Here is a 241,031-nt window from a genome sequence, read left to right as displayed (position 1 = left end):
AGCAAAGAGGGGGCTGGAGAGAACAGCTATTAATGTTAGACCACAGCAAGAACAAATCTGTACGAGAGTGAAACAACACTATAGTTTGAAACCACTTAAAAAAACTTTCGTGGTAATTTTAGAGGTTTATTTGGACTTAAACTTCACTACTTTACTGTTATTTATGTGAATGCAGTTTTTGTTTGGTGACCCCCCCCCCCCAATCCCTTGAAATGCTCATGTTCCTGACAAACACCACATGAACTGACAGTTTGAGTTCAGCACCGAGGACAGCGACACGTTGCCGTTGTTTTTGTAAACACATGATTTCCTAATGATGTGATTTGACTTGTAGTATCATAATAAAGCAGTTTTCTTTTTGCATTGCAGCCTGAACTGTGCACGAGTTGAATGAACCACTAGAGGGAGTAACAGCTTCTCTTATCCAGTGTCTGTCCCCTCCTCTCTCACTCTTCTCTGTCTCATCATCCTGGCTTTAGATTCTCGGGTATATAGGAGCTGCAATTAAAAACACTGATATACTTTAACTTTAAATATTTTACTGTTCTCTGGAGCCATTTTCAGTGAGTAAAAACGTTGCTCTTGTCGTTGGACGCTGGAGGAAGATGTTGACGGATCGGAGGCGAGAGAGAGAAAGTCTGGTTCCTCACGTCCAGCATCACCGTGGCCTCTTTCTCCTGCAGATATTTCTCCTGTCTGCTTTGATTTCAGTCTGGAGAAACCAATCCTTTCAGCGACTCTCTCATTCAGACGTTTGATTCTCTGCTGTTTGTGAATGTGCGTCTGTGTAAATACCACTTTATTTGTCCAGAGAGTCATCTCTTCAGGCCTATATATAAACAGACTAATTTTAACACACCAGATAGCCCTGACTGTTGAGCTGGAACAGACACAGCCTGGATCTTCCTTTTCTTTCCTCCCTTTCGCTCAATCTTCATTTCTTTCTATGCATCCGTGTGTGATGCTGGATATCTGAGCATATAGAGGTGTTTGTCAGTGCGTTGGTCTGTGAAATCAAAATGGTTTTCTGAATGCTCGAGACGTTTCTCCCAGTATTCCCAACGCCCCTCGTGTCATTTCTTTTCCCCTCAGCTGAAATAGCTTCCACTGTTGACCTTTATATTGAGCAGGACCTCCCACACTGACCTGGTGTATCAGCTCATTCTGAGGCTCTTTGACAGCCTCAGACATGTTCACTTACTCATAATCTTCCAGCAGCTTACATTTGACAAAATAAAAGTTTTCAACCCAAAGTTATGGGCCTCCATCAATAACATCTCCTAAAATGTCAGATATTTCAGATAAATGTCTGTGTGAGTCAGCAGCCTGAACCTCATCTAATACCTGAGAAACGGCTCCAGCTGCCGCGGACAAGCACATCTGCACCTCCAAGTGTTTGGTATTTTCTCTGGAAAAGAAAAGATTTTATCAACCACAGCAAGTTGTAAATGTAACATATTCGAGGCTGATTTTAGGTTCATTGATACAATCTTATAAACTGACCTGTTCTTTCTACCTATATCTATATTTGATATGGTGTTGTTTGTTTACGATTTGTTGTTAATTGCCTTTAATTTGTAATTATTGCTACATTTGAATAAATAGTCTAACGCTCACTATGTGACAGGGGTAAAAAGAAGTTGTTAGTTTCCTTTGGCTCGAGCCAGGTTTGTCTCCAACTCTGCCGAAATAAAAACAAGAAGACCAAGTGTCATATCCCATCATGCATCAGCTGCAAACGCTAAAGGATGGTGCGCCATCTTTCCTGTCCTCCCAATGTTCTCCTGCGATGTTAGAAACATAAACCTACATGACTGTAAATGTCATTAAAGAAAAAGCGGCTTCATTTTCTTGCGACTGACTCGAGCCCTCGTCTCCTTTTGTACGACCTTCTGAGAGTGTTTTGAGGTGAGACAGGAAAAAACACTGCCGACCGTGTGTGTGTGTGTGTGTGTGTGTGTGTGTGTGTGTGTGTGTGTGTGTGTGTGTGTTTGTCGTCAGCCAGGAACGAACAGACAGCTGACATTTAATGGCATTTCCTGGCAGCAGGTGTGGTTGGGAGAATCTTATCAAACGGATAAATTCTTGTTCCTTGTTTCCATCCCTCTTGTCTCTGTATCTCCAGCTGGACCCACGTGTCTCAACACAACGGCAGAAAGAGCAAACTAATACAAAACCACTTCATTATGCATCACAACACAACACAAACCCATACAACAAGGCCACTATTCCAAAACATCGCATTGTGTCAGAGATCTCCTCCTCCTTTGTTCCCAGTTTGCTTTAACAAGAGTCTTGAGGATGCATGTGCAGCATTAATTGCACATTAGCATTTTGGGGTTTTAATGAGGATAATTAGAGCAGCAGGTCGTATTTAAGTCTGATACTTTTGCCCAGACGCAGAGCAGGAGTGAAAACTACTCTCCGTGAGCACAGTATCTGTCACCTCAAGTTTAAACCTGCACCTTCGGAAAGAGGGTTTCCCACGTTAGCGTTTCATTAATTGTGATCATCTAATTAATAGTGCGACGAGCTGAATTGAGGAGCGTTTTTGTTGTCGAGCTTCCTCTGATGATCATGTTGAGTTTGGTATTTTAAAATGAGACCAGACAGAAGTTAAATGGCACTCGAGATCAAACACCTCCACCAAGGCCAAACAGTCCCCTGAAATTCAAATCCGTCATATTCAAAAAACTATTGAAGGTAATATAAACCGTTGATGAGCGACTAAATCCATGTTATCTCAGCTACTTATTGGGGGTAGTTACAGGTTTCTAGCCCTATTTGTTACCATACAGGAGCCGAAGTAAGGCTGCCCCCTTATGAAACCACATTTAATTTAGCTAGATCCAGGTTTTCTAATCACTTCCCTAAATATGCCAGATTTTTTCACATCTAGATCAATGAATTATTCCCTTGGAAATCAGAGAAAATATCTCACAATGAATTCCTGGATCCGCACCTTGGTCCGTGTCCACCAAGTCCAATGAAAATCCACTCAGCCGTTTTTGCATAATCCTGCACAAACTAACAGACAGGGGTTGAAAACATAAGCCCCTCGGCGGATGTAATGAAGAAACACATTATTGATTCACAACTGACTGACAACACACATGGACTGAGGCCAGGATCCCAGTAAACTGATGTTGACGGCTGAAATGATGAAGAATGACACAGTTTAGAGAACATAGTGAGAGTCAAACGCCAAATATCAAAAGGTCGACTTGGGTCAGGTCTTGATGAAGTCCTCACTCTCTCCGTCTTCACTGTCTCGACTCGTTTCTTCCTTCAAAAACGTTGAAATGTTAGTTTTCTCCTTGGCTCGGCTGGATTTCTTGATGTTGCAGCATGGTGACTTCACTCTTTTCGGCCTCCTCTCCCCCGCGTTACCTGACTCCTCCGCACATCCACATCTTTGACAGCTTCACTCTGTCGTTCCCCTATTTAAAATTTTGAGCGAGTCACACATCCAACAGCTTCTCAGAGACATGGGTGTCTGAGCTGTCTCAGACAATTCTCTGTCACCAGTGAAACCATCTCAGATTCTTACTGCAATCACCCAGAATATAATACAACACAAGTGAGGACACTGATCTGCCTGGAATTCAAAATAATCTATCATCATCATTTGTCATATTTAAAGGTTTTAACTTTAATGGCATCTGCCCCCTCGAGTTCTATCATGTGTGGAAAGGATGAGGACACCTCTGGAGGCAGGAGGTGGTATTCAACACGCGGGACAGACAACATGTCGACAGTTCCGGCTGAGCTGCCGCCGCTCTCTGATCAGATGATTACTCAGTTGTGAACGCTGCCTTGGCTCCACGGCGTCCTCAGAGCTGCCCGTCAACATGCCGCCGGGAGACATGACAGTGCAGTCTTGTTGCTGGAAGTGGTGTCTAATTATGCTCACGGCTCCAGTGCACACGTGTCTACGAGGTTAGGCCAGACTGTGGTGAGCCGGGGGTGAGGATGAGACCACACAGAGTCAGACCTGAGAACTTTTTCAGGATTTGTATCTTGACAAATAGAGTCGGCTCTGCTTTGCAACACAGTCAAACTGATATAAACATTATCTTAAGCTCAAATGTGCTTAATACAGTGACTTCCTTTTGTTTCCTGTATAAAGCGAAATCCAGTGAAGACGAAACCAAAGTGTTTCCACAGATCTACTGAACAATATCACATTTAAGAAAAAGTGATTAAAGTGAAGGAGCAGACATTCATTTGAGATGGAGTATGATATGGAGACATACAGTATATGGAAACATTCGAATTTATAACCAGTGTAAGTATAATGATTACATTTTTTTATTTAAATGCTAATTTAATTAACTAGTCTGCAATGGCTAAATCTTACATGAGATCAGTTTATTAATAAAACACTGGAACGCTCCAGCCTCCACACGTCATGCAGCTTTAACACCTTTGAAAAAGCTTTCCCTTCCATCTGTGTCACTCAGAGATGGATCAGTCCGAGACATCTACAGATACCGCACTTTATCAGCAGGTGATTTAGAGACAACACACTGTCTGTTTCTCTTCCTCCGCTCTGGAATCGCACTCTCCTGTCGTCAGATGCTGCACCGTGTGACACTCTCGCCGCCCCCCTGGCCCCTATAGTTGCGTTTGTCCTGCCTGTGGTTTATCAACCTTGTGCATGTGGGAATGACGCAGTTCGGCTGCTTAAATATTCTGGCGAAGTCAGAATGCACGAGACAAATCATCTACTGAGCTCTGCAGGTGTAATGACCAAAAAGGTCACGCAGGGGAGGAGGGAGTGATGGAAATGTAAATTCTGTCACTTTTTATACACGTTGAGTCTCAGGATGCGTGTTCGTGCGATACACTGCAAATGTACGGAATATAGAAATGAAGCTAGGTTTGCCTGAGGATGACGCATGAGGAAAGGTCATGGAATGTCCTAAACGGAAAGTGGGGATCCTCTGGGGAGCCTGAATATCCGCAGTACATTTTTATGGAGCTCAGTGACAGTAGAGGAAAGGTCATAGGTCAGCAAATAACCCACGAGACGATCATATCTATAAAAAAGTCCTGGATGAACAACCAATCCGCACAGAGACATGTTAAATCTGCGATTTCCACCATCGAGTGTAACATTTTTTATTTGCGTCGCAAGCCCCGGCTGCTTTTAAGCTATTTATTCAGCTTAGATGGTCAAACGGATTGATGGACACGTTACAGGACGAGCGAGGAATAGTTGATTAGAGCACTTGTATTCATGCGCATGCACTAGGGTTCCAGCGTCAGTCATGAGGCCTGATGGGAGAAGCTGTCTGCAGGCTGGAAATGCCACCCGCTCCCTCTATTGACAGACAGAAAAAAAACTGAATGGGGGCCTGATCGACAGAGAGAGAGAGAGAGAGAGAGAGAGAGAGAGAGAGAGAGAGAGAGAGAGACGTGGTAGCAAACAGGGTTTGTTTGTTTGCGCTTGTGTGTGTTGTTAATGTGCGACTGAAACATTTTTATCTTTTGGGCAAAGAAAACAAGACGGTGTGTCATCATTACTCCTCCACTGTCTAGTCCAACGTAGTCTGCACAGATAAGTTATTTTAAGTAATAAGCTTTCTCTACATTGAACTCTGGAAATAAGCATTGGTTTACTCAGACAGGTGTTTAGCCTTTGTTTCTCCATACAACAGATATTTATCATCATAAGGGAGACTTACTATAGGCTGAATTATTCTATAAGGGTATAACACGGATAAACCAAACCATCTCACAGTTGTACCTTGGTTTTGACTATCGACTGTAAATAAAAACTTCCTCCCACTATCCAGAAAGAGGACGAATGGAGGGAATTTAAAAGCGAAAAAATGAATATATTAGTTCTTACGGATGAAATTTAAAGTGCTAATGTGATGAACTGACACACACTGAAGCCTTGAATCATTTCCTGCTCTTGACAGCAGCTTTACTAAAAGGTCTCCTCGTACACCACAGCAGGTTAACTAAATCTATTCCTTTTCCTACCATTTAGAGTAACTGCCATAACAGCTGCGAACACACACCTGCGCTGATGCCGAAATGGCTGAAATAGCCAAAATGGCCGAGTGTCAGCAGCACCCAGGGGTGAAATTGAGGGAAGGCGCGTCTCAACGGACAAAACTGTCTGACTCATCGGGCTAAAAAGCTTCTCTTATGAAAAAAAAAAGAAGGTTTTATTGTGTGAGGAAACTCAAAGCAGCTTTTACTCTGAAAATCTGCCTTTTCTAGACGTGAGGCATGTGTAAGTAAAGAATATATTGATTTTCCGCTTGAACACCCTGCTGTCGCCAATCAAACGTTCCACTCCACTACCAGTTGCTAAGGTCACCCAACCTGCGCACCTACCGCTGCCTAAAAGCAAAGAAAAACACTTTATTTTTCTTGCTCTTTGTGCTGCAGTCGGGCCTTGATCTCTCTGTCTGCCCCCCCCCCCTGTCTCTCTCTGCTCCAGTCCGCTTTTCACCCACCGTACCTGCAAAGAGGCAGACAGAAATAAAGCGGCCTATTCTCAGAACTCTCCAAAGGAAGTGCGTTTTCTATTTCTCTGAAACCACGGAGCTGTGACTTCAAAGCTGCCCTCTAAAAATGAAGGGGAAAAAAGCCGATACGACTCCCACCTGACAAAGTGGGGTTGTTTTTGTGAATGAACCAACATGCTGAGTTACCGGTTAGACCCAAAACTCGGGTTACTTTATTCCAGTTGGAGCTTTTTCTTCTTCTTTTCACTTTCACAGCCACGGTCCTGTATTTATAGTAGAACAAATCGATAAAACAAACTGCTGCCGGATGGTTCACTGTTCATTTTAGCTCCACTTCTTCACAAAGAAGATTGTTTGAAACGTATCTTTTTTAGCTTTTAGAAACTCACATTATTATCATTCCAAATAATCTGCACAGGCTTCTAAACTCTTGTTTCAGTTTCAAAGGAAACATAAAGCTTTTTTCAGCTTCTCTGTCCTCTAGTGCGTCCTCTACCTCACAGAAAATACTGAAGCTTAATGCATACTGGGCGCCCAGCGGTTAGTCTGGCACGCCTCCTTAGAAAAGGCCGGTAAAGCGAGATTTCCTACACGGAAGAGGTTGATAATGAGTGACCCAAATCATAGTAAGATATTGGCTTGTGTTTGTCAGGTGAGAGCCGGCCAGGGAAATCATATTCATATGAAATGCAATATTTATGAATCCTGATATTGAAGGTTTTTCTTGGATATATGAAACCTGCTGAGGTGCCTTGCAAAGCTTTGTAATAACCCACTCGTCTTTTTCTCTGCTCACCCCATCCCATGTCTAATAACACTCCCATGACCCTGGGTGCATCACTGAGGTTGCACCGACATTAAGGTATAATATGAATAAACTGCTCAAACGTTATGAGAATAAAATTGTGTATAATCAACAACAGTGGATTTTGCATTAATCTGCATTCGCTTACAGAATCAAGTATTTAAATCTGAGCAGTGTTCAAGCTAAACAAGGCACTGCTCAATACAGACGATATGTAACAGCAGATTGAAGTGGACATGATTATGTGAAAACTACCCGATGACTCATGGCTGTGTGTGTGTGTGTGTGTGTGTGTGTGTGTGAGAGAGCGACAGCATGGCCGGGCTGCGTGGTGAAATCCAAATCTCTGGGATTGGGTGAGTAAATACAAGTGTTTGTGTGTTGACGTGACGCAGTTCTGTAATGTACTCTAAATGTCTTCGAACTGTAGAGACAGTGACACGTTTCCATGGACACCGATAATCTGACTACTGACCTTATTCTGAATAAGACGTTACTCAGATTTTAATGTTTACACGAGAGTCATTCATATTCCTGATGACATGTCACAGAGCCTGATGACTCACATCAACATTACGTCCAACCACGAAACTAAGGTCATTTTATTTTATACATTTCTATCTTTCATTTGTATTATTTTACTCCTTCAAATCTTTTGTAATTTTTCATACAGATTTCATCCTTTTCATTTCTTTTACCTCTTTTATTCAGTATGACCTTATTCAGGTTGAAGTAATCAGAAAATGCAGTGACTCATTCAGACAATATCTTGATCAGGTTAATATCAGAATATCTGTGTCCATGTAAACGTACTGTGAACAAACTTAATCCCCAAAATTTTGATCTAAACATTGACTTTGTAGAGGCCTCCTTTCTTTTGGCTCTATATGAAATAAGAAAGCAGATTTTCATTGACTCCTTTTGTTCCGCTCATCCCTCTCCTCGTGTTTCTCAGGCCACTGAGCCTCATTTGCATGACAGTTGAGAACAATATTGGCGAAGCGGCGAGACAAAGGCACTCCCTCTCTTTAATTTGCTTCTCTTTTCTCTCTTCCAGTGACGCTCAGATAATACAAATGCTTCACAGTCCTCAAAGTGCGTTAGAAACACTGCGACCCAAACGCTGCTCAGAGCAAAAGAAGAGAAATACTGTGTGTCCAGTGGATTTTTAACACAAAACAGCTGATTTGCCAAATATTGCACTTTCCAGTTGGTCTGTGCGTTTGTCACATAGACTGTCAACAATGATGGCGTCCCTACTTCCTCCCATATCCAGAAATGAAGCCAAAACATCCCACATACGAACATCGCCATCTTGACCATTTGGAGCCAGAGTCTGGTGATGGAGCCACGGCAGCGAGTTCCAATCGATACAAGCGTTGACCAATCGTGAGTCAGTCGCCCCTGTCCATCATAACATTTAAGTTTTTATAGCATCAAATAACAAAGTAAAGACAAACTTACTGGAAAAGAACTACAACTAACAAAGACCAACACTGAGTCTCTGTTTTGTCATTAGATCAATCGTTAATATAAAAATATTGGTTAGTGCAGCTTTACTAGAAAGATTCAAAGCATGGCTGCCGAAGATGGCTGCCGAACACAGACAAGTTCATACGCTTGGAGACTTCTCACATCGCAGCGGTGACACTTGCAGGAAAGTGAGACACACACACACAAGAGCAGAGTGGAGGTAAAAAGTTGTTACTCACAGTTAAAGGAAGACGAGTAAGGTTCATACGAGAGAAGGAAAAACATGAGGAAACCTGTGAACAGGCATCAACGACATCTACACACCTGGGGAATTAACTATGCAGAGTGTAAGGGGTTTCCTGGCAGGAAGAACAGGGCCCTGGGATTGTCAAGTCACCCAGAATCAGGAAGTGAAAGGACAGGAAGAGTTTGCAACATGACAAATAAAACAGGAACCGCATGATGACCTGAAATGTAAAAATGTAACTTTACGTTTTATTGAGATATTATTAAAATCATTAAAATGAGAATTTTGTATGTCTTTTTCCTGTCTCAGAGGACACACACACACACACACACACACACACACACACACACACACACACACACACACACACACACACACACACACACACACACACACACACACACACACACACACACACACAGGAAGAGGCGATTCCTCCCTCTCCTTTAAGCTGTGATGCTTTCTTGGTTGCCATGGCAGCCAACGAGTATCTCTGGTGCTGGGCAGAAATGGGCTCTGATTGGTTAATCAGTATTCAGGCAGCGTGTTGGCTTGACTGGATCCTGCTCTGTTCTGTTCAGATCGTGTGTGTGTGTGTGTGTGTGTGTGTGTGTGTGTGTGTGTGAGTATGTGTCCATCAAATGTCACTTATCACCTGGGAGATAAATTATTCCTTTCTCTCCTCCAGCCCTCATGTTTCTTCATCATCCCCTTCCTGTTGTTATTGTGATTAAGGAGTTGGAGAAGGAGGAGGAGGAGGAGGAGAAGAGGCAAATGAAAGAAAGAGGGGTGGCGAGCAGGGAGAAGTGATGAAGAACGGTTGACAGTGACAGACTGACATGTGTCTGACCTGTGACGTGCGTAGTTTAGGCAGGGGCATTTTTTTAACCTTGATGAGATGTTTGAACCCCTTTCCAGACAAACACACGTCAGTAAATTACATTTTTCATTGTCTGCTCAGACCTTTGTTAACCTGTGATAATCTAGATCCTGCGTCGGAGCCGTGAAAGAATACATTTCTTGGATCTTTTCATTATTTCTCCCTCAGTCAAACGGGGAAAATTAGATGTAGAAGCAGTAATTACAAGCGTGTGAGTGTGGGGGGGTACAATCTTAACCTTTCAGAGGGATTGACAGTAACCTGGTTGCCATGGCGATATAATGAAACTGTCTTACATATCACTATAGTGTCAAAACCTCGTATTTTTTTGCATATTTCCATTATTAGATATTAGATATTGGCGTCAGTTAAAAGCTACTTTGAGGGCCGAGGAAAATCCCCTCACATGAGACCATTAAAAAAAAAAAAAAACCCCAAGGGAAGTGATGGCAGCAAGAGAGTCGAGCTACATGCTGCACTACTTATGTTCACGGTGGCTTGAAGTGGCTGTGATGACTGTGAAAACCATCTATGATGCATGGCTTTGTGTGTGTGTGTGTGTGTGTATGTGCGTGTACTGGAGCGCCTGTTGTCTTTGATGATGAGGGAGATGGAAACAGGCTCTTGAGTGCGCTCCGAATGCCACCTCAAACACATTGCCTCTGCAGTGCGTGTGTGCGCGCGCGTGTGAGTTTGCAGAAGATAAGAGACCCACAAATCCCAACTCGATGCTGTTTTAATGAAATTAATCAAAAAGACGGGAAATCGAAACATTTTGTGCTGCGTGATAACAAAATGTCATTTTGCTTTGCGGCTATAATTGGCTGCTTTTTAATAAGAGATTACCGTGCAGCCATTTTGCTTTGTGCATAATGGAGTTTTAGTGTAGCTGCTGGCCGTAGTGATCTCATTGGTTGAGGCAAGCCAAATAACATAGTGAGTGAATGTGGTAATGTGCATCCACTAAAGTTGAAGTTCATTTAATTTGGTTGATGCCACTGATGTCGTCGTTGAGCAGTGTAACGTGTTTGTTTGAACGCTGCGGCACCGGTGACCTGGCAGGCCGAGGTTCAAGTTGATACATCTGATGTCACCGTGACAGGAACTACAAAGTCTGGATGTCACCGTGTTCGCGGTAACAGAACAAACTAAGGAACAAATTACCTGGGATGATGGGGAACGACAGGAGACTCGTGAATTCTCAAATCGTATCTTTCAAAGTAGCATCTGAGTGAGAGGGGAAGCGTGCAGCATGTCACTGGGTATAATTAAAGTTCGACTCCTTCCGAAACCCCTTCCCGCTAATTAAACACCATGTTTCCCTTCAAAGTACACCTCATTTACATTACATTTACATATGCACATTTTAATTACCTTCACCTAATTACAGTATTTGCTGGTTCATCTGTCACTTAAAAGGAGGCCAGACACCGTGTGTGTGTGTGATGAGCATCTTCCTGCCTGTCAACCTTCTCAGCATGTGTCTGTCCCTCCAGCTCTCTCCATACTTGAGCTGCCTCCATCATATTCTGCTACGTGGAAACTGACTCGTGGTGTATTTCCCTGTCTCTGTTACTCTAACTCCAAGGCCCCCCCGCTGCCTCCCGCCCCTGAGGCCCTCGGTTTATTGCGCGGCAATTACTTTTGTAGTTGTTTTGATTAATTGTAAATTTGTACTGCACTCGCTGCACAACAAAGATGTAAATTGGTGCAAAGGAAAAATAGGTTGGTTGTGTTGTTTAATAAAAGCCCAACGCTCGTTTTACCCGTGGGCCTCAGCTCGTTCAACCATCTCTCTGTTGCGTTGCACAGTACGAAGACAAATTGCACGAGACGATGAAAACATATTTTCACAAGTGTCATAAAAATAAGATATCAGAGCACGACGCATCAGTAAAATATGGGTGTGTCATGTGAGTAGAACATTTCTTACGCCCGCCAAGGAGGTTGTGTTTTCACCCCTGTCCGTTGATCCCTGATTTCCAGAAAAGTTGGTGGAAGGACGGCATGAATCATGGAGGGGGGGGGGGGGGCATTACGCCTTTATTGATTGGACAATAACTGTGAAATAGAGAGAGAGAGAGAGAGAGAGAGAGAGAGAGAGAGAGGAGGACACATACAGAATATGGATGAATATGAGATATTATTAAATAGTGAGTGAGTATGTCGTGATGTCATTTCATTTTCTTAAATTACTATAAAGTTTGCAGACATGGCGAGGAAAGTGTTATACATACAATTCCTGAAAAAAGAAATACTCCTGAAGAGCTAATTAAAAACTAGACTTCTAAGTAAAATACAAACTTTTTACCAGTTTCCTCTGTAAGGATATATTTTGTTAAATGTGTGACTGTACAAGCAGCTGAATACAGTTCTCTGTCCATTTCCTGAGCAAAGTCAGTCACCCCCTGCTACTTTTCTGCTGCTGGAATGGCTGATAATGCAGGCTGCCCTTCAGTCAACACCAAGGATGAAAGTGTGTGAGTGTATGAGATGCTGGGATGCTGAGAGCGCTTATATTAAAGACATGAAAAAAAATGCAGTTCTGCCGTGTATCAATGTCTGTGAAAGTAAACATGTGCAGAGAGTCAATCAACGAGTCCAGTCACGCTTCCTTTCTATAAATCCTTTATTCAATATCGTTGTTTTCTGAGTGTATACAATGCATTGGACACAAACTGTACAGTGCAGACAAACTGTTTGCATAATATGTATGTAAAGGTAACTGTACATTTACTGACAGACAGAGAGAGATTTCCTTTAAATGTTTGCACCACTCACATTTCCCTGTGGCTCACAACTAGCACGGTTTGCACTGGAAAAATACGACAGGAGATGAATATATTTAATGTGACCTCCTTCATCTTTACACTATACATTAATTCTGACAATGCAATTTTGATACAACTATATGCACAAGCTTGTTGTTGTTGTTGGTCGTTATTTCCCGACTCGTTCTAGGAAGGTCACACCACATATCACAGTGATAACCCTAAAGTTCGTTGACCCCCAAATTTTGATAAGGGAAGAAAGTTGAAAATATAAACTACACTGGATGGTTACAATGATTTAAGTGAATTAAAATAAATGATAAAAGGCGTAAGAATAAAACCATGGAAAATCGAAAGATGGTGCTTGATTTGTTGTATACGTAGAGTGGTTATAAAGATGGACGACTGTCAATCATTGTTAAAAGAAGATGCAAAGACTATCAAGCCATTACTCTTGTGTTTTCATCTTATAATTTTAGTTTTCCTGTTTCCAGCGACTGGAGTTAGGCATTGATGCTCGTTTGCCATAATTTCACTGTCTGACATGCATTAGTGTAACAACGTTAGTGATGTGAAGTAATTTTGATTCATTATTTCTTTCCTCCATTACTGCAATAATGGATAATGTTTTAAAAAGCCATATGTCTTTGTAAGTTGTTTCTGTCACCACAGGGAAATGAATGTAAAAGAGCTTTAAAATGCAAATATCAAAAGTCGTCGTCGCATCTGTCAGAGTGCAAACCAGTGACAGGAATGAGCCAGAGGCAAAGTTTTACTGGTGCTATGCTGTAAATGTTTGTTTTGTTCGGATAACACATTTCCTACATTACCACATGCATTACCCCCCTCCCCCTCCATCGTCTTTCCTCTTTTAAAAACCATGCAACAAGTGGGAAACAGTCCAAACCCGAGAGAGGAGGAGGAGAAAAGAGGAGGTGGGAATAAGTTCTCTGGACGCATGATTACGAAACGAGCAGAGAGCGAAAGCTAGCGTACTTACAGTGAACAGAAGACAGGGGGATCAAATGATAATTGAAAAGTAAAATGGGATGGAGAGAGTGTGTGCGGAGGGGTGAGGGAGGTGAGAGGATTCAGAGAAAGGAACAGCTGGGAGGAGAGTACGTTTACCCTCGTTCTTTCTCATTCTGATGTAATAAGGCAGCCTTTTGTAAGAGGAATAATGGGGAACAGGGGAAAAAGAAAACCTGAGGGAGACAAGCTACATCACGAGTACAGTGCTAAAGCACTACATGTTCCCGTGTCTCCGACGTGCACCCGGTCACGTCTTTTACGTCTCGTCCATTTTGTGCCTCCCTGCTTTCAGAGGAGAGTAAGATGGCTACATGTGTACCTGCCATGAAGACATGAGTGGTACTTGAATGTGGAAATTAAAAGTGACCCAGGATGTCATGATTGCTCACGTCTAATTAAATCAGCTGCTCTCTTCCTGCACAGCGCTCGCTGTTAGACGTCTCATAATTGCAGCCCTGGTACCTGGCTAACCACCAGTGGGGAGAAATTTCTCAGGAGACGCTGACAGTAATTGCGCCTTCGTTGTTTGAACCAGGAACTGTGATTACAAGCCTGGAACCGCTATTGTAGCAGAGGCTTTGGTCAGTAGCCAGGAAACCAGGCCATTTTTCTCTGGCCTCAACCGTAATTATATCTTGTCCCACAGATCTTCAATAGCGGCTTTCACAGGATGTGAACCCTTCTGCAGGCCTAACAAGCCGGGCCTCTCCGATCTGAGGAGGATTTGCCTCCTATTCCTCTGCCAGCAGTGTAGCACAAATTAGCTGCTTGATAATCATTCAGTGAAGAGCAGTTGGCATCCTGGAGTCATGCTACCGGCTGTATCTATAGATGGTCACGAAAGAAAAGGCTTTTACGTTTACAGACCTGATTGTCAGGTTTTTTGTTCTTTTTATACCTTTTTTTCCAGTGTCACAAATAGTTGATAAATGGTACATCCACATATCTGTGACGTGCACAACACTGGTCACAAGGCGTCTTCTTTTCCATCCCAATTTGCTTTTAAAGTAACGTCAGACAGGATGAAGCTGGAGTTTGCAAATGTTGTGTAAAACTGCTGAGCTTTTAGCATAAACCTACAGGCGCCCTGCATCTCACACCTTGAGCTCGGCTGGGGAAGAGAGACACTCTCAGTGAATGTAACACTTTCTGATGGACTAACATCACTTGTCGAGTGTACTTCAGTGTTACAGTTTGGTCGACACAAACATTGAAAATGCTAAACTCTGAACACTCTTGAAACTGTATTTTTCTTCCTACACATTTTGGCATTGATAACTAAGTATTTTGCAACTGGTTCTCTAAGGGCTCATTTATGCTGCTTTAACGTTTGAAAAGAGAAAAAGAACTGCCTGCAGACTTCTGTGCACACATCCACTATAGGGCAGCGCAGAGGCTGGAGTTTCTGACAATAAGACTTGTGTCCTACGCTTGAACCATTGGTCTTCACTCCCCCCCCTACGATTTTAAGTGGTAGTGCTCCGTTTCATCTGTATCCGTAAGACGTGCACAAACACGGACGACAATAACACCAGAGTACGGACAGAACAGATCGTTTCCACAAAGTTTTGTGTGTTTAATGCACAAAAATGTATTTCTTTATAAATGGATAGAGACGCCGCATGGGAGAAATTCTGTCAGACAAAAACTGTTGCTTTAGATTGCTGGTTAAAACAATCCAGACTGGGAGGGAAAGAGTTTCTCAACACAACGGAGATCATGGAGGTTGCCACAGGAATATAATACACTTCTTGGACAAAGTTTGGTGGAAACGAGGCATGAGGCTCAGTCGGTTTCTGTATACATATCTAACGTTGAGCATTAATGAGCCTTAAACTGTTTTCTTCCAATACAGAACAGAAAGGCCACGAGCTGACACCAGCACGAACACACTGGACAGGGTGAGTTTACGTAATGAAAGCTGGCCAAGCTGCACACATCCAGAAGACAAAGCTAATGAGATCAGAGGAGAGAGAGGGAAACAATGTGGTGTGATGTGAAGGGGAAAAAAATGTGAGAAATGCCAATTAGAAACACTGTGAGCCGTCGAGCCTTCTCACAGTCTCTTCAGTTACGGAGTGTAATCCTCACAGCGGGACGACACTCCACGCGTTACAGTGGCCTCACTGGCGTGCGACGTTTCAGCTGCGGCACAGACACGTGCGGCACCTGTTGCCGAGGCTGGGGCGTGCAGCTGATTCGGGCTGACGCTTGTTTGATGTCAGAACAATTGGGAGGATTAATCGCGCAGCCTTGATTTTTGTCAAGGGCGGCTGCTTTGTATCATTGTGTCTTTGTACTTCTGGTTGCGCCGGTGATTATTTCACTCCGCCCGAAATTGGGAAGCAAAAGAGACACAGGGTTTCTGTTTCAAACTGAATATATTCATCAGCATGTGTCTGCCTCATTGTCATTGACACTAACATGAAGTGTGGGATCACAGTATTATTATCTCCTCAGTGGTAGGACCGGCGACTGGTGTAACTTTTTGAGGAGTTAATTGCCGTCTAGACTGGATGTCAGAGAGCGAGGGGTAAACAGAAAGGCCCGGGTGTCCAACAGGATTCAGGTCCAGAACAGACTGCTGCCATGTTGACTGTCACAGTGAGAGGGACGACGCATGGGAATCCATTTCATTTGATTTTCTGCCCTGTAGCTTCACGTTGCACACACAAAACCCACATTTTGCCCCTGTGATCAATGAGAGCTATTTGTTTTTTAATGGTTTTTCTACAGAAAACACATTTCTTATACTTTTTAAATAACAGTTTTTATAGTGCAGGCTTATTTAAAGCCACTATGTGAAGACTTTTAATGCGATTACAGCGTTATTCAAATTATCGTCCACGGCCCTGCAGAAAAGCAATCCCGACCATGCATAAACTAATTTAAATCAAACAAATAACAGAAAAGACCAGATCTGACAGGGCCCATTAACAGTCAGATCTGTTGTAATTAGGCCCTGTTTCAAATGCTAAATGGATCACCTAGCTACGGGGGAAATATATTTTTCACAGTTCCAAAATGATTTTACTTGTGATCACAGCTGATTACAAGTTTGCTCGGATCCTCACAGAATATCAGATAAACTGACGCCGAGACATGAGACCGGTGTTGGGAACGTACATTTCCCTCAAGTATCATACTTGAGGACATTTTGAGGCACTTGTACTTTAAGCATTTTCATTTTCTGCTACTTACTACGTCACCATTTCAGTTTGAACTTTTCACTCCACTACATTTATCCAACAGCTGTACTTACTTTTCAGATTAAGATAAGAACAAAATATAAGACAAGCTTGTAAATGAAAAGCACTTTTACGAACTGTCAAGACAAGAGCAACATCCTCAATGAACGACATATTTAAATACTACGCGAGGCCCAATGAGGTTTTTCTTCTTTCCTTCGTTGTTAATCGTGTATGACCTCTCAGATTGAGAGGCACCTTGTTTTGGTTCCTAAGCTCTAAATCGCCATTTTAAACCGAACACGTATTTGTGTGGACTTAGCCTAAGTGGGCCACTAAAGCCCTCAAGTGCTTATTTGAAAGTTCTTGGAAAGTATCTGCACACAGTGGCTTTATCACCTTCATTTACCCTGTTAACTCTTACCCTCATTTCTACCTTTAATTTCAAATACCTGGGAAGGGAACAGACGTAAGCACGACGTTCTGGCCCATCCCACTCAACTATATATGCTACTCCATGTAAACACTGCTACCGTTCTGCTTGGACGTCAGCACGCCCCCTGTAATCTCTGTGTTGCTACAGGGACTTTGTGGAACTCTGTCCGCTTTCAGCTACACATCATCTCCAGAGCTACACTTGTGTCAGAAATCGTATCATTCATTCAAGGGAAAGAAGAAATAAAATTAAAAAAAAGAGAGGTAGAAACTGAAATACATTTTTTTGTCTGTTCAACAATGTAGCTCGATAATCACTAGTGCTTTGTGTGTGCGGGATAATAAACCACCGAACAGAGAGATTATAAAGGAATGCTGAAAGGCAAACATGCTTTAAGCTAAGTGGTCTCAAATAAGAGGAGATATACTGCAAGTGATGAAAATCAGAGACAGGTTAACGGGTGTGTTTGCCTCGTATGTAATGCACAGTGCCACTTTCAGGTACATGTCATTGTAAGCTTCATACGGAATGACCTGTGCCAAGTCTTAATTGAATCATCAGTGTTTGTTCTCCCTGCCACATGTTTGCTGATGTTTTTTAATCTGCTTTACTCAAAGATCGAATCCCAGCGGTTGAGTATGTGTAGCCACTAGTGAGCAAGCAAACCTGGCAACAGAAAACAGGGCAGCGAGCAGAGGAAGCAGGGGCCTCGATCTTATAGATTGTCACAGAAAAATACCGGTGAAGACGATTTTTTTTCTTTTTTCTTTAAGAAGTCTCTAATACGAGGGCATGCCACTGTCCCAGTTCCAAAATATCTGGCTGGCAGTGGCCCGTCTTCTTCCTCATCTTCCCACCAGCCGCAGCGCTCTGTCCCCCTGGCCCCCGCCCCACAACAACCTGATCCATCCAATAGGGACAGAGGTGAGGCGGGATGTGCGGCCCCACTGCTGACCAGTCAGAAGTTGAGATGTTGTTTGTGTTTGTTACCTTATGTTGCTTGATTTTTTTTTTTATTTGAGAGCGCAGCAGTGGGGCGAGTCTCTGGCTTTTCCCCGGCCTTTGGTCAGACAGAAGAGGGCGAGAAAATGGAGGCGGGGTTATGTCGCCTCCTTGTTGGGTTTGCTGACTGGTTTTCCACCGTTCATGACCACGGGTTCGCTGGTTGTGCTTTTGGAAGGCGGGCCCCCGGCGACTTTAGGCACCGCCTCCCCTACATCGTGCAGTGAAGGCTCACGGTACATTGCAACTGGATGAGAGGAAGGAGAAAAGATTCAAAATTAGAAAAGAAACTCCAAACAATAATAAGTTGAATGCATGCATGTGCAGTATGTTACCTTCTATAGGTTTAGGCAGGAAGTGTGCAGCTGGTTTGGTCTTTTTGACCCTGTTGCCCTTCATAGCCTGACCCTCTTTATTGAGGCCTAGAAACCAGGCCCGGCCCGACTCCTTCTGTCTGTAGAGCATAGAGCTGTAGATCACGTAGTAGTTCTCAAACACCGACTCCTTAAACTTACACTCTGCTGTAAACAGTTCCTGAGGAGAAACACAAAGAGACAGAAAGAAATTACAGAGTATTCAGTGTGAATCAATTGGGTTTTTTCCACAAAATGAATACTGCGTTGTTGCCTAAAAGACAACAATCATATTTAGACCTTTTTAAGATAGTATAAAAAGACTGGTTGAAGTGTTTCACTTATTTTTTCTACGATGAATGAAATTATTTAATTGCCGTTTGTTTTTTAGCAGGATTACTCCAAAACTGCTGAAGAGCCTAAATGTCCACCCCCGAAATTCCACAATTGTTTTGTGGACTCAAACACTTCACCCACCCCTCCATCAGCACAGGGGTGAGTAGATAATGAGTGAATTTTCATTGTTTGGTGAACTGTCCCTTTAAGTAAATAAAAAGATAGAAAGAAATCACCTCATTATTTATTTCTTTAATGATATTTTCTCTACCTTTTTGTCTTTATTGAGAGGACAGTACAAGTGTGAAATGAGGAGAGAGAATTGGGGACAGACACACAGCAGCAGGAGGAGTCAGGCTCCATATGTGTTTGAAATCAGCTCATTATTTGACATATAAGTTAATATTTGTTGCTGTACTGGTCTCAGGAATCCATGTGGGTTCAAATTCACCCATTAAACCTGTAGACCAAATCCTCTCACACACAACTGGGAGGGGGTTTCTCTGGTCTGAGGGCTGCTATAAAAAATAATGAAACCATATTGACCAGCCATAGACAGACAGTAGCAGCACAACACTCTCTTTATGGTGTATTGCTCTGACCCGTCTTTCTCCCCCAACACTCCCTCTGTGTGCACATGAATAAGAAACTAAACAGATAAAAGGGGGGAAAAAAGCAGATAGAATTCTGGGGACACAAAGCCCAAAAGATTTCACCCGCCCACCCACATCTGCTTTGCCGTTATGTGTCAAAACTCTCCTCCATGGGTGCTGGCACCTCCAGCCGAGCATATTGCAGCACAGAAACAAGGTGTTATTCTTACCGGGAGAGGGAAGAAATGGTCTCTATCTAGTGTCTGCTAGATGACAGATTCACAGCGAGTAGAAAAGGCAGCCTGACATAAAATATTCTTCTTTAGGGGAGGTCAGAGAGGAAGAGGACATTTCCTCCTGCAGTTTCTCAAGCAATAGTGACATGTTAAAGCCGAGGTCAATGATGTGTGATTTCAAGTAGGAAGTTTCCACCGTTTTCTCATATGAAGTGAATATAGTCTGGGATAGCAGGGTTTTTCAAGGATGTGCAACTTGTAAGTTTGTTGGATTTTTAAAAATGAATAAGTCAATAAAATACTGGAAAAATGTGACAAATTAAAATTGTTTCGTTTATTCAAAGAACGGAAAATACTTTTCATTTTATCTCGATAAATTGTGAAACCGGTGAAGAGGAAATAGTGTAAAGAATAAAGATACCAAGTTTATCTTTTACACTACATAGATGTTATCGTTATCTTCTCTTTGTATTTGGACAAAGTTAAGTTATTCATCATCTTCCGCTAATCTGAAATTGGGTCTCGTGAGTAGGATGTTCAAGACATCCCTCTCCTCAGCCATGTTTTCCATCTCTTACTGAAGCTCCTCACAAATGTCCGAACCCCTGCATCTAAGGTCCAACCACCAGATGTAGGAAACAAATTCCGACTGCTTATATTCTTTTTGTATTCATGACCGTAGGTGAAGGTCGAACTGGAAATCAACTGGTAAATTGAAAGCTTCTGATTTGATCTTGATCTGTTCCTCTTTAGCTGATGGATGTTCTGCTGTCTTCACTAGCAGGTCTCTAACTTTGATTTGCGGGTCAAACCATTAACGAAGCAGTTTTGAGTGAAAACCAAAACAATGAGCTAATAGAGTAGACTTGTAGAGCTGGGGGGGGGGGGGAGCTGAGTTATTCTCTTGTCACTAAATTATTCACTGTTCACATTAAAACAACAGAAAATAATTGTGTTTTAATTCCTCATTTGTAATGAAATGGGTTTTATTTATCACTGTATGAATCTTCCTGTCTTGAGCCAATATTTTTTATCAGACAGATTTCATAAATGCACTCATAATTATCTAGCATTCAATGACGGACACAAATTCCTCATTGAGACATCTGCTGAGGAAGTGAAAAGTAATAATGGTAACAAACTACTCCTCAAATGGCGGAGGAGTCTCCTGCCAAACCAAACAATCACCCCCGAGGTCCCCAGACCCCAGAATGGGAAGTGTTTGTCTAGACCGTCTCTTATTGGTTGTTGTGGGCCTCTTGCCATCAAGCCACAGACACATTGTCATTCAGCTCAGGTCTGTTGGTCCGAGTCTCATAGCAACATGAGGAAGAGAGGCGACACTGTAGCCGTGGCAACCAACCAGCGCTGAGAGGGAGGGGTCAGTGGGTGTGTGTGTGTGTGTGTGTGTGTGTGTGTGTGTGTGTGTGAGCGGTGGGCAGACAGGGAGAAACACGCACACAAACACTTGCAATGGGTATTTAACATATAGTGTGTTACATCTTGTGCTCTCATGCTAACACAGGACGACACTTAATAAGGGTAGGGCTGGGTGGCACCAGCTGCAAGGGATCACACTCACACACACACATACACACGCACACACACACACACACACTGACACACACACACACACTTGTGGCTCTAGGGGATGAATGGAGGGAGGTGCAGGAGGGCTCGCCGGGATGTGAAATGTGACTAAATGATTGGCTGGTGACAAAACAAGACAGGTGATAATGAATGAGTGTTCCATTCATTGGCATTGTCAGCGACACAAACAAACACGCCGCCACAGATCAAATGTTCTCCTTTGGTAACCATGGCTTTGATTTGTATTAATAGCATCGTATTTTTCGTTCCTGAATTAGATACATTTTATAATACGTATATTTATTCCCAGCCTGCACCCCAGATTCATTATTCATTCGTTATAGGAGGATCATCTTCGCCCATTTCTGTTAGTAAGTGTGGTCATAAATACTTAAATGTTGCTTTTAATATAAAAAGATGTCTGATATTTGAAGCAGCGTTTATTCCCGACTAAATTCGGAGTGGGAAGAAAGAGTGAACTGTGAGAATTACTTCAGACGAGAGCCTTACAGGTGAGTCATTTTAACAACGCCGGCTGCCTGAATGTGTTTCTGTCGTCATTTCTAAATAGGTATGTTCTCAAGCTGCCCACAGGAAGATGAAGACGGGGAGAAAGAATGAATGAAAGACGTGGAGGGTGGGGTGGAGTAGAGCGTGAGGGGGGGCTTGGAAAATGGGACATGGAGGCGAGAAGAGAGAATAAATCACTCGGCGAGGAGGACGACGCCTCCTGATTGGAAAAACAGCAGGGGATTCTCTCTCTCTTTCTCTCTCTCTCCCTTCTCTTATCTTTTGTTTCTCTCATCGCTCTTCTTTTTTTCCCCCCTCACTCTGTCATTTCTTTGTGCGCTGCAGAGATATAGTGGAGGCGAATACGCCGCACACATGCGTGCAACACAACGCACACAGTCACACAAGCTAGGCTGAATAGGTGCTGTTTTTCAGACTGCCATAATCAGACAGAGGCCATTAACATATTAAATATCCTCCAAAGCTCCAAAACAGACTAAATTGATGCAGGCAGCACTTTGTCCCGCATCCATTAAAGCCTCTGCACACCCACACGTGTGGTTAATTACCCCGGCTGATTGCACCTAGCCAGGTTGAAGCTGTGTGGAACAAAGGTGGGAATTTATGATGTCACAAAACCCCCAAAAAATAACGACCCTCATGGAAGCCACAAATTTAACAGGAGAATGGAGCTGTCAGTCAAAACCTAATTTGTCCACACTCACTTGCTGCCTTAAAATGGACCTCGAAGAAGTTGTATGCTTAGTGTTCAATAATCTCTATAAAAAGATTCTGCATGTGAATATGCAGAAGGAGTGTTCGTATGGACACAGTAAACTCCTGCCTGTCGGTGTGCAGAGGCTTTAAAGACTTCAAAATAAGTGACAACTGGGGAAACACAGAGTTAACTCTTGGCCCCGCACCAGGCTGCACTAATAACACATGGCAATCAGCTGCCCAGTGCTGACACAGCTTGACTGCTGGCCACTGGGAGCCTCCCAGTAGAAGCACAACAATGATTATAATTTTCAAAAGCCTTTAATCCACATGCGATTGGGAACATGGCTTGTGAAAGGGAGCTGGATGAGTGGCATCATACTGTAATGGAGGGTAGAGAGGTCAGGCTGGTGACCCCTAGATCTCACTCTAAAGACAGACTGTCTAAGTGACTGACTGCAGATAGACGGATACTTAACAGGTTGCAGGAATGTGCACCTCCTCAGAAATGTTGCTACACAGCACGACAAGGGGAGAAAGAGCAAGGGGCCAGGTCGGAATCGTACCTGCGGCAGCTGGAGGAAAACTCCTCCTTCTCTCAGTTTTTAAGGAACGTTTCCAGATACTTGCCAAGCAGGTTAAAGGTTAAAGAAATAAACATAATATCGTCATGTTTCAATACTGCAGCCTAAAAAATTTTACTTTTAAAAAGTCAGATTTATCACCTGAGAGTGGCTGTGGCTGTGTGATATAGTTGGAATCAATACAATATGAAAAAATAGAAAAAAGATAATCAAAATACGTTACTGAGAAACACACCTCTTCAACCTTGTCATGTTTTTAATCATTAATTCAAACTACATCTTGTGGAAGGATAAAACTACTAAGTTGTTTTTTTCACCCCTATGTGTATGTAAATACATGTGTCGGCGTTTGCGTCTGTTTGTGTGTGCTGCTTAGTGAGTGGGTGTGTTTATTTCCAACACCAGTTATTATCACAGCACTAATTACCCAGGGGAATTGTGGGTAAACAAATCATTCTAAAGAAAAGAAGCCCACGGAGAAGAAGGCGGAGGAGTGGAAGAAAAGTGCGACAACAAAAGAGTTAAGAGCGTGGTTAGAGGAGGGGATGTGAGGACGTCCTGCAGCCCAGACACACGGAATCAAAGCTGGAATCTGACTACGATCACAGTCGCTCTCAGCGTGTTCCTCAACCACTTCATCCAATTACACTGGTATGAAAATGTGCGGCTCTTAATTGGATCAGGTGCGTTACAGCTGCAGCAACGCGGTGTAAGGACCGGTTCGGGAAAGAGAGGAGAGAACGTCTGTAAACTTCTCACTTCCTTTATTGACTCAGCTCATTTCATTCCATGGTGTCGCTGTTTGAGTGTGATGTCTGCGTCTGTGCTACTTTAATGTCATTATTCACAGAGCGGCACCTTTGAAAAGTAACTCATTCATTCTCTAGTCACCACAAAGTGTGTGTGTGTGTGTGTGTGTGTGTGTGTGTGTGTGTGTGTGTGTGTGTGTGTGTGTGTGTGTGTGTGTGTGTGTGTGTGTGTGTGTCATGACTCACATGGCTAACATTTATTCTCTCTGCCACTCCTCCTCCCTCTCATCTTTCTGGATGTAGACATCACAGGACTCACTCTGTCTGAGTACCGTACCGACTGTGTAATGAATGGAAGCGCACACCTACGTACACACTCACACACTCTTATGTTCATTCAAAGCAACCTGTTGTAAGAAAACATGTATCTCACACAGAGAGAGAGAGAGAGAGAGAGAGAGAGAGAGAGAGAGAGAGATGCAGAAGTACAGAATGTGAAAAGAAAATGGAAGGACGGATGCACAATGTAGAAAAAGCCTCCATTTACTACAGTAAATCTCCAATGTGTGTGCAGTGCATCAGCACTACCAGGAGAGCTAGTCGGTTCAAAGGTAGCACAGCAGCATGATGGGGGGAGTGGGAGTGCTGGGAGGACATGCAGCTAAGGGTCAGGTCAGAACCCTGAGGCCACTGCAGGAGACTCAAGCCTAAGTTAATGAGGGGCCAGGATAAGTATGGGTGAGATGTAATAGTGGAGAAAGATTTCATATTCTTTATAATAGTGAGTGTTATGTCTTAGACTTCATTTCAGCACCAGGAGCTGTCCACGCTGTGAAGCTTCACCTGTATAATTACGGATTTCTCAAACTAAATCTTTGTTAAAACGACTGCAGGCTATTTGCCGACCCCTGCAGTACTTAAAGACATGTTTGTGACCTGAAGATACCTGGACTTAAAGGGACAGAGGTAGAAAGAGGAGATACGAGTACCAGCAAATAAACAAGAGGATCAACATGCGGATGAAAGAGACGGATGGAGAGTGGACTTGAATTGATGGTGTTTGGGCTCCCGGGGGCTCTCGAGCAGTCAGACTGGGGCTCTAACAGTCTAACTCAGAGGAGCTGGCATGGAGGAATACATTTCCATTTCTAATCTTGGCTGGTGGACAGTCAGCACTATTCAGATTTCAAGAAGATAGCCTCACAAGAGCCTCAGTCATGATCTAGACATTATGTCATGACCGTATTTACCTCATTACATCCACAAAATGTACTTGAGAACAACCCAAGATTCAAATGTTCTTGTTTGTCTCCTTGGGGATTTTTCTGCAACAAGAAAGCCTTTTTAAATCCTGTACATCATTTCATCCCTCACATATTATTGTTTATCCTCTGTCTCACCTTATTCTTGTAGCAGTAGTAGGAGTAGCAGTAATAGCAGCGTATTAGAGGAAACTCAATTTCCTCTTTCACCTCTGTGCCGACATCCTGACACCTACCTAACAACCCTGAGACATACACACATATACACACACACCAACATGTGCATTTTAATACATTTCTGCACAGTAACACACTCTCCTCACTCCATTCGCACATAAACACACACCGAGTCCCAAACTCATCAGCACCTTTTTTTTCCCGGCCCCCTTTCCCCAGCATGCTCAGTAATTATCACATTGCAGCTCATTGCACTGTGCCATCTGTTAGTCGCACACACACCAAAAACCCACACACGTGCACGTGCATGCACAACCACACACCGCCAGATGCCCGGGATCTGGGATTAATAAGAAGGTCCTACCATGTATAACTAAGTTTGCAGCATATCATTAACACTTTGCAATTAGAGGATAGAGAATCTCATTGAAAGCAGAACAGGCTCAGACTTAACTAGCTCTGCTGTATGGAGAACACGCCACACAAGGACATGTCCTAAATGTTTATTTTTGAGACAGGGAGTGGGTATAAAATAGATTTTTCAATTATCATAGTAATAGGTTGCTACATTGACAAACATAAGAAAATAAGAAAAAGCTGTTTTCAGAGCATGTAAACCTTTTTTAAGTAATAACACAAATTAAAGTTATGAACCTGGATAAGAGCAAAATGGATGTAAAACAGGAATCTCAGGTTATTTGTTCTTCTATGTGTTTGTTACCTTTCTTTCGCAGCAGCAGAAAAACGTAACACTTATGAGTGAACATAAACAAACCAAGAAAGTGCAAGAAGAGATGTATTATCACCTTCTACCCAACATATTGAAACATAAAAATGCTTCTGAGGGCCAAACGCTGCAGACTAATGATCTATCTGGAACACGTTATAACAAAGAGTGGTGACAACTGCCCCGTGTGTTTTTGGCGGAGTTACAGGAACTAGAATCAGATTTGTATCGACTTCCTGACACCCCCACAATAACGAAGCTGGGAGGATAAAAGAAATGAAGAAACTCAATAAATAAGCTGCTCGGTGTGTGTGAACCTGAACTGAACCAATTACAAAAATACATTAAAGCGAACAACCAGGATAAAAACAAACTGCGATATAATGTTTAATGAGCGTCAGCGAAGGCACCGTCACCGCACAGTACACTTGTCGGGACCTTCACAGCAGCAACCAATTAAACATCAGGAAGCGGTGATATCACGTTAAATTAGACCTGCTGTATTTAATTTATGTATTTGTTGTCATGCCGCTGCCTGCACCTCAGTCACTGAACTGGAACATGATCAAACATTCACAATTTCCGTCGACGCAGCTTTAGAGGGGATTTCTACAGTGTGTATTCAGTGTGTTTAGTGTGTGTGTGTGTGTGTTGGGGGGAACTCCCCCTCTTCAATTATTTACAGGCAGCCCTCATGCATCTGTGACTTTCAGCGACAGGCTGAGTAAGACGAGCAGAGCAGCACAGATCTCCTTTCTTTCTCTTCCTCTCATCCCCGTCCACAGCTATTTTCTTTCTTCCTCTTTATCTTATGTACTATTTCCTTCCGTCGCTGCATCTCTTCATTCCTTGATGCCTCTCCTTGTTTCGTCCTCCTTCCTCTCCATCTTCTTTCTTATTTCCATCTTTCTTCTCTTCTGTATATAACCGTTTATTTCCTTCATCTCCATTCTTTCCTCTTGTCTGCAAACTTCTTTTAGATTTTTTCTCCTCTACCATCAATTTCCCTCCTTCCACTGCCCCTTTTTCATCTTCTGTATACAACCTTTTTACTCCCTTCACACCTTTTTCCTCATTATACCTCCATGTCCCATTTCTTCCTCACCTCTTTTCTTCTGCCTCCCACCCAATCCTTTCTTCTCCCCGCTCCGTCTTTTTTTTTCATGTTTTGTCCTGGCCTCACCTTTATTCCTCTCACCTCTCCCTTTCATTTCCTTCCTTTCATCTTTTCTCCTCTCTCTGCCTTTTCCTTTCTCCCTCCCACCCACCCACTTTCGCCTCCTCTCTCCATCACCTTTCCCGTCTTCTCCTCCACCCATCGCCTCCTTTCCGCTCCTCTCCTGCACCTGTCATCTCAAAGAAATGGAGGGGAGGTAAGAGGGACGATGTGATGTAGAAGAGACATCAGTGAAGGAGTGTGAACTCTCTCCGAAGAGTCAGCGTGGAAATAATTCATATTCTGCTCGAGCAGATCTTCTCGCGGTCGGTCGCTACGCCTCTACCTCACCTCCCCTCTGTCCTCCACCCCTCCACTTGCTCTTCACCACCTCCATCTTCTTGTGTTATTATGCACCGCTTGCTCTGACTCTGCATTCTTGTCTCAATCATAAACACAGCCAGGCGTTTCACAAGAACGAAAAAGAAAGTTCATATAATTTTTATCTGGACACGTTTTCCTTTTCCTTTTAGATTGATCTTTAAGAATTTATCAATTGCGTCTCTGTGCCACTTCTTCGGAACAACATACATAATGACTTGATTTTATTGTCCCACAAATTCGACTTTAATTTTAAGCCTGAATGTAAGTTGCATATTGTAAGATTTAGATAAAGATTAGTTTAAAGCGCTCATTATTTATTTCCCTTTATTTGCTCGGAGTATAGCGGTCCTTCAGACAGAGCAGGAGCCGCCCTGCAGAAAGACTCAAGTCTCTGGACACAGAGGATGCTATGGTTTATACAGCAGCTAGAATCACCCAGTGCTCACCCAGCTGATAATGAGAAGAAAGCAGGAGGAAATCTGTTGTTAGTATGTTACTTTAAATGATTAGATTAAATGATAGAGAAAACTAAGGATCAAGGCCTAAAAGTTCTCTAAAAATCAAATAAGCTAAACTTAACTAAATTTTAAATATATTCATAGATGGGAAAAGAGTTAAAATGTTGAAAATTGTATCTTGCAATGTTAAAGGAATCAGGTGAAAAACATCTTGAATCACATCTTGACCCAATTTGCTTATTTCATGACAGTTAAAAGCTTCTCTTCCTGAATCACTGCAAAGCAAGTTGTTAGATTAAGTCAAAATAAATTACCAATTTGATGAAAATTTAATTATTAAAATGTTTCCCTACTGGAGGTTACAAATAAATTACCAGAGATTCAATGATATGTCTGTTTGCCTCTTATTGAAATCCTGGAACAGTTTACGACACAGATCAGAACCAAACACCTGGGACCTGACACATTTGCAATAAAGTGCAACAGTTTCCCAAAAACAAACATTATTGTGAGCCTCCGGCAGGACTGGCTGCTGCACAAAAAAGAAAAGAGCAATAAGAATGACATACAGCCTCTGCCCAGCTCCACGACAGCCGTGCCGAACACAACGGCTCTGTGCGCCGTGACATGTCACAAACTGGCCAGCATATGCTTATGTGTATGTGTGTGTTTGTACGTGTGCTCACCGAGGAATAGAGGTGACCCTCTCCATTCATGGCGATGTAGAGGCCAGTCTTGACTGACTGGATGGCCACGACTCTCAGACCCACAGGAATTAAGTTAAACAGAGCTGGAGACAAAACAAAAACATTTATTTTCATGTGCGTCTGTGCGTGCGTGCGTGTGTGTGTGTGTGTGTGTGTGTGTGTGTGTGTGTGTGTGTGTGTGTGTGTGTGTGTGTGTGTGCGCGCGCTCAGAGCGCTGAAATGTTCGTCTGTTGCTCCACTGGTTTGGTGAGGTGATAAAGCAGTTCACCCTCGGGGGGGCTGCTTGCAGGGCTTTTAGAGTCTGCAGAAGAAGATGCCTGCAGAACACCGACTGAAAATTCAACCCACTGCTTTAACTAGAAATTCTCATCACACCCCAAAACCCAGACAGTTTGTCTTTATACCTCCAAAGTACACTGAGACAGAAGTGATTTACAAATATCTATGATAGATAGTCTGTGAGTGAAAGAGACGGAATTAACATTAAATTGACACAGAAATTTTGCAAATACTCATGTTACCAAACAATAGAGGAGCAGCTACACTACAACATTTAAAGCAACAACAAAAACAGAATGATGCCTCTTTAATATTATTATAATTACCATTACAATACCTCTATTGTGATATATTCATGTGTGTAGCTCCTCTTATATTCAAATGGGACAATAATTCTGTGGATTATTGGCCGTCCACTGCTTTGACCTTTCAAAAGATGGTGAAATTCTGTGGTCACTTGAAATGGCAGCTCTTTAACCTGTTCACCTCTTAGCATCATATTGATTAGCCTGCTGACAGCTCAGACAGTCCAGCTGTTAGCTCAGACAGTCCAGCAACGATAGAAACAGCTACATTTAAAGTAAGCCCTGCCTCTATTCATATATCCAGTGTGTTTACGAAAAACATATGGTTCAATGTAAATAATTTACAGTAATTGTATGTCAGTGTGGGTAAATGTGCAAATATCCCAAGGTAAAGTTGGTAAACTTCTTCTTATACATATTTTAAAACACTATTTTTCAAACACTCTATTTTCCCCCTGAATTTGAGGTCACCCCGAGGTTTCTCCACTCATCTTCACCGTCTCCACTTGGGGACTTTTGAAAAATTAAAAAACTTCTGAATGATTTTGTTTTTCCTTAAGATTACCAGACTGTGGCTGTGGTTTGATCTTCCTGCCCCGTTCGCCTATTTGAACCCTCGCACTGAAAAAAAAAAAAAAAAAATTGTATTTTCCACACTGTGTTTCATCTCCACTTCTTTATTATATTGGATCTTGAGCTGTATTGTTTGTCTCATCTCAGGGATCGGATTGGTTTTGGCTGTAGCATGTATAGATATTGTCGTTTCATGCTGTGAGTTTGATACCTTGCTTTAAAATATCCTCAAGTGAGTATTCTGCCTCCACAGCAGTGCATCTTTCTGAATATCCACATAGCAGTGCCCTCATTATCAGGGCTGCACAGATATTATTGCTGAATCTCTCTAAAGAACATTTACAGCGTTCAGGGTTGAGCAGGAGACATTTTTTTAAATGTGCATGGATCCACCTGCAGGTAATCATGCTTAATAAATATCACACTTTCTGAACCTGGATCACGCTCGTGCACAGGACTCAATAACATGAGGATGAGCACCCGGCTGATTAGAGGTGGTAACAACTCTGCTTTTGAATGCTGTAGGAAATGTCGCTGATGTCTCCCACGGCGAGATAAAGTGACGCTTTGCAACAAGCGCGAGCTGCAGTAAATTCTGTTTGATGTGCACACAGAGCCGTGGCAGAAATGTGACTAAATGGAGACGTGAAGACATAAATAAATCAATCATAGTACACAAGTGGGACGTAGCTGCAACAGGCGACTGACAGACCAGGACACTTTGGACCAGTGAGTTGGCTGCTTTAGTTATCACAGACTATCTTTTTTTCTCCAAGAGTTGCATGCTAGAACATGGCGAAAGCTACATTTGTCGATACGCCGTCCATCTGCGGCTCCTCCCTGAAGGTTGTGTCGAGTGCAGAGGTCTAACAAAACAAAAAGCCTTAAAAATAAAATGCCCCGAGCAGCCGCTTGTCGCTTTCAGTGGAACGCTCTGAAACCACACTGCCTGCTCTCTATATGAAATGTCCCAAACAGAGCCGTTATAAAAACACTTGAACTGTCTTTATGGCTTTCATATGCTGTGAATGTCGATCAAATACCGACCTTTAAAATGACTGTCAGGCTTTTATATCAGCATTCTTAAAATGGTAGGTGGGGTAGCTGTGCACTATGTTTGTAGCTTCTCTGTGAATTGAAGGGTTATGCAAGAGCCACTTAAACCAAATGCATATGTTGCTGTAGATTACAGATCCTCCCTTTTTCTGTAGAGTGAGTGATGTAATGTGCAGCTGGGTGAGCAGAGAGCTGCATTTGGAACACCGTGTGACACGATGTAATTTAAACCTTGTTTTTTCAGTAATCGCTCTTGTTTTTGAAACAGAAATACATCTCCAGGATTCAGGCACCTTGCTTATAGTAAGGATCCTATAGGTTACTAGGTTTTTGCTTAAATTATATACTAAAATGTTAAATAAACATGTAAAGTCACTGTTGCCACATCATTTCCCAAAACTAAACCCACTGTTTTGAGTGCCTGAATTCAACCCTATTAAACTTAATTTACTATGAGCGGATATTGAATCGCTAAGAGTGGATATAAGAAAGCAAATGAATTATGATGTATAGTAAGTTAACATTTTTGCATCTCTGCCAATTTCTTAATTAAAAATGTTTTTCTCATTATGTTGAGTAAATAAAGTAGTTAAATAGCAGTACTTTTCTATCAAAACACAATTGCTGTTATTCATTTGTTTAACCAGGTTTACCTTGGAAAAATGCATATTTACTATCATATATGTGTGTGTGTGTGTGTGTGTGTGTGTGTGTGTGTGTGTGTGTGTGTGGTGTGTCGTGTGTGTGTCGTGTGTCTACTTGCAGGAGTTGGTGCTGTCGTCTTTGGTCCCGTCCATACTTCCATCCTGGCCCATCTGGAGATAGAAGCCCTGTCTGCAGAACAACCTGGTCACTATGCCCTTCAGCTGTGGTTCTATATAACACAGACAGAACAGAGAGAACCACACAGGCCGTTTTTTAAGAATTCAACTTCAAATCAGGACATGTTAGACGTCATACGCTTAAATGAAACTTTAAATAAGCGTTGTCAGCTTCTGCAGAACAATTTATGCACAAATTTGTCCTGTGAATTCAATTTCCGCACACATTCCCAGAAGGCCACATTGGGGATACAGTGCGGTGCAGCATTAACGAAGTACAATGTGGCCACATGTAACCTGCTGCATCCTGAGGGATTTCCTCTGGAGAGACTAGTCAAGCACATCCAATCCATTACAGGATTCTTGGACTAATCCTTCCTTTCGCCATCATTGTTCCACTCGAATAACGCTGATAATTTATTTCTGAACCACTGATAGTAAAGAGCAGCTGCGTTGTCGCATTGTAGCCGTCATATTTAGTTTGCTATTGACCAATAGTTTAGTTTACAGGTAGATAATTCTGTGGATCTCTGTTTGTTTGTCTGAAGCATTGTATATTGAAGACAAGATACGATGTTACTGTTGTCTAAAATATTAGATGGGATGTTTACATAATCACATCTAATATTGCAAGGAGAAGAAAGTCATGTCGATACAGATTTTTTTCATGTTTAGTTATGAAACGCAGGCGCTCTCGGCTATTTCATATCGAGACAATTAAGCAGCCCTCAGTTTTGCCGCTCGCTGTTTGATTCCTGCAACTCGCAATCAAACCAGAAATTAATGAAATAAAAACGAAATGAAATGAAACTACAGCTGCTCAGAATGAGACAACTGGGGATTTAACAGTGGAGCATCTTCGACAGGTACAGACAGGCTTTTTTCCCCTTAGTCTATCATCACTACCCCTCATCACACCTTCTCCTGTGGATGCAGTGACGCTTTTTCCACACAAACACACACCGACGTTGTTTGGTGACACTCATTATTTGATACGGCTTCTCACGCACACGTGACCACACCCATTCTTCCTCCACACACAGCAGTGATTTCGTCTTCGCCAGGGCAGCCATCAGCAGGGGGTGGGGGGAAATCCCCTTTGAACATGTGTGTGTGTTTCTGAGAGAGAAAGGGGGAATGTGTAAAAGTACCCTAATGCATAAAGACAGAAAAAAAGCCAAGACTGACCCAGTTCTATGTGTGGGTGTGTGTGAGGGATAGAGGCAGGGGTGTTTTCCATCTTTGTGAGGGATCCATCTTGTGAAACAGGGAAGAAGGAGGGAAGAGAAGCCGTGAAGACTGTAACCAGCGCTGGAACTGACAATATTCCCTTCACACTGCTTTTTGCGTGTTGTGTGGTGCCGTCAATAAGGAATCCTAGTTAGATCAGAGAGGCGGCAATTACGTTTGCTGGCAGGGATCACCCACCACTGTGAGGAGCGTGCGCAGATCACATGAAATCAGAACATTCGATTTTTCATTTGATGTATGTGCACACTTCTCCCCAGTGAAACTGTTGTTTGTTACGATGCAGCAAGGTGTATATTTTCGTTCACGTAAAGCCGACAGCATGAGAACAGAAACTACCCGTTGCTGCGCACAGACTGAATTCAGTCCCGTTTCAATCTCTCCGTCCTTGTTTGTGTGACGCACAGTCTGAAGATGCTGCTGCAAATGTTTGTTATTGTCTCTCATGTCGTATCTTCTGCATTTCATCTATTGAAATACTTGATATAATACTGCAGGTGCATGTGAGTGGCAATTTGTTAATACCTCTCCTCAATTTGATATATAAAAAAACGTCTCTGTATGTAGTCAGTACTCTGTATGAAGCCTGACCCTTTACACTCAAAAGTATAATTTTCCCGGAATTTGAAAATACTATATAATATCTTATATATATTATTTCTTTTCAGGTCTTTGTACACAGTGGCTAAGTCTTCAGAAAGTTTGTAACTTTTTCTTGTTATGCCCTTTTGAGAAATGTATGATGGTCAAACTTTTCATCATGCTGACATCAAGTATATTCTGTTCTGTTTTATGAGTGAGGCCGACACAATAATTAAATAGATTTACTCAAATATAATTTAATATTTTGTCTTGAATCCTCTATATCTAATATGAGAATATCTACAATAACAATTACATCTAGACAGAGGTTTAACAAGACAATATAATCCAAAATCTTAATCTAGTCATCAATCATGTAATTAATTAGAAAAAGAAGCCAACACATGAAAATAAATATCATACACATTTATCTTTATGTAGATTTGTAATTATCATTTCTATTACGAGTATTAGTTTCAAATGATGTGGACACTGGAGTATTGTATACACCTGGGTCAATATTTAATAAGCACCACCGGGCATTTAGTTACCAGCGTATGCATGAGAGAGAGCGAGTTGTTATTGTGCGAAAACAAGAGTCGACTGTGACTGTAAAAAAAGCGAAAATATAATTTAGGTTCATTGTTAAACTGTAGGGTCAGACATTTAATAAGCGCCATAATAAACGCAGTAATAAACGTTAAGTTATTGCCACTGTGTGTTTAATAAGCACCATAATAAACATAGTACTAAACTTTTAATAATCATCACCACACGTTTAATAGGTTGATAATAAATCCTAACTTTACTCTTAGATAAAGCTTAAAGCTGCTCCAGCTGAGCCAGTCCAGTTCTGGAAGTTTCTTCCCGTTAAAAGTTTCTGTTTGCCCATCATGGAAACAGTTGGGTCACCGTTTTAATATTGTAATGTCTTAATCTTACTATGTAAAGTGCCTTGAGATAATGCATGTTGTGATGTGGCGCCATAAGAATAAACCTGAAATTGAATTGAAATGGAGGCGTTTGCATAACTCCCTGCTGTAATGGATGAGAAATCAATGCTTCTCCACGAGGGACTGTCCTGCTGCATCATCTTCTATTTACACGTCTGTCCACCCGTCTCGTGTCCATTTATCCATTTACCCCGAGACGTGGACGACTGTCGCCACAGTGACATTCCCACAGTCGTCAAGGTGATGTTTCCATTCTTACCAGTATCTCCATATCCCGTCTGTTACTAGGGAAATTCCCATCCTCACGTTGCCATGGCAACAGTCTTGTGGTTCCAGACTGTTCCAGTGGAAGGGTATTCCCCCATCCACACAGACCAGCACACATACAGTGCACACAGACACACACACACACTTTCACCATGATGTGATTTGATTCAATCAGTCTCCGTCAAGCGGCCACGCTAATTTGACATGTCATATTGTCTGTTGATTCACCCAGGTACGAAGTATAAAATGTGATCTCATACAAGCGATGCAGCGAAGACCTTCGTCTCTTTTATACACACACACAAACAATCTCTCCAAACAAAAGCATTTCACGAGCAGCAACTACCCTCATTTACATCAGAGTGATTACTGATGAGACCAACGCTCATGGTGCTGAAAAGGGCAGACTTCTCGTTAAAATACAGACACTGTTCGTCCATTCAGATCAGGTTTAGCCTCTGTTAATGGACTTCATATGTGATATAGCCGCAATGATGCAGTTTGTTTATGTCTCTAGCTAATAAATAACAAACTCCGAAACATAATTTGGACTTAATGAGACATTATGATCAAATGTCTGCACCTCATATTTTCATTGCCTTCAGCTTTAATGCACCGATATGGATTTTCCGATCCTGCTTATGATTACGTATCGACTGAAAGGCATGAGAACAACCTGTACTGAAAGCCTGTCAATCACTGTGTGAACCACGGAGCCTCAGATCTGTCCCGCACGGAATAACATTCATCAGCTTTTTTTATTTGTAAATATATTGGTTTTCCTTTTCTGAGATGGAGGAAACAGTGTTTTCTAGCTGTGTGTCTGGGTCAGGTTCATGGCAACAGAGCAGCTGTGAAGTCGTTTTATTTAGCCCTCTTCTTGTTTGCCCGGGTCTGCCGGTCATCCCAGGCCGGCTGGGTGGAATACTTCCGACTGCCTGTCCTGAGAAAACGCTGATTCACATTTTTTAAGTCTTCGATCACATGTTTAGAGGCTTTTCTTTTAAGGGGGTCCTTATCAGGTGCATGAAAACGTGCAAATTGCTTCTATCGATATGAATAAGCAGCAACGATTTTTAGGTCCTTCCTCATCTCCTGCAGTAATTGCTTATTCTGGCATATTCTAAATCTTAATGACGAGAGGCAAATCGGTTAATTGTAATTTTATAAAAGTTTCCTTTTTTTGGATTGTATTTTAGAAAGATAACTCTTTTGTTGTGGATTATATTTGGAGAGCATCAGACAGGAGACAAAATTCTTCAATTCTTCCTCCATCATTTAATTCCTCATCTTCCTTATTCTGGAATATCCAAAATGTCTACGACACCAAGTTCATGACAAAAGGCGAGGACTCGACACAACATCAACTAATTGGCTAATTGTAATTCTAGTAAATGTCCTTTTTGAGTTGTGATTTAAGAAGAAAACTTTTATATCACTGATTATATTTGGAGAGCTTCAAACAGGATAATTCTTTGTTTGCAGTTTAATTTAATATGTAAGAAGTTATATTGTCTAACAATCTTATTTTGAGTGTCTTGTGAGACCATATGGACTGATTTGTATAAATGTGATTGATAAAATAAATTAAATAACTTCAACCAACCAACTGGCAACATTTGAATACATTGAATATTCTGGTCATGAGAATGATATTATAGACAAATTAATTTATCAAGAAAATGTATTGATTTATTTATCCATGATAAAAACAGTCTAGATCCGCATAGACACACACTTCTGCGGCTTCTTTGTTTCTATGAGAAAAACAAAGTCTATATTTTCACGCATTAAGTAAATATCACTCCAGCTGACAGCTGTGGCATTTCTCGCTGCTTTTATTATTCGAAATAACAGTTCACCTGCCCGGCGTCCGTCTGTCAGAGGAGAACAGAAACTGCCTTTTGCTGCACGCAGACTGAAATCAGTCACATTTCGATCTCTCCGTCCTTGTTTGTGTGACGCACAGGCTAAGAAAGCTGCTGCAAATGTTTGTTATTGTCTCTCATCGATCTCCAGAACATGCCTTATCTTCTGATATCATCTGTGTACATTTATAAAAACATAATGTAAAATATACCTCTTTTTGGCTTAAAACCCCTATTTGATGTGGAAGTGCATGTCAGTGACAGTGTGTAAAATAAGAATACATCACGATGTTGTGACTCAGCCGATGGGATTTTTTTCAAGGCCGCATGATTTGCTTTTTGACCCAAGTGACCAAAGCCAATATTTTTGTGGGATAATCTTTTAATTTGGTGGGGAAATCCCATCCATTGTGTCACAATCAAATCCTCCACTCGCAGTCTGACTGGTCGAAGTGTTTTAGGTGGGTTTACAGCTATGAAGTGACGCTGATTTCACCACAGGGTTCATACGAAGGAGTAAAATCCTTTATATGTATTCTCTGCTCAAAAGGTCTAATTAGTAGAACTTATTATTGAACAAAATCTTTGACTATAATGAAGGCTGCACATCATTTAGAGTTGGGTATGTCTGTCTCTCCTTCACAAAACCTCTGGAAGACAGTAGGGGATGTTGGCAAATCTCTCTCTCTCACACACACACACACACACACACACACACACACACACACACACACACACACACACACACACACACACACACACACACAGACAGAGCGGGGAGATCGTGGACGTTGCCAAGCTTTCAGCAGCAGCTCTCACAGCTGGGAACAGAGAGGAGGGAGGTGGGAAAAGAGGTGGTTGGAAAGAGAGGTGGAAAGAAGAAAAAACTAAAAGGGAGAAGCCTGGAGGAAGGATGAAAAGAGCTAAGGTATATGTGGGCAGAATTGGACAGAAAAGAGGAGGAAGGTGATGAGCTGACGATTGAGAGACGGAGAAAGGTGACAAAAGAAGAGGAGAGGAGAGAAGAGGAGAGGAAAGGAGATGAGGCTGTTGTCCCCCCAACAAGAAAGGAAGGGGAGGGTGTAAAATTAGGCTGGAAGAGGGGATGAAAAGATTTAAGATATGGGGGTGGACTGGAGGAGAGGAGAATGAAGAAACACAAAGAGAAGGAGAAAGGAGGTGATGTGACAACAAAATGGGGAAAGTGGAAAAAGAGGACCTAAAGGCACAGGTGGTGAGACGGAGGAGGAAAAGAAAGGAGGAGGGAAGGAGAAAGGAGACGAAATAAGGGAACGAGGAGCAGCTCTGAGATATAGGAAAGGAGGATTGGGTGATTTAAGAAGGGCGAGAGGATGAGGGACAAAAGGAGGTGGAGGACAAGGAGAGACAAAAAGGGAAAAGAAAGGAATAAAAATGATGAGGAAGTGTGGGTAACATGGAGAGGACGAGGCAAAATAAGAGAAGGAAAATGGAGAGAAGGGAGTAAAATTAAAATGGAGTAGGAAGAAGGGTTGGAAAGATCTGCAGTAGGGAGGAAGGTGACAAAAGGGGAGGACAAATTAAGAGGGGAGGAGGTTGTTATTGAAGACCGGAAGGACAAAAAGGGATGGAAGGTAAGTAGAAATGTAGAAAGGACGTGAGGGCGAAAGGTAGGAGGGAAAAAAAGAAAGAGAGGGGGAGGAAATTAAAGGAGAGGAGGTGACAAACTGAAAAAAGGGAGGAAGAGGACGAAAAGAGGAGTTCACCTTCGGTTCCCACAGAGAGCTGGAATTCTGGTGATGCCACCGACGGCCGTCACTCACCAGCCCAAACTGGTGAAAACCAATGCCCATCAACATGACTCCTCACATGCCTCCCCTCTATCTCGTCCTCCTCCTCCCCTCATCTTCCTTCCTCAGTCTCTCCTCCCTCCGTACGCCGTCACCTGCTGGCTTCTCCCACAATCAATTGATTACAACAGCACTTATCGCCTCGGCTTTTCAACGTTTACCATGGCACACAATCACAACACTCGTGAATTTGCATTCGCTTCCATATCTGAATCACTTCCATATGCACAGACACAGAAAGATCCATCCCATAATTTGACAATGACGTTAAGTTGGATTTGGGAGAGACTGATGAGAAAAATCTGACTTACACAAAGCTAAGTGCAATTTCAAAATAAGAGCGAGGAGCGTCATTGTGTTGTTCTTGTCCAACATGTTTTTGGTGTTAGGGCAAGATCAGATCTTGGTGATGGGGCACTTTGAATTATGAGCAGAAAATGAGAGAGCGAGGTAGAGATGCATGAGGAGACAGAGAGAGAGAGAGACTAGACAGACTAATCTGTGGCTTCAATAATGGATGTAGCTGAAAACTACTGAACCGTGGGGCACTGCAAGACATGACAGTGTGTGTGCGCGTGTGTGCTTCAAAACAGGAGAGAGGAAAAAAAGAGAGAGAGATGGACGAGTGTGTCAGTGTGTGTTTATGCGTGATTGGGGTGCGTGTGCGAGCACACGTGCATGCACCAGCCGGGGCGTGCACGTGTGAAGGTGCCTGTGGAGCCATGATTGCGGACGCGCGTAAAAGTGTATCCGTGCGTGCGCTCTCGGTTATCAATATGCATGTGCCAGTGTGTGTGTGCATGCATGTGCGCGTCTGCCCGTCGCACCTTGCCTCCGTAGCCTCCTCTTCTTCAGGCCAAAAATCCGGACTTTGGAGAAGATGTCGACCAGGTTCCCGTTGCACAGCCCCTGCTTCTTACCGGGGCTCTTCCGCCGCCGGTGCGGGGTCGGTCGGTGGGCGTGCTGCTCCCTCGCCTGTCGCTTCTGGCGGATCAAACCGCTGGCGATGGCCGCTGCCATGTCTCCGCCGAAAGAGCCGCCACACAAACAGCCCGGTCTCCGTCCGCGTCTCCGGTCCCTTCAGCCGTGTCCGACGGAGGGGACGGAGCGGAGCGCGGACGCAAGCAGACACGAACCCCCTGGTGTCTCCGCTCCAGCGGCTATTACAGCCCCATACTTGCGGTGGGATCGCGATAAAGTCTTGAATAAACCCCCCCCCCACTTCACGTTACAGCATATTTCGGGTTGCCGGTAACCCCCGGGCCATCGGTTGGAGACGCGCAGCGGTTCACCTGTCCGTCACGTTTCACCGGGCGCTCTGTCAGCCGGGGAGCAGCGGCTGTCACTGAGCCGCTCCTCCCACCGAATGCACCGGAGCCCGTGTGTCACCTGGTGTCCCCATGGTCAGGAGGCGAGGAGAAGGAAACCGGCGGAGCCTCCCCCGGTGAACGGTGTCCTCTCTCTCCTCCGGTAAATGGTGTCCTCTCTCTCCTCCTGTGAATGGTGTCCTCTCTCTCTCCTCCGGTAAATGGTGTCCTCTCTCTCCTCCGGTGAACGGTGTCCTCTCTCTCCTCCGGTGAACGTCCACTTGTGCACCCTGAGGCGCGCGTGCCGCCGCCAGCCGATCCAGCTGCGTGAAACCAGCGCGAGACACCAAGAGCAGCACCGGAAACTGGGCGGTGTCTCTTTCAAAGTCAAAGCTCCATATGGGAGCTGTCTTGTTTTTCAAATGGTTTACAGTTTGAGAAATTGGTCGCTATGCAGAAATATGAACATAGTTACCGTTCTTTAAATCTTTTCAAGTGTGCTTTTAGATTTGAACTGTTTTCAATTCATTTTGCCTCCGTTGTTTTACATGGCACCTTGGATTTAAGGGCTCTGTAAATGAAATAAAACTGTCTTTCCTTGACGCATCCTTTGACAAATTAATGTAGCCTAACCCAGGTTATTATCATCATCATTATTATTATTAAGCCATATTTTATTTGTCTGTTATGTTGCTACTTGTTGCTGCCATTAGGGGCGAATTATAATCAAATCCAGATCATGTTAGAAAATACATTACAAATATAGCTAATATTTTTCCTACTAATATGGCATACCCTATTACACACGTTTGTTAAAGTTTATCCGAAAGCATATATCAGAATCAGCTTTATTGGCCAAGTAATTGTGCACATCCAGGGAATTTGACCCCAGTTTAGTAATGCTCTCTATCTACTGACATAGTAAACACCACATGGCAAACATTGAGTTGAAAATAGTGCAGCCTTTTTTAGCTGCTTTTATTTGATGACACTTTATCGTGATCTTTTAGTCCACTTTTATGACGTCATTGCTCCTATTCAACATTGACGTTTAGTTGCATGGCTGACAAGCTAAACATTTCAAGAGGTTTCTTTTTAAACTCTGTGTGGATTCAATTACATTATAGGTCTACAAAGGTCACACATGGTATCTTATTTCACATAGAACACGTAACCTATATTCCTATTCAGTATTTACGATATTTAACAATCTATATTATTTTGAAAGAGATGACCGGATGTTCCTGTCATTGTCCTTTTGGGTAGTTTGACGAACGAAAGCGCGAGCGCTCTGTGGAACCGCTGGAGCCACGCGCCAAGCACACACCCCCAAAAACAACCGGTGTGTGTGCGTGTAGATGTGCGTGTGTGTGTGTGAGTGTGTGTGTGTGTGTGGAGGTGTGGGGGCGACGTCACCGGCAGCAGGTGCCTGGGTGTGGTTAACATAGTGTGATATAACTCAGTGGAACTGAATATTTCATATGTTCTGCACCACTTTGACCTGTACAATAGCTCTTATAGAGTTATATAGTCTCATACACCGTATGTGTGGTCACTAGAATAGCCCTAAATATTTGTAGGATATAATTTAAATTCTTTTTCTCTCCTTTGCTCTTAAATCCTATAGTGTTTCCATTAAATGCTTTACTTTCATATTGCTCTTTTCTATCTTTACAGACTTTACAGTACAACTCACATGCAGCTATTCACACACACATTCATATACATGCAAATGAAACACTTCTTTACGCCCACCTGAGCTACAGCATTATTATTGCAGGTCTTATCACACTACCAGCCGTCCCCTGCTGACCTCCCACACGTCTGTTCTTATTCATTAATACCAGGTAAAACCCCTCACATAGCTACATGTTGTACGACATAAATCAGTCTGCATTAGATCCTAAAAAAAGTCTCTTTTAAGGGGGGTTTTTTCCACCCCCAAAAAGCCCTAAATGAAAACTAATTATTTCCAGATATTCAATGCCAAATGTCTCCTTCTAAATTGAAAAGTGTATTCGCTATGTGTCAAGGAATGAAGTTAAATCTAAATGCTTTAGATCTTTAAGTTAGGAAGTAATTTTAACAATAAAATATGAATAAGAAGTAATTGAAGCATTGTGATAACCTGCCTTCTTTACTTAATTGTTTGTAGGACCACTCATACAGTATGTGGAGGAATCTAATGCAGACAACGAAACCTGCTTCATTCACCACCTCATCCCACACATTGCTACCGTCTGTACTCAGCTCCTGACAGCCTGTCTCAATGAATGGGTTTAAACATGCAAGAGGTGGGCTTGATTGACAGGCTGATAAGCTGGAGAGCTGCCGGGCCTCACGTGTCTGGTTTGTCTACTGTAAATGTGCTTTCCATCTGTAAGCGTATACTGCAGGTCTGAATGAAGTACTCTCACATTTCCTCCATGACATAACACCGGTGTCAGGTGAGTTTGTAAATGTTGTGGCTGCAAGATTTAGAACTAACAATTAGACAAAGTAAAATGAAGTATGGTTATATTTATTCTTGTTTAGGTTTTGCCTAAATTTCACAAGCCAGCATGAATTAGTTTCTTTAAGTGCAGCAGCAGGTAAGGTCTAAAATTTACATTACATCTTTTAAGGAAAATTATGTTGAAAGAAAATGCCAGAACATTTTCCAACCTGTTCTTACAAAGAATAATATACAGCATGTTTGGACAGCGTGGGCTTCAATACCTTTAAAATAACAATTTTGTTCATGGATGTTCGTAGCTCTTAAGGATTTGCTCTGGTGCCTTTGGTGACAGTCTGACATTTCCTCGAGCACTAACAAGTAGCACAATTCCCTCCTTTGTGTTAAAATCTGACAGACAGGTTGCCATGAATTTTATATAACACTTCCATGCCCTTAAGGGATGAATGATTCCCTTCAGTGTCAGTCCTAAATGTCAACTTTGCATACAAGGTCTCCCTGTCGATTGTCAGGTTGATTCAATCATTATGGGGATAGAGCCTATTGATCCCAATATAGATTGTTACTTTCTTCATATTCTTATGTTTAAATTATAGTAACAGATCACTGAGGTCTGGTCAAATTCAAATTAGATGAGAATAAAAGTAGTTGTCTTGCAGCTTTTTAGTGCTATTCATTATATATATATTTTTAAAGTTATGTGGATCCAAAAATGAAGTTGAGGGCAGCAAGTGAAGCAGATGTCATTAAAAAATAATCAGCTGTCACTTTGAGGCTACATGAGGTCAAAGCATTTTTAAGGAAAATGTTTCAGCACCATGGACAGCGAACACACACACACACACACACACACACACACACACACACACACACACACACACACACACACACACACACACACACACACACACACACACACACACACACACACACACACACACACACACACACACACACACACACACACACACACCTTCCCCTGTGCCCACTAGGTGGCACCAGAGTGTGTCTAACAATAGAGTTGACAGATAACTGTACTAATCGTGGTCCTGCATCAATAAAACTATGTAGGTCTGATGATAGCAGAGTGCATGACTGAAAACCTGCTTCAATAAAAAGCTATAATGCCGACCCAAGCTTATTATTTATGTCTTTGAGAGCTGAATATGTCTGTGTCAGTGTGTTTTGGGATTCTGATAAATCTTCGCCTGCTTGCTCCCATTATTCCGTCAGATCAAAGATGCATCTCGACACAGCAGCAGTTTGTCATCCCAGATCTTCATCTTGTCTCCCAACACAGCAGGTGAACCCAGATTCTCAGAGAGGATCCCAGGCTTTCCTTCTTTTGCCCTTCATGTTGCTGACACACAACTATTAACACACTTGTCAGCAGGAAAAGAAGACAAATAACAAGTGTGTAAGAGTGCACTTGTGTGTGTGAGAGGGATGTGTGTGTGTGTGTGTGTGTGTGTGTGTGTGTGTGTGTGTGTGTGTGTGTGTGCTGCTCTATCCAGGTCAGACCAAGTGAAGGAGTTATGAATAAATCAAAGCTACATTTACATTAAAATTAATCTCTTCGGCCGCTTTTTATAACATCAGGGGAAGGCGGGACACAGCTCTTCAACTTCTAAAAGAACATCCTTTGCTCCCTGTCCTTCGTCCATCTACTTATTCGTCCATTCCCTCCAAAAGAGAGAACACACACATCACAGCACACGGGCGTCAATACACAGAAGAGCACTCACAGAAATCACGCACGTAGGCAGAAATATGCCACACTGTGCATGAATGGAAATGAAATGCACTCATTAAACATCCAGCTCTCTCCTGAGGGAACACACATACACACTCCTATTCATCTCTATTCTATTTGAGGATTTTCTGCATGTGTGTGTCGAAACAATTTACTTCTAGGTCTGTGCAGAGGCAACGGTGCCCTCTACAGGCCCTAAAAGGGAACAGCACTTTCTACTGACTCATCCTCTATACCTCAATCACTTACTTTTTCTATTTCTTTCCAGACAATCTTTACATCTATACGTTTTTTTAAACTAACAGACTTCATTTGATGTCATTGCTCTGTAAATTCTCAACTGGTGTTTAAGAGGCTTTCATACCGTGGCCCTTAGAGCTACGTGCAAATACAGAAAACATCTTTATCAGTTTGAAAAAACATGCACGGCAATTAGAAATCCTCTGCAAATACTCACAACACAACAGAAGTGTTTCCAGGGGACACTAAAAAATGATGAACACGCCTGAAGCCTGCTTGTTGTTGCCAAGGTTATGGAGGTTTTTAATAGCAGGAATAAAGACAGCAGGTAGTTTGTCAATATTAACATTACAAGTGTGACTGTTATTCTCATTTGGGGCCTCTGGTGGCTGCTACGCTAGCTGCTTGCTGTAGATCCCCTCTGTTCACAGACTGCAGATTTAACAGCTACAGCTGGATGAATAGATGTGAGGAGATTTAAAGACGCCCTCCTTCATGGCCTAATTTTCTCGTAAGAATCTAGCCTGAGGGATGGAGGTATCCAAAATAAAAAGGGAAGAATTTGCTGCAGATGGGAAACATCTTCAATTCCTCCGCGAATGATCACTTTCTTTCATTATGTTCAAACTGCAAGTAATATGTCAGCAGTGAGCCGCCGCAAGGAGACCACCACCATACTTTATCTTGTGAGTCTGTGTGTTGGAGTTAATACACAATATTTCAGGGTTGTTGATAACTGGAGACAAGTCAGACCTGACCAGACTGGGAAAGGAACTTATTAAGAATATTTCATGCTTGGATTGTTAATGATTTGTTGCCTCCCTGGATGCAAACATTATGCACAAGACGTTAAATCTAATACTGTCAGTAGGTTGCCAGGACATTTGCTTAGAGGATTTATTAAGGTTGTTTTTCAGCCCTGCTACAAAGAACAGTAAAATCATGCTGAAGTTCTCTGAGGAGAGGAAAAGGAGGAAGTTGTCCGTGTGCAGGTAAGGGTCCAGTTTCCTCTGAATGTGGCAAGACCACTCAGAGGCCAAAAGTAATACATGCAAGTGTCCCATTAGGAGAGAGACTTATCCTCGTTAAAATAAGGTTTCAAACAATATGCAATTTAGCACTTTGAGGAAAAAGGAGTAGTTCCTGAATATGGTGCCTACAGCCTTTTGCTTCAGACTGACAGTTCTTTTAGGAGCAACATCATGTAAATAAACCCAATGAACCAGCCCCAAAAAAATAGTAGCACTGAAAATCAGACAGCAAGACTTTCTTAGCCTCTCCATGCTTCTGTTCTCACACACCAAGACAGAAGTGCTGCCCACACCAATAAGAAAGAAAGAGGTATTGAACAGCACGGGCACCAAACCACTAAAACTGCTCAACCAGAGAGGCATTGAACATGTTGGGCGTGGGAGGATGAAGATGACTGTCCTGATCTTTGTTTTCTCAGGGAATTTCAAGTGCAAAAGTAGAATTGTTTTAACATTTGCTCTAAGTATGAAGGAACATGACAAAGAAAGGCCCATGGTCACTTTTATAACTTAACCAGACTTAATTCAGCTGTAGTTTGTATTTTTAAAATGGACGCAAAATAAAAGAAGTCCAATTCTTACATCAAATTCGGGGATGGGGTCACTAGTCTTACATTTGGGGGTCAGAGGCTGAAAAGTTGGTGTACCCCTGATTTAGACTGAGACCCCTCCCCAGAGATCATTTGTCAAACAGCAGCACTGCAGGTAGCGCTCTCATCTGTGTCTGAGCAGCGATGGTGGCAGCTCTGGCTGATTCAAGTAATAATGTATTGCACTCCTGCTTTGAACAAACAGGAGAGCAACAACAAAGCAACGGGTAAACACTGCATTAATGTATTAATATATGCCGAGTAAAACAGAGTTTAATACCTCAGGCTGTGGGTATGAAAACAGAGGAGAGTTGGGAGAGACGGGAGATGAGAAATGGAGCGATAGAGGAGGAGGAGAGACAGACAGGGAAGTAATAGATGTGGGTGGGTGTTTCCCCAGACAGGAGTGTGAGGATAGCCACTGTGAACTGAGCAGGATGAGTCATAATTCAGACACCACCCACACACACACACACACACTAACAGGGGCACAGACACGGGGAAATCCACTGTTACCTAGGTAACGAATGATTAATGACGCAGGTAGGGCCTCCGAAAAGGAGGGAGAGAGCACCTGCATGGGAACATCTGGGATCAATTTCATTCATCATACTGCGTCTCTTTCTGCTGCGTCTGTGGGCCGCCTCGTTCTCAAACACAAACACTCACTTAGACCTGCATGGAAACACACACACAGCCTTTCTTCTCTGTCAAAACAATCCCACAAGGGACACCTGGCCCAACTCATCGGGAACTGTCGGGACAGGTCAGGTATCCACACTCTAGATGAAATGCTTGAAAAAAGATGTTGTTCCATTACTTAAAATATGTAAAAATACTGTGTTGACTCTCAGATACAAATACAGACAGAGGAGGGGGGGTTATTAAGCTGTTAACAGCAGAACCTCTCTGATTTGGAAGCATTTTTCGATTTCATTTTCAACTTCAGCCTATTGATATGAAAATGAAACAGAAGAGAGATGATCCCTTTATTATTAAACGGTACCTCTCCTATCTGACAGGTCGTATCCAGCGTGTAAAGGTCAACAGCCGCCTCTCAGACACCAGATCAATCAGTAGAGGTGCTGCACTGGATAGTGGGAGGTCTGCAGTGCTCTTCACCTTGTATACAAATGTGTGTGAGCATAAAACCAGATAACCAGATATATAACTATTCTGATGAGACAATGATGCATCATCTAGCATAGTTCAAATGATGTATGAAATTTGGAGAAAACACATCAGATATTTGTATTTTTTCAACACAATTGACTTATATAACCTATTAGTTTACAGGTTGTACAGATTTCAGTTCTAACATGTTAAACAGTAAGAACCTGGTATGATAGAAAGAGGCCATCGCCCCCATAGGGACTTTGTCAGGATGGATGGTCTTCAAGTTGTGAAACTTTTAAAGTTTTTTAATCACACACCTATGTGCTCTGTATATGAATCTGTATATGAATCATAGAATAACATTTGCTAAACATAACGACACTGAGCCCGAGAAAAATTTCCCTAAAGGGAAAATAAAGTTCTGTATCATATCTCTTCTCTTCTCTTTTTCCTCCTCTATCTTTGTAACATCCCAACTCAGCGGGGGGGAGGAGAGAGGGAATGGAGGGACTAAATTATTCATTCATAACTCCCCCCTTCCTCTCTTTTCTATCTCTGTCTGCTGTCTCTGGTGTCTTGAATCCCCCTCCCCTCTTTCTCCTTCTCTCTGATGTACCTATTCCTCTCTCACCCGAACATCACAAGGACGAGATCTACCTGGTGACAGATAATACACAGGAATACACACAGAAACACAACAGCCTTGTATCTGACTAGTCTGGGAGTCACAACACTCAAAGTAGCTTTATTATCACATAAAACTTTCTGCCACGGTCGGGAACACCGAGTAAATATGTAAAATGGGCCAGCCCTTGTAACCTAGCAACAACAGAAAAAGTTATGTGCATTATTACAGATATAGAGAGTCTGTATTATTGCCACTGATACATTTGTGGTTTTACTAATCGTGACTTTCAGGGTCATAAATATCTGTCCATCCATGATTGAGACAGTTTGGCTTCACCTTTGTGGAGCAGTCCTGTCGTCCATCTTTACAGTCTATGGTTTGAGATCATTCAATCAGTTCTAATTCAATGTCATTCATTATGGCTGCCTGCCATCCTGGAATTTAAAAGATACAGTGAGATTCAGTAAATATAATCTAATTGTATGAAGTATCACAATAAGTATCAAAAAGCACCAAGGTGTTTAGGAACATTTACGCATTTCCCAGAGTCCAGATGTGACAAAGCAGCTGTTGATGTAGATTCAGTCGGAGGCCGAAGTCATCAGCGACAATTTTCTACGCAAAACGATAGCAGCTGAAAATGGAAGACTTCTGCATCAGACCAGGTTACATAAGCGCCCCAGATCTTTCCCCGAAATAAGAACTACAGAGGAAGACGAGAGGAGCGGGGAGAAGAAAGGCGAAGAGAGGGTGGAACGATGGGGATGGGGGAAGAGATAACTCCAGAGACTGAAGGGAGAACTCCTCCAAGCAAGAGTCTGAATTAAAGGGGGGTGTTGAGAGTCAAAGCTGGGTGGAGGAACTTGAAAACATGTTTGTAATGTGAAAAATAACTGTAGGAAAGAAGCAAGCAGCGGAGTTAACAGCTCTATAGTCGGACACAATCGCAGTTTGTTACACACTATGTCTAGACTCAGTGTTTACAATGTCTTTTCTTGCATTATATCGCAGGTTGTTTAGGTTTTGAGCACTGGGTCTATATATAACTCGTGCATTGTGCAGATCTATATATAGATCATGCAGTGCAGTCACTCAAGACGCAAGTACACTCATGAAACCACTTCATCTTCTCCACTTATCCTACAGCTCACTCAGTCCCTCTTCCTGCAGCTGTCATTCATCCAGCGTCATCCTTTCATTTTCCCACACCTCCTTCCTCATCCCTCACACACTTCTCACATGGTTTGATGCTGAAATGATCCCATATCACAGAAAGATCAAAGATGAGAGAAAAACTGAAAACTGGTTTGAGAATCAGAGCTTTGCTTCTTCTTTCCTCTTCTATGAATCATCTCACGACCCCAAGGATTAATCTGCTGTCCCTGTATATAAAACTGTTTATAAAGTATATGACCAGCAGCTACCACAGTTACATGCTGCTGCCACATTGATGCTTCTGTATTATAAATCTAATGTTGTCATGTACTGTACTGTGCAGTACAATTAGCTGTAATAACTCAGGACAGTTCTGTACATACATTACACATACACTGGTCCTTTAATGAGTAACGGCAGTGACTTCCTTCTCATGCCTCTGAGCCGTTGACTTCAGACCCCTCTGTAATGAGTCAGTCACGTCTTGCATGGCTCATTGTTATTATGTTCGTCAGGCTGTCACAACCCTGGGCATCAGAGAAAAGTCTGTACCCTTGAAGCTGTTTTTAATCCCCCTGACCTTTGCTTAAGTTTAAAATGATTTTTTGAGGCATAAAAAGCAGCGGCAATATGTCAATTTGCACCTTATATTTGTTGCTGCGGACGAATTATTCATTATTTTTCTTTAGCTGTGTTTTTTTCTTGCGCTTTCTACATGTGCTGCTGACTGAATAAGACATTCAAATTAGTTTTTCAATATTAGGAACACAAAGCGTAGGAAGAGAATATGACAAGAGATAAAACTCTGTCACAAATTCCAGGCTCGACAAGGGAGAATGTTTTCAGTGCCGCCCACAGTCGAGCACATGCTGGGAGACGACTGTTATTTTGCCTCAGCAGCGGCACCAGGCAGTTACAGGCTGAGCAATAAAATATCTTATTTCAGCTTATTAAAAAAAAGTGTTATTCCTTAAACCTCCTAAACTCTAGATAAATAAAGTAGTGATAACAATTGGCGCAGATTACACCAGATCTCAATGATGTGAAACACATTTCTGAGGCAGACTAGTGTACACCAGCCTGATTATAATGGTATTACCACGATTACCACTGCACTTTCGGGACCTTGTATCCATGTGCTTTTGCGTACGCATACAGTAAATCCTCCAACAATGACGACATTAGCAGTTCAGCAGAAATGGTCCAGGAGAGAATCCCATTCTGCCTGTGAGGCCAAAATAAGACTAATCCAAACTCTGTCACAGATCTAACAGCAGCGCAGCACAGCACGAATAAGTGTTGAGGGTTTAAAATACAATAAGTGTTTAACATCTGCGTCCATTGAGATATTAAGCTGTTCACAACACACGTAGGTATTCATTCAGAACTTGACAAATGGGCATGAAACTGGACCAAATCTTCTCAGTGCACAGAGCATATTCTCATTTTACCCTGTTTGATTGTTATAACTCAGATGAGCCTTTTACTTATGTTAAAATATTGTATCGTGATGCAGAAGGTACGAAATGAAACTGCTTTAGTAAACAATCAAAAAATACACAGTGATATTCTGGAAAACCGGCAATAACTTTATCCCTCTAACAGATCTAATAGAGTTTATTCCTCTGTGCCACAGCTCCATTGTTCTTCAATAAGTCAGTGAGCAACACTGTGTCCTGGGCGACATGTTCCTGACACTGTCGCTTATTTTGTCCCACTCACACCATCCTGCTGCCGAAAATACAGAAAACTGGGTATAAATCTGCAGCTAAAAATAGTCCCAGAGAAATGCACCATTCACTTCTGCTAAAAAAACTACAGTCCGCAGCTGTTTGAGGAAATTACAGAGCGTTTTTAAAACTACATGTTGTACTTTGTGACCTACTTTTCTAAAGATTTATGTTTTCAGTATAGGACCCATTAGGCTTGGGGGGAGGGCCACAGAAATGGAAGGGAGGTGGGGAAAGTAATGAAAGATGGGCTCAAACATTGTTCCATTACGGTTTCTAACGCCATTAGGACAAAATACAGATTTAGGACCAACATTATCGTCCAAATGATTCAAAGTTAGCAGGGTTTTCAGAGGAGAATGTTACAAGGCGTAAACTTTGAACCTGTTTTTGAGCCAACTTCTCAAACACATGAATCATTCCAGAGTCGGACCGAACTTCAGCTTTGTCATGCGTCATTTGTCATGCAATTAATTTCTGTCATGTCAGAATTTGGCTCGGCCGTTTGTCCTCCAGACAGACACTACAGTGTGACGCCTGACTTATCAACGATGACAAAGAGCACATCAGTTTCTCTAGTGTCCCTGTGTGTAGAGTCTTTTCTCAGTCTCTGTCATCATAAACAAACTTTAAACTGCCTCTAAATTCACAGACAATACATCACTGTAAGCCCTGCGTGGTATGAGATGAGATTAATAGTCACAGTCAATCATGTCTGTGGTGCTTTTACACAGCAAAGAAATTACAACAGCTTTGGTCCAATAAATGATCCTGTTAAAACTCAGAAAAATATTAATTTATAATTTTTTCTATTATAGTTTTATGTGACAAAATACTGAATTTGAGAAGATCAGGTTGACCCAGTTTGTTTTCAACTCTTTTGTGACTAATTGGTTGGTTTTATTTTAGAATAAAGTATATAGTTAATATACAATAACTTCACATCTACAAAAACGAACTTTTACCAACTGTAATACTATTGATGTTAGAAAAACTTTAAAAAAAATTGTTTGAACCAAATATAAGTATAAATAAGTCAGGAAAGATGTTTCCGGTGTAAAGAGGATCTTACCTGGTTCAGCTTTGCCTAAGGCAGCCTTTATTCTCCGCTCTGCTACCTTCAGTATAAATTCAAAGTCCATTACCAATACACACACACACACACACACACACACACCAAACCAACGGACTCCTTGGAAAATTCACTCCTTAAATGTGGCCTCATACACAAGCACACACACACACGGTGGGGCAGATATGGCGATTATGTCATGCAGGGCTGTCATCAAGCAGAAGGTTAAATGCAGACATGGGAAGACTGAACGTCAGCTCAAGTATGTGTGAGTGAGAGGTAGGATAAAGTTGTTGAGAACAAAGAAAGATAAAAAGAAGAAGCATGATGAAAAACAATGAGAAGTCCACAGAAGCCGCTTAGTGTTTCCATTAATGTTTAAATCTAGTTATAATAACTCTATTTTGTATAGCACTTATCTAAACAAGGTTAAAAGTGCTTCACAAAATTTATGGCAATAAAAAACAAAGGAATAAACAAATAAAAGGCAGTTCTTTTTACCTTAACCTTTTAAATTATAGAGAATTATAGATAGGGGTCAGATTCTTAGCATAGAGCGCAAATAACAATTTGAGCCTTTTACTGGTGAAAAACACCTTCAGTGGACAGGCTGTGGACTGTCACAGTTGCCATATAAGATTACGTTTTACCCAAATACTGGAATTCCCCTTTAAGGCCAAACAAAGTACTTTGGATAACTGCTGAAAACTCTGGAAGAAGCTGGTAAGTGCAACTTGAGTTGGTATTAATTTGTCAACGAAGAATCACCAGCCTCATCCTTCACTCCTGTTGCATTACAGCACAGTCACTATGTATATTCTGTATTTCCATCCGGGCAAATTAAACTGTTTTTATGCAGCGATTCCGAGAGAGACTGAGTTGTTGTCGAGTGTTTCTCTGCTTCTTATCATTCAGTCTGTGAAAACACGTCTTAGTGGGGCCTTTGTTGCCCTGCTGCTTTTTAAGTGCACTTGGAAAAATATCACTCAGCACTCACTTGTCTCTTGACAGAAACCTGGAGCGAGGGCTGTCCAAACATACATGCACACGCGTGCACACACACACACACATTCACATCATGCTCTTTGCTTCATTTTGAAAATTATAGACTTATAACTGCTGAACCAGACTTAACAACAGTAGTTTCTTTTAACCTCCGCCAACGTTTTCATTTTGTTATCAGCAGGATTACGCAAAAACTTGGTAAAAGGAACCCAGTCATCATTTAATGTGATATGAATGAGTCCTTTAGATAGATAATTTTATGCTAAATTAGGGGAAAACATGCAGAACACGTTAACTGTGGCTGTGTGGGTTTTTTCCAGGTACTCCAGCTTCATCCCTCAATCTGACGACATGCAGGTCAATAGGACTCTAAATCGTTTATAGGTGTGAATGGGAGTGTGGATGGTCGGTTGTGTATGTGAGCTCTGGGATGGGCTGGTGACCTGCTCGCTCCACTGTCAGATGGGATTGGCTCCAGCCACTGGATGGATGGATAAGAAATACTGCATAATTTTGGGCTTTCGTCTGCAAATTCAAGTTTAAGTTTATGGTGTTTTTCGCTAACAAAGTAGTTTGTTTAGTTATATAAAAGGACGTGTGATGGCATTGCATGTGTTACACACGTGATTAGTTGACATTTTCTCTGTGTGTCTGTAAGTATGACGTACATGATGCTTTCAGGCGAAAGCCAGCAAAGTCATAATGTTTTTCTGCAGACTCAGTGTATTTAGACAGTGAGGCCATGAGCTAATGAGCATGCTCTCTCACTCTCAAACACACACACACACCAAGGGAGCGTATTAGAGTGCTGCACCAAAACCCTCCATGTGACCTTAGAGGACAGACATCACTAGGACTGTCACTTTTTTGTCAACTCATCACCTTTCGGAAACGTACCAGCACGCAACCCAGAAACAGAGGAAGAGACACACAAATTCACTTTGTTGCAAGCTTGGGGAAAATATAAATATTCCTCTATCCAGAAAAATGACTTCTGAGTGCAGATCTCTGCAACGTTTAAGAATCACAAACTGGAGAAAAAATGTAATACAATATATTTAAAATAACTGCATTTGTGCGGACCTTTCACTTACAGAGACAAATCCAAGTTGGCACCAACCCGACGCCTATACTCCAGAGTTTAAATAAAATATAGAGTGCGATGCCTTAATGGCAACTCTCCAGAGGAGGTGAGCAGGCATGTGCGTGCATGTGTGTGCGTGGGTGGGTGCAAGTCTCTATCTGGGTCACGTCACATGGGACATGCGGCATTGAGTAACGTTGGGCCTTATTTATTTTAACAATGAATGATATCGATGCTGGTTCATTCCATTTACGACACTGGAACTCCATTTACACAGGAAGAGGCTACAGAGCAGTGGGACCTGACCTGTGTCGTGCCCTTAAAATGGGGGGAAAAGGATTCAAAATAGCCATTCACTGTATATTCATCCTGTACAGGTTGTTGTTTTTACTGTAAGTGGTGGAGTCTGAATTTTTTACTAATAAATGATCTGCTGCTTCACACAAAAAGTACTAAACTAGTTCATTATTAAGTGGCTTTTATCTTGAAGCAGCTACAGGAAATCCAATGTATTTGTTATTAGGTCGACAGTACTTTTTTAACAATGCTATAAGTCTACAAGTTGTTTTCAGATGCTTTTGTTAAGATGCAGCCATGGTAAGCTGTAAGATGAACATTGGCCATACAAATTCATATGAATATTCATGCTAATGTAATCTGACCTCTTCTCACACCATCAAACTTTTCATTTAAATTCTCAGTATATCAAAACTCACATGGGGGGAGTGACTGAGCACCTTCCGGCTAGTATGGGGAGAAGCCTTGACCCTGTGGCCTTTCCTCTGGTGCTATTCCAGGCAAAGAATGAGTGTTTCTGTCTTAGTACTGCTTAAAAAAAAAGATATTTTCGTTCTTTTTATCACTTGTTTTATTATGAAGTGTAATCAACATTGCAGCATCTTTGGATCACTGGTGGGAAATTTAGTTTTTAATGTTATTTTCCAAAGTTTTTAACTCTTCTCATCTTTAAAATAGCAAAGAGAAAAAAAAACAATTCTAGCTTGATTCTAAGTGAATCATCATAACATGCAACACACACTCAAACATCCATACACAGTAAACAAAGCTGTATCTCTGCTTTCCCTGTGGAGCTTTACTAAATAGTGCAATTCAGAGGAAAAACACCAACAAACGCTAAGTCAACAAAACTCTCCCTACAGCAGCTCCCTGTTTCACCACCAACTGAGTGTATTCTCCATCAACACACACACACACACAAACACAAAATAAAAAAATGCCAAGGTAAAGAGTTCATACAGTATGATTTCCTTAATTAAAGGAGGAAGTGACAGCTAAATGTTGCTGGCAGCTATAAATCCACAAGTTTGGCTGCTGGTTTCTCTCAGAGATAGTTTACAGTATGTACTGCCAATCTTCTCTGCATTCCCACTGTGTGTGGGGGTGGGTGAGATATTCTTTCATTAATCACCTCACACACCAAAACAAAATATGCAAGTTTATGGCAAGTTTCTAAATCACTTGCATTTCATTTGTATTTCAACTATTTACAACATCAAAGTGGATTTCTGGGGGTTTCTGCACATACTAAGGGTGCGGTCCAATATCTAATTCTGCTCAGGAGGGTTCCTAACTCATTACAGTTAGAAAGTATTTCAATAGCTGCCATAATAACAGCTGTTTGAATTCTCCTTCACCACAAAAAACACTGGACCATCCTTAATGAAAGTAAAGGAGAAAATGCTGTCCCACCACTCATTGTGGCAGCCACATTAAAAGCAACACAGATCCATGTGGATATAAACAAAAATCTCTAACCCTAATGACATCCTGCAGTAGCATCACAGCTGCTTTATTTCTAAATTTGACTGATCAAAAGCACATTCAACTGTCATAAGTCATCAGAACTACAGTATGCAAGTGTGTCAACTTAATGACACGACTTTGAACCTGCTGCATAACTACGAGTTCGTTTTAAGTCCCGCTTTAATCCAGCGGGTCTCGCTTCAAGCAATTTATCAAAGGGGAATGTTGTGTAAAAGGGAATTAAAGCAGAAACACTGAGCCCAGAGGATGTCAAAAAGAACCACAAACTAAATTCCAGGCAGTGTTGTGTTGGCAGGCAGTGAAAAGAAGCTGTAAAAATTGAGCAGTTAACACAACAGTTAACGTCTGTGCTACAATTGGGTCCTTTCACCTGTGCCAACAAATATTTGTTTCCATCTTTAACCTGCGAGATTAATGCTTTATCTTTGGTGCTGAGCATGTTCTGCTTCAGTGTTTTTCTCATCAATGACACAGCGTCATAGTTATGCCTTCTTCCTTGACCTGTTGATCAGGTGCAAGTAGGTTCTGAGGAAAGACCGACAGGCTTTTCACAAATATCATTTAATTATTGAACCAAAAATCAAAGACATTAAAACTCGAGGAAAATGGCTGTGAGCTGTCCGTGGTGCTGAGGTTGTTTGAGCGTCTCTGTCCCACTGCATCAGCTTTAAAGCAGAGGGACGGTGCTTTGCAACTAACAGGGAAATAAAATGATTGTTTAGGGATTCGGGGACAAAGAGTGGACACAGCATTAATGTCCTTGACCTCATCACAGCATCACCACTGTGTTTTGTTTGCTCAATGCTTTCACTTGTCTATGGTTACTCCAACATTCACTCCATGCAACTGAATATAGATTCAAATGTATAGAGAATACATGCAAAGGACCAACTGTGTGAAGATTTTGTTCATTAGTGAGTTAAAAGTCTAAAGTTCTTAGGACTTTTTTCCACTTTGATTTTGTGTATAAACTCTTTCCACTTACACAGCATGACAACAACAACAACAAAACAACATTTGCTAGTTGTTTCATTTAGTGCAATGTTCCTTCAATTGAGGACTGATGAACTGCCACTGAATTCAGACACTGGACAAACACCTGGTTTCAGGCTCTGAATAAAAATATATATAAATAAAGTTTGCTTATTATTATAAATATTGAAACTAGGCAGTAATTAACATGATTTACAGATGGATTAATAAAGAAATAACCCTTCCAATTATCCTTATGACTTTATATAATGTTTACCTCATGCCCTTGATGCAGACCAATCCCTTTTACCAGTTTAAATAGTTTTTTAAATGGGAATACAACTTAGTGAAGGGTTACTCACGCTGGGTAGGAACTCGCTGTCGTGGGTTCTCAGTCCAGAATATGTCCGAGTGTATATTAATGGAGGATAATGGAAGATAATGGAGTCCATGCTCTGGGTTCGAGTCTCTACCGGAAGTCCTGGAGACACGTTCCGAGTGGTCCGCTAATTAGCTAACTAATTAGCCACCTGTCGCTAGCTTTAGCTTCTCCTCTGTCGTCTTTCTAACAACTTTACTGAACTTTATAACGAGTCTACATCCTGGCGACCATATTAAACTAACTTTACTGTGTCGAGTCGGGTCGGTGGAGACTGTGAATGTGCCGGAAAACAACCGCGTCGCTCCCGTCGTCCTCTCCCTCATCCCTCCATCAGAAAAGTCCACTTCCTGTTTAGCCACAGGTGTACGGAAGCCGCACAGGACAATAAAGCAGAAAGAGTTCAAATATGCAGGAATACTATAAAACAAACCTCCCAGTGTATCAGAGTGATAAATATTAAATATTAGACTTACATGTAATAAGTTATTTTGTATAGCCAATATATTAATCTTTTTTTCAATTAGCTGATTAATTGTTGAGCTTTATACAATGTTGAACATATAGAAATCTCAAATGTAACAGAGCTCAATGTGAAGACAATGATCTGACAAACACTGAAAACTCCAAACACCTTTCTAAGTAGAGTGTCCAAAAAAAGTTTGGAAGTTATGTCAAACTTCTGGATGCTCTGTGAATTGACTCATCCATTAAATTACCTTATAATCCCAAGTTCAGAGATGGTTAAAGGAAGAACTTTCCTCTCTGTTCATAAAAAACACCGGCCTACATCTGACCACAACTTTTCTTTGGCCTCATGGAGCCTGTAGTTGTCCTCTAAACACTGTGTGGAGGATACAGGGGCCCACTCTCTGATGCAATGTCAATATCCCAATAGTGTCAACAACATCCACTTCCTGTTGCAGTGCCAGTGTCAATGTCTGCCCTTCCCTCACCCCGGAGCGGAGGGTGGAAGAACTGATGGAAAACAAATCAAACTATTTGGTCAAAGCTTTCAGCAAATAAATGCACCTCTTGCTCCATAGAGAGAGAGAGGAGCTAAAGTGAATTTCCCTCTTCATTATATTGTGCCTGCACTCTGGTGATGAACAGCCTGCAGGGACATGGGACAGACGGGTGTCCCAGGCCTGATGTTTGACACATCTGGACACACATCCATCTGATGTTGTCTGTGCACCAGGAGGAGTTTGTGTGGTCTGCAGCCACGAAAAGAGACAGAAAAACACAGAGACTCTTCCTTCTCTTATGTTCCACACTGTACATCCACGGTGCGAGTCTAAATAAAGCCATGTGCTGTTTAATCATGCAGGTTACTGGAGCCTGAACGGGTCTGCATGCTGCATTACACTTGGTTTTCTGCAGCATCTCCACCACGCACACACGCACGTTTATTTTTATTTCTTGCACGCACTGCCACTGTGGTCAGCGTAGGAGCAACCTGTGCTAATAAGTTATCATCCCCCCCACCCCACCCCCACCCTGACTCTGCGCCCCCACCCCACATCATAACTCCCCCTCCCTCCCCTGTAGTGCACTCACTTGCTGCACAATTGCAGAGAGACACCAGCGAGCAGGCGAACAGTGCAGTCTCAGTGGGGGGGACACATGCACATGCACACACTCCAGCGTGCACGCCACGGCTCAGACAACCAATAAAGTATCTTTCTCTGCCCCCACACGCACACAAACTCACCAGTTGGGTTCTTGGTTTTCTTGAGGCTCCTGCCACAAAGACACTGCAGCATATGCGATCCTTTGCTGAAAATGTTGTTCCAAATAAACCGCATGGATTTGGCCGAGACGGGGGAGGAGGAGGAGGTGGTGGAGGAAGAGGAGGTGGGGGACGAGAGGCGCTCCGGATGCGGCAGCCTAAGATTCACCCACCGCATGGGGGCTGGTCCGCCCCCCTGTTTGCATGCCAGCAGAGCCGGCCAGCTGTTGGGCTCAGTTCGGCGGTGCTTCGGCCCCCCGATCTGCACCATAGACCAGAAGAAGAGCAGGGAACCCGGCTCGTCGCCCGGCTTCTCGCCCGGTTCCTCCACGAGCCCCGAGACCAGCAGCCGCACGTATTCCGCGTCGACGTCGTCCCCGTGCGGCAGGAAAAGAGCGACCGCTGCGGCGCTTGTCTCGCTGGTCGCCGCCTCCGGCTGCCCCAGCGGCCGGTGCTCCTCAGCGGCGGAGGAGCGGTCAGTGCTGCTGCTGCTGCCGCCCGGCCGCCGCGGAGCGAGAACCCCGCGGGTGCTCCTCTTCAAATGGCGTCGTCTGCCGCGCGGCGCGGGGAGAGGAGCGGCGGCGGCGGACAGGCATGCGGCGGCGCTAGCGTGAAGTCGGCGGTACGCGGCGGCTGTCGGCTTCTGCACAAAAAACCATTGCATATTAGTGGGGAGCGCAGGGGGTCGGTGCGTCCGTCAGTCCGGGAGGAGGGGAGGGGGGTGCGGATACCGGCTTGTCCGTCAGCAAGTCGGTGTCATCCCCGAATCCACACAGCGGGCAAGTACTGCAGCAGAGGGGGGTCCTCTCCAAAAACACACTCAGACACACTGGTGCTCACACACAGATGCAGAGTCCTCCTCTTCCTCCTCCTCCTCCTCCTCCTCCAGCGGTGGTCCTCCGCTCCTCTGTGGTCAGTGGGAGCGCGTCAGGCAGCTGGAGCGGCAGGTGAATCACTGCAGGGAGCCTCTGTACTGTCCCGCTCACTGTTTTCTCTCTTTAGAACAAAGTCCTCATGAATATTTCATCCCCGTTTCGGCCTCCACTTCTCAATAATCCATCAGCTCCAGTGCGCCAGGATACTGCTGCTGTCTGTCCGTCTCCTCCTCCTCCTCTTCCTCACCTTGCTGTTGAAAAGAAACTGCTGGACTATACGGCTCTGCTGCCCCTCCCACCACCACTCCAGAAACTAAAGGGATGATGATGAGAAGAAGAAGAAGAAGAAGGAAGAAGGAAGAAGATGAAGGAGATGGAGACCGGGGTCTGGCTCCTGGTTCCTCCGCGCGCTCCTCCGGTGGTTTCTTTCTACAGCCGCGCTGGAGACGACCGACGGGCCGGTGGCGCGAGAGAAGGTGCACTGACTATCTATACCCAACCAGCAACCAAGTGTGAGCACCTCCACACAACACGCGTTCCGCTCGGCACCTTCACAATAAACCACACCACGGTGAGGATTGAACTTTTGGAGCACGTGTCCTTATCTCCAGTACAGACCTTTGTCCATATGCTACATTTTCACATGGTTTATGAGAAGACTGTTATTTCCCATGTGTGTCAGTGGGTAATGAAGGACAGAAACTGGCTATTGAAGATGAAACAGTTGAAATTAAAACAATAAATCATTCCACTCAGTACTAGATAGGAGCCACATGGCATTTCCTCCCATTCGTCCCCTAAAGTCTTAATAGTTATTCACAGACTGTTTATTTAGGCTCAATAATCTGAATTCTTTCACCCAACACTTGCTGGTATTCCTAAATCAACACTGGTTTGATGACCAGGCTTTTGCCACCAGGCGTAAACTGTATTTTCTTATCATAAAAGCTTTTGATGCACGACATGAGATACCTGCACTTGCACTATTTTCTGATCACACTGTGCACATCAGCTACAACTCGAACCTCCCTTCATGTTTGAATTGACAGCTTGATTCGCATTACGCACGACCTTTATTCTGAAGGAACGGAGAGCTCCGGTTCGCCTGTGCAGCTTGACGCAGCCCCGCGGAGAGAGAGAGTGCGCGCAGTTACGTAGACATGTGGTTCCCACACCGTCAGGATCTCGAACCATAACCGGCAACAAAGGTGGGGGGTTCGGCGATAGCGTCACCGATATGGGTACGAGACAGCACTACTACTTTTCACTGCCGCCTCATTACGGTGCGTCCTGCTCTGCGTCAGAGGCGTTACCCCGAACTGCGTCTGGGAATCCTGCCTCTCCTGTCCGGGGACGGACCTGTTGCATGTCTGTAGCGCTGCGCTTTGCAATGAAGTGTTGTTTGGTGCATTGGATGAATTCACACTGAAAAGACCTCACGCGTCCTTCAAAGCTTCTCTCGACGTGTCACGCACATCACGCGCGGGTTGAGAGTGAGCTGGAAATGCTGCAGTGGTTTTTTCCGAGGAGCTGTCCAGAGTGCTGAAACCACACCACACACGAGCACGCGCGTGGGGGGAACCTCCTCAGTGCACGAGCCCAATGACACGCACGCGAGCTCCCTGGACTGTAATAACAACGTTAGATTATTATGAAATCTCAGGGAAGTAAGTTTTGGATAGAAAACAGGCAGGAGACAGAAAAATCACCATTTTGAGATTTGTGGCATCTCGAAAACACAACAATTCTTTAAATACGTCTGTGACTCATTCACTTTTGCAACCTTAAAATGGTTAAAGATGATTTTCTCCATACTTCAAATTCAAATACAACCACATTTCTTAGGTTTTCTTATTATTCCAAGGGTCAGATGGTTCTATGCGCTTGCTGAACACTGACAATGTGCCACTTACATCCATGTTTGTAATGTTGTTCCCTGTAATCAGAGCTCACCCTCAGCTTGACTGCAGTATAAATCTACAGGATAATGATCCATCACATGTCGTGAGAGTCGCCCACACAGTCACCACAGCAGGGCGGCAGGTTTCTTTCCCTGCTCTGTTCACGACTCGCATTGTTTCCGATGAGATCAAGGCCGCAGCGTGGGACTGCTGTCAGCACACTGCACGGGGAGCACACTGCACGCACTGTGTGTGCAGAGGTGTGTGTTTGCTGTGCACAAATACAGCAGCTGGAAGAGGAAGAGGAACAGATCCACCTGTTTGCCCCGTGTGAGCTTCACAACACTGTTCAATTTAGAATAAAATGTAATATATACCATCATAGTGGGACCAAGGATGTCCCACTATGAGGATGTGGCCCCTTCTACAGGTTGTTAAGGCCTATGAAGCAAATTGTAGCTTGTGAAAATGGAACATACAAATAACAAAGTCTTCTCTGACTATGAGGTTCAATTCAGGGAGGAAACACTTCACATTAAAAGGTCCCGTGAAAGTAAAACCCTTCACAAGCCGCCCTAAAGTAAATCATCATTGTGTTAAAAGCCCAGTGGAGGTGATTCATGGCTCCTTCCAGCACTTGCCTGATTGACACATTGCAAAGACTGAATGCATGTGGTGGACGTGGCTGTTGAGAAGCGGGTTAGCACTAATCCTGCTGATGTATTGATCTGTTGGCAGAAAAGCACATCAGGGGAAGAGCTGCTCCTCCAGCCACAGAACGAGCTGTGAGGCCGGTGCTGCCGGACACATGTAGAAAACAAAGAGATGATCCTGATTTGTGAGGATTCATGTTTAATCTGAGCCCATGTGATATCAAACATTCATTTACAAATGGCAGAAGAGCTGAATGGTCAGCCAGGGTTCAGGATTAACTGTGGTGTTAATCTGTAAAATCATTTAATAAACTTTTATATCACTTAAGCACAATATTTGCAAACTGATGTGATAATCGGGTTTATGCTGAGGATTAAATCATGAAAACTGAACCGACCTCTGAATCAAATACTGAAAACATCAACTGGATAATAGAGCATCTAACATGAGTCTATGTGGTAGTGCTCCACCTGCTGGCCGTTGAGGAAAACTACAAGCAATTGCTATTTGTGCACAGGCAGTTACAAGTGGTTGACTTGCTGCTGGTTTTAACACAAAGTTTAAAGCGAAACTAATTTAATTTTTTGGCCTCTAGTTTATCATTGATCAATAGTTAATGTAACAAAACCAGATGAAAGATCAGTTTGGGGTTTTTATTACTGTTCTTTTACTGTTTTAAATATCCAGTTATGGGTATGAAATGTTTTTGTGGAAATATAATAAACTCACATGTGAAACAATAACACGTTAATTCTAATTGTGAACATATTTATTGGCATTAAATCAAATTTAAGACTGAGGATTCAAGATGGAGACACGGAGAAAATAGGTTAATTGACTGTATATTACTAATTTTGAAAGCACGTTGCCGCCATCTTGTGTCACAAATCGGTACTGCTCCTGAATTAAATGTAACTCGTGACCCGCCCCTTTGATGACGTCAGATGACGTTTGCGGAAGTAACCCGGAACTGTCAAGCTAACGATAGTTAGCCGACTTTAAAGCAGAACTACATTGAAATAAGAGATTGGATATAATATAATAACTTTATTATACTTCACTTAATCATTTTAATTTAGCAGTCCCGCGGTTTTTAAGGTGTTTTGTATCGTAGTGATAGCTTACAGCAGCTAGCATAATGCTAGTTGGGTTAGAGATGGATATATCTAAGTAGTCGTAGTACAATAATGTGAAAATGTGATTCTATAAGACAAACAATGTGGATTCTATTCTATAAATATTACATATTCCACTTTACACTGCTTCTGTTTTGCTTTTTCTTACCTGGTAGATCAGCGATGGTCTTATTGTGAAGGCGCCGGTCGGAAGTCGTGTTAGTCCATCTGCAGGCTTCACTGTGTGTGAAGCAGATTAATGGTGGAGGAACTCTATCTTTCGATCGCAGGTCGTGTTGTTATTCTCTCTGGTTCCGAGGGTTTTTATTGTCCAGGTTGAATGGAAGGGGGCGAGCTGAGGACCCGAGCCGATCCGGGCCAGTCCAGGCCGGGTCAAGACACCAGGGACAGCAGCACCCAGACTGACAGCAGGGTACAAGGTGAGCCGGGTGGGAAACATAGTTCACACTGTGACAGTAATGGTGGAGATCCTGTCACAACACAGCTGATCTATGTGGGTGATATAAACTCATGGAGCGACGTGGTACATGTTTATCCCTGTTTATCATTATGTCATCATCTGTTTGTGTTGATGCAGGATTCCCAGAACCATCATGGTTATGTCATCAGGGTATTTGTTTCCTCTTGAGGACATTTTCCATCTTAAAAGGACTAAAGCCGGGACCCACTGAGACTAAACGTCCTTCCTGAGGTCCTGGTTAAGCTCAGATGTGGGTTAAGGTTGTGGGGAGGCTGTGCACAATGAATGGAAGTCAATGCAAAGTCCCAATAAGGATAGCTGTGCAAACTTGTGTGTGTATAGCTGACAGTTTCATCCTTGTTGACAGGGACGTGTCAACTTTGGTACAAATACAAGCACTATTAGTTTTTCATGAAAGTGTTTCTGTTCAGTCGATTCCTGGTTTCGAAAGGGAGGGGAAATTGTAGATCTCACCACACTGAGCAGGTTTGTGCAGTTCATCCTGCAGACATTTTGGAAGTAAATAACCTCGGTGCATGGTCATATCAGTGAGTCAGAGTTTAGGGTTTATCCAGAATAATGTTTTTGTTGCTGTGGCTTGTTTGTCTCTGCAGCTGTGTGACGTGGAAGCAGCCTCAGGCAGCTCTGATGCAGCCTTTCAACACTTATTGCTCCCTCACATACTTGACAGGGTTTTCTGACACAGTGTAATTACTGCTTAGCATAGACGCACCTTGGTGAGAGAGCATGGAGAAGATGACTGTTCTGTTCCTCTTCCAGGCCATGGCCCCAGGTTATCAAAGGTCAATCTCTTCACCTTACTGAGTCTGTGGATGGAGCTGTTCCCTCAGGAGCAGCATGAGGACGAGGACCACAGTCAGGTTGGTGTTCGATCAACTGAGAATAAAACATGAGTAGAATGTCCTCTTCATCACCGACACTGGATCGTACCGCTGTGAATCTGCTCTGTTCCAGACCCGGGGGATGGGCTTGGTGGTGGTGCAGGACAGCAAGGTGCTGGGACTCCACTGTTCGGGCGCCGAGCTCCACGCGGGACAGGCAGCCATCATCCAGCATGGCGCCCGCTTGGCTGACTGTCAGCTGTACTTCTCCAGGAGACCCTGTGCCACATGCCTCAAGATGATCATCAACGGTGAGGGGGGGGGAGAGCAGACGAACAGGAAAATCACAAACACAAAGCAGGATTTGGTTGCATCAGCTTTTCATAAATCATTTTCTTATGTGTGAAATCTTAAGGTGTACGTTCTTTTAAACCTCACTCTCGTTCTCATCGGCCATATCAACTTATATACTCTTTTATTGCCATATCGGTTCCAGTGGTTATTACAGCAGTGGTTGTAAATTGCTATTACATTATTACAAATCACTCTTTTATTTGATATGAGCACTGAGTTGAACTTTGGAACTGAGCGATGTTCACTTACAGTTTCCAGAAATAAATACTGCCGTTGTCTCCTCTCCAGCTGGGGTCAGTCAGATCTCCTTCTGGCCCGGAGACCCTGAGGTCAGCATGCTGGGCTCCACCTCCACAAACCATCCGGACGCCCGCTCCCACAGTCCGCCGGGCTGCGTCAGGGAGGAGGCCGCGCTGGACGCCGTCGCAACGGAGAAGCTGAAGTCCAACAGCCGTCCGCACATCTGCGTGCTGCTGCAGCCGCTGGCGTCGGGCCTGGCCCAGTTCCTCGATGAGACGTCCAGAGAGTGCGACTTCATGGAGAAGGTGGCTGATGATGAACCGGGGCTGAACACAGAGGAGCTCTTCAACAGGTACCAAACATGTTGATGCAGCACTAATAACAAGGAAATATCAAAACCAAATTAACTTGCTGTGTTGCACATAATTAGGAGAAATGCTTCCTGTTTTCCAGAGAACGGACCAGACGCCTGAAGGATTTCTCCAGACACTTCCTGGTCGCGACGTCCCGGCAGCACCGGGACATTCTGAAGCAAATGGGTCTGGAGAACTTCTGCGTGGAGCCATACTTCTCCAACCTGAGACAGAACATGATGGAGCTGGTGGAGGTTCTGGCTGCAGTGGCTGCCGGGGTGCCGCCGCAACACCACGGATTCCACAGGTCAGAAACTCTCAGACTTGATTCTGGAGTGAACGTGTGCCATCCACAGCTTTCACTCTCTGTTGACTGGTTTGTTTCTGTGATGCAGGGAACAGTGTTCGACCCCCGAGCAGCCGCTGCCTCCTCATCATGAGGGCGTGTCCCAAGAAGTGGCTCTTCACTGCATTATCCAAGCCAGACTGCTCGCCTATAGAACAGGTACGGCTGGTTGTTTTTCTTCTAGGTAACAGATGGACGCCTGCAGGACATGTCCCTGCAGGACAGGCTTAAAGGTCACAATCATTTTAAAACGGTCATTTTCATTCCAGAGGATCCTAAAGTGGGCGTGGGCGCTGTTATCTGGGCCAGACGACTCTCGGTGAGCTCATCTTTCTTGCCTTTGCTTGAATATTTTAAATCCAAGGCAAAATAATATTAGTTCTGTTAGATTAAGTTAACATTGTTTGACAAAATATCAGCCTAGGAGTTTAGACGGAGTGGGACGTCTGTACCTCTTGGGTTGTGGGTACAACGCCTACCCAGCAGGCTCGCAGTACGCCGAGTACCCACAGATGGACAACAAACAGGAGGACCGACAAAGACGCAAATACAGATACATCGTCCACGCCGAGCAGAACGCCCTCACCTTCAGGTTCGGCCGCGTCCATACACACAGATGACGCAGTGACGTTAAATTATAGAAACGCATTCTCTGCATTCTGATGCTTTCAGGACTCGAGAAATCAAACCGGGGGAGGCCACCATGCTGTTTGTCACCAAGTGTCCGTGTGACGAGTGCGTCCCTCTGATCAGAGGAGCCGGCATCACACACATCTACACCACCGACCAGGACAGGGACAAAGACAAAGGAGACATTTCCTACCTGAGGTTCAGCAGCTTGAAGGACGTCAGCAAGTTCACAGTGAGCACTGGGAGGGAAACAAAGTCAAATCAATTAATTTACCCTTAAACTTAACTGAGGGGACTTTCTTACAGCAGTAGAATATATATGTTAATTCATTCTGCTTTTATACTGAAAGACCCTTCAACTCAGCACTTGTTGGATGTGTAGCTGCTGCTGCTGCATTCAAAGAAAAGTCAAACTCACTCTTCTCTGTCTCCACAGTGGCAGAGGAGTCCTTCACTTTACTCAGCGTCCTCTCCTCACATTGCCAGTAAGTTCCACGAGGTTCGCACCGCTCATGAAATAACTATCTTAATTTAAAGTGTAATTTATTTTGAATATTTGCTCGACCTTAAGCAGCAACATGAATACTTTATATATTCTAAAACTAGAATTAAACTGAAGATTTTCAACTCATTTCAGAAAGAAAATGAAAGTGGTAATGTTGTGGTTGCAGACGGTTGCGTTGGGAAGCAGAGCAGGCGGACGGAGGAGGAGAGCCACAGCAGCAAGAAGCTGTGCGTCAACAGGCCGCACGACTCGCCGTCCGTCAGCTGAGCATCGCCTCCGGACACACGGACAGATGGATGGACCAACCAGAAAGCTCATGTGCCACAGATCAGAACATTTAACGGTTCAAGTTGGGAGACGTTGTTCTAAGTCCTTTCCTAATCTGTGGCTGCACATCATCCCACATTGTTTTGCCTTGTAATGCAGGGCTGGGATGAGCTGCTGCAGTTCCATTCTGTATTTGATCCACCAGGCAGGTGGAGTTGTGTGTGAAGCTCTTCTCCCAGTGAGAGACAAGAAGAAGCTTGAAATCAGTAAAACAGAGGGAGGGATGAAAGAAAGAGGAGAAGAGTGTCAGGACTAAATGGTTGATTTTTAAATGCATGGGATGAGGGAAGGAAATATGGCGACGACAAACAAATATTTTAATATAATATAAACTGTGACATGTAGATTTATCTTTTTTTTAATATATATATATTTAAGTGGTGAATAGTTTATTTAACCGGTGTAAGGTTTTAATGTGTCATACTGAATGTGTGTGTGTGTTGGTACGTGAGTGTGTTTCACTCCTATTGAGGTGAATACAGTTTAAAAGAGTGGAAGATGCTGTTTTTCAAACTGGGATTTTAAATCTCTGAGAAGAGTAATGACCAAACTACAGATGAGGTTGGTGTATTTGTCACAGCAGCAGTCCCTCTGGTTCAGGAAGCTGGGGATCCTGGGTAATCACCTGGACACAGAGCCCAACAGAATGAATCCCCACGTGTGGCTGCAGATGGCGCTGCTGCTCAGTCAAACTGACCTGGTGATGCTTTAAAGGGCCCATATTGTGTAAAATACATTTTCCGGACTTTACTATCCGTAATGACTTGAAGGGTCAGCAGAGACCCTCACAGTATGAAGACAGTCACTCCGTGGACATCTCACTCGGTCCATTCTAATAAAATATGTTACTGAAAACGTCTCGTTCCGTGCTTCCTTCGACTGTCCTGCTAAAACTCGAACAAACACGAGGACGGTGTAACTTACCGCTCAGAAGCATCCGGTTGAAACCGACTGTGAATGTGTGGCTGCTCTTCTATCGCGATATCCAAACATAAGCACGTGTCTCCCAGCTGTGTTTACCGGAGTCAATGATCCAGAATGAGACCGGTGATTGGCCTGGTCGCGTGTCACTCAAAGTGCAGTCAGCCAATCAGAGGAGGGGCTCAAGAGGCAGGTCTGCAGCTCCAGAGACAAGCAGCAGAGAGGACATGGAAATACACATTGCAGCAGTTTTTTCGAATTTAAACCACTGATATATCATCTTAGGAAACCAATACCTCAAATTAAACCCCAGAAAGGTGTAAAATATGTGGCCTTTAACTTAAACAGCTTTTCACAAATGTATGTATCTGGCATTGAGGAGCGTTAATTGACTTCTGATCAATTCTTTGCACAGGGATCTGCTCCATTTAGCTTTTTCTTCCTTTGATACATTTCTACAAGTTAAATTCATGTCAGACAATCTAAAATAAGACAGTTTAGAGTTTCTCTCTGGTAAAAACACAGAGTTAAAAGAGCACACACACACACACACACACACACACACAGTCAATCTGCATTCCCATCCTTTTATTTGCTGCGAATGTGGTACAGTAGCATCAGTGTGGAAAAGAAAGTGTCTGCTTTCAGAGGACAGATGACGTGACGATATGCTTGACCGTGCTTTTTTTATTGTTTGAGCCGTAAAACTGAAAAAAAAAAACAGAGTTCAAGCCTGATGTACAGCTGGTTGCTCTACGCGTTATATTCTAATGTCATATAAATACTGTCACAACTTTTAAACATCCAAAAATAGCTGGTATTGTGTTTATTTTTCACCCAAAAGAAAGAACAAGGATTTTTTTTTTATGCCACATGGGAAAAACAGGAAAATGGCACTTTACAAGTTCATGTTTGTTAGTCACCCTACAACCCTACTGCCTTTATTTCAGTTTGAAATTTACTAATAAACATCCCAATTAAAAGACGTATTTATTTATTCTTCATGATAATGCACATCAAATATTGATTACGAAATAAATTCGAAATTTGACTTTACTTTTATAGAAAATGAAAAACGGCACAGTAGCGTTTTAATCCTTGCTGATTTAGCTTCTTTTTCTTTTCTCCTTTAACAATATGTGGATTTTTCACAGTTACAGATCGACTCCGCGGCAAAATATTCGCAGCTTGAAACTTCACACGTGGTGGCAAAACTTAAAAAGTCACTCCGCTCACTATGGCAACCGATCAGCTGTGAATAAACATGGATCTTGGACAGCGTAACTCAAACGTAGTGAGTTAAGAGGTTCACTGCTTAATCAAAAACAAATATGTTCCACCCAGAGCATATTTTCATCAACGTGATTAAGCTCCCCCTGGAAAGATACAGGAAAAAAATAAAAATAAGACATAAATAGAAGAGAAAACACACCAAACCAAAAAGGCACCTCTGAATCTTCTCGCCCGTTTCAACTCAAACACCAACATCTGATCCGAGAACACAGAGAAAACTAGAATCTTTCCAGCTCCTCTCCTCCACACAGCAAAGTGCCTCCTCCATGTTCATGCCCACAATGACACTTGTGCAAGCCATTAACTGTACATGACAAGAAACGGAACTATATATTTATAAAAAAATGTCATCAAGCAGTGTGATCAGCTCAAGATTAAGAAAAACACAAAACAAACAGTTCATCAGAATCATCATATTATTTTTTCTTTATCATACAGAAAGTGCTACCAGCCACCAGCGAAGAGAACCAGTGATCAAAATGATTGAAGCTTGCTGTACCGAAAGCAGCCCAGCATCACCACCCCCTTGAAAAGGCCCCTCGTTTCAGAAGAGTCTTCTAATGCGCCTTATGATGAGTGTTTTTTCATTTGCGAGCTTCGGCCGACGGCGACTGAAAGCAACCGCCTGCGAACGCCTCGATTCTCAGTCGTGTAAAGTCGATTAGATCGGCACAGGCGAATGCTTCTGAAGCCGGGGGAGAATGATGTTTGACTGAAAAGACACGTTTAACAGCCAAGTTAATGTTAAACTCAGATTGAGTCTCGTAAACTGCAAATTGTGACCATTTAGAGTAAAATTTCACTCCAAGGCTTGGTGACCTCGGGAAGCACGTTTCTCCACTAAAAACTGCTTTGTAGTGCAGCGTCATCACGGATTAGCTGAAACCTAAACTTTTGGAAGACCTTTTTTAATTCCAGGGTTGTATTCATGACGATGCTTTATAGTCTCTGAAAGAAAAAAATGTTTAGGCAATTGTTGGATTTGGCAGGGCAATGACAAAGAGGTGTTCAGCTAGCAGAAGGTAACGGGGCATTAATGTCACCATCTCTAGCTCACAAAGCTTTTAGGGGTTAATGAGAATGTGTTTCACTCTGGGGAATGCTGACCAGAAACGTTGACCCAGCTAAAAAGAAAATAACAAAAGTAGAAATGCTTCATTATCCTTCTGATTTGCAACTACTTCATTTGAACAGTTGAGAGAGGAACTCGGGTGCAGCGACAGGTGATTAAAAGAAAAGAAATAAACGGTCACGCCTGCTTGTTCGGCAGCCGCTCGACCATTCTGTCCAAAGCCTTGTATTTTTAAATCGCTGGTTCTCCCAACAAACGCGAATCAGCTGCCTCCGACACCACAAGCTGTGGCACTACATGCTACAGATGACCAAAAAAAAAAAGATTTAAAATAAAAAATAAAAATCAGTGATTGAGAACTACTCTTGCACACGTTTTTTATGAACCAACAAAGAGAAAAAAGACAAATAACGTCTTGAAGATTTTTTTCTTTTTAAATAGAATAATCATTAATGTTAATGTGTTTTTTTTCTAAGTCTTCCTATTGATAAAAAGTCGGGGGGGGGGCGAGGGGAAGGGACGGGTGCTTCTCTAGGAGGCCGCCTTCTTCAGATCCCTGATCTGTTTGATTATGTACGTCTTCTCGTTGTTGAACAGCTCGTCGTCGGCGCGGTCCTTCTGGAAGTTGCTCAGGAAGTCGATGAGCTTGGTCTGGTTCTTGAGCAGGATGTCGATGATGGGCTGCGTCTTGTTGGGATTGGCTACGAAAACCTGAGGGAAAAAACAAACATGTTTCAAGGAATCCTGTCGTAAAGCTCTCGCCTAAATTTATTTTACTAATACGTGTATTTCGGTGTATCCAGGCCTGGACGCAGGGAGGAAAACTTGATTTGCCAGCATGACATTTAAGACACAGTCTCTCTTTTATCAATTACTGTCATGTCAGTGCAGCAGAATGTTGTTACTGTCAAATAGAAATGTGAGGTTTTTACCTTGAACACGTGGAAGGCCTCAAACTGGATGTTGGAACTCTTGTCTCTGAGCAGATTCATCATCAGCTTGAGATTCTCCGGTTTGCTGATGTAGCGCGTCATCACCGTGAAGTTTTTCCTGTCCAACAACAGCTCGCCCAGAAGCTGCAGGAGAGATTATTTAGAAACTTGTGACCAGAAAATTTGGGATTGTTTCTTGGGTAAAAGTGTCAATTTGGTTTGGATGGTGGTGCCAGGAGTTAAACTGAGGGGAAAAACAGGCAGATATAGGAGTCCAAACCTTTAGTGACTGCCTCTTGGTGACGTAGTTCTCAGAGAGCAGCAGCTTCTCATAATTTGTAAACACCTGCAAACACATAAAAAACACACCTTTTTAAACATGAACACCATGAAATCAGACACCTTTCAGCCTCTAGTTTAGAATTTCATGTCTCGCGTCCTAGAAAAATGCTGTTTTTAAACTTGAATGCGGACGTTCAGAAAAAAAACACATTAAGTATAACAATGAGGAAATTCAGAGAAGTCTCCCTCTTCTTCCACTTCCTCAAAATACTCACAAAACAGACACCAGGCTTTTGTACTTTTTATTTTTTTTTTTAAAAGGTGAACTAAAACATAAATTTTTAGTTAGGGGGAAATTTACCACTAATATTATTAGCTTGTTTTTATCACTGAAGCTCTAACTAACTTGTGCAGTTCGACATTTACACAGGCAGAACAACAAAATCTAATCAGTCACTGGCTTGACTTTACTGAGCCCGGGGCACCGTCTCCTGACAGGCAGTGACATCTGTCAACACACGACGTCCAGGTAGAAAAGGGCACTTTTGTGCAGGGTTACTTCAGGCCGAGTCCCCCAAGGGGGCCCCTACCTATGAAAGGGACCCCTCTGCCTGGGGGAGGCTGACAACATAGAGCCGAGCTTTGTATCTGGAGACGTGTGGACACTGACAGGGGCCTTGCACGGATTCACTTTTCCTGGAAGTTTGAGCGTATTCGTCAGAACTTGAGTTCTGGAGTCCAAGACCACGATGCATTCAATGAGACAAACCTTTAATGGATAGATGAGTGGGCCATTGAGCACTGGAGGGACTGATGCCTGATCTGATCACATACAGTTTGTGTCCTGGTCAAGTGCTCATTTAAAGCCTTGTTCGTGTTTATGTGTCCTCTGTGGCTGGTGTTGCGTGACCAAAGAGGGATGTGTGTGTGAGCGTGTTGCATGGATGTGGTTACAGATGTTGGGAAGGCGCGCATGTGTGTGTGTGTGTGTGTGTGTGTGTGACTCACGGCATCGTAGTTCTGTTCGAGGAACTCGGCCACAAGCACTTTGTGTCTTGTCAGGAGATCCTGCAAATAAAGCAGGAAAAACATGTCAACATAAGAAACGTATTAGTGTTCTACTGTGATTTGTTCATCTATTAGAGTTTGAAAAAGCTGTAATAGTGAAACACTGTATTGAAGGTTATCTGAGATATTATTCTAGCTTTGTGTCCACCCTAAACTTTCAATGGGAATAAAAAACTTTTAGATGTTGAATGCTGTCACGAAAATATTGGAAGTTCAGTAAAATGTACTGACACCTGAAAGCAGCTAAAAACAGAAACCCCAGTGTTACCTTGAAGGTGGCGAAGGCGTCGGAGGCGATGTCGAAGGGGGACATCTCCACGTAGGTGAAGAAACTGTGGAAATCCTCGGAGTGGAGGATGATCTTGGCGAGTGGCTCGTGGCGGATGCACTCCCGCAGCATGATCCCACAGTTCAGCGCTACCTGGGCTGTATCGTACCTTTGAGCAGACAGAGAGTGTTACCTCTTTGGGAAGCTATTAGATGACGTGAAGTGTGTGTAGGGTACGTTCTGTAAGTCTCACCCTTTCAGCAGTGTAAAGAGGACCTCTTGATGGGAGCAGAGGTATTCGACTGTGGGGCTCCTCGTCCCGATCTGCCTCCTCAGGATGTTGTTGAAGATCTGACATACGTCCTTCTTCCTCTGGAAACAGACGCATAAACCTCTCGAGTCAAATTGCAAATGGAGAGCGTTCATTTATATTTTCCCTGTTATGTTTCTATGGCAGTTTAATCATGAGAGGAGGAGCACTCGTGATGTGTCGCAGGCGGAGGCTTGTTGTGTTTAAGGAGCCGCGCACAAAGACCCTTCTCTCCTCACCTCAAAGTCTATGACCTGCAGGTTCTCCACCAGCGATATCAGCAGGCCACTGTTGTACAGCTCCTGGGCGAGCTGGGCCACGGTCTCAGTGTGAGGCTCCTTGTCGTTGCTCCCGCACAGGATCTCCTTCATGGACACCAAGCACTTGTTCACCTCCTCCGACGCCTGCAGGACAGAGTGGGTTAAATAGAGTTAATATGGTTCTTTCATAGAAACGTATGCGGAGAAACGCAAATGCAAATATGGACCAAAAACAAACATTACAGATTGAGAGTCATTTTTTTAAGGAGGAAGGAAAAAGCTGCTACTGACTTGAGCACGAGTTTGGCTAATTTTATCTATCTGTGTGTCTGTGTCTGTGTGTCTGTGTGTGCATCTGTCTGAGAGAGAGAGAGTAAATCGTCTTGACAGTGAAGTGTCAGGAGATGACAGGGCCAGGCTGTTCTCTGCTCTCATTTCACAGAGGGCTGTCACCCCTGGACCCCTGGATACCCAGGCATTTGTACACAATACACACTCTGACACACACTCACTCACTCTCTCTCTCTCTCACGTACGCACGCACACAATTTGGGGTGTTTTCTTTCTAATTTAGCAAAAGCTGCAAATCCTTTTTATTGATCCATCTTGTTTATACCCAGGGCATGTGTCGTCAAGCAGTTAACGGCTGTATGTCAATGTAGCTACACACACAAGCTTGTCCTTCTCTACCTTGTCTGTCTTTCCTTTCGGTTTGATCAGGATGGCCAGGTTTTCCCTCAGGGTCCTGACGATGTCCGCCGGACTCTTGTGGGATTTACCGAACAGCGGCATGACGCAATCAAACTCGCCTTAGGACCTGGGAAACAAACACGAGCAAACACAGGGAAAGAGCAGTTAATGACAAGCTGGATGCAATAAATAATGATAAGGATTAGTTTGATGCGAGAAGGATGAGACAGTCTAAGTCTAATAATCAGCCAAATTAATTTTGTAAAGCACTTAAAAAACTTCAGGATGCCTCGAAACAATCAAGATGTCTCCTGAATAAACATCTTACAGTTGAAAATAAACAATGCAGAACAGAAAATAGACAAAAATGAGTTAATAAAATCTCAAAAATATCAGCCCATCCCAGACAACCCTCCCCACCCTTGAACGAGACACGCAGTAATTGACTTATCATGAAGAATTCCTGGAATGGATGGATTTAAAAACCTCTGTTCTCGTATGACGACTCAACAAAAGGCAGCACAGAGAGAGAAAGAGAGAAAAGAAGTAGGAATATGACGCTTGTTTGCGTTTCAGGATTCCTCTTGCACCTTGGAGACACATTCCAAAGTCATCTCTCGTCTACGTGAGCGACAGCTGCCGCCCCTCGGCCACCGGGCCTCAGTTAATCAAAGTCATGGTCAATGCATTAGATTGTTACATAACTAATGTAACTAAAATCTACTTAGGAATGAATTGTTCTCTCGACAGCTTTTTAATTTCTACAAATAAAATATTATCAAATAGTCACATGGGCTCCATTAGTTGTGTTAATTGAGTTTTTGGTTTATTACATGATAAAGCTGGCTACTTGGTTGTATTTTGCCCGGGTGACGTACGAATGCCACGGACCGTTTGGGCAACAGAAGTCAGGAAGGCGCTAGAAGACGTCGGTTAATACAGGACTCTGTTGCAATCACATTATGGTTAAACTGGCACATAACATCCAGACATGCCGAGCGCCAAACAGGACTGTCAGCATTGCAGCGTTAGTGTTGTGTCGTACACTCGTGCAGGACATGATGATAGAGGAAAAGCACTTCTGCTGTGCACAATCAGGAGGTCAGGTTTGCAGGAAAACTAGAATATATGAAGTAAAAGAAAACTTAACGCGTGCACGCCGTGTACATGCACATGGACGTGACCGAGTGTGAGCGTTCGAAGCGTTCTGGCCTTCACAATCCAGGCAGAGAACTTGTGACTGCTAATCCTCATCTGGGAATGTAAAAAAAGAAAAGAAAAAGGGGCATTATACCTCCCTCCCCTCCCTTCCCTTTAACCCTACCTCCATCCACCTCTGCTCCCATCCCTCCCTCCATCCACTCTGTGCTATTGGTTGAAGCAGGGGAGGATCCAGTGTGAGTCCCCCTTGTTTTTCTGAGTGTGATACTAAATCACTGGACACACCAAGTGAAGGAGTGAATTCCCATCTGTTCTTAAAGCTGTTGCTCGTTTTCTGAAAAGTTTCTGACCTTGACCGTGTGTGTAATTCGCTCTAAAACAACGCCCTCGGTTTGCCCGGCAGAGTCGTGGCACCTAAGAGCAGGCAGACACTCTGATTTCCCCCGATGAGACTGAAACAAATTGGTCAACTCTGAGCTGTACGACAAATTTATCTCATCACGAATATCATTAACTTTAGATTTCATGACGTTGTCGTGGAGGAGCCATCATAACAAGACACCTTGACATAAGGAAATAATTTAGAAAACAAGTGTGTCAGTGTTTTCCCCAGAAGGAGGAAGAAATGGCAGTTTCCTTGAGCCTCAGGAAATACATGGAAAATTTCTGAAAACAAAAGCAGGTGTTATTTTTATGGCAGAAAAACATTTTTAACTAGGGCTGCAAGCAGCACTGTGTGGGCGAACAGGGACCGGGCGAAAGGGCTACGTGTTGCGTGAATTTTGTGCATCACGGGAAGGATAAACACGTCACTTCCTGCGTCCATCACGCAGCGCTGAACCACGCCCACTAATCACACATTACGGTCCACCCCATCAAATGTAGACAAAACAGTGACGATTTAATGTAAATCGAGGCTAATCTCCTTTTGGCAGTAGGTGGTGCTGTCACTATCACTACAGACTAATAGATCTTGATGTTCAGATGTTCAGGTCAAAAACACTCTTCAGATCATATCAATCTTTCACCTTTGCAACAATTAAGACATCAAAGGAACCTATGACCACTGACACTGACTGACTGGAATACTTTATGAATCCTTTGAAGTGTTATTTTATATAAAGCCTACAAACAAGTGTTATTCTTTCAGAGTAATTACCTGAACAACTAAACTCAACAGTGCAGTAAATCGAGGAAAACATCTTCTGCAGTTCTTGTCTGCTCTCTCTTCATTCTCCTTTGCCCTCAGTTCTGCAAGGTACAGCGGAGAATGAAGAGAGAGCAGACAAGAACTGCAGAAGATGAAAGAAATGTTTCGTCATGTACGATGACTATCAGGAGCCCCAGTGAGGAAGTGGCGACAATGACAAATGACAGACCATTGTTGACACCATTTGTTGTGCTGCGATAGATGGTGACCCACAGAACATTTGACTTTAGGGAATCGCCATATTTCATTCCCACTTGTTCCATAATGTGACTTAAATCTTCAGATCTTTATTCTGTCTTTAAGTACTTGGAGAAAAATGTTGAGGTGTGAGACTTTTTAAAAATCCTGTAATTCAACAACAAGGCTCCTTCTGTTTCCCTTCATTATGACGTTGCAACCACGAAACCTTATCCCAGTCAATATTTGTCTAAGGATAAAACTGCAATGAGGAAGTCAAACCCTGCACTTGCACAACCTTTCCTGCTTTTTGTATCCCATCACATGTGCACAATGCAGTTTCAGGTTATAACAAGCTACAGTTGTAATATTTCCACATCGACCGCGCCGCTGCAGCTGTTACTAAACGTTTCAGATTATTATTAACAAATACTTTAAGGGACTAAACGTATCTGTAATTGGTTATTTCTCTCCCAGTCAGCTCATCTAAACACTAACCACCAATCAGAGCGTCACTCCGGATGCTGACCGGGTTAAGGCTCCTATAGGCTGTGGTTTTTGCATAAGGTTTATTTTGGGTGTGGGGGGAATTCAATTGTTCACGACAAAGATCGACGCCTACGATCACAGTGACCTGAAGCAATAACAATCTAAAACCCCAAATAAACAGAAGTAAATCTTTGAAAAGCAATTGAAAGGCCGACCATCTAAAAAACCCACGACTCACATCACATCCTCAAAAGGTTATCATCCGCTTCACTATCAGCACTTTCCCAGCAGATTGTCTGCAGAGCGTGGATGTCACAAAGTCTGAGGACATATTTTCAGCCGTGAGCCCGCTCCTCCTGGATTATCTGTGACCTTTCACTGAGACATATGGGCTTAATGTAAAAGCAGACACGTAAAAAGAGAATAGCCTTCACTTCCATCTGGAGCAGGCCTGTGCTGAACAGGCGCTCAGCATCGTCTGATTAATTCAAGCCGCCCTTAAGGTCCCTCGACCAATCGTGAGTCAGTCTCAGCTGTCAATCATGACGTTTCATTAAATTTCTATAGCATCAAAGAACAAATTAAAAACAAACTTGAATCAACGGTTCCCGATGGGCTCGATCAGGTATCCTCACTGTGGTTTGGTCCCTCTGCTAACATGGAGGAGGCAGGGTTTATGACCTCTACTGCAGCTTCGCTTTCGGGCATCCATTTTTACATGCACTCTATGGATAAAACATTCTCACATTTGTATTAAATCTTTATTACCACTGTCTGCCCACTTGATTTTGATGCTGTTCTAACTGTAATACATTTATGAATGAGCATTAGAGTTATATGTTACTTCATAATAACAATAACAGCCATTGTATATGTGCAAACTGCACAGTGGTGATCCATGACTGCAGCCAAAGAGTCAAACATAGCAAGATAGTGATGTGTCACACCTCTATGCCACTCAGCCTGCCAGTAGTAGTGACTACAATTTAGGCATCTCATAGCTCGTGTTTACAGCAGGTGTCACCTTCGCCCACAGCTCCACTTGTCATGCACTTGACTCTGCATTAAAAATGAATGCACCTACGCAAACTCTGCAAACTGTGACTAAGACATATCCTGCATCAGGTAAAATGTCAAAAGAAGACAAAGATGGCGGCCTCTGATTTGAGAGCACTTCTTCTCGGCCAGCTGGAATGCAGAGGTTCATTGTGCATGGTAACACATAGAACTGGAATGGAAGTATTTAAGGAGGAGCCAGGAGGATATTTACCCCTCAAACACTTCCTCTGTCTCCCTGTGTAAATGATTAGAGCACAACACAACATACCAGGGTTTAGACTTTCAAATCTCAGTAACCAAACTCAAAACAATCAAAGCTTTTCAAGTGCTGATCTCAGATCGGTCGCCATGTTTACGCTGCAGCGTCACCACCCAGACAGAGAAACATTGAGTTTTTTGAGCTGATGATTCAGCATCACAGCTCATCCCAAAACTACACTGAGGCCCTTTCAAGGCAGACGTTCCCACTGCAAGGAAACCTGAAGGGAACACTCCCTCAAAAAAGGAGATTAATAGTGTTGTGAAAAGTCCCTTCTCTTTTTTTAACTTTGTGATTGCCAGTTATGGCTCTGTGATTTAGGCTGCTGTACTTCCAGAAGCTTTATGCTCTCTGCTAAACCTGACAACAGGTACACGCTTCCTTCCAATATCCCCTGCTTCTGTATAGCACTATGTCAGAAACAAATTCCAACCACAGCTTTTGACTTAACCTAATGATTTGTAGAACAAGTACAGAGGACTAGATTTCTTGAAATTATATAATGATAAACACGAATATGGCGAAATGACACTCAGACGTCTACAAGTTAAATGTGTAAATCATTCCTACCTGTCACATATTCTATTAGTGTTTTACTACTGCACGCCTCAGTAGTATGGTAAATGGTCAGTATTCATATATATAATTATATAGTCTACATGTCAAGGCATAGGAATGTACACAGAGTAACACAGGATGTAAGGTGCTGTGGCATTCAGAATAAAAGCAGAGCAGACTTAGGATATCTTAAACGCACTAGAAGCCTAAAAAAATGCAATTACCAACTAATAGATGAAATAATATGTTTAAAGACAATTCTAGAATTTGTATCTAGGAAAACCTCTGATACAGCATGGAAATTTAAGTTTCCAATCAAGTTGTTAAGTTGTAAACCAACACATTTACAAGCAGTCATTAACAAAACATGCGTTTACAACCTATGCACTTGATATATGTGGCTTTGCACAACGTTTATTTTCAATATTGATGAATTCTGTCTATAATTTATTTGAATAAATGAATTATTTGATGTGTTAAATGTAAGAAGATTGTGAAAGATGGCTGCTACATCTTCAAAATGATTTCAACATTTAAATAGACGTCTGTCACAAGCTAAAACTTAATTATTTGATTAATTGTTGATTTGTCTGGGAGTCAACTAATTAGTTTTCATGCAAAGACTTTTTAAAGCTGTGTTATTTGCACATTTATGACCGGAAGTGGTGTTGTTTTCATCATGGGAGTCTGGCGGTGGTCGTCACAGAGAAAAGGGGGGAGAACAAAAACAAAAACACAACACACACACTGTGTTTGTTTGCAACTGAGGAGTTAAAGAGCCAAAATGAAGGCTGGTGTGTGGAGGAACGGTGGCTGGGAGCTCCGGCTGGCGGTGAACAGCGACATAAGGCCGCACAAACAGCCCCAGACAGCGGGGTTTAACCCGGCTACACCCCTCTCTCGCCTCCAGGCTCAGCTCCCTTGTTGTCGGGCGGATTCCCGAAGCTAACCGCGGCTGTCTGCGTCGTTTCGGGGGAGATAAACACGGAGGTGTCGTGTAGCAGCGCAAACACAAACCCAGGGGGGGAGTTACTGGAGGCTGTCAGGGGGCAGAGGGAGCGGTACTCACGGGGGGAGGCTGCTCGCTCGGGGGCGTCCGTCAACCGTCTTCCACCCGCTTCCAGTCCGCAGCGCAGCCGAGGCTCCCGGGGCAAATATGAAGGCTTCGGCCGTCTCGCCAGGGGCCGTTGGCCGAGCAGGGAGGGGGTAAACCCGGCGTGAGTCAAGTGAAGCTGCCGGGGAACCTGCGGAGGAGCCGGTTGTTGTCGCGGAGGAAATAGTCCCAGTTCTGCCTTTAATTACGGGCGATATTCGTCTTATTGACTCGAACGCTGTCACACGCTCGCTCCGCAGCGCACGTCGCGTCACTTCCGGCTGCGGCGCGGCACACCCATGCCAGCTTGACGCATCAGTATCTTTCCAGAGTCTCGTTCCCGTCCGCTCACCGTCAACCTTTGTCACCGCCTTTCCCCTCAGCGTTTACTCTATTAAATACCATTAAAATGAGCGAAAATGTCATTAATTTAAACATGTGTAAAATCCCTGTTCTCACAAATACATAATTCACCGCTTTTTACCAGTGAGAGGGAAATATTAAAGGTAAAGGAGAGGTTGAAGGTAGCATAGTAAACTTATTGGAACGAGACCCAGGCTGAATTAATGACGTATTAAAGTGGGAAAAGATCATTGGAGGTTAGTTATCACGTGGATTCAACTACACTTCCGGATCAGAAGACATAAATAACATTACCAATGTAAACATGTGTTTAAAAGCCAATAAATAAACTATTAAAACTGAATTTCTATGATTTTTTTGAACACTTTAGTCTTTATTTATGTTTTACTTCTTTTTATACCTTTTGCTAGTATTATTATAATGAGATTTTACTGGTGCAATTTAATGTAATAAAAATAAATAAATAAAAGTAAAAAAATATAAATTATAGAGGAAACCATGTCAGACTTTATTAAAGCTGCTTTTCATTTTACATACAATTCAGACTTACATATTTACAAAATATACACAGATATGTCTCATTATAATATCTTTATATCGACACCATACTCAGTAGATATACAATAGGAAATAAGGACAGTGGTCGCTGCAATGTGCTGCATAAAAAGAAACAAAAAAATAGAACAACCCTTCGGATCTCCCCACCCCGCGCGAGAAGTAGGAATAATTCAATAAGATCTATTGCGTGATCACGATCAAACACTGACAAGTTTAGTGCCCAGCGTCAGCTTTCACCAGAGGGCAGAAAATAAACTCTCATCATGTACAACAGGGCCTGGTAAAAAATACTCTGACGTGAGAGGTTTGGAATTGAGGCGGATGAGGAGCATGCCACAAAAAGAGTCGACAATGACACGGAGAGACGCACAAGAAGAAACATGACCCTCTTCACGATATGCATGCTCTGGAGAGAAAAACGACGTGAGGTATAGAGAGGACGACATCTGTACAAGTGTAACACAGAACCGACACATATAACGCCACAGGTTAGTTTGCAGGTTTGTAGCACACGGTTCAAGATCCAAGAGCTTTTCTGGAGAGGATCTTTTTCCTTTCACAAGGGGACGACATGCATTTTCTCAAACAAAAGAAACAATATCAAGAGCTCTAATCATGGCCAACAAAACCACAGTGGTGTTGAACTTTGCTTTGTTGAGCACAGCAGCTTAGTTCTGGGTGTGGCTGGTTTTAGTGCGACATCTTGGTGTGTTTTTGTCAGACGTTCAACAGTGAGTGTGGAAAGAAGGATGTGATTGTTTTACAGTGCACCTTGTGGATACAGTAGAAATCTGAGAGTATAAAACATGTTTGTGTGTTGACGGGTGTGTCACAGCAGCTGTTTGGCAGAGGTGTGCCATCAACCTGTTATCATCTTCACTACCAGGCCAAACTAATCAATCAGGCCTCGACCTTCTCACCCCCTCCCCTGCTATATAACTCACAATAAGTATTTGTTTTTGTCTTTTTTAACTCCACCAAGATGGTGACTAAGCTACATTGTGGTGTCGAGTAAACACTTATTGCTCTCGGGGGGTTGGTGGCGCAAACGTGTCGAGCAGGTCTGGGCCCCGGTCGGCCCTGCTCGCTCGCTTGTGGAGAAGTGGCGGCTGTCACATGCCTCGGCGGGGCTGAGAGCATGAGGGCGAGGACAAAGCCTGCTTTTGTTGCTGCTGCAGCGCAGCGAGAAGATAGGTGAGCCGGGTGGCCATGACACAAACAGAACTGGATATGTGCAGCAGATTCACGTGCATGTTTACTGGGTTTTCTTTAGCGGCCTTAACTCCACTGATCAGCTCGTGGCCAGAATAAAGGTTTCAATAAAGTTTTGCAAACTAAATATGGACCCAGTTATCACTGAAAATCTGAAACACCTTCCTCCTGAACGGGTTTTACAGCCTTTCTCGGGGGGGTTGTGACACTTGCTGGATTTGCATCACACAACACACACATATGCAAGAATGCACACATACAAAGACATGTAGTTGACACACGCAGGTATGCAGTCACACCTGCTTGCCCACATGACGTCTTCCTGAGAGGTAAATCCAGAGTAGTTCAGAGCTGGGTTAGATAATCCTTCTTTCTCACAAAAATAAAGAGGGAAGGGAAAGACATGTGACCACCAGGTGGCGCTGTTGGTGACATTCACGTGGTGACACATCAGACTGTGTTGCATCGAAGTCAAAACAAGGGTTGAGGGAAGCTCTTGTTAACGTGGGATGAATGCAGCCTTCTGAAAAACTGCTTCTACACCAGACACCTCAGGGATGTAACAGCCCGTGTGCCGCCCACATACATATAAAAAGACTTACAGCTACATGTCCACAACGTTCCACCTGCTCAGTGACGCTCCAAGATGCACCGAAAGCACTTTTCTCTCCTTCATGTTGCAGCCAGCTGCCATTTTTCACAGTGTCTGACACTAAAGCCGTCGTATCGTGTGAAATTCCGCTCAGAAACTACCTGTCGACGCTAATGCACAGGTTCGTAAGCTGCTGGCGCCTCGTGTTTAGTGCAGGTATTTGAATTTGTCTTTAATGCTACATAATCTTATTTTAAATAAATTTTAAAAAGGCCAGACAGAAGGTGATTGAGCTCTTGTATCTTTTACATGACTATTTTTAAATGTCAAAGAAATAAAAAGAGTAATACTGCCGAGTGGAAATGAGCTATTTTAGAGTAAGGTGGCTGTGAATCCTCAGAAGAACTGGGTGTAGTCAACGTTCAGCGGAAAACACTGCTAACATTCGCAGATACGATGATTGTTCTTGAGATTTTGGTCGGATCCGACAAACTGCAAGGTGTGTGTGAGCATTGAGAGTCTGTCAGAGGCAGCTTCAGGTTTCTTGAAATTCCACCTGGCGATGATTTCAGGTGGAGTTTGGGGGGAAAAAGTGCAGTCGGTTCAGGGTTTGATGTCGGAGAAGCTGGTGTAGGTCTCGCTGCAGCTGGAAGAAGTGCTGATGTTGCCGGAGACGCTGCCGTCTGTTGGACAAACGCACAAACAGCACAGGCAGGTAGTGTTAATGGGCAGGAGAGATGGGAATAATGTTGAGGTGTGTGCACGGTGGGCATGAGGATACCTGAGCTGCTGAGCGACTGCGACGACTTGGACTCTGTGATGAGGCTGAGGAGGTTTGCCGCCGCCACCCAGCCCTCCTTGCTGCTGCGAAGGTTCCTCACAAACCTGCAGAGAGTCACACAAACCGTAACGTTACCTGGTGACATCAATATCCGTTATGTAGCAGCAACAAAGTGAGACAAAAAAGAAGAAATTCACCACTGTCCGTCCTCTCCCTCTCTGATTAGCTGCACCACATCTCCACTCTTGACAGACAGCTCCTGAGGTCCCGCCTTCTCGCAGTCTGCTACCACCGTGTACTTTCCTGGGGCCTGAAGGGGTCAAAGGTCACGGAGGTGAGTGGGGGGTGAAAGGTGGCGAACGTCATCAACAGGCATCCCGATCATTTATCATATATACGTTTCTAAATGTTTTGGGTTTCAGGCTCACCAGCTTCTTTCCTCCGTCATCCTCGGGGTCCGAGTTCATGGGGTCCTCGCTGCTGGAGTAGCCGTCGTTCTCCTCCGAGGCGTCCACCGAGAGAGACGTCTTGCTCCAGCCTGCAGAAAAGGAGGGAGAGGGTGGCGAAATGAGTCGGGTGGGGGGGAAAGTACATGGCATCAGGTAAATCTGTATTCACACACAATCCCACCCTCTTTCCACGCGGCGTTAAAATGCTTCGTCACAAATTTTTCATCAAAAACAGCTCTACAGAAAGTGGCTGCTTCTCAAGTGGATAGTTTGTTGTTGGGAAATTAGTAAGACTTAATGGTATTATGCTCTTATTCAGGTTTACAATTTTTACCAGGAGCAAACAGAACACCACTTGGAAAGAGAGCCACAGCCCCACATACATCCATCTCCCGGTGAGGAGCACAAATCAAACCAAAGGCACGTCAGCCCAAACCCTCCTAAATCACAGAGGAGATCAACAGAGTGAGATCCTGGTGAATCACATCGACAAAAATAAAGTGTGATCATAGGAAAAAGGTTTGATTCATTTCTTCAATGCCAGTGATGAACATTTTTTGGGGAGCACCGTGCACGTGTTTCCTAAATCTCCTTATCCTCCACGCCACCATAACACCCAATGGTAGAAGAAGACTGAGTGATTGATTGGAGGTAGAGAAAGCGTCATTGAGCCGGAGTTGAGATTTAAAATCTTTTGTTTTTCACGTAAAAGGGAGATTAGACAATAAGCCTCAAATCACGACTAAATGAGTGAGTGGACATTTTGCTGCACTTTACCTCTCGTTAAAAATCAATCACAACACCACAGCAAACCCCCACAGTGGCCCGGTCCCTCAGAGCGGCTCTGTACCTTGCCGCTTGCTCTGTAACAGACTAGAGGTACTCATCCATTTGACTCTGCTCAGAGTGACATGGGCGGCCGGCTCTGGACGGAGGGGAAGAGACAGCCGGGATAAATCGGTGAGTAAGAGCAGGGAATCGTACGGTAAAGACGTTTTTTTTTTTTTAAAGAGCAGGAGAAAAACTACAGGTGGGATCAGACGCTAAGGATTCTTCTCTCTGACGGGGAGATAAGGTTAGTAAAACACATTCAGACAAGCTGGTCAGTTAGTACATCAACCACGAGGAAGATGATGATTATGACCTGTGGATGAAGATGAAAATGTCATCATGCAAATGTTAACTGCACAGTTCAGAGAGAAAATATAAACGACAGAGTATTTGCATGTTTTGTATAAACTTGCACAAACAGGATGCTGAATAATAAATAATGAAATGTAATGGCGTTTAAGATATTTTAATACCATTTAAAGCAACTCTATGCAACTTTTACTGAGCAACAGCGCCCTCTACAGCCACAGGCCTCCTCTATTATTGTCCAATCATGCAGGCATTAATGGAAATGCATCTTTCACTAGTGTATGGCAAACAAAAGAATGCAAAACAGTACATAACAAGAAAAAATACACATACAAAATACTGTATAGAATAAAATACTATATTGAAATTAAGTAAAAGTTGACCTGTGGCAATTAAAACTACAAATAATGCGTGCTGTGTGCCTGTTCAGCTCAATGAGTCCCCCTTTGTTTTTAATGGAGCTGCAAATTGTAGTGGGAATAAAAAGTTCTTCCAGGACGTGCAGATGCTCTGTAGGAACATTTTTTTCTCTCCACACAAACACGTGATGGTGAATTTAAGATGATCGATGGAGGAAAAGCTTGTATTGGTGTTGGATGCCATAGAATCCAGTGACAGCTTCTACACGGGTGAAATCTACATCATAAAAAACACAGCACTGAAGTCCATTCTCACAACGATATGAGGGATGGAAAGATAATGAATGATGGCCCTCTAGGAAGAGACATCCGCTACCGTGGGACAGAAATATACCTTTGAACCCAAACGGCGTGGGGTCGCTCTTGACCAGGTGGCGTTTGGTGCCGTGTTCGGGGCTCAGGGCCGAGCCTGGCCACACAGGAAGAAAGAAAGTGAAGAGGGGGAACAAGAGGAAGAGAAAAAGTGAGGAAGAAGAAGAAGAAGAATTTGACAGAATTCTCTATAGATTTAATCTCGTAATATTAGATTATTTCTTTCTCTAATATGACCCTCATACTCCATAGTAATAAATAACCTAACTGTTTATTGTGAGGTGTGAATTTTACATGAGGAGAGATGTATGCCACCTTTAAAAAGTAATTCATCTTAATATTAATTTAATCAATTTAATGAAGTATTGTGTCCCTGTTTCAAAGACCTCCAGTGTTGCCTCTGTTACCTTTTGGACTCTTGAGATTGCTGAAGCCCTGTAAAGTAAAACGCTTTTTAGCCACCGAGGACCTGTCAGTGGTCGGACTGGTCACCGGTTCATCTGGAAGCGATGGTTTTGAAATGGGGGGAGAGAGGAGAGCGTGGCAATCACGAAAAGATAAGAAGTGGCCCCCAAGAGGTAGAGAGACAAAGAGAATGGCCATGAAGATGATGGCGATGAAGAAAAGAGTACAGGTTAGTGAAGCTTAGATAAAACTGTCTGAGCACTTCAGCCTTAGTTGATGAAGAGGTTTTTTTGTGTATGAGGATTCAGCATTATTTAAAACACTCACCTTTGTGTTTGGGTGAGGAAGAGGAGTTTGCATCGGAGGTCGGGCTCGGCTCGGCTTTTTTCTCATCCTGCTTCTTCTGGTTCTTCTGACCACTGCTACGGAACGGGCTGGAGAAGACGAGAACAAAATGTTATCATGATAAATAAAGGCATACGTGTGTGTGTGTGTGTGTGTGTGTGTGTGTGTGTGTGTGTGTGTGTGTGTGTGTGTGTGTGTGTGTGTGTGTGTGCGCAGTGACACCAACCTGAGTGAGATGGAGCTGCTGCTGCTGGTGGGACTCATAGAAACAGAGTCTAAGTTCTTCGGTTGTCTGGCGTCTGAAACATAGAACAGTTTACTGCAGTTTCCAAAGGGCGTGCTGTGCATAAGAAAAGCAAACACAGCTGTATTTGTGTGTGCGTGTGTGTGTACGTGTACCTCTGCACGCTTTGAGTTGCTGGGTCAGAACTTTGCAGATCTCGTTCACCCACGAAGTTTTAATCTCTGGCGTTGGAGCCTGGATAAGACAAGGAATGACAATGACAAGGTTCACTCTTACCTCGGCCAAGGAGGTCGTGTTTTCACCCCTGTCTGTTTGTTTGTTTGCAGGATTACGCAAAAACTACCCAATGGATTTCCAAGAAACTTATACTGCAAGATAGATGTTTTTTGACATCTACAATGTCATTAATTTGTTAATATTTCATGCTGGAAAGACCCACAAGTAAAACAGTGAGCAACTTGTGAGCAATTTGGTGCAGATCCAAATAAAAGCGACCTCTCACCTGCACAATAAAAACCTCGTCTCTGGAGTTGCACCAAACTTCAAACTTCTTATTATCTCCTTTAGCGTTCTCCGTTATTCCCACGGCACTCATCTGAGAGAGGAAAGGACGGAGAGACGTTTAGCAAAGAATATTTCACTGCAAATATTTAACCTTCAAATCTGAGCAGTGCGAGCGTACGCTGAGCGAGTGCTTGAAGCTGTAGGACGGCGCTTTCTCGTAGCCCTCGCCGTTCTCCTCCCTCCGCTTGCAGAAGAGCAGGGCCTTCTCGTGCAGGAACAGGTGCCGCTGCATGGGCTTGAAGCGGGCCAGGTCCTTGACCTTGGCGTGGCCTTTTTTGTGCTCCGTCCACACACTGAAGGAGCCTTGCATGAGCAGACGGCCCAGCTCCGAGAGGTTACCCTGAGAGAGGGAAAACACGGACAGGGATTTAGGTGGCGTTTATTCTCAAGCTGGAGTTTTCTAAAAAAAAAATCTAAATTAAAAAGAAAAGAGAAATCTCTCCAACCTCATATCCTGTGATAGCGATGAGGTGCATGGAATCATTCACAGCTTTCAGGATCCCCAGAATAGAGGAGAGCGCCTTCTGTAGGTCATCACAGCCATCACAGCCTTTACTGTACTTCAACAACTCCTGCGATCACAAAGCGGAGAACAAAGCAAGTTATTTCCCTGCTTCACGTTAACACAAATACTGCAGATACATCCACAGCACCTGATCAAATCTCACCTTAAGTAGTAGCTGGTACTTGGTGATTCTCTGGACAGGTTTAAGGAGGTAGGAGTCCAAACCAAGTTTATGTGCCAGCTTCTTCTGGCACTCCTGATTCACAAAAAACACAAACCAATTAAAATAATAATAAGAGTTAATTGTTGTCGTGGAGCCGCAGCAAAGATGAGAGGCGGGGGGGCCGACCTGGAAGAAGGCACAGTCGGAGCACTGTCTCCACAAGCTCTCGGAGCGAGGCTTGTTCTGGCAGTAGGCCTCGTAGATCTGCAGGTCCGTCATCTGTGCACAGAGAGGAAAACAGCCATCAATAAAAAGCTCTGTGCAAGGTCTGTTATCTGGGGATTTAACATTGCCTTATAAAGATTTGTATTAATTGGTACTTTATCTCACCCGTTCTAAAAAGCAGCGGCCCACCAGCTCTGGAAAGTCAGTGTACGCTTCCAGTTCCTTTAGAAATGTCCTGGGGAAATTAAGAAATAGATATAACGTTAAGATCAAGACTTTAAGACCTTTTTAAGACAATAATTAATTAAATTTAAGACCTATGTCAACACTAACAGATACTTCTGCATAATTGAAGATATGATATTTTCCTCGCTAACCTCTTGTGGAACTGGTAGATTTCAAACATGTTCCCAAACAGGACGTCCTTCTTGTTGAGCAGCGTGCTGGGGATGAGGGGAGCCATGGCGGGGTTGTCCATCTCTGCTGCGTAGCCCTGCAGTTTTAATATCACATACATGTGTCATGTCGGCAAATCCACAAAACCTTTAGTAGTAGTGTGCACAGGAACACGCAGGACTGACTCACCTCCAGCACACACAGCAGCTCCTCCACGTACGCTCTCTCCGTCTCCAGTAGCTCGTTCATCACGTGACTGGAACACAAACGCAAAACCATTAGCATCAATGCAACTACATATTTTACACCTTTAAAGTTGTACTGCAAAAATCTAACAGCATCTCTGTCCTTTAACTGTTTCCTTATCTATGACTCTTTTTATCCGTGACCTTTGACCCCTTACCGCCGAAGCACTGCCAGGTTTTCTTCTTCCTCTGAGAGAGAAGCGTGTCTGGTGCCATTAAGAAGAGGAGACTCCACCTGGAGTTATAGAATAAGATCACACACATTCAGCCGTATGAAACCATATTTTTATATATTATAATCTTTTAACATATATTCAGACAATATGAGCAAATTATTGAATATTCTTCGTACATGAACCTTTTTGCAGATGGCATTATCTGCGGAGTATCTCCTCTCTTTTCTCTGTTGATCTGCAAGGAGAAAAAAGTAAGAAAGTCTTATTCATCCCCATACATCACTGATATATGTTGCACTCTTTCTTTCATTTTATCCATTCATCAATCCAGGCTTACTGGGCGAGGAGTGCGGCGACTTGACTTCGGGTCTCGGTGCCACTGGCTGGACCGGTCGGGTCTGTTTGGCGGCGAGTTTCTTCAAACTGATGCGTCTCTTCTCGAACATCTCCTGCACAGAGCCCTGCTTCTGGAAAACTCTCTCTACCTGGTCCTGAAGGAAATTGCACACAAGCGGAGATGAACGTCAGGTGAACTTGAACCTCAGTGGGAAACACCATGATGGTTAAAGAAAGCCTTTCTCAACTGACCTTGAGCTGAGTGGTGAGCACCGATTCATACTGGCAGCAGATGGCGCTGCGGTCGGCGAGGGTGTGCAGCGGCAACGTTTCCAGGTACCGCTCCAGTTCTTGCAGAGCCGCTTCAGCGCCGTCCTGAGACTGACAGCGGTCAACGGGCTGGTTGGCCAATAGGAAGATGCCCTCCTCACACCACTGTGACGCCTGATGGGAACAGTGTTGTTGAAAGTGGTGAATTTCAACATTTGCATGGTGCTGAGGAAAAACTCCCTGTTCCACACCCCTACCTTCTCCAATGAGTGGTGCATCTCCATCGCCCTGAGCAGCAGATTCTTCTTGCACCTCAGGGTGGCGCTGATCTCGTCGCACACCTCCCTTAGCTCACTGCACTTCGGCCTGATGGAGTCCTCGGCGTAGTGCGAGTTTTCTATCAGCCTGTCACCCTCGCAGGCCAGGGACAGGGCACGGTCCAGGACGTCCTGATGAAACACACATTGGAAATGTCAGAAAATAATTCCAAACATTCAGCAGCAGTGGAGGCAACACCGCCCTCTTGTGGAGCGTTTATGAGTTGATGCTGGATATAGTGGGACACCTACATTAAACAAATCTTTAGGTTTTTAATCTAAGTGCACAAACAGGTGCTCTTTCCGCATCTTTGTATTTCTTCCCGGTTCACATCCCAGCGAGGGGGGGATGGAGCAGGTCGGGACATTTATTATGTCATTCGCCATATGGCTTCAAGGATGCATCAAAGGTGAAAGTGTTGGGATTGTGTGTGTTTGTGTGTGTGTCTATGTCTTACACAGGCCTTGTCCTCGTGCCCGGCGAGCTCTCGGAGGACGTGCTCGCCGTGGGCGGGGCTGACGCTGACCTCGGAGAAACCCGACAGCCTTTCTGAGGTCACATCAAGCTGAGCGCGCACCTAGAAACACACACACACACACACACACACACACACATACTCCGTTAACCTTGTGAAGGATCGGCCGTTGGTGCGGCTGGGCGGCAACTACATTTCCAATAAACTCACTTCACGGAAGTGCTGTTCAAAATGGCGCAGCTGCAAACACTGTTCCAGCTTGGTGCGGTGGCGCTCCCAGAAATCGTCGAACGCTGTCTCGGTCTCGTCCAGCTGACCCAGGAGTCTGAGAGGGAGGAAGGAGGGATGAAAAAAGGGGAGGAAAGGAAGAGGGGAGGAGATTTATTAATTTGTTCAACTTATTAATCCATTTTTGCATCAGTTCATCCCTTCCTCTACCTCTGCACAGTCTCCAAATTCTCCAGCTCATCATGGGTCATGCTGTATTCGGGGTCTGTCTGTAGAGGCTCGTTGATGCAGTCCAACAGGCGTCCACCTTGAGACAGCGCCACCTGCAGGTCCTCCTGGAATTAGAACACAACATTTTTCTTTAGTTGTGACTAGATAAATTTGAAAAACCTCGAGTTTAGGCTTAAAAAGACAGAAGGGACAGAAAAGCATCTCCGACCTTCATTGTGTCCTTCTTCAGTGTGTGTGTGTGCAGCAGGTTGGTGGTGGCCTCAGCGTCGTTTGGTAATTCTGTCTCCGCGAGCTCAGTGCCGAACGCCTGCAGAGTCTGAGCCGTGGTCTTCACCATGAGGGCGAAGGCCTCGATTGCCTACGGAGGATTTGAAAATGTACACAGAGCTCTCGCTTGCAATTTGAGTGCCTAAAAAGTGGGAATACGTGGAGGGAATGTGTGTGTTTGTGTGTGTTTGTGTGTGTGTACGTACAGTGCGGTGAGAGATCCAGCTCTCGTGGTGGTACTCCTGCGTGCCTCCCAGCTCTGTGGTGAGTTGTCCTGGGTCGATATAAGCATGGAGCTCAGTCACCGAACTCAGCATCACCACCTGATAAAAACATATACACAATAAATACACAATGAAAAAGTACACATAAAATACAAAAAGGAAAGAAACTCATGCAAGTTCTTTACAGAAATGAAAATGTGTTTCTAGTTTGTTGTCGTTCTGGGCTATTCAGGATCCTGCAGCTCCACAGGGAGCTACAGTGACCTAGATAATGCATCCAGTGAGTCACAGAAATACATTCATTATGTAGGATGAGATTTAGCTCGAGACACATGCAAATGTGAGGAAACGTGTGAAAAAAATGGTTAGGGCCGGCACCTTCATTTTGAACTCGTCCCTGTTGAACTTGAACAGGAAGTCTGACAGAGTCCGCTGCAACAAAGTAGTGGGACGCAACACCAGAACCAAGTGCAAGTTCCCTGGAAATGAGCCCTGAGAGAGAAAACAGCAGCTGTTACCATTTGGAGATTTCAGGTTTGGAGGAACTAAAGTGTAGAGGATGATGATCAGTGATCTGTATCAATTTGTATTTTGATATTTTACACCTCAGCTCATTTTTTTTACAGTGCATTTGATGCCATTTTGAATTAAGTGAATGAAAATAAGATGTATGAACTGTAAATAAAGGGGACGTTTTGTCTTAATAGTACAAAGCTGCACTGAGCTCATCTGTGCAGCCACCATCCCTCTGCAGCCACCCTGCACCGGCCATGACAGGATTCTTCCAGGATTTAATATCCACTAAATCTCCAACGTTCCATCAGACTCCCCCGTCACACCTTCCATCTCGTGATGTTATTAGTCCCGGGACTTTTGGAGCAGCCACAGCGTTAGCTCCTACACCTCTAACAGGTTAAAGCGCGGAATTGCCTTTACACAGACAACAGCCACAGGAGGCCACTCAGCTGAAAGCCCATATTGGTTATGGCTTTCCTCTAAAACCCTGGGTGAATTGCTCCACCCTATTAGGCATCATAAATCAATGGAAGGTGACACATACATGCGTTCCTATGGGCACGTACGCACACACAGGACCCGAGGCGAGCTCAGGAAATCGTCAGCATTGCCGTAAATAAAGTCTGACTAGAGTCGTGACAGGAAAACTTAAAATATTCGGGAAATTTGAAGCTGGGAGAAAATGCATGCAGTGAGGTTTTATTTTTAATCCCCTTGCTTTGAGCATGTTGTTGTATTTAAGCTGCTTTCTTATGTTCATATGCATTTTACCTGGATGTTCTGCAGAGCTATGCTTGCTGCGAGTGCAAACAACCAATCGACTGGCAGTGACCATAAAGTTATTCTGAGGAACATTTGAATGCATCGAGACATTGAATCTGTGGAAGCAGTGTTCAAACTGGGGTCTGCAATCTCAAAATGGCGCCACTCAGTGACGTCCTCCGTCATCTCAAAGTGGACGTTCATCACAACCGCAAATTGCATCCCATAAAAAGCAGACACCGCCAAGTGTGCCGTGATAAAGTGATGCGCGCGGCTCTAATTCAGTCTACAAGGAGACCCGCAAACACACACATACAAAAACACACACATTCATCATAGTCATGAAATGCCTGCTGGTGGTTGCCACGGAAACCATTTCTCCTTGGAAAACGCATGGAGCGAGATGGAGCGAGAGAGAGAGAGTGCATGATTGAATAGTGGGGAGAGGCAATGCGGAGAGAGACTGAGTGTGTGTGTGTGTGTGTGTGTGTGTGTGAGAGAGAGAGAGGATAAGAGTGACAGTCGCTTATGTCTGTTTGTGTGGAGGAGTCTTGTAAAAAGCGTCAGTGATGCCCCAGCTCCGCTTTGCTCTTTCTGTTATGTATTTTTGTCTCACTCACACACACACACACACACACACACACACACACACACACACACACACACACACACACACACACACACACACACACACACACACACACACACACACACACACACACACACACACACACACACACGTGATGAAACACTCATGGTTCCACTCCAGTTTCCACCCAAACTGACAGCTGACGGTATATTTTAAACAACTCAACATGCTCATGTGCACTACAGTACTTGCTGCTCTAATTGTAGCAAATCTGTGGATATTGAACAATATGAAAGAATAAATAAATCCAGCTAGTGCACATGTTTGTATATGACAAGCAATTATACATAGATTTCTTTTATTGACTATACAAAACCCAGCATACAATATATGTGTAACTGGAATCAAATTTAATTCAATAAACCCTTTGAGGTCTCAGCTTAATTTGTAAATCTGCATTAACATGACAATGCACACACACACTGCTCAGTGCATCCCCCCCTAACAGATGATTACAGACATGCTACTGTGCTTGGAACTCACTTCTACCTCAAATTGATGCTCACGTGCACACACTCCCTTCTCGAAGATAAAAAAGCATGCATTAATACATGATAAGGATTTAGAATTTCATTTTCTGTTGACCGGGCTGATTTATGTGCGTTTGGCGAGGAGGCAGGGAGGGGAAGGCTCTCCACTCGTGTCCTCTAATGACATCCACGCTGGCCCCGTGGGAGTTGGGTACAGCCACGGTGTTAAACCACCTCCCTCCACATGTACAAACCCCCATTTCTCTTGGAAATATGGCAACGGCCCCAAATTATAACAAAGAGATTACTTTTGAATCTCTGCTGCACCACAACAGCTTTTTATGGCTGTTAAAATGTATTTGTCTTGTTTGCACCGGCTGATAGAACCGTCTGCATCTCCCCCCTGCAGCAAAACCCCTGTATTATGCCTGAGTGACTGCATATTTATTACCCTAAATCACACAAGATGAGCTGCTGCACACATGGAGGCCTCCACATCATCATTTCACCGCAATGAATGTGGTTTACGCTAATTAATTTCTGGTATATAGGTGGATCAACAGTAAGATTTTTAACTGTTGATTTAATTCTTCAAGTCACTGATAAAGGTCATACATTACTACAATAGCCATTCATAGTAATTGTAATTTATAGTAAGTGTGGAAATATTGTAAACAAATATATAGCGACCACCCATTTGAGGTCAAAGGTCAACATTGCCTTCATTTACCGCCACTGTACAGGCGACCAAAACCTACAACCACCAGATTTACATGACAATAACTGTCTACCCCTCTTTTATATTTTTACTATTTCTTCTCCTCTCGGGCCAGGGAACAAACGAACGGCAGCAGTCGACCTTGAAACCGCATCGGACATCTCACGGGAAAGACTGACGACCTTCACTTTCCAGCAAGACGGCGCGTCATTGGCTGGTGGACAAAGCACAGCCGGGCGCGCACAAGGACATGCAGGAGAACAGCCACAGGGGGATTGAAGTGAGGGGGACCGATGAGGAGAGACGCTCCTCTCGCCATCTGCTCTCCATGCCTTCAGGTTAAGTTATAATTCACAAACGCCGACTTGGATTTAAGAGGCTTTCCTCACCTGAATCTGCAGATTTAGATGGAGAGACAGTGTCTTGAATTGACTGTACACCGATTAAAATTCAGTTTTCTTTTTTTGATGTTGTCTGTCTGTAATATTTCTGCCTCTAACTGGTCAGCAGGTTAGTATTTAATGTGCTGATTTGCTTTACAGCCTGAAATAAGAAGCTGCAGAGTTATTTCCAATCCTATCAACAGTCAGGGACACAAAAGAAGAACAGATGAGTGAAGAGAGGGATGGAAGATGAAGAAGAAGAGGGGAGGCGGAGAGAGGTGATCAGCAGGAGAGTAGCAGGGAGGAGAGGAGATCCTGCAGAGCGGCCTCTGCTACCACGCTGATAACCTCCCCTCGAACTACCTCTATGAATCACGGGTATGATAGAGTGTGAGACTCTTTTAATCTTTTCTTCTTCACCTATTTTTAATCTTCCCTTTGCTCTTGTAACAACAGGCAACAACAAAATGTGTCAGAGAAGCTTTACATGTTTTCTATCAAACATGTATCACAGGGCCGACAGACAGAACTTTTTGTCCAAGGTGAAATATCAAAGTTTCTGCAACTTTCGCTCTAAATAAATATGGAAAAACATCAGGACTTTGGTTTGGTGTATGTTGAGGTGGTCTGAATCAGTATTAGTTTGTCCTTTAGAACCCTAATTTTACTTTTATCTGTGCAAAATGTGTGTTTTCATATATCTTGGTTTGTGTTCAATTCAAACGTCCATGTGCTTTAACACTAATTAACGGCAGAGAGGCAACAACTGCTGGTCCCTGATTGGTCCGTGATGCCTGGTAGGGCAGTGTCTTGAGTGTGCAGATGTTGTGCAGGTGAAATTATTGTCACAGTGCCGACAGTTTCTTAGAAAACACCACGGAAAAGCCATTAGGCCTCTTTGTAATCAGTGTCCAATTACCATACATTAGCATATATCTGCATACGTGCTAAAACTGTGTAGAACAGGAGGAGCGTCGTAACAACAGATGTGGTGAGGAGTCAGCCACGTGTTGGCAGAGCTGGTTAATCACGAATCACAGCTGGAGCACGAGGAAGAAAACGTCAAAATAAAGGGCTTTGTATGAGAGAAACCCACATGTCGACCACATATTGACCGTATGTGCCCTGTCTCTTGCCCATTGTCAGCTGGGATTGGCATCAGCTCCCCGCTGCAGCAACCAAGGATATATGGTATAGATGATGGATGGATGGATGGATGGATGCATGGATGGATAGAATGATGGATGGATGGATGGATGCATAGAATGATGGATGGATGGAGGGATGGATCAAGCACAGAATGTCGCTTAGCCTTCATTTGATTCCTTTTTCTAGTCTTTGGATGTTGTTAACAAGATTGACTTGTAGAATTTCTACCTAAAATACATCACGCAACTGTAACACAGCAGTCGAGACAGTGTTAGTTTCTGGAAACCTCCCCTAGACTTTTTCATATCATTATATAATATTTTATATTAAATGCAACCATTCTTCATAAAAATGTCTAAAAATTACGAGACCTGTGTTATATGTTGTTGACTTGTGTACTTACGTTATCCAAAATTTTTTCAACAATGTTCAAATCCAGAAAAATGCGCAATTGTATTTAAAAAGTATTAAAGGTGAAGGGATGTTTCATTTTGGTTAGGGTTAGGGTTAACCCTTTTATTTGCATCACATCCGCCTCGGCAAAGGAAAAACAAACTGCTAACCAGTCAAATGTTTTATCATTGGATTATAGATTATGAGTATTCCAAATCTGTGAACATGATTTGTGTCTGAGTTGCGTCGATGGAAACAACAACTCCCATGATCCCACGCTGCTTCACGACGTCATCAAACTAGGTCTTTTGCTATTGTTTTGATTGAGAAGTCACATACTGTACGTTTAAGAGCCTCAACTTCTCTGGTCAAATTTTTCAGGCTGAGAATCAAAAAAGAAAACACACAAAGCTTGGACTTTCTATTTCTGCATCTCCCTGCACACACACACACACACACACACACACACACACACACACACACACACACACACACACACACACACACACACACACACACACACACACACACACACACACACACACACACACACACACACACACAGCACCCACTCGACTATAAGATGCTATTTATATAACCTCCATCCGGCCTCCTTCTAACACCCAGTAAGAAAACATACTTTTGTCGAATTGCCAGTACATGAAACACACACATAATGTTTAGTTTGTGCAAGCCAGCAAACACACACCAAAGACAACAACATCCATTACTCTAAGTGGTGACAAACCAAATTACACACACACGTACAGCTGACACCAGCAACTCCACCCGCACATCCACGGTCCAACAAACATTAAACACATGTAGAGTAATGCACACTCAACAAAACAGCTATTTGTAGGCATCATGAGCAAATGATGCACCATCCAGTGTTCGGCTATAAGGAGAGTTGCTCTGGCACAAACACACTTACAGCGATGCGGAGCAGGGTAGCCCTGACGGCGGCCCATCGGTCCAGTCGTCTGTCGATGACCAGGATGAAACCCACTCCCGATGCGGCAACGCTGCAGGAGAGAGACACACACGCTGTTGTCAGAAGGGAAATCACTTTTTCTGGGTGTCTGAAAGTGTGCGTACGTTTATGGAGCAGTCATTTCCCACTGTCCTTCCATTTGCAGGGAACAGCTTCCATAACTGTCTGCAGGTTGGATCAATACACACATATATATATAACAATATATGAAGAAAATTTAATATTCCAGGATTACAAACTGATGCTGGGAAAGGTGAAAGCCTGTTTATCTGTAATCATCATTTGTCATCAGCGATGATGATGAGAGGCCCTTGAGATTACCATGGCAACCTTGCCTCTGCAGTAATGTGTGTGTTGCCACATATTCCACAGGCGGTGCAATGTGTAGCAACCTCATTAAGCTAATGTGTGCGTGTGTGTGTCAGTGCGTGCATGTGAGGATGCAGCAATGCCAAAGAACATATACCCTGACACCACACACAGGCAAAAAGGGATGGAGGTTGAAGCGCACAACACACACACACACACACACACACACACACACACACACACACACACACACACACACACACACACACACACACACACACACACACACACACACACACACACACACACACACAAACAAATACTGCTGACTTGGTCCATCTGGTTGTCCCTGTTTGCCAATTTTCATCATCACACATACACATATAGAGCAAATGAACGCACTACGCTACCCAGTGAACGCTGCGACAGCAAATCCTCAGTCCATCTCTATACAGGAAAAAAATATTCAATTCCCATGAATCAAGACGGTTGAGTTGCTATTCCAGGATGAGAAAAAAATATGAAAAATCCTTAATATTCCATTGTTATCATCCAACAATAATCCAATCCTCCTTAATTTGTCTGTGTTCCGTTGCTGTCAGTGTTCAGTTCCTGTATCCATCATCTGTGTGCAGCCTGCAGATGGAGAGCGGTGACCGTTCACATCCTTAAAGAGCATCTCCCTCCTCCTTGTCCTTCTCCCTCAGCTGCTCCGCCACCCTCCTCCACCACCCTCTTCCCCACCCTCAGCCAATTAAAGCCCAGCACTGCATCTTGCTGTTCCCATCGCGGCCAATCAGCGCTCAGGGTGCAGCCGATTGGCAGCTCGGTGCACATAGCTCGTGGGGGAGAAAGGGAGGGGGATTCAGGGAGAGGGGTATGAAAGGTGATGAGCCACAGAAAAATATATATAGAAAGAGAAGCCGCCATGACACACATATACAGGTACAAACGTGTATGTACATATATAGATGAATGCATCTCCATCCTTTCTCCTCCTTTTTTATAAACATGTACGTGCATGCAAGTGTGTGTGTGTGCACCATGGCAGTGCAGCATTCAGCCGTAAAGGTGCAGGAAGGAGAGGAGGGGAGGGAGGTAAGAGGGAGGAGGGACAGATGGAGGGAGGCGAGAATAAAGGCAGAGAGAGGAGGAGTAATAAAGACAAAAAGAAGAAAGGAGGTGGGATTATGATTTAATTTGAATCTGATTAGCAAAACAAACCGCACTACGTTTCACCCCAACCCCACACCAGCACCAGGGATATTATGGTAGTTTATTTTGGAAAATGCTTAAAATAAATATGTAAAAGCAAATTTTATTCACATTTACATTAACATCTTCAATAAAAGAGCCTTAGGGTGATTGTTCCTCCCTGTATCTCATTGTGTTAACCTTTTTATTCCCATTCTTCGTCTTTCATTCTGAAAAATGTATTATTTTATTATTTTCCTTGGCTCTTCCCTTTTGGAATTGTGCTGACATCTGCTGGCTGCACATGGTACTGCTACTCCAATTTATTAGGCCAGACACCCTCCATAGATTTTCTGCTGTCAAACCAAATGCAGTTGTAGATGCCTGAGAGCGTGTGTGTGTGTGTTGCTGACCTGGGGACGCTGGTGAGGTAGCGGAGGACGCTTTGGAGCTCCTCCTCCTCCAGCTCGCTGAACTCGGGGAACTCTGGGAAGACCATGATAGGGCGGCCGTTTATCCCGCGGCCCCCTGGAGACACAGGAGAGGCAGAAAGGTCAGGGTGACATCCAGGCAGGGACGACCTCAGCTCTAAGACATGTTAGTGACTTCCTTTTGATTAATTTTACATAAATATATGACTGCTGGATGGAAAACACTGACTGGTCATATTTTTAGCTATAATTTTAAATTTCTATTCTAATATTGCTTAAATTCAAAAGTGTCAGCAGTTCTCAAAAAATAAGGAATTAGACGAAAAGCTACGTAGACTCGTAAGAAATTATAAAACAGATTCTAAAATATGTCTGGAAAACTGGATCAAATCCACGGAGCAAAAACTTTATACAAAAGATGAAAATATAAAAATGGCCTCTCACAAACACACACACACGCACTTGGCCTTCTCCCTCTCTCACTGCATGGGTCAAGTTGCAATGCAAATCGTCCCGGTGATAAATTATTCACATGCCGTCACTGGGCAGCCGTTTTCGTCATGGTAACCCTACACAGGTCCATAAGTGTGAGCGTTTCTCTGAGCATACGTTTGTTGCTCTGTGTGTATTTCTATATGAGATGTGTGTGTGTGTACGTGCATCCTATCTGAGTCCACTCTTAACTTTAAAGAAAAACCTTTCGAGCTAAAATCCTGAGGGAAGGGCCTAAAATATCCTTCAATTTAAATACACAGATGGCATTTTTTAAACTTCGTGACTAATGTATTCCTCCCAAATCACATAGAAACGGTTCAGTGGTGCAGAAGAGTCTTTAAAGACGCCTCTTTAAAGTCTGCAGACCGAGCTGAAGTGGAGCTATTTCTGGAATCTGGGTGACAAACGTGCGTTCGCGTGAACCCGCTGTCATAGATGCTCCTTTAATCTCGCGCTTTGACAAAGGAGAAAAACATGTGACGAGCACTGACTTCGTGAGTAGAGGGATGAGGCTGCACAAAAACAAAGACATTTAGCCGAGATTATCTTTAAAAATATCGACAGTATAACAGAGATTTAGTCACAAAAATGAGCTTGGACCCCAGAATGTTTTTATTTTAGATTACCTTACTCAAATGTGTATTTGTGCCGACATCCCAATTCTCCGATCTAATCTAAACAGTGAATGAGGTGATACAAGGAATGAGTCCCACACCGCCCAGCGTGCACGACGCTCAGGAGAGAACGACATCAAACCAACCTGGCAGGATGGCAAACTGTTTCTGGAGTTCAGATCCGATTTCTGCGGCACACAGAGGACCATCTTCCCCATGCATGATGTCATCTGGAGAGAGAGAGACGGAGAAAAAGACGTAGATTTGTTAGATTCCAATGTGTTGATATCTGACAGTTATATGATATATATATATATTTTCAAAATAAAAACCCATCTTCTCAGGCTGGCGTTAATGTATTTATATTCATATGTATATGTGTTTAATCATTTTAATGGCTTTTTAGAATTTACACCGTGCCACCCATGTTAGAGAGGATGAAGGGGAGAAAGCAAAGCAGTGACAGTAACAGGGGATGAAGTAAACAGCATTTGGATTTCCTCTGGTCTCTGGTCAAGCTGGATTACAGTAATCTCATTTAGACATGTACACACACACACAGGAAGACACAGATAGAGGGAAAAGCGCTCTCCTCCGTCCATGCGGTGACAATGTGGGACTCATACGTGCCACACTCGTGTAAACTGTGTACATATCATGTGTGCATCTGTGAAGGAAAACTGAGAATTCTTTAACGTCTGTCGAAAGCGTGTGTGCACACAGACAAAGGCTGGCACAGCGGCCGGTGTGAGCCAATGGTGGCGAGGTTTCCCAGCAGTATGGTGGGACTGGCAGCGAGATGGCATTCATTGCCAGTACAAACCAAACAAGCTGATTGGATTGTTTTTTAAAAAGGCCTTCCACCCATATCTCTTTGGGATCAGAGAGCGCTGCACATGTCTGGCTGTGCTCCAGAGCTTTAACCAGACTGACAGGTGGCCCACAACTCACTGAAACACACACCCTGACATATGACAACACACTTGCTCTCACACACACACAGTCTCCCACGTAGATATCAAGTCAGAATGTGCACCGGGCACCTCCTCTCCTGCTCTTCCTCTCTGGTTTGTGGTGCAGCGGAGGCCGATTTTAGCAGACATGCTGTGTTTGGGCAAATTACAGGCTGCTTCACTTTGCTGGAAGTTTATTAAAGTGGACCCGCATTAGTGCCACGTTTAAATCTCCATAAACTGCATCCTGCTCTAAAACGTCTACCTCCTCTCTTTTAATCTTTCCCTTTACTCTTTTCTTCTTCTTTCTCAGTTTATTCCCATGGAGACAGATAATTATGCATGTGTGATATGTGGTGTTCCTTGGCACATAAGCGGAATGGTCCCTGAGTCACTGCTCGGACATCCTAATGAAATCCCCTGATATCTGGAGCCATGCCCAGTGACTTACTGGCATTATTACTCCCCGTGTGTGTGTGTGTGCCCGTGTTGTAACATCATAAACCTCCAGGATGACAGATTCCTGCCTGACCGCAGCTACACGCATGTCGTGCCACCTATTTAAATCGGCCCCCTGCGTCCCAAACATCCTGTAAACAGCTGCCGGCGCTCTTGCTCCGGCTGCACCGCGCAGAGTGCGGACTGCACTTGAGACATGAGACGCGCAACGTGTGGTACATGAGTCACCGTCTAGCCAATGGTATGCTGACACACTGTATATGGCATTACTGAGGTTCTAAGCTCTTAATCTGGCGGGGGTTTCTTCATCATATGGAGCCACTGCAGAAAACGACAGGGTCCTCGCATGACCACCTGTAATTCTGATCTTTGATGGATGACCATGGAAATGACAAATGGTTCTTTAAAGGTTCCTTTTTTGAGGCCTTTACATTTTCAAGGACGTAAAAAGAAAGGGCTGGGCATCAATAATTACTGCAATATAATTTTAATGAATATCTATACAACAATAGTCCTATATATCATTATAATGCTGCGTGCACAGTGAGGAGGTATAAAATAAAAACTGTAACTGATACAGGTGGCTGGCTGCAGTATAGGTCTTAATCCTTCCTAGTTCTTATCACATTTATGTTTGTTCAAGTGTACATTTTTCTGTCAAGTTTGGTTTTAATTGGTTATTAGATGGTATAAAAATGGGGTGAAAAGTCATGATTGACAGCTGAGACTGACTCAGGATTGGTCCAACGAATCTTTGGCCGTATCGTCCAGTCCTATCATAAAAGGTCAAACCTCGGTGGGAATGAAAGCATGACACACCTTCCATGATTAAATTAGTTCTAAGCTTCCAAGTTACCCACATTTGTTTTAATTTGAAAGAAGAAAAGAATATCCTGAAACTAAATGATGGGAATGTTTCCATATGTTTGACGGTGATTCTGTTTCAGATCAGTAGCTACTTTCACACCGGCTCTCAAGTGAGAAAATAACAACAATTTCAAACAAACTGCACAGTGCACACGGCTCATGCACACGGCTCGTGCACTTCAGTGAATGGCGCTGCAGACATATCAGACATTCAGGCGTCGCGCTGCTTTTCACTGGTGCTGAAACCCTTAAAACTCTCTGCTTTGTCCTCAGGGGAATGAATGAAATTTAACTATAGCGGCTAAGCTGCGAGCGAACCTCTTTACCCACCACACACACATGCACACACACTGGAAGTGGGGCAACGCAGCAAAACACAAATAGTGATTATGGGGGGGCTCGAAAGAATGTCCACCCCGCCTCCTTGGACCCTTCCCCCCCAAAGCCCTGACATCCCTTCCCCAGTTCATTCATCTTTTTCTCAGGGGCTTAGCAGAGGGGCTAAACGATACACAACTCAAAAATCATCCCATTAAAACTAAATTTTAACTGTTAAAAAGGGTAAAGCTCAATTAAAACCATGAGGATTAATTAACTCTCAAGTTAGAGTTGGTCCCATATATTCCCCTGATATAATGGCTATGGCGGTGACATGTGTGACACCTCTACATGCATCACTTCACCATTTAAACGCAGCATCAGAGGAATTCTACAATACAGTTATACAGGGAACTAAACTGGACCCATTTCACACTCCTGAGAGTCTGCAGCTTAGAGCGTGTTTGTGTGTGAGAGAGAGAGAGAGAGAGAGAGAGAGAGAGAGAGAGAGAGAGAGAGAGAGAGAGAGAATAGGCCCTGGAATTAGTGAGGTGAAAAGATGGTGAAGATGAGGTGGAGGAGGAGGAGGAGGGAACGTGGCGGTCAAAAAAAAAAAGAAAAAGAAACGAGCGCAGAGGTGCTCTTGTCTCAATAGGATGACATGGAGGACAGGGTTTCTTTACACATGCCTACATATTTAATGTGTTGGCCTGGTGCGAGTTGATACTGCCGATGTGTTTTCTCCGTGGTGGGGGGGTCAAGAGCAGTACCACGCTCCACACAACTGTGAAATGCACACCAGCAGATTGACTTAAGGAAGAATGCAATCACCATGGCAGTTTGGGGATATTGTTGTGCAAACTTATTAAATCAATCTTGCACAACAAGTATTATTCTGTTGCTCCTTTGAATCTTGTCTAGAGATATAAATCATGATTAATCTATAAAATGATCATCAGCAGCTGTTTTGGCCTCTAAACAGCTGATCAGAGCCTCGTACAAATACCAGCATAACACAGTGTTGCTTCGGAACAGGAGGATACTGTAAGTTCATCTCATCTGCTTCAGCATCTCAACTCTACATGGTTAACACAAAGTATACTGTACAAACTGTGTATGTGTGTGTTGAGATTAGATTAGAGAAACACTCGCTGACAATGTAATTTGGAAAAACTCAATTTGTCAAACAAGATGCGCTCTGGTAATGTCAGTAAGTCAGGGGTGAAAGAAAGGCAACGGCCCAGTTAAGTCCCATAAAGGTACAGTCCATTACACATACTCAAAGCACAAATAAGTGATGGAGAGCCAGCGAACACAGACGCACAAACACACAAACACACACACGCACGCGCCTCCGCCTCCTTTGTTCTGCAGCTGTTTTACTACAGGTTTTCATCGCTAAACACACATTGTCAGTTCAAAGCCGACAGACAGCTGTTCTCTGCTGGTTAATGGCTGCCAGCGCTGGTGGCTGGTCAGAGTTCAAAGCCACAGGAAGCTGGAGAGATGTGCGACACTGCCACAACTCACATGAACACACACACAGGAACCTGACTGAGAACTATGCAAACAAAAACAAGCACGCCATGGTCAGGAATGAGAGGTGCACCAACACACAGAAAGACACGCTTTCACACGTGCACTAAAGTCCGGATGTTTTCCTGAAATTTCCCGAATAAAATGCAAATGTCTTAGTCAGTTCCTGCAGACATTTTCTGTAACTTTTCCTGCCACCCCCATTGCAAAATGTCAGCTAGAGCCCGTGTGAGAATACAGCAGGAAAAGTCACAGCGAGCGAGTGGACAGATGCAGAACTGAAAAAAAACTAAAAGAATACAAACTACACTTTGCCAAAGACGACGAGATTCGAGAGCTTTCCAATAAAGGCCAATGCTGGTGGATAGTAAGAATGAAATGGAATCGATACAACAAATGTGAAAAAAAAGATAAAACATTGGTAATAAATACATAGCATCATGTCGACCCAGCACTAAGGCGTCACTGAGACCTTCAGCTGTGGTATGAGGCAACTGGAGAGAGGACGGACTTGGAATGTAGACTTGAAGGCACTTGGATGGAGGCGTGTGTGTGAGGCGTTAAGGGGGTGATGGAGGGTTAAAAGTTGTTGCACTGGTATCGAATACCAGCAGAGAGATGGCATTTGTATGTGTGAGTGTGTGTGCATTTGATGTGTTTGCATTTAGAAGGGCAAGGATTTGGCCGTGTGTATGTGTGTGTACACTTGTGTGAGGGAATCTGAGCCCTATTATCTGGCTTTATAGTCAGGGTTTACTAAAGTCCCATCTGTCACTGCTGTGGGACAGCTAGCGCGAACACACACACACACACACACACAACACAACAACTGGGTCACACGGCCAATAGTGGCCCGTAATGCGTGTATGATTGTGTGTGTGTGTGTGTGTGTGTGTGTGTGTGTGTGTGTGTGTGTGTGTGTGTGTGTGTGTGTGTGTGTGTGTGTGTGTGTGTGTGTGTGCCCATCCCCAGTCACAGAGCAGTGGGTCAGGAGGAACAGAAACATGAAAACGTTTCTGTTGACTGATGTTGCATGAATTCAAGCTCAACTGTTCTGGTTCAGCATCTCTGTGTGCAGTCAGAAAACCCCCAGGGCTCACCTCAGATATCCCAGATGTCATTTATACTTACATTCAATTTTATAGAAATTGTTCCAGTTCTAAAATGCATAAAACTGACTGTCCCACTAGGACAGGACTTCTTACTTACAGTCAGTGGAGGCACTGAATGTATTGATCCAATCGGGAGGTGTCTGTGGTTGTGATCTGTGGATTTTCTGGATTCCTAAGTCCCATTATTTATGTTGCAATAAACTCCCATCCCGCATGTTTAAAAGACCAAGATGCAGCTGTAACAGTGACGCGCTCTGCCTCCGAACAATGGCCTCAGCCTCGGATCCGTCACTGGCAGCGAGCCCTGATCTACTGAATAGATGTTCACATCATCATCATCTCAGCAAAACAACACACTTACTGTCCCCCCCCCCCGTCTGCAGTCTGAGCTGCCATCACAACACGCACAGACACGCAACCACGAGCGAGGCCCATGACAAGAAGTTGACTTTCTGAGCGAGCAAATGGATAAATACACAACTTAAAGTAATTGTTGTCTAATATCAAAATGATGTCCAACTAGAGGCTGCACAACAATAATAAGCACCAAAAGTTTAACCCTTTTCTAGACTGTTCAGGCTGAAGCATCTATATTTATACAATAAACTATTTTTTTGCTATTAAGCACCTTCAAATTAGCTAATGGTCGCAAAATAATGTATTAAGCGATTAAATACGTGTTTCCCAAAGTAGGGGTCAGTAAAATGTCAACAAAAATGACCAAAAAGAATGCTAAAATTACAAGTGGTGTGGTTTTAGGAGGGGTTACAAGACAATGAAATACAATCCTTAATGCACACATGGATGATCTGACCGTGCTGTGAGCATGACAGCTATTGTCTTGAACTGTGCACTTCTCGCAATCTTGTGGGTTTAAAATCCAGCTCCTTCCTCCCTTCCGACGATTAGTGAAGAAGAAAATCACAAGCATTAAAAGCTCGGCTGCGAGAAGAAGCAGCACATGTAAGTGCAGCCTTTATTTAGCTGCCTCGGGCCATAGCTACCATTCAACTACACAGAACAAAGAACATGAAAACCGAGAAGGACAGAGGGGAGAGGAAAAAGGAAAATGACAGACATGGCCAGTAAGTCAAGAATCCAGGAGGACTATGTTTTTACTTGCCCGTAAAGAGAAACTGGCAGCTGTAGGAAAAACAGACATGGCTCTTTTTATACAATGACATCATGCACTGGAGGCAAAACTCATCTCTTGTAGTTCCTCTTTTAATTGTCCTATAGTGTTAGAATAATCATGTGGTGAATAATAGGTTTTATTGTACATGCAGCACAAAGGTCAAGACAAAACCACCTCCTCGTTGAGGAAAGTGGTTTGAACGTCACAACTTCTCCCAGAACTGTGATCTTGACACAGATATAATTGCTTGGAAACTGTTTTGTTTGTTGTGAAGCTGAGAAGGTCACAATCAAAAGGTCAGAAATCCTCAGCGGAAAGTGATCCCTGTTTTTCAAAAGCTAATATGACACGCTGAAAAATGGGACTGAATTGCAGGACAGTGCCCCAGGGTAGTAAATAAATAAATAAAGCTTTCAATAAATGATTTAACTTGATTTCATGTAAGTAACACAAGGAATCGTTGACATATGGTGCATTAATGCATCAATTTGAAGTGTTAAATGAGCATTGCACCGATTTTATGATTCGACTTTATTATATAGAAATTAGCTTTTGCAAGTAAGTAGGTCAGATGTAACAAAATGCATTATGGGAAGTGTAGGATCCAGTCTCACAGGTCCACTAACTTTATAAAAGTGCTAACGATTGAAAACAAGGTCAAATAGATTGGGTTTGTGCGGCATCAGCAGCAAAGCAGGTATCATGCCAGACCAGCGAAGCTTTCCGACCCTCACCAATGGTCACGAGCTTCGGGTAGTGACTAAAAGAACGGGATCACAAACACAAGCAGCCAAATTGAGTTAGACCCAGAACTCGCTGGAGGGGCTACATATCCCATCAGGCCTGAAAACGCCTCAGGATCCCCCAGGAAGAGCTGAAGAAGGAGGCCGGGGAGAGGCAAGTCTAGAACGTCCCTATAAAGTAGTTGCATATTAACATAAATATGTAGCTTCTTAGTAATCAACATCTTTGATTTGTTGTATTTTGTCCTTGCGTTAACTTGATCCCTCCTCAGGGATCATTAAAGATTCATCCCACCCATTTAATGTAATTTAGCCGTGTATTGACTTTATTGATTATGTTCTCCTGCTTACAGTGTCTCACTGTGTTGATAGACTGTAGCAGCTATTTGTCGTGAAAGACCCGAGAGGATAAAATAAATTGACTGAAAGCTAAACCAAATATAAACAAGTACTTTTAAATTACACACACACACACATACATGTCCCAGATTGCCTTCTGGGAGCTTAGCTGAGACATGTCAACTTGTAATCTTACTTTGGCAAAAAGGCAACGCTCTGAAAGGCTGATACCTTGGTACCTTGTGTGTGTGTGTGTGTGTGTGTGTGTGTGCGTGCGTGCGGGCACATGAGCTAACCCTGAGTCCATCTGCGCAGCAACACAATACAAAACACACCTGAAAAAAAGCAAACGGAGAGCCAAGAAAAGCACGGCAGCATCTCTAGAGATTATTATCAACACCAGTGCAAAACCACCCCCCAAAAAAATAACCTGAATTAATGAGAGAATCAACCAATGAACACAGAGAAACAACAACCGCGAGTGGAAATAAGGGGGAGGAGATGTTGACATTCAAACACTCAAAAGGGTTTTGTCCCAACGCTGCTCCCAACTGACAAGAGGAAACGCACTGGGTTAATGGGACAAACGTGATTAACATGCCGTCAGGGTACTGTACTGAATAGGGACGGAAGAGCGTTACACACACACACACACACACACACACACACACACACACACACACACACACACACACACACACACACACACACACACACACACACACACACACACACACACACACACACACACACACACACACACACACACGACCTCCGCAGAAGTAACTGATGGATGGTGATGCCTTCAGCAGGAAAAGCATCTTTGTGCAACGGAGACAAAAATCAATGTCGATAACAGAGTCAGGTCATGTTTTTTAGATCATTCATAAAGTGGTTATAAACTGCTTTGATTCAATTAAGTAGTTCACTTTCAACAGGGGAGATTAGTTACACACTGATGGTGACTTCCATACGTTTGTCCAATATTTTCTACAGATGTTCAGGATCTCCAGAGGATGTTACGTTGTTGTTAAACGTGACCTGCACCCTGATCTTTGGAGTCTGCTTCCTTATAAATCACACTTTTATCAACCAATGCAGCATTTCTAGAAGTTCAGTAAATCTTAAACTAAAAGTACTAAGGATGCTGAATGACCACTCTTCCATTTCCTTGCTTTCAATCTATCTCTGACACGTGATCAAAGTTACCTTACACGCAGGGCAAAGCTTGCACCAAGCGAAACGCAGGTAGATAGTTCCGGACAAACACGGTTGTCAGTTTCCCCTCCAGCGCCCATGTTGTTTGAATAACAAATGAACCTCATCAGAACAACCATGGGTGTGTTCCTTTGTTGTCTCATTGCCATCTTGAGTCAGTGGAAAACCCAATATCAAGATAGTGGAAAACCCAGTTCACCATCATGATTAAGGTGTCTAATTAACATTTTGCATATTCTGTGAATCAAGGATGAGAAACACCTTCAGTTTGAAGTAGTCTGATCTTTCCTCAGAGGAAAACAACTTTAACAAAGTGTTTATTTAATGTATTAAGTATATTCATAAAGGTACTAAATACGTATGTTGTCTATTCTGATCTACAGGTTTGTACTACAGGATGTGATGAACACTGCACCTTCTACATGAACAAATATACAACACTGAACACCTGGTCTACCTGTGATGGACAAGTATGTACACACACACACACACACACACACACACACACACACCCAAACACACCCACACACACGCAGGAAAGCATCTGCAGATTTGTCATCGTCTTATCTCTCTCTATATAAAACCTGTGCACACACACTTATAATATTAAATCAACAGAGCTTGGACTCTCTCTCTCTCTCTCTCTCTCTCTCTCTCTCTCTCTCTCTCTCTCTCTCTCTCTCTCTCTCTCTCTCTCTCTCTCTCTCTCTCTCTCTCTCTCTCTCTCTCTCTCTCTCTCTCTCTCTCTCTCTCTCACACACACACACACACAAACTCAAACACACTGTACCTGTCATCATCTTCAGCTGCAGCCACAGCCTGGTGATATCGTGGCAGAGTTGAGACACTCGATTTAGAGCCATTGTGTTGAGGGGACATGTATGCCCTCTCTTGTACACACACAGACACACAAATAAAAACGCACACGCACAGTTACAACACACTCACACACAGGCACGTATTCTGTCAGAGGACATCACGGTGGAAGTTCAGGCAGTCCATTCCGCCACAGCTGAAGCCTGCAGCCGCTTACTGAGCTGTCACAGTGCGATGCAGCCCACACACACTCACACACACACTCACTCATTCACTCACTCACACACACACACACACGCACACCCCCACCCCTCCTCCTTCATTTGTGCCAGCCAGCAAGGCGGGGTTTCAGATGTTCCTCCCCCAGTTTCACATTTCACACGGTTTTTACAGATGGAGAAACACTACATGTGACACACACACACACACACACACAGACACTTCACATAAGCCTTCCCAAGATTGAGCTCATCATAGTTGTAACTGCAATTAAAAAATACTTTGCATATTAATCAGACATCATTAAATTACTGCAAGAAAAGGTTGTGATTATGACCTTTGTATATTGTGAGCATCAGAACAAATGTTTTACACAGTCATTATACACATCGTCGTATTTCCATTTACCTCATGTAAATTATTCTCATAAGTCTGTAATGTTGTTCCACAGCCATTAATTGATCAGTTAGATTACTTAATTATGAATGTAATTAGTGTGATTTGATCTACTTGAAATATGGTCAGTAACAGCTGGCAGGTTCCGCTGAGTTGCATCCGCTGCGTTCGCTCTCCCGATACTAACAAGAGCAGCGACACGGATATATTTTACCAGTCTGTGTGGCGGTTAGCTGGATATTCCTTTTTTTTTTGTTTATTCAGTTGCGCTCCAGGTTGTGTGCTCAGTTGGGTTTCGCCAACACTCATATATAGGCAACACCTTGCTGAGAACACGCAGGAGTGGCCAACGAAGTATTTGTTTTGGTCCGACATTCTGGTGCCAGTGCGACATCTAGTGGCGGCGACCGTCGAACGTGTCACCTTTAAGTACCGTGCCCCAATTACAACCTACACGACTGCACTTCACGTGTTGCTTGTCCTTTTCCTACCTTCCATGCATTTCACAATAGTGGAGATCAATATTTCTCATGTCTGCATTTCTTTCTGTTTACATTATTTAAACACAAGTAACCATTCTTTTTTATTTAAATTTGTGGGCTGGTAGTTTTGTTCAACTGTGCACTTGTTTTGTGTGTAGTCTGAATGACGATAAAGTGAATAATAGCGATAAACCAAAAATTACAAGTTGATGTCTAGTCATCGTTTATTCTTTGGGTTTGGCGAGTGATTACTTGAATGCAAAGCAACTCTTAACTCAACCATGTAAACACCCCAAGCTGACAGAACAGTCAAATAGAAATTAGACTCTGAATTAAGCTGATGTAAAGCAAACATGATTTTTAATAAGCGTACTGTCAAGAGTCCAAAATCAAGACTCGTGCTAGTGCCAGAGGGAACAGAGTTGTTTTCCTCGGCTTTTCTCACACTCTCTTAAACATACACACACACCGAAAATGGCAGTAAAGACAGCAGGGGGACCCAGAGTCAGTGTCCCACACACAGAGGCAGGGAGAAGTTGGACTGGTGAAAATGTGAATAAACCCTTAGGAGGTTGAAGCGTAAAAACGGCACCCTGCTGAGCAAAAGAAATATTTTAAACTGTCAGTTTATGCAAATAGAAGCCGCAGACGAAGATGTCAGCTCTGAAAAACCACAAGATGCTGGACAATCTCCTGTTGTGTTCTTCATATGTGAAAGACAACCTCCGGAAAATGTCTAAACGGTGCATTTTATGAAAATATAATACTAGGTTACTGAAGAAGCCCTTTAATAGTGCAGTACTCACAAACCAGGTCTATTTTTGTTGCCTCTCGCTTCTTCTTGACTTCCTCTGTCAGAACCTAGTGCACATGTGATATGCAGACATGCAGCAGCGCTACATTTAAAATCCAAGAAGTGTAACATAAACTCAAGGAGAACCAGATTCATCCACAGACCTCCTCTATGATTTCCTGCTGATGAGCACAAAGGAGATAATCCATGCTGCTCACATGCATGAACACCCAAACACACACATGCACATGCAAGGGAAACCCCCTCAGTCAGTCTTCCTCAGTGGTCTCCACATAAAGTACACAACAGTCAGTTAATTAACTTGCACAATAGCTTTAATTGTGAAGATCTTTATCTTCCACCCCACGTAAATTAGGTGCCCATGCATTGATGTGTCAATTCTTCCAGACGTCGGTTTTAAATATAAGTCTGATTCTTTCAGTGTCTGGGGTCAAACTTTTTGTTGGAGGGAAATTATAGAGATTAGGCACGAGGGGATAAACAATGGATGTGTGAGATTAAAATGTATATTAAAGCTAAAATAAAGATGAATCTCTCAGACTAGTCTGGAATCAGATTATCATGGGGGGGACACGAGGGCGTTTGAGCCAATGGGATTTAAAAACATCTGAATGCAACAACGAAAGGTCCTTTTGCAATTACTGCACATGCAGATCTGCTTAAAAATGCAGCTGCTACATGTGTATGTGTTTATCTAATGTCAGATTTAGATGATAGAGCACGTTGGCCGAGGGACAGGAAAAGGCAGAGGGTTTACAATGGTTCATTTCCTGTCTCTGGTGATTTATGCTGATCTACAGTTCTACCCCGAATACTCACGTTTTTGAAAGTATGGTTCCACCAACGTGGTCAAGAATTAAATCAGCAGTGGTTCTAATTCATTTTCAAACACTTCCACAAGGGTCATTATGGTTTATTACAAACTGCGTCTAAAGAGCAACCCACCCTGGCGGCATTTTAGGCCTTTACTTTAAATTTGACCTCGAAATAAAGTGGTTTCTGGCTTATTTGTAGTTTATTTGCTTGATTAAAACCTGTCTGATCACTGCTTGTGTTTCTTGCTCTGCCTGCCAGTGTGTTCCCAAATATTATGGATAGAGATGTATGACAAACTACAAAAATATGACCCAAGCTGTAATTAAGTTAATTTTATATGTAAAAACAATTCAACCACTGTATTATTTCCCTTTACTTTTAAAGTTAAACTTTCTTCAATGAATAATGCAATTAGTTATTTAATTAAAGAAATTTGTACTCATGACTCAAACCCTCCGATGACGTTTATTATGAACCGAGCTTTGAGCTTTTTACATGAGAGAGTCATCATGATGCAGCGGCTCAAATTAAATTTACCTCAGGTCACTTTCAGGATTTAACTTAAGCTGCAGAAACAGCTGGAAAAAATACACTTTTAAAGCATCTTTGATCAGCGCCAAGTTAAAAATATTTCATGATGTGTGCACAAGCATTTGTTTAAATGGAAGCAGAGCAGACTTCAGTGTGTGTTTGTGTGTGTATGGGATGTAAAGGAGACCTGTTTGTGCCTGGATGTGGTGCAGACTGCAGCTAGAATAACAGATAAATGTTTTATTTGAGACATCACCCCCCAGCCACCATCACGTCTGTGTCGGCAAAGACGAAACACTACTGACTGCTTCCGCATCAGGATCAAAAGCTATTGGCCAGCTGGAGCGTAAACAGGAAGTCACCAAATGAGAAGTGACTAAGAGGAAGAGACAAGAAGAGGAAGATAGAAAAAAAAGGTGTGAACAAGCGGCCAATTGGAGGCGGATCTGTCAGCACTGAGTTCAATTATTTCACACAACAAGCAGGCCCTCTGAAAACAAGTTAAAAAGAGAACTGTACATGCAGGAAGACAACAAGCGTGAAAAAAGAAATTCACAAAGCATGAGCCGTCTTCTTCCAATTTGCCTCATTTAATTTTCTTTTGGGCAAAAGAAAAAACGCTCAAATTGGACTCGGTCACGCTAAAAATCACCGTTTATAGATGAGGAGATGCAGTAGGTTTCTATTACCGTTTGTTACACATGTGACATGTTGACATTTTGTGTAACTTGGTTAAAGTCAGACTCCTGTCTCCTGTCAATCAAAACATCCATAAATGTCTGGACCAGAGACTGTATGAACGGTGCATCCAACTTCCTCCAACTATCCAGAAATGAAGCCAAAATAACCTGCACATGAACGCCGCCATCTTGCACATTTGGAGTCACCTGCCAATATACGAGCTTGACCATTCATGAGTCCGTCTCAGCTGTCAATCATGATGTTTCACCCCGTTTCCATCGCATCAAATAACTTAATTCCAACAGCAGCTCAAACTTTGACTCCCAATGAAGTTGTGTGAATAAATAAAAGTTGGAATACAGAAATCTTTCTTTGCAAACTCAAACTGTATAATTTTCTTGGATGCATGGATGGTGTGTATCTGATGGCTGAGTGCTGCTGCAGGCTCAATGTGCTTAATGTTACCTGATTGGTAATAATTCCTCTCTAATTATTGATTACTTAAAAAATATATTAAAAAAACAAAGCACTGTAAAAATGTAGTGGAGTAGAAAGTACAGACATGTACATCAAATCATGAGTTTCTTTTTCACTGAACTGTATCGACCATATATTATTATGACCCTTGAGGAAGCCACAGGATAACCACGAGTGTCAAGGAGAAGTGGTCACCAACAGAAAGCAAAAGTGTGGCAGGGCGAGGAAATCAGGAGGAGATCATAAGATTGACCACAAAAGAGAGAAGTTTGGCCGCAGAAGGGAAAGACCGTCAGTGTTGATGGATCTTCGTCAGTCAGGAAAGCAAAGAGGGAAGTAACAACCGCTGACCATGAGAAAAAACACAAGATTTTTGTTGTGTGGCAAAACCACTTACAAAGGGAGATTAATAACTGTTACAGCTATTTCTGAATATACAGCACTTTTCTATCACACACAGCATTTACACACTGACAGAACAGAATATTCATAAGCATTCATCAGCTGGGGATCGAACCAAACACCTTCTGGCTAGTGGACGACCCGCTCTATTTCCTGAGCCACAGCCACCCAATTTGTCACATAAATCCATCAATCAAATTTTTTTTGTAATTAACAAGACATAATGTATGTATGGCCTCGAAAGTACTGCTTGATTATATTTAATACAATCTACAAACTCAAACTGCACCACGTCACATCTTAGAATCAATATTTGAAAAGAAGGTGGTGGAAATATGAGTGGAAATTGTAAATGTGAGGCGAAAAAGGAGATCAAGCGCAGCTCTTACTAAAAATACACACGTCGTCTCTAAATACGGACCAAAGCCGACAGGAAACAGACCAGAATAGACGTGAACCATCACTTGACAGGCACAAGGTGTATATTAAAAATCATCGAGCACACACTGCACAGTTCCCACATGCATATAGACACCAAGGTCAACAAATAGTCAGGCACCTTTTGTTAGCACAGACACACACCTCGCCTCCTTTCTCTGACACACACACACACACACACACACACACACACACACACACACACACACACACACACACACACACACACACACACACACACACACACACACACACACACACACACACACACGTAATTATTCCACCTTTTATTGAACCACCTTGAGTAAATAAGGATGTAGCAGTATTGGCCTCTTGTGATGATTTATTACAGGCGGAAATAAAGTCATTGTGTTTCCTGTGCAGCTTCATATCGTCCACGGCAGCAAAATTAATAGGTGTGCATGACTGATTTGCCCCCCCCCGCACACCTCAAGCTCCAAGGAAAAGCTTTTTAGCGTTTAAATTTTCAATGCAATTTAAAAATAATGAGATTTTGTACAGGGCAGTTATCTCACTGACTTTGCAAGCACATGAATTAGGGCAATTTATATAATTTCAACTTTGACTAGAGTTCCAGTTGTTGCAAGTAGTTATGGATGATTTTTCAATAGCTTCAACAAATCATAAAAAAATTGTTGAACCTGAGGTTATTCATTCTGAAAAAAGACGTGTATGGGAATGGGTCGAGTCACAAGTTTGAATAGAAATCACAACTGTCATGACTGCAAAAATATTTCATGTAACAGAGGCTTGAAAAATACAAAAATCCATGTGAGCATCATGTAGCAAGCGACCACAACCTGGACCAAAAGCAAATATTTGTATATTTTGTATTCAAATATAAAAGATGATTCTACATTTCATGCACTGACACACCCCTCTCTCACACACACACACACACACACACACACACACACACACACACACACACACACACACACACACACACACACACACACACACACACACACACACACACACACACACACACACACACACACACACACACACACACACACATCCCTCTGAAAACTCACTATACAGCTGCCGACAGCACAGGGCGTATCTGTAGTAGCTCTCCATCTCCTCCAGCGAAATGCTGACAAGCCTCTCTCCTCCAAATCCTCGTTTTCCACCCTTCCTCTCGTCCCTCCGCCTGCTCTCCTCTTCCTCCCTCGCCGTCTTCATATCCTCCACTAAGGAGAAGAATCTCACCCGCCTCATCCCGCTCTCCTCCTCATTTGTGTTCCCAAACGCTCTCTCAATCTCTCCCATGCATATGAACACACACACACACCTATTCAAGTCTGCAGTCAAAGTTTGTTGAGTGATTATACCACACCTCTTTCTTCAGCCCCTCCCGCCTTCTGTGGAAATCTGCCACACTCATGCACGTACCTCCCAAATGTACCAATAATACCGTACAACACTACGTCTGGTATGCATAGGCTAAAGCAGGTGACGGCTTTTATGTGAAATGATGCCATGATGTCGGCAGATTGAAAATCCTTTCAACAGCCTACATGTGAATGTTATCAGATAGCGCAGGCTTTACTGCTTCAGCTACAATTCTAAAGATCTAATGCAACTTCTACTCTGTATTAACGAATCATATACATTTCAAAATACATACACAAGAGCCTGAAAAGAGTCCGTGTGAGAAACTTGTTCACTTGCACAAGTATTGATTAGTCTGTGCCACGGAACAGAATGTACAAAAATCAATGCCCCCTCTTTCTGAACCCTCTAAACTTGACTTAACCTGCAATGACCCCCCTTGAAACACGAGCGTGTGCATGCTCCTCGTCCGCACAGCTCAACGGGTCCTAAAGTGTCGAATCAGAAATTCACACGTTAAGACGACACTCACCTCCTCTGTTAGTTTGCGTGTGTTTGTGGTTCTGTTTCCTTTTTGTAACTTGGCGGCCGCAGCAAATACAGGCGGACCTGACACACACAGTCGACCAGCGTGCTCGTCTTTCTAATAAGTTTCTCCCACTTTTGTGCTTGTCTGTCTGACCCTGGTGAACAGACATGTCTGCTGCCGCTGCATTGAGACATAAGTCAAGTTACCAATTAGCCATTCACAAGGGCTATTTCATGTAATCAGTTACAAAGGTCAAACGGTGTGCTGCGTTCAAAGAACTGCAGTGTAGAGACTCTGCCTTAAAGTCACAGCTAGTGCTGATGCCACACATCATGAATACACAACTACACTTGCTATTAGAAAACGTCTATACTATGAGGGGATCCTCTTCTGGGGAGTCTGCCATGTTGCACCACCAGAGTTCAGAGCCTTTCACTTGTTTATGTTACCTGAAGGCCACCGTAGTTTCTCCTACACGTTGGGAAGAAGTTGTGAGGCCAGAGAATTCTAGGGTTGAACCTCTCAATTTGCACTAGAATGGCTCATTCCCTCCGCCAAGGCCCAACAGTTCCCTTATGACACCACATTTCATCACGTTTCATGAATTATTCTCGGAGAAATTACGGAAAATGTTGCAGAACTTCCTATTTTGCAATGTTGAAGAAAGTCCCCTGATCTGGATCCGCACCAAAATGTTTTGAGTTCTTCTCTGACATTAGCTGACATCCTTTTACCAAGTTTCGTGATGATCCATCCAGTTTTTTTTGCGCAATCCTGCTAACTAACAAATGGACAAAAACATAACCTACTTAGCAATAACCTCATAGACACACACATTTCATTTTCCATTTCCCTCAAACTCCAAGTCATCCACACAAACTGAAGCCTCAGCAGGAAACTAAGGAGAGAGAGAGTTTCTATTCTGTTTGATGGTGAGGGGGGAAAACACAGCGAGGGGAATCTCCCCCTGGTGATTGGAAAATCCTGTCCTGTCATCCTGTCACACTCATTTCAGTGGCACACACTAGAGAACCAGACGCACTTTAGTGTACTCGCACACACTCAAACTACACTGACCTGTTCTCCAGATCGCTCCATCGCTGCTGCCGTGGTGGGAGTGCCGGGTCAACACGCTGACAGACGCGGACAGATTGTGGACAAGTCGACTAAGAGCGTCTTGGCCCTCTTGAACAGACATGGTCCCAGAGAGTGCTTCATGCCGTCATGTCTGTGTACGTTCATGGACGCTATTCGGGCCGCCCTGCCTCTCTCCTCTCTCCCTCTCCTCCCCGTCTGCTGTGTTTCCTCTCGTGAATGTGTGATGGTTTATCTCCCTTAACGTCTGATGTGTGTTTATCACAGGAAGAGAGGGGGGGAGGGCGGGTTATGACACAAACCCCTGTTCAGTTAATTACACTAACTCATGTGTTTGTGTCTGGTCCTGAGCACAAACAACAAATTAAATGATGTAATTGAAAAAAATTTGTTTTTCAGTTTCATGTGACTAAAAATGTCTATAATCGTAAGGAGATTGCACCAGTATGTGTTGTTGATGTTTGAAGATACTTACTGTCATTTTGGGCCTAATTTAACACAGTAAAATGGAAGACAATTTCAAAAAGGAATAACTGCTGCTACTAATTTAAAATTTTCTCTCAAGAATGCTTGTGTATTGTTTATTTGATAGATTATTTTTTCAATTGTAGGAGCTCATTTAAAAGACCACTTTTGAGCATTACCTTCACTAGGAAGAATGGTTAAATAACACCGGTGCCATCCGGTAAAGTTCTCCTCCTCCCTCAGGCTCATCACATTATCTTTACTTCAACCAAACTTATCTTCACACAATCGCACAAACCCTCCCGATTTAAACTTCACAGGCAGCAAGCAAAAGCTGGTCATGCACTTTTCATTAAGTGGCACCTCCTCACTAATAGATTTAGATCAAAAACCGGTGCCCTCCTTCTCTTCAGTGGCTTCAAAACCAGTCACACTGACGACAAATTGAGTTACTCTGTTCTTTTCTAGATAAAGCCCATTCTCTGAGATGAGCTGGACTGTAAATCACAAAATGTAGTTATATATTTTAATACTAGGATTATCTGATTGTTTGATTTACATCTCAGAAAACAATGCCAATGCATTTCAGTTTTTACAGAGAGCTGAAGGACCTGAGAGAAACAGCAAAGGAAAAAAAGGGGCTTAAGCCTACATGCAACAGGTTGCAGGTTTGAACTGAACGAAGATGCAGTGCAACCGGTGACTCAATGTTGATGGTAAATGTGCATATTTAATACAAACCCTGGTATTTATATATATATCACAGTCGGTCTGTGCAAATTATATCAATGCATGATGTACACTTAACTCAAATTTGACTCCTATCTGCTATCATGTGTGCACATTTCCCCCTTAAATAACTGCACACAGGGAGAAGATGACAGTAAATTGTATAATCATTCCTGCAGATTGTCTCACTGGGTCAAATTACTCCATGATTTGCTGGAACTCCTTAAAGGACACCTGGAGTAAAATCCCATTTTCAAAATCATGGCCCCATTGGAACTAATTTGCAACATGAAAGCTGCGACTTGATTTCAACATCATTTTCTCTTGTATTTAATGTGACATATTCAACTAACTCAAATTAAATTTGCAACTCCTTGAGGGGGGACATTTGCGATATGCATGTGAGCAGAAACAAGCCCTGGTGGACTGACTCAAACACCTGCAGCTAAGACATGTTGGCATCAACCACACACAACTGGGACAATAAAATATACCAGAAGCTCATATAAGCTCTACCTGGCACAATCAAAACACTATACTACAATTTCTCGGACACATTGAAAATCATGTAAAAGGTGGCATTTCTGGATCACAGGTCAAATCATCTGTACACCTACATTCAGCCGGATTCATTCAAAGACTTCTGCTATCTTGCCAACAACCAGAAAATATACAGAAGTGAAATCGAATCCATATTTGACAAAGGGAATAAGAGCAAATGTATCACATATAAGCACTGATAAAATGCACAGCGACAATGTGAAGTGGCAAAAGCACAGACACTGCAGGGATCCCTACCGCTGATCATCGACAGCACCTCCAGCGATCGCTCCGGGTCTTCTCGCACCGACTGCTGCTCTCCCATCCTCGTTCCGGGACACAGATCTCAGCAGCCGCTCCTCTTTGACATGAACTTCACAGCTCCCTGAAACCACCACAGACCCTAAATATTACCACAAAAACCAGGGATTAGAGTGAATCTATGAGTAAGAGCAGCACTGAGCAGTGGACTCAGGTGAAAGGACAGACAGAGGCTGAAACTGTCCATTTAATTTGGTCAGCAGCGCGCAGAGAGGGAGGGGAGGGAGGAAGGAAGACACACACACACACACACACACACACGCACACACACACACACACACACACACACACACACACACCACTGAAGGTACTTTTGCAATTGCATAACACATGATGCCTTTGTGTACCACACACACACTTCTGTCCTCACTGGCGTTAACAACATTGCTGTCGCTATATTTATCTCTCCATTAAATTGAGCTGTGCAGCAGTAGTTTTTGGACGTGCATGGTCAGCTTAAGTCCAAATCACCAATATAAAAATATAAGAACAGAGAAATAGAATAATATAAATAATATAATAGAAAATATGGAATGACCCCTGTAGATCTAATGGCTCCAACATGTGTTAAAGGCCCAAATAGTTTATTTTAAACAAATCTGCTGCAGGTAAATTCACATTGTGCAAGGAGCTGGTGTCAGGTCAGTGTTTTCTGGCTCTTGATGAGTATGAGCATCAATATCCACAATGATCTTACACACAAGTCACACACACACACACCTGATGACTTAAAAGTAAATTTGTCCAATTCCCCCCATCCAGTTTCCAGTCCCTACAACACAGTGGCTTCTTTCACTGCTTTGACAATAGCTGCAACGTGCCCCGGGTCATATGGACAGAGATCTTGTGACGTGGAAATATGCCAGGCTAAATAAAGACCAAGGCAAGTTCCACATGCAACACAATGTGACAACTTCCCTGACATGGCCCAGGGGGGTGTTCAGAGCACTGCTACATTGAAAAGTGCACACAGATATTCCACAGGTGTTTTCCAAGGGAGGGCCACAAACTAATTTTTAGTTTCCGAAAAAACTAATATTTAGTCTCCTGATGAAATAAAGGAGACCAGGCACTCCTTCATACCTCATTACTAATTATGTGAATATTAATGATCCGGTCAACTAACAAAATATGCATAAGAGCAATTATTCCAAGTAGCAGGCATCAACACATCAAGAAGCATGTCAAATAAAAAGTGAGCTAGATTGCATTAAGATTTGCAAACTACTTGTACGCCGAATTGTCAGTAAAATTGTATCGATTAAACTCTCTGGTTATTAATTCAAGGAGAGGCGTGTAGTTATAGTTTGTCGATATGTGATCTTTAAACAGCCAAATTGTAAACGAGGTTCGGCGTGCTGGCGCCTCCATGGTTCTGTGGCCGATAGAGTAGCGCTGCCTCCATGCGTCCTGTTAGGATATTACATTAATACAACTTTGACTCAGTCGAAAGTTGATGGTTCACTTTTATTTCGTAAAATCTAATCGTGACTAAATGATCACAAGCTAATGTGAGTCCTTACCTGCACGTCCTCCAAAACCAAAGCAGCGTTCACCTCCGCGCAACAAAATAGACCCGGATAGGTCCTGCTGCTTCTTCCTCCTCCTCCTCTTCTTCATCCTGTTGGAGGTCAGAAAGAAATTCACGTTATTGTTGGAAGTTGTTGAAATATGTATTTGCCCATGACACCATTTCCTCATCAAATATGGGCTGGATTGAAAGTTTGTGTCAATTTAGATCTTAGTGGCTCCTCTGGGAAACCAGTAAAAGAGCCATGGCGACATCTAGTGGTAAAATGAGGTAGTACAAGAAGAAATGACCAAACTCAGAATGAGAAGCTGAAATATTTATCCCAAATAATTATGTTGAATTTAAGAATATGAAGACGACGCCTGTGAGGTTGTACATTTTTAGATTAACTAAAATAAATGCATGTGGATCTCTGTATGTGCATTTTGTGGATTTTGTGAATGGCTTGTTTGAAAGGTGCTGTATAAATAAAGTTTTGAGTGATTGATATTGAACATCTTCACCATCGGGTGCGTCAAGCTGACTGGAGAAAAGGGAGAGACGACCGGAAACGAGCAAACATTAAACCCAACAATATTTTAATAACTTATGATGCAGCTTTTTGTTGCATGGTCATCAGCATTAAAAAGAATAGCAGCAAAAATGATATGCTTTCAATTTTCATATATGTATACGTGAATGCTTTCGCAGTGTATTGTCACATTTGTACTTCTACACCTTTTAACGACACTTTTAAAATTACTACGTTTGTGTTGTGATATTGGTGGAGTTCAAATTAGCGACAATTTTCGAAGTGCTTCCGGGAGGCTTTTACTATTAAAGCCAACACCGGAAGTGGCGTCGTGTCATTTCCGCGCGCTTCACAGTGGCACCCCAAATCGCCTTATGGTTGTTCGGGACTCGAACGATTCGCTCTCAGCTCAAAAAACACGGAAACACGGGATCGTCCACAGGTTGATTTCATCGTGGACGTTTTGGGTCTCATCCGAGGACAGCGGGCTTCCACATCCATTCTAAGAACCACTCAGTCTCCCCCCGGTGAGTTGCCTCTCCCTAAAAAAAAAAAAAAAACACACACAGCTTCTCAACTTTGATGCAATAGCGGATATCCTCGTGTTCGATCCCCTTCTTCTTATCTCCCCCTCGACACGGTCCACACGCTGGAGTGTCGGGACACGTCTTTTTTGCGTGTTTCTTCCCCTTTTTCTTCTGCGGGGTAAAATGCGTTTGAATTGGCCCAACGTGCGTGAAAATGCGCGTTAAAACTTCACACGTCCTAGCAAGGCAGCAGCTGTAGCTAGCTCGTCCCGTTACATAGACTACACCCACTATCTTCTAATCAGCCCTTTGCTATGGGCCACTGTTCACTTTAGGTGGGAATGGTCGTGTAGCGGCTAACGCAGGTGGAGGAATTCATTTTTCACACGTTTTATTTTTTATTATTCCCGTCGTGCTAACGTATTTTTTGTTGTTTTTTTTACGACAGTGACACGTATTTACCACCATTTCATTTAAATAGTTGTCAAATTGTAACGGAAGCCAACTCTCGGCGGGTAAGTGGGCGAAGCTAATTGCTGGAAGCTACAAGTGTCTCCACCTGGTTTACCATCATTTCTTCCTTAAAGCCACTATATGACTATGTTATACAGTCTCTTTACTTACTTTTACTCTGTGATGATTAATGTTAACTGTCTCACCTCCAGCTGCCAAAATGGATCGAGTCCTCTTCTGATTTTTAACAATATTTAGGTGATCTCCAAACCAAACAACATTGGATTGCCCTTCAAAATAAAGATGGAAACAAACTTCCTGTTAATGTATGTTTGCCAAGTCAAAACCAGACCTGCTAAATACCTCAGTTTGGCTTAAAACTCAGGAAATGTCTTATGCAGCATTAAAATTGATACTTAAAATTTGTATTGCATGAAAAAGTGACAGTCTCAAGATAAGGATATTTGGACCATGTCAATAAAACGATGATAATGATTGAAATACAATATTGATAAATAGCTGTGTTACAAAAGTCAAATATATATTGATTTGTTTAAAAGCATTGTCCAAACACAGTGAGGAGGTCAAGTGCATAATTGATCTACCTCAGATTTGCCAATAAATCAGTCTTTAAACTTGCAAGAAATAATAATGTGACATTTATTGTGATAGTTCTTGATATTACATTTTTATCTTTATCATTTTTCAACTCTTTACCTGAATCGTCTGAAGCTCATTAATGTTCAACACAGGTCATCACTCCTGAAACTATATTGTTATTTTCAACTCTATGCATTGTATAGCCAGGGTTTAACTGATGGATCCTTTCATAAAGACTTTTCAGAAAGCAATAATGTTTTACAGGAAATCAGATTATTTAGTTCAACAGGAAATACTAGCAGATAATATTTTTTCACCAACGTAGACTGTGTTGACTAATGGAAAAAAACATGTCTGTTTCTCTTTCAGGCCGTGAGATACAAGTGTTGCTGTCGTCCAGTGACAGATTCTTCCTCTCAGTCAACGGGTGTAAGGGGGCTAGGAAATAAAGATGCCGAAACCGGTAAGAAACTGAAAGCTAGTTGAGAACTGGTGCTTCTATCATTCTGTGTTTTTAAAGAGATACAGACAGGCACATGAGCTGCTCAGGGCAAGAAGTCAGAGATAAAACACTTGCGTTTAGACACTTTCCAGGATAATTGATTCAGATTGTTTGATAGAAAAGGTCTTAACAATCTTCAAGCTCAGGATATCTGATATGAATCAGAAACATGAAAGTTGCTTGTTGGTTCCTGCTCAGTCTGCTTGTACAATCTGACTCCTCAGAACTGCTCTCTTGTCGTAACGGTAGGCGTGCACTGCCGCCCCAAGGCTACATTTGAGCGTTGGTTGAAGTGGCAGTTTCATACCCATGGCTGCTCCCACTCCTCGTACTCCTCTTCCAAGTAAACAACAGCCAGAGTGTGAAGTGTACTGCCTTGCCCACAGGCTGTGCAACTGCAACACTGCTGCCATTGTTGCTTAAAGGGTGGAGAGAATGCCAGAGAGAGTCCTGGGATGTGAACAACGCCAATACAAGACCGATTTTATGCAGTTGCTTCATGGTTGTCTGATTCCCACTGTTGTCATGCTGCTTTTTTCATCATGGGAACATGTCCCACATGGGTCTGGGAATATTGTTTGTTTCACTGTTAGTTGTCTCTTTAAAGGAAGGGATTTTCAAAGTGTGGAGTTGTCCAGCCCATGTGTTACTCTGCACAAACTAAATATGATACAGCTCCTCTTCGCATTTGGCATTCTTAGTTTACCAGCTCAGGGTCAAGTTGCGAAAGCTTACATCAGTACATTTCAGAGGAACTGGGAACAACAGGCTTCAGGCTTCTGCACAAATGGAGTGCATCTCCTGTCTAATTCTATAAGTGCTGGGTTGATGGGTGTGGGGGACAGCCAAGCAAAGGCAATGATGTCCTCCACTTCCCCCTTTTGTCTCTTGAATCATCAGGGGACCGTCCCAAAAAGACAGCTTGTACAGCGGAGTGCTGGCCTCTCTGCTGAGAGGGACATGTCTGTCACAGACAATAACTGACAGAGAAAGTACAGCCTGTGGCAGGGAGGCACTGACATAATAAACAGAGGAAGGACAGCAGGGCTGATCAGACGTGACCTTCTCTGGGATCAGTGCCAGACCTCAAAAACTTTTGGAATAGTCTTCTTATGCCTCATTAAGTTTGAGTAACAGAAGTGTTTGTTGATGTAGCAGGGAGGCTACTGAATTATCAGTAACACTAACAACTGTATTGATAATGCATCCATAATTTAAACCATGCAGCATTCTTTTGTAACAATGTTCTGTAACTGAGGATAAGATGATTAGACTGACACTCATAAGATGCAGCGTAGGAATGTAACACTCTCTTCCATAGATAAACCGTTTCATTCAGCAGCTTAGTTCTACAGCAACTTGTAAAGAAAATGTTCCTGACTCTGACAGCACACCATAGCGTTATTTTGTGTGGAGCCTTTCATAGTGAGAGCGGCCACTTAAAACCAATTGAACCAGTGCTCTGGAGGCTGCTTTGTTACTGTCGCACACTGCTGACTGTGACCTTGTTGGCTTAAAGAGTCTTTGTATACGCCTGTTGGTTTATGCAACTTAAATTCAGAAATGATAAAAGTTTTGTTCTGACTGAAAATGGGCATAAAATACTGTTTTTCATACCAAAGCTGCAGCTGTGCTTCTCCCCGACCGACACCTGACTCCTTGGATGCCATTAGTGGTTAATCCAATGGGTTAATATATCAATGGATTTTTAATCAGTGGTGATTAATTGATGATGATTTAGATATCGGTGTCCCTATTTCAGGGCTTCGACATCAGTGTGCATAAAACGTAAACCATCAAACAGTCCGTGTGAGTGTTTCTATGAACATATTTTACATTTGTAGTAATATGGAATAATGTGCTGTTTCTGTCTGTTGACATCATATCCCCACACCCACTTGACCCCAACCCCTTTGGTGCAGTGTGTGGGCTGTGGAATTATGAGGTGACAGCACCCCACAGGAAGAGGGCCCACACAGGTTTCCTAGCCCGTGGCTGTTTTCCTGTTTGCAGGAGAGGGGGCCCACTGTGTGTATCGGGGCCCAGTCTGTGTCAACATCCTGCCTCTATGCAAGCACAGACACAGGGTGAAGAGACAGGATTATCACCAGACGACCGAGGGCCTGGAAGGGAAAGGAGAAGTCGGGGAAGATGAGCGTAGGGATCAGGAAAAATGGGAAGTTGACAAAGAGAAGAAAGGAAACGAGGGATTTGTTGTAGTGCTGAGGAGATACCCAGCGGTTTAGGAGGTATGAAAATAGGGACATTTAGAGGAAGGTAGGAGCATCAGCGTTGGTGCTGAGCAACATTAAACTGTTGTTTACCTCTTGTGTGTGACCCATCACCTCATTAACAATACAAAAGCTAGGTCCATAATCAAGTAGGGTATGTAAGACCCTCCTTTTTCCCTTTTCATTGCCCCTCGAGTGTATCTTGTAAAATCTCTTCAAGTGTTTCAAATGCTGTTTATACAACAGGCTGCAAAACTTTCCAGTTTCCTAAAAGATGAGTTTGTGTCTGTAGCTTGTGGTGAATCCTCGTCTCCTCTCACTCCCCCTTTCATTCCCCCGCCCTCAGAGGCCTGCCTCACCCTGCAGGGGGGTTAATCGGAGAGACAGACAGCTGCTCAGAGCCCAGCAGGACAGATTAGCAGCTCTACTGATTGAAGTGTGTGTGTGTGTGTCTCTCTCTTAAGGCCTCGCTCTGCAAAGCTCCTCTAAACAGCTTACAGGAACTAAACAGCTGCACATTTAACAAGGGGCCTGTCTGAGTGAGAACTCCTCTTCCCAACTGAAATGGAGAGGGGGATTTAGAAACGTGGCAAAATGACACTAAGAATGCAAAATACAGGCAATTTAAATGATCCAGCCACTGATTTTGACACAATTTGCAGTCTCTGATATACTTTTTGGAATTTTACTTTGCTACCCTGACTTATTGTGTCACTTAGAAGTCTTGAGTGGTATTATAAAGTCTGTAGTTATACTCACTACAACTTCAGAAAGCATTGTAGATTGTCAAGCCAACCACAACTGTAGCTTGGGAAAACTCACTGGTTAATGCAATTGGCGAGCAGCTGAAATGAGGCAAAATGATAGTTCAAGTCAGAATAACATAATCCAGAATTTTAGATAAATAAACTAACTTCTACTCTTTAATATTTTTATCCTTGTGCACTTATGTGTCTGCTTCCTGATTCCCAATAAGAACTTCCTTGACACTTTTTCTGTCTAGCTACCTGTTAGTGTAGTGACTGGATGGCCGCTCGGTGTTGTGGGTCATGGCTGCAGGAGGTGACTGTGTCAAAAATGAAATGCTGCCATTCTTTTGTATTATGTGGATATCTGCAAGTTAAATGGTGGATAAGACAGTCGATCTGAATACAACATGATATCATATTAGTTTTATGGTTTCCTTCTTGTTTTGAGGAACTGTTGAGACACGTCAGTTGAAATCATGACTCAAACTCTTTATATGACAGGGCAGCATTAAGCACACCTAAGTTTGTGGGTAAAACACATGCTTTGACCTGCTTAAGCAAACAAGAAACTTCTGAAATGTGTCTGCTGGTTTAACTGTAACCTAATGATTTCAAAAGAGATCCTCTTAGGAACTGTCTTGTTGCCCAGTCAGTGTGTCTTGTGTCACCAGAGGGACAAATGTCACATAAGGACAGGCTTGCAAAAGTTGCTCCTTTGAGACTTCTCAGTTGTCCGTGTGTGTCAGCGCCCCGGCATGTTGTTGTCGCTCTTCTCCTCCCCGTCTCTCTGCAGGAGAGAGGATTAACTAACCGTCTGGTCCACACAGGATTCCACCTCTCTGCGCTCTGGCTACGTTTTGCCAGAGACACGTACTCGCAAGCAGCACAAAGGGCCGGCTCTTTCACAGCTGATGGCTGATGGCAGGCGGGCCCCACACAAACACAGGGCAAGAGACATTCAAGGCCGGTCACTTAGAAACCCCAGCTCAACACTCCACTCTCCATAACTGCTCCTGTCTCAGGAAGTCAGTGAGGCAGCTTCTTTTTGAAACAAGCACAAAATACTAATTAATCTTCCAGTGAACCGTGGACAGGTTATTTTGCTGATGTGGCTTTTTAAGTGTAGTTAGTTGGAGATGTTCATGCAAGATGTCTACAGTGTGGAGAAAGTGCTGCAACTTTTCATGGCTAATTAATGAGAGTTAGACAGGCAGATACATTGTGGTGGGAGCTGTGTGGTGTGGGAGTCCAGCTATGTGCTGTATAGACACAAGTTCCATGGATTATTCATTGCCTGAGAAACGGAGAGATGAAGGCCGGAGAGACGGTGAAAAAAATGAGAGAGGCACTGAGAGAAATGCAAAGTAAGCGTTCCTGAGGTTTTGTGTAGAACTGAAAAGGAAAGGCTCCGTCTGTGTCCCTTTTCCTTTCCCTTGATTTTTGCACGGTTGGCCCATCTACAGCAACCTCGCTGTAACTTAATCTCAAAGGGAATACACCCGAGATCATCTCTTGCTTTACTTTATTATTTTGCTCTCTGCCTCTCATTTTCTCACCTTCATCTGTACCATGCACGTTTCCCTCCGTCTCTTCTCGAGTTGTTAATCACCAGCGAGGCAACATTCGGCCTCTGTGTGTATGTAGTCGTGGGAGGAAGGATGTGAGATGCTTCAGAGGTCGGCCCCGCTCTGCTCCGTGCCATGAGCCGCTGCTAGGCGCGCCGCCAGTGCTGCTAAACAGGGCACAGCCAATGCCTGAGTTTTATCTCCCGCTCCGCCCCAGCAGAGGCCCTGCAGTTGTAGGCTGCCTGGAGAGGTGGGGTTTGCTCTCCCTGGCAGTGCAGGATGGAAAATGAAAGGGAGAGACCAGAGTTTACAGTGGCTTCACTAAATTTGGGTTATGGTTGACACAAATTGAGAAATTGTGCAATAAGCTGTCATTAATCTCTGTAGGAATTCTGTAATTTTCTGGCAGATTGTTGCTCGACCGAAAAACAATTCATCCCATAACAGACAATTTCAGAAAGCACTCACTGTTTCTCATTTGGAATTATAGGGTTTCTTTGTTTAGTGGTTTTTGTTTGAGAAAATACTACAGAAATTTGTGACAAAAGTATAATTCTTTTATATTTATGGAAAAACAAGATTTTCCACCAAAACATGCAGTTTACCAAAAGTTGTTTGGTAAGCAAATTATATTGGGACTTTAGAAATGAGAAGAGTCGGGTGTCGCTGCTCTATCTAATATTTGAAAATAAAATCCTTGTATTAATAATGCAACAAGTTTAACTTCTTGCTGTGTTTGTTTTCTAGATCAACGTCCGGGTCACCACCATGGATGCAGAGCTGGAGTTTGCCATCCAGCCCAACACCACAGGGAAACAGCTCTTCGACCAGGTGTGCACGAGTGACACAACTGACTTCCTTTTTTATATCTGCAGAGTTTAATCCTCCACGTCCCACTTTACCCTCATCCTACATCCATTGATATAATTCAGTGAATCAGAAGATTTACCCAAACAAGTTGTGCACACATTTTACCTGATGGGAATGTAATTGTCAGCCAGTTTTAGAAACTTTCACAGCAGTGATAAGGTGATGAGCTGCACTGTATTGATAAGATAAATATACTATTATATGACAACACCCTATTGAAAGAACCCCACCTCTGTGGCATGTCACCGTCTTTCTTTCCATCCATTTCCTGTCTGTCTACACTGAACAGCTGAGTTTAAAATGATCCTTAAACAAGCTGTAGCAATGTATTTCTTTTTGTTTTGATCTCAGGTGGTGAAGACAGTGGGTCTGCGGGAGGTCTGGTTCTTCGGTCTACAGTATGTGGACAGTAAAGGCTACAGCACCTGGCTCAAACTCAATAAGAAGGTGAGTGTCACATCACATCAAAATAAACAGTTTGTAGCTGTTCTTTCTTCCTTCTTCCATCTCTCTGCCTCCTTCTCTTCTTAACTCTTTGCCATGATTCAATCTTGATCTGTTTGTCAGTGTCTGTTTGGGATTTGTCTGGAAGTTGTGCTGTGGTTTGGAGCCTCGGATGTTCTCTTTCAACAGCCCTCCTCTCTCATTCAGGGCAACATACCCTCCGGCCTAAACCTCTGCTATTACAGTGTGTCTGTGTGTTTCCGAGAATGCGTGACAGAAAATCCCCCTCAACAGTTTTCTGTGTCTCTGTCTGTCTGCTTGTGTACGTACCACTAACATATGTCAGACGACGCACATTACAGAAGTGTCTTGTGGTGAATGTGCTTGTTAATTACAGTTACTTAATGTACTTTTGTGATGGATTTTAGCTCAAACAATGCTACGTTTTTGAGGCAGATGCATTTCTTAAACATAAGCACAAAAGATAAACATATTTAAAGCAACCCGAAATGAGGTTATTAAACAATCTCAGCAGATTAGTCATTACTGCAAAAGCATGATAGTCTATAGTAACCAATTGTGCTCAAAAATGATTATTTACAAGCTGATGTGTTCATTCTACCTGGACACTAAGATGTAGCTGTGACACAAACATGATGTGAGTGAGCGATGGATGAATAATGACACTGTTGTTGTTGTTTTTTAGGTGACCCAGCAGGATGTGAAGAAGGAGAACCCCCTGCAGTTTAAGTTCAGAGCCAAATTCTTCCCTGAGGATGTGTCGGAGGAGCTCATCCAGGAGATCACCCAGAGACTCTTCTTTCTTCAGGTAACAAACCACTGATCAAGTTTTCAACTAGATGTAGTGAATTTTTTGGTGCTATTTGAAAACTTGAAAACTATTATTAACTATTTTACGTCCTCCCCGTTCTGCCAGGTGAAGGAGGCCATCCTGAATGATGAGAACTATTGTCCCCCAGAGACTGCGGTGTTACTGGCATCATACGCCGTCCAGACCAAGTATGGAGACTACAACAAAGATGCCCACAAGCCTGGCTACCTTACCCATGACAGACTGCTGCCTCAGAGGTACAAACATCTCACAAACCGCTCTGAACATGAGTGACCAAACGGCCACCTACTGTGGGAGGCGTCCGCTCAGTTCCCACACACACACACACACACACACACTACATCACACAAACCCTGGAATGCGTCTCATTCCCTGGTAGGATCTTGTATGATTTCCTCCGGAGGAAACAATTCTGTGCCGATCGACATTCCTTCAGGCGAAAGTCATTTCATTGTGGCTGTGTGTGTCTGTTTGTGTGCAGAGTCCTGGAGCAACACAAGCTGACCAAGGAGCAGTGGGAGGACCGGATACAGACTTGGCATGAAGAACACAGAGGAATGCTCAGGTGTGTGTGTTAAATTGAAGGAGATAAAGAAAAAAATCTTTCTGTGTGTACTTGTTAGGACGAGGAGTGTGTCGACATACCCTGGGATGTAATTGTATTTTAAAAATGTAAATGAATTTCTCTTTCACAGCTATGATAATATTTCTAAAAGCATAACTCATGACCCTCTGTGTTTCCTCTTCGTTAGAGAGGACTCGATGATGGAGTATCTTAAAATCGCCCAGGACCTGGAGATGTACGGCGTCAACTACTTTGAGATTAAAAACAAGAAGGGCACACAGCTGTGGTTGGGCGTGGATGCTCTCGGCCTCAACATCTATGAGCATGAAGACAAGTAAGGCACAAAAACACACAGATTTGTCAGGTGTACTCACAAAATAACTGCTCTATCATTCTGGAGAAATTCTTTGTTTGATATCAACATAAACATTGGGCGAGGACTCACAAGTGTACAATAGTCTAGAGGACAATATTTTTAGAAGTGAAAAATGAGGCTGAGGTGGAGAAAGGAACTGAAGAGTCTTTCCTGGTCAGATTTTCGTTTCCCCTTTCGTAGAGGAAAGTATAGATATAATCAGAACTCTTGTAGCATTTCCTCTCACTGTCTCTCTGCCTTGGCCTTCCTGTCTGTTATCTGGGGTCATCACAGCTGCCATCCTTTTTCCCTCGCCCAGGTGACAACAGAGACCTGTTCCTTTCTGATCAGAGAACTACAGGTATCCTGTCAAATTTTGGCAGGAGAGGATATTTAGAGTTTCATCCACCTTCTGTTTCCTGTCATTCTTTCCAATTTCACTGATGCAGCCTGAAAAATCCAGTCTGATAATTTCATGTTAGTCAGTTTGTCCATGCTGGGCACCATCTGCTGGCCAAGTTTTATAAAGCATGTTTTTTTGTTTTCAGGTTGACACCAAAGATCGGCTTCCCCTGGAGCGAGATTCGAAACATCTCTTTCAACGACAAGAAGTTCGTCATCAAACCTATCGACAAGAAAGCGCCTGTGAGTGTGAAATTCATCAAAAGTGTCCTCAGAACATGTCCTGCTTTACAGTTAAGTATAAATCTTCTGCTTCTCTCTTTTCTTACCCTTGTAGGACTTTGTGTTTTATGCCCCGCGACTGCGCATCAACAAGCGAATCTTGGCGTTGTGTATGGGAAACCACGAGTTGTACATGAGGAGGAGAAAGCCCGACACCATCGAGGTGCAACAGATGAAGGCTCAGGCCCGGGAGGAGAAGCACCACAAACAAATGGAGAGGTACTGAAAACACCATATACACCATGCACAAATATTTCCTCTTAACTATTGTAAATTAAATTGATAGCAAATCCTATCAGACCAAGGTTTTAAGCGATGTAGCAACTGTTTACTCCAAGTATGCTGCTTGTAAATATCAATTATAATGCTTCTCCACCAGAGGGCTGTCTTCCTTTTTTACACGCCTGCTCTGAGGCAGGAGTATGTGGTCATTTTATGGCGTTAAAAAAGTGCTTGCTTTAACATTCAATTAATAAACGTGTTGTTTTTTTTTTCCAGGGCCCAGCTGGAGAATGAGAAAAAGAAGCGAGAGCATGCGGAGAAAGAAAAGGAGAAGATAGAGCGTGAGAAAGATGAGCTCATGGAGCGGCTAAGACACATTGAGGAGCAGACGATGAGAGCTCAGAAAGGTATTTGGTTTTCTTACTTATCGATCTGTTCACTTATCAGTGCGGCCTCCCCCTCACCTCCCTCTGTCTATCAAATCAGAGCATCTCTCTTGGGCTGCAAGATCAGTTGTGTCTGTTGAACTGAAAATTTGGTTGAAGCCGTCCCTCTTTGTTTGAACTGTTTTTGTGTTTGTTCCCACAGAGCTCGAGGAGCAGACTCGCCGGGCCCTGGAGCTGGAGCAGGAGAGAAGGAGAGCGAGGGAGGAGGCGGAGAGGCTGGAGAGAGAGAGGACAATGGCCGAGGAGGCGAAGGGGGAGCTGGCCAAACAGGCCGCAGACCAGCTGAAGAACCAGGAGCAACTGGTGCGTGTTTGTTTGACTGATGCTGCGAGCAATTTCAGGCTGTATACATTTTTGTGCACACAAGCCTCTTTAATAGACAGTGAAGTCCATTCTTCTACAAGCAGACACTGACTGTTTGATGTATGTTTGATCCCAGGCTGCTGAACTGGCAGAATTCACAGCCAAGATTGCTCTCCTGGAAGATGCCAAGAGGAAGAAAGAAGATGAGGCTTCAGAATGGCAACACAAGGTAACGCACTCCTCTCCCCTCAATCCTGCAGAAGCAAACTTTGGCCTCATTGTTAAATCTTTCATCAGAATTGTGATTAACCTTGTAACCACTTGGAAATCTTCCCAATAGCTGCATACTATGGCTGAGTCTTATCTGTTACAGTATATTTAAAGCATAACCCATCAAGGTTTCAGAACTAATGGAGTCAGGGCTGACCTCCTCCTCCATTATTATTAAACAATGCGGTCCTCCTCCATGCTCCCTCTTGCAGGCTCTCTCAGCCCAGGATGACTTGGAGAAGACCAAGGAGGAGCTAAAGACGGCGATGACAATTATGCCGGCAGCTCCAGGCGGCAATGCCGAGAGCGAGCACGACGAGCAGGACGAGAACCACGCAGAGGCCAGTGCCGAGCTGTCCAACGAGGGCGTCAGCGAGATCGACCTCCGCAGCGAAGAGGCGCGCGTCACCGAAGCCCAGAAGAACGAGAGGGTGAAGCAGCAGCTGCAGGTGAGCGACGAGGGAAACGTTCAGAGAAATCTGAAAATATCAGTTGAAGCAGTTTTGTAGCAAAGAAGAAACACCAGTCAGGCAAAGGCGATTCATTAATTTTGGTTGCCTTTTTATTCTGTCTTGTCTTTTACCCTCCTCCTCCTCACCCATTTTATGTTTTATCTTCTCTCCCATCACTCAGACATTAAGTTCAGAGTTGGCCGAGGCCAGAGACGAAACCAAGAAGACACAGAACGACGTGCTACACGCCGAGAATGTGAAAGCCGGCCGAGACAAATACAAAACGCTGCGCCAGATCCGATCGGGCAACACGAAGCAGCGCATCGACGAGTTTGAGTCCATGTGAGGACGGCGCCTCCCTCCCCTCCGCCCGCTTTCCCCTCAGGGGCACCTGTTCCCGAACTTTCCCCCCGGCGGCTGCTCGATTTTTTTCATGGACAACAGATGCTGCCGTCCCCTCGACGCCCTCAAGCAATATTGAGAAATGATCTTGTCAAACTTTGCCAAAGTCCTGTTCCACGTGTCCACTCTGAAAGTCTGTAAATCTCGGCGATGTGGAGCCGCTTTGAACGAGCACACATCGTCACACTGCAGAGGTGTGTATCTGTAATCCTTAAGCACAGGGGAAAGGAGAAACTGTAAAACCAAAATGGAAGCGATTGGAAGTTTTATTATTTTGAGTAAACAGGGCCATAGAAAGCTACTTTATTTTGCCTCACGACTTGTATGCAAAGCTTTAGTATGAATCCATATCTTCAGTTGTTTTTAAGTTCATGTCCTCTGCTTTTTGTTTGACTCGTTTTATCGATGACACCCTTTGTTTTAGTTTGTCTGTCCAACACAATGAGGAGTTTTGGAATAAATGAGGTCATTCACGTTACATCGTCACATTTCACATGCTAAATATGCTAATTCACTTAGCCCCTGTCAGCTAAGTTGAAGTCTCTTCAAACTGTAGTTGTAATGTCTCATCAGTAGGTTTCTCTACAAAGACACTGCAGTATTTTAATAGTTTCATTTGAGGCTGAATAACTTGAATAGTGATATTTTCCAATTTGGATAAAAAAATCCTTTTTCGTTAATGAAATTGAAGTGAATGGACCCTCACGGGGAGAAGAGCTGCCCGACTTGTCGCACGGCAGGTTCTGATGAACGAATGTAGCAAAGGTAACAAAGGGAAAGTGTTTTTTCACATGCACAGGTGATAGGACCGCATGTACCGAGCTTGTGCCACTGAGCTGTCGCCCTCGAGCTTAAAAGTGTTACGGAGATAAGCTAATTGGTAGTTGTGTATCTGTGTGTCTATTTGTCTGTGATCCCTGTTGCATCCCAGTGTTTCATTCCCAGTCACCTTAGATGGTTTTCTCTGCCTACCAGCACACAGAGGATCCCAGGGTGTAACAGACAGAACAGACAAGACGAGTGTCGCGTCTGTGCTGCTCGTGTCTGTCCGACTGTATGATTGTTAGTGTGTTTTGTGTGTGTGTCTATATATGAATGTGTACAGGTGTGGAAGCTGAAGCCTAGCACCTCTCTGGCTGGGGAGCTTATGAAAACATCAGTCCTAGACCCTGGACAAATCTCTACCTCAGTAATGTTAGTAGTGGTGACTGACAGTCAAACACTGTGAGTGGGTCTGTCCACCCCCCGTTTCCAAAACATAAGGTCATGATTTATTTCGGTTGCTGTTACATGCTTGGGCTAGTTTTGACAAAGTGTTATTTCTTACATATGAAGCTATATTTACTCGGTGGTCTCTCCCTGCTCCCTCCTCGCTCAGATGTTTTTTATTCCTTCTCATTTTGCCTGAGAGGAAATCCCCCAAAACAATGAGGAAGGCGATTGTAATAATGTTGCAAGCATCAGACCGGAGATGGACTGTAAACCGATTTTCGGTGTTATTTCACTGTCCCCTGACTGGGACCTGTGAAGTGTGACTGGACCCGAGACCTCGAAAAGAAGGCTGTCGTGTAAATTAATGAAAATGGCCTTAAGTGTCTGTTGGAACCTTTTCTCCTCTTTAACAATTCCCACTTTTAAGACCTGAAATGAATTATTGGAGCTGAAGAGGCCTGTGTTAGTTCCTCTTAATGTGAAGGGACCTCGCTATTGGGATTTCTGCAAATCTCTCCAGAATGAAAAGGGAGAATTTGGCCAATTTTTCCCCCTGAAATCTTAAAAAATTCCCATCTAACCACATCGTTAGTGCTCAGACGACAAACTGACTTTTTGTGGGCTGGCTAATACGTCCCAGGGTGCATTTGTGAAATTTAAGTTTTCCATTTATTTTTATTAACAATATGAGAAATGTTATTTGTTGCGCGATCACTTGACAGCTGGTGTAGTTTTGACGTTTGTTTGTTTTTAAAATGAGTTTTAAAGCACTTGTATGAAACGGGACACTGAAGCCTGCCTTTTGTGTTTAACTCCAGTGTCCGTTGTTAGTGTTGTTTGCCATAGCAGGTTTAAAAAAACAAAGACAAGGTCCTGCGCTTCCAGCTAATATTTTTGTATTCCCTAAATCTGCAGCATGCATCGCTTCATTGGAGGGGAAAACTCATGTTGACAAGCCCACCCCCCCCGAACCTCCACAGTGGAGCTGCAAGGCCTCAGTTGGTTTCTCCACAGCAGAATGTTGTCATCCTGCCTGTCCCCTCCAATGAAGCCAGCGTCTGATGATGCCCGTTCTGCCACCAGCTGTCATGTTATGCCCCCCCCCCCGCTCATGTTAGTGTTCTTTAAGATAGAAGGCAAAGATGGATTGCAGTTCATTCCATTGGTTCACAAATAAAAGTTTTAAATTTTGAACATTTGACTCATTTGGATTCTTTCATATCATCTATGTAATGTTGCTGTAAGGTGTGTTTTGGGTTCTTTATTCCACATATCTGCTGTATACTTTCTAAAGTGTTTTAAGGAATATATTCTAATATAAAAAAAAAAAAAATTAACAGCTCCTATTAAAAACACAGTTAAGTCTTCAAGCCTTGTTTGGATCTCTATCATATTTGCATCCTGAGAATGTAATTTTGATTTTTGATTCATCTACAGTGTTTTATCACATTTTGGATGCCATACTCTACTATGACGTTCTTGGGGACATGACGTCTTTATCAGGTTTTGGAGTCACACTATGTCTTTATGACCAATGCAAATATCAAAGCTTCTCAGAAAAGCTTGGAGTCGACTGGACCGGCCTTTTTGAAGAATCGAGGAAATCCAACCTGAATTTAATGTGTGAATATGATGCACTTAGAAAAAATACAGTCACAGGAATACACGGGCTATTTTGAATATTGGATACTTCATACAGCTCAATGTAAGACTGGATGATGTACTGATTTTTAAGGACTGGACACATTTCTGTCTAGGATGGATGATGACATTGAGAAACAAAATAAGAAGCCTTCAAGACAGAAGATGGTTCTTAATTATTTGTTCTGGTGATGGCAACAAGTTGAGTTTATTGTGATATTAAAGTACGGAAGCCCTCAACGGACATGGATTCATACATTATATTTCCTGTTATTATATAACCTTTGTTTTCCCGGGATAAATAACTCGTTATCTCGAGATAAGTCTTTAAAAAGCCTGTCATTACAGGAACTGTTGCATTCAGTGGAGCAGTGTCAGATGGGAAGTGTGGTCCTTTGATGCCACCTTGTGGCTAGAATAAGTAAGTGCAGCTGTTGTGATGTTACTTTATGGCTGGTCAACATAACCACCCTGCAATGCATAACAATTATATTAATATATTAGACCTAATTATTGATATTGTTTTATTGCCCAGTCCTAATTTAAACTTTATTCAACCAGTTCATGTCACTGTGTGAGCTCCCTGCTCCATCGTAACTAGATATCATTTATAAGACTATATATAGTATATAAGAAACTATGATATTATTTGTCAATCTAATCTTCATCTAACCTTTAATCTTTTTACTGTACCAGATTTTTATTTTGCCCAGGCACAAGTTATACCCCTTAATTTCCCCAAAAATGAACTTGAAGATTTTACAATGAATGTCTCACTTATACTTTGGACAGCAGTGTGTTACTTTATAAAACTAAAATTCAACTGTAATATTTGGACTCCTCGCATTACATTATCACATGTTAGATTATAGTTGTGGCTCAAAATGCCAGATTAGCTGAAGCATGAAAAATCAGTTAATAACAGAATCTTCTTTTCACCCAAACACAAGTTAACACTTTCAAAAGTTCTGGCACATCAAACACTCAGAGGATCTCATCAATGGGTTGCTATTTTAGGTGGAAGTTACAGAGAGGAGACCATCAAACCTTTTTTTCCGTGTACGTGGTTAACAGATGATAATATTAAATAAATGTGGGGGGGAGACACGCCCCGAGTCCCCTTCACATTCACAAACCTTCTCGTTGTGCCTTTAACTTTTCACCTCAAACTCCCAGAGCATAAAAGTCAAACCTGCATCCTCAGGGTTTCAATGAAAAAGACTTGAACTCACATCTACAGACTACTGTCGTCTGACTGAGCTACTGGACCCAACACATACAAAGTTCCTCTCATGAAGCTTTCAACTGTTTCATCAGACTGTTTGACTTCATAAATTCACTGGCTCCCATGGGAATTGAACCCACATCCCTCAGATGTGCAAGCCCATCTTTGACCAGACACACTTCACCCTCTGTCTCTGGGTTCTTGGCTCTTTAATGTGAGTGGAGGACTTCACCAGCTCTGAGTGTTTGCATTGGGGGCTGGACATAGAAAGAAATGACAGGTGTCTGACCAAGTAGCTCAAGTCTGTTAAAGGATGCACTGCTACACCTGAGGTCGCTGGTTCCATTCTTATTAGAATCTATTCTCTAACAGCCTGAGTTACTTGACCCCCCACACACACACACACACACACACACACACACACACACACACACACACACACACACACACACACACACACACACACACACACACACACACACACACACACACACACACACACACACACACACACAGAGATAGCCTTCGCATATTGAACAGGTCCACGCGCACAGCGAACATGAACACATCCAAATACGTTAACCGGTCCCACCGCCACATTTTGCAGAGCACACAACAAACACAACCAAATACACTTCATCAGTGAAATGACTGGCTCATGATAAAATGAAGCTGCTCGGCGGCGGCTCGTAGTAAAGCAAACACTTAACTGGAGCTGGGCTTCGTGACGTCTCTCTTTGGGGCTCTAACGTGTAAAGAGCTCAACATGTCTGCGTGAACACTCATCAAGGACAGGTGCGTGAGTCTCTGTGGCGTCACGGTGGACCGTAACCATGGTTTCCAGCTGGAGAAGCTCTGATGTAAACACAGCTGGAGGAGTTCTTCCGTAAACAGTACCTGACTTCCCATATACCATGATGCATTGCATTGTTTATATATGATAATTTTTCGGTTTTTAATTATTTCCCAGGTAAGAGTATCTTTGTAAGTAAATAAGAACAGAACAATTATTTAATTATAAGTTTAAACAATATTATATTTATACATCTGTTTATGGGATGTCTGCCCTTTCCAACAGGGGGTGCTGCAGCACTGGTCTCCAGTGAAGTAGCTCAGTTTGACAGAGGATAAGAGAAGATGATCCTTTATTAGTCTGCAGTATTACAGCAGCAAGAGTCAAACAGGGATCAGCAAGTAATAAGTACCATGCAATACTTTACATATAAGTATTAAAAAAAAACTATGAATGAACTTGTAAATCTAACATCATGGGAGAATTCATTTAGTCCAACATCCTGATGAAACTTCATGAGGGGAACTTCATTGAAGCAAAAGGCCCTTCGTAGCAGTACTCTTTAATGAACAATCACAGGTACAGTTGAGAATCTTACAAACAGTTATGCTGTATTTCTACTGGCAAAATGTAGATCCAGTTTGAAACAAGGGACTCTGTATAGATTTGTAACATCTAGAGCAAACAAGACAATTGATAATTTATTATTACTATCTATGGCAGAGTGCCCTTTAAAAAAAACAATGTTGGAAACAAAGCTTCCTGATCCGACAGAAAACAAGAAAGCATTCTGCCCTGACTTGAATATTCTGTTAAAGACGGGTGCTTCTCTGAACACTAACACTTTATGAAATGAAACATCCACAAAGAAAACATTAACAACCACGTTTGTGTACAAGTTAACCTAGAAGCATCTCAACAGCGAGTCTGAAGTACCACAGATGGCTCATAAATGCAAATACACAGCTTTGTACACAAATTAAATACATGCAGAAATCAAAACAAATCAAAACATGCTTAACAGTTAGCTGAACATAGTTCAGAGTATTGGATGTGTCATAAGCACAATGCCATGAAGAGGCATTACTTTGGGCCCACGCTCAGGTGCCACGCTGACACACGGTGTCAGGAGGCCAGAGAGGAGGCGCTTCTTCAATACACACAAAGGTTCCCTCATATCAACAGCACGTGTTGTTGTACACTCAGTCGACAGTTGTACAATGTGACACGTCGGACAGGAAAGAAACCAGTGGGCTTTACGTAGCTGGCTTGTGATGAACCGCACGACGAACTCAGTGCCGACGTCAGTTCCGTCAGGCGGCGATTTTGGGCTCAACTCAATGTTGCAGTGTTGCAGACACTCAAAATAGCCGCCGTTAAAGATGGACTCAAATGTAAAATTGAACTCATTACACATTGTTGGGGGTCTGTCCCCTAAATTAATGATTTATAGAAATACTTTGCTACTGATAATAAATCAGTTTGATTATGTGACTTATCCATATCAAGGCTAAAAGAAACTTGAACTAATTCACTTTCATTCTCAAAAGGGCCGTTTTGTCCCGTCAGCCAGTGAAACAAAACAAAACAAAACTTCTCGCTGGTAGTTTAACTGGAGCTCCTGTAAAATAAAAGCCAGCTTCAAACCCAAAAGCACAGAAAGAAGAAGAAGGTGAGACACCTAAACATAGTAGGCACACAACTCCTCCTGCTTCATAACATATTTGAAGTAATTGTCTCAAAGCTCAGATAAAAAGATGTTTGCAATGCACTTCATCATCACGCAATACACAGAGAGTGGTTGATAAATAGTCCATGTACTGTATAGAACATCAGCGACTTAGTTCATGATACAATTTGTATCAAAAAAGGTTTTTCTCTGTCTAGCACGGATTCAGCTGGGATCTGCTACAGACAGCGGTGGTCGCTGATCGCCGATAGCACAGCAGGGGGGTGGGGGGGGGGTGGGGGGGGGGGGTCGGTTAAATATATGTACAGTACGTGCACATTCCGTTCACTGGTGTCGAGGTTGATCCCTGTCTGTGGCAGAAACCAGAGCGGACCCGGAATAAAGGGCCAGAAAGAGAGAGAGAGAGAGAGAGATAGAGTTAGAGAAAGAGAGAGATGTCCCTTACTAAAACTAAGGTACACACGACAGGGTCACCCATCTCTACAGCTCTGACCGCAATACTGACACCGCCAAAACGAGCGTCTTCATCGACATGGAAACAAAAAAACACACGACAGCTGCACAACACACAGGAAGAGGTTAATATAGTACACAGACCTTGGTCTAAATAGTCGTTTGAAACAGATGGGATTTTGCCACGAAAAAGGAAAAATGTGAAGTGAAGTTTGAATATTTATGACGCTTTCGTCACAGCTGTGAATAGAAAATCTGGTGCTACACACGTGCGAGAAAAACATTTTCCAAACACTGCTTGACTCGGGTCTGAGAGGAAGTTTACAGTGCACATGATGGGTCATAAATGAAATAACCCTTCATGTCAGTCGCTTTGGATGTGAAACGAACACGTGTAGAACAATCTTCTCAAGTTGCACTTAGTGTAAAAGTCACAGATTTTCACTCCCTCTCTCCACACGAGTGAATTTTGTTGTCGCTGCACAGTGACTCGAGCTGGGTTTGGATTATCTTCAGCAACTTCATAAGACAAGAACATGCTCTCCTTGCAGACAAGCCAAAAGCATTCCAGGGTTCCACCATGCTTTCAAGTGTTTTAAAGGCAAATTCATGTTTGTCTGCTGATGCAAACCACGTTTTTTATTTTCTTATTCTCCTTCATTCCTCAGTAGCCCGTCTGGGCCTTCTCTGCCAGAATGGCGGCCGCCAGCTGCTGGGGGTCTGTGACGTGGGGGCTCCTGGCCATCACCCGGCTGACCAGCTCCGAGGGAAAGATGTTGCACAGGTTGATGAACACTTTCTCCCTCACGTCCCCGTAGCAGCTGTGCGCCGAGGACTCCGAGTGCTGTGGCATGTAGGAGGGAGGAGCGTGGGAGGGCACCGTCAGGTGAGCGCTGTGCGGAGCGTAGGGTGGAAGAGGGGAGCTGGATGGATGAGGCGGGTGAGGGGAGTGGGCGGGAGCTGGCGGGTGGTTATGGTAATGTGTCGGGGACGGGTGGAGAGCTGGGTGAGAGGAGTGGTGCTGGGCGTACCCGTCCTGCGCCCAGGGAGGGGTGTGCCAGGAGGACTGCCGTGTGTCTGGGAGGCTCTGATAGGCTGACGGCTCGTATCTGGACGGCGGCAGTGGCTGTCTGTAGTACGTGTCCCAGCTGGGCAGCGCTTTCGGTCGGTGGTGATGGTGCGACGTGGAGAGGTGCTCGTACAGATGTGAGTCTGACACACTCTCTGCTCGCGTGGGGGCTAGGCAGCGGCCAAGAGGAGAGCCAGGGGGGTGAGGGTTGGGCTGCGGCAGAGAGTGGTAGTCGCCCGGGCAGCTGGAGCGTGCGACCAGCGGCTGGTGCTGGAGATGGGGGGGTAAGGGGTAGAGAGGACGCTTCGGCGGAGCCTCTGACGGCTGTTGATCATGAGCACAGCTCTGCCCACGTGTCAGGTGGTAACTGTGAATGCTGGTGTTACTCGCGTGGCTGTGTGGGATATTTGTGTAATCGGCCGGGTGGAGACCACAAAGTTCATGGTTGGTTGCAGCGTGATGGGGATACAGGCGGCTGTGGGGGTTTGCGAAATGGATGTTGTCTTCCAGTAAGGTGTCTGGGGGGCAGCCAGGGCACGGCCTCTCGCTGTACGAGTCGCAGCTGCTGCCGCAACTCGTGCTACTCTCGCTGCCGCACTCGGAGCCCGCGGAGCCCGCGGAGCCGAACGAGCCCAGCCGCAGGTCTGTGTCGTTGGGGAAGCGACAGTCTGGGCTCCGTCTGGAGGACAGGCTCAGGCCGGAGTAGGCACGCGTTACTGAGTAGTAGCTCAGGTCGGGGGACTCACAGTGAGGGTAGAGGTCGTGGCTGGGGGCTGGGAGGAGACTGTGAGGAGTGACTGCTCTGGACTGGTGGTCCTGGGGGAGGTTAAGGCTGGATGGAGGGCCCCCCGGGGCCGGGGACATGGTGATACTCCCACTGCCGCTGGAACTGCTACTGCTGCCACCACACAAAATGCTCTTGTGGCTCTCCGCCCTCCCTTTTGCCAGCAGCTTCTCCTCAGCGTCGCTGTACGACAGAGCTCGGATGCTGGGGTCCGACTGCCTCTTCGTGGCCCCTTTCTTTGCCTCAATGCTGCCAGCTGGCACACTGTGGCTCTTCACCAGCCCAGCGTCACCCTGGTTCTTCGCGGTGACGCAGGTCTTGGCGCTGGCTCGCAGCTCGTCAGCCACAGCGCGCTGAGGCTGCGCACCTCGCTCCGGGTGGTAGTACTTACACTTGTGGCCATAAGTGCACTTTTTTCCTGAAACACAGAGCCAGAAAATCTCGGTTTTATTACATTATAACTACACACACAGTAAATGTATATGCATTACAGCAAACACTGCGTAACACGAGTCAATATGTGTCCTGGGAAATTGTTTAAGCACTTTGAAGACACAGAGTCTGCACACAAACATCAGGTAACATCAGGAGGATTCTAATTTCCTTTAACTCATTTCCTGGTGCGCTTTTAGATGCACTACATTGTGTGTGGGTGTTTGTGTGGGTGTGTGTGCTCCCACCATATGGACAAGGCTGTTTCTTCTGCTCAGGCATGATGGGTCTCTTCCTCAGGAAGTTGTCTAAGGAGGGGCCATGACGGCCAAGAGGGTCGTCTGGGGGCATGAACCTGAGAGACGGTAACAGAAAAGGATTTTGCATTAGGGTTGCTGTGGTAGTCGGTGGCACCGGTGTTACACGGTGTAAAGGCACGTACCGATTATATAACTTGCCTCCTTGTATATCGGTGGTTAATGATAATGATGATACGGATAATGATGTTCTTTTATGTTGAGGCACATTGTTTAGGTTGCTTTAATTTCTTCAGTAAATAGTTTGAGGGAACAAGAAAGTAAAAAGACAAAAAAAAAGACAAATAGACTATAAGATGTAATTCTGCATCTAAAACCAAGTGAAAATTGTAAATTGTTGTGGCTTTTGTTAAATCAAATCTTAGTCACATATAATCGCTCAAATTTCATTCAGTTACAACTCTTTCACCGAGGTCTATCACGTGGACAAAAGCTGTCCCTCACTAACCCCTCCCTTCCTACTTGTCATTGACGAAGGAGTACATGAGCAGCCGCTCGTCGATGAACTTCTTCCACTCGGGCCTCTCGTTAGCCAGGTCCCGGTAGTTGTCGTTGGAGACGATGATGCCGTCTGACTCATACGCCAGCTTGACAATGAAGCGGTCGTCATAGCAGACCACGCGCCGGCCTTGGACGCGCCGCGAGGGAGTGAAGACCAGAATCTTTTCTTTCTCCAGGCGACGCAAGATCTCCTGATCTGTGGAGGTGGGGGGGGGGGGGCGTTGCAGTGAAGTTACAACAATCTGCACAGACTGCGTGTGTGTGTGTGTGTGTGTGTGTGTGTGTGTGTGTGTGTTTTTGCGTCACACAGCATCTCACTGACCTGTTATAGGGGCATCGGGCCGGGACTGCTCCTTCCTCCATGCGGGCACAAACACTGTGATGTCATGATGGCCACGCTCGAGGAACCAATCCACTGCCAGCTGGATGCCCTGGCACGAAAACACTTCCTTGTTGCCATGACTACACGGGGGAAAATGGCGGAGGGTATTAGCAAATTAATATTTGGGGTTTTAGTTCATTTTACAGTGACTGAACTGAACCACATTGAATAAAATAATTTTGTCGAACACAACAATCCTGTAATAAACTGACAAGTGAAAGTCAGTAACTGGTGCCTGCTCACCTCATGGCGACATTGCTTCCGTCCAGCACAATCGGCCGCAGGTTGTCCTGGTCGCACAGAGAGTCTGAGAGACAGGGCGAGTCCGACCTCTGGCTGTCCAGCAAATCAGAGCAACCGCACGATGAAGAGGAGGATGAAGAGGATGAGGTGGAGGCCAACGATGCGGCCGGCTGCTCGCTGTCCGACTTGGTGCCCAGTTTGACCAGCTCTCCCAGTATGTCGTTGATGAGGGTGTCAGGGCCCAGCTTGGACAGCACCAGTCGCACCGTCTCCTCAGAATAACCCAGCTTCAGGGCAAACTCCAGCTTAGCCTGGTACTCCTTCCCGCCAGCCTCGGACGCCGGCCTTGATTTGGAGGGACTGGGCCGAGGCTCGGGGGGGTTCTTACACGGGGAGTTGGGTGGGGACTGCGCAGGAGTTTCATGTTCCCGCTCTGGTGAGAGTTCAGATGGGGGCTCGGGAGGCCCCTCGGTGCCTAAGTCCACACACTGCGTACGACAAAGTGGCTGGTGGGTGTTCTTAGTGTGAGTTGATGCTCCCTCTCCTCCATCCGGGTCAGGGCCGGCAGCAAGGGTGGAGCTGGAAGATGACGCCGGCTCGCACTCAGCGTCAGGCCCAGCACTTTCCTCCACTGTGGCCGGCGGAGGGGAATCGGCGGTGCTGCTGCTACCGGAGCTCTCCCCCTGCTCCTCCATAGCAGGGGCTCCGTCAGCGCCGCCAGCCTGCCGGTCGGCCCCAGCTACGTGGAGATACTCCAGATCCGGCTCCAGGTCGAGCATGTGGCCTGCCCCTGCCTCCACATGGTCCTTCTGACCCATGGATCTGTCACAGACATCCAGCACACCGGAAGATGGATGCCCTCTCACAAAGCTGGAGTCATTGATGCCTAAAGAAAGAGAAACATGAGAGTAAGTGAGGAACGTGTTCTCACATCTCCTGTGACCACACGGATCTCACTTCCCCGCTCTATATGCAAATACGCATGGACGTCATTTCTGTTTGCAAAGACCAAATGATGTTGATACAAGCAGGTCAGCGTTTACAGACCGTGTCACTGAGAATACACAGATCTGCTGCAGAGAGAGATTTTTCCCCTTTGGAGAAAACACAGAAATCAGTATGTGGAGGCCAGAAATAAACAAAAGAGCAAAAGGAATGTGGCCGCATGAATCCCAGTGATGGACAGTGACTTCAACTGAGAAGATATTAAAAGTAATACTGCAACTTTTTAAGTCTCGGCTAAAAACCTACTTCTTTGGAAGGCATATTCTTATTTTACTTGGGGGGCCAGGCTATTATTGATATTTATCTCTATTATTATAATATTATTATTTATGTAAAGTGCTCTATAAATAAAGTTATATTTTTACTATTTGACACTTTCTTCATTAATCGTTTATACTGGTTCTCAAATGCAATATGAGATGACAAATATTTGCGGTGAAGACATTAAGTCTGTTACAAAAGCAACCAGTCAGGAAAACTTGTTTGCATTCCGCTCACATGATCATGTAAAGTCAACAATTGGTGTCATTTTAGGGAAATCTGACTCCTCACTTTAATTTCCTTTGGTAATTCCCCCCCCCGAGCCATCATGAAACTCTGAGTCCTCTTTTTTTTCACGCGGGCTCTGTCTGGGGCAGTGGCTGAGGCAGACACAAAGAGTCTGCGGGGGCCCCTCACCATAATTAATGGACTCCCCGCTTTTTTGGGGGGAGTCTGGCCGCAGAGGGTTGTTACTGGGGGGTGGGGGGGGGAGGGGGGGACGCCACAGCACATTAATCTAAACGGAAACAGAGGTAGAACTGTTGAGGAGACAGCAAGCCGTTAGCGATGAGCGCGACCATCCCTCCTCCCCCCCCCCACCTGGTAATTAGGCTCCATATGCTTCTTCCCACCAGGGTGGCGGAGTTACTCATTAAAGCGCTCACGGCTCCAGAGCCAATCACCGTGTTGCATTCAGGAATTGAAGACATGGGCTAATGTGATTGGTGCCAAAGGTTTAAGCTGCACGCAAATTACAGGGAGCACTTTGGAAAAGTTAATCTGGGAGCATGACGAACATCTTCATCTGCAGGAGCATAATTACAGGCCTGCTGGATTCTGACTGGACCCTATTATGTTATTATAGATGCTGTTTAAAGTTACAGTATCTGAGGTTATGTTTTACTGGGCTGAAATCCTCTTTGTACGTCATCAAACATCCTGGTTGTGGTTCTGAAAACAGGCGGGGGGGTTGGAACGAGTGTGCATTTTACGAAAAAGCCGCTTCCTAGCAACATGGCCAGGGCCGCTGTTGCTAAGCTACAGCTGTTGAAAGCATTCTCCACTTGCAAATGCCAAGACAGAGGCAGCGGCGTTCAGACGGCGAGTGGTGTGGAGGAGGGAGGGTCCCCCCCCACCCAAGACAATAGAGGTGGAATTGTGCACTGTGGGCTTTAATGGTACACACACACACACACACACACACACACACACACACACACACACACACACACACACACACACACACACACACACACACACACACACACACACACACACACACACACACACACACACACACACACACAAATTTCACCTACTCTATTAAAACCACCACATCCAAAGTGCATTTCCATTCATGTTTCTCACATATTACACCAATGACTGCTCAATCGATATATTAGTATTGAAAACTTCCAATATCTGGTCAGATGTATTCTAACTATAGACAATGAATCTTATCATGTTCTTGCACAGCTACTTCTTTTCAGAGACCATTTCATATTAGAGAAATGTAGATTCTTTGTATCTGCACAAAACCACGTTAAACTCTTCGTCGTACGGTTTTGAGAATAAAATATTAAACTTCAAAAACTACAAATCATCATCATTGCAAAACTCGAATGCTTTGTCTCACCATGTGAAGGCAAGTGAAAAAAAATAAATAATCCCAGATCAGTTTATGGTTTCATCCTTGGGCCATACACCACCCATCATAAAGTTTCATGGTAATCACCTCAGTATTTTTTGAATAATCCTTCTGACACACAGACAAAAACATAACCTCTTGGCAGAGGTACAAAAAAAAATACAGATACAGCAGATAACAAGTGCATGATGGGAAAGATTCAGGACAGGAACAATAAAGTTGAAAGGATTCTTCAGGGTTTCAAGTTTAACCTCGTGCACACTGACCCTGATGCATCTCATTTAGGGCTGAATCTTAAAATGCACTGTCAATTTCTACGTCTCTTTTATTATTTTTATGCTTTAAATCTTCTTAACTCGTTTTGTATTTGCACGGTGGTGCAGAACAAGAAAGTTCCCTGTTTGAACCCCGCCTCTCGCCCTCCCCGTGACCCTAAGTGTGAGAGATAATGGATGGATTTGCTCGAATGTTTCTTTTGTTTATAAAGTGTTAGTTAGATAGTTGTAAACTATAGATAAAAACCAGAGGCAAAGGTGATGTATTGAAAAGTCTCAAACTAACTAAATATTAACATACAACACAAGGGGTGGGAGAGAATATCAATATTTAGTAACATTTGGCAACTGTTTTTTTTTCAATTTCACATTGATCTCAGTCCGTTTGGTCACATTCTTCACACATCTAATCATAATCCTGTTAAATGTGACTCTTTTCATGGTTTCGATTTGAAAAGAAACATCGTCTGGTGTGGTCCCGGCTCCGGTGAATGATGCATTCAGCCGCCAGAGTCTCAACGGACCAACGGCGGAGCGAGTGACCTCCTCGCTCCATCTCCAGACCTGCGGGGTGAGTGGGTGCATCTTTCAAACATCAGCTGAGCGGCGCTCTCACACACACACACACACACACACACACACACACACACACACCACTGCAGGCTTTGATGGAGGCAGTAATGAATATGTAACACAGTCCTTACAGAGCTTTGTATGTGGGAGCTTTGTGTAAGTGTGTAAAACTGAAGAGAGAGTGAGAGGAGGGAGTGAGGGGTTATGGGATTGAAGGGGGGGGGGTTGTCTGGTGGTACATCACTGCACCCCCAACACTGTGCAAAACTTTATGTAAAAAAAATAGGGGGGGGGGGGGCTGTCCCAGGCTGAATAATCAGCTGGGGGGGAATATTATCTCTGTGTGTGTGTGTAGATAGGCTTTCCCCGCCAGCCGCAGGGCAACAGATGTCTGCTGAGCTGTACTCACAACTGGTGTCTCCCCCCTGCACACACACTGCACCCCTGCCTCCAGACGGCCAATGGGGCAGCAAGAAAGACGCAGCGCGGGACACACACACACACACACACACACACACACACACACACACACACACACACACACACACACACACACACACACACACACACACACACACACACACACACACACACACACACACACACACACACACACACACACACACACACTCCCTGAGCCAAACAACCTATTGCATCCTTCACCCTAATTCGACCCAGATTAAAAAACAAAAAAAACAAGCTTGCTGTTTGTTACCCCTGCCCCCTCCACAACACACCCCACCCCCCTATCATCACAGATAACACCGTTTGAAATTCAAACAAACCCAGTGGCAGTAGAACAGCTGCAGGCAGGTGCAGCACGGCAAACTTTCCACGTCGTGGTTAAACTGACAGTTCAGGTCTCGACTCGGCCGAACTCTGCACCTCTCAGCCACAATATCTCACTAACTGCATCTTCTCCTCCTTGTTTCAAGTTGTAAATTCAAGGGGAATTGAGTCATTTGAGGTGTGTCCGGGATTCATGAAGCTGCAGACCCTGCTGGTTTGGAAGCAGCAACCTGTCATGCAAGTAACACTGCTGCAGTACAGACAAGGAATTTAAAGAAAATCACTCAAATTCCACAAAAAGGGGAATTTCAGTGTAAACATTTTTTAAAAGCAAACAAGTGGGACTTACCAGGTTTTAAAAGATCAACAAAGAACCAAGAGAGGGACGTAAACTCATATTTAGATCCTTAAAACAAAAGAAAAACAGTGCAGCTAGAAGTGAGAAATAAGAAAAGAAGTTGCAAATTTCCGCAGCATCTACATCCAAGGATGATGTGGCTGCAGGTGGAGCTCAGAGCGACTCCAGCCTCTGTCCTCTGCGTCCGAGTGTCAGTCAGAGCTGAATTTTCTCTTTCCTAGTGGAGCAGGAAAAGTTGGACAATGAGCAGCAGAACAGATGGAGCAACAATGTCTCCCATTCCCTGGTTTAGAGTGGCTGCACCTCCGCCCAATGAGAGCGCGGCGGCCTCACAATGAGGCGGTGGAGGCGAGGGGAGGAGGCGGGGAGTGGCTGCGGGCGAATGCCTTGCAACACCCAGTTTCCCCAAGGCACGCGTACTCAACGTGCACCACAACACACACACACACACACACACACACACACACACACACACACGCTGCTCGGTCTCAAAGGGCTTCCCCTGTGTGGCCGATGAATCAACGAGGGGCGGGCGGCCGAACAATGGAGCCACACAATGGGAGGCCGGGGAGGGCAGCTGCAGTGTGAGGGCTGGTGCTATTACGGCCCGGGGCAGCAATAGAGAACACCTGGCTGCAGAGCTCCACAGTCAGACTCCTCTCTTTGTCCCGGGCTGGGGGGGGGTTGGAAGGGGGTTAACGCGGAAAGAAAGGGCCGGGGCCGCCTGAAAGAGCAGAGGGGCCTTTAAGAGAGTGCAGGGGGGAAAGAGGAGAGTGTGGCGGGTCTGAAAGGGAGAGAAAAGGACGACGGACATCAAAAAGTTTTACGTCCAGATGAGGATGAGGAGGGGACCTGCTCCTCTTTGTTCTGGCACACTTAGGGCAGATGACTCGGAAGCACAAATCTTTGGCTTTCTGTCCTTTAAGGGGCGATGTGCAAATATAGAGGATTTCAAATCGTTTTCACTGAATAAATCCACATAAATATCAAATCCAATAGAGTAATGTTCGAGCTTAGAGGACAGAGAACAGGCTGCAATAAGGGAATCGAGCCGATGAAGAAAAAACAGGATGGCTCCTATACTGGAATGAATCTAATTTATATATATATATATATAGCACCTTTTAAAACACAGTTACAAAGCGCTTTACTAGTCAAAAATCAGAGCCAAAATGGGTTAAAAAGTGTTAAAAAGATGAAGGTGAATTCAGACCTAAAGTCCAGAGGAAGCACAGTTTTAAAATGTGTCTTAAAAGACGCTTTGAACTCCGGAAAACGTCTGAAAATTTGGGTTTGGACATTCTCCGGAGTGTGCAGAACGCAGCCGGAGATTGTCCGGGTCAGACGCGTTCCCAACAACAGGATCATGTACGGAGCATTCGAGGGGTGGCGCCTGGGTAAAGGAACTGACGTGTAAACTCTCCAGTGGATTTGCCAAATTCTGCACAAGACTTAAAAACCCTTCAGAATATATCTCGGCAGTTGAGACGTCAGCATGTGATGAAGAGCTGTGTGTTTTAGTTCAGCAGGAAAACCACGGCCTGATTCAATAAGAATGTGTCGTGAGTCAGATCGGGGCATCGAACCCCACACACACAGACAGAGGAGCGCTCTGCGGCCATCTGTCGCAGCAAACAGGTGTGTGTGCCGCCGCCGCAGCAGCAGCAGCAGCAGCAGCAGGATGATCCTCTGTCTCTCTGTGGAGACTGAGAACACCGAGTTCCACAGAGCTGAGAGACGGAGTTCAGCTCTGCCAGACGAGCAGCGAGGATTTGTTGGGGATTCCAGCAAGAGTGAAAATAAAGCTCGGCATGTGTTGTGATTAAAGCCCCGACTTCAGGGGGCAAGCACGCAAACCGATATCAGGGAGTCAAACATTTCAAATGACGATAAATCAGCTGATCTGCACATTTAAAAAAAACTGACATCATTAGTGAACTCTTGTGATTGAGGCTTCATATTTTACAGTGTAACTTTATTATAAATGATCATAAATCAAATATCAAATATGTAAAACAAGGGAAAAGTTCCTATTCAACCTGGGATCAGATTCAGGATAAAGTCTAGAAACGCATCAGACCGTCTGAAGTAGTTTTCCTCGTGGTCCAGAAGAGGGCGCCGACTATAAGCTTGATGGGTTGCGTAGTTTTTATTGCTACATAATGTTATATATCTAATACTATAAAAACAGACGCTAGCAAGCGAACAAGAGCAGAAGATCTTGACGCCGAAGCATCTGAGAAGCAGCGTGCAGAAGCGTTTCGTGTTCTACATCGCAGACGACAAAGTTACGAAGAAAGCTAAGCAGTTTGTCATCTTATATCCGTTCAAACTTGATAACGCACAATATTCTGTAAATAAAAACAGGGAAAACTTAAACAAGGTTTGTGAAAGGCTCATATATCGGCCGATCTCTATCGGTCAGGCTGGAAAAATGATCATTTTCCTGGATCGGATTCATCAGGGAGGTTAAAACAAATGTGGAGAAAGATTTACACGTGTTGTAACCGACCCGGGTCTGTGGGCAACAGAAGGAGACCTCCTGCCCTCGTGACCTCTGACCTCTCTGACCCCTGGAGGATAAAGTGGGGACCTCATGGCAGCAATCACCAACTCACAGTGTGTGTGTGGAACATGCATGTGTCAATCAAACCAGGAAGACTGAGGAGATGCAGAGGCTGAGGGCCTGAGGAGGGTTTACTACGAAATTTAAAAAAAAAGGAGTAATTTCATTTATATTAACCTAAGAAAACTGCAGTTTTTGCAAATCCATACTCGTCAGTGAAACCCCACCGGAGTGAAAGGAGAGGATGGGATTAAAAGCCTCATGGGCCGGGGGCACACAGCTGCTGGGACCCCCACCTCCACCAGGAGCTGCTCCTGATCTGCTCCACAGCTGTGGGGACAGACAAAGGTGGACACGGGGACACTGAGTCCCTTCATGGATCCAGCAGGGAGCAGAGGGAGCCTGTGTTCGGCTCGGGCCTCCTTAAAGAAGCCGCCTTCAAATCCCCCTCTTCCCGGGATCTCCAGTGAAACAACACATGCACATCCACGGTCGTGATGCTAGAAAACACACTAACTGTATCGGGGGGGGGGCGCGCGCAGGGGCGTGCACGGCCACCGCAGAGCCAGCCCCGTCACGACCTCCCTGCAGCTGCTGCCCGACACCAACCTGCGGCTCCTCCGGAGGAACGAGTCCGCTCCGAGGGGCGCGATGTGCGGCCACTCACCTGCTCGGAGCCGCTGCCGGAGCCTCCTGCACCTCCCGCGGAGCCGCTCGCTTCGTCTTGGTGAGAGGAGAAAGAAGAAAGGAGGAGAAGACGTGGAGGAGAAAAATGTTCGCGTCACATCGTGGCGACGCAAAACATCCGGCGGGATGTGCGGCGTGACCCGGCCGAGCTGCGACAAGCTGGCGGGAGTGAGCACTTCCGCTGCGGCTCTTCACAATAAGAGCAGACGCTATGAAGCAAACTAAACGCTTTTATTTGGAAAAGGACATTTCCTCTTTCACAAGCGACCTGAACAATAAGACATCATAATTTTCTTATAGCAGATTTACTAAGATCTTCACACTATTTAAAACTGTTTTAAATGAGATGTTTCCTAATGAAGTTTCCTATAATGAACTTTGTAAATATTTTATACTGTTAAACGTTTAAGAACCAGACATTACACAGTTAAAATGAGCTCCACCCGAAAAGATTATAAGTATTTGATTCAGTTGATATCAATTTATATATTCATAAATATTAAAGATGATTTTGTATATCTATATATATTTTTCATGTTATTTTATCTACCTTTATGTATTTTGTATACTTTCGTATAGTGAAAGGTACTTTTACATGTCATTTTATATTCTTTTTACATACTTTTAACCTATATTTTGTATCTCTTTATATATGAGTTTGTATGTTTTATATACTTATAAATGTAGTTTTTGTACAAGGCTTCAAATGGGAGTATTTTTGCAGTTTTGATGCCTCAACCTTAAAAATTTGGGATATAAATTTCCCAATTTTGGCACCGCTAGCAGTAATAAATTAGCCATCACAGTAAAGTTATGGTTCCAAAGTTAATAAAATTTTACGAGAACAGTTTTACAAAGCGTGACACCACACTGTAAATTACTTCTCATTTTATTCAATGGAAAAAAAAGACCTTCAGGAAAATACAGTAATTCCCATAGTACACACAGAGAGGACATAAATTAGAGAGGCGTGGCAGAGAGACGTTTGAGGGGAAACATGTCACCTGGCAGGTGGAAAACATTTTCCGTCCACGCTGCCACACAGCCAGGGGCACACTGCACTAAGCAGGATGTAGAGGAATCAGTAAAATCACACTCTGGACTTGCGTAACGTGAGCAAAAGTCAATTATTCCTGTACACACACACAAAAGAAAAGGTCTAAATGATGGTACAAAAAGGGAATAATGCAAAATACAAAACAGGGTAAAACTCCGCCCTCGAAATAAACCATAAATATTCATATCGATGCACATTGGTTTGACAAAACAATTGCTTCTGTAAACATTTCCAACATAATTGCATTAAAATTTAAAAACCACTGCAGTCGCATAATTATCTGAAGGGTTACATAATAAAAATCGCAAGAAACAAGATTAAAAACTAAGTCCAAGTTAGAAAATATGCTGCTTGGTTCTTGTTGTCTGAAGTGGTTTCGTAACACTGCTAGTAGAACGTGTGATTTGTCTTCCCTTCCTCGCTTTTACAAGTGAGAGCATCTTGTTCCCGTGTTCTGCGTGAAGGCACCACCCGGCCTCAGAGCAGGAGCCCAGAGTCGAGTCGACCTGAAGGAGGTGAAATTCATCCCATTTGTTCGTGTCGTACAGACGCAGGAGCCACGGGATGATGATCTGACAAATTTAACGGTGAAATGAAACCGTTGGATTTCAGAGGTTGAGTGAGGGAGAGAAATAAAATGAAGAAGTAAAATACATTTCTGGGATGGAGTGACGCTCTGGTTAAATTGGTATTTTCCATCCAGACTGACTGAAAATGTCAAAAACAAGAGGTCCAATAGTGAATCACATGGCTGGTTCAGACTTCCGACACTAAATCTACACGTCTTTGCTGTTCACGGAGGATGTTTGCGGTTTATAAATCGGCTTGAGCCCCTTCCAAGGCAACGTTCAGCTGCACTTTAATACAGAGTTGGGAGATCGTGGACCTGATCGCTCCTCGATGTGGAGTGTGATGTTCAAAGCTTCTTCTCCGCCTGCTTCAGTGGCACCTATGCACGCTGCCTTCGTTCCCTTAGCGCCACTTCTGCCCGCTGGCGTCCATGCTACGTTAACGGCCACCTGCTAATCCTGCATGTCTAATTCACAGTTTATCCTAGCCCTACTAATGTCTGGTGTTAAAGGAAAATAAATCCACCCGACGACGTCACATTTCTGGGTCTGGAAAGCCCTGAAAAATACCACAGAGGACGATGAATAAGGTGGATTCTTCCTTTAAAACTCATCTACAGGTGTGTTCTTATGCTTCATGTATGTGCAGCGAGTCACATAGAAAATATACAGTGTATTAAAAACAGGGGCTAATTTAGTTAATAACACCAAAGCAACATGCCATCAGAAACAGGGCTACTTCCGTCCCGACATAACCTACAGTACGTTTGAGGCAATGTGGTAAAAGTTGAGAGTGTTGGTTAAACCCGGGGGAGGTCGATGTCGTTAGTATGTACACGCTGATAATCCAGTACCCTGTGTTTAATGGATACATCAAGAAGGTCCCTTAAAAAATCTTCACTTTAAGGAGGAAAAGGCAAAAAAGTGAAGACGCAGGCAGATTTACAAGTCAAGCATCTTTTACGGGAGTAAATCGGTGACTGTGAACGAGTGTTTCTTCGTGACATGCTTGACGTGGAAATCTATCATGGAGGGAATAGGAGTTTGTTTATAACCCGAATAGGACCTTGGACTAAGCGCAGCCACGAACGGCGGAGATCGAGGGTGTGGCTTCAAAACTACGCCGGCGGTCGCGTTTAGCCTCTTAAACGTGTCCCTTCAGACAAACGCACACATTGTCAGTCATTCACATGCTCAGTGTTGCCTCCGTTCACACACACACACACACACACACACACACACACGATGCAAAGTTTTACTATGACACATAACAGGTTTCATCAATCGCCAATCGACAGGCAACAGAGTCGACATCCCGCAGAGGAAGAGGAGGAGTGGGTGGAGATGGGGTGAGGAGAAGCTGGAGGCTGGTGTGGGGGTTCTGTCGGCGTAATACAGTTTACGGACATTAGGACAGAGACAGAACGATCCTCCACACACACACACACACAAACACACACCCCATCCCTCGCTTCTTTTCATGATTACAGTCCAATCCGTTGTTTGTTTGCCCCGAGCAGACGAGAGCAAAACCTTTTCCCCCTTCGCAGAGATGCTTCTCCAGCTCAGGCTCAAGGCTGTTCTCTTCTTCATCGGTCATAGTCACAATCGTCGTCTGTTGGTCGCTGCTTGGGTACGGTCACCGTGTCGGCTGGCGCTGTGTGGGGGGTAACGGCTACCAGCTCATGAGGGAGGTGCGTCCCAGGGTCATGAAGTACACCTGGCTGGCACCTCCTTGGCGCACAGAGGCGAAGAAGACCTGACAGAAAAGTGTACATGATTTACATGAGTTAGTTGCAAACATTTAAAGGTTTTCAATGTGGCAAAAGAACACTGCTGAAAATGTCCAAAACACTAAATGTTATGTATATTAAGTTGGAAGTAAAGACTTTAGAAAGGCAAAGAGAAAGCTTCCTCACCTTGTCGTTCCGTTCACAGAGGAACTTGAGTCTCTGAGCTCTCTTGTGCATGAAGACCCCGTCCAGGTGGCCCGTCTCCACAGAGCGGATCTCTATGGCCTTCTCGCCCCAGCCCATGATCTGGTTTGACCTAATGTAGGCTGAGCAAACACAGAGGAGCAGTTTTTTAAGAGGCGGCACAGTTTCCCTAGCTCGCTCTGATGGTGCACAGAACTGAGAGGCAGAACTTAAATCCCTGTAAAAGTCAAACTGAGCTCACTGACCCACTGAAGTTGGCATTTCTCCCCACTGCAGCACCACATCCTTGGTGATGCGCCCGTACGTGTTGACGTAGACGCCCTCGTCCTCGTAACACACCAGCAGCTCGATCCCGTCAGTGTTGGGCAAGATGATGATGGCGTGGCACTGAATGCTGGTCTGGATCTGAGGGGGGGAGGAAAGACGCGTTTGAGAAGGAGAGCGAAGGGTGTGAAAAACAAGGTATAATGGGCGTCTCGGCTGAGCGCTTACATGTGTGGGCAGGTAGATGTCGTAGACGGCACCGGAGTCCACATCCACAGCATGGAAGCCTGAGCAGGAGCCGTAGATGACCTTTAACCTCTGACCCTCCTCCACCGTCAGGTCAACCAGCAGAGGCCTGTGCACCAGGTCCCCAAAAGACTAAAACAATGAGTTAGTTAGTTAGTTAGTCAGAACCACCTACACAGACCTTGATCCATCCAAGAACTACACTTACCTTAAAGGCCATGAATTTGTGGTAGGGCTTGGGCGCCCAGGCGTACACCTCCACAGCATTCTTCAAGGCCAGCACCAAGAATTTAATCCTCTCATACTTCACTGGAATGAAAAAGAGACAAGAGACAATCGTGAGTGAAAAGAACTTCCACCTAGATCGAGACAAATCTTTGGGAGCATTTTTCATTCCAGGTTTAAGAGTCATGACAGATGGGGGAACGTACCGACTTTGTAGTGGACGCAGCCTTCCAGGTCGCCCACATTGACCCAACCCTGCTTCTTCTCCACCTCGGGGTCGTTGTGCAAGATCTTGTTCCTGAGCCACGACAGGTAATACACTCGCAGCTTGTTCTTTTTACCTGCAGGAGGAGGGAGGAGAAATTCAGAGGAAGAACAACCTCAGACATACTTGGGCATCTCTTAATACCCCGACACCTAGCCATCCAAACCTCCATCACTACTTCTACATAACATAAGAAGGGTTTGGGTTCGCCACAGGTAAGACATGTACCCGATATGGTGACCAGGACATTGAGTCCCTCCAGCACATCCATCTGTTGGATGCGTCGTCTGTTGATCAGAGGGTAAACCTTCCCTTGACCGCTGCGGTCCAGCAGCATCAGACCGCTCTCCGTCCCCACCAGCAGGTTCACCCCTGGAACAAACACAAACATCAGTTCCCAGTGGTTGAAAGCAGCACTCGGCCGTATCACGAGCTTCTTTCCGACCTACGCTTACCCCAGAGAGCAGCACACAGGATCTCAGAGTTAAACCTCTTCTTGTACTTGCGAATCTCGGGCGTGTCGCTCGGCGGGCGCGTGTTGACTGGGTTGACGTTGACCACCGAGCCCTTACGGGACGGGTCGGCCTTCAGCGGGTCCACCAGGCGTCCGTCCTGACCAAATGCAGCTGGAGGGGGGAAACAGAGGGGGGACGTGTCAGATATGATGTCACTACAACCTGTACTTAAATCATTTGTGAATAAACTATTCTGTAGACATTTCCTTGCATAACACTATGAACGTCACCTGAGCTCAAATGTTTCAACATCATTTCTTTTTCAAGGCTGGAGAGAAAATTCGCTCCTCCTCATAAAAACACCCTCAAAGAAAAGAAAAACATCCTTCCTTGCTTCATCCCGTCATCAGGGAACTGAAGTGGCTTCACAGTATTTAATTACCCATGTTGTTGAGGGAGCTGCCGCTGGATGGAGAGATCTGGAGAAGGCGCGGGTCGATGAAGGGAGTGAAGGAGGAGGAAGACTTGTGTTTGGACATGGAGTTGCTCTCTGACTGGGACTGGGAGAGATTTCAAACATTTAGAAAACTATTTATGTATCTAGGAGACAACACAACTAACAGATATGAAACAGATTATTTATTTGGCCTTTGGTTCAAACCAGGAAATAAAAATTTGCTAAATTTATTTGCAACATATAAAACTGACTCTGACTGTTGATTTAAACTACAAGAGTTACAGTTCTGCCTCTGGGGGCTCATAAAAAAACAGCATTTAGCAAAACTGTTTTCAATCAAACTGCATTTTTTGGATGAGACAAAACAACTGGGAACACAAAGCTGGCAGTGAGATCTGGGGTTAGACAGAATCCAGTGAACATGCAGTTGTGTTAGTCGTTCTGAAGCCAGCGAGGACAGAATTGTTATCGGATAGGAACAACATGTGAGACAAGAAGAAATGTGTCGAGGGGAAATGAGAGATGATTTAAAAAATGAGCTGCTGTGAAGTGTTTAGAGGAAGTAAAAGAATCTGCTCCTAATAAAGCACAGAGAGAAGAGATGGGTTAGTCCACCACCCAAGACGCCTGCTGTTTGCGTCACACCACGAAAGAAGCTGTTATCTTGATTAATCCTGAAAGATAAATGTAATTTCTACTCTGCGAGTATAAATCTGCAGAATTCCAGTCCAAAAACATTGATTTGCCACCACCACCATGCCAACACTGCTACTACTCCAAATAAACACGGCTAAGAAACACTCTCTTGCGGTTCACCCCAAAAAGCCCCAGTTTTAGTTTTCTTCCATGCCCTGACCGTGTTCTACCACCAGGAGGCACCAGTGTTAGCAGTGCAATGCAGTGAAGTGCAGGAGGGAAGGAGGCTGCAGCCAGGAGACTCCCACCAGGTGACAGGCAAGACCAGAAGGGGGCAGAGGAGAGCTAGAGTGAAGCAGGAGGGGACAGAGGGGGGAGTGCAGGAGAGAGGCTCAGACCAACAATTAGGGAGTGGACGGCAGGTGTGAACAGAACTGAACAAGAATAACTATTAGAAATAATTTGAGGAATTTGCACTTGCAATTATTTATTTTATCTAGCTTGAGGCCTGTAAAATTGATCATAGGTTCCTCACGATCTTTGACTCAAGCTGGATAAAAACAAACATTTGCAACTGCCCAAATCTGCAGCTTACTCCACGTCTGAGCCTGTTCACCTGCTGCCGTCCATTCCTTAATAGTTTGTCTCAGTGATGTGGGGGCGACATACCTCTATGGCAGTGAACTGGTCCAGGGGGTTCTGTGGGGACATGGCAGGACTGGCATGGCTAGATGATGAGGGGAAGGAGGGGGAGGAGGAGGAGGAGGAAGGGATGGTTGTGGAGGAGGAAGAGGGGTGATGGCTCTGCTGGATAAGATCTGGCAGGTGGTGAATGCGGCCGGCAAAGCCGTTTTTCTCTGGCGGCCCGTTGCTGGGGGTCTGGCCGTGGCCATGACCAGAGCCAGCCGAGGAAGAGGAGGAAGAGGAGGATGAGAGATTGACCAACCGCTTTATGTCAGCGGTGCTCTGGAAGCAAGAACAGGCACACTGTGGGCTCGAGCAAGCAGGTGAAGAGAAGGTGGTGGTGTGTGTTGGCTGCTTCGTACTATCCTTTACTCAACTAATCCAGACATTACATATTCTATAAACTCATCTCTGCAGACCACCACTGCTGTGCACGCTGCATCAACAAAATTTAGAACAAAATGCAAAATGACAAACAGAAAATGATGGAGAATGAGATGACAATGACACAAAGAAAAAGGAAAATGACAATTCTAAAAATATGCAAGTAGAATAACTTGCCGTCTGAGTAAGTCAGAGTTCGGTCTCTTCCTCTTACCTGTCTGATGACCAGCGTGCCGTCCTTGGAGGGCGTAATTGCTTGGTCGCTCTCGGAGTCTTCAACCAGCATGGTCTTAGTGGACTCCGTCTCCCCGTTGCTCAGTCTCCTGCGGAAGCCATGGGAATATCTGACGTCCGTAACCAGACCAGTGTTAACAGCCATGCAGAGAAGCCATGCAACACTTTGCACAGTAAACATGAACGCAACAGAGAACAGAGGCAAATAAATGACATCATCGCACTACTGCCTACCCAGCTCTGGAGTCCTCGGGTCCGGAGGTGGACTCCTCTCCAGCCTCCTGGTCCACCTCCTCGTCGTCGTCCTCATCAGTGGTGCCTGAATCCTCGCTTGAGGAGGAGTAGTCGGTGACCTTGTGGGGGGGGCCGCACGTCGTCTACCGCACGGAGCTCCTTGGCCAGAGCAGTCAGGTCCTGAAAGGAACAGTAATGAAGTCTTAGAAAAACATATTTTGCTAAAGCTACATAACAGGAGCCTTGACGTCATCCTTTATTACTTAACATATTATTATTTCTGTTCAACATAGATGTTTATACAGTCTCCGATTTCTGGGTATCTGTAGTATTTTACCACTTAATTAAGCCGTGATTGTGAAATTTAGAGTGCTAATTAAAATAATTGCCGGCCTGAAACCTTGTTGGACCCGGGCTAAGACGCCATTTAGTCCAAGTTGAACAATACGGTGAGTTGAGTGGCATAAATTAGGGTTAATCATAAAAATTTGTGTCACTCCTTGCTGTGATACCCATGCTGCCCTCTGCTTGTTTTCACTTGCACACTCTGACTAATGCAGACTTTTACGGTCAGTGACAAGCAACACAGGCGGGGATACGTCCCTGCCTTGTTGGACAAAGCAAATGGGCCACAGTTTATCCAGCAACAAAGCCAGGTGAGATTAGGACCCATTCTGACAAGTACAAGGAAACAGGAGGAGTGCGTTTGCATTCAAATGTGCTCGCATTCATATCCAGGCTCAGGAAGCAGCTGTGGAGGGTTTAACCCTTCTAGGGCCGTTGTGTGCGTTTTGTCGATGAAAGGCAATGAACTGTGCAGGCGTGAGGGCGTCGTCCCTCACAGTTGAGGGCGCCAGCAGAAGACGGTAAACCAGCGACAGAATTATTGTATTAATCCTCCTCACAAAGGAGAAATGGCCCTATTTAAAAAAACATTTGTTTATGATGCAATGAGTGGGACAATGGTGCAAGCACAGCATCGGTGTGATTATGTAATCTCTTTTAACAGGCTAACCACATCAACCTAAGAGGTTCCCCAACAATCACGAGCCATTGGATTCATGTGATGTTGCACACATCAGGTGGTTGTTTAATTAGAGTAATAGAAAATAGAGATAAAACACAAGTGGGGAGGAGGGGTAAAAAACTGTTTTCACATTCAGCATCATACAATCGTTACCAGTACTCTGGTAACGGGGGACTTACGGCTGGTCGAGTGGGTCTGGCGAGGTTCTTTTCATCTTGTTTCTTGGGAACATTTTCAGGCCGCTGGAGAGGAGACCCTTCAGATTTGGAGGAAGCTTTGAGAGGAGAAGGAAGTGGAGTTAGCGCGGGGACACATAAGAGCTGGCTCTGAAACAATCTTCAATTGCCTGTATTGGAACCACCACAAAACTGTCATTACAGTAATAGTCATAATTAAGTAATGAGCAGTGAGTAGAGTTAGTGAAATGTAGCCGTGTACAGTACCAGGGGACTCACAGCGTGGCCTGAAGCGGTCCCCGGAGCTGGCCTGAGAGCTGGAGTTGGAGGAGCCGGAGGAGCTGCCGCTGCCCGGCCGGGGCTGCAGCTTCTCCACCCGGTCCCACAGCGGGCGCTGCTCCACGTTACTGTCACAGGGAACAAAGTCTCATTAACAAGAGCAAGAAATAAACAGTAATATCATTCAAAGTGGGATTTGCAAATGTGCTTTCAAGTGAGTTAACACATAAAAGCAAAGTTACAGAAGGCGGAGCCGATATACATCTATTGTAACTTTTCTCTGTAAGTATATTTGAATATACAACTTTAAGTTTAACGTTAACTCCCATCCACCTGTGTTATTGTGGCAGTGGTAATGTTCCAAAAATATCCTAATTTCAAACGTTTGCAACTGCCTTAAAAAGTTCATAAACAACTGCACAATCCGAATGATTCTGAGGTGTCTTTCCTCACCTGCCAGCGATCCTCTGTCCGCCCTGGTTCCCAGGCTGTGACGGCAAAGGAGACTCTCGGCGTGACAGCACTGGAGACCTGGATGTTGTCCTCACTGGTACCTGGAGGAGACAGATTCAGACGTCTTCACACACAGTGGCAGCTACAGACATGAGCATAACCACTGAATTACTGACGATCTGAAATTCAAAATGTACGACAAGAATTTAAAGCTGCATCACATCACATAATCAAATAAACCTGATATCTTCCCTAGGAGGTAGCAGTGATAGCAAAACCTCTCCAACATGAGAGCCACCAACAGAACTAATTTAGGTGCAGGACTGTGCTGTGTAACATAGCTTTTGAATTTTACTTTTATAACTAATTTGTGGGCCTAGAATTCAAAGTTTTTAAATTTGAATACGACTTATATTAGTTGTGTTCGATGTTGATTTTCAACAAATGAGACAGAGCACAAACACACAGGTTGTGGTGAAGTGACTGAAATGAGAGGAGGTGACGGGAGGGAGGGAAGAGTCAAGGTCAGGTCGGGAGCGGGGGAGGCCATTATCGACTCCTTACCTTGGGAGGCACCTCCTCGCCGCTGGCCTGGTGCTCTGCCCTAGTCTGGCCCTGGGGGAGGAGGGGAGGTTGGGGGTCAGTGCGTGCGTTTGATGGTGGGTGGTGGTGATGGTGGGGGTCCTGGGAGCGCAGGTGAAGTTGTGCAAAGCTAGAGGTCACGCCGCCGGGCTCGCTGAAGGACTGGGAGCGAGAGACCACGGGCGGAGGAGGAGGAGGAGAGGGGGCGGCGCTGTTGCTACTTTTTAGAGCAGCCAGGTGGGACCACTGGACCTTTTAGGGAGTGAGGGAGGGAGGGGAGGACAAGAGGGGGAGGAGGAGGAGGAGGAGGAGGAGGAGGGGAGGTGGAACAAGCAGACAACACAGTGAGACATGAGGGAAGATGTGTGTGGCTTTTCACATACAGGTGCTTAGATATACTGGGTCCACATGCATACAGACAAAGCACAAAACGACACGATGTGTTTCACTCAGATTAATTTAAATACTATTTATTAGTTTATCCTTTTTATTAGTAAAGGGAATAATTCAACATTTTTGGAAATTTATGTAATTATGAAGCTAAAAACATGTTTTTTACCCTTTGGATTTTTTTATGGTTCAGAGACAATGTTGTGGAGTTAGTAAAGTAAACGTTATTTAGGTTACAATTTTGTCTAATGCTATGGTAGGATGTTAGTGGCATAAAAGAAGAAACTAAATCATCAATGGGTTAGTTCATCTCTATAAACAGATTCTGTGGGTGAATATACAGAATCTGTAGGTGAGGGGGGAGATTTTAGGGACAGAAACCTTCTGTTTCTTTCTCTAGTTTGACCAATCATGTTTGAGCTGGAACAGGGGGAGGAACTGGAGGAAAAGAGGAAGAGGAGAAATAGGAAAAGCAAGGAGGAAGGATTTACCTGGGGCTCCATGGGCCGGTGCATGGCAGAGGCCTCGGCGGAGGAGCCACCATTGGAGAATGGTTCAGAGGAGCGGGGAGGCAGAGGGGGCTGCTTGGGAGGAGGGGCGGTCTGAGGTGAGCCCTGAATGTTCTTACGGTATCGCTCGTCAGCCTGGGATGGGGGGGGGAATCGAACAGGACAAAGATGGGATGAGGGTCAGGACAAATATTTCAGCGACCAAATTAAGAAGAGAGAAAATCAAAGAGAAGGAACCACTTTGAAAGGTTTAAGTTTTAAGCTTGAATTCAAAGTTTTCTTTTCGGAATGAAATGGTTCCAATCTCCATGTATTTTCTAATACTAAGGTTGCTTAGGAATACTTTGTCCCAATCAGAAACCCTTATTTCTAATAAACAATAAAGACATTTGGTGACAATGATATTACACATGCTTGAAGCTGTACAGACACAGGTATGTGTGGACAGACAAGAGGTGGAGACGGGACACTTTAATCCAAAATACACCTTTGAATTTGAATAATAAATGGGAAGGAAAGATCATTGTTAATGACACGGAACAGCTGATGACAGGAGATGCTGCTTGGGGTGTCCTGCATGTTAGTGTTCGGGCCTCAGCCATCCACATGCAATGGCCCCGATCCACACAGACACATTCACAGTGTAAACATTAAAGAAGTTCACAGGTCTGCGTCCAAGATCAAGAGAAATTCCTAACACTTGTGGTTCTGTATTGCTTTGAGGAGGAGTTCTGGGGAAAAGAAAATAATAAAAATCCAATGGAATCGTCTTTATTTTTATGGAGGGAAATGATCAATAAATTATTTGAAAATTACAAATTCATCATTTCTCTTTCTCTTGCTTCGCCTGCTCAAAGTGAAAATTAAGACGAAAACATTTCGGGCATCGTCGTGGTTTTAGTAGTCAAGGAGTCGAGCAACAGGGCAAGTGAGCGCGAGTGCCAAGAGAAGAGTGGAGCAGAACAGCTCCGGTTTATTCAGGACATAAAGACGCTGGTTGCTGGTGGTTGCGAGCCTGTGGTTTCCCCCCTGTTCTCCACCACACCCCCCACTTGTTTCATTCAAAACGGCCTGGCTCCGATGGTCTGTGTTGTAACAAATTAGATATTGCTCTGGGAATAACGTTAAATTACATGTGACGGTTTGAGATAATGAAAACCATTATTTGTTGCTCGCACCACCTCCATCATCACGGTCAGTGAGTGAAGACAAGCAAGAGGAAGCTGGAAAGAGCAGGCGGCGGGGGAGGCAGAGCCGAGGAGGAGGTTCACCTCTCTGATAGGCTGCGGAGGATGACTGACGGGCTTGGCAGGCCTATCAGGCTCCGAACTCTCTGCCTCGGGAGGTTGGGAGTCAGATGGGGGTGCGGTCTGAGAGAGGCTGGGGCTTGGGGAGTTTGGGGAGTTCTGGAGCGGGTCGGGACACGTCTCAGCATTGTCAGTCTTTTCTGGCTCTGCTGCCTGGGGCTTGGCGCTGTCTGAGGGGACGGTCTGAGGGGCTCCGGGGGACTCGGGAGCGCCTCTCACTACAGTAACTGCACTGTCGAGGACCTGAGCTTGTGGGGTTGTTGTGAGGGCTCTGTCGGGGGGCAGGGTGGAGGTCTGTGGGGGTTTGGTCTTGTCGCCAGGCTGCGGTTTGGACTCGTGCTGGAGCGACAGCAGGTAGGCTTGCTCCTGCTGCAGGCGCTTATGGAGTCGCTCGGCCTTGCGCTGCTCCTCGAGCTCCCGCCACTTGAACTCCTATTGCAGAGTGTGTTCAATGTGGTGAGGAGAGATGGCAGCGTTGGCTTAATGAATGTAGCCTGAGAGTGCCGCCTCTTAAACCATTCTGTTTACAGACAGCCCACTTGTCACACCATTCACCCATTTTACTCCTCAGTAACACTCTTACTTCTTATGTGTGCTGTGGTGATAGATGCTATGTAAAGTCATTACATCATTCTGAATAACCACAATAGATTTCAAAATGTTTCCAATCAAGAAGGCAATTATTGCTTCGACTCACTTCACAAAAACAAAGCAAAATGTGATTAAAAACAGAAGATGCACTTTGCATTTAAAACATTGAAACAATGGAAGAATATAACATTTTCTCTCACACAAGTTTGTGTAACGGATTTAATTTAACAACAAGATGCCTGAAAAAAGCAGACAAATGCAAAACAAAGACATGTTGTAGAGCCCTCTGTGACGACGGTTGATGTCTTCAGCACTGCTGTACTTTAAAAGGGTTTCACTCGTAAACATGTGTGAATTAAAATACATAAAGGATCAGCTTCAGTGACAATCTTGTAATAGACTTGTTTTAGCATAACTGACAAAAGGGCCAATGCAGTGTGAGTGTGGTGGAAATGATAAGAGGTGAATATGTGTGACTGACCAGCAGCATGGCCTGTTCACGGAGCAGCTGCTCCTGCAGCATCTCCAGGTGCCTCTGCTCCTCCTCCAGCTGGCGCCTGATGTACTCCTGTCAGAAGCAAAGCAGTCACTGGAGTCAGTGGTATGTTTTCACAGGTAAACAGTGAGTGTACAACTTTTTTTTAATATAGATTATAGATTTAACACATACCTATAGTTTCCTTTTTTGATATTCTAAGTAAAAATATGTAAAAACTGACCTGTTCACGATCGTTCCTTCTCTTCTCGTCGTCGGACCGCCGGCGCTCCTCCTCTTCTTTGCGTCTACGATCCATCTCCTCAACACGCCTCTTGTCCTCTTGCTCGCGGCGACGCTGCTCACGCTCCTGTTGCCTCCTCATCTCCCGTTCGCGTCGTTGTTGCTGTGGGGTACACAATAATTTTTTTTGAGTTTTTAAAGTTGTCAATGTGGACTTTTTTGTTTGTCAGGATCAGTCTCATCTTTCTGTGACCAACCTCCTCCAGCCGCCTCCTCTGCTCCTTCTGCTGCTCAATGCGTTTCTGCCTCTCGGCCAATAGCTGGCGCTTGTACTCCTCTTGCTCGCGGAGCTGCTGCTCCTGGAGGTGCTGCTGGCGGCGGAGCGCCTCTGACCGCTCTTTGTTCTCCTGCTGCAGGCGGATGAAGTCGCGGCGCAGAGTTGACTCACCTGGCACGTTGACAATGGAGCTGGATGATGGGAGGAAGTGGGACAGAAGGTTTTGATTAGACCAAATTCCATTGAAAATGTCCCCCGAAAAATGGTTATACCCGTATTTAAGAAGTGCTTTGACAACTTGATCATACCTGGGTTCTCCCTCCTGCTCTGGGGGGTCCTCTTCCTCCTCCTCGCTGCCACTGTACTCATACTCGGTCTCATCTGTAGTCGGTAAAATGAAGAAGTCACTCAGAGAAACTCACCACAGCTGTAAACTCAGCAGAAACTTGAGAAGAAATGATCAGAAACAAAGAGCCAGACGCACCTTTCTCTCCCCTCTTCTTCTTGGTCCGGTCGATGTGGTCTTTGAGTTGTATGCGGACCTGCCTCTCGTTGGGCTGGTCTCGGATGAAGGGATGCTTGAGCAGCTGCTCCGTCGGCGGGCGCTGCGTGTAGTTCTTCACCAGGCAGCCCTCGATGAAACTGAAAAACTTCTTGGACCTGTAGGGATGGTAGAGGATTGTTTACCCCTGAAACTCCAGCACTGTTTTGTGCACTCAAACATTTCTTCCATTATCATTATGATTTTTGGGTGAACTATTCCTTTAAGTAAAAATACAGCCTCTGGTTTCTTGATATGAATTGAGGTTTTATGTTTTGTTCTGTTTTATGAAGAAACATTTTAAAATAACATCAAACTCATCAAAGCTCTCAAGCTCTGAAGAGTTGAATTTTTCCCCACTGCAGTGCATCCATCCAGAGCTGCACTGCAGTGTGTGTGCCAGGAGAGGTTGAGTCTGCCAGAGCAAGTGTATCACAGATGTTCAGCTCAGCAGCAAAGCACAGAGGAAAGGCCGAGCTCAGGATTCTGTAGCCTCTGTAGCTGCCTGATCTCAGATCAGAGATAAAAATCAAAATATGCCAGAACTAACTCAATTTGTACGAATTTATTATGGTAAAAAGAAGAATAGAAAGGATGGAAATACTCAAACTTCACACAAAACGCCCTCAGTGGTGCTCACCATTTTTTAGATTTGAGCCTGGGAGGAGGGTTTCTTGGAATGAGGAAGAGCGCACGCATGGGATGCATGTCGCAAAGTGCTGAAAGAAGAAGCACAGATGCAACGGTGAGAATTTAAGAGACTGAACCAGCATCTTAACTCTGACGGTAATAAAAACTGATACTCACGTGGTGCTCCTTCAGCCATTTCAATAGCTGTGATACCACAAGACCACAGATCACTCTGCAAGAGAAGACGACACAGATACTCAGACAAATCGAGACATTCACAGGTACAGTACGCCTGCTTCACACAAATACACAATGCCAGGATGCAACAGCTGCTGTGGAGGCTCTTACTCTGTAATCGTATGTAGCGTCTGGGTTTTCGTCACAAGCGATGACCTCAGGGGCCATCCAATAAGGAGTCCCGATGAAGGTGTTCCTCCGGCCCACGGTCCGATCCAGCTGAGCACTCACACCGAAGTCCACTGGAGAGAGACACGAGAGTCACCACAGTCAGCATTGTGCTGTAAGTTCATGCTCCAACAGTGATCTGAGCCGCTCTCACCTAGTTTGACTTCTGCATTCTCAGTGAGCAGGACGTTCTGGCCCTTGATGTCGCGGTGGATGACGTGGTGGGCGTGTAAGTGAGCCAGACCCTGATGAGGAGAGAGACACAGGACATGAATGAGAGGAGAGGAGGATGAGAAGAGAGGAGGATGAGAAGAGAGGAGAGGAGGAAAAGAGAAGGAGAACTCACTCTGAGGATCTCTCTGGAGATGTAAGCGATCCAGTCTTCCTTCAGCTGGTTCCCCTTGGTGTTCTTCACCAGGTCTGTGATGGAACCAGCTCCGCAGAACTCCATCACCAGCTATACAACAGATAGAAAACAAAATTAGAAAACACTAGAAGTATAGGGAGTAAAGACAAATAGGAAACATCACAGAACGTAACCATGGCTGCTACATGTTTTTTTCCTTGCATACTTCTTACTTTACTTTAATTTCTTGTCTGGATTTGAGGACTTACCCATAGCTGGTCGTCGTGTCCTGGGGGGCTCTTCTTAATGAAAGCGCCATAATAGGTTGCTATGTTTCTGTGGTGGGAATACTTCTTCAGCATATTGATCTCCAGTTTAATTTCCTCCTCTTCATCCTAGCAACACACAAAAATTCCCCACAAAGTTAGAATAAAAAGAGGATGATTGTCCTTTGCTCTGGAAAATCTTTATCATACAACACAATAACGACAGTGTGGGATCATCTGGCTTTTTATTAATCATCATTTCACCTCCAGTGACATTTCATTTCACATCCAAATCAATACACTTCCATTGTTCGGGTCATAGCGAGTGTCAAGCTGTGTGACAACGCCCTGGTGCTGCTCAGTCCGGCCTGGCCAGACCTTATTCAGGTCTCGGACTGTGTAACAATGCAGTATGAGTCCTTCATTTACTGGCAAATGATTCCTTTGTTTAGGGATTAATGATGCATGAGTGAGTTTCATAGTGAGTTGATGTGTGCAGTAGCCAGAAGCCATTATTGTTAATCCCTAGGAAGACTAAATATACATTAGATCGATGGCAAATCCCCCTACAGATACACTCTTGTGTGAGGCTGCAAAGAAAGCAAAGAATTCTGCCTGGACACTTAGAAAAGAATAACAAATACCATGAATATGAGGGGAAGGATCACGTTAAAGAAGATAAACAAGAGAGTAAATAGATATCTTTCATAATCAAATAAAAAAAACGGAGATTATAATCCAACAAAAGACCCTATAGATAAAAAATCCTAAAGGGAAATTAGTGGGTTTTATCCAGGGTTAAAAAAAAAAAAAGGTTGATCAGGTGCCAGATGGAGCTTTCATGCTGTGTTCAGTCTCTGCTGGAAATGTAACAGGAGCAAACGTGTCCAGTTTTCGCAAAAGGTCAGAACTGGCTTCAGCGCCAACTCCCTGCTCGCACCCGATAGCAACTTGACAATGATTAACCGTGACACGCTAATTGAACACATGCAGGGTGGTTCGCTTTACATGACCTCTCCTATAGAAGGTACAGTGGGAGGGGGGCGTACAGTATTATCACTGCAGAGATACAATGTGGAGGTTTGACTCTTTATATTATCAGGGATTTTATTTATTTTTTTGATAAGTATTTAATCACCAGGCTGGACATCACCTAAATAAAGAGACATAAAGAAATGTGATTTTCATTACCACATTGTGTAGCGTGCTTTGCATCACCTACAGCAAAATGGCAGTTGGTCGTCTATGCAGGCGGCCATACTGCTGCTGCACGACTCGTTTGAGTTGACGTAAGCCTTTCTGTTGTGTGCGCGCACCCCCCACTCCAGTGTCCCCCCCCCCCATCCACCCCCTCTCTGCTGTGCAGCTGTTGGATTATCACACTGCCGACTGTGAAAGCCTCGCTGCCACAAGTCACATGGTGAGGGAGAGAGAGAGAGACACAATCATATGGTGATGTGTGTGAGAGAGAGAGAGAGAGAGAGAGAGAGAGAGAGAGAGAGAGAGAGAGAGAGAGAGAGAGAGAGAGACGAGGAGGAGTGGAGCTTTGGTCATTTGGCGGCGTTTGGAGAGGATATGAGTAAAAAACAATATGTCGACCACACACACAATAATCTGTTTTACTAGATCAGATGAATGTTAATGCATGATTTGAGAAAATAAAATAATTTTGGGGGGGTTTTCTGGATCTAGTTTTGGAAAAATTCGGCTCGTTTTTGCGTTTTTACCAAAATCAACACCAAAACAAATTAAAAGAAATCTAAAACAGACTATGAACAGAAGAGCAACTTAAAATAAAGCCCCAAACAACCAAGGCCGTCACCAGTTTGTAGTGTAGTAGTGTGCAGCAGATACACAAGCCACTATCTGCACAAATCAACCAGTCGACTCTAAACCAGAGGATTAGAATAATATCTGAATATATACCAACATGGAGCCTCAAAGTGGAAAGGCATTTTTAGCTTCGGGCCGGTATGGCGGCGGAGACGAGGAGTGGACGAGTGTTTGGATTTGAGAATGTGGGTCAGAGTCGCACTGGACAAGCCTGCATGCCTGTGGATGAGCTCTAGAGCCACGACAGGGAAGAGAGGGCAACTTCAGCCTCACTGAAAATACACTGATCATCAGGTAACAGTTATAAGATATAAATGCAAATGTGTTAATTTATGTAATTTAATAAATGGGCTATTGTTTCAGCCCTAAATTACATTTTACACATACAAGGAAGCTACAAATGAAATCGTAGTCATGCTGACTGTGTGAGGTGTGCTGTGTCATTTCAATGGTGGAGACAATAATACACCATGAATCAGTGAAACACATGCAGCTAATAAAAGTCTGGATTAGTTTCAGGATGACGAGTTATGATCACTGTCTGGGAAGTTTAGTAACATGAGTTAATCTTTAGAAGGCCCACGCCCAGTGATACACAATCATGCAGTAATTAGCACTGCAGCCCGGCTGATATGGATTTTTACAGGCCAATGAGGATACAGATATTAGGAAGTAAAAAGAAATTGTAATTTATTCCTAAAATGTCATTATCAAACCACCCTTATGACAGAAATATAATTGAGTCTGGATATTTTACAGTTGAATCATTTTGTGTCAGAACCTGACCCCAGCCTCCATGTTTTCCATAATAACAGACACATGCAGCAGTGTGTAAAAAAGAAAAGTAGACTGCCCAGCCAACTTGACCAAACCCAACCTGAACCTGATCACCTTTTTAAAATATTTTTGGCCAAACTCCATCCTCAGGTGTGCTGCTCAAACACACAGACATATTGGTGGAATGTTTAAGGAAAAGCAGCCTGGAGCGTGCACTCAGTGTTTTGAGGAGGGCGATGGAGGGCGCCTCCTGTAACTGACAGCACTTTCTCACAACAAACAAAAACAGGTTTCTCCTGTGCAATAAGAGCATAACAACCTGCTTTATGTCACACTTTCCATTGTTCAATATCGCCTCGAAAAATAACTACATGTCTGGCACCCGACAGACACGCCTAGTTCAAGTCACACAACTTGAAACAGTTGGGCAATATTCTCTTTACTCGTTAAACATAAGAACTGTATAACTCTGACTCATCATGACATGGGCTTATCTGAGGAGTGACAGCAGGCAAGTCGGGGCACACAGACCGCCTGCTGCTGCGTCATTCGCCTGCGTCAGGCCCGTGATCCGTCACCGTGTCGGGGGTGCACTGGGGAAATGTGTCCCAATAACCTTGGTGGTGCATCCAGCTGACGACTTAAGATTTCGCTCCCAAGCCCTAAGTGGAGTGTGTTCACCAGGCACCAGAATTCAGGCCTGTCATTGTGCATGTACAGAATGATCACGCCCATATTCCTCCATCATTATCATGGCCGTGTGGGTGGCTGGCCCTGCTGGCCTTCACTGCTCCTCTGAATCCCTCAGCTTTGTGTCTCTGCATATGTGGATGTGTGGTTGTGTGCCTTCTCCCATCTGCAGACAGGACCTCCCACGGCTGAGGGCAGCCTGCTGGCCACTAAATGACGCACTTCACTCAATAGCATCCTGTTGCCTCTGCCCTTCCCCTGCTGTTTATTATGGGGGTAGGGGCTCATTAAGGAGCGGAGCATTTTCTTCTCTGCGAGCGCAAACACATTAAGACGTCAGATCTGATGGAATGTTTATGGAGATTGTAATATTAAACAGATAAGAGAAGAATAAATGACTCAATTATATCCAAGTATAATTTTTCCATGAACATTTCAACTCAATTTCAATGCAAATACCAGTATTTATTATTGAGCCCGGCTGATATAGATTTCCGGGGGCTGATGACAACTGATAAAGCGATCGGGCACTATTTATAACGTCAGGGCTGAACAAAAAGAAAAATCTATCCTACGAATTGTCAATGAAACATGATACAGTTATCGATTATTGAAACCGAAATGTGACAAACTGTGAATACAATTATTGAATTTTCTAAGATCAGTAAGATTTTTTTCATTTTCTGTCAAACAATATGTTTTGTGGTGAATTAGTATTCCTCCTGTCTTTGCGGAGTGCCAGCTGCACACGCTCACACCGTGATGTGGAAGGTGAAACAATACATGGTTCGGCCCTTACCTCGGTGACGTCCATGACCTTGATGGCAGCCAGCTGTCCAGTCTTGACGTGTCGTCCCTGTGAAGAAACAAAACAGAGGTGAGCGTTCACACTTCACGTGGCAGACTCATTGTTCTGTTATCAACTGGCCGATGATTAATGAACTGGGAAACGTGCACATGTTACTGACAGAAAAACAGACTCTAAATGCATTCCAGTGTATTGCCCATAGTAAATTAAATAAATGTTTAATTTACAAAGTTTGTGTCTTTACACACACTGGCATTAATGAGTATCACATGACATATTAAGCTGAAAACATCTGTTGATTGATGACTACTCGAATGACAGAAAATGTATCTGCAGCTACACTGATTAATGAATACTGATTAATTAATGCTGTGAAAGTTTTCCCATTGTCAAAGATTACAATCTCAAGACACATGTATCCCACATAAACTGACTATATATAGAATTATACATGCTACAGATGGACATGTTATTCCCAAGCTATATAGACCGACCATTCCCAGACTCTTATGCTCCCCAACAGCCCGCTGCCACTCCTTACATAAACAAAGGACTAAAATAGAGGCCCCTCTTCGACCTCCCTCCCACCACCAACTCTCTGAGAGGAGATAAAATATGGAAACATTTTTGGGAGCTGGCCCACATGGGTATGGGACGGGTATTCCCCTTCTTCTCTCCACTGCAGTGATACTGTGTCTCTCTGCTGGTCACTGCAGCAGCTGTATCGCACACACACACACATCAATACACTGCGCAGACCCTGGAACAGTTTCAGAAGGAGGACGACACACACACACACACACAAAAAGCACATTCTTGTCAAATCAGCCGCACACATGACCACCACCACCGACATCATATTAGCCAGTGCATTCCATAGTCAATTGAAACAGTATGGATTATGACAATAAAAGCAATGCTGGCTTAAGGGGGGGCTCTCTTTTGACTGAGGGATAAGAGGAACCCTTAACAATGCCTTTAATCCTCTTCACTTTGATCCCAGGGGTCAGCAAAAGCAACACGGAAGCTAACATTACAGCTGTGCCCCCCCCGTGTCAGAGCTGCTGGCGCTGAGGTGGTGCGCTGTGATGGGCTCGCAGGTCACAGGTGGGACCAAGAGGAACTCGGTGGTCAACCTCCATACTACTCACATAATTTCTTTAGTGACTTAATATTATTGCTTAATTATTTTGGGATTGAGTGTTAACCTACGAACAGCCTATTGAAAATGTGTGTTTACATTGGGGTTATTCATGATTTAAAGACTTGTTTGGAATAGGTACTGGGAGGTCATGATAGGAAAGTGCAAGGTGATTCTTTCTCCGGGAGCCTGAAGGATTTATACGGTCACATAAACCCAAATGTCTCCCGAGCTTCTGTGGGAGATAAGGTTGTCTAGGCCACAAAGTCGTTCTGCATTTTGATCGCACAAAACACCTAAGGTTACACAACATTGGGATTTAAGTGATGAGCTGAGTTCCCTGGAAGGCTTTTATCCCCTTTCACCATCCATTTTTCTTTGTAAAGAAAACAAAAGAAAAAAGTTGACACTTCACTGAGTCATTGCAGATGATGTGAATCAGCACAAATTTAACAGGAAAGGTTTTTGGAAAGGTGTATTTAGAGAAAGGATGCTGCCGAGTTAAACACAATGCAAAATACACCCTGCATATCTTGTATTTACAACATTGACGTAAATAAAGATACTTTTGCCTGAATCAGGTCCCATCTTAATAGATATGAAGAACTGATCTTGCGAATGTAGAAATTAATGTGTTTCCTAATGTCTACAGTGCTCTGTGTTAATTTACCACATGCCATCCCATCAGAACTGACAAACCACAATGCCCACTCTGTATTTTTCAAAGGGGAAACAGTCTCATATGAGGCTGCAACTAAAATCATGCTCATTATTGATTCATTTGTTGGTTGGAAAAAGATAATATAAGCTACTTAAATAAACAATTAACTATTCAAATGCTGATAGCTAAATTTTCTGATGTTTAACTAATGAACAATGGACTGACTGTTTCAGCTGTAGCTCTGTGGACGGGCCCCTGTGACACAGACCCTTGAATGGGTAACGGTCAGTCAGCTGCACTCAGGCCCAGAAGGGCCCCTTGCAGCAGCCAGCTAGGCGTGGCTGGGGAGAGGTTATCTGAGGAACTGAGCTATCACTCAGCTCTCTCCGGCCTCCATCTCCACTCCTACATCCCAGCTCCTCTTAACCATGGCCAGATGTGCGGCTGGCATCTGCCCAGCTCAGCACTAAACCACTGACTGACTTACTGCCTACGGAGCCACAGACAGTACATTCAAATCTACCCTAAAACCAAATACACTGCTCGAAGAGGCCTCGATTCATGTCCCTCAACACTAGCAACTCATGAAGTGATGCTGCTCTGTTGAGTGCTGACATAAGAGGAAGAAATAGACCTTTTCCCATTAAGTGGGCTTTATTTCACAAGCATGTGTAAACTAGAACCTGTGCTACTGGCAGTGCCATTCAAAGAAAACACACTTCAAGCGGTGCTGTCATGGAGGGGATCCAAATTCGCAATGTACATAAATAAAAAACTGTTGGGAAAGCATATTAATGTTTTATCGTGGATTTTCACTTAACAGAAGTGAGCTGTAGTGCTCAGCAGTATCGTTAGTGGTCTGTGGACAAAGAGGGAGTTCTGTTTCCAATACACTTTTCTACCAGGCTCACATCCACTGGATCCCAGAGCACAGTGAACCTCTCCCTCCCTACATCTTTCACATTAATGCACGATCAATCACACTTAGCAACGATTTAAAAAAAAAAAACCCGGCCAGCTTTCTAACCAGGTCAGCCTCTAGTGCCACTGCACAACTGAGTGCTACAATTGAGCGACATGCTTTCTAACTAGCCACGTAGGTGCAAAACAAACTCGGCTTCATATCATTAGTTCACACAGCGAGGGAGGGAGAGGACCGCTGGGTGCCGTGGGTTGGTTCTTCAAAAGGTCACTGGTGAAAGTGTGTGTGCAGTGAAGCGTTTATGTGAAGATCTGAGGTGACATTTGAACTGGCAGAGTGAGTAGGTAGCTGTGCAGAAGGTGATAAACAGGCAGGTCGCAACCTCTTTCTAACTTGAGAGGCTCCTGGACAGATGCAGCAACCCGACACATATCAACACAAGTCCCACTCAACTGTCCGAGTCAGTTGCTCCAGACATTTTCCTTAACTTTTCCTGGCTGCCCGCTAGTAAAATGTCCGAAAAATTTCTGAGTGCGGCCACTTGAGATTACAGCGGGAAAATGGCCAGAAAATTCACGTGGGCATGTTGATAAGAAAACAAATATCTTGGGATGAAAAAAAAAGGAGCCATACACCTAGAGGACGCAGATGAAGATGTCAACGTGTAAAGACAACAAGATTTAAGAGCTTATGGTGATCTTATATATCATGTCCTGACTCCTGCTTGCTCTACACAGGTGCCACCCCACGTCTGAATGTTCCAGAACTGTCCTGTTGTTACGAACGCGTCTGAGCGTCTGAATTTTCTGGGCATTTTCCAGAAAACGGCTTTACTGACACACACTTCTGCAAAGTATATCAGACGAATGGCAGGGAGAAAGAAATGATCAATCAGCAGTAAGCAGCAGCACATGACGTCCAGGGCTGTACCTTGCCCCTGCCTCCCTGGGCTCTGCTGCTTTATAATGCTGCTGCATACCAGCATACTGACCCAATTCTCTCTCTCACACTCACTCACTCACACTTGGCCCGGGCCGTGCTGCCTCCACATCAGCTCTCACCAGAGATGGAAGGATGGAAGAGGCAAGGACAAAGATGAGGAGCGGTGGAGGCCGAAAGAGAAATGGTGATGTGAGTGGAAGGAGGATAGAGGACAGGCAGTGAGTCTGTCTATCTTGGGGGACGAACACAGGGAGAGCTGAAGAAGAGTCTGAGGCGGGGGGCTGGTTTGATGTGACTGGGCATCTATTGATCAGAGTGCAGCAGTGGCTATGGGATCAAAGATACACGCTGGAGCTTCTCCTCGTCACAAAACAACATTTTAACAACACTTGAAGGGTGTGACGTGGAGAAAATATCCTCAGTCCTATGATGAGTATGATGTTACTGAAATAACAAAAAGCCTAGAGAACTGTCTAGTTTGGGAAACAGTTTTATGTGGTGTAAATTGAAAGAAGCTGCGTGGGGAATTTACTTGAGCAAAATCCCATCCCTGATGTGGACTGAGTGAGGTGTGCCTGTTGTACGAGAGGATCTGTTCATCCCAGCACATTAACACATTAAGTTTTCTTAAGGAAATGTGAAGAGACCGAAGAGAAAAGAGCTGTCAACTCAGTCGAAGCCGCCGGAGAGAGACAAGCAAGACACTGTCTCGTCTGCCGTCACTTTTGTGTCTCATCTCAACACCACTCGGGTAATGAGGTGGCTCAATGAGCTCCTCACAGACACACACGCACGAGAGAGAGAGACAAACACAGAGAGTTTTGTTCAGACAGCATGGCCAGTCAGGGGACGCTGCGGGTCTTGTGACACCCATTAGGGAGAGGGTCAGTGTGGGGGGGAGGCGGGGGGACAAAAGAGACACACACTCTGCCAGCTCGAGAGGACGCAAAGTGGAGGAGTGTGTGTCTGAGTTGAGCTTGAAATGTTTCACACATCAGGGCTATTCAAAAAGAGCACAGGCGAATGTACTTAAAAGGCTGCGTCCGAACACAGTGTGTGGACGACAATATGGGAACTTGGCCCCTGCTGCAGCATGGGTGACACATTCAACACCCCTACAGGTTCTGACCTAAAAGCTGAACAGCCAATCAGCACGCAGACCCCAAGGACCTTTACCGATGAGGCTGTAGATAAGAAGGCAAACCCTCCACTGCTACAAGGTGCAGCAATGGCATCTAATCCTCTCCTCTGCATGTAGAGCAATATTCATTCATGTTCCCATGCATTCAATTGTACTAAATATTATTTTAATAGATCCTATGATCAAGATTTCATGTGCAAAGTCTTTTCGTCTTGCTTTGGGGAGCCAAACTTCTGCTTTTTCCCCATTTCCATCCACGTTATAGCAATTTTCAATAAAGGCAATCTATATGAATTAAGCATTTTTTAGCACAGATATAGAAAAATCTTTAATAATTAGTATATTACACAGATGCCTTAATAATCCAGTATCAGATATTATAGTACAGACTCTGAAACAAGCTGCAGTGGCTCTTTTACAGGACAACATGTGCGGATACAAGCAGAAGCACAGGGGTCGATGAGGATGAGAGCATTTTCATCCACTGGCTCGCTCATTTAAAGTGCAACATCTTTCACTTTGCATGCCCCAGCACCAGCCTCCGTTATTAAATCCACAAGCTTCCTTTATTTTTTTGCACAAACATTGCAATGCACCTTGTTGCTTTCATCGCAGATGACCACTACTGCCCTGAAGTAAGCACCAGTCTAGCCCAGTGCCATATGGCTCTGGTAGACATTTAACAGATTGCATGAGAGGCTCCACTCCCTCTCCAGCAGCAGCTCCCACCCTGTGTGCCCGTCAGGCGTAGCCAGCCCCATGAGGACAGAGCTTCTTGTCCTGAGGGCAGGGGCGAGGCTGCACCTAAGGTTGGGGGGGGGACAAAAATAACAAAGGATGGAGATGAAGGACAGTGTTGGGAAAGGAGGAGCAGCGGCTGAGCTTGACTCAAGGAAATATGTCTCCTACTGGTGGGCACTGCTTTGGCACGGCCTGTGGATGCATGGCAGGCAGGGAGGCAGGTCAGCAGGGGCTTCAGGGGCCTACAAGCCTGACTATATATGGCAATTCTGTAGAGCAGGGGGAGAATCTTCCCAGCATACCACGCACAATTTTTAGGAATTATGTCTTTTTCTGTGTTATCATTACTCTCTCGTTTCTTAATCCCTCCATCCAAAGAGAGGCACCTGAGATGGTTTAGTGAGCCAGCTGGTCCAGGGCCAGCTGATAAGAGAAGGAGGGAGAGACGCTCGGGGAGAATCTCTTTGTGCAGAGCTTCCACAGAGGCATTATTTTAAAATAATTCAAGACGTTTGAGAACGACTGCGTGTGGCAGACTTAAAGGATATAACTCTACTGGTGAATAGCTGTTTACTGTGACCAGGGAATTGCATTTGCTTTGTTCACCATTAACATGGTTCACCCACTGTTTTATAGCACAGCACTGAAAGCTGCAGCGAGTGGGGACGCTAAACAAACTGTTGTAAGTCTCATCCTGAGGACGTGAACGTTTTGGGATGGAGACTCTCCCTCCACGGGCAGATGCAAGCGCTTCATACACACATGTGACAGATGACCCCCACATGTATTACTGCGTTTTATTGTTTCGGTATTTCATGCGTCCTTATTTTAGGTTGCTACGCCGTGTGAGCAGTTGTTGCCAAAGCTGGAGTAGCGACCTTTTCTTGCAGGATTCAGGGCAGGCTTTCCACCGCAGGGACGTGCAGCCGATTAGTCAAACAGCCAATGGGAGTCACGGGCGAGATTTCTGGAGGGAGTGCAATAGTCTGGTTTTCTCTCAGATCCCTTTATGCTGAAAGGTTATTATGGATGTGTTGCTCAATGACGCCGAAAATATGTTACCATCCCCAGCTTTAATAAATTTCGCTTAAGATGCAATAAGAGGGGTTATGCTATTGCAGCTGCAAAATTCAAAATGGCCCACTGCAATAACATTTTACAAGTAAGTCTCAAAATGATATGATAATGTTGCAATAAAGTCTCTTTATGGTTTGGTTTTTAGCACAAGTAAATGACTGCAGCACTTTTCAAACGGATTAATCACTCAGGAGACTCAATCTGCATATTGATCCATGCTTCCCACTCCTGTCAACCAGCTGGCTGGAGCTAAAAGAAGCCTTTTTAAGCTATAACATAATTTTCATTATGGCCGTCAGTCAAATTCTGCTGCGCTGTGTTTATTAGAAGTTCACAGTAATCTGGCTCCTCTCCAGGGCCGACGGCTGCCCTCCTGGCATGGAGCATGAAGCTGGAGCGCCAGCAGCACAGCGTGGTCACAGGGACCCGGGATTTCAAGTCTTAGAGAGCAGCTCCTTTCATTTTCTGGGATAGAGTGTAAAAGGTACAAGAAACACAGCGGAGAGTCACAGAGAGGTTTTTGTGGGATCTCATGCTCGGTCAGCATTAATGGTCTTCATCTCAGTAGGTATTATTTGATGTTTTTCCATACTATGCCAACAAATTTAATAGCAGAGTTCCAGGACCAATAACAATACTAGAATGTTTAATCCATGGACTGTGTATAAAGGTCGATGACATTACTGCTTCTCAATTGCTCCCTGGTGACTGTCTGCAGCTAAAAACCCTACCTCCTCCATGGTAGAGGATGGGACAGTCGTCAGATTTTTATCAAATAACGTTTTTGGCATTGTGGGTAGTTTTTAATCACACTAATGTACAGTATGTCCAAATTGAAATTTCCTGAAGTCTATGTTTAAAACACAAGCAGCCATGCAATAACGCTAAAATCTAAAATTGAATATTATTCAAACTATGTAATCATAGTATAAATTAATGAGGCTATAAAATCTGAACAGATATTTGACACCAGCTTTCTGTGGTTAACAGGGAGGCAAATATATCAATATGTCATCATGTCTAAGCCAAACTATTTCCCTTCGCCAATTCTGAGTATCAACAAATATTCGTTATTGTAGTAGGAGTATTATGAATGAGTAATAAAGCCTTTGGACGTGACTGATGATTGTATTATGATCAGCTTATTGTACGGCATAAAACTGCACTTGTACATGTGATTCCAAATGTGAAATCTAACAACCAAACATTCAGCTTCCCCATGAACAACACACAAGTTTAGAGGGAATCAAAAGTTGCCACAAATCAAAAGAGTAAAGAAGCGTGGTCACATTGTGTTATCTTAAAAGGCCCCTTGCAAACTGTGACCAAGTGCTTGACAAAGCAGGGGGAAAAAAGCCTCCGAGGGAGAAGAGAACTCCACCCCGTTTTCAGTTGGGGGGCCTGTTGTGATTATTCAGTCGGTTGGCGTTTGAAACCCTGCGGACAAACGCCTCCTTTCTGTGGCTCCAACTGACTCACTGACCGACCGGGAGACCCGACGAGAGCGAGGAGACAAACTCAGCTTTGTGAGAGTGCAGGTTCTGTCTGGAGCCAGACAGCTGCTCTTCCACCACTTGCAGCCCCCCCCCCACCACCACCACACTCTCAAACTGCACGTGTACACAGGCCACATGCTCCTTAAACTGGTTAACATGACACTGATCGACACCTGATTGACAGGATGCTGCTGCAGCAAGCTTCAGTGTTGCGATGACTTCCCTATAGACGGTTTGGCTTATCTCGTTGGGCCGTGTCTTTGTGTCAACTGCAGGCTAATCTGACAGCCCTCTCTTGTACGAGCTCCATTCCCACACAGCCGCACTCGCAAATAGAATTAACACTGGACAGTGAATGGAGGGAGAGATTAAAAGGGGACACACAAAAAAAAGAGAGAGAGAGGGAGATGCAGTAATTCTCTGTCCCACACGCCCAGCTCAAACCCATCTGGTGGGAAGATAGCGAGCGGGCATCTCACTTCCTAATGACAATCATCCGCTCCTCCTCAGAGCTGATTTCAGGTGTGGTTATAGTGTGAGCACATGCATGCAGATTTCACTGTGTGAGCGGAGGCAGTGGGGGGGGGATCCTGGGAGTTTGGGGCACTGGGGGATTGAATGCAGGTCACTGGAGCACTGAGGGCTGTTAGAATTAAATACTCAGCTTAGCTTGCTGCTTAGTGTGCGAGCAAATTGATGTTTTTTTGGCGAGCCCCGCCAGTACGAGCCTATTAACGGCGCTTAACAAATCTTAACACATCATATATGGCAGCAGGCGACAAAATGGAGCCCCCCCACTGGCTAGCCCAGCTGCAGAAATGACAACAAAACAAGGCCCTGTTGTAGCATTAGCTCAGGACAGATTGACTCTCCAATCCAAGGCCACATCTTTAACTTCAACACGAGCGCTCCGCTGTGTCTTCCTCTGCCTCCTCGGCTGCATCTTTCAACAGCCGCAATGTTCCTTCTCAGCAGAGAAATGTGACACCGGGAGCAGATGGCCCGGAGAGAGTGGGATTCCCGTGCAGTGAACTGGAAAAGTCCTGATTTTTTTATAAAACAGGATATGATTTTTTTTGGGGGGGGGGGGGTTTGTGAAAAGAAAGAAGAAAAGCAATCAACCCGCAGATAATAAGAAAAACAAGAGACGTGAGCTCAGCAGGATCTGGATTGTGGCTGATACTGTTTCTCCATCCTCGACAGGTGATGCAAGACCGGTGATGCATCAGACTGTAGACTGTCTGATTCACTCTTTAAACAGACACACACACAGAGAGAGAGAGAGAGAGAGAGAGACACACACACTCCCAGCTGAACAGTCCACAGCCCCTGTTTTCTCACACACACACACCAAAACAAACCAGAATCTGTAATATCACACCTTTCTCCCAGCTTGCCCGTGTCTAATGTGTTGTGTTGGCCCCAGCTACACCTCCTATGTGTGTTACCCTGTCACTCCCTTTGTTCCCCGGCTGGATGGGGACAGAAAAACAACAGTGGCTGTGCAGAGAAGCCCAGGACGGGCCATGCACTGCGCCTGCAACCAACCTTGTATACTTGTCCATAGGTGCCATTTCCAACCACCTCCACCAATTCGAATATCCCAGCTGGATCCTGGAAAAAGAGAAACACAGAAATGGGAGTTTTTTCGGGGGGGGTATGAAGCTTGATGAGGGGTGTCGGTGTGTTTGATTTGTGGACGGTACAGTCCGGGGTGAGCCAGCTGTTGCGCCCTGCTCGCCCCTACATGCCAAATGCATCCCGAACAAAGGAAAAAGCAGACACTGGCAACACCTCGCTACGGCTCAGCGGTCATTTTCGAGCCGAGAGCAGCCGGGGAGAGCAGGTTGGAGCTAGCTAACGTTAGCCTCAGCCGAGGGACGTGTGTTTTTTAATATCGAGGGATGTGGAATTAGAGATTTTTTGTAGAGAAAACCAGGCTCAGAGGCTCCACTCACCCGCAGTGACGCCAAGTCTATGTCAACTAGACTTTTAGCCGGAGAGTCGTTCGCCATCTTTTCAAATAAAAGCCGAGCTTCCCGTCGCGTTTGCAGAAAAATGTCCGCCGCTGGAGCATCGGCGGGGCTCTTCCGGGCGAGGTGGGGAACTCAGCAGAGGCCGCGTCGCACTCCTCTCCGTGGGGTCCGCTTCTCGGGCAGCAGCCGCTGGAGCTCAGGCTACTCCATGTTGAGGTGGCAGCAGCGGGCTCCCTGTCCGCTCTCTGCCGCTTCTGGCCGCTGGGTGTCGGAGGAGCTAGCACGGCGAGCCTAGCCTTCCGCTGCGGACCTTCAGAATAAAAGCCTGGCTCTGAAAGAATGCTCTCTAGTGTCTGACAGATGTGACTTATTTAATTTTATTTAATTTAATTGAATCATTTCATTATTATTATTAGTAGTAGTTGTAGTAGTAATAGTAGTATCAATATTATTATTATTATTATTAGTAGTATCAGTATTTTTATTATTGTCATGTTATTAATAGTAGTAGTAGTGGTAGCAGTTTTATATTATGGTTATTATTATCGTTAGTATTAATATTAGTAGTAGTAGTTGTTGTAGTAGTAGTAGTATCATTATTAGTAGCAGTATTATCATTTTTATGGTCATTATCATTATCATTAGTAGTAGTAGTAGTATTAGTAGTATAATTATTCTTTAGCCTTGGTTACCGGTGCCGAGCTGTTCTGTACTAAGTTCTAAACTTAATTGTTGTCATCACTATGTTTTATATAGAAGTATATATGTGTAACGCTTTGTAAATTAGCAGATTAAATAATGTGATGCTCTAATATCCGATGCATTAAGACAGTATATTTTGACACTTCCTTTCCTGCTGACATGTGAAAATGTGATTTCAAAGTGATGTATGTGGTTGTGGTTTTCCCTTTAGTACATAGTAATAGTAGTAATAGTACAGTGTGGGTGGAGGTCTGCAGAGACGGACCTGTGGTCCTGATAATCCGTCCATGGCCTGATGCCTGTGTTTTATCAAAGTGTTTCCATATTTACCAGAGAGGGAATAAGTACTCAGATATAAGATGTAAGGAAATTGAAATACAACAGTATAAAAATACTTAAAAACACTTAAAGAACAAGTTGTTACTTTACATTTCTATTTAGAGAAATGAGCTGTGAGGAAAATATGTTAAAAATCTAGTGCAAAAGTGCTGCATATACAAGTTACATTCCCGGCAGACATTTTATTATGAGGTAACCAAGCTGTTCTGATACACTGGGCGTCCAAGTTCCTTTTATGTTGAAAGCAAAATCAGATGTTTTCCGTTTGCAGCCCGGCTGCTTCCGTCCAGCTTGACGCAGCTCTGATGGAGAACCGCACACAGATTAGAAGCCGGTCGGCCTCGCGCAGAAAGAAAAGGGCTGGGCCTCGTTTCCACCGAGCATGGACACCGAGGTTATTTAATGCATCGCTCATAACTGACTCTACACCCTCACATCAGCCTGTATATAAGCATCTATACATTTTATACATGCAGCCAGGGCGGGGGAGGCACAGCATCCTCGTGCACATGCAACTTCCCTGTCAATATTGTAATCATGGGTGTGGCATGTGAGCAACCTCAGGAGGGATGTTGTGCATGAATATAATTATTTCACATCATCATTAATAATGGAGCCGAATGTACAATAATGACTTTTAGAATTAGACTTTTCAATTGAGAAAAGTGAATTACAGCTAAATGAATATATTAACAGTCAGATTTTATCACGACATGAGGGTTTTGTCAGTGATGATTCAGTTTGCTGCATTGAATGATCTTGTTAAGCATGTGAGTGAGTGTGTGTGTTTGCAGCCTCAGCTTCCCGTCATAGCAAATCAATGTGCACCAGTGAGCTCTTAAAAGGCCTTGTAGCACTGCACTTAAAGTAATATAAAATAAGTACTATCATATACTGGCGCTCGTTGTGTTGCGTTTTGCAATCCACAGTATTTTGCAACAAAAACACAAAAAAATAGCAAGAGGCAGTGTTTCAGTTATTTCTAATAACCCAGGTCTAACACACACACACATTTGATCTGTTGGTCAAACAAACCTGAAGTCAACACTGACAGGACAAACCCGTCAGGCAGGGTGACACACACACACACACACACACACACACACACACACACACACACACACACACACACACACACACACACACACACACACACACACACACACACACACACACACACACACACACACACACACACACACACACACACACACACACACACACACACACACACACACACACACACACACAAAGCCTCAACTCTTAAAAGGTTACACTTAAGACACTTAACTAACGCTTAAGCTCTGTAAATCAACTTAAATCCATCTGCCAAGAGGTAAATCTTGTAGCAGTGACACCGATAAAGAAAATCCCTCCTCTCCTCCCACTGGCCCGGACTGTTTTCTGCTGACACACAGCGATGAAGTCACTGTTTTGCCCTGATTCCCATGGTTCAAGTGTGTGTGGTGACATTTAGTCTGTGTGCTGAGCAGTTTGTGGTAACTGAGCAGGAAAGTTTAAAAATGGCTTACACTGCCACCTCGTGGGGATGGGATATTATTGCAGCAAAAAACAACAAAATACACACACAAAGAAATTTAAAATCTGACTCTTCCACATGGAGCTTTATTACTAACCCGTCGTTCAAAACGGTCTCCAGGTGGCTGCAGCGTCTTACAACCGAGACGATTCTTTGAGCCACTAGTCAGAAAGTTAATATTATAAATAGCAACATGTAATACAAATGTTGAGTTGCAGGTCATGTTAAGAACATTTACACAGTACCTTTCTGTTATAGAAAAAAAACAAACAAGCCTTTAAAAATCCAGTACCAACTTTTCCTTCAACATCCCAGAGCCGATAAATGGAGTGAACGAGGCAGAGCGACAAGAACAGCAGCTACAGTTTTGAATCAGGGAGCGACCAAGGTCTTCTGGTCTGTTTTTTACCATTTTGATGCAATTTAATGACATTTTAAGAATAATTTAGTGTAATAGAAACGTTAGTATGCCTCAAATAAAGCAAAAATCAATGATAAAGATAGAAAAGTTGAAAAATGGTCGTAAAGATCATTAATCAGTCGTTAAAATCATGCTTTACTCCCTGATACACACATCATAGCGTTTGTCTAGCGCAAGAGGTACAGAAAAGACTAATTTGAAGAAACACGTCGTAGCACTGTTCACAGCTTTCATTGACAGGATGAGTCATTGTAACAAGTGATCCCTACAGTGCAATATGATAGCTACATTACAGGGTCTCGGGCCTGTATCCCTGGCATTATAAGAGTCTCTGACATATAACTGTCATAAATATAAAAGGTAGCAAAGGTTTTCTCTATTTGACCTGGATTTGATCGTTAAATTGACCTTTTTGTCAGTTCCAGCTCCCGTCTCTGTAACAGCACTTTTAAATATTCGAATATGAGGCAGCACTTTTCCAGCGACTGCAAATATAGGCAGCATCGCCACAGCCGGTCAGTTATTCCAACAAAGGTGGTTAAAATAAGAGCAACAAGGTTACAGTGCGCCATCTACTGCATACAAGCCTTTTCAGTCGCTCAGCTACGATACACCTCTGTCTCAGTGAGCCAAAGATGTTGAGACAATTCATATGAAAACATTTTAGTCACTATTAATCATTTTTAGTCCAGTAGAAAGTCTGGGCTCGGGTAACCAAACAGGTGGAAGTCCCCCTGGTAACGTGCGAAGAGACGCCGGATGTCTCGCTTGCCGATGGTGGAGAAGTAGTGCTCGACCTTGGACCTGTTGTAGTGGGTGATGCCAGGAGGGATGGACGGGTAGGACACCAGCTTGTCAATGCCGGCCGCTTTGAGGATGTGGGGGGCGTCCTGCTCCAATGTCTCGTGGTGGCCAACCACGCTGTAGTGTATTTCGCACGGCGCACACAGCTCCGCATAAGTCACCCAGTGAATAATGTGCTCGCCAAACTGCCGGTCCAAGCGGCGACGGCCCTCCACGTCACCCAAGTAACGGACAAAGTCGTCAAAGTGCAGGCCAGACGCGGCGAGGCTGCTGTCGCGGTGGCTCTTGCGGTATTTGCGGATGATGGCGGGAGCAATGTCATGTTTATACCAAGGCTCGAAGCGAGGGTTCTTCACAAACTTGTCCTTGAATGCAGAAATGAGCCGCTCAAAAGGATCCCTCACAATGAAGAACTTAAAGTAGGTGTTTAATCTGTTAAAGAAGGTTTCAGGGGTAAACAGTCAGAGAAGAACAATGAGCATTTCTGCACTTTTATTGACCATCAGAAAATCTTTAAATAAATCTAGCCCTTTACATTAAACCCAAATGTAAGCCAATCAATTCACACTGTTCGTTTTCAGTCATCATTTATCACCAAAACTCCAAACTAACCTGTGAGTTATTTCCTGTGGTGTGAGTGATGAGAGGCGGGGCAGGCCGTTCTTATCGTGGTCGTGAACGAGGTTTTCTGGGATCTCATTCACATCGGAGAATCCTCCTGCAGACAACAACAACATAAATCATTGATTTAATCAGCAAACAAAACAAACGCACCTTCACCCTTGAAATATTTAGAGCATTGCTGTAATACTTTACCCATTTGTGTGCAGCCAACCCATAAAATCATAACTGATGTTCATCAGTCAATCCTTTATTATAAAATATCATATTTTTAGTCTTCATCCTGAGCTAAAAATAAGGTCCATACACTGTCTTTCAAACACTGAGTCTCTGGACATTAAGATGACGTCAATTTTTAGATAAAAAATAGATACATGAAGATGCACTCAGTTTTAAACCTGGACGCTCTTGCAACTGCAATTCACTACAATCATTTGGCTGTTGCTGGATCAGACAATGAGGTTACAATCATAAATCTTTATCCATTTGATCTATAGTTTCATTCCCTGCTGCCAGCAGCACTTTGTCCCCATCGGGTTACAACTGAATAAACATATTCTATATTTTTAATCTAACAAATAGGATTTCAGCACTTTAGCATCCATTAAGGAAATTAAATTCTGCTAAATAATGTTGTGTCGCAGACGACGGTGTATAAATCAAACTGTGCACTTATTGACTATTTTATTCAACTCAGCCCCTTTCATCCCTGATTTTTTAAGATAAATATAAATTAATGCAAAACATCAATCTTTTGCCCCAGCTCTGTATTTGCCTGTTTCCATTTTTCCTTCACCATGCATGCACTTGACTCAGAACATCCTCAGAGCAGATCAAACTAACTCAGATGAGCTGCTCTGCAGAAAAAACTTAGTCCCCCATCACATAGTTCACCAGGGATTGGCTGAGAGTTTCTGGAACAAAGAACTTGAATCCCTGATTGTTACTCCCTTTGTCCAGTCCACACTTACCATTGAGCACAATGAGGACCTTCTTCCACTGCGTGTTTCCCACTTTAGGCGTCTGGCAGAACAAGATCTTCTGTTTGTCGCAGACAAAGATGCGATCCAGGACGAACTTGCTGATGGAGACATGAGTTAAATTCCTGAGGCTGCTGTTCTTACACATGGCCGAGAGCAGCTCATTCCGCTTATCGGTGACTGACTGCCAATCTGTCACTGTGGGCTGTTCAGTCGGCTGAAACACACAAACACAACACTAATGTGAGCGATAGCCTTGTTTTTAACATGATTGTTCTTAGTTTAGTTAGAACTTTTTTAAAATTAGTCACCTGATCTGAAGGTTGGGGGGCAGCTTTTTCTTGGCTGGAATCTGCTATGGGTTGATTCACCTTGGCGCCTGGTAGAGTCCAACTCTGACCACCCACCCTCTCTCCATAATCTGAAAACAGCAAATCAGAGCTGGTTGAACATTGTATCTAGAACAAATGGCGGACTACGACAGGACACAGCAGCTCACCATCCACGGCTCTGTAGCTGATGAACTTGCTGACGAACATGAGGATGAGCAGCACCCAGCCGCAAGCCCCGAGGAGCAGCCAGTGGGGCCGCATCGCTCCGCACGTCAGCCGAGGGCCATGGAAACACTGTGCCGAGCTCCCACCTGCACACACATGGAGGCTTTACCTGGGATAGCATGCTATTGCTAACACTAGCACCCCCCACGTAGATGTCTATTAACACCTCACTGCGTTATGTGCGTGTCAAGTTATAGAGTTAGCTACACACACATACACACATATATATATAGATATATATATCTATATATATATCCCTGCATAGCTGCTAATGTGATAGCTTATGACCAAAAGCTAACATTACTACACTAAGTTTCTTTGTTATTGTTAGCCACCAAATGCTAACACAAACTTATTCACACACACAGCAGCCACTGTTAACTGTATTTAATGAAGCTAACTGTTAGTTATGAGAGTTAGCCTTCCATTAGCTACACCTGTCACCTTGCCTTAAGGTTTGCTAGCACCTCACTACGTTATATCCCTGTTAAGTTATGGAGTTAGCTTAGCTACATGTGCATCCTTGCTTAGCTGCTAATTCAATAGTTTATGATTATTATTACATTACTGCGTTTAGACTGTTATTGTTAGCCACCATATGCTAACTCATTCGCACCCAGTAGCCTAACTGTAAACTGTATTTAATGAAGGTAACTTGTAGTTAGCTCACCAACTAGCCATACCTGACCCTCCCAGACAACTTGTACTACGCTAGTTTTTCTTGCTTCGCATGTGAAAGTCAACAGACACATTATTCTCCTCTTCTTCTTCTTACCTTCTTATTGGAGTTACATCTACTTCAAAGCTGCACAAACTCTGGGAGAGACGCTGAACCTGCTGCTGCGCCTTGTTTGTTCTTCTTTAACCCAGTTTCCATGATGCCACGCCTACTTCCGTGTTAGGAACAGGACCCGGTGTAGTCCCGAGTTCCGCCTGTAACTATACCCAATTTATATAATCTCCTTTGTTGGTGTTTATTAATGATCCGATGTGTATTGTTCATGAATGTTTAGAGTTAATTATTTATTAGACCCAGTTAAAGACGCATTTTCTTGCTATTGGTCTGAGTTCGTTGAAATGTGGAAAAATACCAAACTCCATGAAATTATGCCTGAACTAAAACACGTTTTCCTATCACACTTTGATTTAAGTGTTAGTGTTGAAGAGCTGCTGCCATGTAATTTCAGCATTAAAAAAAAAAAGCTATTCTGTTTATAGATCTCTAGAAATAAAGTTATGAATGTATTATTTGATTAATAGCTGAGATTTTCATCCTCTTCCTTTTTAAGACTAGAAAGTGTATTAATATTTTAAATGTAAAGTCAAAACAGCCCAAATTATCAGCTTGGAAAAGTGTTTGACCCCAAAGTGTCAGAAAAGAGACCTGGGAGGAGGATGCATTATTTGGCAAAGCAGTAAATCTGCAATCTTTGAACAACCTGTGCATTTCCTACCTGCTGTTTGTGATAAATCTGTGACTGACTGTCCATAAGTGCTCAAAACATCTGGATGACCTCAACTGTCCCTTTTTTTTTTTCCTTTAAATTGTATAAGGATTCCATACTACTGACAACTAAAACAAAGCATCACTTTTAAGGTAGACGTGCCAAAACTGGGTCAGTCGGTCGAGGATTACGTCACAAATAACCATGCTACTACTTATTACCAGGTTACTGTTGGAACATTTGTAATATAAAGATAAACCTAAGACACAACCCAAATCAGACATTCAGTCGACTGCAGAATCAGAAAGAAAGACACAAAACAAGAGCTCTTTTTGTTTTATTTATTCCACTCTCAGAGGGGACAAATTTAGTTTTCATCAACATTGACTGTCTGCAGACCTGTTGGGGAAAAGGGAGAGTGAGGGGTCAAGGAAATGTACTTTTTGCTTCATTATTTGAATGGAGAAGTCCATGAACAGTGCGTTTACCTTTGCATGTGGTGACAGGAACGTACGTGACCAGGGTGTACAGTTTGTTGGGAGAGTCCTCGTCCTCGTTACGCTTCCTGGACAGACGTACGCGTAGCCTGTACGGCACGTTCCTGCAAAACGACGCAATAGATACAAATGTGAGCTATTTGATATGTTGCTGCAAACTTCACAGGCCAGCAGTTGTGCCATGACTCCAAGTAAGTGTCAAAACATTCTCAAACTGAGCGACCTAACAAAATGTCCCAATAAACAAGATGCTGTAACCACAGCGGTAGGTCAAGGGGGGGGCCTTTCTTAAGATAAAGTGATCTAAGCAAAAATATTTAAAGCTTCTTATACGTCTGAGCTGATGGTCGGGCTGAGTGATAGCAGCATTTTCACATCACTGTTTTTCCATCAAAATATTGTGTGAAATATAGTTGCCAGTAAATAAAAAAATCAATACGACGACAAAATCTAAGCCAACAGATGCAAATTAGTTTGTTTCTCTACATTACACCTGTTGCATTCAAACAAGTGGCATTTACTCATTGCATTCAATGACACACCTAAACAACATGTTAGAAATTGAACTTAAAGCTGTTGTAAGCGGCCTGTTGATTCTTCAGATAAGAGCACGGACGGTATCATCTCACCTGACACCCTTGCTCCACACTGCCTTGTTGAGACGAGTGTCAATGCGCACATCGGGAGTTCCCATCTCCTTCACCGCGAACTTGCGGATCTCCTTGATGGCACGGGGGGCCCTCTTCTTGAAACCCCTGCAAGACATCACCAGCATTAAAGAGAGATGCTGACACTGGTCAAACAATAACACTTCAAGTCCTCAGTTCACTGGATCTTTATACTATTATTATAAGACACTGAAATGTTTGTTGTGTGTCAAATGTAAATGAGTGATTATTTGTTGTGACACCAAGCAAAACTAATGTATACCTGCACTTTTCAGTGTTCAGCACTGACACACATGTTTCTATCCCTGTTTGCAAACTCACCTTAAAACAAATCTAAATAGAAAGACCTGAGCATCATTTAAAACTGACATCAGATGCATTAACACTAACTTAAGTGCATTTAAGTCCACATGGCCACAGCCCCCAGTGCCCTGATCCCAGTACTCACACTCCATGGATGCGCTTGTGCACATTGATGGTGTACTCTCTGGTCACCACCTCGTTGATGGCTGAACGCCCCTTCTTCTTCTCTCCTTTCTTAGTTGGGGCCATCTGCAGAGCAACAAACTAGCATTAGTATACGAGAGCACGTTAGCATGTCTGGCGCTAGCACCGCTAGCCGACACCAGTATTTCTGACGAGAAACGAGTGCTAACGTCAACTTTGGCTAAGCTAACGCGGGGCTTACGTTATTTTACACGAAAGCGTAAACACGGGAGAACGAATGAAGAATTAAACTAATTCACACGGTCACCATTATTTAAACTATTTGACAATAAGACACGTCTGTGGGTCAGACAGCACAAACACGAATGAGCCACAATGGCAGCTGGGAGCCACCCGGGCTCCGTGGATCCGAGCGCGACCATCCGCCCTCTTTAATCACATTTATCGACTTTCAACCGCATCAAAACTCTCAGATATAACACGATAGAGCGATCATATGTGTAGTTATACGTGATGTTTGGTGAATTACAGCTTTAATGTGGCAGGATGGCGTCAGATTGGAGGGAAATAAAACCCCGGAGAAAATACTCACATCGACTCGGAGTTGAGACGGAAGCCGGAAGGACGGATCAACGGCCGAGGATTGTGGGTAAAGGAAACCAGTCCGTTTCTCGTCAACAACAGCGGCGCACGCACAAAGGTTCCTAGTGTTGATACTGTCCAACACTGGTTAATATGTCAGAACCAAACTAAACAGAAAATGAAATAAACTTGGGTATTATATACAGTTTTCAATCTTTTTTTCCCGTTTATTGAATCATATGACACAATTCACATGAAAACAATAATTCTTCCAAAAACTACAATAAAGGAACCAAGTAACAAGCAGTAAAAAAATAAGGTTCAAAATAAACAGTGTTTTACAATCTGTCATTTGTTATCATCTTTTATATTTAGAAAATAGTTGAACCAGTCAATGTCTTAAGAACATGTTCTATATTTAACCAAAATAACATTCTGTAGCCATTAAGACTATTTACACAACATATAGAAACATGTTATACAAATACAAGTTAAATTGATAGTATTTGCGCTGAAAGTCTTTAATTCAGTCTTTGACAATTATGTGATCGGCAGAATTAATACAAAAATAATAATTCATGTTTATACACACAAGGTTTTGAATCAGTTAGACAGAATATAATCTTTACCCCATTCACAATATAATAAATATATATTTTTGTGATGAGGTGTAACCAGATGAGACAGCTCCTCTCTTTCTGTTGGCTCTCCTGAAACACTTGTATCAAATAACAGTGTTTTTTTTTCATATAAATGATAAAACACAAGACATAAAAACTTTTAGAGTATTGAAGTATAGATCCTGGATGTAGAACTTCCTCTCTAGACTGTAGGAGTGAGGATTCTTTATCTATCACTCATTCATAAAGGTAACACAAGCTTTACGTGGCTGCAGTCATACACAGTAGTACTTACCTAAAAAAATGCTAAAGTCCGCAGCTGGTAATTATCGTCATAGCTCATCTTAAAGCAATTTAATCTGGATTTTAATCTAGCACCTGGTTTGAACTTGGCAAAATGTCATTCTACATTTATTGTACAGTAAAATTGAAATACAGTGTGAACCCAGATATCGTTACTCGCACATGTTGCCATGAGAAAGAAACACGCTGGGAAAGTGTCTGCAGACATCGTAGAGATCTCAGGCTTCATCAGAGCCCAGCGTCTCTGCGTCCGTAATGTCACTGAGGTTTCAGGTCACAGTCTGATGACCAGGAGGAGGGGGTCACGTTAAATCCAGGTTTCTCTACGTTAACGGCATTTTATCCATTGTGATTCTGTTCATGATTTGTCCTCTGAATTCTCACAGCATGTTTATTCCAACATACTTTTTTTTTTTAAACTGTGACTCTGGATGAAGAAGCACTATGACACACAAGTGAGATGTCAAGTTCAAATTAATTATCTTCAGCCATTTTTTCTTTTTTTACCTAAGCACTAGTGTCTTTTCCTATTGGGAGCACTGGGGCTCCTTTTTGGACGGCGTGGGCTGTTTGCGGCGAGTCCTCCCACATGGCAGTGTTGGCGATCTGGCATTCCGCAGTGTTCTGTCTTTTCAGGACGACATTGCTGAACTATTCAACACAAATACATGAAGCAAAAAAAAAAAAAAAGCAACAGTTTCCACAAACTCACAGTTGTAACATCTAACAGTGGAGGAATAGTTTGGCAGTGCTTGTTCATGAGAAAACATTCATTCAAGTCCCGGCAGGATGTCTCACTTTCAGTGTTGCTGATCAGTAACGTCTCTGGAGATTTGTGCTGCAGATATTTTGTGATATGATGGAAACAACCCCCCCAAAAAAAACAGTCATCACAACTTCAAGTGTCACATTATTTGAAGGCTGCACAGTCACTTCATACAAAGCAAAAGACCCGTTACAGAAATCAACATCTAACCATTTTAATGCACAGTTGTTGTAAACCAATGCACAATATATGAAAACAAGTCATCTGAACTTGGTTAGGCAGGTGAAATGGACAATTAAAAAGATGCTCTAAAATACTGTAATGCACACAAAAAAAATTCATGACATCATTTCACATGTTGTACGTTTCTCGTACGCGGTTCATGACACGTCTCCATAGGCTAGAATGTCCAATAGTTTATGGCACAGCACTTGCAGGTCGTCAAAAACATGTTAAGCATAACTGAAATCCACAAATTTGCCGTTTTTCTTTATTTTCTCTCGTATCTAAAAAGGCTGTGTATGTAATGCAATGGGGAAGAGAGATTCAGAGTTTAAGAGAGGTGAAGGCTTAGAAGTCTTTTACTTGCTAAGCTCATTTCTTTCAGGACACACACACCTCAGGCTGAGCTGTGCTGAGCTTACTACTACTACCACCACCACTACCGGCTGCAGAAACCTCGGCCGCCGGCGCCGACCCACTGTCGGGCCTTTCCGGGGCCGAAGCCTGGGCAGCCACGGTCCTTCTGAAGAGACGCATGCTCATCTGCAGCAGCTCGTTGTCTACTACGGGCGTAGTGGGGTACTGCTTGGTTAGGCCCTGAGGGAGAAAACAAGATCAAGAGATTTAAGGGGGTTTATTGGGAGAAAATGGCGACGATCAACACAGAAAAGGGGAGAACTGAATTCATTTATCTACCTTGTCATTTTTTAACAGCTGCCGACGGATGGCGAAGTCTCTGCGGGCACACAGGGCCTTGCAGCAGGGCCCAAGGTTGGTCAGCAAACCTGCCCGCTCCACCCGCCTGTTCAGGGCCGCCATGTTCAAGGCCCCAAGGTCATGCTCAAACAGCTTGTCGGCCTCTGGAAAGATGGAGGTGAACGCAAGTTTTAGACGAATGGATCACACAAAAGAAATCAACATTATCCCGATTATAAACTAATAAAAATGCTGAGTTTTGCTGATTTAAAACATGTAATTATGTTGTGAATTTATGGTTCAACAGTGTCCAAACTCTCACCTTTAGGGTCGTCCATCTCAGACTTGCACACCTCTTTGACCTGCTCCAGGAGCTTGGGCCCGGCGAGTCGCTTGGAGATGCCCGTCCTAAGAAGCACGGCCCCTGGGGTGAATCGGAGCAGCGCTGCCCCTGCTGCCCGGGGTTCCTGCTTCTGTTTGGGCATCAGGCTGGACCAGTCCACATCGATCACATCCAGAGGACCTGTCGGGTCGTAGAAATGGGGATTTCATTTTCCAAGGTAGATCTTTTTGGTTTTATTGTCTGTTATTATTTACATAATAGTCCAATATTTTCCATAGTGAAGGTATTTCCTGTTACCTGTCATTTTTTCATCGTCCTGCTGATCCTCTTTTTTCTGACTATCAGCCAGAATTTCATCCAGCTCGTCATCACTGATTGGCTCATACTCCTCGCCAACAGATGGCACTGACTGGCCATCCTCTTCTTTACCGTCGTGGTCTCCTGAGAACACAGCACACACAGATTCCTTTAAACCCATGCTGGAAATTGGAAAAAAAGGTGACACTGAAACGCAGACATGCTTTTATCATCTTACCGTCAATGCTGTCTGCCTTCTCCAGCTCCCGTTCCCGTGGCTCTCCCATGAGATGGTGACTGTTGCTGGCTTTCTCGGGCTCAGGTGGGCCAAAGGCTTCTCTTGGCAACAGAGGCTCATATTCGCTCCTGTCCGGCCGCATCATGTCCCCTCGCAGGTCTCCTCTCATGTCTCCTCTCATTTCTCCCCTCAGGTCCCCTCGGCCTACAGGCCTGAGGTCCCCGTGGGGCGGCAGGTCCATCATCATCATCCTCTCTCGATCGCCGCCCCTTTCGCCTCTACTGTCTCTCTCCCGCTCCCTTTCCCGCTCCCTTTCCCGCTCATGCTGCTGTATGAGTCCTTCAGGGAGCAAGCGTTCCCTGTCCCTGATGTCACGCTCCCTCAGGAGAGGAGGTTCACGGCTGGGACGTATGAGCAGGGGCTCTCGTCCCCTGCTGGGCCAGTCCCTTGGTTCTGGCTCCCAGTCTCGTGGTTGTTGGAGGGGCTGTTGGAGAAGCAGGGGCTGCTGCTGCTGCGGCTGTTGGGGAGGAGGAGGCCGGAGGTCCTTTCGGTCTCGTTCCCGCTCGAACGGCTCCCGTTCTCTCTCCCGCTCTCTACTGTCGTAGGAGCCGGCGCGGGACCTGGATCTGGTCTGTCTCTCGGAGTCAGGAGAGCTGCGTCTAGAGCTGTGGCTGTGAGAATCCTGCCGGTCTGTGAGACAACAGAGAACGTTAGGGTTTTAAATGAGTAACATACTGTTTCGTTGTCTGTACTGTTCCTTGATGCATTTGGCAAGAAGGAACTATGATTCCATGATGTGTTTGTTAGTGTGAGTTTACCTGATGAGGTGCTGCGGCTGGGCTCTCCTCTCCTCAACTGGTCAATTCGAGATTTCCTCTCAGCCACCACAGGAGGCTCATTTACAACCGGCCTCTCTCTCTCCCTCTCTCGTTCCCGGTCGCGGGAGTTGGTGCCCGGCTGCCTTCCCCGGCGGGATCGTGGACCCTGGGGGTCCTCGCGGTGTGCGGACTCGTTAGAAGGTGATCTCAGGCGTCGAGATGATGTGCGGCTCTGGTTGCTTCCCATGCTGCTGCTGCGCGTCTGCTCTGGAGGAGGTTTGCGGAGCAGAGGCTGGGACATGAGAGGCTGTGGAGTCAAAGTCTGCAGAAGCATTGGCGGATCCTGGGGGAGTAGCGGGGCAATGGGTGGGGGGTTACACCTCTCCCTGTCCCTGCCCAGCCGAGGACCAGCACTTCTCCTAAGAGGCTCAGCAGGAGCCAGGGGAGCTGTGACCTCCTCATCTGACCAGTCACTGAAGTTGTCCATTTTTGGTAGTGGAGACGGCTCTGCGCTGACTACAGTAGCACGGTTATCAGGCCTCATTGAGGGTGGTGGGGTCCGGGGACCCCTCTTCTTCTTATTATGTGGCTGATGGGCTGCAGTATCCTCCTCAGATACATCGGACTCTGCTCCTCGCGAGCGTTTCCTCTTTCTGTCAAGCGCCTTCTTCTTGGGAACTTTCCTGGGTGAGTGCAAGGCTGGAGGAGGATCTGCAGGAGCACCAGTTGGGGGTTCAATGTTAAAACGGTCCCCTACTGGAGCTAAAATGTTGCCAGTGTTTATCTCTTCATCTTTGCGACCCTTCTTCAGCCCCTTCCTCAGTGACTTGGTCTTCTTCTTGCCTTCCTCGTGGGACTGGCTTCCAGTTGTGTTTTCGCTGCTGGTGGCGAGGACTGGAGGAGGAGGAGGAGGTGGAGGAGGAGGAGGAGGAGGCGTGGATTCTCGCTGGTCTCTGCCTCTGACACGGGAGTCCGGCAGAGTTTTCGAAAGGTCATCTCCACGCCTATCGCCTCCTCTGTTGCGGTCCACACGAGGCTCAACGTCTTCATGTCGACTGCGTGCCTCCCGTTTGTCCACGGCTCCTCTGCGCTCCTCATCCTTCCAGTGACTGGGCTTGTCATCAGAAGGAGCCGGCTTCGGTGGAGAACGCAGCAGGGGCTCCTGGGGTCGCACCACCTGGCTCAGCAGACGGTGCTTATCGCCACCTGGACACAGAACAGTCACATGACTACACTTAGTCCTTCAAAGGTTCATTTAAGACAGATGAAGACTAATTCTTAAGATTCAACAATGGTTCTGTTTTTCATTGTATCCATGGGACAGCACAATTTAATTTTTTTGTGTACTTTGTTTTAAAATTGATCAATTTAATTGGTAATAAAAGAGACAGCTAATACTGGGATGTGTGAAAAAGCCCCACAGAAGTAGACAAGACAAAGTACAAGCTGTACCAAGGAAAACTAAACTTTAAATAGTTCAAAGTGAATTCCAGTGTGTGCATTATACGAGAAGCGCATTCCCCATCAAACAGGAGTGTGTCCCTTCAAAAAAGATTTTGCCTACTGTCAGATGGAGGCGGACACACTGGGCTGGGGAGGAGGGGCTGTGGGTGGAGCTTGGCCTGCCCTCGGACAATCGGGCGCTCACTTTTGTCTTCTCCACTGTTGTAGCCGTCGCTGTCCGCCGGACTGAGGTCCCTGGCTGCTCGCTTTGGGCTGGCACGGGGGCTCGGGCTGCTCTCAGGCCTGGGCCTCTTACGACTAAAGGAGGAAATAAAAGATTTGATCAGTACACCTGTGAAGTTTGAATACTGTGGTAAAGTACACAAGAGAAATAGATTAAGTGGAAACGTGCCTCGTCTTGCGATCGTCCCGGGTGTCTCGAACAGGCCGCTCCTCCCTGGTGTCATCTCTCCTCTCCCGCCTCTCCTCCCTTCCCCTCTCTCTCTCCCTCTCCTCCCATTCCCGCTGCCTCTCTCGCTCTCGCTCCCGCTGCTCCCTCTCCCGTTCTCGCTCCTTCCGCTCCCTCTCTCTCTCCCTCTCCTCACGCTCCCGTTCCCGCTCCCTCTCTCGTTCCCGCTCGCGCTCCCTCTCCCTGGCCCGCTCCCTCTCTGCAGCCTCCCTCTCCTTCTCTCGCTCCTTTTCCCTCTCCCTCTCCCTCTCTCTGTCCTTCTCTTTCTCCCTCTCCCGTTCCCTTTCCCGCTCTCTCTCTCGCTCGCGGGTCCGGTCGTCTCGTCTCTCCTCCACTCTATCTGTCCTGCGTTCGTCTCTCCTGTCCTCCCTCTCAGGCTCCTCTGATCTCCCCTGGTGTCTGTTTGGAGAAGCTGCTCTTTGATCTGGGAAAACAGAAAGTTTAAATTTTTTGTCAATTAAAAAAAATACAATACTACAATACTAATATAATATTGTAAAATACAATACACAGGCTTCAAATAAAGCAAACCCCCACCTCTCTCTCGGTTGTCTCTGCGATCCCGCTCTCCGTGCCCTCCTCTCCTGTCATAGGAGGAGTCCCGGGCCTGCTCTCTTCTGTCACCATCATAGCGATCTCGGTCTGAGCCCCTCTCCGAGCTTCTTTCGGTAGCGCTGCGATCTGTGCTCCTCTCCACACTCCTCTCTCGCGCCACACTGCTTCGGGACTCCCAGTTCTCGTGGGTACTTTCCAGTTGGGAACCTCTGGAGTTTCTGTTTGAGCCTGACGGATGATAAAATACAGTAAGAAAAAAAAAGGAACACAGTGTAGGAGTTTGTCAGTGGCTGCAAATTATATAAAAGCTAAATGCAATGTTAGTTATTACCTTTATCAGATGTTTCATTTGTACGCCCTCTCCCTCTTCCGTTCCTCTCAGCTCTGTCTGTCCTGTTCTCAGTCCTCCCTTCAGCTCTCCCTCCATCTTCACGTCCATGTCCTCTCCCATAACTCCTGTCGTCCTGAGCGGGTTCCTCCTTCCTGTAAGTATCAGTCCTCTCCCTCTCTCGCTCCTTCTCTCGATCTCTGTCCTTCTCCCGGTCCCTCTCTCGTTCCCGCTCGCGATCCCGCCGCTCCAGGGACTCTCGACTGGACCGGGTGTCTGTCCTGCTCTCTCTGGAGTCCTTTACGTCCCTGCTGTCTCGATGGTCGCGGACGGTTTCCCGTCCTCTATCGCGAGTGTCCCGTCGCTCACGAGCCTCCCTGGTCTCCCTGTCGTCACGTGATGAGACCTGTTCCGAGTCATAGTCCCGGTCGTCACGGACACTGTCTTTCTCTCGCTTGCTGCGGCTGTCTGTTTGGAAAAGACACACATTACTTACCCAGTGATTGGATTTGCCTTTACAGCCTCATGGCACAAGGTGGAAAAGAAGTATATAACAGAGAGATACAAGACCAAAACAGTAAAACAACACAATTATACCGATACCATCTCTGTGCTCATGTCTGCGCTCCTGGGCGGGCGGACTCCTCTCTCGGTCACCACGACTCCTCTCGCGGCCCCTGGAGTGCTGCCGGCCAGGGCTTGATCTGTCAGAGCGGCGTCGGGGCGACGAGGCGTCGTGGGAGGCCGGAGGTGACCTGGAGCGCCTGGAGCTCTGTGGTGAGGAGCCTGCTGCAGCACTGCTCCGGTGGTAGGTGGGAGAGGAGGAGCGACGCCGGCGAGGAGACGGTGAGTGACGCTGGGCAGAGGAGCCAGAGTGGGACGAAGGGGAGTGGTGGCGGGGAGGAGTAGGGGTCCGCTGGTGGCGTGGAAGAGAGGGAGACCTGCAGCGAGAACATAAATGAGTGTTTCCCTGCCCATAATTTACTGATTTAAGTGAATAATGGAAGACATTTAAGACTATATTTTATTTCACATGTGCTTACCTGCGAGGAGGGGAGACCAGCACTGAGGTTTTATGGGACGAAGCTTTAGGAGAGGTGGATTTCTTCCGCACTGTGGGCGAAGGACATCTGGAGGGAGAAGGCTCTTCTGATGTCACCGACCGCTTGGCTTTGTGGGAACTGTCTGATCGGTCTCTGTAAAAAGTTCAGATTCAAAAGAATGAGGATTACAAGTTGAGCTGGATAACTGAAGAGAATTGTTTGCAGTAGCAGTTAACCCACGATAGGTCCACAATATACCTGCGTTTCTCCTTCTTCTCTTTGTGTTTCTCTGTATCTCGTCCCCGATCTTTCCCTTCCTTCGGCTTTTCCTCAGACTTCTCCTTGTTTTTGTGCTTGCATTTGTGTTTCTTCCCAACCACGGGGAGGTCCAGAGGGACTGGTGGAGGAGGACTGGGGGTACGAGGTCCTTTCTTTTTACTATGGCTCCCTTTTGTAGACCTGGTTGGAAAAAGATTGAAACGGCTCAAATTGTTGACATCTAAATGGACAACATTTTCATAAAATATTGCCAAAATCTTCGGAATAATTTTCAGGATATCTCGCTTACTAGACCAAAAGAATTGAACAAAAAGACACACCTGGTAGATTCTGAAACAGGTGAGGATATGGACGCCTTCTTCTCTTTCTTCCCAGAGCCTGGCCCTTTGGTTCCACTTTTGTGTTTCGGGGAGCCACCGGACTTCCTTGGTGACGGTGAATCTTTGGAGCTCAACTGCTCTGGGGAGGCCTGAGGGGAGGGACAACAATCTGATCAAGAGTCCCACGTATAGACCATACCTCAATGCACTGAATCCCCCTGGAGGAAATTTTGAAAAAAGGGAGAAACTCATGACTGCACACCTTCGGCAAGGCGGTGGTTCTCGTTTTGGCGGGGGTCTCTTCTTTCTTGATGACAATCTCCTCCCTCTTTTCCAGGTTCTCCTGCTCCAGTTTCATCAACTCGCGTTGAATCTTCTGGCGCTTCATTTCTAGGGATAACTCGTAGTCGTAGTCACCGATATCTGAGTCTGTAAATCAAGTCAGAGACCACATTAATAATATTAAGGTTACATTAAACCACAAAATCAACTGAAGAGCATTTACGACGCTGACAATTCATCAGGTCACTTGTCCATTAAACAAATCAAGGTAGTGAACCTTCTCGATTGGTTTCCCACTCTGTGGGCTCTTCTTCACTGGCTGGAGTGCGTTCCTTTGTGATCTTTATGTCCTCCTTCTCCCTGTGTCGGCCTCTGGAGGAGTCTCTCTGCTGCACATAGGGACATACACACTGATGTTGGAATGACCCCGACATCAAATCCTCTGCTTCCTCTTGTTTACATAGACTAAATGCTCAATACACAATTCAAGTCCACCAAAGCCATTTCTTCATTTAAAATAGAGTCTATACCTACACATTCACCGACAGATGACTACTTTCAAATGTCAGAGAACTCACTCTTGCTGTCGGGGATGCGGGCTCGTCTACGTCACGCTTCAGGTTTTCTGGGTCAGCATCCTGTCTTTTATTCTTCATCCTCTCCCGCAGATCACCTGTGGGCCTCTCGGTTGACCTGAGACATTGTCGCAAAAACAAAGAAAAGAAAACACAGACATGTTGTGAAGCAACTGTACAGATCATACATCCAAGTAGATATGGACAAAAATCCAACAACAATCCACATGGCAAAGGCAAAAAAGGGAGCGGTGTGTGCGAGCAGTCTTACCTGCTGAAGCTAAATCCTTTGGCCCGTGGCTGAGTTCCATGTGTGTAGCGACAAGTGTTGCCGTAACTGCAATTACCAGTCTTCAACCAATTTCTGCAGTGACTCTGAAAGGGACAAACACAGAGATTAATGAGACAAAGCAACATCCACTGACTTAACCGAGACTGGGACGATTCACGGTAACGGCCTACGCTGATCTGTGATTTCACACATTGCAAAGAGGGGTGAACAATAAATCACAACACAAGCATTATAAAAACTCTGGAAACCCCAGGTGGCATTCATGTGTGTGCAGTGTACGTCATACATACATCAGCAGCATTACTCCCAGTGCTGGGACCGAGTCTTTCGAACACACTGGGCCGGCGGGAGGGGGCGGCGGGGTTGCTGGTGCTGCTGGTCGTGGTGCTGCTGCTGTCAGATATGGTCTTTGAATTCTCCACTGTTACTTTCCGCCTGATCTTGGACATTCTGCAGGACTGAATGAAAAACACAGCTTCGTGACATGTCTGCGTGGCGTCATCTGCAACAGCACAAGTCCACTCTCGGTAGGAATGTTATAAATACAAGTTAATGGACTAAAGGCATTAAAAAAACACAACGTACAACTGTACAACGCTGGCGGGTGCACGTCCATTCCTCACTTCATTCATTCTGAGTGCAAAGACACACATGTTAGCACATGGAGCTACGACTGAGACGCAAACATTGGAGTTAGTACTCTGACGTTCTTGCTGCAACAGCTTTCAAATCGGTTTCCGCACACGAACGCGTGTAAAACACAAAAGTAGACGTTCTGTTGTTGTCCTGTGCTGCTGCTAACTTCTCTCAGGCTAGTCTTAATGCTAGCTAGCTTAACGTTAGCTAACGTTTCCAGGCTAAGCGCACGAGTTTAACGTAATTGTTTGTGTCTCGCGTCCACACGGGGTTTATTTAAAACCCAGCCAGTTAGAGGCTAACGGTGTTTAACTCGGCGTGACTCATACTGGCGAGCACAAGCGAGTGGATGCTAATGCTAACGTTAGCCAGCCAGGGGGCTAATGGTGCTCTATCGCAGCGCGGGGGCCTCGAAGCCGCCTGCAAGCCGCGTCTCTGCCGGGCAGCGTGGAGGGCAAACAGCCGCCTCACCCAGGATATTGATTCGGTGTCGCATCTACTTTGGTCCGGCGAGGGGATTCAGCTCGTGGAGAAATAACGAGGCTTTATTCTTTCGAACCAGAGGCAGAAGCTGCCCGGAGCTCGTTCATGGTGGCGGAGGGAGCGCAGCTTACGACCGCTTCTTCTTCTCTGGTTTGTTAGGGGGAGGCTTGCACTCCAGGGTGCTGCGTTACCGCCATCTATTGGTAATCTAAACGCACTACCCATCGGCGTTACCATAGACTTTATACGAAGAATTCATATTTATACACCAGGCGATTCATTTTTATTTATTTATAATGTTTTCATCGCAACGTATAATACTGTATTTAAAATATTCAATGAGTTTATTTATTTTATAATTGTTATAAACTAGAATATACTGGATGCAATGATTTTATATTTCATATTCTTATATACAGTCTATTTATTTATTTTATTTAGATAGTTTATTCCTTTTTAAACTGTTACAAGAAATACAATGTAGAGATTTTTTTCATTTTAGAGTCTATTTACTTTTATTTATTTCGTTTATTGCTTTTCAAATTGTCATCAAATAATTTAGACTGTATGGACAGACTGTATATAAAGTTATTTAGTAAATTTTATATTTTTATAAACAGCTTATTTATTTCTGTTTAGTTTATTTATTAACATAACATTCACACAACAAGGTTTATTATTTAATTCATACCTTCTACATATGCAAGACACAGCAATACCATGTGCACTGTTAGTTATAATAAACAGAAGACAGCTAATCCATAACTTCAATCAATTTATTGAACCGTTTACATGTATATGTGTTTATGGTATATGCAAACATTCAAAAGAATCTAAAAAAAATTGATTCCCATAATATATATCGTAGGAATGCTACAAAAAAAATCATGATCATTTAGCGATAGTACAGAAATTGTAGGGTTTCATTCACAAACATGACTCAACGTTGAACTTCCACCCTTCAATGGCTCAGGCAGTTCGAGGAGAACTTGTGGGATATTGTGTTTTCTCAATAACCTTCAGGGCGATGGTCTTCACAGCGATCATAGCTTCATTACAGGCCCTGGAAATCTGAGAGGGTGGCAGGAGGAAGCCGTAACTCCCGCGGTCCTGCAGCTCAAACGTGAAGGAGTATTTGATGCCGAGGTTGTACGCCCAGTCATCAGAACCCCCAGGAGCCAGGTCTGGAGATCAGACACCGCCACTTGAGTACATGAGAGTCACTGCATCACACAAGCTTGGAAAGAAAGCTCCATACTTACATATTGTCTTTGCTCCAGCACCATATTTATAGATGTTCCTGTAATATCTTTGGATTTTCTGGGCAGCTTCTTGGGCCATCTCAAGCTGTAAAACACACACACACACACACACACACACACACACACACACACACACACACACACACACACACACACACACACACACACACACACACACACACACACACACACACACACACACACACACACACACACACACACACGCGCATTATAAAGTCAGATTTAGATGGGAAAGCATTTACATAAAATAGGATCCCACATTTGAGCATCTGTTTGGTAAACTCCATTCAGAATGAACCAGGAAACATGTAAGCGTCTGTGATTGTAAAACTCTTTTTACTGATGGATCAATTGATTGTTTTATAAATTGGCCCGAACCCACTCACCAGGTCACTGTGGTTCTCCGCTTCCTCCAAGGTGCAGGAGTACGGGAAGAGCAGCATCTGAGAGTAGGAGTGGATGGAGAGGTAGAACTGGACCGAATTCTTGTGGCTGCGCAGGAAGTTGGCCACGGCCTCGGACTCGGGCTCCGACTCGGGGAAGGCGCCGCAGTAGATCTCGGAGCAGGGCTCAGGAGACGCCCCCTCAGCTGGGAAGAACAGCAACACTTGTACTATACACACTAGTCCTGAGTATCAGTATTCAATGTGTGTCAGGATATTTCTACATTTAAATGAATCTCTGTGGAATTCATATATGATTTTTAAGTAAGGAATTATGGCAAATAAAGAAGACATTTTCAAAATAGTGGCACATAATGAAATAAAACAAGATAAGAGAACGTAAGGATTTGGTTTTAAGACTTCGCTGCCAAAAGATTGTTGCAGGAATCTTGGGAAATTACTGACTGCACCAGTTGGCATCAAAGTTCCTGTTGAGGTCGACTCCGAAGCAGTTGGTGTTTCTGCTGACGGAGCGGTTCTTCCTCCACATCCTGTTCTGAAAATAAATAAATAAACAAATCACTGCAGACTGCAGTTAAAGTAGCTTTACCAAACATGACTTGTGTTGCATGTGATCTCACTGTCGTCCACGTGTACTTGTATCCATCAGGGTTCATGACGGGCAGCACGTAGACGTCCATGTTGTCCAGTATGCTGGTAATGTCCTGGTTTATATTGTAATATGACAAAGACTGTGGGGGGGAAGGACGATGATTTTAAGTGAAGCGGATCTGATCTGACTCTTCATGACATTTCCAAACTGCTGCAGGTTTAATATACTCACATAGTGCACGAACCACAAGCAGAAAGCAGGAGCGATCCACTCTCTGGCGTGGATTCCACAGTCGATCCACATTGCTTTCTTGTTTGGTCTGTTATTTAGAGTCAACTGCGAAGGAAAGAAAGGTCAAACATTTGATTTTTCATTTATTTCAGTTAATTTCTCTCTCTTAGCCTGGAAAACAGGGAGTTTCTAAACACTTTGCACCTGAAAATACTAAGAATGCTCCTTAAGTTCAGCTTGAGCATCCTTATAGTCATTAGAGTTTATTCCTTGTTGGTTGATTTTACCTTTAGAGCATACAGTGGTCGCTTTTCACTTGAGGAGCCAATGAGAATAGCTTTGACCGTGCTGGGGTTGTCCTGTGTGATCCTGTCTATCCAATAATAGATCTACAAGGGAGACAGTGTGTTTGCAAACTGAAATATGTCCATTAACTGCAATAGTCCTGCAGTTAACAGCCGTCAATTTGTCAATAAAGAGAAAAAGCGTACGTCCTCCAGAGTGTGATATCTCTCGTAGAAAGTTGAGCTGCTTCGTGGGTCTGAGGAGTCGTTCTTCGTCTGCATCTCGATCAACTCGTTGGTGTTTGCCAGTAAAACCCTAGGAAAAAAACAACCTGTTGACAGACTGCACAGCTGGGATGATAGATTGTGTGTAATCCTTGGTGAGTGGGTGTTTCTGGACATACTCGTGGTTGATGGCGTGTTTGTGTAGCAGGCCCCTGACGGCCCCTGAGGTGTTTGCAGGGACAAACAGGTGGACTGTCGTCTCTTCCTTGATGTACTGATGTGAAACCGGCTGCCATAAAGTTGTCTGTAAAGAGAGAGTACAGCATAAAGATTTGCAGGACGGAATCGAATAAGACGATTGCAATTTCTAACCTCATATTGGGTGGACACGTTCCTCACGATGTCCACTTGCTCCTGTGTTGTTGGGGTGATTGACAGAACTTGATCTCTGAGTAACAAGAAGACGAGACATCAGATTAATAAATTGCCCCCCTGTGAATGACGGAGACCCTCGTGGACCAATCATAAACAAAATGTGTTTTCACCTGTAATATTATCAGAAGGCAAATGTGAGGTGTGTGCGTTGACCCGTCGAGTTTACATGCGTGTACCACAACATACGTTTATTTGCATAACCCATTTTCTTTGTGGAAAACAGCTCTTACGTAATAAACTAAACTGTCAATTCCCGTAACTAAAACAAAAACAATCACCACACCAACTCACCCTGTTTCTGTGCAGTAGCCTTTATCCACAGTCAGTACTATAAACAAAAGCACAAGAGTCTTCATGGTGTCAGGATCCAGACGAGAAATGACAGCTTTGCTCAAAGCATGGGGGGTAGGGAGACATTATTGATCGCCAGTGTTTATTTAGAAGTTAAACTTTACTTTTTTTGAAAGGGCATAGATCAGCCAGCATGGCCGGGTGGGAGCAGGTCAGTGTGCATCTGGTGCTACAACTCCTACAACTCCAGTTAAACCAGTTGTAAAACTCATAAAATGTCGAAATAAATGAAGACTAAACTTTTAAACTGTGTTTAGCTCTGAAAGCTGGAAAACTGGAGTGTAGTTGGAACTCCTCGCCTTTAGGTGGCGTTACATAAATGCGAGTGACAGTGTGGAAACGCCGAGGACAGGAAGTGACGGGTTCAAAGGTGATGTGTTGTTGAGTTAGTGTTGTCAAGATGTCGGGCCACGATCAGCTCGTCCACTGCCTCTGCGAGTTAACCGGGTAAGATACTTTAACTGTTTGATAAAAGTGTTTAAACGGATTAATCAAATGTTAAATGTAAAAGTTAAAAGTTAGCAGTTAGCTTGTTGTGTGTCGTAGTGCGCGCTGGCTGCTGCTCCGGATGTAGCATAACACTACTTCAGGTTATTTAGCTAACTTGGTTATAACTTCTAAATTAAGTTAGAAATAAACGGGCTTTCTTCTTTGTTATATTAAAACTGCGAAATCCAAACTCAAAGCTGACCCTCGTTAGTGTTCATGTAACTTCCCTCATTTTGTATTGACTCGTGTCTGTAAAAATATCCTTATAGTTATATAACATTATTTATCCTCTTTTAAATAAATCAAAGCATCAAAGGTATTTTTAAGTAGAAGATTTCAGTCTGATTCTGGAACAGCCTCCTGCAGAAGCCATTTTATTATTATAATAATAATGATAATAGTACATTTGCTAATTTGCCGTTACCCTCCACTCATTGCCTTGTGTCCCTGTGTTCCAGCTTGCTGTGGAAGTTGCTGCTGCCCCTGGTGTTCCTGTGTGTGCTGCTGATCGCGGTCCTGGTGCTGCTGGTGCTGGCCGTGCGTCTGTGGCTGCAGAGCATCAGGAATGCTCGGCGGGCGAGAGACAACCGTCCGACCGTGGCCTTCTTCCACCCATACTGTAACGCCGGCGGTGGGGGGGAGAGGGTGCTCTGGTGCGCCATCAGATCCCTACAGAGCAGGTAAGGGGAATTTGGATGCATCCTTTTTCCTCAGCAATTACTTAATGGCAATAAAATACCTTTTCTTTATGTGAACTCTTTCTTTATCTTAACCCTCATCTCCACAGGTATGCAGACATCAACTTTGTGGTGTACACAGGGGACCAGGGTGTGACCGGCCAGCAGATTCTGGACGGGGCACAGCGTCGCTTCAACATCGTGCTCCCGCGGCCGGTTCACTTCGTTTTCCTGAGGCACCGGCTGCTCGTGGAGCCCGGCCTGTTTCCTCACTTCACCCTGCTGGGACAGAGCGTGGGCTCCATTTTCCTGGGATGGGAGGCGCTGACGGAGTTCGTCCCGGACCTTTATATCGACTCCATGGGCTACGCCTTCACGCTGCCGTTGTTTCGTTACTTGGGAGGCTGCAGCGTGGGGAGCTACGTTCACTACCCGACCGTCAGCACTGACATGCTGTCTGTAGTGAGAGAGAGGAACCCCAGGTATTTTATATATTATAGTTTCATTATAAGGATTTCTTGAAATACTATCTATTTCCTATTTACAGGTTTTCTTATATTAATCAAAAAGGTATCAAGAATTACCTTTATTGCCCTCTGCTGGTGGTCAGAAGTAAATGCAGCAACTGTAAAGGCGTTTCCTTCTCCATTTGAACGATAGACAAAACACTTCTATTCTATTAATCTATTAATGTCCTAGGTTCAACAACCCAGACTACGTCACCAACAATCTGTTCCTGAGTGCCTTCAAGGTGGTCTACTACTGCCTCTTCGCCCTGCTCTACGGCATGGCCGGCTCCTGCAGCGACCTCATCATGGTCAACTCCTCCTGGACCCTCGACCACATCCTTTCACTGTGGCGTGCGCCCAACCGCACCCACGTGGTCTACCCGCCCTGCGACGTCAGTGCCTTCCTGGACATCCCACTGGAGGAGGACGGAGACAAGAAGCAGCACTCGATCGTTTCCGTCGGGCAGTTCCGGCCCGAGAAGGACCACCGGCTGCAGATCAGAGCCTTCAAGAAGGTGCTGGACGGGAGGGGAGTGGGCGCGGGGGGCAGGGAGGCGCTGAAGCTGGTTCTGGTCGGCGGGTGCAGGAACCAGGAGGATGAGGACAGGGTGCTCATGCTGAGGGGGCTGTGCCAGGAGCTGGGTGTAGGTGACAAGGTGGAGTTCAAACTGAATGTGACCTTCGAGGAGCTGAAGAGCGAAATGGGGGAAGCCACCATTGGACTTCACACCATGTGGAACGAACACTTTGGAATAGGTACTTTATCTAACTGATTCCATTTTTACACTTTCTTATTAAAATTTTCATGTTAGATTATTAAAAAAGTGCATCTACATTTTGTTCCTCCCCCTCTAGGCGTTGTGGAGTGTATGGCAGCAGGGAAGGTCATTCTCGCTCACAAGACCGGCGGCCCCAAGCTCGACATTGTAATACCTTTCGAGGGCGGCCAGACGGGCTTCCTGGCCGAAGACGAGGACAGCTACGCCGAGGCGATAGAGAGGATCCTGGCCATGACCCCCGCCAGCCGGCTGGAGCTCAGACGCAACGCCCGCCAGTCGGTGGCTCGCTTCTCAGATCAGGAGTTTGACGCCTGCTTCCTCGCTGCTATGGAGCCTCTGATGGGAACGCTGGAGCGATGAGGAGAGAGGACTCGCTCTTTGTTGTGTGATCACGGGATATTTGACACCTTGGCTGCACTTGGGGCGGCGTTTACACCGAAGGACTTTTGTTTGAGATGAATACAAATCATCCCGCTACGATTTGCAGTTCTGTCCGAGTTGTTTGTAAATAGCTTCTGTGAAATGACAGTTGTACTTCTTATTTTACAGGATTCAATCCTTTGTTAGTAGTTCCGCTTTTGTTAAAAAAGTGATTTCAAAGAGTATAATATTTAATATGGTGAATAAATGGGGAACAAATGCATTGTGTAGACATTCAAATTGTGTTGTTAGAATCTCTACATGCCCAAAATGTGAAGTATTTTTGATATCGATGATTGAAATAAAGATGGGAGGAAACGGTCATTGCAATCGATCGCTGTGCTGGTGAATTAACTCTAATCTGGATTAGGGGATAGAAAGTTGACGGCCAAGAACATTCAGAGTGAGTTCTTACTGATTCTAAGGATGTGTTTAACAGAACCGGAGCAACCTGCCTCCTTACACGGGACTATGACGTCATCAGTCTGTTCTGTGAACAAACCAAAGCCTCGGCAGAAAATAGTTTATCAAACATGATCTGAGTCCTTGAACATGGGCCGTCACTGTGGGATCAATAGTGCTGAGCAAAGGTTGTTACATAGAGGAAGCTGAACACTGGAGGGAGGGTGTTTTCAGGGGTTATGGAAGGTAGGACAAAAGTTGAACCTATTTATAGGGAAGTCACCGAAGCACCGCGGAAAACTGATTTGGTGCTCGTCAAGATGAGGTCATTCGTGCTCCTCTTGGCCCTGCTGCAGTCTCTGGGAGCCTCAGGTGAGTGGCGGCCACGATATATAGCAACTACGGCCATTTCCTTTTCTATTTTTTTGTTTTACATTACATTTTTACAACTCGCAGGCGGGCGGCGGTACAGCTCCGAGCAGTCCAACAGAGGCCTCGCAGCAGCTGTGGCAGGGCTCAACTCAGTGTATGACGCCAGCCATCTTTACCGGGCGACCCGCAGCTCTGTCAAAAGAGTGAGAGTGCACCTTTAATATTTTTAAATCCATTTAAAATTGGGGGATGGTTTTTAGACTAGGTAGTTGTGGGACCATGACATATCACATGTACGACAGGTTGTTTCCGTGGGCCTGAACACCGTTGACCTGCTGATGGTGTTTGGCGTTAAAGAGACGCAGTGTGAGAAGGCGTCCGGGAGTGACCCGCAGACGTGTGCCTTCCGACGGGGATTCCTTGTGGTGAGGTTTTTAATGTCAAATAAAATACCGTTCACAACCTGAAGGCCTGATATCTAGATTCTGGGTAGGACCCGTGTTGACAGACTGATGCAGCCCATTGTTTACATTGGCACAATCGACTGGGACAGAATTTGTCGATGGAACACGTTGTGCTACGACGCAGGTGAAGATATTCTCCCTTCTCCTTTCAGCCCTCGTTCACCTGCTCCAGCCGGGTGAGGGTGTTCCCCACCTCGGCCCAGGTGGCGTCTCTGAAATGTGGAAAGGACAGCAGCTCCAGCTCCAGCTCCGAGTCCAGTGAGGAGGTGAGGACACAGACACAAGGGAGGAGGAAGAGGAGGGGAGGAGAGGGGGGGATTTTTCTGTTTTTTAAATTTCAAACCAGCCTTCATAAATAAACCCTTTAATAACTAGATACATTTCCTGTGCTTTGATTCCACAGATGTTCTCAAGAGGGAGACACCAGTTCAACTCCCCATTTGAAAACATTGGTGGGTTTTAACAAGTGATGGTGCAGTACAGTTAGTTACTGTTTAAACTAGTGATGGGATAGTTCAGTCAGCTTGTCAGTCCATATTCACCCGTGTGATATTCAGGGTATGTTAACTGACCAGTGAACCAAATGTCTTTGGACCAGTTCCAGCTCCGTCTGCACCTCCTCCTCCTCCTCCTGACGAGACGGCAGATGAGTATCCCGGACGAGGAGACACTTTCAGCAACTTCCTGTGAAGGGCCAGCTCTGCTCAGGGAAACATTTCGGTGCTGATCGGAAAGCAAACCTGAATTAAAGACAGATTTAGCCCATAATGGTTTGTGTTGTTATTTGTCCGGTTCGATTTATAAGTCGGTGGCAGATCGATAAACATCTCTCTCAATAGTTTTAACTTTTTCTATTTGGCTGTAAAACTCGAAAATGCTGTTAAAATATTAGGTGTAAAATAGGATAAAACCACTAGAGGGAGTGTGAGATCCACAAATACTGTTCCCATTTAAACCTTTGTACTGAAACTGTAAATGATTTGAAGAAATGACTCTGACGCAGGTTGAGGTCTGATTCGAACATTTATATTGTGATTTTTCAGTTTATATGCAAGAGGACACGTTTGACTCTTCTCTGCAACCACTTGTCTTCACTTGGTTCGGCCTCCCCCCCCCACGTGTTCACATCAGCACATCAATAACTTACATACTGTACTGTAGCAAACAATCCTGTCAAAGACGTTGACACTCAGAAAGAAACGGTACACAGCCTTCGAGCGGCGTTCACACAACGGTGGCTGAGCGGGGGACAAATGAACACGTTAAATTAAAATACAGAAGATCTCTTCCGAGCTGTTATTGTGTCGAAGCGATTCCGCGCTGCAGCCAATTTAAAACCAGTTTAAATGGTGTGAGATACGAATGATATGTCATCCTGGCACATGAGGACATGTCGAGTTCCTTGAAGGAAAACATAGCACCCTTTAAAAATGAAGGCTAGAGATGAAAACCCTTCATGATCCACTCTGTAGGTAAAATAGGAGGTGACCTTCGTGCCTGTGCAATAAGGGCTGAAGCAGTAATGGCACAATGAGGAAACCAGACACAAAGCAACATTCAGTCTAAAGCAACTCGGATGATTTCTGTCGCCGACCTCTCGATTTTAACGCTCTCTACATCAACCAGACAAATGCATCTGTTTCCTAATGGCGAGATGTGTTTACTTCACATGGCCGAATCCGATCTGTACTTCCTGGATTGTGAGTTTTTTTTTTTAAGACGGCGGGCGGCGAGGACCAGCAGCAACAGAGGAGCGGCTGCAACTGTACACAAACTGAAGGATGAGCTCCCTAAAGAGCAACAGCGAACTCACACAGAAAACACCACCACAGGCCTCCCCCCCTCCATTTACACATGTCCAGTATATGTTTGCATTAAATGAAACGTTTTGTCTCTCCAGTTGCACAGTCCAGACTTTTGGTAAAAGGCTTCCTTCTGATTTGCATTTTGAAGACTTCTAAGTTTTAGCTGTTCATAATTCTTACAGTTTTTAAATATGCCTTCCATGTACATTCCATTGCGGCCTAATTGTTTTCTTCCCCTCCAGACTTTGTTGACCAGCTGTTAAAAGACAGACTTGTAAAAAAAAAAAAAGAAAAAAAAGAAAAAGAAAAAGAAAATCCTTCCATTTATCAATCATTAAATAATTTCATATAAAAAGCAAACCACTTCACAAAGGCCTTCCCCAACACTTCACTGTTTCGCCACCACACATGCATGCACACAATGCATGTGTGCATATTCAGTCTCTCTCTCTCTCTCGCTCACACACATGCACACACACCAGAACAGCTTCATGTTTTACAGCTTCTTGTTACATGAGGTCCATGCAGTACCAAAGCAGAATGATCCTGATGGGGGTTTTTTTGTTTCCTTTTTTGTCTCCAGTACGTGGCACAAACTTATGGCAAATATGCGGATACGTGGTTCGGCTCAGACCTGGATCCAGTAACATTTGCACAAATCTTACGAGTGTTTGTTTTAAATCTGCTTGGCGCACCGGAACAGCGAATGGGTGGCAGGGGGGGGGGGGGTTTACAATACAGGGCAATACAGTGTGTTCCAGAGAGTTTAGACAATCGCAGAAAATGACTTTTCTGTGACTTCAAACTTACCTGCTCCAGTCTTAATTGTCCCAATATTGTAAACCTCACTGATCTGGAGCGCCGAGCATGTTAGCGAAAACGCAATAATTAGCAAACACTCACTGACCACGGTCTGGTTTGGGTTTTTCATATATACACAGTCATCTATTTATCATTGTGGTCCCAAGAGGACAGAAGGTATCCAGGATTTAGCTCCCAGTTCACTTATGAATGTTCACTTCCATATATTCTTTCACTGTCTGTCCGTCCGTCTTCATAGCGTTCTTATCTCGGAGTTCAACACTCTCCAGTAAGTTTGGTGCCGTCACCACGCTTAGGTGGTGCAGGTGGGGGTCCTCGTCGCAGCGTTGCATAGCCTGAGATGTTTCCGGACATGTAGCCACCGTTTCCTCCGTTGCTTTGCTTTCCTTGGTCCTGAAGCAGCTCGGGGGGCGGCGGAGGCAGCGCCATGTCGTCCATGGTCCCAGCAGGGTCCAACTTGCCTGAGAGGCCGGCAGAGTTGAGAGAACCCTGCCGTCCCACCGACTTTCGCTTCAGTGTCCGGTGGAGATCATCCAAGAAATTGGGCTGGCCTGAGCTGCCCTTTGGGGAGGTGGGCGGAGGCGGCGAAAGGGGAGGGGGCTCCGGGGTGTTGTTACTGCGCCGCACAAGTGTGGGTGGAGGAGTCTTTTTCAGGGAATTCTTTCCCCATGTTGAGTTGCTGACCAGGGAGACGGGCGGTGGAGGAGGGGGAGCCTGGGGCTGAGGATTCACCACGGCTACCCTCGGAGGCCCTCCGCTATGGGCGTCACCAGGAGGGGGAGGAGGGGGGAAGAGATCTGTGGCTGGGGGAGGAGGTGGGAAGTAGGCACAATCAGGTGGTGGGGAAGGGAAGTCGCCACTGGACTGCTTTGCCTGGCTCACTTTGGACTGGAGGCCCAAGGGCAAGTTGGCCAGGTTGAGCTTGCCTGGTTTCGGGGGAGCGGGGGGTCCAGCTGAGTGGTCCTTAGAGGGAGATCCAGTAGAGGAGGAGGTGGGACAAGGGGATGAAGGTGGGGTGTTGCTCTTGGTGGCAAACTTACTGAGCAAGTTCCTCCTGGATTCCTCATACGAGGCTGAGGAATCGGACTTGACGCTGGAGTTCCTGTGGGGGGTAGGAGGTGCTTTTTTGCCTCCAAAGTTGGAGGAGCCAGACAGTGACCTCATGGTGGAGTCCAGGTTTCCAGGGGGGAGGGGAGGAGGGGGCGGAGTCGGGCCAGTAACAGGTGCTGGGGGAGGCGGCGGAGGCGGCGGAGGGGGAGCAGGGGGAGCAGGGGGAGCAGGGGGAGCAGGAAAACCAGCGTTGCTGTCTGGAGGAGGAGGAGGGAACTCGGGAGACTGAAGCTGCTGGACACCCCCTGGCTGCCATCTTGGTTTGGTCTTGACTGCAGGTGGTGAGAGGGGGGCTTTGGGGCTCTCTGTGTGATTGGCTACTTGGGAGGGGGCTCCTGGAAACTGACTGGCCAGTTGTTTCACTAAAGACATGGTGGGAGGGGCTCCTGTGGACATGGGTGGTTTAGAGAGGCTGTGCTGCTTGGGCAGAGTCGGAGGGGGGTGGCTGGAGGTGTGCCCTGCATGGAGGCTGAACTGCTTCTTGAAGGGTCCGGATGAAGGTGGGGGTGGAGGTGGTGGCGGGGCTGGGCCCCCTAAGGCGGCAGAGGGTGGGGCAGGAGGGAAAGGGGAGACAGGTGACATGGGCTTGGGGGCAGCATGAGGGATAAAACCTGGGGTGAAGGTTTTGGGTGGTGCTGGTGGGGGCGCAGGAGGGGGTGGAAACTGAGCTGGCACTGGGAACTGCTGGGGAGGGGGAGGAGGTGGTGGAGGTGGTGGAGGAGGAGGAGGTGGCGGTGGTGGAGCGGGGGCAGGCGGTGGGGACTCGTCGAGGTCTCCATTCGGAGACAAGAGGTCCCGTGGCGGGCTGGGGAACCTTTCCTTCAGCGCCTGCTTCAGCCCGTTGGGGTAAACGGGCTGGCTCATGGGAGCAGGACCAGGCGGGGGTGGAGGAGGAAATGCTACACCATTGGTGTGTGGAGCAGGAGGAGGAGCTGGGGGCGGAGGTACGAAGGCAGGTGGGGGGGCTAGGCTGGGAGGGCCCAGCCTCAGCACGGCCATGGCTGACCCAGGGGTGGGCATGGATGGCGGAGGAGGTGGCGGCGGGGGAGGCGGGACATTAGTCCTTGCCGCAATGTGGTTCACATTGGGTTTGATGGACACTTTAGCAACAGGCGGTTTCGGAGCTGGGGGCAGAACTTGCTGAGTGTGGAGGAAACCGGGCAGCCTGTGGTGATTGGCCGTCTGCGAGGCACTCTGGTTCTGCAGCCTGGTGATCGTGCTGTACTTGTACATGGTGGGAGCTGGCGAGTGGTGCGACACACTTTGAACCGACGGTGGCGGAGGGAGAGGTGGCGGTGGAGGTGGAGGAGGAGGTGGGGGCGGAGGAGCTGGCGGCTGCTGCTGCTGCTGTGGTGGTGGGGGCATGGGGTGGTAGCCACTGACGGTCTGTGGCTGCTGCTGTGGTGGTGGGGGCATGTGGTGGTAGTCACTGACGGCCTGTGGCTGCTGCTGTGGTGGTGGGGGCATGTGGTGGTAGTCACTGACGGCCTGTGGCTGCTGCTGTGGTGGTGGGGGCATGGGGTGGTAGCCACTGACGGTCTGTGGCTGCTGCTGTGGTGGTGGGGGCATGTGGTGGTAGTCACTGACGGCCTGTGGCTGCTGCTGTGGTGGTGGGGGCATGTGGTGGTAGTCACCGACGGCCTGTGGCTGCTGCTGTGGTGGTGGGGGCATGTGGTGGTAGTCACCGACGGTCTGTGGCTGCTGCTGTGGTGGTGGGGGCATGTGGTGGTAGTCACTGACGGTCTGTGGCTGCTGCTGTGGTGGTGGGGGCATGTGGTGGTAGTCACTGACGGTCTGTGGCTGCTGCTGTGGTGGTGGGGGCATGTGGTGGTAGTCACTGACGGTCTGTGGCTGCTGCTGTGGTGGTGGGGGCATGTGGTGGTAGTCACTGACGGCCTGTGGCTGCTGCTGTGGTGGTGGGGGCATGTGGTGGTAGTCACTGACAGCCTGTGGCTGCTGCTGTGGTGGGGGCATGTGGTGGTAGCCGCTGACGGCCTTTGGCTGCTGCTGCTGCTGCGGGGGCATGTGGTGGTAGTCACTGACGGTCTGTGGCTGTTGCTGTGGTGGGGGCCTGCGGTGGTAGCCGCTGTCGGTCTGTGGCTGTTGCTGCTGCTGCTGCGGGGGCATGTGGTGGTAGCCACTGACGGTCTGTGGCTGTTGCTGTGGTGGGGGCCTGTGGTGGTAGTCACTGTCGGTCTGTGGCTGTTGCTGCTGCTGCTGCGGGGGCATGTGGTGGTAGTCACTGACGGCCTGTGGCTGCTGCTGCTGCTGCTGCTGCTGCTGCTGCGGGGGCATGTGGTGGTAGTCACTGACGGCCTGTGGCTGCTGCTGCTGCTGCTGCTGCTGCGGAGACTGTGGCGGCGGTGGCTGAGGGCGCTGAGGCGATTGGGGCAGAGGCTGCGGGGCCTGTTGAGGAGACTGAGGCGGCAGGTGCTGCTGTTGTGGTTGGGTCAGTGTCTGGGGGTGCACTGGTGGGTGCACTGGTGGGTGCTGAGGCTGTGGTGGGGGCGGTGTTTGGGCCTGGGGATGAGTCTGAGGAGGGGGCGTCAGGGCTGGGTGGTCAACTGAGTGCTGGCTGTGATGCCGGTGACTGTGGGAAGCATGCGGCAGGGTGGCTCCTCTGGATGCCTCCATTCTTATCTGCTGAAGAGAGATTGTGTGTCAGCACAGTAAAGTGAATCAGATATATTTTTAAATCCAAAAACAAGCTTTTGAAAGATACCTTGGTGTTTTCCTCGATCTGGGTCCCTCTCTTCCAGGCCTCAGAGAAAATGGAGCTCACCACACTCTGGGAGCGGCCATGAGAGGAGCCTGTGTCCACACCACTGTCCGAATGTCCTGAATGATTGGACTGGGACTCTGGAAGCACAGACGATGACAGAAAGAAGTGTATCCTCAGTACAGAACAAAGTATGATACATGGAAAGTAATATGAAAATGCAATTTATTAAGACAGAATATTAAGACAATTATTGAAATTATGAACTTCACTAAAATCCTTTGCATGATTTGACAGTGTACTAACCAGGTATGCTGGCAGAGCTGGAGCCTGATCGAATGCTGGAGGTGGAGAGAGACGACCAATCATAGGCCGCCTCTGTTCTCTTCATGGCTTCCTGGTAGTTCACATAAAGCTGCTTTCCATACTACACACAAACGCACACACGCAGAGACAAGGAGAAAGATAATGAAATAAAAGTAAGTTAGATAATTTCTCTGTTTCTCTAACAGGACCTGAACTCAGGTTTTGACCTACCTTGGCGATTCGGATTCCATTCACCCATTGGTGCAGAGTCCTGACATCATCGCAGCACAAGTACTTGATGTACTGCGACTTCTTCTGGATTTGTGGATGCTGCAGAAAAGAAATGAATCAACAATAAATACTTTACTCTCCACAAATACCTCAAATAACACAATCTTCCTCATAATGAAAATATGCAATTCTGACTTATTAAATGGAAATCAAATCAGATAGAAACCCAGGTATTATCTAATATAGGCTAATGGCAGTAGATGCATGGAGGCTGCTTGTCAGAGAAAAGCTCTCATCAGTCTCTTAGGACCATAACAAACATTTCACACGTTCACACCCACAGTATTTTAAATCTATTCATTGGATGAGACACTTTGTCAGTGTCTATGTTAACATGCTACAGGTCAGCTGCGTATATTAAATTTCTATTCTGTTAAATATGTTATTGTACAGATGATAACAGATCTTTTGAGGACTTTAACACATATTTCCCAGTGGCAGATCCAGCAATATGGCTTCACCTTCAGGGCCAGGCAGTAGTCAGTGGGAGCCTTGTATTTGCTGCGGTAGTCCTGGCCGTAATACACGTTAACATGGTCCAACTGCAGGAAGCACACGAGATCTCTGGAGGCCTGCGGAGAGGGAGACACAGGAGACATTGATACATGGCCGATCACAAAGAGGAAAGAGGCAGAGCAGCAGTGAGCAGAGCTGCAGGAGTCGAATGTTGTCCGTGAATCCAGAAAAGCTCATGCACAGAGTTTTGAGTAGATGTGTGGAAAAAGATTACATATTAATAATTAAAGAATTGCTATAAACTCGCTTTAAATAATTACAGTAGGAGGATCTTTTTTATTTATTCAGATGCTTGAGCTTGAACTGTAATGTACTGTAGAGCTCAACCTACTTTTTCAGCTCACTCAGATTACAGAATTTAAATAAGGCAACAAAATAATTAACCACTGGCCTCGAGTAATGCAGTTACCGCTAATGTGGTGTTACGGAAAACCGTGCAAAAAGTGTTGCAGTGTGAAAATGGCTTTAGAGGATGACAATGCTAAAAATAGAGCACACGTGGAGTGCAAATCTTTGCAGTGATCAGGCCCCAAAACAGGAAATACCACAGGGCTGATTGAGCGAGGCTGGTTCTCATAACCCTAACCCACATTTCTGTTCTCTAACTTCGTTATGTCTGAGTAGGATGACTGTGTGCCAACAGTGAACCATCCCAAGTCTCACTGACCTTGGCTTTGCCCTTTGGGACGTAATAGATCCCAGAAGCCCTGAGGAGGAAGTAACGCTTCTTCCACGACTTCTTCCCGTCCTCCTTCAGCCACAGGATGCCCTCGATCTCTGGCACAGACACCGAGCCGCCGCAGAAACACTCCTGAAGAATAAGAATTGATTTTAAAGTTTTGTCTTCTGATTCATCCTCTCGTTCAACCCTTTGCTGTCCTTTTAGTCTCACCTCTAATAGAGCCTCTTTATTCCTGTCTGCCATCTCTGATGTCTCCTTCCGCCCCAGCAAATAGTTCTGGAAACGATTGAGAAGAACAGTGAAGTGAATAGAGGGCGAGGAGAGGAGAGAAGGGGGGGTGCGGTGTTAAGTCGGTGGCTCACCTCGTCTTATGTTAAATAAATTATTCACCTTTACTCGCTTTAGAGCTTTGACCTACTTCCAACGCCAACACAAACACACTTCCCTGTTCACTCGCCGGCTCTGTGGGCCGTGCAGTCGCAGAGCATGCATAAACAATGTGTTTGTGTGCCAAACATGAGCTTTCAGCATTTACACGCTGAACGCAGAGCGGCTACGGAGGGTGCATCGAGAAGATGATCGGCCCTCGCTCTGATGTGTGCGTGTGCTGAGGCGTAATGGACGGTCACCTGTGGGTTTTTGAAAAGAGCGTATTTCTCGATACGCTCGATGAACATGAGCTTGTTGTGGCTGTCCCGGGTCCAGTTCAACAGATTCTCCACCAAGTTCTCGTGATCCTCAAAAATACGTTCTGAGAGAAGGAGAGAGAGTAGGGGAGAGAAAAGGAAAGAGAGTGAAGATAACATGCAAGATGTGCAGTTTTTTTTTGCTGACCTGCAAATGTGCATTTAATTTCCTCCTGCTGTGGATTTTTGTTTACAGGGTGGGGCATAAACCTTTAAATGTAAGCCTGAAGTCACAAACAGTGACTGTGCCAAGATCGCACATAATTATACCACAGTGCGTGTTTGTGAACTACATTGTTTACATTGGCCGCGCACTCTGCGCATTCACTTAAACTGCGTGCAGAACGCCGTCCATATGCTAACAGTGCAGACTGAAGCAAACCATAAACAATGTTTAGATGACTCAGGAGAGGTGGAGACGTACCCATCTGGAGCTCCGTGATGGTTTCCACGAGGGCCCAGTCGGGGCTGTAGCCACAGTGCGACTTGTCCAGCAGGCTGTCCAGCACCTGCCTGACTGACTGCCGCTCGTCCACCATCATGGTCTTGGAGCTCTCGTCCGACATGTGGACCCTGATCACCAGCTGAGGAGGAGGGAGAGCAGAAGAAATGAGAAAGATGGTCGACTTAATGCAAAAAGCATGTAGGCAGCAGATCATCTATCTATCTATCTATCTATCTATCTATATATATATTGAACTTTTCATAACTGTATGTTTGAACTGATTTTCTTGAAACTTGCTAAAAGGGTGGGGTATGGACCCAGGAAGAACTCATTGACTTTCAGAGTGGCTTGAATTAAGAAGGGGGTGTATCCAGGAATTCTTGTTCCACTTTCTTTAACAGGGCGAAATACGGTGTTAGCCTTTGGATACACTGTAATCCAGTAATCTTGCCAAAGTCTCTGCATCCACAGGTAAACAAAAGTCCTCCATAACTAGCGAGCTTAAACTAAGCTGAACGTGACCAACGCACACGTGCCAAATCCAGCCTAACACGATCAACAGCCCACATAAGACATGTCCTGGGGTGAAACTAAATAAAACCCCTCGATTCCTTGGCCTCCCGTTCATTCCCCGCCCATCGGGACCCACACATCTAATCAGTATGTGGGTACAGTTGACCGAGACGTGGGACTCAGACGTGGGGGGTGTGACCTACATCTCTCACAGGAGGGACCCTTACAAACCCCCTAGTCTGGCAGAAATAAAGAAGAATAGTAAAACTGAACCAGAAATCCCACAGCTTCAACGAGAGAGAAAGTTGTGGAATTTCCATCCACCTGCAGTAAAAATGGCTAGAATGTGATAAATCTAAAATATAGTAAGTAGTAAGACTGTCTGCGTAAAATGCTGACAAGCACAGCACTAATGATTTAGCACATCACAGCGTTCTCCAGCGCTGAGGGTTCTTTTCATGTGCCGCCTGTACCAGGATGCTTTATCTCGTCATAATATATTCACTTGGCAGTCAAGTCTAGCTCTGTTCGTTGGAACGCTATTCACTGCATTTAAAAAAGGACCATTCTGCTAAATGGAGTAACAGAGACAGTTCTTTCATTGGCGGAAATACTGTCTGTGGAGCCCAATACCGATTTCCCCAACGGAGACAAACACGCCGTGGCTTTCAACAAAGCAAGGCGCCTCTGTTGTTCGCCCAGAACCAACACTCGCTTGGCTGGATGGTGTAAATGAGACGTCTTGTGCAGAATGTGTTTGCATTGTCTCGCAACGCACACTGCATCTTTTTCCCAAAGCCTCTTTCTGATTTCGCGCTCCCTCCCCGGCTGATACACACGCACACATAATCAAACACTGCAATGACCTATTTTCTCTGCGCTTCACCGCCTCGCTGTGAATGAAGTTCACAAAGAAATGCGGCGTACGGTGACAAGACAGCAATTACTATATCCGAGTCCAAATGGGTTTTTCCAAAAGAGAAGACGAGTAAGTGAGGGAGAGTGTGGCCATACCTTTTTAACCTGAGCCTCCTTGATTTTTTCCAGGGCGACTCGGATCTTCTCCGCCTTCAGTTTGGCTGCTTGCTCCTCCTAAAGGAAGACAGGAGCACAGTTAAAACATCTGTCATTCACACAAAACCGAATCGCATTTCCTTTTTCCATAGCCTTGCCTCGTCCCCTTCACCCAGGTCTTTCATCTTTCCTCGGGCAGGAATGAAACATCCTACACACACACACACTTCATTAAATAGTAAGCAGCCTTCTTCTACACCATTTAAACGCACGGGTTTCGGGCACGGTGGCGCCTGGTGTCTACTTTTCCTCTGGCTTGCTTACCTGCCCCCTCCAACAAGATGCCATCACCTCCATTCCACAGGTAGTATTTCAGTGGGTTTTCCCTTATGTGTGAATAAACGAATAAACGCTGTGATGGGAAACCTCTGCTATTGTGACACTGGTCCAGCATCCCCTCAAATATGGCGCTCCATTTGCCGTCTATGGTTCCATGTTGGATTTCGTATGGAGCTGCAGTGGTTTCTTTTGATCTCGGTATACAGCAGAGGGGAAACAATGGCTGAAGATCCCAGAAGGGCGAGCGGCTGTGGATGAATGTGGGATCAGCTCAGAGCTTCTACGCCCTCCACTCAAACAGAAAATGATCTCCTGTGACGATCATGTCAAAAAAGGGGGGGAAGATTTTACAAAAATATCCAAACACGTCCATAACTGATAAAGATGGATGGAAACGGGTTCTTTCCCGGTTGTCTAAAACAGTGCGATAAAAAAAAAAAAAACCTACTGCTGCTGCTGCTTCATAAAAAGTTATTCCACCATGATCCTCAGCCCGGCGTCCACGTCCTCCATCACTCGAAGACGACGGCGGTCAAACGAGCCGAGGCTGTGCCGAGCACTTGGTGACAGCGCTGACACGCAGACATGTGCGCCTGAGATGTGCACAACTTGACATAAGCCCCAAGTGAGACAGTGGGGAGGACGATGCCCCTCCCCCCTCCCACCCTTTCTTCCTGCTCCCCCCCCCCCTCTCCATCACTCTCTTCCCCCCTCTCTCTCTCTCTTTCTTTCTAGAACAGATGCAGAGGTTCGGGAGCGTGCCCAATCGATAAAAGATAATCCCCCAAAAAATAGTAGACTAGCCAACCACTGAGCCCCATTTGCAGGACCCTTTAGCCAGTCAGGACAAGGAGTGGTGGGGGGGAACCGTGACCGACGCTGGTCCCCGGCGTGAAACTACAGCGACGAGGACTGAGAGTGGAATTCGGGTGAATGAGAAGCCGAGGTGCTGAATATTTGAAGTTGTGCACACTCAGGCATGTGTGTTAAAAGACAGGGGCGGGGGGGGGGGGGGGGGGGGGGGGGGCATTAACAAGTGCTCCCCAAGCCTCTAATCTCAAGAACAACCCCCCGCCCCCCTTGACCCAGACTGTCTTTTCCACATCACGGGCTCCAGAGCACATACACATTAATGCAATAAAGCCGACACTCTGTTTGGTCAACACATAGTGCCGGGCTTTTAGTCATCCGAGTGTGAGCGTGTGTGTTAGGAGGAGAAACAGAGGTCGTGGGGGTTGTGCAGATTATAGTCCAGAGTCAATCGGAGTCACACTGTAGGTTTAGCCCTCAGTAGACCGCCCCCCCCAACCACCACTACTCGCTCTCGTCCTTTATCCCCTCGCCACATGACACCTACACCATGCCTTTTTAAATCGGACATTGGTCTGATTCCTATTCCGCCGCCGTTTTCCCATCCACTTTCACACACAAGCCAATTTTAAAAGGCTCTTCTGCCAAGCCTGGACTTGGCACAGTCTCACTTTGATGTCTTCCCACGCTCTCCCTCCTCGCTTGTTCCCAAACAAACTGCGATCATTCACTATTCCGATTTGTGAGCGAGGGGAAGGAGAGGATGTGCAAGTCGCTGCTCGCCCATCAAAAAGTGTAACGCTAACACATGAACTCCGTCGCAGCCTGTTCGCCGCAGGCTATCTGCCCTCTCCGCCCTTTTTAAAGCAATTCAAACCGCTTTTGGCAAATTTGGGCAGAGTTGAACGCTGAGATGCCAGAAACCAATAGGTTTGAAACAATTAATAGATTCCATTGTTTTGTAATCCGGTGAGAAAAAGTAACTGCAAGACTCAGCAAGATTTTGGCAGAATAATATTTTCAGGGCAGATGAATTCAGCCAGTCAGCTTCACATCTATTATATGAGAGGGTTTTTAGAAAGAAACCGGAATTCAATGCCAGTGGCTGCTAATGGGGATCTGTCTCTTTTCTCTTACATGAATAGTACAAAGCTGTCTTTGTTGTGAAGTCTTTAAAAGTCCAGAGAATCCTAAAAATCTCAAGAGCCACGGAAAAACCCTTCTACGATTCAAGATTCCAATCATTTGTGGTTTTGTGACAAATTCAGCACAAGCTCTTGGATATTAAAATGTCTCTTGGAATCCTTCGCCGTTCACTTGGCTACGTGTCGTGTAGCGACGGTGGGATAAATCACAATCGACCGCGGCCAACTCAAAACCGCAAATCTGCACACATCTGATCGGAATAAGCTCTGAGTGGCAGCCAAGGTCTGCTACCAATACACTTGCTGGGAACGCTGACGGCTGCCAAGAGGTCGACAGTAAAATAAAGACAGTTGAGAATGAAGGAGAAGCGACGCAAAGGATAAACAGATGTGACACGTTACATACAATACTTTTGATGTATTGAATAGTAAAGCTTTAACAATAACCTAGATATTCCCCCCAAAAATACAAACTTAAGCATGGTACACAAACACACACAACTTTGAGATGACATATAGGGCTGCAACTAAAGATTATTTGAGTCAGTGTGACTGATACAGGACTTAAACGATTAATCGATGATCAAAATCCTTACCTGTGAATTTATTGAATTATCGACTGACTAATCATTGCAGCTCTAATGACATCAAATCCTTTCTTGATGAAGGCCGGGTGCAATTCAAAAGCCAGCGTCATGAAGAGAGAGATGATAAATGAAAGAATGTATAGACCCATAGTCAAAAAAGCTACAGTATATGCCAGTGAAAGTGAAAAAATAATTCAGTGTATTCAAGCATGGTAACTGATGACAAGGAAAAATCCATTCTGATATTCTTGTGTTGTTAATTGTATAAATACTACAAGTGAATATAGGTATGTAGTTTATGTCTTTCTCTCCATACGTGTACTCCTAAATTCACTGTAAATAATACTGTTGGACAGATATCAGAAAAAGCTTGATACTGTGGGAGACAGTTCAATTCTGTTATCAAGATGGATTTTTCCTCTAATCATGCAAAGCAGAAACGAGGAGCAGTGCACGCACACCAGGAAAAAATCCCCACAAAGAAGCGAGTGTATGAGGAGGCGGTCACCTTGGTCAGGAGGTGAGAAGGCTTTCCAGCTATGCTTTTCAAAATGAGTGAGGTTTCTCGGTCCAGATACGAGTGCTTGGGTGAAGAGAGGAAGAAAGGAGATTGTAAATAAAGAGGAGAGCAGAGGAACAGACAAAAACACAGAGAAAGTTGGTGGCAGATGATTCTCGGAGGCTTATTAATTATTATTTGCGGGTGTTTTGATCTTTTTTTATATATATTTTTAAAAAAAGAAGCGTGGAAGCGACAGAAGGTTCCATAAATGGAGCGCTCAGCAGCGGTGGCTGTCATGTAGCTGCAGCTGTGGGTAAAGAAGCAATGATTGTGAGAAGTAGAGGATGCAGAACATTGGAGCATGTGAATACATTGTACACTGCGAATTCTGTCTAAACCTACAGTCTACAACTACTTCCACAAACACACAATCCATTCACACAGTACACACTGATGTGCTTTATGGTTGCATGTGCACACATTACATATAAACCAAAGGCTGCGCACAAAATGTCACTGTTAATTAAAACAGAATTAAATTTGTAAATGCATCATTAACAGAACTATGTGATCAGAAATTGTTCAAACCTTGCAGCCTTACATGGACTAATGCCTACACTCATGCACACATGCAAGCTCGCACACGTGCACTTACAGTGGCCCGATCCACTTCACCCGCTTGTGAGGTGAAGTCAAGCTGCCGCCTGGCCGGCTTACCATTGGCCCGCCGCAGTACGACATGCTGGGAAAAATCGGGAGGTGCAGGCAAGGGGTGTGTGTTGGAGACGCCACGATATATGAAAGGATGCAAACACAGATAATGTAAACACATGCAGACGAGGGGGACAGGGGACATGCTCTAGAACTTGTGTTAACTTGTGGACCTTTAACCGACAAGACTTTTGAATGATTACTACTATTGGTTAATCGTTTTTTTTAAATCATTGGACATCTCTGTTGTCTACTGAATGGTTAATAATCAGTTAAGAAGCATCAGTTATGGGTTAGAAATAAATATCAAAGTGTAGATCCTTCCTCACTGTCAGGGTTTTACATTCCTCTCCTCCTTTCCTAGCTGTCCCCCTTCCCCGACAAGTCACATAAACATACACATCTGTTTATGTACAGTGTATTTGCTTGAGTCTTTACCACGGAACCAGGTTAAACTCCTCTCAAACACACTTGAGGAAGTAGTTTAGCTTTTGTTAGAGAGCCAGGAAGCTCCATGAGTGAACAGAGAACATCATCCAATCTGCAACACAGGGGGACGTGTTGTGGATTGCATATGTGAGGCATGCAGTTTCTTCCAGACGTCATGCTGTGTAGGTTAAACATGCAGGACAGCAGCTGGACTTCATTTACTGAATGTGTTGACTTTGTGAAACACAGACTCCACTTACCAATACACATGGAGACGTGCATGTCTCTGACACGGTGGAGCTCACACACACTTTCTTATTAGCTGATAATACTATGTCTACCTCTTGGGTTTCCGTAACATGTGTTTTTCGGTGTTTGTATGTAGGCCATACCTCAGTGCTGGTCTGGTTTTGTCCTGGTGCGTTCGAGCTGCTCTGGCCCTCCGCCTCTCCTCCCGTCAACACTTTGTCAATGTCCAGGGAGTCCATGCTGGACGCTGAGGCACATGCTGAATTGACACTAGACCGCTGGGACGGTGCCTCCTGCTCGCTGACTGCGCCCACAGAGCCCGTCCTGCGGTGCTGCCCACCGCCAGAGGACCCCGACGAGGGCCGCCGGAGCGTGGTGGAAGAGAATGAGGAAGAAGAGGAGGAGGAAGAAGAGGACGTCTGACGAGCCGCCTCGTCCATGCTGAGAGAGGCCTTCTCCAGCTGGGAAGTGATTTCATCGAGGGAGATGTTGGAGGCTGCGGGGCGTGCGTTGACGCTGCCGCCTCGTACTGTGTTGGCCGGCGATGCCCTGGTACTGCTACTGGTACTTCCTGTTGGGGAATTTCAACACGGTTAAGGTGGAGGAGGAACTAATTTATATTTGATTATTGAACAGTTTTGAATCTACATTTTCAACTACTTGATTTTAGTTGCAGCATCATGTAGCATTTTCAATATATTCATCCAATATGAATACTCACATACATTTGAAAGAAAAGGCTGTTAAACTTGTGCAGCTTGAATTGTAACAAGCGTCTCTTTGGACAAACTGTGTTTAACAGTGTAAATGTTCCCCTTCTATTATTACCCTCAATGTGATTGTTTTGTTCTCCTATTAGTCCTTTACTGTCTCCACTGGAAGACATGTTTTCACCAGGAGAGGAGCATTCGATTCCCTGTCTGTGCAAAACAAGCGTAAGCATCATCCGAGCCCAAGCATGGCAAACAGCTTTATTTACAATGATTCCATATTAATGTGAAGGGATTGCTGCAGTAGTTATTTTATTCATGATGAAATACTACATTGTTGCAAATGCAGATTATTCTGTGAGATTACCTCCACTGCTTCCCCCTCCACTGGTGCCTGTGTGCTTGCTACTAGCAGCGCGGCCCACGGGGGTCCTCTGCTGGCCTTTGCTCTGGCCACGAGACGTGGAGGTTGGTCTGGAAATGGTATTGAGCTCCTGCTCGATGGAGCACAGGTCGGCCATCAGGGCATCCAGGTCCACTGTGTCTCCCTGGTTCAACGCCTCTGCAGGGAGCGAATAGGGAGGATGCATGAAGATCACAGAGCAGGGTATGGGGTTGACAGGGGGAAGGGTGCCATTAATCAATATTTCTGACCTTGTTCTCATCAGTGCTGTTATATCAAATACTATGAATGAAGCCTCACCGTTTATGTTGTACATTGAGAAGCGGTAGGAGAAGTTGGCCATGTTCGTCTCCTGTCTGAGAGGAGGCTTCTGCAGTGCTTTCTGTGGCTTGCCGTCATCCAGACTCTGAAGAGCAAACACACCGATGAAACACACGCACATCCTGACATTACAGTCAAACCACAGGATCTAAGCAACCATGTCAGCCTGCTAGACTCATTCTTCTCTCTCAGACACACACACCTGCACAAATACACAGTACAAAGCGGTGGTGGGAGTGGAGTTGCTAGGATACAGTGTAGGGAGATGGGATTAGCAGTGTTAAGGTTGCTATGGATACAGTCCCGTCCTTTCTCCATGCTCTTGTACCTGTGTGAGTCTATATATATATATATATTTATGTGTGTGTGTGTATGTGTGTGTGCGTGTTAACCTGTGTGAGCTTGTCCAGTTCTCCCAGCCAGGCTCCAAACATCTTGTCCAGGTCTTGGTCCTCCTTATCACTGTCCTCCTCTGCTCCATGGTCCAACTCGTCATCTGATACCTGATCCATCTGCACGCACACACACAAAAAGACACAGACAAATTGTCAGATGATTCTACACACGTGTGCAAATTCACACACACACAAAAAAAAAATAATCAGATAACACCCACATAGCAAGAATGATCTAAAAGAGGAAAAAATAAATAAATAAAAAACCCTCAGCTCATGCCAACCTCACTGCCTGTTACCATGACAACCGCTCATGGACCCCTGGCGGGCACCCTGTGCAGTCTAATCGGTGGAATGCCCTGTAGTGTCTGCTGTGCTGTTCACCGCTGACACACCCTACATCTCGCCTTCCAGCTAAGGATCCAAAAGAAAGGGGGGGATGACGACGGAGGAAAGGGAGGAAGAACGAGATGAACACCAACCAGCATCACATGTGTGATCTCTGAAACCCTGCAGTGAATCACTTCAGCATGAAGCAGATATCAATCGAGCCGCTCTGAACAACAGGAGCAGGTGGTATTAGTGGCTATATGGGCCAGTGTGAGGGGAGGAGGGCATGGCAAGCAAAAGGTGATGACAGGGCTCCCTCTGCTGGACGAAAAAGAGAAGTGCAGCAGCTGCAACGTGTGAAGTTGCAGGAGCTCACATCTTGCAATGCAACAAAAACCGACTCATTTAGGAGCTTATCTATGACACATTTACAAATAACATACGAGTAGATATTATGTAGTGAGCCTTTAAGTATTTAGTTAAAATGAATCTGCCTGGATACTATTGACAAAAGCAAACTGACAAACTGTTTTCTTTAAATCCTACACAAGGACACTTTACATTAGACAAAACAGGGCTGTACAAAGATTATTGGACCAAAAAAATGGCCCCATTCCACAGTATAACAATACGACGCCCCTCCCTGTCTGTGCGTAACATTTCTAGGTCAGCCGGGCTGTCACGCTCTGTGAGGACAATCTGATATTACCCAACCTGGGGAATGAATAAACACCCACGACATGCCAATGGGCTTGGAGGAAGAACGTGGTGACATGTGAGTCAAACAGAAGGAGAGCGTGGTTCAGCACAGAAGGAGACACACCTGGGCAGCTGCCAAGGGAGGTGCATGTTTGCTCCGCCCTTCCAGCCTTACACACACACATCATAACACAGTATAAACTTAAGCGATGGAGAATTAATAAAACAATTTTACAAGATACTGGTCTCCCTTAAGAGAGCCCTTGCTTTGGTACAGCCCCCCCCATACAGTCCAGTAAAATGGAATATTCCTGGGTAATCCCATTGATGTTTTCAGGGGGTGTCTTTCCACTCCTGTTATTCACACTGTGTGGTGTCAGTCACTAGTGGGGACTGTACCAAACCAGGATTAACCCCTTTCTCGACCCCTGTTCGTTTGATCTCATGAATGTGTATGTGTGTGTGTTTGTGTGTCTAAGGCTTCATGGTTATACTGAATACTTGAGAGGCAATCTGAACGTCACGCTTTGTTGTTAGAAGCCGATAAAAGCGGGTAATAAAACAGGCAGCAGGTTAAAGGCAATAAAACAGCCGGGCGTTTGTTAAAGCAAACAGGAATATGATAGCGAACACTATTGAAAATCGGTCAGCTGAAGACAAACACACACTCACACTCACACACACACACACACACACACACACACACACACACACACACAAGCAGCTGAGGGGCGCTTGTTTCAGGGCAGCAGCGGTCACATTCCAGACGGCACACGTGCTCCATCGCTGTATGTGCTGCTAACGGCACGAATAAATATACTGTCCCAGCCTCTGTGTCTTTACAGGTGGCATCATAAGCCTGAACTGCAACTTGTGTGTGGGTGTGTGTGTGTGTGTGTGTGTGTGTGTGTGTGTGTGTGTGTGTGTGTGTGTGCACGCACATTACAGGGTTGTTGATGGATGGTTTCCTGTGCTGGCATACATATCAAACACATCAGGAACATCTTGTTGAGAAAGATAGAGTCTGGGTATGTAAACAAAAACATTTTAACAAAGCGTGTGCGCATGTGTGCTGTTCCGTCCATGCACTCGTGAACGCGTGTGGGAGTCGGAACAGGAAATGGCCAGGATGTGCAGAATTCCTGATTTCCCTAATGGCAGGAAACTCCATCTGTCCTTCGGGTTGTTGGTGCAACTACTTGGGGATGAGAGGGACTTTTGGGCAGGAGGAGGAGATCGGGGAGCTGAGGGTAGGAGCCAGAACGCTCCACCTTTACATGTACTCAGTGCCTCACTGCAGCTGACCCACAAAACCATACAAGTTTGCCCTCATTCAAATGACACAGTAACTGTCGACTTGGCTGCACGCGAATGTGTCTCCACACACGGCCCTTTGGTCAGAGACATATCTCTCCGGGAGGGAGTTTCCCAGCATGACAGGGGCTGTGTATCCTTGCAGTAAGGAATGACATCATGGCTGGCTGGAGGCAGACAGGAAGAGGAAATGGCCAAATTCAAAAATGAGCATACATTGTGTTTGCCGATTCTCTGAGGTGCTTCAATTTGTAAATACACAGGCCTGAAATGAGACGCACCTCAGGAGCTCGAGCAGCTGTGTTTAAACAGCAATCAGCCTGCGGATCTTCATATTACACACACACACACATATTTATATATGTGGTGTGGGTGTATAGGAGAAATTGAAGATAGAATGATACACAAACAGGACTTTGGAAATAGCTCTGCTGCTGTCATTTTAATGGAATAATACAACCTGAGTGGCAGATGCTGCTGCAGGTTTAAGTGAATTACCACCTGAGGCCCTGCTTTTAAGCTTATGGAGCATGACCAGGGAGAGACACAGGGATGAGAGGAAGCTCTCTCTCTCTGTGTGTGTGTGTGTGTGCGCGCGCGCGCGAGCGAGAAAGAGTGCACTCCTGCAGGCATCACTGCTGACCAAACACCCGCCTTGACCTTCCCCCCCCCCTCCTCCTGCACGGTCCCCCTTCTCTTGTCTGACCATGACCAGCACTCATCTGTCTCCTCTGACTGCTGGGTCTCTCAGGGGGTCTGTGGGTTGAAAGGTCATAGGTCTTCTCACTGGAGTCTCACTCTGCAGCCTTATTTTGGTACCGTATAAATGAGCGGCGTTCCTGCTGATGCTGCAGTGCCCCCCGAAGGGAGATGAGGAGTGAGGGGAAGATGAAATGTGTGCGCTCCAAATCTCTCTGAGTCGCAGAGAAAGCTCAGAAAGCACCCGGTGGTGCTGAGAAGATGAAGAGGTGGAGGAGGAGGAGGACATGTCTATCTTTAGACTAAGTCGTTCATATCAGAGTGTCAAGAGGATTGGGAAAGGGAGCAGAATGAAGACGAGATATCAAACGGGCTGTGTTAAGAGGAGAACAGGGTCTTGAATAGTTTTCCATAGTTTCTATATCAAGCAGCAAACCCTGAGTCAAATGCTATGCTACTGATTATCGAAAGAAATGAGGCTATAGGATTCAAACTAGCAACTTCTTTGTCTGCTGTAAAGGCCTAAATAGTGCAAACTGATTACAGTACACACTTCAAGTTAATAAATAAGAGGGAGGAACCTTGATGACTTCTCATCACAGGACTTGGATGACTGATGCTGCCTGAGGCCTATTCTCACACCTCAAGTGACAAACCCCAGACTAACCTTTGGATCAGTAACAGAGAAATTTCCAGTCAAGCTATATGAAAAAATGCAATCGCACAATGTTAATCCTTTTGGGAAAACACGTCCTCTGCATTTGGACCAGTTCCGAGGCCGGTGACTTGGTCAGTGGTAATGGCCGGCATGTCAGAGAAATCCCATGAGAACACAAGGAGATTATAGAAAAGAGAGAAACTACTTTCAACCCCCCCCCTTCCTGCTTGAGACAGAAATGAGAGAAAGTCACACGAGCAATTGGGTGTGACAAAGAGAAGGGGAGAGTGCAACATGACATCATAGGTCAGATTAGGTCTCCATGGCTGGCTCCTTCTTAATTCAGTTTGCATGATGGGACAAAGCATTGCTGTTCATTTGGTCGACATCTGGGACGGAGGAGGAGCAGAACTTTAAGTTTTGGTGGTTTGTATGTACTGTAAATCACTTGTTATAGTAGAAAAAAATTAATACTAATTCATGGATCTGCCCCTTTGTACGGTTCATGGGTTCTTTCTTGTCCCATGTTTCCACCAAGTTTCGTGGAAATCAGCTCAATATCTTTTGCGTAATCCTGCTGAGAAACCAACAATCAAAGGGACAGGGGGTCCTTGATAATGTCCTTGATGGAGGTAATAATATAATACCAGCTCATTTAATCAACACAGAAAGGGCAAACAGCCTTTCACCGACAACTTCAGCTCCACCTGCTCTGTTCCAGGTTGATATTCAAATCCTGAATCGCTCCCAACATTTGAATTACAAACAAATCCTTTCACATTTCAATCACACAGGAAGTAGGAGGGCTGGGTATTGGAACATGACCTTCGCTGTGTAAACACTGTTGTGGCCCGATACTTCTGCTGCTGGTGACTGACTGGATGTTTCCATCAAGCACTTCTAAATAAGACTATTTTGGGATTAAACACTCCACCTACCCTGTGCCTGTGTTAGTTTTATGATGTTGCAATAAGAACTAATGAAACCAGGCATCAGTGGTCTGGCTCTCATCGTTTCCGCCTCGGAAAAACAGTGAAATACACACAAACCTCCAAAACCACCCTGTCCTCACAGCTCTTTCCCTCTTCTCTTAAATGATCTTCAAAAGAAAATAACTTATTGCACATTTCTGACACCTCTCTTCTAAAAATAATCTCAGCGTCACACTTCAATGGGACAATATTTGGGAGAAAAGGGGGACGTGAAATGACCGGGCTCAGGGCGAGTAAACAACATGGCAATTAAACAAACTCTGTGAACTCTGATGAAGCATGAATACAGTGCAATGGCGCTTGGCCGCAAATAGCGAGTGGGAATTCTTGAGAGTTTAGTGGGACACAAACGCTCGCAGTGACAAGAGTCTCCGGGGGCCGACGCAGACAAAGGCTCAAACCGAGGGAACGCGTAAAACATTTAGCGACCCCATGACTAGGAATAGCTGCAAACATGGCCGGGGCAGCCTGGCTACTATGTGTGCCCCCCCCCGTACACTGAATACCGCTGACCGACAGACTCTGGGGAAATTATGTGTGAGAAAAAGCAAGAGGGAATGGTGCGTGGGGTCAAATTGAGGAGAAGCATGTTTAATGGGCCACTCTGAATTGATGTAATACGCAGAGTGGGGAAACTAGGAGGCGCGCCCCAGCTATATAATGTCTTTTAAGAGAAAAGGCCATTGTATGACCCTGTACTAAAAAAATAAATGCTTAAAGTTCAAATCAACTAAGCCCTAAAAATTCTTCAGACCTTGATATTGCAGCTCTACACCACGATCGCGTGGGATACTGGAGCTTTATTTTTGTACAACAGGAAGAAGTACGGATGTGATGTGTATTTCCATGTCACTTCCCTGGTGACAAACTACCTCATGAAAAATGAAACTGCCACTAGTTTGCAAACTATTAATGAACTGAATATATCAAACTATTGTTTTTCATATAATGTTTTTACAAATGTTCCAGTCTGGTTTTTTATTACGCTTGTGCACAACATAACTTCAGTGATATATGACCAATACATTCTTAAATATATAACACATCAATTTAATCTCTTCCTGACCTCCTCTTTCCTTTGTCTCCTTCTCGTGTCAGCCCCCTTTCCCCCCCCACAGACTATGAATCACCTCTTACACATACATGTGTCTGATTGTCATCATAGCCGGCATGGCCCAGAATACTCCAGCTATAAAACACACAGTGAAATGACACAGTGTCAGGATATCGTAATGACAGCCTGTGTCACACTGGAGCCAATATACACTTCACCTCTTCACGGCTGCTTGGGTTTAACACCTTTGAGACATAAAACAGATGCAATCGGATTGTGTGAGCGTTATGATAATGGTTATCTCCAGGCTTTCAGCACAGTCTAGTCGTTGGCTCATTTCCTTTCCCATCCCTCCTTTCTTCCCTTATGGGCGCTACACCTAGAGAAGAGCGAGGGAAACCACAAACCAGCGTCACTGACTCACGTGGACGTATAAAAGTTAAAAAGTGGACCGAGGAAATTGGCTGTGAGCTGTGGCAACACTGTTGGTGGAAAGATTCTTTGAAGTTGGGAGCAGCTTGTCTGCCATTATCCAAAGTCTGACTGGGTGTGGTTGACCGGCACTGGCCACAGACATCTGACGCAAAGAATTACGTAATACTGTGTGTGTGTGTGTGCTGTGTTTCCTCTGTGAATTAGACATGTAGGATAGATGCAGCTTTAAAAGGTTAAAGAAGGTTATAGGCTTTTAGTTTTAAAACAAATATCGACATGCTGACACTCTGCTGTTGTCATGTTTTTGCACTCACAAGTCACGCTTGACGGTCGGCTTGATGCTGGCATGATCACAACAACAGTCACGGTTCCATGCTCGGGACACACAACATAGTCGGTGTTTGTGTTAATGTGCCATGCTGGCTGTCAACATATCCAACTGCCTCATGGGACTTGATGAGTTCTTGTACTCAAGCATTTATCGTGGATGATTTTAGCTTTAGACACTCTCTAACACAACAGGTCCATCATTGCAATGACTAACAGCTGTCCTAAACATTTTAGGCTGGAAGTTGCATTTCACAAAAAGCCTTCAGGCTGGAATCTAATGATAGTGTTTGAAATTGGCGGCTACATGGTACAAATATACTGTTACACTTTGGCTCTGCAACGTGGGGATTAGTCAGCACTCCTGGACATGCAGTACAAAAAAAGATAACAACTACACCATCTTCTGCAGACTAAGGGCTGCTGCAATTAATAGGAGCGTTTTCTATTTTTTATTATATTCTCATGAAGAACGTAATGTCCCACAGAACAGCAGAGAAGGAAGCAGGGAAGGACTGATTGGGGAAGAGAGATGAGATTGGTAGGAGGCCAGCGAGGAAGCAGGGAGAGTGATGGAGGGCATGATGGATAGGTACTATAATGGTGGGAGGGGGTCGGCTATTAGGCTGTGAATATAGGGGAGGCCCTGATGGCCAAAACAACAGCTCTAGTGTCATTAGTCAAGCATGACCAACAGCCTGCAAGCAGAGGAGGAACCCGTACACAAACACACGCACATATGGATCCACAAAAACACACACACGCTCACTGGAGCAGAGCGTGACACAGGCCGCCACTGTGGCTTATACAGCCAATTAGGAAGGAGGGGCACAGAAAGAGATGAGGGGGGGCCAGAGAGAGGAGAAAGATGAGGAGGATGTCAGAGGTGGACAGATGGAGAGGGAGTTAGAGGAGGCAGGGAGGGAGGGAGGCAGGGAGGGAGGGAAAAAGAGCAGGAGAAACAGAGGAGAGGCAGTGTGAAAATGCATAGTCACACTAGTGGGTGGTAGGTGTGAGTACTAAGCTATATATCAGAGGGAGCTAAGCTTCAGCTGCCCTGCATCTATTCTAACAGGCATCGCCATGGCAACACACGTGCACATCTCCACGGATGGACCTGCAGCTATCATAGAGAGCTTGGCGTAAATCCTCAGAGACAAACTAACATGTGACGTGATGTTTCCACATCCAAGGCCTGCAGGGTGTCCATCAAGGCTTCTGCTGACATCTGCCTGGGATCCTTATGATTTCCCAATAATTCATTAAATGGTAAAAAAAATGTGGGTACGACTCCTGTCACCGTTAATCGCTCATTCTCTCTTGCGAACAAACAGACGTAGGATGTGTCAGCCTCTCTGCTTCCCTGCAGGGCAGCCGTCCAAATGTGAAATCAATAGTCTTGTCCCTGCCCTTAGGAGTTCGGGTTACATCCACACACACACACACACACACACACATGCATTTATATATATATATATATATATATATATATATATATATACACACACCCACACAGGGGCTCAGGTGGTCTGCTGCAGTGAGTGCTCTCTCACAAACACACTTTCAAACATGATGCAGCACTGCAGCAGCAGCAGCAGCAGCAGCGACAACAGAGGCTGAGTGCCGAGCAGGACTGGCAAGACATTCCAAAAAGGGAAAAAGATGAGAGGCCTACTGCTCTGCTAAAGTAAAAAGAGCCGAAATCCTGTGAAGTAAAATTATTCAACTTGCAGAACTGATGCTAATTTCGTGTCTGCTTCTCCATGAATGTGCAGCTCTACAGAATGGGTTGTGGTTAAATCTAGGACACCGGACCACAGGATTATTTCGTATCTTTGTCACTTAAAAATTCCCGATTGTTTGTGTTTAAAAAATATCTTGTGTGTCACAGTTTGATTAAGAATTAAGTAGATTCGCCTTCATGGAAACATTCAAACCGCCTCATCCTGTGTTATAATCTCCTCTGGATAAATAAAATCATTATGTGCCAACAGGAAGAACTTTCCATGGCTTTTTGCTTGGTCTAGCAGAACAGCGGGTTTGCATCTGCCACCTTTTAGGGAATACAAAGCACAGTGGGCAACACAAACACACAATCGTACGACCTGTGCGCAAAAAGCACATTCCTGCTGCAACAAGCCAGCCGTGTGCAATGTGTCCTACCTAAAAGGCAAAGAGAAACACGTATGCATCACATATCACAGGCAGCTGGGCATGTCTTCCCCCATTTGTTTACAACACTTCCCAGCTCCCCCCTTGCTAAGCTAAAGTGACTGGCTTGTGCTGAGACGCTTCATGTGAGGCTGAATGTGAAAGCAAATGTCCAAGTGTGTGTTTGTGTGTCTCATCGGACAGACACACACAAAAATGTGCCAGTCTGTTTCCTGCCCCACCACCCCCCCAGCATTCCTGCTGTGCCAACCCTGCCATCCTCCCAAATGTGGAATGCATGCACGCGCCCATGCACACATGCACACACACTCTTCATTTCCCAAAGATCCTTGTGGCTGCAATTCGTATGTCTTCAGGGAACAACAAGGGGGAGATCATTCCAAGGACAGTCTGTTTTAAGAAAGCCCACATGCATGAATGAAACAGTTGCTATGGTAACCACAACCCAGAACAATGACATGTAAGCCGTGGCCTCGCATGTGTGATGTACATGCTGAATAATATTGACAGCCCGGTGTCAAAGTTAGTGAGCGTCTCTGCTCGACAACCTCTCCTTAGAGAACACGACAGTTACAGCCACAGAGCCGCCATCTGCAAACACACAGCTATAAACGTGTACATAGTCCCAGAGACACAAGCATCCTGAAACATCCTGAAACTGTTCGAGTCCAGGGGAGAGGGCTTCCTTCCCTCAGCCTCAGGCTCTGTCACCACTGGGGTCCCCGGTTTTAAAATCCATCCCACATCCTCGCTGTAACATACAGAGAGTATGAAAACTGTATTGAAACCTATTGTTTGAGTTTTACAAATCTGCTGTGGTGAATTCGAGTCTTATGTTGTCTGCAGTCCTGCCCCAGGCGTGCTGCTCCTTGGTCAAACCGCCTACCTCTGCTGGAGCTCACATGCACACACGCAAGCGTCATTCCACATTGCACTCAAAGGAAAATAAATATATATGATGCCTATACGAGCCCTATCTTTCAAGCTGTTGTGATGCACACTTTTTTTTTCTTATTTGTGAGCTGAGAATAGAATTCAAGGTAGCAGCGTCACACAGAGACAAGTTGACGCTCTAAAGATTCACTTCAACCTGTCATCAATTACTTAATTGCTAAAAAAGCAAGTCAGCGTCTCTTGTTCACATAAAAGTTAAAACCTTTTGAGTGTCTGGTGCTGCAAATTCAACGCAGATCTGTGACAGTTGGAGAATAAAAAGTTCACTGAAAGGAGCATCTTGTTGCTGCAGACCACAGACGTGGCTCAGCCTCACATGGTTCCACTTTAGTCTGGAATTATCTCCTTCGGCGAAAAAGACTCTCCCCTGACAAGATCCTCAGAGGCTTGACTCCTCTTTCATTTGGCTTTGATTTACAAGGCCTCCCGACTGAGGGTTTGACGAGGGGGGGTGTGAAGCCTCCTCTCGACACTCCACCAGCTCTGGAGTTACCTCTTTTTTTTCAAAAACAACAAACACATGGATCCACACTGTCAACTTAACTTAAGATTTGAAAGCAAAGAGATGACAGATGATAGCTGGGGTGAGCACATGATGTCTTAGACATGCATGTCAGAGGCATTTGAGACCAGCTTAAATATAACCTCCCTGCTGGAACGCTTGTTACAACAGCAACTGGTGTCAAAATAATAATCTCTGTGGCATTTTGCAAGGAAGCCTGAGTTTTGCGAGGCTTACGTCAATGCCATCAAAGCAGCGTTTACTCACTCTGGTTTACAGGAAGTCTTACCTCTGAAGTGGCTTGATCTCCTTCCTATTGAGGTTTAAGGTCAGACGAAACCTCCACTCCACTCTGCGA

The 241,031-nt window shown here is 44.6% G+C and overlaps 14 protein-coding genes and 2 long non-coding RNA genes across 33 annotated transcripts; 5 read left to right on the top strand and 11 right to left on the bottom strand.

Moving 5' to 3' along the window:
- Positions 1–14,684: 14,684 nt before the first annotated feature.
- LOC117777141 (fibroblast growth factor 14-like) lies at positions 14,685–59,481 on the bottom strand. Of its 2 annotated transcripts, none has more exons than XM_034611709.1 (5): positions 58,659–59,481; positions 31,838–31,948; positions 28,841–28,944; positions 18,658–18,856; positions 14,685–18,569 (listed from the first exon to the last, which is right to left on the bottom strand). In XM_034611709.1, the coding sequence occupies exons 1-5, from the start codon at positions 59,338–59,340 to the stop codon at positions 18,421–18,423; spliced, it is 1,245 nt and encodes a 414-aa protein (XP_034467600.1). In that variant the 5' UTR covers positions 59,341–59,481; the 3' UTR covers positions 14,685–18,420. The 2 variants fall into 2 exon arrangements, with proteins under 2 accessions (XP_034467600.1, XP_034467610.1); XM_034611719.1 differs by lacking the exon at positions 58,659–59,481 and adding an exon at positions 39,470–40,277.
- Positions 57,678–59,605, top strand: LOC117777151. The gene is made up of 3 exons (XR_004616563.1): positions 57,678–57,687; positions 59,358–59,364; positions 59,474–59,605. It is a non-coding gene; the product is annotated as an uncharacterized LOC117777151 (long non-coding RNA).
- A 3,772-nt stretch (positions 59,606–63,377) lies between these two features.
- Positions 63,378–68,135, top strand: cdadc1 (cytidine and dCMP deaminase domain containing 1). Its single transcript, XM_034613109.1, has 12 exons — positions 63,378–63,661; positions 64,483–64,583; positions 64,678–64,855; positions 65,187–65,490; positions 65,592–65,798; positions 65,887–65,996; positions 66,107–66,156; positions 66,257–66,429; positions 66,510–66,699; positions 66,904–66,952; positions 67,139–67,329; positions 67,393–68,135. The coding sequence occupies exons 1-11, from the start codon at positions 63,562–63,564 to the stop codon at positions 67,237–67,239; spliced, it is 1,563 nt and encodes a 520-aa protein (XP_034469000.1). The 5' UTR covers positions 63,378–63,561; the 3' UTR covers positions 67,240–67,329; positions 67,393–68,135.
- A 754-nt stretch (positions 68,136–68,889) lies between these two features.
- Positions 68,890–80,765, bottom strand: cab39l (calcium binding protein 39-like). Its single transcript, XM_034610427.1, has 10 exons — positions 80,378–80,765; positions 74,396–74,522; positions 73,685–73,849; positions 73,389–73,507; positions 73,136–73,304; positions 72,808–72,867; positions 71,798–71,863; positions 71,518–71,661; positions 70,406–71,296; positions 68,890–70,360 (listed from the first exon to the last, which is right to left on the bottom strand). The coding sequence occupies exons 2-9, from the start codon at positions 74,495–74,497 to the stop codon at positions 71,117–71,119; spliced, it is 1,005 nt and encodes a 334-aa protein (XP_034466318.1). The 5' UTR covers positions 74,498–74,522; positions 80,378–80,765; the 3' UTR covers positions 68,890–70,360; positions 70,406–71,116.
- A 486-nt stretch (positions 80,766–81,251) lies between these two features.
- On the bottom strand, positions 81,252–122,352 carry LOC117776398 (guanine nucleotide exchange factor DBS-like). 13 transcript variants are annotated; one of them, XM_034610341.1, is made up of 33 exons: positions 122,235–122,352; positions 120,649–120,775; positions 101,068–101,151; positions 99,795–99,909; positions 97,819–97,909; positions 92,223–92,336; positions 91,827–91,943; positions 91,562–91,711; positions 91,333–91,457; positions 91,105–91,219; positions 90,877–90,996; positions 90,359–90,550; positions 90,084–90,275; positions 89,833–89,986; positions 89,672–89,730; positions 89,478–89,554; positions 89,264–89,330; positions 89,056–89,171; positions 88,844–88,913; positions 88,640–88,732; positions 88,454–88,546; positions 88,232–88,357; positions 87,904–88,125; positions 87,724–87,816; positions 87,377–87,455; positions 87,204–87,276; positions 86,960–87,066; positions 86,635–86,727; positions 86,250–86,324; positions 84,336–84,445; positions 84,105–84,217; positions 83,908–84,011; positions 81,252–83,809 (listed from the first exon to the last, which is right to left on the bottom strand). In XM_034610341.1, exons 2-33 carry the CDS (start codon positions 120,713–120,715, stop codon positions 83,730–83,732), a joined length of 3,486 nt encoding a protein of 1,161 aa, XP_034466232.1. In that variant the 5' UTR covers positions 120,716–120,775; positions 122,235–122,352; the 3' UTR covers positions 81,252–83,729. The 13 variants fall into 13 exon arrangements, with proteins under 13 accessions (XP_034466232.1, XP_034466224.1, XP_034466214.1 ...); XM_034610333.1 differs by having other exon boundaries at positions 120,649–120,793; positions 122,235–122,341; XM_034610323.1 differs by lacking the exon at positions 122,235–122,352 and having other exon boundaries at positions 120,649–120,914.
- Positions 122,353–123,137: 785 nt separating this feature from the next.
- On the top strand, positions 123,138–135,396 carry LOC117776465 (radixin-like). 2 transcript variants are annotated; one of them, XM_034610405.1, is made up of 15 exons: positions 123,138–123,280; positions 124,703–124,796; positions 130,128–130,211; positions 130,602–130,697; positions 131,401–131,523; positions 131,632–131,783; positions 132,029–132,112; positions 132,300–132,446; positions 133,016–133,112; positions 133,207–133,370; positions 133,650–133,780; positions 133,962–134,122; positions 134,259–134,351; positions 134,605–134,841; positions 135,026–135,396. In XM_034610405.1, exons 2-15 carry the CDS (start codon positions 124,785–124,787, stop codon positions 135,188–135,190), a joined length of 1,746 nt encoding a protein of 581 aa, XP_034466296.1. In that variant the 5' UTR covers positions 123,138–123,280; positions 124,703–124,784; the 3' UTR covers positions 135,191–135,396. The 2 variants fall into 2 exon arrangements, with proteins under 2 accessions (XP_034466296.1, XP_034466305.1); XM_034610414.1 differs by lacking the exon at positions 123,138–123,280 and adding an exon at positions 123,379–123,795.
- A 119-nt stretch (positions 135,397–135,515) lies between these two features.
- Positions 135,516–137,425, bottom strand: LOC117776481. The gene is made up of 2 exons (XR_004616437.1): positions 136,853–137,425; positions 135,516–136,768 (listed from the first exon to the last, which is right to left on the bottom strand). It is a non-coding gene; the product is annotated as an uncharacterized LOC117776481 (long non-coding RNA).
- A 3,239-nt stretch (positions 137,426–140,664) lies between these two features.
- On the bottom strand, positions 140,665–154,483 carry LOC117776455 (probable ribonuclease ZC3H12C). 2 transcript variants are annotated; one of them, XM_034610392.1, is made up of 7 exons: positions 154,131–154,483; positions 150,889–151,114; positions 145,989–146,874; positions 145,686–145,825; positions 145,325–145,559; positions 144,794–144,900; positions 142,644–144,531 (listed from the first exon to the last, which is right to left on the bottom strand). In XM_034610392.1, exons 3-7 carry the CDS (start codon positions 146,804–146,806, stop codon positions 142,925–142,927), a joined length of 2,907 nt encoding a protein of 968 aa, XP_034466283.1. In that variant the 5' UTR covers positions 146,807–146,874; positions 150,889–151,114; positions 154,131–154,483; the 3' UTR covers positions 142,644–142,924. The 2 variants fall into 2 exon arrangements, with proteins under 2 accessions (XP_034466276.1, XP_034466283.1); XM_034610385.1 differs by lacking the exon at positions 150,889–151,114 and having other exon boundaries at positions 140,665–144,531; positions 154,131–154,482.
- Positions 154,484–155,026: 543 nt separating this feature from the next.
- On the bottom strand, positions 155,027–184,824 carry LOC117776392 (mitogen-activated protein kinase kinase kinase kinase 4-like). The gene is given in 33 exon segments (XM_034610262.1): positions 155,027–157,535; positions 157,696–157,835; positions 157,959–158,118; positions 158,206–158,355; positions 158,432–158,532; positions 158,655–158,789; positions 158,942–159,085; positions 159,169–159,339; positions 159,611–159,728; positions 160,931–161,227; positions 161,544–161,673; positions 161,798–161,928; positions 161,930–161,977; positions 162,813–162,821; positions 163,004–163,098; positions 163,268–163,407; positions 163,733–163,833; positions 164,297–164,566; positions 165,196–165,348; positions 167,593–167,679; positions 167,831–167,992; positions 168,087–168,297; positions 168,415–168,487; positions 168,591–168,766; positions 169,288–169,366; positions 169,455–169,509; positions 169,626–169,756; positions 169,837–169,927; positions 170,029–170,139; positions 170,298–170,423; positions 174,394–174,450; positions 184,072–184,137; positions 184,482–184,824. Coding segments are annotated over 33 exon segments (4,059 nt in total). The 5' UTR covers positions 184,539–184,824; the 3' UTR covers positions 155,027–157,451.
- A 2,805-nt stretch (positions 184,825–187,629) lies between these two features.
- chst10 (carbohydrate sulfotransferase 10) lies at positions 187,630–191,387 on the bottom strand. The gene is made up of 6 exons (XM_034610250.1): positions 191,239–191,387; positions 190,406–190,549; positions 190,218–190,327; positions 189,898–190,123; positions 188,918–189,023; positions 187,630–188,737 (listed from the first exon to the last, which is right to left on the bottom strand). The coding sequence occupies exons 2-6, from the start codon at positions 190,497–190,499 to the stop codon at positions 188,185–188,187; spliced, it is 1,089 nt and encodes a 362-aa protein (XP_034466141.1). The 5' UTR covers positions 190,500–190,549; positions 191,239–191,387; the 3' UTR covers positions 187,630–188,184.
- An 850-nt stretch (positions 191,388–192,237) lies between these two features.
- Positions 192,238–194,151, bottom strand: rpl31 (ribosomal protein L31). The gene is made up of 5 exons (XM_034610240.1): positions 194,113–194,151; positions 193,522–193,625; positions 193,035–193,160; positions 192,397–192,509; positions 192,238–192,307 (listed from the first exon to the last, which is right to left on the bottom strand). Exons 2-5 carry the CDS (start codon positions 193,623–193,625, stop codon positions 192,276–192,278), a joined length of 375 nt encoding a protein of 124 aa, XP_034466131.1. The 5' UTR covers positions 194,113–194,151; the 3' UTR covers positions 192,238–192,275.
- Positions 194,152–195,991: 1,840 nt separating this feature from the next.
- zc3h13 (zinc finger CCCH-type containing 13) lies at positions 195,992–205,250 on the bottom strand. 2 transcript variants are annotated; one of them, XM_034611013.1, is made up of 21 exons: positions 205,099–205,250; positions 204,577–204,624; positions 204,282–204,449; positions 203,971–204,074; positions 203,703–203,817; positions 203,402–203,513; positions 203,105–203,271; positions 202,843–202,991; positions 202,502–202,702; positions 202,244–202,396; positions 201,804–202,141; positions 201,204–201,668; positions 200,855–201,100; positions 200,261–200,741; positions 200,054–200,166; positions 198,406–199,611; positions 197,588–198,277; positions 197,350–197,493; positions 197,032–197,232; positions 196,710–196,873; positions 195,992–196,610 (listed from the first exon to the last, which is right to left on the bottom strand). In XM_034611013.1, exons 3-21 carry the CDS (start codon positions 204,438–204,440, stop codon positions 196,395–196,397), a joined length of 5,424 nt encoding a protein of 1,807 aa, XP_034466904.1. In that variant the 5' UTR covers positions 204,441–204,449; positions 204,577–204,624; positions 205,099–205,250; the 3' UTR covers positions 195,992–196,394. The 2 variants fall into 2 exon arrangements, with proteins under 2 accessions (XP_034466904.1, XP_034466913.1); XM_034611022.1 differs by lacking the exon at positions 204,577–204,624 and having other exon boundaries at positions 203,703–203,821; positions 203,984–204,074.
- A 618-nt stretch (positions 205,251–205,868) lies between these two features.
- Positions 205,869–209,010, bottom strand: cpb2 (carboxypeptidase B2 (plasma)). Its single transcript, XM_034612254.1, has 11 exons — positions 208,856–209,010; positions 208,502–208,577; positions 208,309–208,433; positions 208,112–208,220; positions 207,908–208,009; positions 207,621–207,725; positions 207,418–207,528; positions 207,242–207,332; positions 206,780–206,982; positions 206,373–206,457; positions 205,869–206,294 (listed from the first exon to the last, which is right to left on the bottom strand). The coding sequence occupies exons 1-11, from the start codon at positions 208,918–208,920 to the stop codon at positions 206,080–206,082; spliced, it is 1,287 nt and encodes a 428-aa protein (XP_034468145.1). The 5' UTR covers positions 208,921–209,010; the 3' UTR covers positions 205,869–206,079.
- A 210-nt stretch (positions 209,011–209,220) lies between these two features.
- On the top strand, positions 209,221–212,123 carry alg11 (ALG11 alpha-1,2-mannosyltransferase). Its single transcript, XM_034612230.1, has 5 exons — positions 209,221–209,362; positions 209,863–210,084; positions 210,192–210,563; positions 210,781–211,346; positions 211,446–212,123. Exons 1-5 carry the CDS (start codon positions 209,316–209,318, stop codon positions 211,727–211,729), a joined length of 1,491 nt encoding a protein of 496 aa, XP_034468121.1. The 5' UTR covers positions 209,221–209,315; the 3' UTR covers positions 211,730–212,123.
- Positions 212,124–212,403: 280 nt separating this feature from the next.
- spp2 (secreted phosphoprotein 2) lies at positions 212,404–213,795 on the top strand. 2 transcript variants are annotated; one of them, XM_034612306.1, is made up of 6 exons: positions 212,404–212,563; positions 212,648–212,764; positions 212,864–212,988; positions 213,180–213,293; positions 213,431–213,479; positions 213,632–213,795. In XM_034612306.1, exons 1-6 carry the CDS (start codon positions 212,431–212,433, stop codon positions 213,715–213,717), a joined length of 624 nt encoding a protein of 207 aa, XP_034468197.1. In that variant the 5' UTR covers positions 212,404–212,430; the 3' UTR covers positions 213,718–213,795. The 2 variants fall into 2 exon arrangements, with proteins under 2 accessions (XP_034468197.1, XP_034468188.1); XM_034612297.1 differs by having other exon boundaries at positions 212,648–212,766; positions 212,866–212,988; positions 213,626–213,795.
- A 236-nt stretch (positions 213,796–214,031) lies between these two features.
- raph1b (Ras association (RalGDS/AF-6) and pleckstrin homology domains 1b) lies at positions 214,032–230,967 on the bottom strand. Its single transcript, XM_034612164.1, has 19 exons — positions 230,822–230,967; positions 230,535–230,654; positions 230,122–230,227; positions 229,786–229,980; positions 228,852–229,279; positions 227,975–228,061; positions 227,326–227,400; positions 223,937–224,014; positions 222,389–222,548; positions 221,908–222,029; positions 221,489–221,554; positions 221,264–221,407; positions 220,542–220,652; positions 220,021–220,119; positions 219,790–219,910; positions 219,487–219,623; positions 218,772–219,407; positions 218,474–218,624; positions 214,032–218,317 (listed from the first exon to the last, which is right to left on the bottom strand). The coding sequence occupies exons 1-19, from the start codon at positions 230,837–230,839 to the stop codon at positions 215,910–215,912; spliced, it is 5,262 nt and encodes a 1,753-aa protein (XP_034468055.1). The 5' UTR covers positions 230,840–230,967; the 3' UTR covers positions 214,032–215,909.
- Between the last annotated feature and the right edge of the window lie 10,064 nt (positions 230,968–241,031).

This window comes from Hippoglossus hippoglossus, chromosome 2 (genome assembly GCF_009819705.1).
Source record: "Hippoglossus hippoglossus isolate fHipHip1 chromosome 2, fHipHip1.pri, whole genome shotgun sequence".
Taxonomy (NCBI): Eukaryota; Metazoa; Chordata; class Actinopteri; order Pleuronectiformes; family Pleuronectidae; genus Hippoglossus; species Hippoglossus hippoglossus.
This window is presented reverse-complemented; position numbering and strand designations above follow the sequence as displayed.

Excerpts from the sequence above, each read along its gene's own strand:
- alg11 (XM_034612230.1), top strand. The coding sequence starts at position 209,316 with ATGTCGGGCCACGATCAGCTCGTCCACTGCCTCTGCGAGTTAACCGG. Across the intron at positions 209,363-209,862 it reads TGCCTCTGCGAGTTAACCGG|CTTGCTGTGGAAGTTGCTGC; the intron begins GTAAGATACTTT and ends CCTGTGTTCCAG. Across the intron at positions 210,085-210,191 it reads ATCAGATCCCTACAGAGCAG|GTATGCAGACATCAACTTTG; the intron begins GTAAGGGGAATT and ends TCATCTCCACAG.
- LOC117776398 (XM_034610275.1), bottom strand. The coding sequence starts at position 116,969 with ATGGGAGAGATTGAGAGAGCGTTTGGGAACACAAATGAGGAGGAGAGC. Across the intron at positions 89,987-90,083 it reads TGCTCACCACTCAGCTCAAG|GACCAGGTAGAGAGAGTTTT; the intron begins GTCAGTTGAGAA and ends AATTTCCTTCAG. Across the intron at positions 88,358-88,453 it reads AGTACCAGCTACTACTTAAG|GAGTTGTTGAAGTACAGTAA; the intron begins GTGAGATTTGAT and ends TTGTGATCGCAG.
- raph1b (XM_034612164.1), bottom strand. Across the intron at positions 219,408-219,486 it reads AGATCGAGGAAAACACCAAG|CAGATAAGAATGGAGGCATC; the intron begins GTATCTTTCAAA and ends ATCTCTCTTCAG. Across the intron at positions 218,625-218,771 it reads ACATGCCCCCGCAGCAGCAG|CAGCAGCAGCCACAGACCGT; the intron begins CAGCAGCCAAAG and ends CCCCCACCACCA.
- LOC117776465 (XM_034610405.1), top strand. Across the intron at positions 130,212-130,601 it reads GGAAACAGCTCTTCGACCAG|GTGGTGAAGACAGTGGGTCT; the intron begins GTGTGCACGAGT and ends TTTTGATCTCAG. Across the intron at positions 131,784-132,028 it reads GACAGACTGCTGCCTCAGAG|AGTCCTGGAGCAACACAAGC; the intron begins GTACAAACATCT and ends GTTTGTGTGCAG.
- cdadc1 (XM_034613109.1), top strand. The coding sequence starts at position 63,562 with ATGGAAGGGGGCGAGCTGAGGACCCGAGCCGATCCGGGCCAGTCCAGG. Across the intron at positions 64,584-64,677 it reads AGGACGAGGACCACAGTCAG|ACCCGGGGGATGGGCTTGGT; the intron begins GTTGGTGTTCGA and ends GCTCTGTTCCAG. Across the intron at positions 65,799-65,886 it reads CAACACCACGGATTCCACAG|GGAACAGTGTTCGACCCCCG; the intron begins GTCAGAAACTCT and ends TCTGTGATGCAG.
- spp2 (XM_034612297.1), top strand. The coding sequence starts at position 212,431 with ATGGAAGGTAGGACAAAAGTTGAACCTATTTATAGGGAAGTCACCGAA. Across the intron at positions 213,294-213,430 it reads GCTCCGAGTCCAGTGAGGAG|ATGTTCTCAAGAGGGAGACA; the intron begins GTGAGGACACAG and ends TTGATTCCACAG. Across the intron at positions 213,480-213,625 it reads CTCCCCATTTGAAAACATTG|TTCCAGCTCCGTCTGCACCT; the intron begins GTGGGTTTTAAC and ends TCTTTGGACCAG.
- zc3h13 (XM_034611013.1), bottom strand. The coding sequence starts at position 204,440 with ATGTCCAAGATCAGGCGGAAAGTAACAGTGGAGAATTCAAAGACCATA. Across the intron at positions 202,397-202,501 it reads GAGAAGAAGGAGAAACGCAG|AGACCGATCAGACAGTTCCC; the intron begins GTATATTGTGGA and ends AACTTTTTACAG. Across the intron at positions 199,612-200,053 it reads CAACAGTGGAGAAGACAAAA|GTGGCGATAAGCACCGTCTG; the intron begins GTGAGCGCCCGA and ends TTCTGTGTCCAG.
- cab39l (XM_034610427.1), bottom strand. The coding sequence starts at position 74,497 with ATGCCGCTGTTCGGTAAATCCCACAAGAGTCCGGCGGACATCGTCAGG. Across the intron at positions 71,662-71,797 it reads CCAAGAGGCAGTCACTAAAG|CTTCTGGGCGAGCTGTTGTT; the intron begins GTTTGGACTCCT and ends TCTCTCCTGCAG. Across the intron at positions 71,297-71,517 it reads AGGCCTTCCACGTGTTCAAG|GTTTTCGTAGCCAATCCCAA; the intron begins GTAAAAACCTCA and ends TTTTTCCCTCAG.
- LOC117776455 (XM_034610392.1), bottom strand. The coding sequence starts at position 146,806 with ATGGGTCAGAAGGACCATGTGGAGGCAGGGGCAGGCCACATGCTCGAC. Across the intron at positions 144,901-145,324 it reads TACTCCTTCGTCAATGACAA|GTTCATGCCCCCAGACGACC; the intron begins GTAGGAAGGGAG and ends ACCGTCTCTCAG. Across the intron at positions 144,532-144,793 it reads GAAACAGCCTTGTCCATATG|GAAAAAAGTGCACTTATGGC; the intron begins GTGGGAGCACAC and ends TCTGTGTTTCAG.
- rpl31 (XM_034610240.1), bottom strand. The coding sequence starts at position 193,625 with ATGGCCCCAACTAAGAAAGGAGAGAAGAAGAAGGGGCGTTCAGCCATC. Across the intron at positions 193,161-193,521 it reads CACAAGCGCATCCATGGAGT|GGGTTTCAAGAAGAGGGCCC; the intron begins GTGAGTACTGGG and ends GATGTCTTGCAG. Across the intron at positions 192,308-192,396 it reads TCCTGTCACCACATGCAAAG|GTCTGCAGACAGTCAATGTT; the intron begins GTAAACGCACTG and ends TTTCCCCAACAG.
- cpb2 (XM_034612254.1), bottom strand. The coding sequence starts at position 208,920 with ATGAAGACTCTTGTGCTTTTGTTTATAGTACTGACTGTGGATAAAGGC. Across the intron at positions 208,578-208,855 it reads GGCTACTGCACAGAAACAGG|AGATCAAGTTCTGTCAATCA; the intron begins GTGAGTTGGTGT and ends CTTGTTACTCAG. Across the intron at positions 208,221-208,308 it reads AAACACGCCATCAACCACGA|GGTTTTACTGGCAAACACCA; the intron begins GTATGTCCAGAA and ends TTTTTTTCCTAG.
- chst10 (XM_034610250.1), bottom strand. The coding sequence starts at position 190,499 with ATGCGGCCCCACTGGCTGCTCCTCGGGGCTTGCGGCTGGGTGCTGCTC. Across the intron at positions 190,124-190,217 it reads CCCCCCAACCTTCAGATCAG|CCGACTGAACAGCCCACAGT; the intron begins GTGACTAATTTT and ends TGTGTGTTTCAG. Across the intron at positions 189,024-189,897 it reads GGTCCTCATTGTGCTCAATG|GAGGATTCTCCGATGTGAAT; the intron begins GTAAGTGTGGAC and ends TGTTGTCTGCAG.
- LOC117777141 (XM_034611709.1), bottom strand. The coding sequence starts at position 59,340 with ATGCAATGGTTTTTTGTGCAGAAGCCGACAGCCGCCGCGTACCGCCGA. Across the intron at positions 31,949-58,658 it reads GAAAACCAAGAACCCAACTG|AACCACAGCTGAAGGGCATA; the intron begins GTGAGTTTGTGT and ends TGTGTTATATAG. Across the intron at positions 18,570-18,657 it reads CCTGCCTAAACCTATAGAAG|TTGCAATGTACCGTGAGCCT; the intron begins GTAACATACTGC and ends CCTCTCATCCAG.